The 288,358-nt window shown below is 43.8% G+C and overlaps 2 protein-coding genes, 1 non-coding gene and 1 pseudogene across 4 annotated transcripts; 2 read left to right on the plus strand and 2 right to left on the minus strand.

Moving 5' to 3' along the window:
- The first annotated feature begins 12,553 nt into the window (after nucleotides 1-12,553).
- LOC126252810 (uncharacterized) lies at nucleotides 12,554-146,381 on the plus strand. The gene is made up of 15 exons (XM_049953750.1): nucleotides 12,554-12,708; nucleotides 19,375-19,809; nucleotides 53,946-54,974; nucleotides 58,817-59,100; nucleotides 65,690-65,945; nucleotides 79,889-80,082; nucleotides 102,029-102,230; nucleotides 110,551-110,712; nucleotides 127,510-127,632; nucleotides 127,985-128,122; nucleotides 135,437-135,541; nucleotides 137,379-137,531; nucleotides 144,960-145,082; nucleotides 145,167-145,268; nucleotides 146,055-146,381. Exons 1-15 carry the CDS (start codon nucleotides 12,607-12,609, stop codon nucleotides 146,181-146,183), a joined length of 3,537 nt encoding a protein of 1,178 aa, XP_049809707.1. The 5' UTR covers nucleotides 12,554-12,606; the 3' UTR covers nucleotides 146,184-146,381.
- Trnat-ugu (transfer RNA threonine (anticodon UGU)) lies at nucleotides 100,990-101,064 on the minus strand. Its single transcript has one exon. It is a non-coding gene; the product is annotated as a tRNA-Thr (tRNA).
- A 5,867-nt stretch (nucleotides 146,382-152,248) lies between the features above and the next one.
- On the minus strand, nucleotides 152,249-239,360 carry LOC126252918 (uncharacterized Golgi apparatus membrane protein-like protein CG5021). 2 transcript variants are annotated; one of them, XM_049953904.1, is made up of 7 exons: nucleotides 239,272-239,360; nucleotides 238,561-238,628; nucleotides 238,321-238,475; nucleotides 213,815-213,894; nucleotides 208,137-208,250; nucleotides 178,230-178,370; nucleotides 152,249-153,099 (listed from the first exon to the last, which is right to left on the minus strand). In XM_049953904.1, exons 1-7 carry the CDS (start codon nucleotides 239,284-239,286, stop codon nucleotides 153,031-153,033), a joined length of 642 nt encoding a protein of 213 aa, XP_049809861.1. In that variant the 5' UTR covers nucleotides 239,287-239,360; the 3' UTR covers nucleotides 152,249-153,030. The 2 variants fall into 2 exon arrangements, with proteins under 2 accessions (XP_049809861.1, XP_049809860.1); XM_049953903.1 differs by having other exon boundaries at nucleotides 208,137-208,262.
- On the plus strand, nucleotides 160,189-160,305 carry LOC126253798 (5S ribosomal RNA; annotated as a pseudogene).
- Nucleotides 239,361-288,358: the final 48,998 nt, after the last annotated feature.

Genomic DNA, 288,358 nt, shown 5'->3' on the forward strand with positions numbered 1-288,358 from the left:
CTCCACAAAATATTACGAAACAGAACAGAATACGAGCAACATATTCAAAACGCAATTCCAAGAGTGCAGTACTCACGAGATCGCTTGATAATGAACATAGTGCGGTGAAACGAACTTCCGTGTGATGTCATGTCAGATGATTTTGACATGTGCTAAGGTGCAATTATTTACACTTGTTGGTAGTTCCACGGTCGAAATTGCAATATTGTGTTTGGCAAATAAATAATTTTACAGTCAAAAGGCGACCACGACACCATTTACAAAATTTTACGTGATGTGAATCACAGTTACGATAAGTTAATCTTAGATTTTGATTTACACATCTCGAAAGTATTACTTTGCAACGTCACAAAAACCTTTCGGTTTCCAAGCAGGTACTTTACTGGTAGACTACGGGGTCCGTCCGTAAAGGGGAAATGGAAAAATTATCATCTAAATGGCGTATTTTGAATTAAAAATATGGGTTTTCGTGCCATATTTTGCTCGTATTCAAAGTTCACTGCCAGTACACTAGGAATGCTGTTGTCCTGTTCTGCTTCCGTATCATAATATGGGCCTTCTACTTCTTATGTTTTGTTGTTCTGTGGTGCAAAAGTCTTAATAATATACGCCAGAGATGCGCCAGTAGAAGAAACATGTAAATGGAATTTTCAGTAAAATGATCGGTTATAAATGGACTACCATTTAACACAGAAAAAATTGCAGTCCATACAATTAGGTTGTAGGCAGTTAACGGCAATCAAACGACTATTCAAGTTATATTATGAGACTGGAGGTTTTAGTGCTTCCGGAGAGATACCATGCACACACTACTGAAGGTAACAAAGGCAGATAAATGCGAGGACCGTCGCACTGAAAGCTTAAAAGCTCATCTATCAAAGCTGCTAACAAGAATAATATACGGAAGAATGGAAACGAAAACAGCGAGTCTCTTAGAGGACTATCATTTGGGCCTTGGGAAAGACAGAGGCACCAGAGAGGTAGTTCTGACGTCTGTAACATATCGTTTCCGGACCGCACCTCTTTGCTCGTTCCTGTGATTATTGTATATGCCATAGAAAGATGGTTTTCTCTAGACTAGATGTATTGGGCCGATGTTTCCATAATCTTCATAAATGGGCACTGATCTGGGCTTACGAGGCCGGTTCAGAGGCGAGTCATTTCCCACGATGGCCGTTGTTTTCCAAGACCCAACACCCGCTGTGTTCGTGACAGAAAGTAGCATCGTACAGAAGCGCTTTAAGAGGGAGCAGCAAACGGCCGATGAAAATGTTTGCGTTCTGCCCTTGATTCTGATTGTTACATAATTTAACACGGTGGTTTGGAGCCGGAGAAATTGACGAGTCAGTCGGGAGCCCTCGCAGGGTACAGAAGCCGTCTGCCCTCTGGAGTGGAGGAGGTGTTTTCGTAGCGTATGATACTTCGTGATTAACCGAGTTATTTCTTGCAGTACGAAAAACTGATAGGATTCGTAAGTGCACTCCCGGGGGTGGGTCTGGACTTTGGGGTGAGTCATTCAGGTTTCCTGTGCGAGTGTTGCCTTTTAGCTAGTGAACAGACACTCAATAGACAAAGATTGTAGAGTGAAATACCTAGCTGGACGGAGATGTTTAGTGATGGGAACGGACTTGGCAAGTTTATCGCAGAATCCAATGAGTCTCACTTGTTTCCGTGCAAATTTGAGTGTGGTAATTTATGTGCGATTTTTTCGCCTGACGATTTTGAACTGTATCTTATAACTGTTTTGCTGACGTTGATATTATCGGCGGAAATTTCTAGCAGCCAGTTGGAGGCGGTGTATGAACTGTTAGCGGTAAACACATTCCAATCGAGTGGCTGCACCTCGAAATCTGTGAGTAGATGAGTAGCCACAAGGCTTTTAGTTATTGACCTTGGAGTAGTGAAAACTTTAACCTTGTCTCGTGGGTCAAACTGAGGCTGGCGACCCTTATTTGGAGTGATTACATAGACACAGTAGTGCATAGAATGAACCCAGGCGCAATAATAAACGTTTCTGAGAAAATCTGCAGAACAGAGCATCGCCTAAATTATATTGCACTGAGTACATGACAACCAAGAATGGCCGCAGCTGGTAATTCACACTGTGCCACTGAATCTCTGAAGCACATACAAAAGGAACATTTCACATTGCCTTGGTAATGGAGGCAAGGCTTAAGAAAAATCTAGATACTTTCATAAGATCTGTTGACCCAGAAGGCCGGCCGCGGTGGTCTCGCGGTTCTAGGCGCTCAGTCCGGAGCGGCGCGACTGCTACGGTCGCAGGTTCGAATCCTGCCTCGGGCATGGATGTGTGTGATGTCTTTAGGTTAGTTAGGTTTAAGTAGTTCTAAGTTCTAGGGGACTGATGATCACAGATGTTTAGTCCCATAGTGCTCAGAGCCATTTGACCCAGAAGAAAGTGTCTGTCATGAAAATTGTAACTACTGTAATTTCGAAAGTTTGTCCGCCTGAAAATTTACTGTTGTCCCAAGCATATTGCAACAAACGGTGTATTTCTATCGCTGCTCGTTTAGTTTTTATTGCCGTTTCAAATATACCGGTCATTTTTGAAACACCCTGTATATCTGCCACAGAAACAGCAGGCTTTACGAGTGTCTGCTCTGTGGTGTTTATAACCTAGCTCCAGTGTGGGTATAGATTGGCAAAAATGTGTTTTTTGTAGGCCCTGCAGTGTAGACTGCACTGCAAAACATGCATGTTGTGTGAGAACGGTATCAGCCTGCCACATTAATCTGCTTTGCAGGGTAGCTTTCATATCAGAGGCAAGAAATGGTTTTTCAGGCCCCAATATGTAGGCTGCTTTGTATGTCAGATATTTTGTGTTGGAGTAGTATCAGCTTGCTTTATCGCTCTGCTTTGCCTGATGGCCTTTACATTAGGGGCAAATAAATTATTTTGAAGCCCCTGATATGTAGCCTGCTTTGCATGACAGGTATATTGTGGGGGGCACTAGTGGTCTGCTTTATTGATCTGTATCATGTGCCAATGAGCATGGCTTGGGACATGTGAGTTGGTTAGAGGAAGGAATGAACAGAGCGAGAGGGAGGTGGAAGTGGACAGAAAGAGTGATGGAGGGGGAGACACATAAGAAATGTGGAAGGTAGGAGGGTACTGGTCAGTCAAAAAAGGAAGAGGGGGAGATGGATATGGAAAGGGAGAGAGGAGGAGGATATGGTCAGAGTGGCAGAGAGGAAGATTTGGTTAGCGAGAGGTGGTGGAGGAAATGGACTAAGAGAGGGGTAGGAGGAGATGAAGAGACAGAGAGAGTGAGTGGCGAGAAGAAGAAAGACAGATAGAGGTGGGAGGATGGGGTGGATAGACAGAGAGAGAGGGAGAGGTGGACGCAGAGAACCGGAGGAGGTGTGTCAATACATGTGTTGAATGCATAAAATGGCGAAGCAGTGGGGAAAAGGCTAGTTTACAACATGAACAAGAACCAAGAAGGAACAATAAGAATGAAAGGCCAAGATATGATGAACGATGAGAACTAGAGAGAGATTTAAGACTGGGATTAAATGTGAGTGTGAAAGGAAGTAAACGATAAAATTCTCTGATGACATTGCTAACCACAGTGGAAGTGAGGAAGAATTACAGGATCTGTTGAATGGAATAAATACAGAATATTGACGGTGAGTAAACCACAGAGAGATGAATGTATTGAGAAGTGGTAGAAATGAAACGGTAGATAAACTTAACATCGAAGTTGGGTACTCCATAGTAGACGAAGTAAAAGAATTGTGTTATCTTGAAAGCAAAATAACATGTAAGGAAGGAAGCAACGAGAATGTAAGAAGCAGAATAGCACAAGAAAAAGGATCTTCCTCACAACAAAATTCTACTTGTATCAAACATAAGCCTTAATTTCTAGCGAAATGTCTGAGAATCTGCGTCTGGAGCACAACACTGGGTGTAAGCGAATCATGGAATGTGGGAAAAACTAAAGAGATGATCAGACCGTTTAAGATGTGTCGTTGCAGAAAGCTGTGGACTAACTAGACGAGAAATTAGGCTATAGCACGCAGAACCTGCAAGGAAAGCAATATTTGAAAAAAACTGACTCGAAGAGACAGGATAACATGGTGTGCTTCAAGTCATCGGGGAATAAGTTTGACAGTGCTAAAGGAAGCTGTTGATGGTAAACCTGTAGGGAAAGACAGTGACTGGAATATATCCAACGAATAATTGAGGACGTTGTTTGGTAGTTCTTCTCTGATAAGAAGAGATTGGCAGGAGAGGTCTTGTGGAGGTTCGCATAAAGTCTGTCACAAGACATGCCAACCAAGCCCAATCGGGCTATCCTCAAAATTAAGTGCTAGACCTGTTTCACTTCCTTCAATGCTCTTTTAGAACTAATAATGTCTGTGTTGGACAAGTGGTCTTTCACATTTCCATGGATTTGTTAGCACATCTGGCAGGTAATGTACAATTATTGCAATTTGGATTAACAATAAAAATAATTTAGGGCATCTGATTTGAAACCGGTATGCTATGATTTGAGATCTCCGTCTTTATCCCGCAAACCAGTAACGCTTATGAGAGGCCTTAGTGGCAACAAATCCTCTCTACATCATTCTCCTACACCGACTTACCTTACAGTTGGGGTAAGGGGGAAGTGACAATGGTACACAAAGTATCTTCCGCCACACCCCGGTAAGGTGGTTTAAGGAGTGCAGATGCAGACGCAGATGCAGATGTCTCGATTAACGCACGAACCTGTCTAATGGTGTCAAAGTACAAAACGAAAATCATGTTTAGTTTGACAAAAGTCTTTTCAAGGGAAGGGGACAAAGGGCCTGAAGTGCATATACTCGGTACGCTACGTAAAAATCGGTTCACGTTTTGTGAAGAAAGTATAGTGAGTTACACTATTAGCTATGGTTCCACAACCTGAGGGTGCTGTGCGCTGTACGATCCAATCACGATTGTATACGGTATCAAGATCAGTGAGCCAGTACAGTGGCAGTTCACGTCGATAAAAGTACGTACTTTTGCGTCCGTCGCTACGCAACGCATACTCACTCTTCGGTACTCTAGCTAGAGGTTTGTCAGAATCATGAGCAGGCTGTATCGTCTCAGATTTCCTTCACCCAGGGCTCGGTTGCTACACCAAAAGGGCTGCCAAGCCACTATAGTGGCCGGCACGAAAACAGGGCTTCAAGGTCATCTCGCCGTTTTACAGCATTGCCAGTTTTTTTATAGTAATAATTTCAAATATTTGTAAAAATTCAAAAAAAATTATTGGGCAACTCTATTTTTAGTCTTGACTATGATGGAGTACCTTCCAAAAGAAAATTCTCACTAGCTGTTATGGGGGAAACAATGAAAACTAACGTTACAAGAAATTTTGGAGGAAAATAATGTTTTACTTCAACCTGTGATAGCCGGCCGGTGTGGCCGTGCGGTTCTAAGCGCCTCAGTTTGGAACCGCGTGACCGCTACGGTCGCGGGTTCAAATCCTGCCTCGGGCATGGATGTGTGTGATGTCCTCAGGTTAGTTAGGTTTAAGTAGTTCTAAGTTCTATGGGACTGATGACCTCAGAAGTTAAGTCCCATAGTGGTCAGAGCCATTTGAACCAACCTGTGGTAGTAACAGAATCACTAATGTAACTGGACTGAAAGAAAAATATATAAACATCCTCAGAGTTTACAGATGCATATGCTGCATCTTTCATTTTGGGAACATAAAAGTATTCTGAGATAAAAAATTAAATATTATAAGAGGTGTGAAACTGCCGGCTGCGTAGCGAAAAATGTAGTTGCTGATGAATTTTCGTTCTGTAGGACTGCGAAGAAACTTCCCGAGAGAAAGTTGTTAAGAAAACTACAAAATTATTTTGGGTAACATTTCAGACATCATTATTTTATCGTATCACCTACAGAGGCAAATTACGTCCGCGATACTCCATGTGCAGCAGCGCGCGAGTCGTTGTAGGCCGTCGGCAAGAGTTTTGTTCGGACGGCTCGCTTTAATATGACCGAGAATATTCCCTACTTCCCGAAAATATTTTACGGCTGCTAATACATATCCTTCGTCATTGCATCCAACACACAAAACGCCAATACACGCTACGCAAAAGTAATTGTAGTTATTTTGAAGCCAATATTTTCACTGAAGTCGAGCAAAACATTTGTTCGAAAGGTTTTGTGGAACCCAAGTTTTATCTAAACTTGCTGTAAGCATATATTCTCAGCACGCAATATGTGCTTGGTACAAAAAAAAAAACCTCGTTCGTACTACTCTAATGTCCCTGTCTCGTGTTACAAATTTCGTCCATCATTACAGTTTCTGAATTAAAAACCAAATGCATTGAAGTGACTGGCCAGAATAATCAATTTTATCACGGACATTGCCCTATATTTCTCTAGTCATCGGATACTATCCTCTTTCATGCTGAAGTAATACAATTCTACGTTCTAGCTTTTTGTAGAAGTCGTCAAATATCATAGATTTCTATGCTCTTCTCGGAGAACCAGAATAGGTGCTGGGACTGTTCTGACGTTACTGCGCTGTTCGTATGTACAGTCGATACAGAAGCACCACAACGTTTTGTCATTTTATGAACTGCATTACCCTTACTAAGAAACAGCCAGTATATCCTTCTATGAAAAAAAGGAGTTAAATTTCGAATGTACAAGTAAACCGAATGCAGTAAGATTACATCCGAACGTAAAGACATTTGATACAGGTTTTTAGGAAAACTGTTGTTAATTAATGCAGAATTGACAGTCTTATTTTAATTGACAGTTACTGTCGAGTAAACTAGTCACCACCACTTGTGATAAATTTATCAGACGTCTACTGTAAGGGAAAAATATTCGCAGTATGTTCTCTGTAACTGAAATGATTAGATAAACATTTAAATCAAGTCAGCTTTTTACGTAGACGGCACTTACCTAAACTGAAGGATCTTTTGGCTCCGTGTCTTCACATTCACTGTTGCTTGTTTCAGCCAGATGTATCATCATAAATTCCACTATGGTGTCTCTTAAACCCTGGTTCAAGAAATCAGTTTCTTGCAATGCTTCTGCGTGTTTTGCGCACCTCTCCCAGTCCTTTGAGTAACATTGTCAAGAGCTTCGTGTGTTACCTTCTCGACATCAGCAAGTTTGAATGTAGTATTTCTTTTCGCTACTTGCCGCTTTACTTGGGCCCATATCAATTCAATGGGATTATACTGGCAGTGTTACGGTGGTAGACGTACCACTTAGTGTCCCATTTCGTTTGCCAATTGATCTAATTCGTAAGTCTTTTTGGCACCTACGATTTCTTCCTTAGACAGGAGTTCAGCCTTCGTTTCATAGACTGAAAATGAAACATTCTTTCTCTTTGACCACTCCATAATATCTACCTTGCGCCAATTTGAACGTGGCAGCTTTTCTATCTGAATGGAGTGGTAGCTGGCTTTATCCATCACGATAATTGACTCTTCTTCCAGCGCAGACAACAGTCGACTAAATCAATTCTTAAAAACTTCTCCATTCATTTCTGAATGATAATCGGATTGGCAAGAACTTTTCCCACCACGAAAAAGAAGTTTGGCCTCTGGTATGAAAGCTGTGGTTACTGAACCAGCCTGGGCGATGATTAATCGGCCACCTCTACCAGTAGGCACTTTCAAACCGCCGTTTCCTTTGGAGTCGTGCCATAAATACTTATTGGTGTGGTTCTGTGAAACCCAAGTTTCATCCAAGTACACTACAGGCCTGATGTCTTCAGCACGCAAGAAGTGTATTGTACGCAAAAACTTCGCTCTTGTTGCTGCAATGTCTCTGCGTTCCATTAAGAATCTCCGTTCGTCATTACACTTCTTTAATCGGAAACCGAGGGAGCGGAGAAGACGAAGAACGGAGGTCTCTGAGCCCGAGTAATTAATTTGTTCACGGAGGTCAGCTTGTATTTTTTTAGCCGTTGGATACTCTCCTCTGTCGTAATATCCAAGTACAATTCTATGCACGAGCTCTTTGTTAAAATCGTCAAAGTCAGTTGATTTCCGCTCACGTTAGTATCCCTTTCTTGGAGAATCGAAACACTCATCCATGTCTGGAGATCCTGCCAATGACACAGATTTGCTAATACAGTTGACTTGGAGATACCACACGCTTTAGCAATAAGTTTATGAATTGGCGCAAAATTTATGTTATTCCTCGCTTCTTCATTGTCGGCCAGATCAGTAAAAAACTTGAGTACATTCCGTATGGCAATTTTCGATTGTTTACGAATGACTTTACGCTCTTTACGCACACCGATCGGAGGAGTACTACAAGTAGGCCGTTGCTCTTGCATTGTTGTTCACCACCGAACACACGTCAAAGCATCTTTCTAAAACCAGTAAGACACTGAGATCAGACTTGAACACTCGATACAGCACGGCAACACTGAGCTCTCAGCTCCTCTGGCCTACAGATTACAGAAAACTAAAGGACTGGTAAAGCCTATGTGTGTATATTGCTTATTTCTTACGTGCGAGCCTCTGAACTTGATCTGACTAATACCTGCCAGACGGGATGGTGACCCAGCCTAACATTGTTGGACATTGCATTTTCGGTACGTACTTTTCCTTGATACGCTGCCCCTGTCTAAAACCGCTCATTTCTCATAAGTAAGGCGTTTAGCACTGTTGTCGAACTAAGTAACCAACAGAAGCTGGGCTGACAGCGATGGGCAGGAGGGAGAGAGTGCCGGTTTAACGACCGAAGACTGTCAGAACTCCTTTTAAGAAAAGCCATAAAAGCGGCCGTTAGCGGCTTCCCGTACACAGCGGAGCAGCGGTGAATCCCGGCAAAGCCAAATGTGACGACGCACTCGCCTCTGTAGGCACTGCCCCCCCTCCCCCCTTTCCCTACCGCTCCTCGTCCTTTAGCCATTCCGTGAATCGTGAAAGCAAGTAAGGGTCCTGTGGTTTTTCTCCGCACTGGCTGAACCTGCCTTGAATGGCAAGCGGTCATTGAGTGTCTGTTGGCATCCACGACGTTACGGACACATCTGTTGTTCGAACGAATCATATCTATTCAATGACCAACCGAAGCGAGCTTTAATATAACTGAACTAACTTATTGAACAGGCTGATACCTTTAGAAATATCAATATGAAGTTATTGCGAATACATTTGTTGAAACACCAAGTATATCATCTATCTTTTTATGCTAACATGAACTTTGTCCTTAGCTCGTATTTGTCAACATGACTTGTGTGAAGTTCGACAAATGAAGCTGGCGTAAAAGATTCTCGTTTAATGATAAGCGTCAGAGAAATCACATTTCTTTGAAGAAAGAAATAGTGGCGCAATTGCAAACTGAACTCTAAACCACTGGGAATGCAGTACCACTTCTTCCTGTCAATGCAGCCATATGCATTGGTAATAACTGTCTAAACGTGGAATAACTAGATCGTTCGGTCTTCGTCTGAGCAGACCAATTCGTCTTGCTGTAGTCTAACTTGATGTCGATACGGTCTCATTTCTTTATAGATAGTGAGTTCAATTTTGGAGATTTGATCTGTTGAAGAAAAAGAATCGTTAATCTTCTAACTGATTTGATGCGACCCGCCAAGAATTCCTCTCCCATGCCAACCTTTTCATCTCAGAAGAGTACTTGAAGCCTACTACCTGAATTACTTGTTTGGTGTATTCCAGTCTTTGTCTTCCTCTATAGTTTTTACCTCTACAGCTCCCTCCAGTACAGTGGAAATTATTCCCTGGTGTCTTAAAAATATGTCCTATCTGCATGTCCCAGAGGCGCGGCCTAAGGCGCCATGTCACGAATCGCGCGGCCTCTCCCATCGGAGGTTCGAGTCCTCCCTCGGGCATGGGTGTGTGTGTTGTTCTTAGCGTAAGTTACTTTAAGTTAGTTTAAGTAGTGTGTAAGTCTAGGGACCGATGACGTCAACAGTTTGGTCCCTTAGGAATTCACACACATTTGAACATCCTGCCCCTTCTTACTCTCAGTGTTTTCCATACATTCCTTTCCTCGCCAACACTGCAGAGAACATCCTAATTCCTTACCTTATCAGTCCACCTAATTTTCAACATTCTTCTGAGGCACTAACTTTCAGATGGTTCTATTCTCTTCTGTTGCAGTTTTTCCACAGTCCACATCTCCCTACCATACAATGCAGTGTTCCAGACGTCATTCTCAGAAACTACTTCCTCAAACTGAGTGCTATGTTTGATAGTAGTAGAGTTCTCTTGGCCAGGAATGCCCTTATTGCCAGTGCTAGGATGTTTTTTATGTCTTCCTTGCTCCGTTCATCGTGGCTTATATTGCTGCCTAGGTTATAGAATTCCTTAACTTCATCTGATTCTTGATCATCAATAGTGAATTAAGTTTCTCGTTGTTCTCATTTGTGCTACTTCTCATTACTTTCCTGTTTCTCCGCTTTTCTCTCTGTGCATTTGTTTAATAGTTACAAGTTACCATTTGCCTGCATCCCTAAGTTTTAATTGTAGTGGCTCTTTGGTAATTCCTTGTACGTTTCCGCTCACAGTAGAGTTAAGTGTTCCGGAGATCCGTATTCCCCACATGGGCAGTAGCCGATGTCGGTAAGAAAAACGTTTCACGTAACACCAGCTAACATGAGGATCATAAGATGATGTGTGGTTTTCATTTTTGGAGAGGAGTTTGGGTTTACATGAGGTGCTGTATGCTGAGAAGATTTCTTGCTCGTTACTCCACACATCAAAAAAAGTTTTGCATCGCCCCGGTTCTGAGAGTTACGTAACCTGTACAGGAAATTGGAATGGAGATCACCATTAACATCATTTCCGCCCTTTTTATTGCTCATGAAAACCACGCATTGCATGTTGTTCCACCTGTGAGACCTTTAGAGGTGGTGGTCCAGATTGCTGTACACACCGATACCTCTAATACTCAGTAGCACGCCTCTTGCATTGATCCATGCCTGTATTCGAAGTAACAAGTTCATCAAAGCACTGTTGGTCCAGATTGTCCCACACCTCAACGGAGATACGACATAGACCCCTCAGACTGGTTGGTGGGTCACGTCGTCCATAAACAGCCCTTTCCAATCTATCTCAGGCATGTATGATAGGTTCATGCCTGGAGAACATGCTGGCCATTCTAGACGAGCGACGTTGTTACCCTGAAGGAAGTCATTCACAAGATGTCAACGATGTGGAAGCGAATTGTCGTCCATGAGGGCGAATGCCTCGCCAGTATGCTGCCGATATGGTTGCGCTATCGGTCGGATAATGGCAGTCACGTGCCGTACAGCTGTAACGGCGCCTTCCATGACCACCAGCGGCTTACGTCGGCCCCACATAATGCCACCCCAAAACAGAAGGGATCCTCCACCTTGCTGCACTCGCTGGACAGTGTGTTTAAGGCGTTCAACCTGACCGGGTTGCCTCCAAACACGTCTCCGGCGATTGTCTGGTTGAAGGCATGTGCGACACTCGTCGGTGAAGAGAACTTGATACCAGTCCTGAGCGGTCCATTCGGCATGTTGTTGGGCCCATCTGTAACGCGCTGCATTGTGTCGTGGTTGCAAAGATGGACCTCGCCATGGACGTCGGGAGTGAAGTCGCGCATCATGCAGCGTATTGCGTACAGTTTGAGTCGTAACACGACGTCCTGTGGTTGCACTGAAAGCATTATTCAACACGGTGGCGTTGCTGTCATGGTTTCTCCGAGCCATAATCCGCAGATAGCGGTCATCCACTGCAGTAGTAGCCCTTGGGCAGCCTGAGCGAGGCACGTCATCGACAGTTCCTGTCTCTCTGTATCTCCTCCATGTCCGAACAACATCGCTTTGGTTCATTTCGAGACGCCTGGACACTTCCCTTGTTGAGAGCCCTTCCTGGCACAAAGTAACAATGCGAACGCGATCGAACCGCGGTATTGACCGTCTAGGCATGGTTGAACTGCAGACAAGACGAGCCGTGTACCTCCTTCGTGGTGGAATGACTGTAACTGATCGGCGGTCGGACCCCCTCCGTCTAAATAGGCCTCATACACGGTTGTTTACATCTTTGGGTCGGTTTAGTGACATCTCTGAACAGTCAAAGGGACTGTGTCTGTGATGCAATACCCACAACCAGCGTCTATCTTCAGGAGTTCTGGGAACCGCGGTGATGCAAAACTTTTGTTGGTGTGTGTATTTTGTACTGCTCGCGGTGCGGCGATTCGCCCCGAGTGCACAGCGCACAGTCCCTGACGGCGCGCCTCGTTGTGTGTGCAGCGGGCGCGGCGCCGTCGGTGTGCCTGCGACGGAGCCAGAGCGACCGGCAGGTGGCAGGCGGCCCGCCGGGTCCCGGCGCGGCGCCCTTCACGGACACGATGCGCCTCCGCCAGCGGCAGCGCCACGCAGCCGCCGCCGCCGCCTCGCGGCCCGACCCGCGCGGCCTCTGGGGGCGGCAGCCGTCGCTGTCGCCGTCGCAGAGCCGCCAGCGGTTGCTGAGCCCGGCGCGCCAGCGGCCCCGCGAGCCGCCGCCCCCGCCGCCCCCGCTGCAGCAGCTGCAGCCGCCGCCGCCCGTGGCGCCCGGCCGCCAGCGGGGCCGCGTGCGCGCGCCGCCCCTCGGCCAGCTGCGGAGGCAGCTGCCGGCGCGGCCGCCCTCCATCTCGCTGTCCATGTCTACCGACGACCTCAGCTATGCGGCCGCCGGCCCGCGATCCCCGTCGCCCCTCTCCGAGCTGTGTCTGGACGTTCCCCAGGATCCGCGCTCCCTGCAGGTCAGTATCCTCTCGCTTTATGCCTTATACAACCTTCCGCGTCCACAACACCACCGACACTGTTCAACCCAAGTCGAATTAACAATGAATTGTCCCTATGCCTTGGCTAATCTAAAACAGGATGTCCATGAGCTTGATTCTCGAGGCTATTACGACTTTCTCGACCTTGATACCCAAACGGTGGCGTGACCCCAACCTAATCTCTTACTACATTCGGATATCAAATGAAATACCTTTCAGCCGTCTAATTCCAAACTTATATTATTTGGCTACCAGTTCGGCGATTTACTGCGCCACCTTCAGGCCCATGATCGACGTGTAGGAAGATTCCACCTCGGTTCTGGTCAAAATACGGGCCAGCAATATTGGTTTTAGTAGATTTCTGCTTGCTATAGCGATCGCTTGAAGGTCGGCAGCTGATGGTTGTTGGTCGGCAGCTGATGGTTGAAGTGATCGCTATATCAAGCAGAAATCTACTAATACCAATATTACTGGTCCCTGTTCTGAACCGAGCGAGGTGGCGCAGTGGCTAGCACACTGAACTCGCTTTCGGGAGGACGACGGTTCATTCCCGCGTTCGGCCATCCTGATTTAGGTTTTTCGTGATTTCCCTAAATCGCTCCAGGCAAATGCCGGGACGGTTCCTTCGAAAGGGCACGGCCGACTTCCTTCCCCGTCCTTCCCTAATCCGATGAGACCGATGACCTCGCTGTCTGGTCTCCCTCCCCACACAACGTAACCCAACCCCTGTTTTGACCAGATCCGAGATGGAATCTTCCTACACGTTTGTCAGGGGCCTGAAGATGGCGTAGTAAATCGCCGAAATTGGTAGCCAAATAAAATATGTTTGGAAACTACACGGCTGAAAGGTATTTCGTTTGACATCCTGTATCGGACAGCCGAGTCCCGTAACCATGGTTGAAAAGATGGACATAGAGACTGTTAACACATCTTTCTTGTTTTTGCACTATCTTAAAAAGTTACGTCCTTTCCTCCTCCTGGCTTTTATATGCTAAAATGTATGTATAAATGGAATTTCCTGTAAGCGAGAATAATTACGAGTACTTATTTTCGTTCGAGCTTTGACTCGTGTTCTGTTGTTTGATACTGCTAATCTCGTCAATATGCTATTGATAGGTAAAGTTACGCAGGGTGCCAGAAAAAGGTATTCCATATTTTGAGAGGTGGTCATATGAACCAAAACAAGAAAAGAATTTCCAGTCAACATGGTCTCTAAAATACATACCGTAAGAGCTGTGAGTACTTGCTCTTCCTTGCTACTCTGAAACACTTCTGTTATACTGCAAGCTCTTTGCTATTACGAACGGGAGGACGTGGAGTTCACTCCAAGCCCCCACCACGCCGTAGCGGAGAAATGAGAAAACTGCTCCCTAATTGGCGGGACGAATACGAATACTGACCTGTGATTGAGGGACAACAAAAGGAAATGAAGAACAAAATGAAAGGGTGTTTTCTTCACAATTCCTACTAAGTAATTAACTCTGTCATAAAATTATTCTACTTTCCAAAATTTTTTGCATTATGTATCCACCAAAAGACGGAAAGCTGTAAATAACTACTGAAGAACGTAGGGTTCGTTCCTTACAAGTATTGACGGCAGTGCTTCAAGTTTTAGATTCAAGATCGTTCCATGAAACTTCTGAAGCAGCAAATAGTGATATTAGTTTATCATTCACTAAGTTTTTCACTTTCTGTTCTTGTTTGATGTTTCTTGGCGCATACTCTGCATCTGTCTCTTGCAGTTTTTTTCAGTCTTTAATTTGTTTTTGCATGGCACAATTTTATCTACCTTACTTTCCCCAATTTTACCATATTTTTCATTCATCTCGCCACGACTTGAATAACTGTAATCACAAATATTACTTAAACTAGCCACTTCATTTTCACATTTTTTCGGACAGTAAGGATACAGAGTCCCTATGAACGTTATTTGCACCTGTTACGTCATTCTATATGTGACATTTTATCGGATATTTGACATAGTGTACTAAGTGAAAACACAGAGTTAATCTGCAACTGGCGGCTTCAGTATGGGAGCGCTACACTAGCGCCACTGAGTGGTCTAGTTTTACTAAGTCTGCCATTCCTCCACAGACGTTCAGACACCTCACTGCAAGTGTTCTCAGCAGAGTTCAAGGATCCTTAAAAGGCGTGGCTGGACACATTCCATATTAGTGTCCACAAATAGGTGTCCGAATATTTTTGATCAGATAATGTACATTGACGGGATTAATGGCACTGAACTCTTGGAGGGTGCAATCGCTGATGATCCCGTTGTAATAGCCCACTGGAGCATAGTAGAAACCGGGTAGTTCACAACTCTTTGTAAGGTTTAGGTGGTTCCAGACAGACGTGAGGGACGCCGTACAGTAGTGAACAGCATAAAGCAGTCGTCACACGGGACGAGCCAGCTAATGTTGACCTGCACGCAGAGAGGGTATCCAACGTCACGGGACACAGCGCCATCGGCACGCGGACGTGATTTTGCGCTCTCAGCTCTGTCCCGCGGCAGTTATTGGCTTTATTTGGCTCGCAAATAACACAGTTTGTTCGCTCTTCATGTTTTCTGGCTGTGGTACACAAAAATGAAAACTTCGATATCCGTGAACATGTCCAGTCATTAAGGAAATCGGCTTACAAATCAAAGAAAAGCAGTTCTGACAGAGAGCGCATTTATATTTACCTAAGGGCAAGTATTATAAAAGTTGTTGCTATTGCTTTCATAAGAAAGTCACACAACCTTTTAGAAAATCGAAAGGGGAAAAACAAAAATTGGATGCAGCAGGACTCGTATCTTTGTACCTGACGATGCTCTGTTTCGCAACGTAGGGCCTCTGCTAAGAATGCTACGCTGAAGGTATGCAATTAGCGATCTTGTATTTTATGTTGCCGTCTTCTACCGGCTTTAATCGCCAAACTGTCATTAACTGACATTTAATTATAAAAAATCCTAACAAGGAGGACACGTTTTCCACGCATCTTCAATATGCCATTTGCTTGAAGCGGTTTACTTGCATAACACGCTTGCTAAACGCGAAAATAACTAAATATGAAATTTCTTTAAGCACCAGTATGACGTTTCCCATCATTTTATTACAGCAAATAGTACCAGTAATGACTCTTTCTCGAGTCATTCAATGTGGTGGTGATTAGATCATCATCATCTTCTTCTTCCTTTCAAGGATTAGGCTGTTCTCTGTTTCGAACTCACAGAAAAATCGTTCCCATCTTTTTCTAGGCCTTGGAATATATCGTTTCCCATTCGGTTTCTAGTTCAGGATCTTCTGAGGAATTCTGTGACCTAGCATTCTCATGAGGTGGTGTTTCCAATCTTCACGATATTTTTGAAGTTTTTCATTCAAGCTCAAAATATTTAATTCTGTTCAAATATCTTCGTTTCTAACCATATCTCTTCTTGCGCAGCCGTTCGTCTTTCTTAGGAACCTCATCTCTGCTGTTTGAATTTTATGCTCTTGTTTTTTTTGTGGTAACCCATCTTTCGCTTCCGTAGGATAACACCGGAACCGCCATTACTTTATAGAAGTTCATGATTTTTTTTTTTTTTTTTTTTTTTTTTTTTTTTTTTTTTTTTTTTGGGCCAATGTTCTGCTAATGGTGCCACAGACAGCTTGGAACTTGTGGGGCCAATGTTCTGCTAATGGTGCCACAGACAGCTTGGAACTTGTGTATTTTATTTTTCAATATCAGGGTTCAAATCAAAACTTGCATCACAGGCTCGAAAAGAGCTTTGAGACACTTGTTCTAAACCTGAATTATACTAAACAATTTTTGATCTGACTGGATATTTTTTAGGGGACTGATGACCTCAGATGTTACGTCCCATAGTGCTCAGAGCCATTTGAACCATTTTTTGGATATTTTCCTCGCAACGCCATTATCTGTGTTTTGTTACTAGAAATTTTAAGTTGTACTTCTTGTAAATTTTGTTCAGCTGTACACTGATCTTTGGAGGTCATCTTCATTCTTTTGAATAATAACAATGTCATCAGCAAACAAAAGTACTTTCAGGTATTCCTCATTCGTTATCTTAATTCCCTTGTTTACTTCACATTTCCATTTGCGAAGAATGAAGTCAATGTAGATATTAAAAAAGATAGGTGAAAAATCCACATCCTTGTCCAACGCCTTGGTTAATAATTATTTCTTTTAGTCGAGTCCTACCTGTTTTTATTACATGCGTGTAGTTTTGTAAAGTCTTTTCACTACCTCTACTAAGTGATAAGGATATCCACATTCAGACACAATCTTCCGTAGGCTATCACGGCTCACACGGTCAGAGGCCTTCTCAAGGTCGATAAAGGCCATATGGGTTTCCACATTAAATTCTCTGTGTTTTTCTATGATGTTTTTTAATTACAAACACATTGTCTGTGCGTGAACGACCTAATCTAAATCCAGTTCGTTCTTCAGAAATAATAGCTTCAATGATAGTCTTCATGCAGTTACTGATGATCTTTGAGTATAGTTTGTAGCCAGTGTTTAGAAGACTTATGCCACGATAATTTTACAGTTGTTGCGTTTCCATGGGTATTGGATTTTGCACTTCGACCAACATTCATTTATTAATTGTAAAAGACTTGTATCTAGTGGTAATCCTCCATATTTAATTACTTCTGCATTTATTCCATATATTCCCTTAGCTTTTCTGTTATACATGCCTTTCAAAGCCTGTTGCAGTTCGTCCATGGATCTGCTTGTTCCTTGTTCATACTCTGTCCAGTGTCATCTTCGTCCTTCTGTGAACACCACAAATACGTATAAAGATTCATCCATTGTTCATTGGGTATAATGTTTAGTGAGGCAGTGTCTGCTTTCCTCTCTTTGAGTACTTGATTTATTAACTCGCTTTCTTCGTTGGAAAATCCTCCATCATGAGACTTAACTTGTGCAGCGCTCGTAACACAGCCAGGGGATTATAAAATTAATGGCAAACTCACAAATAGCCTCGGATACAGGTGGTGCTTAGAAACAGAACATATTCATAGGGTGTAAGGGATAACATCATACCCACCAAATGTGGGCTTCTTCTGACCATGACAGATACAATATGGCATCTTGCTCTCTGACTGTGACGCCGTAGGGATGGAAATTTTTTTTAAAGTATTGATATATATTGTAGCGATATTTATGAACGCTATAGATGTTATAGAGAAAAAGTATCGATATTTTGATTTGATGTCACGAAAAATCGATATTACGAAATATCGATATTTTTGCCCCGTCCCTACATGTGATAGGTGCTGGGAGTGAAATAGTGTACTTACCGTAAACATTTCAGACAGCAGGAGTCCATTGTCCATGAAATACTAGTGAAGTAACGTGTGTGACTTTAGTGCCGAGACTACGTTACTTTTACAGTGCGTCTATCTTTTCATCATCCAGGCACTCAGGGCAATTCTGCCTCATAATTGGGAGAAGGGAGTGGTAATTTCTGCCGTTCTCACACAGTTCTGTCACCAAACTTGTTCGTCTTGCAGCTCGTACCTATCATTTACAATGGTAGAAATGACACACGGAAGTAACCGACTCTCGTTAATATGTAGTAAGGGTACAGTTATGGTCATATCTGGTGCTCATTTGTAGTATTGAATTCGAAATTAAATTAAGCTCATCGTAAGACTTTTACTGTCAGACTGCACGTATTGACAGTAGCTGGAATGGGCAAGAAATATGCCGATGAGAACTATAGTGGCTATGAGTCAAGAAAAGACAGACAGCAAAAAACATAACTTTAGATCCTCAGTATTTAATATCGAATAATCGACGGATCCTTAACTTCTGTTCAGTGGCATATGTCGATATCGTAATGAAAAAATATAGATACCTCCACATAGCGATGTTTTTTGCCATCTACGATGTAGGGAGCATTCTTGTTTCCTACTGTTTCTACTCCACGTGGCACGTTGCCGAAATATTGCGGAACATATTTTGTGTTTCACGTGAGGAAGGATCCCTCAATGTGAAATAGCAGGATGTGACACCAGTAAACTCTTAGAGTGCCAAGTCAATTCTTCCAATCCATATGTGGCATACAGCAAACCAGTGCTTAACAGTATTGGTTAAAAACAGTCTTGGTTGCAATTTTAGTTTTTTTAGTTTTCAACGACGCGTTTCGCCTTATTTGGGCATCCTCAGGTTATCTTTATTTGGTATTTCTTAGAAGAATCCTTTTGTCACTGTAGCCATTTTACTGAGTTTAACGAAGGCAATGTTGGCCTGATATATTCTACGATGCCCTTTGGCTACAATGACTAAAGGATTCTTCTAAGAAATACCAAATTAAGATAACCTGAAGATGCCTAAATAAGGCGAAACGCGTCGTTGAAAAATAAAAAACTAAAATTGGAACCAAGACTGTTTTTAACCAATACTGCCAAGTCAACGTTAGTTAACTCGTCCAGTGTAAAGACGGCTGAAACAGAACGCTCAGCGCATTATTCTGGTGAGCCGACAGCCTGGCGCGCTGGCCTCCGAGCCCGCTGTCCGTGGCCCGGCAGGCTGTTCTCAGCTCTCAGTTTACGCAGTCCGTCCGGTGTAAGCGCCGAGGACACGGGCTGGGCGTGCTGAAGCCTCCGCGAGACGGAGACTTGACGAGTGCAGTGAGTGACCGGTTTTGACGCGCAGGTGCCCGGCTACGGGCGGCCCAACTCGTGGACGACGTCGGCGGAGGGCGGGCGCGCGGCGTACCGCCTGCTGAAGGAGCACCGCAACAGCGACCCGGGGCCCGGCCCGCGGGCCGCCCTGGCCGCCAGTGCAGCCGCCTCCGCCGCCGCCTCCGCCGCCCCCTCCGCCTCTTCGTCCACATCTTCCGAGGAGGAGAGCGGCCGCGGGGGCCGGCTGCCGGCCACGCCCACCACGCCGCCCGCGCCGCTCGCCACCGAGCAGATGTTCGAAGACGACGGCGAGATGCCGCTTTTCATGCGCCGGCCGGACCCCGACGACTCGACGGCCGACGACTGCCTCGTGCCCTCCGTCGACGAAGACAGCGCCAGCGGCAAGGCGGGCCGCACCGTAGTCACCGTCAAGGCGCCGCCCTCTCCCGGCGTACACCGGCTACAGGTGAGGACTACCTTTGTTTCCTGTTATGGCGCTGGATATCTTCCAAAACGAATTAAAAACAGTCTTGACCGCAGTAAAATACACTGAAGGAAAAAAGTCGCAACCCCAAAAAAATAATTAATGTAGAGTTACGAAATTTCGGGAATACATTTGTCTATACAGGGTGGTCCATAGATCGTGACCGAGCCAAATATCTCACGAAATAAGAGTCAAACGAAAAAACTACAAAGAACGAAACCTGTCTACTTTGAACGGGGAAACCAGATGGCGCTATGGTTGACCCGCTAGATGGCGCTGCCATAGGTCAAACAGATATGAACTGCGTTTTTTTAAAATAGAAACTCCCATTTTTTATTACATATTCGTGTTGTAAGTAAAGAAATATGAATGTTTTAGTTGGACCACTTTTTTCGCTTTGTGATAGATGGCGCTGTAATAGTCACAAACATATGGTTCACAATTTTAGACGAACAGTTGGTAACAGGTAGGCTTTTTAAATTAAAATACAGAACGTATATACGTTTGAACATTTTATTTCGGTTGTTCCAATGTAATACATGTACCTTTGTGAAATTATCATCTCTGAGAACGCATGCCAGCCGGAGTGGCCGAGCGATTCTAGGCGCTACAGTCTGGAACCGCGCGACCGCTACGGCCGCAGGTTCGAATCCTGCCTTGGTCATGGATGTGTGTGATGTCCTTAGGATAGTGAGGTTTAAGTAGTTCTAAGTTCTAGGGCACTGATGACCTCAGTAGTTAAGTCCCATAGTGCTCAGAGCCATTTGAACCATTTGAGAAAACATGCTGTTACAGCGTGATTACCTGTAAATACCACATTCATGCAATAAATGCTCAAAATGATGTCCGTCAACCTCAATGCATTTGGCAATACGTGTAACGACATTCCTCTCAACAGCCACTAGTTCGCCTTCCGTAATGTGCGCACATGGATTGACAATGCGATGACGCATGTTGTCAGGCGTTGTCGGTGGATCACGATAGCAAATATCCTTCAACTTTCCCCACAGAAAGAAATCCAGGGACATCAGATCCGGGGAACGTGCGACGACCAATTCACCTGTCATTAAATATGCTATTCAATACCGCTTCAACCGCACGCGAGCTATGTGCCGTTCATCCATCATGTTGGAAGCACATTGCCATTCTGTCATGCAGTGAAACATCTTGTAGTAACATCGGTAGAACATTACGTAGGAAATCAGCATACATTTCACCATTTAGATTGCCATCGATAAAATGGGGGCCAATTATCCTTCCTCCAATAATACCGCACTGTACATTAAGATGGCTTATGTTCCACTTGTCGCAGCCATCGTGGATTTTACGTTGCCCAATAGTGCATATTATGCCGGTTTACGCTACCGCCGTTGGTGAATGACGCTTCGTCGCTAAACAGAACGCGTGCAAATAATCTGTCATCGTCCCGTAATTTCTCTTGTGCCCAGTGGCAGAACTGTACACGACGTTCAAAGTCGTCGCCTTGCAATTCCTGGTGCATAGAATTATGGTACGGGTGCAATCGATGTTGATGTAGCATTCTCAACACGGACGTTTTTGAGATTCCAGATTCTCAGACAATTTGTCTCCTAGCTAAAACACCTACTTGGGCATCATCATTTGTTGCAGGTGGTGGTTGACGTTTCACATGTGGCTGAACACTTCCTGTTTCCTTAAGTAACGTAACTATCCGGCGAACGGTCCGGACACTTGGATGATGTCTTCCAGGATACCGAGCAGCATACATAGCACACGCCCGTTGGGCATTTTGATCACAATAGCCATACACCAACACGATATCGACCTTTTCCGCAATTGGTAAACGGTCCATTTTAACACGAGTAATGTATCACGAAGCAAACACCGTCCGCACTGGAGGAATGTTACGTGATACCACGTACTCATACGTCTGTGACTATTACAGCGCGATCTACCACCGAAAAAAATGGTCCAACTAAAACATTCATATTTCTTTACGTACTACACGAATATGTAATAAAAATGAGAGTTCCTATTTAAAAAAACGCAGTTGATATTCGATTGACCTATGGCAGCGCCATCTACCGGACCAACCATAGCGCCATCTGGTGTCCCCCTTCAAGCTAGACGAATTTCGTTCTTTGTAGTTTTTTCGTTTGACTCTTATTTCGTGAGATATTTGGCCCGGTCACAATCAATGAACCACCCTGTATAACATATCTAAATGAAGAACACTGCAACACCACAGGTTAATGCAAGCGCGAGATAAGCCATTGCAAATGTGAAATGCTGATACATTAATAACCGGTGTAACCGACAGAATGTAGCATGCAGGCGTGCAAATGTGCATTCATTGTGTTGTGCACGTGTCGGAGGTCAGTTTGCAGGATGCAGTTCCATGTCTGTTGCACTTCGTCGGTCATTAAAGAGACGGTTAAAGCTGTTTGTGGATCACGCTGGAGTTGCCCGATGATGTCCCACGCGTGCTCGATTGGAGACGGATCTGGTGATGGAGCGGGCCAAACCGATATGTCGACACTCTGTAGAGCATCTACATCTACATATATACTCTGCTAGCCACCAAGCGGTGTGTGGCGGAGGGCACAACTCGCGCCAAAGTCATATTCCCCCCCTCTGTTCCTCTCGCGGACCGCACGAGGGAAAAACGACTGTCTGAACGCCTCAGTACGAGCTCTTATTTCCCTTATCTTTGAATGATGATCATTACGCGATTTGAAAGTTGATGGTAGTAATATATGCTCTACGTCCTCGGCGAAGATTGGATTTCGGAATTTAGTGAGCAGCCTCTTATGTTTTGCGCGTTGTCTATCTGCAAATGTGTCCCACTTCAGACTTTCTATGAGATTTGTGACGCTCTCGCGATAGCTAAATGTACCAGTCACGAATCTTTCCGGCCTTCTTTGGACCTTCTCAATCTCTTGAATCAGACCCAACTGGTAAGGGTCCCATACAGACGAACAATACTCTAAGTCTGGACGAACTAACGTATTGTAAACTATTTCCTTTGTTGAAGGACTGCATCGCTTCAGGATTCTACCAATAAACCTTAATCTAGAGTTTACCTTGCCCGTTACTTGTGTAATCTGATCATTCCATTTGAGATCATTTCGAATAGTCACGCCCAGATACTTGACGCATGTTACCGCTTCCAAAGACTGGGCATTTATTTTGTACTCGTACATTAATGGGGATTTTCGACTTGTTATACGCAGTAGGTTACACTTACTAATATTGAGAGATAACTGCCAGTCATTACACGACGCATTTATTTTCTGCAAATCCTCATTGATTTGTTCACAACTTTCGTGTGATACTACTTTCCTGTAGACTACAGCATCATCGACAAACAGTCTAAGGCCGCTGTCAATACCATCAACCAGATCGTTTATGTAAATCGTAAAAAGCAGAGGACCTATTACGCTGCCCTGGCGCACACCTGAAGTTACTGTTGTTTCTGTTGAAGTTACCCCGTTCAGGACGACATATTGCTCCCTGTCTGATAGAAAACTTTCTATGCAACCACATATGTCATTGGGTAGACCGTAAGCGCGCACTTTTTGTAGCAAGCGACAGTGCGGAACTGAGTCGAACGCCTTTCGAAAGTCGAGAAATATGGCATCAACCTGGGAACCGGTATCTAGAGCCTGTTGTATATCATGCACAAAGAGAGTCAGCTGTGTCTCGCATGACCGCTGTTTCCTAAAACCGTGCTGGTTTCTGCAGATGAGCTTCTCAGAGTCTAGGAAGCTCATTATGTCTGAACACAAAACATGTTCCATGATTCTACAACAAATCGATGTCAGTGAAATTGGCCGGTAATTATGTGCATCCGATTTTCTACCCTTTTTATAGATTGCTATGACCTGAGCCTTCTTCCAATCCCGTGGAACTTTCCGCCGTTCCAGTGATCTCTGATAGATGACGGATAAGAATGGTGCTATATTTGTAGCATAGTCAACATAAAATCTTACGGGGATACCGTCTGGGCCAGATGCCTTTCTGGCGTCAAAGGATCTTAACTGTTTTACAATCCCAGATACACTAAACACCATGTCAGCCAACCTTTCGTTTTTCGATAATTGAAATGCTGCAATCCTCTATCGTAAACGAGTTTTTGAAAGCTAGGTTTAGAATTTCGGCCTTCTGTTTATCATCATCAGTTACATTACCCGTACTGTCAGCAAGAGAAGGTATTGAATTATTTGTAGCGTTCAGAGCATGTTGTGTTACAATAGCGGTATGTGAGCGAGCGTAATCCTGTTGGAAAACACCCCTGGAATGCTGTTCGTGAATGATAAAAGGTCGAATCGCCAGACTGACGTCATTTACTCGCGCGCTGCATATTGCTAAAGTCGGATTTTCCTACGAGCAGGCCAGGTTGCATGGGATAACCACGAGAGTTCTTTTGCTGTCGTACAAAATCATACCCCAGTCCATAATTCCACGTGTCGTTCCTTTGTGTCTAGCAGGCAAGCAGTTAGGTTGCAGGCCCTGAACTGGGCTCCTTTTAACCAACACACAGGCATCAGTGGCACTGAGGCAGAACCAGCTTTCATCAGAAAACACAACAGATCTCCACTGCCCTCCAATGAGCTCTCACTTGATACCATTGAAGCCGCAGATGGCGATGGTTTGGTGTCAGTGGAATGTACACTACAGTGCCTCTGGCTGGGAGCTGTCTTTGAAGTAACCAGTTTGTAACAGTTCGTTTGTCTGTGTGGTGCCAACTCCTGCTCAAATTGTTACTGCAGAAGCAGTACGATCAGTCAGAGCCATCCACCGAACACGACAGTCTTCCCTCTGGCTAGCACTAAGTCGCCGTCCCGAGCCTGCTCTTCTTGCGACCGTACATTCTCGTGATCACCGCTGCCATCAATCATGTACAGTGGCTAAATTCCTTCAAAGACTTCCTGCAATATCGAAGAAGAAACAACCAGCTTCTCGTAGCCCTGTACACGACATCGTTAAAATTCAGTGAGGTGTAGATAATGGCGTCTGTTTCGTCTTAAAGGCGTTCTTGACTATCGTCAACTCACCACGTCCAACCTCAAAGGTAACTAGCGCTCACGACCGTTACAGCGTGTATTTAAAGCAAACCTGATTTGATTACTCATACTAGCGCTTCTGGTGCCACTGCCATGCGACTGGCACGAAATCTGAATAGACATCATCTTTCAGATGTAGAAACACGCCTATCAACTTTCGTTTATGTTGCGACTCCTTCTTGATGTTACGTATTTATTGGCAGTACTAACCGATTTCGATCAAACTGTGACCATCTTCAGACCGTATTACACCACGGAGGAAGGCGGTGATGGTGAACGGGGCAAATATTGTGGATCCACGAACGTCAACACTCATTACGCATTGTAGAATTGTGCAAAGAGTAGTTAACGTTCGTGGATCCACAAGCACCGCCTCCCACTGTGGTGTAATATGGTCTGAAGATGGTCACATTTTGATCGAAACCGGTTAGTACTGCCAATAAATACACTGACGGTGAAAGGAGCAAATATCGTAGATCCACAAACGTATATTATCTGCTAACTTGTCATGTCCGCGGCTCGTGGTCTTGCGGTAGCGTTCTCGCTTTACGCGCATGGGGTCCCGGGTTCGATTCCCGGCGGGGTCAGGGATTTTTCTCTGCCTCGAGATGAGTGAGTGTTGTGTGTCTTTCATCATCATCTCATCCTCATTCACTCGCAAGTCTCCGTAGTGGCGCTAAAGAACTTGTGGAGCGAGGGGTCTCCCGGCCACCAATGCACAGTCGGCTTTCAGCCGTGTTCCGTGCGGACGGGCTCGGCGCGCCGGGCAGTTTTTTTTTTTTTTTGTGGTTTTCGGGCGCACAACTTCAATGGTCATTAGCGCCCTGACTACTCTAAGAATGCACCGCGAGGCACAAGTTGACAACAACAACTAAAAGGGAAAACACAATAAAAGACAGACTGACAGGCATAGGATTAAAAAACATCATCAAATGTCCTTAGCGAGGTTTGTCAAATTGATAAAACAAAGAACACGAGCAGCTGCTCGTGGGTCATCCGCTAAAATGGCATCTAAAGTAGTAGGCAGGTTAAGATCGAGGCGCAGTGTTTTAAGATCGGGACAGGACATTAAAATGTGACGAACCGTCAGCAAGTGCCCACATGGGCAGAACGGCGCCGGCGCAGCCGTCAGCAGATGGCGATGGCTGAACCGGCAGTGTCCAATTCTTAACCTTGCTAAAACGACCTCCTCCCGCCGAGAAAGGCGTGAGGAGGACGTCCAAGCCACGGGAAGAGGTTTTAAGGCCCGAAGCTTGTTGTCGGTAAGTGCAGCCCAATCGGTATGCCACAGCGACACAACGCGCCGACAAATGACCCTGCTAAAATCGGACGAAGGGACACAACAAGAAGCTGTCCGAGGCTGGAGGACCGCAGCCTTGGCCGCGGCATCTGCAGCTTCGTTCCCAGGGATACCGACATGGCCAGGAACCCACATAAAGCTAACCGGCGTACCGACGTCCACCAGCTGCTGAAGAGAGCGTTGGATCCGGTGTACGAAAGGGTGAACCGGGTACGGATCACTGAGGCTCTGGATGGCGCTCAGGGAATCTGAGCAGATGACATAAGCAGAATGTCGGTGGCGGCAGATGTACAGAACAGCCTGGTAGAGGGCAAAGAGCTCAGCTGTGAAGACCGAACAATGGCCATGGAGCCGGTATTGGAAACTTTGTGCCCCGACAATAAAGGAACACCCGACCCCGTCATTGGTCTTAGAGCCATCTGTATAAATGAAAGTCATGTTGTTGAACTTCGAACGAAGTTCCAAAAAACGGGAGTGGTAGACCGAACCGGGGGTGACCTCTTTTGGGAGCGAGCTGAGGTCGAGGTGAACGCGGACCTGAGCCTGGAGCCAAGGTGGCGTGCGGCTCTCGCCCACTCGAAAGGTTGCAGGGAGTGAAAAATGAAGGTGTTGAAGGAGGCGACGAAAGCGAACTCCAGGGGGTAGCAAGGCAGAGACATACAACCCGTATTGAAGGTCAAGAGAGTCGTCAAAAAAGGAACGATAAGAAGGATGGTCGGGCATTGACAGTAGCCGACAGGCATACCGACAAAGCAGTATATCGCGCCGGTAAGTGAGTGGCAATTCGCCAGCGTCAGCATGAAGACTCTCTACGGGACTGGTATAAAATGCTCCGATCGCAAGTCGTAAACCCCGATGTTGTATGGAGTTGAGGCGGCGTAAGATGGATGGCCGTGCAGAGGAGTATACGAAGCTCCCATAATCCAGCTTGGAGCGGACGATCGACCGATATAGACGAAGTAGGACGGTTCGATCCGCTCCCCACGACATACCACTGAGAACACGGAGGACATTTAAAGAACGGGTACAACGGGCGGCCAAATATGACACATGTGGAGACCAGCTAAGTTTCCTGTCAAAGGTAAGGCCTAAAAATTTGATTGTCTCCACGAGTGGGAGAGCAACGGGACCGAGTCGTAAGGACGGTGGGAGAAACTCTTTGTAGCGCCAGAAGTTAATACAGACCGTCTTCTCGGCAGAAAAACGGAAGCCATTGGCGACACTCCAGGAGTAAAGACGGTCAAGAGAACGCTGAAGACAGCGCTCCAAGACACGTGGACACTGCGCGCTGCAATAGATGGTAAAATCGTCCACGAAAAGGGAGCCTGATACATCAGCTGGGAGGCAATCCATTATTGGATTGATCGCGATGGCGAAGAGAGCGACGCTCAAAACTGAGCCCTGTGGCACCCCATTCTCCTGGCGAAAGGTGTCGGACAGGACAGAACCCACACGTACCCGAAACTGTCGATCCATTAAAAAGGAACGAATAAAAAGAGGGAGGCGACCGCGAAAGCCCCACGTATGCATGGTGCGGAGAATGCCCGCCCTCCAACAGGTGTCGTAAGCCTTCTCCAAATCAAAGAACACAGCCGCGGTCGGGCGCTTCCGCAAGAAGTTATTCATGATGAAGGTCGACAAGGTAACCAGATGGTCGACAGCAGAGCGGCGCCTTCGATATCCACATTGTACATTGGTAAGTAGGCGGCGAGACTCGAGCAGCCAAACCAATCGAGAGTTAACCATTCGCTCCATCACTTTACAGACACAGCTGGTAAGCGAGATAGGTCGATAACTGGAAGGCAAGTGCCTGTCCTTCCCCGGCTTAGGAATCGGGACAACAATAGACTCGCGCCAGCATGCGGGAACATGTCCCTCAATCCAGATGCGATTGTATGTACGAAGAAGAAAACCTTTACCCGCAGGAGAAAGGTTCTTCAGCATCTGAATATGAATAGAATCAGGCCCTGGAGCGGAGGACCGTGATCGGCCAAGTGCGGTTTCGAGTTCCCGCATGGTGAATGGGGCATTATAACTTTCACAATTCGAGGAGCGGAAGTCACGTGGCCTAGCCTCCTCGGCCTGTTTGCGGGGTAGGAAGGCAGGGTGGTAATGAGCGGAGCTCGAAACCTCGGCGAAAAAGCGGCCGAAGGCATTGGAGACAGCCTCAGGGGCCACAAGGACTTCATTCGCGACCTTCAAGCCAGAAATTGGGGAGTGGACCTTAGTGCCAGATAGCCGGCGCAGGCTACCCCAGACAACAGAAGAAGGAGTAGAACTGTTGAAGGTGCTGGTGAAAGCAGCCCAGCTGGCTTTCTTGCTTTCTTTAATAATACGACGACACTGAGCACGTAATCGTTTATAATTAATACAATTCGCCACTGTAGGGTGGCGTTGAAAGGTGCGTAAAGCACGTCGACGAGCACGTATAGCGTCCCTACATGCTGCGGTCCACCAGGGGACCGGTACGCGACGTGGAGAAGAGGTAGGGTGAGGGATGGAATATTCAGCAGCAGCGAGAATGACTTCCGTGAGGTGTGCGACCTGACGATCGCAGCTTGTGAAGGTTTGATCCTGAAAGGTCGCCCTGGAAGAGAAGAGCCCCCAGTCTGCCTTGGAGATGGTCCAACGAGAGGAGCACGGAGAGGGAGTATGCTGCAGGAGATGGATAATACACGGGAAGTGGTCGCTCGAATATGTATCAGCAAGGGCATACCACTCAAACCGGCGTGCAAGTTGGGGAGTACATATAGAGAGGTCTAAATGGGAATAGGTATGAGATGTGTCCGAAAGAAAAGTAGGGGCGCCAGTATTGAGGCAGACAAGATTGAGCTGGTTGAAAAGGTCTGCTAACAAGGAGCCCCTCGGGCAGGATGCTGGAGAGCCCCAAAGAGGATGGTGGGCATTGAAGTCTCCAGTTAACAAAAATGGTGCAGGTAGCTGAGCAACAAGTTGCGTCATGTCTGCCCTGGTAACGGTAGATGACGATGGAGCGTAAACGGTACAAAAGGAAAACGTAAAAGTGGGGAGAGTAATGCGGATGGCAACTGCCTGCAGGCCGGTGTGCAACGCGATGGGATCGTAGTAAATATCATCCCGGACCAGCAACATAACCCCTCCATGAGCTGGGATACCTACCACAGGGGGTAGGTCAAAACGCACAGAGGTGTAGTGTGCCAAGGCAATTTGATCGCATGGGCGTAGCTTCGTTTCCTGGAGGGCTACGACGAGCGGACGATGCGAGCGGAGCAGCAACTTCAAGTCCTCTCGGTTGGAGCGAACGCTGCGAATATTCCAGTTAATAAGTGCCATCGGAAGAAAAGGAAGATGAGAGAAGGGGTCACCTCGAAGGCCGCTGAGGGCCTGGCTTCGAGCGAGCACTGCCGCCGCTATCAGGAGGCGGACAGTCATCGTCCATTGGTTCTATAGGTTCATCGGCCATCTTGGGAAGATGGCCGGGAGGGGGAGCTTCCTCCGCCGGTGAACGGCCAGATGTTCGGCTACCAGCGGTGCGGCCAGGCGAAAGGGATGACGGCCTGGGGCGGCAACCGCTGGGTGGCGCAGGAGAAGAAATGCGCCGTGGCGGAGAAGGAGAACTGTGCTTCCTATTAGCCTTCTTGGATGGTCGTTTGGTGGAAGTACCGGACGAAGGCTGGGAGGTCGAGGTACGTAGGAAGTCTGCACGGGACGGTTCCTTCTTGAAGGCCCGTGCATCTGACTTCTGGGTCTTCGTCTTAGCAGAAGCTGATGAAGGGGCTGGTGTCTGTGGGGTGATGGGACGAAGAGGAGACGTCGACCGCGCGATCTTAGCACTGGCCGAACGGACGACCGTGGTGCTGAAGGTCAGATCGCATGTCTGGGTTGCTACCTCCCGGGTAGTCCGAGGAGAGGCGAGGACAGTGCTGTATTTCCCCGCTGGGAGCAGCGTGGGCTTCCTACTAGCCAATAGCTTGCGAGCAGCCGAGGTGGACACTTTCTCTTTGACTCGAATTTCCTGGATACAGCGTTCTTCCTTATAGACAGGACAGTCGCGGGAGGATGCGGCATGGTCACCCTGACAGTTCACACAACGAGGAGACGGAGGTGGACAGTCACCCTCATGGGCATCCCTGCCACAAGTGACACATTTAGCCGCATTGGAACAAGACTGTCGAGTGTGATTGAAACGCTGACACTGGTAGCAGCGCGTAGGTGTCGGGACATAGGGGCGAACAGAAATAACCTCGTAGCCCGCCTTGATGCGCGATGGCAGCTTAACACTATCGAAGGTTAAGAAAAGTGTCCGGGTCGGTGCAAGGTCATTGTTGACCTTTTTCATGACCCGATGGACAGCCGTCACGCCCTGCTCAGCGAGGAAAGATTGAATCTCCTCGTCAGTCAAACCGTCGAGGGATCTAGTGTAGACCACACCACGAGACGAATTCAAAGTTCGGTGAGCCTCCACCCGGACAGGGAATGTGTACAGGAGTGTGGCCCGAAGCAGTTTTTGTGCCTGAAAGGCGCTCTCAGTTTCTAGTAATAAGGTACCGTTACGCAACCTGGTACAAGATTTGACAGATCCGGCTATGGCATCTACGCCCTTCTGGATAACGAAAGGGTTGACAGAGGAAAAATCCTTTCCGTCCTCAGATCGAGAAACTACGAGGAACTGTGGGGCAGGCGGTAGTATTTTTGTCACTGTTGGCTGGTCACGTTTCCGTTTGTGGGTCGAAGTCGAAAGCGATGGAGTAGAATCCATTGCGGAGGAATCCCCCATGATTGCCAGCGTCTCCGATGGCGCGCTCCTTCCTTGTGGGGACCCTCTCAGAGGGCACTCCCGCCTTAGGTGAATGTTTACACCTCAGGTCACACCTCCCGAGAAACAGACGGAGGGATCAATCGGCATGGTCAGAAGGTATCAGCTCAGGCAATCACCCCTCCCCGGGCCTGGCCTTTACCAGGGGGTACGCGCGTGCCTTACATGTCTACCCAGGGCGGGGACTTACGCGTTACCCCGTCACCGGCTACGCGTGCGAACGCGTGGGTCGGCCTTCAGACACGCACAGGGAGGAAGGAAGAAGAGGAAAAAGAAGAGAGAGGGAGAAAGAGGACAGACTGTCTCAAACGCCGAGGCGGAGACCAGAGAAGGCAAGGAGAAGAAGGCAATGAGAAAGCAAGGAGAAGGAGGCAAGGAGAAGGCAAGGAGAAGAAGGCAATGAGAAGGCAAGGAGAAAAAGGCAATGAGAAGGCAAGGAGGAGTCAAGGGAAAGAGTAAGGAAGACAGTGAAGTGGAGAAGAGCAAAGAAAGGAACCAACAAAAGGAAGGAAGAAACGAGAAGTGAAAAACCAAAAAGACCACGATTATAGGTCGTGAAACCGTCCGTCTCCGGACGCAGGCGCTAACTACCCCCGTGAGGGGGATGGACTCCTTTTAGTCGCCTCTTACGACAGGCAGGAATACCTCGGGCCTATTCTAATCCCCGGACCCGCAGGGGGGGCGCCGGGCAGTGCTCCGCAGGTGTTGTTGTTTACCCGCTAGCGCGCGGTCGCGTCGTTGTCTTGCCGTATAGTACCTGTACCGACCCGACATGGCGTTCTCATATCGAAAAGCTACAATCAAACTAACGTTCAACGCATCGTACACGAGACCGAAGGCCCATGAAATTGAACGGTTTCTACGAGACATCATGCACATAGAACCACAAGAACTGATAGGAATTCATCTGTCTATTGTAACCAGCACAGTGTACCTCAAACTGATTGACGAAGCGGCCTGCGACAGACTACGCCAACGATCTGCAAACGGCTTTCGCTTCTGTCACGCAGACGGTAACGTGAGCGTGGTAGGAGTTGACCATGCTGGTCTGGGGGTGCGTACCGTGCGCATCTTTGAACTACCGTTCGAAGTTCCTGCCACCCTAGTCGTTGATGCGCTGCGGCCATACGGCACAGTTCTGAGCCACACAGAGGAGAAATGGAACACATTCGAAACGTACCCTGTCCTTAACGGGGTACGACAAGTGCGCATAGAACTTAAGAAGCACGTTCCATCGTATGTTTTCGTTGGTGGCTGCCGCGCAATTGTTATATATGATGGACAACCGAGGACCTGTTCGGGCTGCGGCCAGGAGGGCCATGTTAGAACTGAGTGTCTGCAGCGCCGCCTCGTTCAGGTGCCCCGCAATGAACTTCCTCAACGATCCACTATGACCTCTCTCCCGCTAACATATGTGGAGGCGGCACGACATGATGTGATGGATGATCAAAACCTGCTCCCTCCTCCAGCCGCTGCCAGCTCCGTTGGAGAGTCAGCGCCGTCGACGACGCCGCAGGCCAACGGTGCAGAGGTTCCTACAGCCTCCGCCCACCGCAGCGTCGTGGGCACCCAGCCACCGTCACTGTCGGGATCAGACACAGGGGTTCCTAGCGACCGAGACTGTGTCGAGCCCCGCCCTCCAGTGGATGTCGAATCTCGGACCCGAAAGCAAAAATCACCCAAGCGACACAAGAAGAGGCGATTGTCAGCTGACGAACAGGACAGGAATGTGAAGCCGGCAGGAGACATCGACTTCGTTGACTCGCCCACAATTGCAACGGACTCCAGTGGCATCATTCACCAGAAGGTGCCTGAAGACAGGGAACACTCTCCTAAATCTGGTGGCCCAGAAAACGAGGCGCACTGCGTCGACTCCCAAAATGTAGGCCCCTGTGAAAGCGTCCAGCCCCCAATGACATCACAATCGTCTCTTGGTGATTGGGCAGACGATATGGAGGCAGATGATGCACAGCAAACATCGATATCTCCACCAAAGCCCATGGCTGACATTGAGCCCGGAGGGCTCTGCCAGTCAGGGACTCCTACGGCACAGTAATGCACAGCATGCAGATGGATGGCTGTGTGGTGTGTGGTGTGTGAGATCACTGTGGGATTGCACCGGCACACTGCCTCCGCCACTTGATATGTCTCAGTCATACCGTGTGGGAACTGTCAACGTAAATGGTGTCCACTCCACTGTCAAGACTCGCATGTTACACGACATGATCAGAGCGGCAGACTTGGACATTGCCCTTCTCTAGGAGGTACGTCCCGAGCTGTGTTTAGACCTATATGGCTACACCACGTACAGCCTACCCGTAGGTGATGGCGCAGGAGGAACGGCCATCCTTCTCCGAGATGGCATAGACGCGACGGACGCGACGTACTTGCCGAACGGGCGAGGCATCGCACTCACACTTGGCGCAGTGCGCCTCATTAACGTCTACGCTCCCTCCGGTAATTCGCACCGTGGTGACAGGCATGTCTTCTATTCGGAGGAGTTGGCCCCACTTTTGCAAGGAAATATGGACCATTACATAGTGGGCGGCGATTTTAACAGTGTTCTGCGGCCCGAGGACCAGATACCGCATTACGTCCCATGCCCGGATCTACAAGCATTGATACGTGACCTCGCGCTCCACGACACATGGCTCTTACATTATGGGACCCAGAGTGGATATACGCACTTTACCAGCCATTCTGCCAGTCGTCTGGACCGTATATACGTCTCGCGTGCCCTCCGCACAGCAACCCGTGATGCAGAACTCTGGCCGACGGCCTTCACGGACCATCTCGCGTACATCTGCACTGTCACCTTGCCCCGACAACTCACAAGACGCAGCAGGGGCCCGTGGACGCTGAACGTCTCCCTCCTTCGCGAGGAAGCGTGTCGGCGAGCAGTCACTGACACGTGGCGTCGATGTATCAGGCGCCTGCCTATGTATGCTTCCACGTTGCTGTGGTGGCTGGGATGTGTCAAACCTGCCCTCCGAAAGACCTTGATGGCCTACGGGAGTGACAGATCGAACTGGCAAAGGGCAACATCGGAATTTTACTATACAGCGTTACGTGAGCTGGCGACGCAACCGCCGTCTCCCGAACGTCATATGTCCGTACAACGCATCAAAGCTCGTCTACTTCGCATCAGGACAGAGCAGCTAGACGGTGTCCGCATCCGTGCGCGAGTGCAAGACTGTATCCCCAACGAAACAGCGTCAGTGTATCACATTGTGCGCGAGAGGCGCCACCGCAAACGTCAGCTCATTACGGCGGTAAACACGGAGGACGGCGGGCGCGCAGTGACACAAACGGACATCGCGCACACGTTCGCCAGACACTATGGGACCTTGTACATGGAAGATCCGCGAAATGTACGTGATTATGACGAGCTGTTGCACGATTTTCCCGCCCCTCGGGACGTGGCACCCGATGATAGTCTGCTGTTGCCCATTACACCCGACGAGCTGACATCGGCCTTGGCACGTGGAGCACCGAACAAGTCGCCTGGACCGGACGGTTTACCCCTGGAATTCTACCGCACTTTTTACCACCTTATGGGTGACAAGTGGCTCCAAATGTTTCAAGACCTGATCCGCCCTGATTTCACTGTCCCCACAGAATTCACAGAAGGCATCTTGATCCCAGTTCCGAAACCGAATGGTGGTTGTAGGTGGCAGGATTTTCGCCCACTCACACTCCTCAACAACGACTACAAGATCTTCGCCCGTATCCTCCGCGCGCGTCTCCACACCGCTATCGGGAAAGCCATCCACACCGATCAGACATGTTTAGGTGGTGTCAGCAACATTCATACGGCGTTAGGAGCATACCGCGACGTAATTGCTTTGACGGCGGCCTGCAAAATTCGAGGCGCCCTTGTCGCCGTAGATTTTGACCACGCCTTCGACCGCGTCGATCACGGCTTCTTACGCGCAGTTTTGCAACACATGGGCCTCTCTCCGGAGTCTGCACAGGTGGTCCTTCGACTGGTCCACGGAGCGCGCTCCCGCATGATGGTCAACGGTTATCAGTCTGGTCACATTGTTGTTGGACGGTCAGTGCGACAAGGGTGCCCCCTGTCGGGCATATTATTTGCTGCAGCGCTTGAACCAGCTTTACATGGTCTACGGCAGCGATTAACTGGTATCTCCTTGCGGGACGTGACCTTTTGTTGTGGTGCATTCGCCGATGACGTGGTGTTCCTGGCCAGATCAGAGGATGAAATGCATATGGCGCTACAGTGGCTACGCCAGTACGGGGCGGTCGCTGGGAGCGTCATCAACGTGAAGAAGACAAAATACATGGATGTCGGAGGGGGGATTTCCCACACAACGGCGGTGCCCTTTGACAAGGTGCCCGTACTCAAGTGTTTAGGAGTGCAATTCTATAGCAATGTCCGCCGCACGGCGGCGGCTACGTACCGCCGGCTCCTACACCAGACACGTGCTCTGCTGCAGGACAACAAACTGCGTCGCTTGGATATGCTCCTCAGAACACGTTATGTCAACACCTATCTTGTCTCAAAACTGAACTATTTTGCGCATATCCTTCCCTTGACAGCTACGATGGCCGACAGATTTCAAGCAGCATATGGACATTTCCTAAGCACCGGTCTGGTTTTTAAAGTGCGATACGCCACCCTGACACTGCCGCAGCGGGCGGGCGGTATCGGTTTAATTCACGTATATAACCGTGCGCGATCGCTTTATCTCAACACTATGCGTCGCACGTGGACCTCTGCCCACGCCACTCTGACGGGCACCCTGATAGCGGAAGTGGCACCACACTCTCTGCATCCCCCGGTTGCTGTAGGACACATTTCACCGGCACTCACCCACATCAGAGACTTCTTTATTGACTTCAGCTACTTACGGTCAGAACTTCCGACGACACGGAAGCCCAGCACAAAAGACTATTATCGCCTCTATCAGCAGCGGCAACCTGTAAATACGGTCACCCACAGACATCCTGAAGTTGCCTGGAACACGGTGTGGCGAGCGGTACACACGCCTTTTCTACCTACGACGGTGCGTTCATTGTGGTACGTGGTTGTGAATGGGAAGTTCGCTACTCGTCAGAGGTTACATTCCATACATCTGACGGACGACTCCTTGTGTCCGCCATGCTCAGTCGCTGACTCGGATGCACACCGTCTGACGTGTGCCGCGACCAGCGAGTGCTGGCTACTGACGCAGCGCATGCTGGCATTACTCTTGCGGCGATTGCCGGAGTCTATCTCCCCTGATGACGTATTGCGCCCCGACGTCGTATACTTTCCATCAACCAGAACGAACGCCGTTAACTGGCTAAAAGGCATGGCCGTTTACTACATATTTTGCGATGCTCCCAAAGGCACACTCGACTTTTGGTCCCTATTGATGACGACACATGCAGCTTTCAGCCGCCACCCGAAGTACAGAACTCGTTTCGCAAATTATTTAGGTTCATTATTTGCGGATCCTCCTGCTCACTGGGGCGTTCCGGGTATGAGACGCTGAAAATGAAGAAGAATCCTGGAGCATATTGATCCTCTACGGACGGAATAGGGGGGAACCCCTCCCAACAGACGAGAAGACGACACGGACGCTCGGCTACGGCAGTTGTAGGATCTTTCTTTGTAATGAAACAAAAATAAATCTATAATACAAAAAAAAGTTATAAAAATTAAATAAATAAATAAAAAGAACAACATCGACAAACCCACACCATCCTCTTCCTGATCCTTCGATCCTCGAACTCGAACACGTTGCTTGGGCGTGGCGGCGGGATGGCCAGGCTTCGGGTGTCGACCCCTGCCCTACCCGTCGTCCTGCTCCTGCAGCGGTTCATTAAAAAAAAAAAAAAAAGCCATACGCTTATTATTATTATTATTATTATTATTATTATTACTTGTAATAATAAGTGGAATCATGATATTTGCTCCGTTCACCGACACCGCTTGCAACCATGGAGTAAAATGGGCTGAAGATTTGGACCGAAACCGGTTACCGTTGCCAATAAATATTATATTGCGGTCAAGATTGTTTTCAATTCAGTTAAAAAAATTTTCAAGACCGCCGATATTCTACACTGTATATGTTTTCAAAAATTACTGAAATTCTTGTGTCGCATTGTCTGAAATGATTACTTTCCAACATGTGACGCGTTTCTTTTGTGTTTCACGAAGCTTCCGTGGCGTCGCAGGAATTCCCATTACCGATCATAGAATACGAACACTCTTAAGCCGTGATTTCCTAGAAAGATGAATTTTGCTCGACGCTAACTTAAATACGTAGTGCATTTGTGTTTTCCCGGAAAATGAAACTGCAAGCGAATTAACTATTCAATCCACAAGCACTGTCTGGGAAGTACACTGTATGGATGCAGTTTTTTTTACAAGTCTGTAACACAGAACATAAACCTCACATACGCATACATGCTACCACAAAACAATTTTCATAGATTCCACTCAGTTTTATACAGCAAATAAAGTATGGAATCTTACACAAGATATTTTCTTGTTGTGTACTGCTTGTCGTGTTAGTACTGCTAGTCGTGTTAGTACTACTAGTCAGTAAGGTCATTCAGTGAAAGACCGAGTGCTTGAGTGACAATGTCACTTATTTGAGTAACTTCACTAAGAGGTGTTGTAGGCGTGTCAGTGGTGGGCCTAGTGAAGGGTGCTGGCGAGTAATGCGAGGACGAATAATTTTCATAGTCAACCACAGCTGGTGAACTTGAACCACACTGAAGCTGTTGGCGCATTACGCACTGCACTCCGTCAGAAAACACTTTCACTATTTTGTCAGTGTTGAGTGCACGACACAGAACACCGGACGCATCACGTGCTACGTGGCACAAAGTTCCTGCTCGTACGAAAATCCAGCTTTAGCGATCTGCAGCTCGCGAGTCAATTACGCGACGTACTGGTCCACACATTTACTCGGAAACGTTAATTGGCTGACGGGCATTAGTCGTCTACACTGCAGCACTGTTAAATCAGTCTAAATATTGGTTCTCAGTCTCGCTTTGATCAGCAAGATTACGTTAAAACTGTAACTACTCCTACACCATCTAATGTTATCGAATTAAATCAGGCAACCCAAATGGAATTAGATTAGGAAACAAGACTAAGTAGTACCTGCATAGCAAAATAACTGATGATACCCGAAGAAGAGAGTATATAAAATGCAGACTGCCAATAGGACGAAATCATTCTGAAAGAGATGAATTTATTAGCATTTAATACAAATTTAAGTTAAAGTTGCTCTGTACAACCTACGAGACTGGTGACGTACCGTCAGACTCTCGAAAAGATATCATCCACACAGTTCCGAAGACAGCAAGTGCTGACAAGTGTGAGAATTATCGTACAATCTGCTTAACAGCTCGTGCATCCAAGTTACTGAGAGGAATAATACACAAAAGAATGGTAAAGAAAGTGGTGGATCTGTTAGATAACGATTAGCTTGGCTCCAGGAAAGCCAAACGCACCATAGAGGCAGTCCTGACGTTTCGTTGGTAATGGAAGAAAGACTGAAGAAACATCAAGGCACACTCATAGAATTTGTCGACCTGGAAAAACGCGTTCGACAGTATAAAGTGGTCCAAGATGTTCGAAATAGGAATAAGCTATAGGGAAACACGGGTAATGTACAATATGTACAATAACCAAAGGGCAACAACAAGATTTAAAGACTAAGAACAAAATACTCGTATTAAAAAGAGTGTAAGACAGTAATGCAGTCTTGGGCCCCCCACTGTTCAGTTTATACACTCCTGGAAATTGAAATAAGAACACCGTGAATTCATTGTCCCAGGAAGGGGAAACTTTATTGACACATTCCTGGGGTCAGATACATCACATGATCACACTGACAGAACCACAGGCACATAGACACAGGCAACAGAGCATGCACAATGTCGGCACTAGTACAGTGTATATCCACCTTTCGCAGCAATGCAGGATGCTATTCTCCCATGGAGACGATCGTAGAGATGCTGGATGTAGTCCTGTGGAACGGCTTGCCATGCCATTTCCACCTGGCGCCTCAGTTGGACCAGCGTTCGTGCTGGACGTGCAGACCGCGTGAGACGACGCTTCATCCAGTCCCAAACATGCTCAATGGGGGACAGATCCGGAGATCTTGCTGGCCAGGGTAGTTGACTTACACCTTCTAGAGCACGTTGGGTGGCACGGGATACATGCGGACGTGCATTGTCCTGTTGGAACAGCAAGTTCCCTTGCCGGTCTAGGAATGGTAGAACGATGGGTTCGATGACGGTTTGGATGTACCGTGCACTATTCAGTGTCCCCTCGACGATCACCAGTGGTGTACGGCCAGTGTAGGAGATCGCTCCCCACACCATGATGCCGGGTGTTGGCCCTGTGTGCCTCGGTCGTATGCAGTCCTGATTGTGGCGCTCACCTGCACGGCGCCAAACACGCATACGACCATCATTGGCACCAAGGCAGAAGCGACTCTCATCGCTGAAGACGACACGTCTCCATTCGTCCCTCCATTCACGCCTGTCGCGACACCACTGGAGGCGGGCTGCACGACGTTGGGGCGTGAGCGGAAGACGGCCTAACGGTGTGCGGGACCGTAGCCCAGCTTCATGGAGACGGTTGCGAATGGTCCTCGCCGATACCCCAGGAGCAACAGTGTCCCTAATTTGCTGGGAAGTGGCGGTGCGGTCCCCTACGGCACTGCGTAGGATCCTACGGTCTTGGCGTGCATCCGTGCGTCGCTGCGGTCCGGTCCCAGGTCGACGGGCACGTGCACCTTCCGCCGACCACTGGCGACAACATCGATGTACTGTGGAGACCTCACGCCCCACGTGTTGAGCAATTCGGCGGTACGTCCACCCGGCCTCCCGCATGCCCACTATACGCCCTCGCTCAAAGTCCGTCAACTGCACATACGGTTCACGTCCACGCTGTCGCGGCATGATACCAGTGTTAAAGACTGCGATGGAGCTCCGTATGCCACGGCAAACTGGCTGACACTGACGGCGGCGGTGCACAAATGCTGCGCAGCTAGCGCCATTCGACGGCCAACACCGCGGTTCCTGGTGTGTCCGCTGTGCCGTGCGTGTGATCATTGCTTGTACAGCCCTATCGCAGTGTCCGGAGCAAGTATGGTGGGTCTGACACACCGGTGTCAATGTGCTCTTTTTTCCATTTCCAGGAATGTATATTGGAGAAGCAACGACGGAAATAAAAGAAAGGTTATAATAATAATATTGCCAGCCTCAGTGAATCTGTAGAAGAATTACAGAATCTGTTAAATGAAATAAACAGTGTAACGCGTACACAACATGGATTGAGAGTAAAACCAAAGAAAGACGAAAATAATGAGAAGTAGCAGAAATGACAATAGGGCCAGGCTTAAAATCAAAATTGGTAATTGTTGTGTCTAGCTCCTACAGCATAGACACAATGAGGTAGCTAGGTGCACGCTAAACTAACGCAGACGGGCTTGAAGTTCTGGAACATGAGACTTATTAATGAATAAGAGGAAAAGTACGTAGATGTTACTTAACTTTTATTCTCTTGTTGGAATACATCTCTCTTGAATTTTAGTAAGCTATAAGCACTGATACAATTGGCGCCTTGCTAGGTAGTAGCTATGGACTAAGCTGAAGGCTATTGTATCTGTCTCTCGGCAAATGAGAGGAAGACTTGGTAGGTCTAGTCGCAAGCAATGTCGTCCGTACAACTGGGCGAGGTCTAGTCCGTGTCTTGTGACCTGCCATGTGGTGGCGCTAGGTTTGCGATTACACAGTGGCGACACGCGGGTCCGACATGTACTACAGGACCGCGGCCGATTTAAGTTACCACCTAGCAAGTGTGGTGTCTAGCGGTGACACCACATTCCTCCCCCGCAAATCGGCGAACGGTCGTGAGATAATGCTTCCGCCCGCCGTGGGGAGGACCCCATGTTGACTTATGCGATGAGGTGGGGAGCCTAACAACAGGCGAGGCTGTGCCACCCGCACCCGGCCATTCGGTCCGAGGGGAGCTAGGAAACGCCTGCAAACCTAGTCCAGGGTGCACGTCAACATGAGGTGTATGCGCACGTAAGGAGACAAGAGGGGCCGAAGGGTCGACCTCCATGTGGTCGGAGCACCCGACGGGCGAAGACGACATCTGGTCCGGAGCGGGCAAGAGGTCCATGGCGGAGGACGGCTGGTCACGGGAAGCGAGCGGCGGCGCGTGACCCAGGGAGGCGCCAGGCGGTTGAAGCGAAGCGTCCACTGCTGGCGGCGCCGGCGGCGGCTGCGGCGGCTGCTGCGGCGGCGGCGCGACGCCATGGGGCAAAATGGAAGGCAGCGTCGGTAACACCTGGGGATGAGGCGAGCCAGTAGATGGGTCCCCAAGGCGCTGACCTGACGGCTCCGTCGCTGAAAGCAGACGGGGAGCGGCAGAACCCAGGCGACGACAGAGGCGCAGCTGATTGAGATGCCGACGCACCTCACCAGAGGCCCCCAAAACCAAATACATCGCGCGGCCGAGGCAGCGAAGAATGCACCCTGCGAGCCAACGCTGTGAACCGCGATAGTTGCGATAATAGACAACGTCGCCAGGAGCAAAAGCAGGAGTCCGCCGCTGCACAGGAACCTGATGTGGCGGATGCAGCAAAGACATCAGGGTGCGATGAGGACGACCATGGAGCAATTCAGCCGGCGAGCGACCATCGCGGGGCTGAGAGCGATACGATGACAAAAAGAGTAACAAAGCGTCCTCCCGAGAATGCGATTCTTTCAATTTCAACATCTGTGACTTGAAAGTCCGGACCAATCGTTCAGCGGCACCGTTTGACTGAGGCGAAAACGGCGCGGATGTCAGATGTTGAATACCATTGGCCGTGCAGAATGACTGAAATTCTGCGGACATGAATTGTGGACCATTGTCGGAAACAATAGTCTGCGGAAGACCTTCAATGCAAAAGATAGCAGACAAGGCTTGGATTGTGGCAGAAGACGTCGTGGAAGACATCCGGACAACAAAAGGAAAATTACTGAAAGCATCGACCACAACCAACCATCGAGCATTCCAGAATGGACCAGCAAAATCGATGTGCAAGCGTTGCCAAGGGGAAGTGGCTTTCGGCCATGCAAAGAATTTCCGCGGCGGTGCGGATTGGTGTTCGGCACACGCCACGCAAGAAGAGCACATATTCGTAATCGCAGCATCGATTCCGAACCAAGTACAGTGCTGACGAGCAAGTTGTTTCGTACGCACTATACCCCAATGTCCTTGGTGAAGAAGCCGTAAGACAGAGGACTGTAACGAACGTGGGACCACGACTCGGGATTGATCATTAGCAGAACGCAACAACAAAACACCACGTCGTACAAAAAGTCCCTCCTTGTGAGCAAAAAACGGCGAACCAAAGGATCTTCGATCCGTGACTTTGACAAGGGCCATTGCGTAGCAACAAAACGCAAAACAGTAGCAAGGACAGGGTCAGCAGCTGTGGCTGTAGCTACACGACGAAAATCAATCGGAAACGATGCGACCACGTCATCGGCTTCCGAATCAATGAACATGCAAGCAAGTTCGGAAGAATCGAATGCTCTATCCTCAGCAACAGGCAAACGGGACAACGCATCAGCGTTGCCGTGCTGAGCAGTGGACCGATACAAGATATCGTAGCGGTACTGCGAGAGAAAAAGTGACCAGCGAATGAATTTCTGCGCTGTACGTGGAGGTACAGGCTTGTTCGGATGAAAAAGCGATGTCAAAGGTTTGTGGTCGGTGATGATGGTAAAGTGACGACCATACAAGAAGTCATGGAACTTGGTAACACCAAACACGAGAGCTAAAGCTTCTTTCTCTATTTGCGAATAATTTCTTTGTGCAGATGAGAGCAATTTTGACGCAAAGGCAATAGGGCGATCATGCGAGCCATCTTTGTGCGCAAGCACAGCACCGATCCCGAAATCCGATGCATCGACCATCAACAAAAGGGGTTTTCGGGGATCGAATGGCGTAAGGCAAGTATTTGAAAGTAACGCCGATTTCAACTGGCGAAAGGCGCGTTCGCATTCCGTCGTCCAGACGAACGGAACACCTTTACGGCGTAAACGATGAAGCGGAGCTGAAATGGAAGAAGCATTGCGCAAAAATTTATTATAATAATTGATTTTACCCAACACACTCTGTAGCTGTTTCAAATCTTGTGGAGCAGGTAAGTCCTGTATGGCACGGAGGTGCTCTGGACTCGGATGTATACCTTGGGCATTTATGACATGCCCCAGGTAGGGTAAGTCCCGAGCAAAAAACACACATTTGTCCTTCCTCAAGCGAAGACCATTTTGACGCAATACCTGAAATAATGTTCGGAGATGTTGCAAATGTTCGGCTTCTGTCTTTCCGGAGATCACAATATCGTCCAGATAGTTCGCAGCAGTAGGGACCGACGCACAAACAGTTTGTAAATATTGCTGAAACAAAGCAGGGGCGGATGCACACCCGAATGGCAGTCGTTTGAAGCGATACAAGCCAAGATGCGTATTTACCACTAAGACGCGCTGGGATTCTTCGTCCACAGGTATCTGCAAGTACGCATCTGCGAGGTCCAATTTTGAAAAATATTTTCCCGGGCACAGTTTGTCAAAAAGATCTTCCGGGCGGGGCAAAGGAAAAGTTGCAGTCACAAGTTGTGGATTCACAGTTGCCTTGAAGTCCACACAAAGTCTCAGTTTTCCGGAAGGTTCTGGCAAAATTACTAAGGGTGAGGCCCAGAGAGAAGCCTGCACACGTTCAATTACACCTTGAGATTCTAAATCGTGCAATGTTCTTGCGACCTCATCACGCAATGCGTGGGGAACATTGCGCGCTCTGAAAAATTTCGGTTGCGCGTTGTCTTTCAGTTCCAAATGTGCAGCATAGTTCTTAGCGCAACCAAGGCCCGGTGCAAAAATGTCTGCAAATTCTTCACAAAGACTAGAAACACTGGCGGAAGGCACAGTCTGATTCACTGATAGGACCTGATTTACTATAGACATATTAAACAATTGAAACAAATCTAAGCCAAACAAGTTCACTGCACTAGAAGTAGAACGAAGAACGTAAAATGACACAAGTTTTGTTTGTCCCTTGTATGTTGCAAGAAGGCTGCACTGTCCTAACACAGGTATATGCTGTCCTGAGTAACTATGTAACTTAACATTTGCGGCACGCAATGGCGGTTGGCCCAGTTGTTTGTACGTGTCGTGATTGATCAATGAAACAGCAGCTCCGGTATCGAGCTGGAATGGGATCACTTTTCCTTCAAAGTCTAAGTCCACAAAAAGTTTATTGTCCTGTTGACGACAAGAGCGACTGTCACGTGCAATTTGAACTGATACAGGTACAGAAGCACTTGCGACTTTACGGGATTTCCGGCGATGTCGACGCACACTTTTGGTGGGACGAACACAGTCACTGTTAGCTAAAGTGTCACTGGACGGGTGGGAATGAACTACATGAATGTCCATGGGCGAAGGTCCACGAGCCTGATTGTCCTGGGTTCGATTCCGGCGCGAAGCAAAAGGCCTGGAATTTGTGTGAGTGTCGGATCTAAGCTTTTTCTGGCAAACACTTTGAACATGTCCTTTCTTTTGACAGTAAAAGCAAATAGCTTGGCGTGACGGGCAATTTTCACGCGAATGTCTAGTTGCACACCGCGGGCATGATTTCACTGCATTTGCTTGCTTACGCGGCGCACGTGTTTGCAATCTAGGCTGCCGCTGCTGCGCGGACGGGCGCGAGGGCCGTTTAGCGTCCCGTGCAGCGGGCCCGGCGGGCCGATTAATGTGACACACTGCTGGCGAAGTTTCAAAAGAGGCCTGAGCAAAGTCAAGTGTGTCTTGCCTATCCAATATGTCTATCACTTGTTGAAGGGAGGGATTTACTAGTTTCAAAATCTGTTCCCGTATTCGAACATCAGAAACGTTCTGTGCTATTGCATCACGCACCATAGTGTCTGAATAAGGGAGGCCACAGTCACATTCAAAGGCACACTCCCTAGTAAGTCCTTGCAAAGTTGCTACCCACTCCCTATTAGTCTGACCGGCCGTACGTTTGGTACGAAAGAACGTATACCGTTTTGCAACTACATTTACTGTTTCTTTGAAATAGGCATCTAAAGCAGACAAAATTTCTTCGTAGGACAGAGTTGCTACGTCGCGTCGGGGAAACAATTTCACTATCACACGGTAGGTAGACACACCGACACAGGAAAGCAAAAACGGCTGCCGCTCTTTACCTTGAATTCTGTATGCTGCGAGGTGAAAGTTGAACTGGCGAGACCACTCTTGCCAGGTCTCTTCGGCCGCCACGTATGGCCGAAAGGGAGGTGCAGCAGCGTTTTGTGGCAGCGGTAGCGAAGAAGCGGCGGTTGCCGCATCGTTTTGCAGCGCACGGTGACCCTGGACGAGCTGTCCAAGGGCTTCCAATAACGCCTGCGTCTGCTGATTCTGCAAGCGAAAAAATTCGGACAGTACATCTGGAGATTGTGGCGAAGCCATGACACAAACGAATTAATACAAACTCTTTTACTCGTCGCCAAATAATGTTGTGTCTAGCTCCTACAGCATAGACACAATGAGGTAGCTAGGTGCACGCTAAACTAACGCAGACGGGCTTGAAGTTCTGGAACATGAGACTTATTAATGAATAAGAGGAAAAGTACGTAGATGTTACTTAACTTTTATTCTCTTGTTGGAATACATCTCTCTTGAATTTTAGTAAGCTATAAGCACTGATACAATTGGCGCCTTGCTAGGTAGTAGCTATGGACTAAGCTGAAGGCTATTGTATCTGTCTCTCGGCAAATGAGAGGAAGACTTGGTAGGTCTAGTCGCAAGCAATGTCGTCCGTACAACTGGGCGAGGTCTAGTCCGTGTCTTGTGACCTGCCATGTGGTGGCGTTAGGTTTGCGATTACACAGTGGCGACACGCGGGTCCGACATGTACTACAGGACCGCGGCCGATTTAAGTTACCACCTAGCAAGTGTGGTGTCTAGCGGTGACACCACAGTAATGACGAAGTAGACGATGTTAGGGATTTCTGCTACCTTGGAAGCAAAGTAGTCCGTTGTTGACGAAGCAAGGAGGACGTAACAAGGAGACTAGCGCCGGCAACGAAGGTATTCCTGTCCAAGGCGACATAGGCCATAATCTGAGGAAGACATTCCTGAGACTGTAGGTTTGGAACACAGCATTGTGTGATAGTGAATCATGTACTGTGGGAAAAGCGGAACGGAAGAGAATCGAAGCGTTTGCGTTGTGGTACTACAGAATAATGTTGAAAATTAGGTGGACTGATAAGTGAGGAGATGCTCCGCAGAATTGGCGAAGAAAGCAACATGTGGAAAACACTGGTACGAAGAAGGAATGGGACGATAGGACTTGTGTCACGACATCAGGAAAAACTTCCATGATAATAGAGGGAGCATGCAGGGTAAAAACCGTAGAGAAAGACATAGATTGGAATAGATACAACAAGCTGAGGACATAGGTTGCAACTTCTGTTCTGAGATGAAGAGTTTGGCACAGGAGAGGAATTCGTGGCGGGCTCCATCAAACTAGTCAGAAGACAGATGACTCAAAAAAGAGTATTTTTATCCGTTACGAAGTCTTTTCTGTAAGTATTTGTCTGGAGTGTAGCACTGTATTGAAGTGAAATATGGACGGTAAAAGTTCAGTTAAAAAGAGAATAGTAGTTTTTGAAATGTGTGTGGTGGTGGTGGTTTTTAGAGAGGAATGATGAAGTTAAATGAGTAGATCGAGTAACTATGCTGATGTATGATCGAATTGTGAGAAAAGAAATTTATTGTATAACTTGACCAAATGAAAGGGTCAGTCGAAATGACACATCTTGATCTATCAGGGAGTCGTCAGTTTGGTAACTGAGACAAGTGTGTGGGGAGGGAGGAAGGAATATCGTAGAGGGATACCAAGGTATGAATACTGCAGGTTCGAATGCGAGTAGGTTGCAGTGGTTATTCGGAGATAAAGAGTCTTGCACAGGATCGAGTACTGTGTCGAGCTGCATCAGACCAGTCTTCGGGTTGAAGACCACAACAACATAAACAGCACCCTACGTACTTTGAGAAAGGCTCCCAGAAGTGATCACCAGCTTAGACAAGGTACACTGCAGTCATTAGACTGCCTCCAACTGCTTCCCAATCTCAAAAATTACCAAATATGACAACAGTTCGAAACAGATAGGAGAAAAGTCTCATGAAAACTAATACACATCAAGTTTACATGCAAACAAATCGAACTTCTGGTTTCACTTAGGCCTTGCCAAGTTTACTTCGTTAATTAAACAAAAAAAAGTCTCGATGACATTAAAGATGTGTTCAAAAATGGTTCAAATGGCTCTGAGCACTATGGGACTTAACATCTGTGGTCATCAGTCCCCTATAACTTAGAACTACTTAAACCTAACTAACCTAAGGACATCACATACATCCATGCCCGAGGCAGGATTCGAACCTGCGACCGTAGCGGTCACGTGGTTCCAGACTCAAGTGCCTAGAACCGCACGGCCACACCGGCCGGCGATGTGTTCAATTGGATGGGACTCTGGTGACCAGAGGGAAGACGAGGGACGGGGACATTCAAACATTCTCATGTCTGGGGATTGTTTTTCAATCCGTACTGACGCAATTATATAGTGACGATGTGTTGTATTGCCTTTTTGAAGCAGCGGGTCACCTTGTCACAGACGTAGGAAATGAAACACAGGCACGGGACTTGGCAGCTAGCTACTGGCTGCGCGATCTGATACGATGCCTACGACCACCGCAAGCTCTCTAAATCGCAATACTCTCCTAATTAATAGAAAATTGTTAGAACTGACTATAGTTCTACGCCCGCGAAGGGGATAGCACTTGCGGATCCTTCGAAGCTTTCCGTGCAGACAGAACAGCTTTATTGATTCACTGAGGATCTCTCGCTTCCGACCTCATAGCAGCAACTCTTAACATACTACCTTCGCCCCAGAGGATTTAAGGCTCACTCCTACACCTACGAGGGCTATCGGCCAGCTACCAATCTCGCGAGTTCCAAAACCGTTCCACAGAACAATTTTACCCCTCACTCCTTTCAGCCAGTTAACCTAAGGAACAGAATGCAAGCATTTTCATTGGCCTTTTTTGTGAAGAAGTCTATCTAGATCGCTTAATATGTATCTTTATTTATAATAATGTTTCGGCTACTGTCATCATCAGGCCAGAACTTAGAACTATTAAATCAACATTCAGTGCAAGTGCGAATAAATCTTACGCCTAACCGGGTCTTATCGTTCGCCATTAAGAGGCTATATTGCAAATATCAGACGCCCATTTTTTTCCCATGTAAGCATTCCACTACTAACAAACATAGGTCTGAATTAGAGAAGTACATTGTTATCTTTAGCTCAGAACTGTATGAAAGTAAATAGAGTTCTATGGGCAAAACAGGAAAATTAAAGAATCAAAGATGTGTCACAGAAGAATGAGCAAAATCAAGCAGATTGATGGAATAAGTAATGAAAGGACTCTCCTTAAAATGGAAGGCGAGAGGAATATGTGCAAATGACTAACAAGAAGGTGTGTTTTAAGACTTTGGTATCATATAGGTACTTCACTTCTCTTCAGATCCCAGAAACCCTGATGACGTATTCTACTCTGAACTTGACGAATTCTCTGCTTTATTCACACTAAAATAACAGTCACAGTACAACAAGTGGATTCGTAACCTATCCGTGGCGAAACAGACAACGCTAGAGTCCAAAACAGAACAATATTCGTGAAGGGGCGATCAAAAAACTTTCCGTTCGAAGGCCGTACAACTCAGAATCCGTATTTTAGTCAGGCAAAATCGCCGTGATCATTGTGGCAACAATCCCATCGGCATACCAGGATAAAGATATCCGTTTGATAAATCATCGTGTCCTGCTGCGTGAAAAAGTCCATTACTGCCCCATGCACATCCTCGTCGGATATGAATCTTCGATACTTCAAGGGTGTGTGTTGTGTTGTTTGGGGGAAGAGACCAAACTGCGAGGTCTTCGGTCTCGTCGGATTAGGGAAGGAAGTCGGCCGTGTCCTTTCAAAGGAACTATCCCGCCTGGAGCGATTTAGGAAAATCACGGAAAACCTAAATCAGGATGACCGGCCCGAATGCTTGTACAGTGTGCTAACCACTGCGCCACCTCGCTCGGTCATACTTCAGGGCCTTTTTAAGGGACCGGAGGCGTGATATTCCCGTGGGGAAGACGACGACTGTAGGACGGCTACTCGAGTGTCTCGCACCAGAATCCAAAAAAAAAAAATGTTCAAATGTGTGTGAAATCTTATGGGACTTAACTGCTAAGGTCATCAGTCCCTAAGCTTACAGCCGGCCGCGGTGGTCTAGCGGTTCTAGGCGCGCAGTCCGGAACCGCGCGACTGCTACGGTCGCAGGTTCGAATCCTGCCTCGGGCATGGATGTGTGTGATGTCCTTAGGTTAGTTAGGTTTAAGTAGTTCTAAGTTCTAGGGGACTGATGACCACAGATGTTAAGTCCCATAGTGCTCAGAACCATTTGAACCATTTGAACCTAAGCTTACACACTACTTAACCTAAATTATCCTAAGGATAAACACACACCAATGCCCGAGGGAGGACTCGAACCTCCGCCGGGACCAGCCACACAGTCCATGACTGAAGCACCGCAGACCGCTCGCCTAATCCCGCGCGGCGCACCTGAATCCACCAGTTGAGGCTGGCCACCCAGGTCGACCGGCGTCTTGCATCGAATAGCGACTAGCACGGAACTTGGCACACCATTCCACAACGGTGGGTTCCAACAGATATGCTTTCGCACACAAACTATTCAATCTCCGATGTGTGTATATCGCTGTTCGTCATTCGGCAGCCAAGAAAAGAATAACAACACGTTGGTTCTGTGTGGACGCATTTGAAAATAACGTCGCCGTAGTTTACGTTTCTGTATTAACTGCATCCAGGTCAGAACATCACTAATGCTGTACTAATCCCTTGCCAAAATTTGGTGCTTATATACCCACATCGCATCGCTCGCTAATCTTCATACACACCGCAGCAACGCCCTCAAACGGGATCTTTTTGATCGCCCTGCATAGTTTGATAGAATGTCCAGGGATCCAAAAGCAAGTCGTACTACGCAATCGCAAAGCTGCTCAAAGATCCAAAGTGTCTTCGGTCAATAATTTCCACGGTACTAGTGACAACCTTAGGGGGCAAAAATTGTAAGGGAAGATAGGAATTGGAATAAATACAACAAATAATTGATAACCTTGATTGTAAATGGTTGCCTGAGATGGAGATATTGGCTAGGAGATGAAAGCGTGGAGGTTCGCATCGAACCAGTCAAAAACAAACGACCAACAATAAGAAAATACGAGAATAGCGTCACCATCTGTCCGCCTCTAATGGGTTCGTTACTGACATTACGTTAAATACTAATCTTCCTTCGCTCTTCCGTCATCTGCCTAACAACTGCCCCGTTGGCAAGCGCACTGCATCGCCTCCAGCGGCTTTTGACGAACTGGTACCTTGACTTCGATGTGTACGAGAGTATCGCTTCTCGTCAGTCCAGGCGACCTTTCTACATATTTCGAGCGTCCAACAGCAGTATTCGTGCCTTCGTGCCTTCGTGCTGATCTCTGTTCCGCGTTAACTTGCTGTGAACAGAGGAACATGAGTGAAGCGCTGGATGGTTAGCTCACTACTAGGTTACGCTCTGGTTGCCTTGACGACTGGCACGTTCGATATCCAATACAGGAGCTATCTTAATTCATTTACTGATGAGTTTATGTGTTACCCGCCGAAAAAAGTGCCATCGTTCAGGTGGCGAAACCTGTGCTATACTGAGAGTTAGCAGATTTACTGTGCTAGGTGTTAGTGAAATGCAAATGGCTTTTACTGCACCTTGCGGAGAGCTCATTTTCATGCGTGTAGGTAGCCCACGTATTGTTTTTTATTCCATGTACATTAGCGCGCTCTGCGGGTAGCAGCTGTGTGGGATACAAAATCTAACCGTCGTTCGCCTGCCGGGGACTGGCCGCTCGTTTTCCCTTTAAATTAACTTCACAAGATGGAGAGGGTAATGAGCTGTTGTTGAGAGAGAAGATTACTACCTCGTGCAATTATTGTCGTTCTCTATAGCTTTCGAATCGAAAAAAGTTCCAATACTGTAAATCTTTATTCCTCTGGATCGGATTTTTAATAACTCTGGTGACCTGTTACTAGCATGAAAGCGACTTTCATCGTTGCGTCTTTCTTTAGCAGCAACCCCCATTTTTTTTATTTTACTTTTTTATTTCTTTTTTATTTATTTTTTTTTACTGCTCGAAAACTGATTCCTTGTCGCACAGGGTAAAACATGAACAACTGAGTTCACGCGGTAATTGTCCTCCGCTGCTATTTGCCTTTCGGATGTCCTGAAAACCCTAAACTCAGCTCATTATGCCTTATTGTAAGAAAAACGTGCACTCGTAAAAGGATTCACTTTATTCGCAGTACAGACTGTAAAGCTTCTTCCAGGAACTATGGTTTTAAAAAGTAGCTCAGTTTGTAACATTTGCTGCAAAGAAAATCATGACGAATGAACTCAATGTAGACGTCAAACAAAGATTATTTACTGAAATAAGTTTACTAGATATTCAGACAAAGTTATTTACTGACATACGTTTACTTGGCATTTACTAGACGTTCAGACGGAAGTTAGTTAATAAAATAAGTTTACTAGACACATGCCTAGTAAAATTATTTTAGTAAATAATTTTCGTTTGACACTTACATAAACGTATTGTGAGTTCGTAAATGAGTCGCATCGAGTACCACAATTAAGGGATTATTATATTAGCGTGGTATGATTAGTAGTTATTAGTTGGTCCTTACGTGTATCTGAGTTTACAGTGACGCAGTAGTTAGTAACGACGCGGTACCATTTGCTTTTCTGTACAATAGTAGTTGTATGAACCCTGCAGCACTAGATAACCTCATACGAAACATGCGTTATGCAGCCCTACCATAAAGTAAAGTACCATGATGTGGGAGAGTTGAAGGTGACCCGATCTTCAAACTTGTCATATATGCAAACGGTACATTTCCGGACATTAGTTTATTATCAAAACTTTATCAACTAAGATCCCTGTACAACGCCTAGAAACCTGTAATAGGAACTGTGAAACACCCAGCAGAATGCACAAAATATAATGACGTGCTTTACAATCAGAAGACTGCGGAGTCAAAATCAGTTTTAACAGCAAATAATAAAATAAAAAAAGGTTCGAAGTGTATATTTTTAAGACGTCCCGCATGTCTTGTATCTATAGATACTGAAGGTATTAAAATAAAATTAATTGTTCTTACGGTCTTCAGTTTACAGACTGATGAAGCTCTCCACCCTTCTCTATCCTGTGCAACCGTCTGCATCTCCAAATAGCTTCATCTGAACCTGCTCACTGTACTCGTACCTTGGTCCACACACACACACACACACACACACACACACACACACTTCTCTCAAGTACTAAACTGATGATTTCTTGATGTCTCGGAATGTGTCCTATCAATCGATCCCTTCTTTTAGTCAAGATATACCACAAGTTCGTTTTCTCCCCAATTTTATTCACTATTTCCTCATTTGTTACGCAATCTACCCATCTAATCTTTAGCATTCTTCTGTAGTATCAAATTTCAAAAGCTTCAGTTCTCTTCTTGCCTGGACAGCTTATCGTTCAGGCTTCAATTCCATAATGGCTACACTCCAGGCAAATGTTTTCAAAAAAGACTTCCTAACTTTTAAATTTATTTTTGCTGTTAACAAACTTCTCTTCTTCAGACCCGTTTTTTCTTGTCATTCCTAGCCTACACTCTATATTTTCTCTACGTCAGCCATCACAGCTATTTACTTCCCAAATAGAAAAACACATCTACTACATTCAGAGTCTCATTTACGCCTAGTATCACCTGAATTAATTCGGCTACATTTCATCACCTTTCTTTTGCTTTTGCTAATGTTCATCTCATATCTTCCCCTCAGAACACTGCCCATTCCGTTCAACTGCACTTCCGAGTCCTTCTTCTTTTATGACAAAATTACAATATCCTCAGCAAACTCAGAGTTTTTATTTCTTCTCTCTGAACGTTAATTCCTTCTACAATTTTTTTCTTCACCGTCCTTGGCTGCTTGCTCAGTGAACAGATTGAATTACATCAACTACTCCTCCCCTTACAAACCTTTCGGCTCTTATAACTGCCGTCTGGTTTCCGTAATTGCCGTATGTTACCTTTCGTTCCCTGCATTTTACCCTGCTACCTCCTAAATTTCAAAAAAAAGGAAAAGGTTCAAATGGCTCTGAGCACTATGGGACTTAACATCTGAGGTCATCAGTCCCCTAGAATTTAGAATTACTTAAACCTAATCAATCTAAGAACATCACACGCATCCATGCCCGAGGCAGGATTCGAACTTGCGACCGTAGCGGTCGCGCGGTTCCAGACTGAAGCGCCTAGAACAGCTCGGCCACATCGGCCGGCCCTAAATTTCAAAGAGTGTATTCCAGTCAACATTGCCAAGAGCTTCCTGTACGTCTAGAAAAACTATAAACGTAGGGTTGTCTTTCATTAACCTATCTTCCAAGATAAGTCGTTGAATTAGTACTGCCTCGCGTGTTCCCAAATTTCTCCTGACCCAGCCTGATCTACCCCTAGCTCAGTTTAACAGTTTTTCCAAACTTCTGCAAATAATTCGCGCCAATATTTTGCAATCATGACTTATAAAACTGGTAGTTCGGTAACATTCACACCTATCAGCCTCTGCTTCCGTCCCAGACACAAATCAAGAAAAGTTGTGAAGTTGTGCATGTTGAAGTAGTACAAGTAATACAAACCCTTTGTTTACACACTAACAATATACATTAAAGCATTGTTATTCCTAATAATACGTCTCAGCACCACAGTGGAATTTTCTTTGTGTTGTCAACAGGTCCGCAGTGAGTCGGTGTGTGACCTGGGCTCCAGACAAGGGGAGCTGAGCCCGCGCGCCGGTCGCCGGACTTCCATCGTGATTGGCGGCGGTGGTGGCGCCGCCGCCGGCGGTAGCGGGTACCTGAGCCCGGGGGGAATCCCCGGTTTCCCGGGGTCCAGGACCAGCCTGGACTCGGAGATTCGGCGCGCCGCCTCGGAGTACGACTTGGTGCGCAACGCCGCCAACCGGACGTCGGTCCTCATCCGCGACGGCGGCGGCGGCTCCAGGCACCAGCTGCACCCCGTCGAGGCCCACGGCGACGCCAACAGGGTCACCATCAGCGTCGGCGGAGGCGAGCCGCCGTCGCCGCGCCACTTCGACGGCTTCGGCTACCTGACCAGCAGTTCCTCGTGCACGGTCATCGACACCGCCTCCAACAACGCTAACATCATCTACAACAACAAGAACAACACGAGTTCCCTGACGATTCTCTCACAAAACAGCGCGTCCACCAGCTCGCTCGCCAACCCGGTGGTGATCTCAGTTTCGCACGACGAGGACGTCGCCAGGCGCAAGTTTGCGGCCGATCGCCGCCGCCACAGTCATCAGCAACCGCAGCACCACCTGAGCACCGTCACGGTCAATGACGACTCGCCGCACTACGACACGCCGGCCGACAGTGTGCCCAGCAGGGTCACCGTCTTGGAAACTGGCGCTTACGACTCGGGGGCCGAGACCGGTAGCGTCTCGAGCATCGTCATTGATACGGCGACACCGTCCATCTCTGTAGTAGAGGACGGACAAGAAATGGACGAAGAGACTGCAGCGGCCCTCCGCGACCCGGTGGAGGCAGTGCGTAGGAACCTAGTGCCCCACGTATGTGGCAAGAGGGACGACCCGGTGGATAGGCTCAGCTCGCTGATCGACAATGGCAGCCAAGTGAGGCGTTCACCTTCTGAGGAAGTGGAGGAACCCTACCCTGTGGACGCAGCGGCAGGCAACGACGCCGCCAGGGCTCTGCTTCTGGACGGGGCTGATTCCAGGAAGGTAAGCAACCCTATATTTTTGCAGCTCGTCTTTCAAAGCAATCAATTATCTATTGGTGTTGTAGCTCTTCTTACATGCCATGCTTGCTAAGAAAAGTTGCAGAGAAATTCCGCCTTATCAAGATACCATTTTTTTAAATTATGGCTTTATGCAAAAAATTTTCATTACTGTCTGTGCTACATTCAGTGAGTTTTGTTTGCTATTCTGTCTGAAAATTACGAGATCTATTCTTATAGTAAGGTCCAGTCGGTCACGAAATGGAAACCACTGTGAAAATAAAAAATTGTTCTTTGAAACATTCGCTACACCTTCCAGCTACCTCTCTACATAGTCGCCATTACGTCATAGACATTTGTCATAGCGTTGCACCAACGTTCCAGTACTGTCGGCATAGAAGGCAGCTGCCTATTCTTTGCGTCAATTTTATCCGTTGGTCTGCAGCACGTAGTCGGTGCCAAAATGTTGTTTTCAAAGCTAGCGGTTCGTATGAGCAAAGGTGAAAGTCAGGGGGAGCCAAGTCAGGCTGTACTGTGGGTGTTCAAACAGTTCCCATCGAAAACGCTGCAGGAGCATCTTCAGTGGCCCTGTTGTGTGCGCCCAACAATTATCACGAAGAAGGAAACGCATGACAGTTATGTTATGTGGCCTGCATGACGTCAGGTGAAATCTCTCACCGGGCCATCGTAATTGCCAGGAGACACTATTTATGTAGGCATCTTTGTGTGCTCACCATGGGCTCAGAACTGAAAGGAGCGACGTGACGCGATCGGTGGGAATTCTAGAGACACGCCAACAAATCTCTGCAAAGCTTCATAGAATTTGCTCTGTGGTTTCGCTTTCGCACCCAATCTGACCTTACTTTCCGAATAGCCCTCATATTATGGCATAATGTCTCCTGAGATTATGTGAATTTTAGTTTAAATCTGTATAATGTACAGAGAACCATTTTTTTATGTTTGGGTTGGGTTTGTTGGACCATATCAGCTTGGTACAGATATAAAATCCTACATATTGTGTCCATCTACCATGTAGATGTAGATGTACATGTAGATGTAGATCATTAGAACCAAAAAATCCTAGTGAACATGGGCTTCTAAAGTGGATACCTTAACTGCTATGAGAACTTCATCCTCGATACTGTCAAACAATGTCCTCTACTTTAAGCCCTCTGCTTCCCATATTTTGGGTCGAAGGTGGTATGGTCCAAAACAGAAAAAAAATTTCTAGTAAACATGAGCTTTAAAATACGTACTTTAAGAGCTATGAGTGATGGATCCGTAGAAGAGATGTGTTTCAAGGTAGCGGAGATGAACAAGAGTCTTAGTTATTAAGGTATGTACTTAGGAGTCCATGTTTACTGGACATTTTTTCTTGTTTTGGTCCGTACTACCACTTCTCAAAGTATAGAAAGCAAAGAGCTTGCAATAGAAGAGATTTGTTTCACAGTGTCTAAGATGAAGAAGTGATCATAGCTCTTAAGATATCCATTTTACAGCTCATGTTTACTACACTTTTTTGCTTCGAATGATTATTTCTGTCATGTCCCTGACTATCAACCATTCATCCTGGGACACCCTACATACATAAAAATTATAACATGAACAGCTTCAACGATAAGTCAAGATTATTTTAAAACATCTACATATGTGCAGCACTTACATCTGAGGAATCTGGACCTATCAATAGAGACAAAATAGATAACAAAAACGAACAGAGACTGGGAAGTATACATCTGGTGATTAGAGTGTTTATGTACCAACAGATGGTACACCAAATTTCATGTATAAAATAAAAATAAGGGCTTTATGTGTTTGACAATCTCAATGACACAATAAAAAAGGAGCACTTTCAAGAAAGGAAGTTTTCGTACGAAACGGTTTTACTGTGCTACGAAGAAACTGCAGGAAAATAGCAAGTGATTTAGATCTCCTTCTTTCCTCTGACATTCGGAGAAAGATCTCTAATTTTATTTAAATTGCATTTGACCTTCAGAATGAATTTTCACTCAGCAGCAGAGTGCGCGTTGATTTGAAGCTACCGGACAGATTGAAAACTGTGTGCCAGACTTGGACTCGGGGCGGAAAACTGCTCTACCGACTGGCCATCCAAGCACGACTTACTAGACGTCCTCACAGCTTTACTTCAGCCGGTATCTCCGCCCCTACCTTCCAAACTTTGCAAAAGTTCTCGTGCGTACCTTGTGAGACCAGTATTTCTGGAAGAAAGGAAAATGTGCAGAAAAGGCTAAGCCAAAGCCTAGGAGAATGTTTCCAGAATAAATCTGCACTCTGTAGCGTAGCGGGAGGTAATATGAAACTTCTTGGCAGATTAAAACCATGTTACGGACCGTGCTCGAACAGGGGACATTCGGGGCAAGTGCTCCTCAACTGAGGTATCTCCGCACGTATAACGACTCAACCTCACAGACTCACTTCCGCCAGTATCGCTCTCCAACTTTTTCCGCACATAGTTTCAATGTACCAAATAATTTAAAATCTGCGCGCATTCCACCAAATAGTGAAAATACACTCTGGCAACAATCCCCAAGACTATGGCTGACAAGGAGACCACACGACGATCACATTTTTGTAATTTTATATACTCATGGTACATCAAGTTCAGAACTCAGATATCAATTTCCCAAAGCAGTTCGATGCAACTTTCAAAAATTCTCGAAAAATTCAACTTTGAAGATTTCCAAGTGTCTTCAACGTAACGTAAAGAAAGACCGAATTTCTTGCGACAGGCAGCGTGGCTCTATGGCAGAATGTTTGCTTGTCATGTGGGGGTCCTGACTTCGATTCTTGGCGTATGAAAATTTTTAAATAAAGGTGCATGTTCAGCGAGAATTTCCGTGAAGTATGATAATGTACATATATACAAGTTTCACGTAATACATAAAGATGAAAAAAAAATCTGTGGCGCTCGAGACTGGTGATCACCGGTTCGACTCTCATTTCGGTCACTGTTTTTTAGTTTTTTTCCATTTTATTTAAATATAAAATTTATCATATGTACGATGATTAACACGTATGTAGTCGTCATTTGTATGAAACATGCACGCCTTCTTATTTCTAATCAAATATCGTACACAAAAAACCAGTTTTATGGCAAATGTAAATTCTTAAGTACTGATCTTTAATAAAAGATTGTTAATAAAGATTTCTTGAATTAAAGAAACTACAAATTATTATTTTTTTCCATCCTTATGTGTTGCACGCTTCAAACAAATGCTCACGGAGCATAGACTGTTGTTTAAAAATTTACTACAGTCGAGACTCAAACCCAGGCTGCCCACAGAGTAAGCCAGCTTTCACCATAGATCCATGCGGCCAGTCGAAAAACGACCTTGATTTGTGGTCTCAGACGCTCAGAAAACTTCAAAGTTACATCGAACTCCTTTGAGAAACAGATATTAGAGCTCTGTGCTTCATGTACCATAAATATAAAAAAATATAAAAGTCCAGTTGGTGTGAGGCCTCCTTGTAAGCCAATGCTCCTCTGTGTCATTTCGCCCGTGAACGTTAGTCCCGTAAGGAGAACGTATGCGACGTTTGGAAAATAAGGTACTGGGGAAGTAAAGCCGGGAGGACCGTCCGTAATACGTGCGGAGGTAGCTCAGCCATTAGAGCACTTGCCCACAAAAGGCAAAGGTCCCAGAATCGAGTCTCAGTCCAGCATAGAGTTTAAATATGCGTTGGATCTTCCTGTATACAACATTAGTCTTTCCTACACCAAATCGTTTTCCTACATGAGGGAATTTTCCTGTTCGCACATTTCTTTTGGTAGCGATGCTCCTCAATAGACAGCCCAAAATGTAGGTGTTGTGCTTGGCATTACAGAAGACAAGCGGTAGCCGCAAGGAAGATGGAGTGGAGAAGGGCGCGGCAGATGCGGAAGAGCAGGAGCAGGATGAGGGTCAAGGGCAGGAGCATGACCAGGAGGAGGACCTGTACGAGAGTATCAAGGACCACATCTACGAGGAGATCGGCGCGCCCACGGCCACGGCGTCGCCCACGCCCACCACCACGGCCACCTCCTCGGCGGCGACCACGCCCTCCACGGCAGCTCCCGCGGTCATCGTGCAGGACGAGCACGGCGTGCCGCAGCCCCCAGATGCGCACGGGTCAGTACGTCAAGCCTTCCGACGGCGAACACGCTCCCATCCTGACTGAAACTATTTTATTCTATTATCTATTAGCGGTTTTAAACATGGCTGTTACTCAGAAACCGTATACTAGTTTCAACACAGGATGATACAGCCAATCGTGTGCAAATAACTGTTAGGTGCACTGACCTAGGTTTCGACACCTACTAAGGGTGTCTTCATCAGCATCAAATTTTGATAAATCCTATAAAATAACACATAGAAAATTAAGGATGACAAAAAGCACGTTAATCAAGATGACAATTTTCAATACATACGAAGATCAATTACGTAAAATTACATTTATTAGGGTCAGAAACGAATACAATACGTGGTTACTACCATTAAAAGTCAATGAAAGAAAGAAAAATCAATTACACTACTGGTGACCAAAATCTTGCAACATCAGTCGCGCTCGGAGTGCCAGCCAGATCATCTCCCTCTGTTCAAGATGCAGGACACAGATGACACTCCAGTAGGTAATCGATAGTCTGCGGCTCTCCACAGTCACAGCTGGTGGTACCCACAGAGAACTGTCATTTTTGGAGGCTATTCCTCCAGCTTACAACTCCAGAACAAAGACTGTTGAGCGACCTCCATATGATCCAGTTTTGTTCATGCTCTGGTGAACGCGTTTCCGAAGGGAGAGACCAGGTAGAGTTATTCTCAGGTCTAAAAATCCACAGTTGTTTCGTTGTTGTAAATGATGCTCTTTGCAGGACTGTAGAGGTGTTGAGATAACGTCTTCTGGAGCTGAACCTTGGGGCTGTTGGAAGGTGCTCATGTAAATGGATGGGTTTCCTGACTAGCCTGATTTGTTCTCTCCGCGTTGACAGACGGCTCACGACTAATTAACAAGTGGCATGGGTTTCAGCCGACCTGTAATGAGTCTATGCGCTTCGTTTAACGCCTTGTCAACTATGTTTCCGTGGATAGATTTGCACCATACGGAGCATGTATACTCTGCAGCACTGTAATATGTCGATAGTGCCGTCGTTCTCACATTTTGTGGTCGAGTGCCGTAAGTTCTTGTAGTGATTCTGCGAAGGATAATACTTCCATCATCATCATCGTATTCTTGCAATGCTGTTTGTACAGAGTACGATCCACGGTAACTATCAGATGTTTTGAATGGGGCGTATTTACTGGTTGTATTCCTTGCCATGTGGTGATAAGTATGCGACGTGCCTAATTGTGCTTAACATGGGTTTTAGCTAGGCTTAAAGAGTCTCTGTGCAACTCACAGGTGGGCTTCAACGTCTTCAAAGAATTTCCCTTGAATGGCTAATGCCAGGTCGTCGGCATGAAGCAAATTGCTTGTGGTGGTCACTGGTATCGATGCGATGTTAAATAACATAGGCGAAAGAATACTTCCTTGTGGTAAGTCATTTCTTTGACTTCATCATGAACTACGCTGAACCTGGAAGACCACACAAAACTCCCTGTTTTGGAACAAACTTTGATCAAGTTTTGTGAAACGATAATCTTTCGTTATCCCATACATTTTCTCTGGCAATGCACTGTGACTAACAGTGTCATAAAAAGCCGTCAGATCATTAAAAGCTACTCCTGCAATTTTCTGGGTTTTAAAGTCACTCTCAGTGAATTGCGTGAGATTGAGGACGTGAGATGTACAGCTTATTTCTAGCCTGAACCGTACTTGTTGTTAAGTTAGAACTGAATTATTTTCGGCCATAATGGCTATGTTTGTGAACCGTGACTGTGTTGGATAATTATTTATTTCATGTAATCTAACATAATGCAACGCGTTTCGAACATGTTCTGTTCGTCTTGAGGCGTTTATACATACATACATACATAGAGAAATGTTACTTAAAAATAAACAGTCTTAAACTAGATTAATCTAGAACACTTTGTCCATTTTTTTACTGTAGCTGCTGGTGTGGCATTTGGGGCGAAAGAGAGGGGCAGTGTATGGCTAGAAATCGAAATCATTGATGACTTCTGCTGGTTTTCTTCTTTGTGGTTGACTATGTATATCACAGTCATTTCTTGCTGCTTCACTTGCATTACTGGTGTAATGGCAGAGCTGTTGATTGACAGTAGACTATTGTACATTATATTTTGTCACTGATTGCCAACGTAATTCACTGCACAAATTGCTTCGATGTTCTACATACAACACAGCAGCTACAGTAAAAAACAATGGACAAAGTGTTCTAGATTAATCTAGTTTAAGACTCTTTATTTTTAAGTAACATTTCTCTATGTATGTATGTATAAACGCCTGAAGATGGACAGAACATGCTCGAAACCCGTTGCATTATATTAGATTAAGCATAAAATACAAAGTGACTGGTAGCAGAAACTGAAATAAATAAGTTAGAACTGGCTCTACAGCACGGACCAAACAGTTCAGCACCATTCGCTCGGCGATTCTGAACAGATGGCACAACGAGGATATTGGCCTGCCACTTACGACACCTCATATCGCGTCGAGGAAGCACACAAACGCTTTATGGCCAGTGGACTCACACTTAACCCTTTTTCACGAGCGAATTCCTTTTCTCAATCGACTACCTGTTGCGAGTGGAACTACTGCGGCGCCCCTGCCGCTGTAATCTTCTACTGAGCCTCGCCTGTCATGAGTGATCGTTTCCGTTTACATGCCAGCCTAAAATTCCACTGTGCAGTTCGGCTCCTGAACGGTGAAAATGAGGGTGTGAGGAGCCATCATTTTAAAGAAAAAATCGTAGTATAGTATGAGAATGAAGGAACAAGCAATAATAACATAGTTTATTAACGACCAAAATAAATTCCGCAGGGAATGTTCTTGACAGCGACCGCATGGCGAATTCTCCATGCTCATGAGAACTCAAAGAATAGGCAGTGTGTCGTCCAAACATTTCAAAACATCTACATTTATTTCCCCGAGAAAATGTATACTTACAAATACGTCAAACAGTATATACACGACAATAAACAGCGCCTTTTAACTTCATACTTTGCATCTTATTTTCTTTATAAGTGACAAATAACACCGAAAATTCTTTTTCTCGTTAAACAGATCTGACTTGTTCACCATTGAAACAATTTTTATTAGTAAACGGTTATCTATCTGTACCCTTATTATATCAATGCGGGCTATTTCTTTGTCTAGGTATTGTGAAAATAAATATCTTCTGTGCTTCCAGATACTTCGTCTCTCTTGCCGGAGAAAACTACTAGGAAAAATACAGAACACTCGTGAAATCTTTGCAATGATTCACGAAAGCAAAGCAAACAACAAAATAAATAAAAAGACACAAAAGCACAAAATCCATTAGTATAAACGAGTGACTGACGACGATAAGTTAACTCGAACTTCGGCATTGTGACGTATCCCTGCACACGCACAGTCTGCAGCATACTCAAGGCTTCAGCACACCACTCTGGGCACGGTCAACTCGTCACTGACGTCCCCGTGCCACTCGGGTCGTGGTGGCGGCTGATTTACACGCAGCCACGTGACGCGCATACACAGCGAAAAGTCGACTTTGACCAGATAGTCGCTCATGGAGAACAGGATACGGTCTCACTGAAGACGGAGTGAACTGTCGAACGTGATATCGTGGTAGACAATATCGAGCCGATTGTACAGTAGAGTACCCCTAAGCCAAACAGTAAACTATATATTGGCTCCTTACAATAAAAAGTATGTATTCACAGGTTTCGCACGGTACAGATATTCATATATTTTGTTTGTTGTAAATGCAGTAACGTCCCATTTGCAGATAACAAGATACCCTTTTCAAGAAAATTTTATTCATATCTTCAAACGATGAAGTTTCTCCATTAGGTTTGATTATTCTTCTTGGATCGTCGGCAAAGAGATCTATTCAAGTTTTTTGGATATATTTACATATAACAAGAATACGAGCGGACCCGATATTGATCCCTGCAGTACACCATTTGGAAGATGATGTTCCGTCTTAATGCGGTACTATTGGAGTCCAATTAGAGTCCTTTTAGTTAGATAGGATGAAAACTAGTTACGCGCTAGATATCTAAAAGTAAAGTCTTAGGCCTGATTGGCTGGGAACACCGAAGGATAGGTTCAGTGCCTAATTTGGAAAGCTGTTTTCTGTCCTTCACACCCGTAGGCAACCTTCCTTCGCGAAGTGTTAGCATTGTATGTTGCGTAAATGTGAAGTATCCATGACTGCTCTGTGTGTGTGTGTGTATGTGTGTGTGTGTGTGTGTGTGTGTGTGTGTGTGTGTGTAGTGTGGTGTCGTGTATATGTTGCATGGTGATGAGAGAAAGGACTGGGCGAAATCCGGTGCCGGCACATAGCCACATAGCCTGTTCCTGTTGAATCACAAAGGGGCCGCCGAACACAACGTCTCCACCTGACAAACGGATCACCATCAGTAGTGCCCCATGCCCCCTGTCGTAACTCGCCGTGGGTCGCAACATACTTACTTAATATCTCACACTCAGGTCAGAGGCGACGCGGGGTTTGAGGTCATCCGTTTCTTGGCACACGAGCAGCTAAGTACAAGAGTGAAACAGCGACGGGGTCACGCTGAGATTTTTCAGGTCTTTGTGGTAGGAGACATTGCACAATGATTCGTATGTTAGGGTACAGAGGTAGATATGTTGATGACAGGGAAATGAAATGGAAATGAGCGTTTGGCGTCATTGGCCGGGAGGGCCCTTGCGGGCAGGTCCGGCCGCCTTGGTGCAGGTCGTATTACATTCGACGCCACATTGGGCGACCTGCGCACCGGATGGGGGTGAAATGATGATGAAGACAACACAACACCCAGTCCCTGAGCGGAGAAAATCCCCGACCCAGCCGGGAATCGAACCCGGCCCCCCTTAGGACGGCAGTCCGTCACGCTGGCTATTCAGATATCGGGGCGGACACAGGGAAGTGATACTCTGCATTGGCACTTTACGGCACCACCCCTCCTGTCCCTCTGCCGCAAAGGTAAAGAGAAAATTGTCAAGCGCGCACGGGGTACACGGACGATTTACCCTTGCAAAGTATAGGCCACAGGCGACGTTGCTTAACCCTTCCATGGTTAAAATTTATTTTGGGTAATTTGAAAAATAAAAGGTCAAAAACTGTCTTTCTTTGTGATAAATAATACACTTTCATAACAAAAAAATTTCTCAGCTGACCGATTTTGAAACTGGTGAAGTGGGACACGCATGTTCCACGAATCTAACTAGATCCATGTTTTCATGTGAACCTAGGATTTACAGAGTTAAACTGTTAATTTCAGAATGATTTCGTCTGGAAGAAAATTATGAGAGAAAGTATAACAAACTAGTACCAAAACACATTTATTCTCCTGAGAACCGAAAACATGAAGTATCACACACAAGTTTTCAACATAACCTTTGAATATGCCTTTGACATACCACACACCAATATTTTCTACATTCTGTGAAGTTTTCTAAAGCATGTATGTCCCACTACATACAGATTGTGTACAAACTATCAGATTTACTAAGGTGTCTGTGATGTATAAGAGAAGTAATTAGTTACTTCACACAGTCTCGGAATGGAGAAGATGGTGATTTGATCTGACTTTCGTGAAACGGGCACACTGTGCCACATATAAACAAAAGCAGACGCTGGTTCAAATGGCTCTAAGCACTATGGGACTTAACATCTGAGGTCATCAGTCCCCTAGAACTTAGAACTACTTAAACCTAACTAACCTAAGGACGTCACACATGTGCGGCTGATCCTGGCGGAGATTCGAGTCCTCCCTCGGGCATGGGTGTGTGTGTGTGTGTGTGTGTGTCCTTAGGATAATTTAGGTTAAGTAGTGTGTAAGCTTAGTGACTGATGACCTTAGCAGTTAAGTCCCATAATATTTCACACACACTTTTTTTTTTTTTTTTTTTTTTTTGACATCACACACATCCATGCCCGAGGCACGATTCGAACCTGCTACCTTAGCAGCCGCGTGGTTGTGGACTGAAGCGCCTAAGTGCCCATTCTGTACATCCACTCCAGAGTACTTAGTATTTTTCTCCGACTACGAAAGCATCTCGCTACATGCTAACACCAGACAGATATGAGAAATAGATGTCAGAATGCTCAAAACTGCGTATTTCTTCGGTAGGACGTATATATCCCATCATCCCTTCAACCACGAAAGGGTTCACTTCGACGATCTGACGGGAACTGGTGCATCCGCTCCTGCACGACCGTTGACGCGAGATCTCTGATTTCATGATATTCGAACTTCTCTGCCGCGCGGGATTAGCCGAGCGGTCTCGGGCGCTGCAGTCATGGACTGTGCGGCTGATCCCGGCGGAGGTTCGAGTCCTCCCTAGGTCATGCTTGTGTGTGTTTGTCCTTAGGATAATTTAGGTTAAGTAGTGTGTAAGCTTAGGGACTGGTGACCTTAGCAGTTAAGTCCCATAAGATTTCACACACATTTGAACATTTTTTTCGAACTTTTCTAGGAGAAAAGGGTGAACTGCAAATCAGATGCTTTTGACAAGTCACAGAAAATTCTAGTTGGCAATACTTTGTCATTTAAGTGAGAATTGAAATTTATTTGTCAGAGGTGGACTGAACGAAGCTGTCGGTGCGTGCCACAGGCAGGGGCGGTCCATGTTCGAGGGCGCGAGCAAGTACGACATCCTGAGCTACCTGGCGGACGCGCGCGACCGCGTGCACACGGACGAGGACGCCGACGGCGACGCCGACGACGACGTGGAGGAGGTGGCGGCGGGCGGCGCCGCGGCGCGCCGCGCCCACCAGGCGGCCGGCCTCGAGCTCAGCAGCCGCGCCTCCCAGCTCAGCAACGCCAGCGACTCCAGCGAGGACAGCGTCTCCGCGGACACCCCGGCCAAGGTCAGTCCGGCTCAGCCGCGGCTACCTGCGCTCGTCGTCATCCATGTCTTCTTTATCTGTTCTTCATTGTCATTTCATCCCCAAGGCAGGAGGTGGACTGTTGGCAATTGCCGTATTTCATGATCGCCTGGTCACTGTTCGCCTAGATCAAAAAAGATTACAATAGTCTTTATCGGGTAAAATGAATTTTGAGGTGTGAAAGTTAGGTGCCTCACACTGTAGATACTGTATTTTACATTCATGAAGGTATGTTTCGTCTTTGCAACTAAATTGAAGGAGGTTTGTTATTTTGTCATGCCTGTTTCGCTTCTTTTATTTAAGAAGCATCTTCACTTGCCTGCAGTAAATGTTTGTTTTTGTACACATACATTAATAAAAAGTTTTGCATCACCTCGGTTTCGAGAGTTCCGGAACTAGTACAGAAAATTGGAATACAGATCAGCATTAACATCATTTTCGCACTTTTTACTGCTCATCAAAGCCACACATTGCATGTTGTACTACGATACAGTGAGACCTTCAGAGGTGGTGGACCAGACTGCTGTACACACAGGTACCTCTAATATCCAGTAGCACGTCATCTTGCGTTGATGCATGCCTGTATTCGTCGCGGCATACTATCCACTAGTTCATCAAGGCACTGTTGGTCCATATTGTCCCACTCCTCAACGGCAATTCGGCGTAGATACCTTAGAGTGGTTGGTGGGTCCCGTCGTCCACAAACAGCCCTTTTCAATGTATCTCAGGCATTTTCGATAGGGTTCATGTCTGCAGAACATGCTGGCCACTAGTCGAGCGATGTCGTTATCCTGAAGGAAGTCATTCAGAAGATGTTCACGATGGGGCGCGAATTGTCGTCCATGAAGACGAATGTCTCGCCAATATGCTGTCGATATGGTTGCACTATCGGTTGGAGGATGCCATTCACGTATCGTACAGCCGTAAGAGCGCCTTCCATGACCACCACCGGCGTACGTCGGTCCCACATAATGCTATCCCAAAACATCAGGGAGCCTCCACCTTGCTGCACTCGCTGGACAATATGTCTAAGGTGTTCAGCCTGACCGTGTTGCCTCCCACCGTCTCCGACGATTGTCTGGTTGAAGGCATATGCGACACTCATCGGTGAAGAGACCGTGATACCAATCGTGAGCCGTCCATTTGGCATGTTGCTGGGCCCATCTGTAACGCGCTGCATGGTGTCGTGGTTGCAAAGACGGACCTCGCCATGGACGTCGGGAGTGAAGTTGCCCATCATGCAGTCTATTGCGCACAGTTTGAGTTGTAACACGACGTCCTGTGGCTACACGAAAAGCGTAATTCAACATGGTGGCGTTGCTGTCAGGGTTCCTCCGAGCCATAATCCGTAGGTAGCAGTCATCCACTGCAGTCGTAGCCCTTGGTCGGCCTGAGCGAGGCATGTCATCGACAGTTCCTGTCTCTCTCTATCTCCTCCATGTCCAAACAACATAGGTTTGGTTCACTACCAGACGCCTGAACACTTCCCTTGTTGAGAGCCCTTTCTGGCACAAAGTAACAATGCGGACGCGATCGAACCGAGGTATTTACCGTCTAGGCATGGTTCAACTACAGACAACACGAACCGCGTAACTCCTTCCTAGTGGAATGAGTGGAACTGATCGGCTGTGGGACCCCCTCCGTCGAAATAGGCTCATGCATGGTTGTTTACATCTTTGTTCGGGTTTAGTGACATCTCTGAACAGTCAAATGGACTATGTCTGTGATACAATATCCGTAGTCAACGCCTATTTTCAGGAGTTTTGGGAAACGGGGTGATGCAAAAAATTTTTCGATGTGTGTAATAATAAGTGCACTATGCAGTAGCTACAACTATATTACCACGTCACGTTTCCTCATATTATTCTCTTCTTTGTAAGGTTAGAAATTCCAATGTTGCTAATCCATGTGTTGGTCCTGGAGATAGGTTTCGCAGTTCCCATACTACAGATGACCAGTTTCTGACCTTTTTTCACCCTCATTTATTGCAGCACATCACTTGCGCTTTTCGCATTCTGTTGAACGTGTGCGTGTTTACAGTGTGTAGTGTTGCCAACTTCCACTGTGTGTTTACCTTTCGTCTTTCGTGTTTGTTGCGTATGTGTGATTTGATATTTGTTCATTTGCTTGTGTGAATGTGTGTGTGTGTTTGTGTGTGTGTGTGTGTGTGTGTGTGTCTGTGTGTGTGTGTATGTGTGTGTGTGTGTGTGTGTGTACACTGATTAGCCAAAACGTTATCACCACTGCCCACCGCTACACTGGTATCTCTACCGAAAGAGCACATTGCTGGTGGACGCACAAGTGTTTCGGAGTGCACCGTTCATCGTACATTGGTGAACGTGGAGCTGTGCAGCAGACCACCCCTACTGTTCACACGTCGATCCAACGACATTGTCAGTTACGATTGCAGTGGCCACGGGACCATCGGGATACGATCGTCGATCAATGAAAACGTTTCAGCTCTTCGGGTGAATGACACTATTGCTACAGTAAATCAACGGTCGCCTCCACAAACATCATCGAGGTGAACGGCGGCTCAGAACGAGCAGCGCGCCACGGACGCGTGCTGATGGGAGTAGTATTACGCTACTGGAGACATTCTCCTGCACTTGCATGGGATGTGTGTTAGTAATCGAAGACAAGCTGAAAGCTGCGAACCACCTGCGTCCCTTCATGCTTCATGTCTTCCCCGGCGGCGATGTCATCTTTCAGAAGTATAACTGTCCGTGTCCGGGGGCCACGAGCATTGTAGTGAACTCAGCTGATGTCTCGGCGGCCAAATCCGCCTGATGTAAATCCTACGGAACTTATCTGGGTCACTACCAGGCGTCATCAGGGGCTCGTTACTTACGGGCATTACATGACCTGTACGTAGACATCTTATGCCACATACCTCCACAAATCAAGCAACAAACTGTCGGATCTGTGATGGGCAGAATCAGTGATGATTTCATTCCAAAGACAGAGAAACCAGCAATTAAGCAGGTGGTCACAATGTTTTGGCTAATCAGTGTATTTTACATTCGGTGATTTGAGCAGGAGGCTAAGAGTGACAATTCTGGCGAAGTTTAAGATGTGCTCCTGTCGATGACGAATTTACATAAAAGAGCCAGAGTACAACAGCCAGGTAACAAGTTTGTTTGTGTGACCATCCTCTGCAGCAAGCATATAAATACTTGTTTTGCAAATCAAACTGCCTTTTCCTGCTGCTAGTTACTTTATTTATCCCATACGCGTTTCGCCTTTTCCTGTTCTAAGGCATCATCAGTGGGATCTATAACGGTAGTTTTGTTAGTTATAGATTATCAAACAGTTCACTTCGCGATTTTTTCTAAAAAAAGTAATTACTTACGATTTGCTGATCTGCGTTTCCTCATATCTGTTCTGGAGGTCGCACTACAACTTTTATCACTGCCGTATAATCACATCTTTGTGTTCTCGCCTCCCACACACTGTTCACCATGTTTCTCACTCTTTTTTGTAGTTGACTATTGTTCTTTTGTAACTCGATACAACTATTTCATCATACACTGTTTTTCACAACGTAAATATTGCGACTCCATTACGTGTTTCATTTTCTTTGGTTTGTTTACCTATTTGTAGCGAACCTAACTAGGTATATGTTCGAGACTAACTTCTATTTATGATGTTTATACTGTGTGTGTGTATGAGTGAGAGAGAGAGAGGGGGGGATACAGCTGACGAGTGTTTTTTTCTTCTTTTGGGAGGGGGGGTGGGGGTGTACTAGCTGTTAGCAAGTGGTTTAAAACTTTGGTGAAAGCTGATTTGACTTTTCGTTTCAATATTCTGTGGAGGGGTTCACGGATGAGTGAGTGTCAAGATGTTGGGTTCCATTATTATTATATTGGACAGTATTATTATATTAATACTGTTCGCGAACGTTATTCTATTATTTTATCTATTAGTGTAAATAATGAATTACTTGGCATGTGTACTTGGTCATTCGACAGGATTTTCCCCTCTGCTTTGGAATTCTGTATGTGATAATTTTCTTGCATGGTTAGGAGTTGTTTTTTATTGTTGATTCTAATTATTTTCATGTCATCTTCACTAGTGGTTAGTTTGTGTTCATTAGTACACACACACGGTATAAAGATCATAAATATAAGTTAGTCTCGAACATATACTTAGTTAGGTTGGCTACAAATAGGTAAACATACCAAAGAAAATGAAACACGTAATGGAGTCGCAATATTTACGTTGTGAAAAACAGTGTACGACGAAATAGTTGTATCGAGTGACAAAAGAACAATAGTCCACCACCAAAAATAGTGAGAAACATGGTGAATAGTGTGTGGAAGGCGAGAACACAAAGATGTGATTAAATGGCAGTGATAAAAGTGGTAGTGCGACCTCCAGAACAGATATGAGGAAACGCAGTTCAGCAAATCATAAGTAATTACTTTTTTCAAAAAAAAATCGCGAAGTGAACTGTTTAATAATCTATAACTAACAAAACTGTATCGTTATAGATCCCACTGATGATGCCTTAGAACAGGAGAAGGCGAAACGCGTATGGGATAAATAAAGTAACTAGCAGCAGGAAAAGGCAGTTTTATTTACAAAACAAACATCCAGGTAGTTCACAGGGCGTTGCCTTTGTTATAAGATCCACCTGACCAAATGAAACAGCCGCTGCAAAGACAGCGGTCGTGCCTGAAGTGCTACGAGCTGGCCTTTTGCGGCGAAGAGTTTCTCGGGACGCGACCGGGGTTGGGCGCGGCGCAGCACTAAGTGTGCCGAGGTCAAGGGTGTCCGCGGGCGCTGCCGGTTTCACTCTGGATCCATTAATTGGGCGCCGCCGGGCCGGCAGCGGAGAAACTGCTTTCACTCGCCGCGCGGCGCCGCGCATCCAGAGACGCGCAGGTGCCTGCGGGCCGCGAGGCGGAGACCGGGCCGCCGCCCGCAGACGAACGCCGGTATGGCCAATGGAGAGGCAATCGTTCTGCGGCCAGTCACGCATCTCAGAGTTGTCTCTCACGCACTACTGCCATTTCATTGTGACCACATGTCGCTTCCTCTGACGGCGCCGTTCCGCCGCATGCGCCTGTAGCGTGCGCTTCGGGGTTCGCATACAACATTCAGCGTTGATTTTCGTGTCACTTTAGAAACGGTGAAGGTACTACACACGTAGTACACGGGTGACATAAAGCAAACATGACAATTATTACGGCAAGACAAGACAGCGGCAGTTTCCCGAGCATAGACACCGACGGAAAAAAATTCCAACACTTGGAATTAAAGTAGAGCAATGAAATTTGAGGAATTAATTTGTTTGATAAAATGTTTAAGTGATTAACGTTGCAAGATCACAGGTAAATGTAAGCGCGACATAAGCCATGCAGGCCAAGGCAACATGCCGACACTCTCTGCAGTATTTTGAGTTACAACAGTGGTATGTGGGCGAGCGTTATCCAGATGGGAAACCCGCACTCCTATGCTGTTCGTGAATGAGCAGTCAGGTTGCGTGCGATGCCCACGAGATTGATCCTGCTGTCATACGAAATCGCACCCCAGACTATAACTCCATGTGTAGGTCCACTATGTCTAGCACACAGACAGATTGGTTGCAGGCCCTCAACTGGCTCCTTCTAACGAACGTTAGTTACCTTTGAGATCGGACATGGTGAGTTGATGTTAGTCAAGAATGCCTTTAAGGCGACAGGGACACCATCACTAACATTAACGCAGAACCGGCTTTCATCGCGAAACGAAAGACCTCCAGCCTGCCCTCCAATGATATCTCGCTTGACACCACTCAAATCGCAAACGGCAATGGTTTGGGGTTAGTGAGATGCGTGCTACAGGGCGTCTGGCTCGGAATTGTTGTTGAAATAATCGATTTGTAATAATTCGTTTGTCACTGTGGTGCCAACTACTGCTAAAATTTCAGCTGCAGATGCAGTACGATGCGACAGAGCCATCGCTGAACACGATGGTCTTCCACGTTAGTCCATCTACTCGTAGCCCTGTTACACGAGCTCGTTCAAACTCAGTGAGTTGCTGGAAATGGTGTCTTTGTCGTCGTAAAGGCATTCTTGACTAACATCAACTCACCATGTCCGATCTCAAAGGTAACTAAATTTCACGACCGTTACAGCGTGTATTTAAAGCAAACCTAATTTGCATCCTCATTGTCACGCTACTTGCGCCACTCTTACGTGACTGGAGCGAAATTTGAATAGACATCATCTTCCAGACGTAGAAACAGGCCTACCAACTTTCATTTGTGCCGCACTACTTCTTTTTGGTGCTGCGACTTTTTTCCGTCAGTGTATAAGGGGCAGTCAAATGAAATCTCATGTGGCTAAAGCCTCCCGTCGGATAGACCGGTCGCCTGGTGCAAGCCTTTCTAGGTGACGCCACTTCATAATATGACACGAGGATGAAAACAACGCAACACTCAGTCCCCGAGCGGAGAAAATCTCCGACCCAGCCGAGAATCGAACCCGTATGCCTCGCACGGCATTCTGCTACGCTGACCACTCAGCTATGGACGCGGACGTCACTCAAATGGAAACCGAACATCTGCCACAACGGGACCATGGAATGGATCCATTTAAAAGTAATCACCACATGCGTTAAGAACAATTGCTGTTTCTTAGAACGCGGTCGCCCGCTAATGGATCCACAACGGAACCCACTCTTTAACTTCTTCTTCCGACTGAAAGCGACGTCCATGCACGTCTTTCTTCAAGTCGCCAAAGATGTGAAAATCGTACGGTGAAAGAGCCGGCTGTGTGGATGATGTTGCAGTATTTCCCAACCCAACCAGATGCACACTCGCCCTTCAGAAGTCCTGACGAGATAAATGTAAGTCCGGGAGACGACCAGAGAACTGGGAGAATGTGAGAGATGATGTAATCAGGAGATGTATACTTAGGCGGAAAAATTTGCGGAAAAGATGGTGAAGAGGTGTCTGTTTTATGAAGATACCTCATGCCAACAAAACAACTAGTCATTTAATGAGAAAATTAAAAAACCATAACAGCATTTTTAAAAGAAGTCATTAAATACATGTTCTTTCTGAGCACAACGTAAGATAGCATCAAAAACTCGCCATCTCGTAGGAATTTTCTGAGCCAGAAGAGGTTGCAGGACGAACAATCCAATACGAACACATACATCATTCATGCCCAGGAAAGAAGGATACTACATAACCAGAAAATGTGTTGAATGGAGCAAACAAATAGTGGTGATCAAAGAAAAACACGTTGGTGACCTAATCGGAATAAAGAATTACGAATTCGATGTTATCTAACAGTAAAGTAAAGTAAGTAAACCGCTTCGTTTGCCTAGACAATTTGGAGGGAATTGTGTACAAGCCCGTGATATTGTCTGTATATATAACGTGCCATTTTTAGATATCCGTATTGTTGAGAATTTAAAATGGGAAAACAATTTCTAGAACTCCTAAAACAACTCAGGTTAGCCACATTTGCACTTTGAATCATTGCAAATCTTGGGGTGAGACAAATCAGTAACATCTTTTCATATTTTCATTCAATAATGTCCTACGGAATAATGTTCTTCCATAACTCATCTTTGAGGAAGAAAGTTTTCAGAACGTTCCGTAAGAATAATACGCGTACGTAACGCTCTCCCACGACCTTCTTACAGACACTTATGTACGGAGTTAGGGATTTCGGCTATTGATTCACGATATATGTACTCCCTCGCTAAATGTGTTGTAAAGAACCAACTATAGTTCAGAAGGAACGAAGGTGTATATAATTACAACACGAGAAGAAGAAAATAGCATTCATTATTCCACTTCAAGGTTCCCTTAAAGAACAGCAAAGTGTGCACAATACTGCCACCAAAATTATTGAACACTTAATTATATAAATTGGTTGACAGAGAGCATTTGCATTCTTAAAGGCTATCTTAGTCCTATAAAGCAGCTACTAGGTTTGCTGATTTGCGTAAGCCACTGTTCAGCCAAGTAGGTATTCTAACACTATCGTCCCTGTACATATGATCACTAGTGTGATTAAAAGTTACAGCAAGAATGAGTGCAGGTTGTTGAAAATCTCTTTTCTTTCTAATGCATACAAATGTTTCAAACTGGTGTGGGTTGATATCAAAATTCGTCAGATATGAAATTTGCTGTAAGAAAGCTATTAAATATCATTTCTAACGGGATTCACTGAAAAAGAAATGAAAAATTTGCTCCATGATCGTTAAACAGAAAAATAAGTTGGGCAAGATTTTTCCTCATGCCACTGAACAGGAAGGTATGCACCATTCTTCAGCTCCCACATCCACCCAACTTCATGAAACAGAATGAAAGTTGTGTGAACGGTAACGTATGATTTTTTAATATAACATGACAGGCTTCCTTGCTGCACTATCCCTTCATTACAAGGCACATGGGCTGTAGAAAGCATGGCCAACGTGTCCACGAATAGTTTCTAAGGTTTTGAGAAAGAATGGAACTCAATTCGCAGCTTCGTCTCGGAGCTTGATTCTTCTTATAGCGAGACGTCATCCAGTTTTCTTCAATTCTTTGTTTGTACAAAATCGACATGCTACCAGACGTGTCAGCGTAAACTGACTGTAATTAGTAGCCTGTTGCTTCCTGTTTTTATCTAACGTAAAAACGTTAATGTGGAATACTGAAAGTGCTCGTAAGCCTACTACGATTCTTATACTTTTTTTATTCCTGTTTATACGGCTACGAAAGAAACGTTACGTATGTCTCTGATGAAAAATTCAGCACGCCGACAGAACATTGCGAGTTCTCCATTAAGAATGAGCAGAGACAGCGTTTGCCTAGGTTAAAAAAAGATAAGGAAGAACTTGATCCAGACAGCTGGTGAACGTATAGCTCTTTATTAATTAAAAGGAAGCGTATAAAATTGCCGCTTCTTTTTCTGTGGAACATCTGCTTTCTGCATTTCTGAAGCGGTGGACGATTTGCATTTTACAGTGTGTAGAGGGGCAACATTTATTGCCGAATACATTATTATTGTGCACGGTTTTAAAATATGTAAAGCCTTCTGGAACAACGGTAAAATGAAAACGATGAAAACATAGCCTCCGCAATAAAACTGCTGTTTGTTGGCAAGAGCGACGTGTGCCATGTCCCCAGTACAGTCAAAAGACAAAACTGAGAGATTCCCCGCCGGCCGAAGTGGCCGTGCGGTTAAAGGCGCTGCAGTCTGAAACCGCAAGACCGCTACGGTCGCAGGTTCGAATCCTGCCTCGGGCATGGATGTTTGTGATGTCCTTAGGTTAGTTAGGTTTAACTAGTTCTAAGTTCTAGGGGACTAATGACCTCAGCAGTTGAGTCCCATAGTGCTCAGAGCCAACCATTTTTTGAGAGATTCCCTTCCGATACAGATTTACGACACGAGCAGACCCCTATTTGAGCGGCAAGGTCGCGTACTTCGTCTTACAGTTTTCTTCCCAGTCCATACATATTACACAACTCTTTCTCCTTGTTTATTTACTTTTTATTTTTCTCTATTTTCCGCAGGTACACTACCTACCTCACCTTTCTCGCGTCTTTATTGACATGTTCTACTCGTCTGTGATGTCAGAGTTTTCACGAAATTGGAAATTGTAGTGACTGTATTTATGGTTAATCTGTATTATTGCAGGAAAAATTGTGAAGTATGCTGTGTTGCGTTCATACCTACTTCTAAACTCTGTTGGGATTATTACCGTGACAATGTAGGAAAGCCAGCGGTGGTAATGGAAATTTGAATTTTAGCGGATAAGTCTTTGATAGATAAAATTTTAATTTGCAGCCCTCGTACATTACAGAATTTCATGTATTGTGTTTCATTTAAGTTCAGCGACAGGCTTCTGCAGAGAATCAGGCATTAGTTGTGAAAATATTTTATTTACATTCTCAGGTTTTATAGTTTCTTCATTAAGCTTGATTATAATGCTTATTTCATCCGCATAAAGAACTATTTCGAGCTCTTGGATATGTGATGAGAGATAATTTATACAAGGAGTTTCAAAATATTCTCATCAAACACCAAGAGTGGCAGACCACGTCATGGGGAACAATATCGGTTAGAGACAAAACGTTCGCTTCTGATTCTCGGCGACTCCAGACGTCTGTTTATTTTTATTTATTTAATCTAATCTGATTAGGGTCATCAGGCCCTCTAATACTTCTAACCATATTTTCACGCAGATAATAACTTTACTACACCATAATTACATAACAAATAGCCATTTTTAAATTACAAATAGTATTAAAATGATTTGAGTGTCTATAGAGACATTGCGACTAAATAATACTATGAAGTAATAAGGTTAATACAGGCAGTACTTCTACTACCTCTGCTGCTGTCACTAATAATGATAGGAATAATAATAGTAATAATGACAATAATAACAATAATGATAAGAGGCAGATATAAAATTGTTTGTAGGTGTGCGAGATAGATGTTTTCTGATAGAGCGAGATCTGGAGAAAAGAAATTTAAGGAGAATGTACCAGCTAAGAATACTAGGAAATGAACAAGATCTGGCTGAAAGAAGGATGTAGACGGGTAGCGAGTGCGTACAGGGACAACGGTAGTCATTACAGTTGCTTCAGAAGATACGTCATTAACAATCTTCTGAAGCTGAAGGTGTTATTCCGTTCTCTAATGCAATGTGGACGTCATTCCAGAGTCGGGTTCCTAATAACGAGAACCACTTCGAGAAAGTGTATGAAGGATGGAGTGGGGCAGAGGTTTTTGCTCCGATGGGAGCGGATGTTTCTGCTACGTTGTTCAGACAAGATCGTTAAGGTAGAGGAAATATATTATGGACAGTGTACGTTGATAAGACAGTAGAAAAGACAGAGGGTACGGAAATCCCTACGCTTGTCTGCACGCAGTCAGCATAGCTGTGCAGATGATGGTGAAATATAACCAAAGAGTCGAACCTCACAGATGTATCGAACACAGGCATCCATAACCAGTTCCAGGTGCTCTGCACTTTCCTGAGAACGACGTTGCAGGATAACATCGCTGTAATCAATAACTGGAAGGACACTGAGGACACAAAAGTCATGGGAGGCCTCCTAATAATTTGTCGGACCTCCTTTTGCCCGCCGCAATGTAGAAACTGGACGTGGTATGAACTCAAAACCCGTCGGAAGTCCCCTGCAGAAGTAGTGAGCCATGCTGCCTCTATAGCCGTCGACAATTACAGAAGTGTTGCAGGGTTTTGTGCACGAACTGACCTTCTGATTATGTCCCACAAACGGGATTCACGAGGGACGATCTGGGTGGCCAAATCAATCGCTCGAATTATCCAGAATGTTTTTCAAACCAATTGCGAACAGTTGTGGTCCGGTGACATGGTGCATTGTCATCCATAAACACGAAGTGTGGCAGCAAATGGTCTCCTAGTAGCCGGACATAACTATTTCCAGCCAGTGATAGGTTCAGTTGGACCAGAGGACACAGACCACTACTTGTAAACACAGCCCAAACCATTATGGTGCCGCCATCACCTTGCACAGTGCTTTGTTGAGAACCTGGGCCCATGGCTTCTTGGGCTCTGCGCTACACTCGAACTCTACCATCAGCTCTTACCAACTGGAATCGGAATTCTTCTGAGCAGGCCACGGTTTTCCAGTCGTTTAGGGTCCAACCGGTATGATTACAAGCCCAAGAGAGGGGCACCAGGCGACGTCGTGCTGTTGGCAAAGGCACTAACGTCGGTCGTCTGCTGCCATAGCCCAATGACGCTGGATTTTGCCGCACCGTCCTAATGGATACGTTCTTCGTACGTCCAACATTGATTTCTGCGGTTATTTCACGCAGTGTTGCTTGTCTGTTAGCACAGACAACTCTACGAAACGCCGCTGCTTTCAGTCGTTAAGTGAAGGTCGTGGTCCACCTCGTTGTCCGCAGTGAGAGGTAATGCCTGACATGTGGTATTCTCGGCACACTCTTGACAGTGTTGATCTCGAAAATTGAATTCCCTAACGATTTCGGAAATGGAACGTCCCAAACGTCTAGTCCTACAACCATTCCACGCTAAAATTCTGTCACTTCCCGTCGAGCTGCCATAATCACGTCGCAGTCCGCGGCTCGTGGTCTTGCGGTAGCGTTCTCGCTTCACGCGCACGGGGTCCCGGGTTCGATTCCCGGCGGGGTCAGGGATTTTCTCTGCCTCTGGATGACTGTGTGTTGTGTGTCTTTCATCATCTTTTCATCCTCATTCACTCGCAAGTTGCCGTAGTGGCGTTAAAGAACTTGTGGAGCGGCGGCCGAACCGCCCCGCGAGGGATATCCCGGCCACCAATACCATACGCTCATTATGATCATTATCACGTCGCAAATGTTTTTACTTCAGTCACCTTAGTTCAAATGACAGCTCCATAAGTGTACTGCTCTTTCAATACATTGTGTACGCGATACTACCACCATCTTTATATGAGCGTATCACTATCACCTTAGAGTATAAGGGTTTGTATGAGCACAAGGGTTTTTTTTTTCCCAGATCAGGTGAGAAGACTATGCCTTCATGTATATTCCTTCTTCCTCATTACAGTTACGTGCTCAATCCAATTTAGATTTCCATCTATTACTACTCGTTATGCACTTGAGAGGCGGCTTGATGTATACTACTTACCCTAGTAAACTGATAGAGTGATTTTCGCTCAAAAAAATGGCTCTCAGCACTACGCGACTTAACTTCTGAGGTCATAAGTCGCCTAGAACTTAGAACTAGTTAAACCTAACTAACCTAAGGACATCACACACGTCCATGCCCGAGGCAGGATTCGAACCTGCGACCGTAGCGGTCGCTCGGCTCCGATTTTCGCTCAAGAAGAAAACTTTAAGAATAACACTTCTAAGTGGAGTAAGATGTTGTAGAAGAGAATCGGGAACTTTAATTTTTCTCAGTTGGCCCCTTTGACGTGCAGCAGATGACTTGATTACAGGCAGCACATATTGCATTTCCAGCCGGTCGGGGTGACCGAGCGGTTCTAGGCGCTACAGTCTGGAGCCGCGCGACCGCTACGGTCGCAGGTTCGAATCCTGCCTCGGGTATGGATGTGTGTGATGTTCTTAGGTTAGTTAGGTTTAAGTAGTTATAAGTTCTATGGGACTGATGACCTCAGAAGTTAAGTCCCATAGTGCTCAGAGCCATTTGAACCAGCATTCGCACGCAACAGAGAGCGTACACACTGACGCCTCTCGAGGGGGGGGGGGCTGAATCCTCCCGCGGTCAGAAAAATGGTACCGAATCCTCCGAAGCCCGCAAGGGTCTGAAAAACAGTGGGACCGAATCCTCACTTTTGAAGCAGGTAGAAGTTCTAAACGATATGAATACTCCAAGCAGGCAAAGGAAAGCATATGAAGTTACAGTAGAAGATGTAAAAATTTTTCGCGTGTATTGTATGTTTAAAAGTTTTATCCTTTATCTTATCGAGATAAAGTCCAGCCGGCACAGCGCCAGCGACTAAATTCCGCTCAAGGTCACGCGCAAAGCGTGCATAAGTGAATCAATATTTTTTTTTTAAACATGAGAGGGGTAGGGGAAGGAGATAAGGAACATGGCAGAGATAATTATATTATTGTCTATAATACAACATACAATGTGTCAATTTGGGAGGTTTATGTCCTGTTACCTGCTTACCTACCTGGTTTCGGGAGGAATCGGGGCTGCGCCCCTCAGGGACAGAACCAATAATGAAAGACGCCGAGCGCCACTATGAAGCGTCAGCGAAAGTTTTGTACCTAACAAAAATTGTTCTCCATGACGTGATCTACCACTCCTAGACGTTTAATGCAGAATCAAAAAAAAAAAATAAAATAAAATAAAATAAAAAAAATAAAAAAACTACTACTAACACGAGTAGAAGCGGATCCAGTATCGATACCTGTGTTTCTTAATGCGTCATGTTACAGTTTCTCCATTAAGCTCGTTGTCCACAGGTGCGCAAGAGCTGCGCGGAGATCGAGCGCAACGACTCCGGCGTCGGCAGCGAGACGAGCAAGAGCAGCCGCAGCAGGTGGCAGTCGGGCGGCGCGGGCTGCGGAGGCGGCGGGGGCGGAGCGGCTATGGGCGACCAGGACCAGCTGCAGTGCGAAGACTGCGACCAGCGCGTCGACACGCACGTCACCGACAGGTGCGACCAGCAGCGGCGCGGCGGCGCAACTTCAGAGGCGGGATCATCGTCCTTGTTGGCTGCGTTGACCCGCCTCCAAACACATGGCGATATGCGCTTATCCCTGACTCATTAGAGGATTTCAAATGACAAACTTTTTAATTGCAAAGGTATTTTATATATTAACTAGCTCTTTCACCTAAGCTTCGACCACATATGCATTCAACACATATATTCAACACACCCCCTCTTCCCTTTCGCTGTGTCCACGTCTTTCTCCCATTTCTACAGAACCACGTATGCTGACGACATGCATATTGAATGCACCTCCTCCCCCTCTATGTGCTCACCTCTTCCTCCCTCTGTCTATCCACTTCACCCTCTCACCTCTATCTATCTCCTCCTTCCAACTCTCTCTGTTTCTTCATCTCCTCCTTCCCCACTCTGTCAATTTCCTCCACCCCCTATCTCTAACCATATCTTCCTCCCCTTCCCTCTAACCATATCCTCCTCCCCCTCTGTCTTTCCCCTTCCCCCTCTTCCTTTTAGACCTGCCCACTACACCTTGCACCTGCCTCAAGCATCTGCCCCTCCTTCCCCATATCTGCCCATTTCCTGCTCCCTTTGCTCTGTCCTTCCCCCTCCTCTATCCATCTCAACCTTTCCTCATCCAAGCTCACTGGCACGTGTAACCCCTTCAATACAGTCTAACAACGCAGGTTGATACTACTCCAACAACACACCTCTAATGCAGGACAGGGTACACACCATGGGCTTAAAAGCGATCTATTTGCCCCTGATGTACAGGCTGCCTCACAAAGCAGGTAGACGAAACAGAGACAGACTACTCCAATAATACACCTATCATGCAGGGCAGCCAACATGTGAGGCCCAGAAAAATATTCTTTGCCTTTGACGTGCTGACCACCCTGCAAAGTAGGTTGATTTGGCAGACCGATATTGTTCCTCCATAATATACCTGTCATGCATGGTAGTCTTCAGGCCAGTCTTTTGAAAAAAAAACACGTTTTGTGTCCATAACTGCACTCCTCTTGGAGCCAGGACATTACAAATTCCACAGTGATGATTCTTCTGAGCCATACTGTGTCTGTACCTGATTTGGTTGAAATTGATCCAGGGGTTTGGGAGGAAATCCTAGACGTGCACATACAGACACATGCACTCTGCTTTGTAACCTCTCACGACACCATTATCTATAGGGAAACTGCAATATCAGAATGTAGCGAAATGTGGTAAGACCTGTAGAGGATCAATGATTGGTGCAGAGAGTGGCAGCTAACCCTGACTATAAATAAATATAACGTATTACGCACAGACAGGCGAAGAGATCCATCACCATTCGATTACACAATTGGCGAGAAATCGATAGTTAAAGTAACGACTGTGAAATTCCTAGTTAGCGACCTAAAGCGTAATATCCACATAAAACAAATGGTAGAAAGCGCAGCTGACATTGATTCGGAGAATCTTAAGGAAATGTAATTCGTCCAGGGAAGAAGTGACTTAACAAAACACCCGTTCAACTAGTTCTTGAGTGTTGGTGATCAGTCCTCTGGAACCCTTACTAAGTAGGGTTAATAGAAGAGACAGAGAAGATACAGTGAATAGCAGCACATTTCGTCACGGGATCGTCTACTCAGTGCAAGAATTTTAACGCCAATGCAGTGGCTTACATTACAAGCGTCTCGTACATCACAAAGGTTTTCGGCTGAAATTTGGAGAGCGTGCGTGCCAAGAAGATTCTGGGAACACATAACATACTCCCACTTACATCTCGCGTAATTGTCAATAAATATAAAATAAGAGGAATTACATCTCATAAGGAGTTTTTTCGATAATCATTCTTCCCACACGACTTTCGTAAAAACAGTCCTGCCAGACGTACTCTCCACCAAACACGCTAATGTGGCTTTCAGAGTACGGATATAGCTGTAGAGACATCACGTTAATACCATGTAAAGACACCTCTAGCGTCAATTCGACGAGTAAGTGTGTCCACAAGTTTCTTTAGGTAGGCTGATTCCTACTTTTCACCCGCTGTCTAAGAACAGTCTAACAAAGAGACCGCATAGCAACCGGATTTTTTTTAATTTTTTAAATTATAGTATTTGAAGTTCAGGACTCAAATGTCGATCAACCAAAGCACTTCAATGCAATTTTTAAAATTCTCAATAAAATCGACTTTGAAATTTTCGGGGCGTCGTTAATTCAGTGCATCATGGCGGATGTTTGTTGACGGGCCACATGGCTCCTCTTCAGTGGCCGTGCGCCACGATCAGTTAAAACACACTTTCGTCCTCGTTATTACCTAGCGGATGATGTTTTTTCACTTTCCCTGTATGCAGTACAAATATTCACTACGGTGTCTCTTGAAATACCAAACACTTCGACTGCCTTGGTTACGCAAGCAGCAACCATACGAGCACCAACAGTTTGCCCACGTTCTAATTCTCTTATCTCCGACATAATGCACTCGCAATTACACAGGACACTGTTCTGCCCGCGACTGACACGTGTGAAGTATTGTGGAGATTGCATAGGTGCCGTTTGTGGTCAAATACAACGGCGTATCTTGGCCAGCTATTTGTGATCGCATCAGCAACAGGTAGCACGCTCACTAAGACGGCAAGGAAGCAGGCAGACTTAGCGACGACTGCGAGAGTGGTTAGGTACGACGCAGTGTAGCAATTACGCAGATTGCAATCTATTTTATGTGGCGGGATTAATTCCTGGACAATGGCGGAGCTGGCGAATCTGATGTGGTAGCGCTCTGGAGTAAATGCGTTCCGGCTCAAGCTGATGAACAAACAACAATAGTAAATACATCGAGAAAGCAACAGGCTCGTGTGCGTAAAGCACCCATCAGAAAAATAAACAATTGAGCCGGCAGGATGCCAGTTACTCATCGGATTATATGTTTTTCGCTCGCGCCGAAAGAGTGGCGAGCTAACACGGGCTTCTAACACAGATGTCGGCATTTTCGTATCAGACTGCGACAACCTTCCGTGTGACGCGCTCCGAGAATGATGAAACACATACTTCGACAATCCCAATACATGATAACTTTCAATAAAGTACAAAAATATTCCGGCTTGCAAACTGCAATAAAAATTCTTACAAATTTCAAGTATTAAACCACGTGACATCTACGCAGTTTTTATTGGCTTCCGCTACGTACCCATACAGCCATCTCAACTCTGGCTATAGGATTCTACAGTTTGTTTTGACAATGCAAAGTATACATTAATTTAACTAGTTAAGTTCGTGAATACGAAGTTAAATAGGGTTAGCAAAGGACACATTCCGACATAAAACAAATTTTACGTCCACAGTATACCGAAACGAGCAAGCAAGACGAAAACGTTACACAAGATACAAAGAGGTAATAGCTATAAAAATCCTACTGGTACCACAGTAAAAAAATGGGAAAACGCGTTTAGTGCGGTACATATGTGGGATATTCCCAATTCATTCCTTATTAATGATGACGCGTCGAAATTAACAATAAAAACCTCTACGGCGTTTCCAGTCTCACACTAGGCACTTAGCATGCTTTGGGAAGTGGTTCCTTTGACTAAAATTTGACGTCCTATCACAAGCATTGTTGTCAGGCCCACATTTTCACTCTCCTCCGAGGCAAAAAACTTGTTAGAAAACTATTCTTTTCAGTAGTTCTAGATGTTTAATATGCACAATACTTCATTATAAACCCTTCTGTGCTTCTTCAGATGCTGCTTCCTATTTCAAGAACAATTCATTGTGGCTGGTTTGATACAGAACTGCGTTGCGCATTATAGCTGCAGTAAAAGTTGTTGTTTCAGATGAATAGCTAACAAATCGGTATGCTTGTGACAGCATGCGTTACTAATATGTTTCAAAACATCGTGCGTAAGAACGGGATTTTTCCGGGACTTATACCTCAGGTCCTACGGTGTTAGCGACAGAAAGGTAGTTTTGGAGAGCCGTTGGGCTAGGGATCATTTCTATACTCAATAGGATTGTCTTATTGCAACTATCCTACAGTACAGGGACAAAGTTTAAATGTTACACACTTCCTCTAGCTTAGGCAATTGGAGCAAAACGGTTGGTTCCTTCTGCGTTTGAAGTGGTATCCGGTGCGCCTTAAGCGGCTTATTATTTAAAAAAAAAAAAAAAAGAAAAAGCCTGTTTTTCACCATTTTTTGCCGTCAGCAGCGGATATCTAAATAAGTAACTGCAACAATTTACTCAAATTTATCTAAATGTGCCAGCTTTCCATTTTCAAAAATCTTTATCCGTTATCGAGAAACAACCCAAAAACATGGATTTTTGGGTACCAAAACTGAACAGCGGATTCGGAAGACGGATGTGAACAGCAAATGGCTGAAGCTTTTATGATTTATTCCTAAGATCTCGATCTCGAATAGCCTTGAAAATTGTATTCATATGCAGTTTCAGGGAGAACATAAGGGAACAATTGACAGGAATGGGGGAAAGAAATACAGTAGAAGAAGAATGGGTAGCTTTGAGGGATGATGTAGTGAAGACAGCAGAGGATCAAGTAGGTAAAAAGACGAGGGCTAATAGAAATCCTTGGGTAACAGAAGATATGTTGAATTTAATTGATGAAAGGAGAAAATATGAAAATGCAGTAAATGAAGCAGGCAAAAAGGAATACAAACGTCTCAAAAATGAGATCGACAGGAAGTGCAAAATGGCTAAGCAGGCATGGCTAGAGGACAAATGTAAAGATGTAGCGGCTTATCTCACTAGGGGTAAGATAGATACTGCCTACAGGAAGATTAAAGAGACCTTTGGAGATAAGAGAACCACTTGCATGAACATCAAGAGCTCAGATGGAAACCCAGTTTAAAGCAAAGAAGGGAAAGCAGAAAGGTGGAAGGAGTATATAGAAGGTCTATACAAGGGCGATGTACTTGAGGACAATATTATGGAAATGGAAGAGGATGTAGATGAAGATGAAATGGGAGATACGATACTGCGTGAAGAGTTTGACAGAGCACTGAAAGACCTGAGTCGAAACAAGGCCCCGGGAGTAGACAACATTCCATTGGAACTACTGACGGCCTTGGGAGAGCCAGTCCTGACAAAACTCTACCATCTGGTGAGCAAGATGTATGTAACAGGCGAAATACCCTCAGATTTCAAGAAGAATATAATAATCCCAATCCCAAAGAAAGAAGGTGTTGACAGATGTTAAAATTACCGAACTACCAGTTTAATAAGTCACAGCTGCAAAATACTAACGCGAATTCTTTACAGAAGAATGGAAAAACTAGTAGAAGCCTACCTCGGGGAAGATCAGTTTGGATTCCGTAGAAATGTTGGAACACGTGAGGCAATACTGGCCCTACGACTTACCTTAGAAGCTAGATTAAGGAAGGGCAAACCTACGTTTCTAGCATTTGTAGCCTTAGAGAAAGCTTTTGACAATGTTGACTGGAATACTCTCTTTCAAATTCTGAAGATGGCAGGGGGTAAAATACAGGGAGCGAAAGGCTATTTACAATTTGTACAGAAAACAGATGGCAGTTATAAGAATCGAGGGACATGAAAGGGAAGCAGTGGTTGGGAAGGGAGCGAGACAGGGCTGTAGCCTCTCCCCGATGTTATTCAATCTGTATATTGAGCAAGCAGTGAAGGAAACAAAAGAAGAATTCGGAGTAGGTATTAAAATCCACGGAGCAAAATTAAAAACTTTGAGGTTCGCCGATGACATTGTAATTCTGTCAGAGACGGCAAAGGACTTGGAAGAGCAGTTGAACGGAATGGATAGTGTCTTGAAAGGAGGATATAAGATGAACATCAACGAAAGTAAAACGAGGATAATGGAATGTAGTCGAATTAAGTCGAGTGATGCTGAGGGAATTAGATTGTGAAATGAGACACTTAAAGTAGTAAAGGAGTTTTGCTATTTGGGGAGCAAAATAACTGATGATGGTCGAAGTAGAGAGGATATAAAATGTAGACTGGCAATGGTAAGGAAAGCGTTTCTGAAGAAGAGAAATTTGTTAACATCGAGTATAGATTTACATGTCAGGAAGTCATTTCTGAAAGTATTTGTATGGAGTGTAGCCATGTATGGAAGTGAAACATGGACGATAAATAGTTTGGACAAGAAGAGAATAGAAGCTTTTGAAATGTGGTGCTACAGAAGAATGCTGAAGATTAGCTGGGTAGATCACATAACTAATGAGGAAGTGTTGAATAGGATTGGGGAGAAGAGAAGTTTGTGGCACAACTTGACTAGGAGAAGGGACCGGTTGGTAGGACATGTTCTGAGGCATCAAGGGATCACCAATTTAGTATTGGAGGGCAGCGTGGAGGGTAAAAATCGCACAGGATAGAGTAGCATGGAGAGCTCCATGAAACCAGTCTCAGGACTCTAGACATCAACAACATCTTTATCCGTTTGCGAGATGCAGGGGTTCAAAGTTACGCAACTTGTGCACGTAAAATACGCGCGTAAAATCCGAGCCGAGGTGAAAGCGTAGTTTTTAAAGTGACGTATCACGGGCAAATATGCTGTAAAGTGTCTCCGTTAACATCATAAGGGCTCTGGGAACCCCGCCGGCCGCGGTGGTCTAGCGGTTCTAGGCGCTCAGTCCGGAGCCGCGCGACTGCTACGGTCGCAGGTTCGAATCCTGCCTCTGGCATGGATGTGTGTGATGTCCTTAGGTTACTTAGGTTTAAGTAGTTCTAAGTTCTAGGGGACTTATGACCTCAGCAGTTGAGTCCCATAGTGCTCAGAGCCATCTGGGAACCCCTTGTTGTAGTACTGAAGCACATGCAAAATTTTTGTGCACGTTAAGTCCTGTCCGAGGTGTAAAATTATATAGTACTGCGTTATTTCGATTTCACAGAGGTAAACTACCAAAATTTTACTGACCCACAAAGTTCTTTTCACATGAGTGATACGCCCCACTGTGACAGTGAAAAGAAGTGGACCAGTGGAAAAATGCACACATCAGAGCACAAAGAACGCGAATATGCTCCTGTTTAAAAGAGTGGCCGACAAGTGAGATATCAGCTGTCTCATTCTGCCTTCCTCAGCAACATTAACAATTTTCCCAAAAAATTTAGCCTGCGAACGTATTCACGCTTTTTATGCTGTGAGAGACAGAGTCAATAATAATGGGAAGGAGACGGAAAAGTGATAAATAATGGAAGGTGATTGTAGTATAGAAAGAGCGAAGGGGACAGTGACAGTTTAATAGAAAGAGAGGGACACAGTGACAGAACAGTGCTAGGAGAAGAGTGAACGAGACAGTGTCAGTGGGAGAGGAATAAAGAGAAGGAAAATGTGGAAGTGAATAAGAGCTAGTTGTAATGAGAGGCAGGGTCTACGACAATGACAACGATAAAGATAGAGATGACGACTGTCAGAAGAGACAGCAGCAGTGGGAAGGAATGAATTAGATAATAGCAGTGAAACAGGGCAAGAGGAAGAGAGTGATGGTGAGAGAAGACAGTAGTAGTAGGACAGAATGAAGGAGACTCCGCCAGTTACACAGACACAAAGAGACACTGACAATGAGTTACGCTGAATGAGTGAGTGAAAATCGGCAAGTGGGAGTGGGTGAATATGAACGACTTACAAACGATGGACTAATGGGTATGAGCGAATTACAGTTAGGGGAGGAGCTTATGAAAGTGAGAGGTGAGTTGCGTGCTACAAAAAAAAGAGCCGAATATATTCACACGCAAAAATTTATGGGAAGATTTTTAAAAGTATTGAGAATGTAGAATGAGGCAGCTGTCACCCCACTTTTCAGTAAGAGTCTTTTAAATGAGAAGGAGGAGATTAGTCTTTCTGGTGCTCCAATAGGAGCATTTTTTCACTGTTAGTTAATCCGCCATCTTCTGTAACTTTTTTGTGACAGTGAGGTACCAGACTCTTTCTGTATGGATAATTTGTTAAGCCAGATACCACAAGCATCTTCACTGTCGCCTGAGCTCCCTCGAAAATTGTTGGATTGAGCAGGCACGCACTGAAAATGGTTTGCTCGTTATCGAGAGCTCCAGTGGCGCGTTACGGAGCCCCTTAAGGCTGGAAAGAAATCCTATATGTACTCGGCATGTCAGCCGGGGGGAGGGGGGGGGGGATGGGGAGAGGGTGGAGAGGTTCATCCGAGATTTGGAAGAGTCCCTGCCTGTGGCTGTCAAGCGTGCAGGGTACAGTCGTCTGCAAGTTGTAGCTCCAGTCGGCACCAGTGACTGGTCGCTTGAGGCCATCCTAAATTCCTAAGGGCAGCTGGTGCGAGTGTGAACCCTGCTGTCCTCACTCGCAGGGTGCAAGCTGTAACTAGGAATCCGATATATCTATATTTAAAAACATATCATTATCGGCCTCGATACATCGAAAAAAGTTACCGATGTATCGCCGGGGAATATATCGATGTAACGACAAAAAAAAAAAAAAAAGAGAGAGAGAATCGGCTGCACATTGTAAATACTGTATGCTGCCAGTTTTAAAGCTGTATATTTAAGTATTAATTCACTATTAGATACTCTCACATCAACAAGCTAGCAGCCTTCTTATCCCCTTCAGAGCAAGAACTGAAAGGAAAACGATGCACATTCATGCTTGGCGGTACCCGCTTTGCTAACAGTGGTAACTTCATGTAAGTGGCACAATAAAAGGTGTCCGATGGGTCCGTCGTTCGGTTTCGTCAAATATCGGATTTTTCTGGAACACTTCAAGTCGACTTCCCCTATTTTTTCACTTCTACAAACGCCAAGGAACTAGTAGTCGTAGTGCCGAAATTGCGTCGTGAAGTTGAAAGTTGCAGTTCCTATTGGTAACGCCGAGCGCCGATTGCGTCAACATTTCTCTCAGATGCCCACCACAAAAACCAATCTTCTCATTTAGATTTTTGTTCATCAGTTTCAGCAACCGTTTTTGAAGAATGTCGATGTGAAGAAATAGCACAGCATTTGCGTTAAAATTGTTTTTTAACGCAACTAATGTGCTATTTCTGCACATCGGATATGTCGTTATTGCATTCACACCGGCACCCACCCCCTTCCCCCCCGCCCCAGTTCCTGTGCAATCGGACTACTTCCTTGTGCCTTTTATACTTGCTTCACACGGTCAAAGAGAAAGACTAGACGTGAGGAAAACTCAAAAAATAGTAAGACTCCTTCACATAGTGAAAGTAAAATTATGTTCTACTACAATTTCAAAAAAGCACTCCGTCTCCAGGCCACGAGTGGCCTATCGAGACCATCCGACCGCCATGTCATCCTCAGTGGAGGATGCGGATAGAAGGGGCGTGGGGTCAGCACACCGCTCTCCCGGTCGTTATGATGGTATTCTTGACCGAAGCCGCTACTATTCGGTCGAGTAACTCCTCAATTGGCATCACGAGGCCGAGTGCACCCCGAAAAATGGCGTGGCGGCCTGGATGGTCAGCCATCCAAGTGCCGACCACGCCCGACAGCGCTAAACTTCGGTGATCTCACGGGAACCGGTGTATCCACTGCGGCAAGGCCGTTGCCCATACAATTTCAATAGAACAGCCGCAAATATTTACGGAAAATTGCGAAAAAATGTAATATAAAATAAAAGTAACAGCACTCGATATTGCCATTTCAGTATCATCATATCGACATATCGGTGAAAAATAAATAGTCGATATATACCGATAACATTTTGAAAAATATCGATATTTTCTTAGAACAGCCCTAGCTGTAACACAACAGCCTATTATAAATGGAAGAGACACTTTATTCAATCACGAACACGCGACTGCGAACGCACAGGCGGTGGTCGCGTGTTTGATCGAATCATATACGTGTTGACAGCTAAAATCAGCTTGACAGGAGCACGTAGAGAGCCAGTTTTAGGCTATGCTGCACAGATAGGGTTTTTTCCGTAGTTCCACCGGCTAAATTGACCTTGTGACCGGGAAAACCCGTCCATTGGGCAGCATAATGGCTGCTCCTTTCTCTTGGGCGCTTTTGGTGTCCAGTGCAAAATTAAAACTTACCCCAAAATTAATAAATATTGAACCTCGTGCATCACTGAAGAGTCAGTAGGCTTATTTGAAGTGGAAAGGAGAGACGATTACGCGTGTAAAGACGTGCCTTCGGTATCCGCATTAATTTATAAGTTATTGTAAGTTAAATGTTATAAATAATTCCTGAACTTTAAAACTGAATATCTCGGCAACGCATCATGCCATTACAACAAATGAGGGGGACTATGTATACGTCTCGTAGAACTGTGTCGGACTGTGATAGTAGATTTACTTAAATTATTCACATAATTAAATGAGAGGTCGACAAGTGAATTTCAAATTAAAAACAGATTTTCTTACTAAATAAATAGAGAAACATTATAAGTAGGGCAGTACTGTAAACTTTAGATAGATAAGAAATTATTTAATGTATAATTTAAATTGTTTGTTAATATTTACACTTATAAGTCCGAAAACGGAGGAAAATCATATAAATTATTGTTTCTAAATAAGCTACTACAGATAAAAGAAAACTAATAACAGCATAATATTTCTCGGAAAATTTCCGTTTGATCTGATGTATCATATGTGTACAAAATGTTAAAATTACGAATTTAAGCAATTTTGAAGTTCAGTACATTATATGACTTCAGTGGTGCTTGAGCGAGGTTTATATGAATGTGTGGTATCTGTCTTTTGAACAGACACCACGCAGAATCAGCAGCTTTTATTTACATTTATGATAGAGGTTTCTTGAGCGAACAAAGGCATTTTGGTGGGGAGTAGAACATTGGTGTGACCGATTCTTGATTACTGCTTGAGTGTTTGAGATCCACATGAGGTCCGATTAAAGGAAGACCTCGAAGCAGTGCAGAGGCGTGCTGCTAGATTTGTTACCGTTAGGTTAGATCAACATACTAGTATTTCGGAGATGCTTCGTGGACTAAAATGGGAATCCCTGGAGGACATATGACATTTTCTTTGCGGGGCACTATTGAGGAAATTTAGAGAACCGGCACATGAGGCCGCCAAGGTGCATTTTCAGTAGGGAGCACAAAAACAAAGATGAGATGAAGGGAATCTAGGACTCGTACGGAGGTTTGTAAACAGTAGTTTTTCCCTCGATCCATTTGCAAGAGGAACGGGAAAGGAAATGGCCAGCAGTGATACAAAATATCCTCCGCCAGGCACGTATGGTGGCTTGCGGAGTATGCATGTAGATGTAGATGCAGAGAACCAAATACACACATCAAAAAAGCTTTCCACCAGCTCAGTTCCGAGAGTTCCGGAACCTGTACAGAAAATTAGAATACAGATCAACATAAACATCATTTCCGCCCTTCTTATTGCTCATGAAAACCACACATTCCATGTTGCACCATACAGGGAGACCAGAAGTGGTGGTCCAGATTGCTGTACACACCAGTACCTCTAATACCCAGTAGCACGTCCTCTTGGAATGATGCGTGCCTGAATTCATCGTGGTATACTATCCACAAGTTCATCGAGGCACTGTTGGTCCAGATTGTCCCACTCCTCAACGGCGTTTCGACGTAGATCCCTCAGAGTGGTTCGTGTGCCCCGTCGTTGATAAACAGCCCTTTTCAATCAATTCCAGGCATGTTCGATAGGGTTCATGTCTGGAAAACATGCTTGCCACTCTAGGCGAGCAATGTCGTAATCCTGAAAGAAGTCACTCACAAGATGTGTACGATGGGGGCGCGAATTGTTGTCCATGAAGACGATACAGATGCACTATCGGTCGGAGTATGGCACTCACGTATCGTACAGCCGTTAGGCGCCTTCTATGACCACCAGCGGCGTACGTCGGCGCCACATAACGGCACCCCAAAACAGCAGGGAACCGCCACCTTGCTGCACTAGCTGGACAGTGTGTCTAAGGCGTTCATCCTGACCGGGTTGCCTCCAAACACGTCTCCGACGATTGTCTGGTTGAGGGCATATACGACACTCATCGGTGAAGAGAACGTGATGCCAATCCTGAGCGGTCCATTTGGCATGTTGTTGAGCCCATCTGTCCTGCGCTGCGTGGTGTCGTGGTTGCAAAGATGTGCCTCGCAATGGACGTCGGGAGTGAAGTTGCGCATCATGCAGCCTATTGCGCACGGTTTGCGTCATAACACGACATCCTGTGGCTGCACGAAAAGCGTTATTCAACAAGGTGGCGTTGCTGTCACCATTCCTCCGAGCCATAATCCGTAGGTAGAGGTCATCCACTGCAATAGTAGCCCTTGGACGGCCTGAATGAGGCATTTCATCGACAGTTGCAGTCTCTCTGTATTTCCTCTATGTCCGAACAACTCCGAGACGCCTGGACACTTCCCTTATTGAGAGCCCTTCCTGGCATAAAGTAACAATGCGAACGCAATCGAACCGATGTATTGACCGTCTAGGCTTGGTTGAACTAAAGACAACACGAGCCGTGAACCTCTTTCCTGGTGGAATGACTGGAACTGATCGGATGTCGGAACCCCTCCGTCTAATAGGCGCTGCTCATGCATGGTTGTTTACATCTTTGGGCGGGTTTAGTGACGTCTCTAAACAAAGGGACTGTGTCTGTGATACAATATCCACAGTCAACGTCTATCTTCAGGTCTTCTGGCACAGGCACACATTGATTCTTGCTTCCCACTGTTAAAGAGCATTTAGGGGATGATGATTGCATCTTTCAGCACGATCGAGCACCTCTTCATATTGCACGGCTTGTGGCGGAGCGGTTGGTTACACGACAGTTACATCCATGTCGTGGACTGGCCTGCACAGAGTCTGACCTGAATCCTATACAACATCTTTGGAATGTCTTGGAACACCGGCTTCGTGCCAGGCCTCACCGACCGGCATCGATACTTCTCCTCCATGCAGCACTCCGTGAAGAATGGGCTGCCATTCCCCAAGAAACCTTCCAGCACCTGACTGAACGTATTCCTGCGGCAGTGGAAGCTGTCATCAAGGCTAAGGATGGGCCAACACCATACTGAACACAGCATTACCGATGGAGGGCGCCACGAACTTTTAAGTCATTTTCAGCCAGATGTCCGGATACTTTTGATCACATAGTGTATCTAACTATCTAAGAGCGCTATCTAATAGGCGCTGCTCATGCATGGTTGTTTACATCTTTGGGCGGGTTTAGTGACGTCTCTAAACAAAGGGACTGTGTCTGTGATACAACATCCACAGTCAACGTCTATCTTCAAGAAGTGCAAGCCCCCTCCATGAAAAATACGACCACTCCGTAACACCACCGTCTCCGAATTTTAGTATTGGCACTACACATGTTGTCAGATGACGTTCATCGGGCATTCGCCATACCCACACCCTGCCATCGGATCGCCACTCCATACAACGTTTTTCCATTGTTCAATCGTCCATTGTTTACGCTCCTTACACCAAGCGAGGCGTCGTTTGCCATTTACCGGTGTTCAAATGGTTCAAATGGCTCTGAGCACTATGGGACTCAACTGCTGAGGTCATTAGTCCCCTAGAACTTAGAACTAGTTAAACCTAACTAACCTAAGGACATCACAAACATCCATGCCCGAGGCAGGATTCGAACCTGCGACCGTAGCGGTCTTGCGGTTCCAGACTGCAGCGCCTTTAACCGCACGGCCACTTCGGCCGGCCCTTTACCGGTGTGATGTGTGGCTTATGAGCAGCCGCTCGACCATGAAATCCAAGTTTTCTCACCTCCCGCGTGACTGTCATCGTACTTGCCATAGAACCTATGGATCCTCTTGCAGTTTGGAATTCCTCTGTGACGGTCTGAATAGATGTTTTGTCTATTACACATTACGATCCTCTTCAACTGTCGGCGGTCTCTGTTAGTCATTAGACGAGGTCGGCCTGTACGCTTTTGTGCTGTACGTGTCCCATCACGTTTCCACTTCACTATCACATCGGAAACAGTGGACTTAGGGATGTTTAGCAGTGTGGAGATCTCGCGTACAGAAGTATGACGGAAGTGACACCCAGTCACTTGAGACAACGTCCAAGTCCGTGAAATCCGGGAAGCGCCCCATTTGCTCTCTCAAGATGTCTAATGACTACTGAGGTCGCTTATATGGAGTACCTGGCAGTAGGTGGCAGCACAATGCGCCTAATATGAAAAACGTATGTTTCTGAGAAGGTCCGGATGCTTTTGATCACATTGTGTAGCGGCTTTTTGTCGTTACTTTTGTTTCAGCACATATAGGCGTTTGTTATTGTATTGTAGTAACATCGGACGCCGCCTTGCGCCTTGTGTGTCAATTGCAGCAGCAGCGCGTGTGTGTCATTGCTGACAAATGTCATTAGTTTGGGATTGTAGATCCCATTAAATACATATGATCGTCACTCGTGGATGTTAAGATAATGATGTAAGGTACGTTGGTTTGTGTCAGAGTTTAGTCATTCTCTTCTTGTTTATTACGATGACCTAAAGGGACCATTCTATATATGTAAAAATATTTGTGGCTAGTATGAGTGTTGTTTACGAGGTAACTGATTATAAGGCAGGAGGTCAAACTAGTGCCCCCTCGAGAGTCTTGTGGAATTTACTTTAAGCCTTGAGTCTTCATATTACGGGCTGTCGGATCGTCGTCCATTGTATGCAGATGTGGCACGTCGGTTTGTTAGATTGAAAGTCTGCTAATCCTCAAATTGAGAAGAGTGATTCGTCATACATTATAATGCTCTCACGCGGTCTTCCAAAAGACAGCGAATCTCACAAGTCAGAGAGCTTCTCTTTCTTATAGTTATTTATTGAACTGAAACAATTATTGCTTTGAAAAGTATCTGGGCAAATTATTTTCCGTTCATTGTTCAGTCCGAGCTCATGCGCTTTCTTCAATGAACTCGTCGACAAGCAGCTGTTAAGCTTTAATCTTTCTTCCTCTTTCTATTATCAAATATTTTAAGTCTTCTGTGCAGTTAAACATAAGTTCACCTCTTCAGTTTAAGAGACATATTTCGCAGTAGCAAAGATAACAAATGCTCGTAATTCTTGAGATATGCACAACTACAGCGCTCCTCATTCACTGGACTTTTTTTTTTGTCTGGTCCATACTGTTTCCTCCTCAAAATACGGAAAGAAAAGATCTTGCAGTAGAAGAAGTTCACTGTCAGAGGTATCAAAACGATTTCCACTTACAACTTTCGACTCAGTCGTTTCCGGACCTGGGTCCCTTACCTCAAATTGATACATTTTACCCGTCTTCGTCATCCATGATCATTTGTAGCCCTCACAGAATGACCCTTTACTGCGCTCAAGACCATTAAAATTTATAGTGAATAATAGAGATCGCTGTCTCTCCATCTCCGGACGACATCGAGTCTTACAAGCAATGGACGATCTAAGACAGCAAAATGATCGAGTCTGTGATGCTGTTCCACTAGACACAATGCAATTGTTCTTAGTCGTTGTCGACGATGCGTTGCGGTGGAAATTGCGTATTTTGAATATACACCACCGTAAATTACACATGCGTGTACACGACACTAAAATCTTCTCACTTATTTCTGTTTTCATTAAAGAGGTATTCAGTTTCAAAGAGGATATACATTACCTTTGGATACCCTTTACATCAGAGTTTGTACCGCATCCCCGCGGGTACTGTTACCGACGGTACGCTTTCTTAATTGAAACAAAATAAACTGCCTGTTCCTGATTAGGCTGGCAGATCGTAACACTGACTTCATTCACTCACAACACACCTACCGTGCCAGTGACGACTGCTGGAGTGTTCTACGTGACATCGTCGCAATCTGGCCATACTAATTTAGGTTTCCCATGATTTCTCCAAACAGCTTCAGACCGATAGATGAAGAAACAACGTCTTCAGCAGCACCATGGCCGGTTTTTTTCGTTGTCCATTCATGTCGGGGAAAAGTTGAGCCTCGCAGAAATACAAATTTTTGCATTAGGTCAGATCACTGTAACATGTAAGCCTCTTAGGCATTCGCTAACAATGCACGACCTTCTGTAGAAGAGAGGGTGAACCAAACGGTTTTATGGAAAGTGCAATTCACATTCCTCCTAAACAGAGAAAGTATCACGGCGAGGAATTTTTTCCAGTAAAGCGGTGGACTGTCCAGTGACTTGCAGAAACCGTTCGTTCAGCTGGCTAGAAAATAGACTGTCGGATTCCCGTAATACCGGTGGTCATCGGTTCCCTTTGTCTTGCTACTGCGGTTTCCGCTGCATTTTTTCTATCAAGTGTATCTCGAGTTCAGGGGAAAATTCTTGCTGTATTTTTATGATCCATTATTAAAGACAGATAGTTGGTTTCATGAATTATTTGCACAAAATATCGTAACGATGTAGAACAAGTTATTTTACATTGACATCGCATATTAATTTGTAAATATGGCTACACGCTGAACATTTATAATTTTTTTTAATATGCAGATATGAGCTAGTAATTCCCACCCACCACCTTTTACGCATCACAGTAATAGAAATTCTTCTACGTAACATAAGGAGTTGTCAAGAAGAAACTTTTTCAGTTTGTTTTCAGATTTTACTGTGCTGTGTGTCAGACATTTTGTATCACTGGGCGCGTTATCAAAAACTTTAGTTTCAGCACTGCGCACGTGTTTCTGTGCTGAAGGCAACCTTAATGTGGAGTAATGAATGTCATTTTCCTTGGTATTCTAATTAAGCACACCATTGTTCTTTTTGAACTGCAGTGACTAATTTACAACGAACTTCATGAGGGAATAAATGCACTGTGAAGGAGTAGTCAAAATGCCTAACTACTTAAATAGATGTCTAGAAGATGATTACGTGTGAGCACTACATATGATCCTTGCAGCACGTTTTTGAGCAATGAATAATTTCTTTCTCAAATATGAGTCACCAGAGAGCCATATGAATGTATTGAATGAAAATATGAAAAATATGTCAACTTACTGCTTTGTCTCTCCACAAGATTTTGAATGATTCTGAGTGTAAATGTGACTGAACTAAGTTGTTTTAATAGTTCCTAAATGTGCTTTTTCCAATTTAAATTCTTATCAATGTGCACGCCCAAGAATTTTGAAGTTTCCACCCTATCCATTATTTCCTCACCAAGTATTACACTACTCATGGGTGTAGCACCTCTAGATGTGCCAAAATGAGTATGTTGTGTTTTTTTTACAATTGAAGATGAGACCATTCGCAGAAAACCAGTCAGTGATACTTCTAGGAACATTGATTACCATTCCATGTTTCTGTAGGTATGCTTCGATTGGCTGCAGAAGTAATTCTGCTTGTTGTATATTAGACGGCAGATAATTTACATATATAAAGAACAATTGAGGACCTAAGAGCAAGCCTTGGAGAACACCATACGTGATCTCTCTCCAGACAGAGTAATGTCCAGGACTACATTGGTTAATTTACTAACAAGGGAACCTCCCCATCGCACCCCCCTCAGATTTAGTTATAAGTTGGCACAGGGATAGGCCTTGAAAAACTGAACACAGATCAATCGAGAAAACAGGAAGAAGTTGTGTGGAAGTATGAAAAAATTAGTAAAATATACAAACTGAGTAGTCCATGCTAAGATAGGCAACATCAAGAAGACTGGAAGTCATGGTGCGCCGTGGTCCCGTGGTTAGCGAGAGCAACTACGGAATGAGAGGTCCGAGGTTCAAGTCTTCCTTCGAGTGAAAAGTTTAACTTTTTAATTTCAGTTTATGTGACAAACTCTTATATTTTCATCACTATTTTGGGAGTGATTATCACATCTACAAGAAAACCTAAATCGGGCAAGGTAGAAGAATCATTTTACCCATTCGCTAAGTGTACAAGTTAGGTGGGTCGACAACATATTCCTGTCATGTGACACACATGCCGTCACCAGTGTCGTATAGAATATATCAGACGTGTTTTCCCGTGGAGGAATCGGTTGACCTATGACCTTGCGATCAAATGTTTTCGGTTCCCATTGGAGAGGCACGTCGTTTCGTCTACTAATCGCACGGTTTTGCGGTGCGGTCGCAAAACACAGACACTAAACTTATTGCAGTGAACAGAAACGTCAATGAACGAACGGACAGATCATAACTTTGCGAAAATAAAGAAAGTAAAATTTTCAGTCGAGGGAAGACTTGAACCAAGGACCTCTCGTTCTGCAGCTACTCACGCTAACCACGGGACCACGGCGCTGCTGAGTTCGCTTTCTCCTTGATGTTGCCTATGTTGCATATGGACTACTCAGTGTGTATATTTTACAAATTTTTTTGACGGTTCCAACAACTTATTCCTGTTTTCTCCATTGATCTGTGTTCAGTTTTTCAAGGCCTATCCACTGTGCCAACTTATAACTAAATCTGAGGGGGGTGCGATGGGGAGATTCCCTTGTAAGTACAACTTTCTCCATTCTTTTGGTTAGATATGACATTATCCATTGGTAGCCTATGCCATCAATCCCATAAAACTTCAATTTATCTAAGAGAATACTGTGTTCGCACAGGCAGAGGTCTTAGATAGGTCGCAGAAAATACCAACCGGCGCTGTTTTAATGACGTAATTTGTTAGCAGTGTTAATTGTTCGTGAAATATATGAAACGAAATTTAAGCGCTCTCTCTCTCTCTCTATCTCCCTCTCTCCCTCCCTCCCTCCCTCCCTCCCTCCCTCCCGCCTTCCCTTCTTTACTCGTCTTCTTCTAGTGTTGCCCACGAAAGCTAAAAGCTTGACATCCAAACGTTAGACAGAAACTGAGAAATAAAGTATTCGGACTGAAGGCGACGTATTAGTAATAAAAGTATTACTGAGTGTTACGATTTTCAGGGCGACAAGGAATAAAGATTGTGACTTCTGAGAGCGTTTCTTAGTGAGTATGCGAGCTACGTAAATAGCGTCATTGATCCCATACGTTGAAGATAAGTGATTTCGGCACTCCACTGTACGCTTTACATTGGAGTTTCGGTATTGTTAAGTTGAGAGCAGCTGTCGGTGTATTCAAGGTGGCGCGGTGGTGCGCCAGTAAATGGAAACGCAGCCGTAAACGGCCTCGATTGATTGGTTTCCGATAGCCCAGGCTGTCAGCGTCGGCTTACAACCTGTTGCGCGAGTCTGAGCCCGTCCGTCTGACAGTGGCAGCAGCGTCCGCTAGCAAAGGCGATTCCGCGGAAGAGGCTGCGCCGGCCCTAGCTAGCTAGCGCGCCCACCTCATTTCCCGCGGACAGACCTCGCCTCGCCGGGTCCGCGCTTCGCTGCCCGCGCGCCGCTTCTCTCGTCTCTTCGCGGTGGATTGCCAGCAGACAGAAAAAAAAGTAACAGTCGCAGCGAACGTGCATTCCGTCAGTTTTCACCGTCAGCCAACTGGAACGTTTGTGGAATCCTACCTACCTTCTCTGCGTGGCGTTCTAATGAATACACTCAAGACCAAAAAAAAAGACACATCACGAAGGAGTTGTTCGAATAGGACGGAAACCGTAGATTAATTTACATGTATAGACAAATAAATGATTATAATTTCAGAAAAAATTGGATGATTTATTCAATAGAAAGAGCTCCGCAAATTGAGCAAGTCAATAATGCGTTGGTCCTTATGTAAGCAGTTACTCGGCTTGGGGTTGATTGATACAGTTATTGGATATCCTCCTAAGGGATATTGTGACAAATTATATCCAGTTGGTCGCGTTAGATCGTCAAAATCCCGAATTGGTTGAAGGGCCCTGACCACAATGCTCCAAACGTTCTTAATTGGAGACAGATCCGGCGACTCATTAGCCAAGACGGGGTTCGGCAAGCACTAAGACGAGCAGTAGAAATTATTGTTGTGTGCGGACGGGCATTATCTTGCTGATATGTAACATAATGGGGCATCTTCGCTGTCATCGGGTCTCGGTTCACAGCGGTACTCAACCGCTGAAGGCAATTCTGTTCCAGTCAAAGTGATTCCAGACCGAAGATGTGCCTGGAGAAACCCTGGACAGCGGTGAGCTACCTACCTGATTTGCGCCCGCCATACGACCCGACAACCAGGAGCAGTGGGCCCCTTAGGTTCGCCGGCCAGTGTGGCCGAACGGTTCTAGGCGCTTCAGTCTGGAAACGCGCGACCGCTACGGTCGCAGGTTCTAATCCTGCCTCGGGCATGGATGTGCGTGATGCCCTTAGGTTAGTTAGGTTTAAGTAGTTCTGAGTTCTAGGGGATTGATGACCTCAGAAGTTAAGTACCATAGTGCTCAGAGCCATTTGAACCATTTTGAACCCCTTAGGTTCTCATTCGCGGCGCCCTTATATCACACCAGTACGACGAAGATTCTCTACGCCCCGTTTCGTTGCCCTTCATGGGAAGCCATCCTGGGCTTTCATTTCAGCAAGATAAAGCCCGCCCGTACACGGTGGGGCTTTTTACTGCTTGTCTTCGTGTCTGCCAAACCCTATCTTGGGTAGCAAGGTCTTCGTATCACTCCCCAATTGAGAAAGTTTGGAGCATTATGGGCAGGGCACTCCGGAATTTTGACGATGTCACGCATCATATGGACAGAATTTAGCACGATGTCCCTTAGGGAGATATCCAACAACTGTATCAATCAGTCCCAAGCCGAATAACGGCTTGCATAAGGGCCAGAGATTGACCAACTCGTTATTGACTTGCTCAGTTTTTGAAGTTCTTTCTCTTGAATAAGTTATCCAATTTTTCTTAAATAGTAATCATTTGTTTGTCAGTACACGTACGTCCGAGCTACTGGTTTCTGTCCATTCGGATAATTTCTTCGCCGTGCATCATCCTTTTCTTCTCTTCTCCTCAGAGTGGATTATAAGCACAGGCTATGGAATCGTTCTTTATCCAGGGCAACGTAGATTCCAGTAGGAACTACCGCAAATGAGGAAATTGCTTAGCTATCTCTATTTAGAATATTTATCTTGTGAACGAAATTAGAATTATATTAATACCTTCAGCTGCTAACGGGCGTTGATATATATCAACGGGGACGGGTGAAAATGTGTGCCCCGACCGGGACTCGAACCCGGGATCTCCTGCTTACATGGCAGACGCTCTATCCATCTGAGCCACCGAGGGCACAAAGGATAGTGCGACTGCAGGGACTATCTCGCGCACGCCCCCCACGAGACCCACATTCTCACCTTGTATGTCCTACCCAACACACTCATTACTCGTGGAAGACATGTCCGAAAGAACAGACACCATATCCATAAAAGTATATAGTTCTGGCAACACCGGCCATGACCTTCTTCTTCTGTGCGGATGCACACATATTCCCCGAACTCTTACGGGACTTGGTAAGAATGTCTTCCACGAGTACTGAGTGTGTTGAGGTGGGACACTACGAATATAGTGTGTGGACATACAAGGTGAGAATGTACGTGGTAGTCCCTGCAGTCGCGCTATCCTCTGTGCCCTCGGTGGCTAGAGCGTCTGCCATGTAAGCACGAGATCCCGGGTTCAAGTCCCGGTCGGGACACACATTTTCACCCGTACCCGTTGATATATATCAATGCCCGTTAGCAGCTGAAGGTATTAATATAATTCTAATTTCGTTCTAGACGGCTGGAGGTCATCAATGGTGTAACACACGATCTATTTGAAACACACTGAGAACCCTCCAAATGGAGGATCTGTCCCCTATTAGTAGTTTCTCTTGGTCCTGGTATCAAGGTAGATGGCAGTAGTGAAGAGTTGGGTAGCGGATCCCCCCATAGCTTTACATAAGATGACACCACCAAAGACAGTATAAGTTACTAAACAATTGACATACACACTGTTTAGCGGTGCAATGACTGCAGTTACGTCTCATCGGGAAAATACTAAAGAATGACAAATTACTAAAATTGAGAATAGTACGAAACTGATTAGTGAATGACGCAGCCTAGAGCTTGAACGACTCATTGAATTCTCGTGTCCACGGTATCGGACAGCAAATCCACAATATTTATTGCGTCATGAATGGCTGAGAGTTCTTAAGCCTTACAGGCAAAGCAGAAGCAGCCGGTGAACTGATGGTGTTGTTTTCCGTTCTGTTACAGTGGCGTTATGTTCGCGCCGATGGTGTGCCGCAAATGCGCCAAGCGTCGGGCCGAGCGCAAAGAACTGCTGGCCGAGATCGTGGACACGGAGGAGAAATACGCACGCGACCTCAAGATCGCTCTCGACGAGTTCTACCGACCAATGCTCGTCGCCGGACTACTCACCCCAGACCAGCTCGCCGCCATCTTCCTCAACATGCAGGTATGCCTACACGATAACTTAATCCTTAACGTTTGTGGAAGTGCTAAATATGCTGCGAATCTAAACTATCTCGCAGAACGCAAGTGTGGCGCAACTGTGAAAATTTTTATATCTACAAGCCATGTAACTGCATTTCTTCATTAAGACTAGAAGTGACTGCATACAGGGTGTCTCAAAAAGGGTCACACGATTTCACAGGATGGTTTGATAAGTCTGGTAAATTTCCATGAAAGAATGAAACATTTTTGTTGCGCCTTCGTAGTTGGTAAGATTGGATATTTCACAGATCGTATAAAGAATTTCAACAATGTACAGCGTGCAATTCGTTGTTGACTTCCGCCTGAATTCGTCACTGTATCGATTGCGAGTGAACAAAAAATAAATAAATAAATAAAACTCTAAGATATTTGTGTAATTGTTAAACTTTTCGTTTGAAGGGTTAGACCACCTCACAAATCAAAACACAACTGGATGATGTTCACGAGGACTGTGCACCATCATTGAAGATCTATCTTCTTTTGCATGGTGGTCGGCGAAGGACCGAAGCCGCCTAGTTGAGGTCAGCAAAAAGGAAACCATTGACAAAAATCCATGATATGCAAGACCGCCGAATAAAATTTTTTAAGTTTACTGAGGCTACAGGCATCCAAACTGAGCGAGTGCATAATATTCTGCACAGAGAATTACTAATGAAGAAGTTGTGTGCGAGGTGTGTGCCGTGATTACTCACAGTCGACCGAAACGCATCCGGCACAACATTTTAACACAGTGTTTGGAGATGTTTAATGGCAATACTCAAGACTTTTGCGCCGATTTGTGACTGTTGATCTATTATTACAAACCAGAGTCAAATCGGCAGTGAAAAAACATGGGAAAAGGCTGGTGAAACTGCATGGAAGAAGGAAAAGACCATTTAGACAGCTGGTAAGGTGAGGCCACTGTTTTTCGGGATTCTCAAGGCATAATCTTTATAGATTACTTGAAAAAAGACAGAATCATAACTGTACACTACTATGCTTCATTGTTGAATCGTTTGAAACTTGCATTGGTTGAAAAAAAAACCAAGGTTGGCATGCAAAGAAGTGATCTTTCACCAGGATAATGCACCATCCCATACATCGGCGATGATAATGGTGAAAGTGTATGAAGTGGACGCACCTTATTCACCAGTTTTAGCCCTAAGTGACTTCTTCCTGTTCCATAACTTGAAACTTTGGCTTTCTGGGAAGAAATTTTCATCAAATGAAGAACTGATAGTTGCAGTCAACGAGTATTTTGCAGAGTTTGACACTACTAATTTTTCCGCTGGGATGAAAAATCTGAAGGATCGCTAAACCAAGCATATATCCCTGAAAGGAGACTGTGTCGAGAAGAAAGGTGAGTTGTTTACGAAACAAACATTTCTTCTTGCTTTATTGTGAATAGCTTTATATACTGCAAGGCGCGAACGCCTTCTCTTCCTGTAATAACGGGGCATCACTAGTCTGTGTCAATGTTGCTGCAAGTGCTGCCCGCTCAGGGGCATCCATGGATGCTCTCTGTGTCAGGCACCTAGGCGATTTCGCTGCTGCTGCAACGTACTTTGGTATGTATGCGCCATAGAATAGTGTAATATGTTTATCTGCGATACTTAAGAAAGAGCGTTAAAGAAGGAACCCGGCAGACAGAGCTCCTAGTTATTACTTGAGCTCTGCCCGGCTAAAATTCTCTTCCGGTAGCTTGCGTAAGCCGCGCTGCGGTTAGATAAGGAAGTGCTATAAAGTGACGTTTCTCTTAAGACGGCATCAGTCGGCGAGCAGCCGCTCTTGCAGCAGTATGGACACAAATTAGTGATGCCGCGTTATTATAGGAGCAGAAGCCGTTAGCGCCTTTCAGTATATAGAGCTATTGATAATATTGCTGTTAGTACGAAGAATGGAGTAGGTGCCCAAGTGATTTTGCATGGCCCTTCAGTCTTTTGCGGATGGGTATTGAATTTCAAGCTTACTAGTGCAGACGCTAATGGACATGGTAATGGTTGGGTTACTGTGGCTGCAGTACGTGGTCCTAAAGTAGACACTGTAGCAGTGCTGGAGACTTTTAACAGTCGAGAAATTATTGCTTATCGGACATTTCAGATATGTGAAGTCTGTAACAGAGATAGAGGATGTCTAAAATGCTGTTGGTTCTCAGGACGAGAACTCATCGTACAATAAATGAATCAGAGTCTGCGTCCGTATGGCTTAAAGGAGCTCTTAATTGTAGCAAGATTAAAGTTGTTGGTGATGTGACACATTATTATATAAAATGAAATAAACTACATTACCGGCCATTAAAATTGCTACACCAAGAAGAAATGCAGATGATAAACGGGTATTCATTGGACAAATATATTATACCAGAACTGACGTGTGATTACATTTTGACACAGTTTGGGTGCATAGATCCTGAGAAATCAGTACCCAGAAGAACCACCTCTGGCCGTAATAACGGCCTCGTTACGCCTGGGCAATGAGTCAAACAGAGCTTGGATGGCCTGTACAGGTACAGCTGCCCATGAATCTTCACACTATACAACAGTTCATCAAGAGTAGTGACTGGCGTATTGTGACGAGCCAGTTGCTCGGCCACCATTGACCAGACGTTGTCAACTGATCAGAGATCTGGAGAATGTGCTGGGCCAGGGCAGCAGACGAACATTTTCTGTATCCAGAAAGGCCCGTACAGGACCTGCAACATGCGGTCGTGCATTATCCTGCTGAAATGTAGGGTCTCGCAGGGATCGAATGAAGGGTAGAGCCACGGGTCGTAACACATCTGAAATGTAGCGTCCACTGTTCAAAGCGCCGTCAATGCGAACAAGAGGTGACCGAGACGTGTAACCAATGGCACCCCATACCATCACGCCGGGTGATACGCCAGTATGGGGATGACGAATACACGCTTCCAATGTGCGTTCACCGCGATGTCGCCAAACACGGATACGACCATCACGATGCTGTAAACAGAACCTGGATTCATCCGAAAAAATGACGTTTTGCCATTCGTGCACCCAGGTTCGTCGTTGAGTACACCATCGCAGACGCTCCTGTCTGTAATGCAGCGTCAAGGGTAACCGCAGCCATGGTCTCCGAGCTGATAGTCCGTGCTGCTGCAAACGTCGTCGAACTGTTAGTGCAGATGGTTGTTGTCTTGCAAACGTCCCCATCTGTTGACTCAGGGATCGATACGTGGCTGCACGATCCGTTACAGCAATTCGGATAAGATGCCTGTCATCTCGACTGCTAGTGATACGAGGCCGTTGGGAACCAGCACGGCGTTCCGTATTACCCTCCTGAACCCACCGATTCCATATTCTGCTAACAGTCATTGGATCTCGACCAACGCGAGCAGCAATGTCGCGGTACTATAAACCGCAATCGCGATAGTCTACAACCCGACCTTTATCAAAGTCGGAAACGTGATGGTACGCATTCCTCCTCCTTACACGAGGCATGACAACAACGTTTCACCAGGCAACCCCAGTCAATTTCTGTTTGTGTATGAGAAATCGGTTGGAAACTTTCTGCATGGTAGCACGTTATAGGTGTCGCCACCGGCGCCAACCTTGTGTGAATGGTTTGAAAAGCTAATCATTTGCATATCACAGCATCTTCTTCCTGTCGGTTAAATTTCGCGTCTGTAGCACGACACCTTCGTGGTGTAGCAATTTTAATGGCCAGTAGTGTAGCTATCCTTTCCTTATCTCCCGTGAGATATTTTTTAAAAAAGAAGACAACAGTCTGCACACCGATCTTGCCAAAAACCGAGAAGCGATTCTTCTTGGTGTTGTAGCTATCAGGGGCACCCTGGGATACTCTCTGTGTGAGGCACCTCTGGACATCTCTGTGAGTCTCGCTGCCGCTGCAACATACTCTGATATATATGTGTGCCATAGAATAGTACCGTTTTTTAGTGTGCTTCTGGAGTTTCTTCCGAGTTGTTGTTCCCATTTTATGCACAATACCGTCTACTTCAGGTGTTGTGCCCTTTGCTGATACGTGCACTTGCTGCCTGGACTCCAACCAGCAGAAGCCTGATAGGTCGAATGTCGAAATATTGTTCACAAAATGGAAACAGCAACTCGGCAGAACGTCGAGAAGCACATTATTATATAGCCTTTTTTATTTTAGAGGGTATATGTTTTACATGCATGCACATAGAGCCTTTAGGTACTTATTACAATTACATTTAGGATCAAAGCTTGCATTTATCTTCCATAAATGTTCAATGCCTACTTCACTGGAGGCACGACAAATATGTAGACGACAGTCAAACTCGTCCCACTTGTCAGGAGCTACTGCAGTCACTACCGTTGTTATGCGGCGTCACAGTTCCTGCTGATAAAATCTGATATTTTGTATGCCGTAAATTAGTTTATGCAGGTTCAAAAATATTTTACCTTTTATCTAGGTCTAAAGTATTGCGTCAGTTATGAATTCCAAATGTTGCTTTACTGCTCCAGGAGTGGAATTCCTGTATACGCCTACATTAGCTCCAGGAATTATAACCTCCCTGTGATCTGGGTAATTGGCATGCTGCGAGTTACGATGTCTGAAGACATATACAGGGTCCTCTCAAATTTATGACACACGCCTATGTTTGACGGAAACGTGCAGTGACCACTCAGAGACGGTAGGTGACAGTAGTAGCCGTGGAGGGTACATAAAGCGTGTCGGGGGGTAGCAAAAAGCAGTGCAGTCGTTATGGTAATGCGGAAACGGAGCGCTTTATCTGACGTCAAAAAGGGCATGATCATTGACTCTCTGGCCAGGATAGAACAATTTCCAAAACGGCTAATTTTGTAAATTGTTGGTCATCAGAGTATACCATGTACCGGGTAATCAAAAAGTCAGTATAAATTTGAAAACTGAATAAATCACGGAATAATGTAGATAGAGAGGTACAAATTGACACACATGCTTGGAACGACATGGGGTTTTATTAGAATCAAAAAAAAAAAATACAAAAGTTCAAAAAATGTCCGACAGATGGCGCTTCATCTGATCAGAAATGCAATAATTAGCATAACAAAGTAAGACAAAGCAAGGATGATGTTCTTTACAGGAAATGCTCAATATGTCCACCATCATTCCTCAACAATAGCTGTAGTCGGGCAATAATGTTGTGAACAGCACTGTAAAGCATGTCCGGAGTTATGGTGAGGCATTGGCGTCGGATGTTGTCTTTCAGCATCCCTAGAGATGTCGGTCGATCACGATACACTTGCGACTTCAGGTAACCCCAAAGCCAATAATCGCACGGACTGAGGTCTGGGGACCTGGGAGGCCAAGCATGACGAAAGTGGCGGCTGAGCGCACGATCATCACCAAACGACGCGCGCAAGAGATCTTTCACGCGTCTAGCAATATGGGGTGGAGCGCCATCCTGCATAAACATCGTACGTTCCAGGAGGTGTTTATCAGCCAGGCTGGGGATAATGCGATTCTGTAACATATCGGCATACCTCTCACCCGTCACGGTAGCAGTTACAAAACCAGAATCACGCATTTCCTCGAAGAAAAAAGACCCGATAACGGTAGATGTGGTAAATCCAATCCATACCGTGACTTTCTCGTCGTCCAATGGAGTTTCCACGACAGTTCTAGGATTTTCGGTAGCCCAACTTCTGCGGTTGTGGGCGTTGACAGACCCTCGGAGCGTGAAATGAGCTTCGTCGGTCCACAACAAGTTACTCAACCAATCGTCATCTTCCGCCATCTTTTGAAACGCCCACACCGCAAATGCTCTCCGCTTCACTAAATCGCCAGGTAACAGTTCATGATGCCGATGGATTTTGTACGGATAGCATCGGAGTATACGCCTAAGTGCCAACCAAACAGTAGTGTATGGAATGCCAGTGCGACGTGCGACTGCACGAGCGCTGACTTCCCCGTGCATAGACGAACCCTCTAAAGTCTCCATTCCTTCCTGAACTATCTCAGCAGCATTACGCCTTGTGCTCGGTCGGCCACTTCGGGGTCTATCGTCTAACTTCGAAATCATTCTCGCCACAGCTGCATTTGTCAACGGACCTTTACCCGTTCGAATCCCCTTCCTATGGCGATAGGATCGTAACGCTGAACTATCACATTCCCCGTTCTGATAATACAGCTTCACTAAAAGCACCTTTTCAGGTAACGTCAACATGCTGCGACTACTGGCGCATCTGATTCTCTCTCCCTTTTTTTTCCTTTATTGTAATTTTTATACCTATACATTTACATAGGTAGGCTGGCAGCAGCATCGTACGCTGCTCTTCAGCCTTCGAGTTTACAATGAGAGAAAACATGAAGAAGATACATAATAGATAGACTGACGGGCAAAAAAACAGGAGACACAGAAATACAAAACACGGAGCCGTTCACACTCGATGAAAATTACACTGAAACACGTTGGCACGGCGGACAAACACTGATGATTCGACGGCACAGGGGAACGTTGGAGTGTGACGGTGAACACTAACACAAACACGACGGCACACACGATAAACGGATGGCGATGATCTCCGGCGCGCGAATTTCCATGTAACGTGTGCGAGTCCGGGGACCTGCCAAATGGGAAGAGGGCTGAGGGGGAAGGAGAGGGGAGAGCAAAGATGCCAATGGCAGAGGAGATGGGATGAGGAGTAGAGGGACGGGGGTAGGGGAAGCCCGTGGGAGGAGTTGGGAGAAAGGTAGGAGGGAGGGAAGGTGGAGAGAAGGGAAAGAGGGTGCCCAAAGGAACAAACACTGGAAGAGGGAGGGAGGATCAAAGTTGGTAGGAGGGATAGATGGAGGGAAGGAGGGCATCATCAGGGAGGGGGAGCTGGCGGAAGCCACCTTGGGAGAGGGTGTGGAGAGTGGAGAGATGGAGAGCAGGTGGTACGTGGACGTACAGGCGCGGCAGCGGACGGGGGCGGGAGAGGATGGGAGAGACCAGCGGGTGAGGAGGATCGAGTTTACGGGAGGTGTAGAGGGTCCGTATCCGTTCGATTCTCTCTCTCATTACAGCTCCTTTTATACACGTTTGTCATGCGCAGTCACTGACGTTTTGCTGTCCAGCGCCATCTGTCGGACATTTTGTGAACTTTGTTTGTTTGTTTTATTTTTTTTTTTTTTTGTTCTTATAAAACCCCATGTCATTCCAAGCATATGTGTCAATTTTTACCTCTCTATCTACATTATTCCGTGGTTTATTAAGTTTTCAAATTTATACTGACTTTTTGATCACCCGGTATATGGTGCTATCCAAAATTGGCTCCTAGGCACCTGTGGTGCACCACGGGTCATAGATGACAGGGGCACACGAGGGCTGTGGAGATATGTACAGGTGAATAGACATGCAACTATTGACCACCTGACAGCCCAATTGAACCAAGGGACTATTAACAGTGTCTCCTCAACGAACGTTTCTGCGTATGGCCTCCGCAGCAGGCGCCAAGTTCGTGCACCCATGCTGACTGCTGTTCATCGGTGAAGAAGGCTGGAATTTGCACAGGACTACCGTGTGGCGACAGGTGGCCTTTTCAGACGAATCATGCTTTGCACTCCATTGGGCGTGAAACGTCTGAAATCAAACACCCTACAACAATCGTCGGAAGGGTCCAGGCCCGAGGAAGGAATGTCATGGCGCGGGGAATCTTTTCGTGGCATTCCCTGCGTGATCTCGTCACGGTGGAACGCCTAATGGATCAACCCAATTATGTATCTATCCTTGAGGATCGTGTCCATTCCTACATTCTGTTCCTTTTTCCTCGGCACGATGGCATCTACCAGCAAGACAATGCAAAGAGCCACACACTTCGCAGTGTGCATACGTGGTTCGAAGAACACCATGATGAGCTTGCCGCACTCTCTGGCCACCAAACTCGCTGGACTGAAACCCAATCGAGAAGTTTTGGGACCATTTCTATCGGGCTGTTCGTGCCCTGGGTCCTCAACCGAGAAACCTAGCGCAGCTGACCACATCACTAGCATCGGCATGGATGCACACCGCTGTCGGTACCTTACAGAACATCATTGACTCTCTTCTTGCACGTGTCGTAGCGGTTCGCGCTGCAAAAGGTGGTTATTCATTCTTTTTTAGTTGTCTTATTGTGTTAAATCTTTAATGTAAGATTACTCCCTTTAATGTAAGACCATATTCGTCTAAGAGTAGAGTATGATAGCTTTCTTAATTTGATCAATAATTATACGATAAACTGAAAATGAAATTTTTGTTGCCCCTAGAAGGTGTTAGATAAGCAACCGTCAACTGGGACTGTTTGCAGCTTTCAGCCGTTTAGTAGTACCGATGGGTAAAGCGGTTCCCGCTTTTCCAGGAGCTGCTGGAGCACTCGCGCGCGCTGGCACACAAGCTGCGCGACTCGCTGGACGTGGCGCTGGAGCAGGGCGACGAGGACCTGCTGACCGTCAACATCGGCCGCCTCTTCCTGGAGGCGGCGCCCATGCTGCACGCCTTCGAGTCCTACTGCACCAGACAGGTAGCGTCCCTCATAGCTGCACTCCGTGCCGACAATACTTCTGTCGCGCCATCGAAACCTCTCGGTCGAGAGATGCAGTGTCTGCAGAGTCCCAAGCTTTTTAGGGTCAAAAATCTGAGTACTTTGAGATACGAACTAGTGGTCGGAAATAAAGATTATAACAAGAAAACGGCATCCAGTCACAAGTATGTCTGGTGTTCAAAAAGTTACGGAAATTTTGTAATTTCACCTGTTATATTAGTCCGATTCGTGCTAATTTTTATTTGATGTGTTGATAAACATGTCAGATAGATATCTATACAGTTTTAGGCACATGCGAGATTCAGTATGTTGTCAAAAATGGCTCTGAGCACTATGGGACTCAACTTCTGAGGTCATTAGTCCCCTAGAACTTAGAACTAGTTAAACCTAACTAACCTAAGAACATCACACACATCCATGCCCGAGGCAGGATTCGAACCTGCGACAGTAGCGGTCTCGCGGTTCCAGACTGCAGCGCCTAGAACCGCACGGCCACTTCGGCCGGCTCAGTATGTTGTCATCTGTCAGAAACGTTACATGTGTTTTTGTAATATCAGCGATTATTTATCTCTTTACATAAAAGGTAATGTCCTGACATAGACTCTTCATCGGCCAATCCACACCGCTAAGGATAGAAACTTGAAATTTGGAGAGAGTGATAATATTATACTGCAGACATCATTTACGAAGGGATTTTTCGAAATAGGGGAAGAAAGGTTTTTTGAAAATAGGTTACTATTAATGCAATTTCGAAGCTAGAAATACGAAAATTGGTATTTGGTTTTTCGGTCAGATGTAAAGAAATAAGTGTTTCATATAAAGAAATATGTGTTTCAACATTTTTTCGAAGTTTAATCCCTGTGGGGTTGAAGTAGTGAGTGAAAGTTTTGTGAAAACAAATCATTAATAAAGAATTACTGATGTATTTTTAAAGCTACATATATGAAAACTAGTATTTGACTTTCCAGTTACAAATAAAAAATTACGTGTTTCACTGTTTTTTTTGGAAATTCAACCCCCAAGGGGATGAAATAGGGCCTGACTGATACATTGACTTATTGTCGCCCAGCCCAAACCGCTAAGAACAGGAACTTAAAATTTGCAGAGGGTGTTGATCTTATACTTATGGCGTCATGTATTAAGGGACTGCTCGAAATTTCACCCCTAAGGAGGTAAAGTTTTTTGAAGATATGTCGCTATTAAGGCAATTTTGAAGCTAGAACTACAAATTGGTATCTGAATTCTGTCAGAAATTAAAGTACATGATTCAGCTTTTCGAAAAAAACAACGATTGGGGGAGGTAAAATAGTGGGTAAAAGCTTTTTTTTTTCAAAATAAATCATTATTAAAGTACTAATAAAGCATTTTTAAAGCTACATCTCTGAAAATTGGTATTTGACTTCTCGGTTGTATGTAAAAGATACGTGTATCACTGTTTTTGGTAGTTCTGCCCCTAAGGGAGTAAATTGGATTGGATTGATTTGGGGAAGAGACCAAACAGCGAGGTCATCGGTCTCGTCGGATTAGGGAAGGATGGGGAAGGAAGTCGGCCGTGCCCTCTGAAAGGAACCATCCCGGCATTTGTCTGAAGCGATTTAGGGAATTCGCGGAAAACCTAAATCAGGAGGGCCGGGCTCAGGATTGAACCATCGTCCTCCCGAATGCGAGTCCAGTGTGCTAACCACTGCGCCACCTCGCTCAGTAAGAGAGTAAATAAGAGGATGAAAATGTTTATTAAAATATTTCATTACCGGTATATTTAATAATTTTTAAAGCTAACTCTATGAAAATTTTTGTTTTACTTCTAAATAAAGATGTGTTGGAGATTGGAAGTGTCTGTGTAAATATCACTACAAGAATTCAAAAGGCAGGATTAACACCGTGTAACAATTGGGACTTTGTACGGGCACAGTTGAGCGTCCCATAAACCAAAACATCATCATCAGAGCTCTATTTGGCGGTGCTCCACAGCAACAGCCGATTGCGGACACCTTGGCTTTCAATTTGAACACGTTTCTGGGATATTTTTGCGAAAAATCTGTACAAGATCACTGTAATTTGCTTTGCATAACCTTCCGAAAGCTGTTAAGAAAGCTCATCGTACCTTCAGTATCTCGGTTGATTAAAAACGCTATGTGGATTAAACATGAAACAAAAGTAAGCGCCCCTCTCCACCCCGGCCCCACCCCAAGCCAGAAACCTAGTTTCGATATCTTCAGTGGTTCGTGAGATATAGGAGATGCAAGTTTCAGGCGAATACCCCTGTATGTTACTTACTGCTGGACTTTCCTTGTTAGACGACAGTCTGTCGTCATCAGGCTGAAACCGGAAACTTCATTCATTTCGCCACCGGCAGTTTAATAAAGGCGTCGAGGGCGGCGGAGGCGTGAGAGAGCTTAGATTCGGGTTCCAGACCCGGAGTGTCGTCGTAGGAGAGCCTCTTGCCGTGTCGCTGGACCGGATGCCGCGGCAGCCAGCTTTCGCCCGTCACCACTCTCTCTTTCGCGCGGTCGCTGCTTTGCGAATCAGGCGTTGACCTGGGCGATCGTGTGGTAAACAGCACGGTGCCACCTGCTCGCCTGGAACGGCAAAGAAATGGCTGGAACCACGCCCTGGCTCCCCACCACCACGTGCTTGCTGCCACCTGCAACTGCCGTTCCTCGAGTCTGGCGACTGTGCGAGGTGTCGCAGTAGTTGATACACGCGATATTTATTTATTTAGCATGCAGCACTACGCATGAAATAAGTCAAGAATACATAAGTACACACTGAGGTGACAAAAAGGGGGATACCTCCTAACATCGTGTCGGACCTCCTTTTGCCTAGTGTAGTGCAGCAGCTCGACGTGGTAAGGACTCAACAAGAAGTTGGAAGTCCCCTGCAGAAAACTTGGGCCTAGCTGCCTCTGTAGCCGTTCATAACTGCGAAAGTGTTGCCGGTGCAGAATTTTGTGCAGGACTGACCTCTAGATCGAGTCTCACAAATGTTCGATGGTAATCTGGTCAGGCTATCTGTGTGGCCAAATAAAAAAAAATGGTTCAAATTGCTCTATGCACTATGGGACTTAACATCTGAGCCGACCAATGTGGCCGAGCGGTTCTAGGCGCTTCAGTCTGGAACAGCGCGATCGCTACGTCCGCAGGTTCGAATCCTGCCTGTGGCATGGATATGTCTGATGTCCTTAGGTTAGTTAGGTTTAAGTAGTTCTAAGTTCTAGGGGACTGATGACCTCAGATGTTAAGTCCCATAGTGCTCAGAGCCATTTGAACCATTTTGAACTTAACATCTGAGGTCATCAGTCCCCTAGAACTTAGAACTGCTAACCTAAGGACATCACATACATCCATGTCCGAGGCAGGATTCGAACCTGCGACCGTAGCAGCAGCGCGGTTCCGGACTGAAGCGCCTAGAACCGCTCGGCCACAACGGCCGGCCAAATCAGTCGCTCGAATTGTCTAGAATTTTCTTCAAATCAGTCGCGAACAATTGTGGCCCGGTGGCACGGCACATTTCCATCCACAAAAAATCTATCGTTGTTCTGGAACATGACGTCCATGAACTGCTGCTAATGGCCTCCGGGTAACCGAACATCCAGAGGACCCACTCCATTCCATGTAAACAGAGCCCACACCAATATGGAGCATCCATCAGCTTGCACCTGGTTTCGGGGGGTCTGCGCCACTCTCTAACCCTACCATCAGCTCTTACCAACTGAAATCAGGACTCACCTGACCAGCCCACGGTTTTCCATTCATCTAGCGTCCAACCGATATGTTCGCGGGCCCGTGAGAGGCGCTGCAGGCGATGTCGTGTTGTTAGCGCAGGCATTCGCGTGGTTCGTCTGCTGCCAAAACCCATTAGCAGCAAATTTCGCCGCACTGTCCTAACGGGTATTTTCGTCAAGCGTTCCACGTTGATTTCGGAGATTATTTCACGCAGTGTTGCTTGTTAGCACAGACGACTCTAAGCAAACGCCGCCGCTCTCAACCGTTAAGTGAAGACCGACAGCCACTGCGTTGTCCGTGGTGAGAAGTAACACCTGAAATGTGGTATTGGTATTCTCGGCACACTTTTGACATTGTGGAGCACGGAATGTTGAATTCCCTAACGATTTCCGATATGGAATCTGCCATGCGTCTAGCTCCAGCTACATTCCGCGTTCAAAATCTGCCAATTCCCGTCGCGCAGCCATAACTGCATTGGAAAAGCTTTTCGCATGAATCACCTGAGTACAACTGACACCTCCGCCAATGCACTGCGCTTTTACATCTTGTGTACACGATACTACCGGCATCTGCTAGAACATTAAAAAGCATTTTTATAGGTCCAGTCTCCTTATCCTGTCTAGGCGTTATGGTATAGCCATGAGAGAGTCGACTGGTTCGCACAGGTAAGCTCTCAGTTTACACTCCTCGACAATGTGCCACTCCACATTCACAGTTTGGGCTGGATGCTTACCCCATTACGCTGATTGTATGCACGCACTCTGTGTCCTATTCGGAAGCAATTTACATTCTTCTACTCATGCCGTGGGTGCTCAAAGCCGTTGAATCTCTATAGCGGGTCAATAAGATATCGCACTTCGGGTGGAGCATTCGTAGAACAAGTTCCACGCGATATTCTGTCAATGGCGAAGTTGCTGTCAGCAAGCTGTTGGGAAAGTCGCAGGAGTGGATTTCTGTAATGAAGTCGGTTGCTTCTCAAACCGGAAGTATCTTCATGAATAAGAAGCCAAACATTATACAGTATTTTGGAATAGTCTCAAAAGGATTTCTTGTCTTCTTAACAGAGGATGGGGTATGTTGGTGAGTGTCGGAAGACAGTGCAGAGGAATACTTCGTATGCACCCAGAGATCATTCTGACGGTTGTACTGAAATGATAGTGTATCTTGTTTGCGTGAGGGATGCTCAACCACACCGTAGCAGTTATTCGAACACTAGACACTCGACTTCATGAGAGTGGTGGTTCAGAAACCCGTCTTTTATGTTGTGCTTTCGGGCGACCGATTCAGCTGTCTTCTTCAGGTGCTGAAACCTTCCTTTCGTCAGTGCCTCCAAACATTATCACCTGCTGTCAGAATCCGTGACTCTTGGCAACGTGAGGCTCAAGACATATTTTGAAATGTACTACTCTGTAGATTCAGTCAGAAACGTTTATTGGCGGATCTGGGTTAATTCTCTGTTCTCGTACAGTACCGGCCATCTACTTCAATAATAAAAATGTAAAACCATCGTGTTTGTTTATCTGTCTGTTTGAACACGCTAATCTCGAAATCTGTTCTTGATATATGTGAATGACCTCCCTTCTTATGTGAAACAAGATGCTGAACTCACACTGTTTGCTGATGATACAAGCATAATTATTAATCCAGTAAAAGAAAGTCAGACAGAAAATGATACAAATAAGGTCTTTGAAAAAGTTATTAATTGGTTTTCTGCGAATGGGCTTGCTCTGAACTTTGGAAAAACACAGTACATCCAACTGTCTGCTGCAAAAAGTATAATTCCTTCAATAAACGTAACACATCAAAAGAAGTCAGTAGCCAGGGTAGAGCATGCTAAGTTTTTGGGTGTACAAATAGATGAGAATCTTAATTGGAAAATTCACATTTTGGAAATCCTAAAGCGACTAGGTTCAGCAAATTTTGCAATTAGAATAATTGCCAATTTTGAGGATGTAGAAATTAGTAAGCTAACATACTTTGCATACTTCCACTCTCTGATGTCATACGGAATAATATTCTGGGGCAACTCAACACGTAGGCAAAAGGTATTCACTGCTTAAAAGAAAGTAGTTAGAATAATGAAGCAGTATCAAGTGTAGCGGGCAAACGGAAAACTGTACCTCCATTACGTCTAAATGATTTTTTAGTAGAAGGCAGCAAGAGGAAGAAGCCCATAAGATAAATAGTGCCAGAGATTTAATAGCCTCTCAGCAAAATAGTGCATCTGTAAAGAAAGACAGGTTTGATTTTATAATCTGTTATCTTAACATTGAAGGTGTAAGGGATAAAGAATTTATTGTCAATGACTTTGGATTAGAAAATAAGTTTGATATCTTTTGTTTAAGTGAACACTGGGCTAGTGAGAGTGAACTTACATTTATTAAATTTGATAATTATATTCTAGCCAGTAGCTACTGCAGAAAATTGCATTTAAGAGGCGGTGTGGCAATATATGTTAACAAGTCACTTAGCGGTACATTCAATAGATTAGATCTAGATTTTCTGTGTGATGAACAGAACTTTGAAGCTGCTGGTATAGTAATAGACAGTTTTAAGTTAGTTGTAATTTCCCTGTACAGGTCACCTAAGGGTATAACCAATGTATTTTTAGAAAAACTGGACCTGCTGTTACATGTACTTACAGATACTAGATGGATACATTATGGTATTGTGATAGGTGGAGATGTGAATGCTGAATTCGATGTCACAACACAAAAGCGTACTGTCACTGAACTCCAAAACCTACTAAGACAGTGCAACTTACATTCAGTCAATAACAAACCTACAAGAAAACATGCATGTCTTGACAATATTTTTGTAAATTTTAAAACAACAGAAGAATCATGTTTTGTGACAGTATTTCCATATTCTGATCATGATTCAGTATCTTTAAATTATACAAGTAGGTCCCTCTTGATAAGAGTTATGTAAATAAGCTTGTACCAGAAGTTGTGGTCACTAGACCAGTCACAGATGAGAAAATTGACAGGTTTCGTAGTCCCTTTCTAACAGAGATTGGTTTGGCCTGTGTTATGATGAGAAACATTATACTCTAAGCAATTATCTGCCAGCTAAGGTACTATTTGATAGGTTTCTCAAAGCATTTTTTGGATACTTTAATGACTGCATACCAATAAAGAAATGCAAAGTAACTGACAGAGTCCTAAAAGCAAAAGTTCCAAATAGACAAAATACATGGTATACAAAGCAGCTGTCTACTATGAAAAATCAAGTTATGTTGTTGTACAATATTTATAAAAATCTGAAAACCAACCATGCTAAACTAGCCTATGTTAGATCTAGGAATGAGTACAAAAAAGCAATTTTGGAAGCCAAACAAGCACACAATCTCAGAAGTATTGAGAAATCCACCAATAAGTGCAAAGCAGCATAGACTCTAATAAATAGTGTAGCCAAAGATAAAAGAAGTGACAAAATTAGTATCTCTCCCCGAGAATTTAATGACTTTTTTATTAAATAAGTTGAGGAAGTAGGAAGTGCTATAATTAAACCTGAAATCAGCTCATCACACTTGTGCGTGAGGATTGGAAGAAGGAACATTCAGAAATGTACTTGCATTGTATGCGGAGTGAAATCTCAAAGTTGAAGACTACCAGGTTCAGCTATGTTTTCAAAATATCAGTAAACTTGCTAAACTGGTTCTTTAACTTCCACATTCTAATACTAAAGCCGAAAGTGTGATCTCTTTGTAAAGCTCCCATACTTGAGTCCGAAAACAGCAAAAATAAAGTAAAAACGACGTTATCGAGAGAGACGAGGAGCTAAACATCTGTCACCGTGACAAGGACAGTAACTTTAGGTTTGCCTCCGCGACAGGACACAGTTTACATATTATCATCGTAACAATGATCTTGTGAATGTTGCCATTGGCATGTTGAATGACAGAGTAACTTTACATGTTGATATATTTAGCTGATTTCAAGTCACACACCCGCTATGTCCTTTGAAGCTTATTTGGTTTTTCAGAACACAGAGTATTATTCAGTGAAATGCACATATTCTCCGCAATTTCCAGCTCAATTGGATGAGATGGCCAGCCATACTTTAAATAATTGAGTGCCAGATACCAAGCCTTGATTAAATCGAAACCTCTGCCATGATTTCTTTGCTTTTCCGACATCTTTTTTCAAAGAAACACCTTAATTACTCATTTACATCATGAATCACAGTCCACAATATTACACTACTACTCAAGAAAATCCCAAGAGCAAAAAGGAAATACGTGATTATAAATGAAATCTATTCCACATATTAAGGACGTAACAACACACAAATGATTAGAATTACAGAACTGTACATGCTATTTGATTTTAGAAGTCAGTACGGTGTAAAGCTGCTACGTGGTGTAGTCAGAGCCTCTAGATGTTGTGGCATAGAATCAAAGAGGGCCTGGATATGTTGCTGGGAACATCCTGCCAAGCAGTTTGTAGGCATTTCCATAAAACATCGACAATAAGTGCAGGAGGACCAGTATGAACAAGTTGCTGAATGCCCATATCACAGACATGTTTGATGGAGGACTTGTCAGGCAGACATTCAGGCCCGAGAAGCGGTTGTACACGCCAGTCTTCAAAATAGATTAACCATTCATCACCACATGTGGACAGTCGTAGCCCTGTTGAATTATGGAATTTGAAGCTCCCTGCAGGAGCGAAAATATATGAGGTCCTACAGCTTCCCCAATGCAGAGGTTCCTGTTGAGATTGCCCTCAGTAAAAAGGAGGCAAGATTGTGTGTTGTAACTAACAGCACCCAATAATCGTCAGACTTGTCAGGCAAGTCATGTCATCGAACAATGCAGTCTACCCTGCTGTGTTCACCATAGTGGAGTGTAACTTGTAAGTGGCCATCACTGCAGGAAACTAAGTGGGACTCTTCCAAAGACACTACATTCTGTCATTCAACATGCCAATGGCAACATTCACAAGATCATTGCAATCTGAGACGATGGTGGTTTCTGGTCAGTGGAAGCCGATGCAATGGCTTACACACCACGAGTCCAGCCCTCAGCAGATGCATCGAATCGTCAACACAGATGTATCTATATACATTGTAGTACTCCGACAACAAGCCAACTCTGTAGACAAAGCTGTTATGTCTGCCAAGATGATGCGGACAATATGGTGGTCTCCTGCACAGTGGTCACATAGTACTCACTCTTCACTGTGTGACCCTCTTCTATCCACTGCTCCCTATACACATGACTGTCACAGCAGTGTGCCTTGTGAGAGCCACAGTATCTTAGAACAATAAGCCTGTTACCCAGAAACTACTCATTCTGCTCCATCTGGACTCGCTCACATGCTGATAAAATGCCCTTTGACATCAATTAGGCATACCAGCAGCATTTAATTGCATATTTCCACTTTGTTTGACAGCATTGCACCAGATTGGTCTAGTGTAACACTGACATGTCCAGAGACACAAAAGAGGACACTGCTGGACCTAAAAGCCCACCATACCTCCTCAATTTTAGTCATTTTTTACCATTCCACTGTTCTACACATCCTCCGATTTTGAAATGATTCAGACCATTACTTCTAGATGTTGCAATTTTCACAAACAGTAGTGTAGTCTCGTAATATTTCATTTCACAGTTATATCTGAGGCAATGCTCAGCAACAGCTAATTTGCTTGGTTGTTTTAGTCACAAGAGTCACTGATTCAGGTGTTTCACGGTTTCCTTAAATAGCTCAAGTGCTGGCACGATTCATTTTAACACAATTGATTTGCATCTCTCACATCTAATGACTTTATTGTTACAGGACTTCAAATTACAGTTTTCTGTTTTCTTCAGGAGAACCAAGTTGCAAATCACCATCCTATTACAGAAATTTATATTTTTCTTTACTTCCTTGGATTTGTAATGGCCGTGTAACTTAAGCTCTGGAAAAATCAGATGCCAGACTCTGATTTATTGGAAGAATAAAAAAATATATATATAAAGGAGTAAAGCCTGTCTCAATCCGACTGATGGTTTGAACAACACAGTGCTTTACTGTATTAGGTAGGCAGAATTTTTCACTCATATGAAATAGATCACTTACAAAAGCCTTTTTCGACCAGTTCTTGTGTATTCTCTGATGATTTGGGACCCTTAACAAAGAGTCAAAGAGAGACAAGATCTGAGTACTTCCTCCCTCAGTCATCTGAGTGTGTCCCAGACATCAAATTGCAGTGGAAGCTGCTATAAAAACAGCATTGAGCACTGCAGATAGCCTTATTCACAAAATTCCAAAAGTGTGTCTTCCAAAATCAGTCAAAAAAGATAATATTTATGTCAATAAATATCTTGCATTGTGACCACACTGTTCAAAAATTGGAGAAATTTTGGCCCATTGAGTGATATCTACAATATTTCTTACAGTTTACCATACTAATTGCACATTTTTAGTGCATCTCTCTCTGATCAGTGAATTTTGCCTGACTTTTTGTTACTCAGAATGTTTACACCTGCTACCAACCTTAGCTAGGTAACAGTATTATGCGCTGTAGCAATAGATGGCCATTAGATTTTTCATACATAGTAGTTATTTCATAGCAGTAAGATTTCATTTTTGATTTCTCATACATTAAAGTGTTGCAAGCTTTTGCATCACTTCTGTGACAGATTAACCCATTATATATTTGTAACTGTTTTAAGCTGTAAAACCTGGGAAACGGGTAGGGCTGGTCCCAGCAGTCAGTGCCCTATGGGTTGCTCACAAGCTTTTGCTCCTGATGTCCTCCACTTACGGGTCAAGTTAAAGTGTGTAATTAGTGTTTGAATGGAAGAGGACAGGGGTGAGGATATGATATTACTGCAATATGCACCCTCCGTTTTACAATTAACTGTGGTTGGCAGATGTAGATGTAGGTACCACCTTGAGCTAAAGTTGGTGTTGTTCTTTTGACAAAGCTATGGCAGAATCCTTCCCCATCTTTGTCCTTTTCATGCTAAGAGATGTGTCTCTGATGACCTTGATGTGATGGGTTGGTGAACCTTAAGCTATCTTCCTTTTGTATCAAAAGTTCAGCTTCCCACAATGTTGTAGTGCAATCCAAATAGTGCAGTTCTCATTTCTCTATTCTGAAGCAAAGTACGACAGAGGATACAAAATAAAACTCTGTTCTTATGATACTGTATGTGATAACAGCTACAACATGGAGAGTTCATCAAAAATCAAAGAAATTTATTCAAGATATGACCTTCAGTGAACTCAATTAAATGCCAAAAACCATAATTTGATGGAAGAATCACCTGTCCCGTATATATACCTACAGTTATTCACATTTAATTGGAATTTTACATTCATACATACATACATACTTGTTCCATAGATCATGAATATGACATTTTGTAATGATGTTGAACATGTCACTTTAAGGGGAGTACATACGTTCTATACCCACAGTGTTAAATTTGCAATATTGATAACCCATTATCTCAGAATCTGTGACAGATAGAGATCTGAAATTTTTGAGATGTATAATATCACCCCTTTTCTGATTACTGAACCAGAATCAAAATGTACAGAGAAATAATTAGCTAGTTATGATTTTTTTTTAAATGTTGTTCAATATTTTCTTTTAAAAGTCCACTTTTTCTTCCGTAAGTAAAAAATCGTTAGAGGTAGAGACGTTTTGGGAAGTTCAGTAGCTGCAGTATACTAAGTGGTAACATAGTGTAAAATTAGAGTTATGTATCTGTAATAGTTCCTGAGATAATGGGTCAAATTATTTTAAAAATGTCATTTCCAGCAAATCAAGTTCAAACATTTTATTTGATATTAACTTACACATGGAGGCATGCCAGCTTCTAGAAACAGCCAGGCCCATAATCAGCATTATCTGGATCCTGTTCTTGACGATCCTGCAAAGCTAGAAGCTTCCTTCTATTCCTGCCTCTTGCTTCTTTAGTCATTTCCTCTGATGCACGCTGGGCTTTCATGATCTTAAGTCGATCCATTCGCTGAAAGGCTTGCAGTGTGTTATCACCTGGAGTGATACCAAGTTCCTCTAGTACCCCAGTTCTTCCCTTTATACCATCATTAAAAGTTATCACAGCATCACAAACACCCAAGCATGAGTTTTCCTTCCTACAAAGACATTTTTTGGTATGCGGGTCCAAATTACATTATTGAAAGACTCATTCGGGTTTTGTGTTCGACCATGGAGACATTTGGAAAGAAGGTCAGGATGAGCTAATTCTCTATATATTGGTTTAGTAGCTTCCATCACTGCAGATGGTATGCTATTTTTGTGCCTAAATTGTTCCTCGCTACCCGCTGCCTGAGCTTTGCGATACTTGCACCATGAATCAGCACCAGATGGACAAAGACCATGTATAGGTGTATCGTCAGTGGAAGGTTTGTGGATGAATGTAGCCCACACTGCTCGTTTCATCCCTTGTAGGTCATGTGTATTGTTTCTTATTGCCATTCCATAATAATGCTGGAGTTCATCAATGTTTTTGTCTGTAAGTCTTCCATTACCATTTAGAGTCTTTCCATCTGATAACTTCTCTTTTCCTTCTGTCTGCTTCAGTTTTCGGAGACGTGTTCCCATCCGTTTTTGAACGTGGCCCACACATTCAATCTTAACAATCTGCTTATTACCATAAGGTTGGCTTTCCACTACTGATTTGTAAGCTTTTGAATCACCATCCCCCAAGTACTCGGTGTAACACACACCTCTCTCCTGTTGTGAACGTCTGAACATAGAAACAACTGCAGTAGCCTCCATACACCCACTAGTTCCCTCATAATTCTTAGCACAATTTGTTTTATGCTTTCACTTGTTTCATCAACTGATTTACACTGATAACAGTATTTAGTTAGCACTTCAATGTCTAAAACTTTACCTGTGTCAACACTAGTGACAGTTGCAACTGCATTTTTTGATGTGTGACCTCTTTTCTGTCATGTGCCATCAACTTCCACAGATAAGTCTGTGGTGTTATTTAATTCTACTGCTTCTTTAGCAGCAGCTTTCATAGAAGCAACAGAAACAGATTTGACACACTCACCAATTACTTCTGTGTACTCACTTGATCTGATTTGTGGGTTTGGCAAGTTCAGCGTTTCAGCCGCAGTCAATCCTTTCCCAATGCACCTCATTCCATAGAGGAATCTAACATTGCTCTCATCCAAGTCATTCTTGCACTTTTCAGAAGTCCAAAATGATGTCGAGAGCCTGCAAACTTCGCACTGAATATCAAGTTTGTTAGCCAGTCCAATCCTTGCAGATGTGTCCTCAGAGATACTAATTTGCCCACCACAAACCTTACATGACACAGCATCTTGCAAAACTTGTCCTAACACACTCAAATCTAAAAGAACATAACCTAAACTATTTTGATCTTTGCCACTAAATAAATCCTCAAAGTCTCCAAGTTTCCTCTTCGAAGCACTAGTAGGCGTGTCCTTACCATGGGTCTGTGAAAAATCTATTTCAGGATCAACACTGGATTCAGATTTTGTGATATGCTGATTTCCATGGAAATGTCACTTCTTAAAACAACCCTTTCTTTTCGTCATGTTGAAAAGAGGTATAAGAGGGTATAATAACACACCAAACCACTATGTTTTCAGTTCAAAACTTATGAAACATGACAACCACAAAGTAAATAAACAAAATGATTGTCAATACCACTATTTCTGTTTACACAGTGCATCCAACCTCCTAACATGAACATTAACATGGTTTCAAGGAATAAATAGCTGAAAACCACAGCCTTCTAGATTGAATAATTGAAGAGATAGAGATACTTAGGCAAGTCAGTGCAGAACGACTGGATAATTTTACACATGCACTATTAACTTTGAAATGATAAAAACTACCCTTCCAATTGGAATTTTTCGACAAATAATGCATCAAATTATTCAGGAGAGATCAAATATTAATAAGAGGTAATAATCCGAATATGTCACTTTTCGACCAATTCCACCATTCATACTCCCCTTAACATAAGTTTCCTTGCACAATTTTTTTTTTTCTAATAGGCCTATCTAAAATTCGTCTGTTCAGTAGAAGGAGTTGTCATTCATTCAGAAATTCTCTTAATTTGAAGTCATTTTGACTATTTTTCGACCGTGACTGTCTCAAGAAGTATGTAAAGGTTTTTTTTAAATTGCTGCTAAACTTTGTCAACTGTTGTATTACTTATTTACTTAGCAACATCTTTCAAGGGTTAAACCTCATCTTCAGGCTAAAAGGCATTACAAAACAACTTTACAATAAGGTCATACTGATATTAAATAGTCTTTTCTTATATGCCAGAAGAACAAAGATGACCACAGCATATACAAAAATACTGTGTAATATCAGTATTACCTTATTTAAAAGTTGTTTTTGTAATGCCAAAGCCTGAAGATGAGGCTTAACCCTCAAAACGTGTTGCTAAATAAATAAGTAATACAATAGTTGACAAAGTTTGTGACTGGTAGCGGTAATTTTAAAAAAACTTTAAAAAATCCTTTATTTCTCTTAATTTGTTTTTAAATATTGGTTGGCTATCTGTCAGACTTTTAATGCTATTTGGAAAATGACCAAAGATTTTTGTGGCAACATAATTCAACCCTTTCTGTGCTAAAGTTAGATTGAACCCAGAACAGTGAAGATCATCCTTTCTTCTAGTGTTGTAGCTATGCATTTCGCTGTTATTTTTTAATTGGGATGGGTTATTAATAACAAATTTCATAAGTGAATATTTGTATTGTGAAGGAACTGTGAAAATCTCGAGTTCCTTAATAAATGTCAGCAAGGTGATCTTGGTGGGCTGCAGCTATTACTCTCATTACATGCTTTTGTGCTATGAATACTTTTTCTCTTAATGATGAATTACCCCAAAATATGATGCCACATGAAATCAGTGAATGAAAATAGGCATAGTAGGCTAATTCACTGATGTTTGTCATAAAAATTTGAAATAAACCTAATAGCATAAGTATCAGAACCTAGCCGTTTCAGCAGATCATCGATGTGTTTCTTCCAATTCAATTTCTCGTCAATGTGTACACCCAGAAATTTTGAATATTCTGCCTTAGCAACAGACTTCTGTTCATAGTCTTTATTTATCTGTGGTGTTATGCCATTTACTGTACAGAATTGTATATACTGTGTTTTCTCGAAATTTTGTATGTCACTTAGGGATTCCAATTGAGACAGCTTCTACCAGAATCCAAATGTAATTTTTTTACTGGTCAAGTGTCATGAGCCAGTCAATAAAGTGGGAAACAGCATCCATGTCAACAGAAATTGTTCACGTATGAGAGGATGTCAGGGAAAAAGCAAATCCTGTCATAGAGTGGAGTTCTGAACATTTCCTATCAGAGATATGCAAGGACTGTGCTGTTAAAATGCAGCTTCAGGAATGCTCTGAAGGCAATAGACCACTTCAGATCTACAGATCTGCCATTGACAGTACCCACAATTATTATCGGTGATATCTGTGGATGATGTTCAGTGAATCCTAGACTATGACAGGTGATGTTCATTATGTATGGTAGTTGGGTGTAGTGGAATTGTTTCTCACAAAATGATACAAGTTTGAGAAATAGTAACCACACCACAGCACAGTTACCATGGCCCAAATACCACCATGAATGAAACAACATCTGTTACACAGTTGTCTCAAAGCTTACAACTGCCTCAGGAGTTGCCAATTCTGAACAAGCCCATTCAGGAACTTCAGAATAGTTGACCTCTATCTGTGGAACTGTGGACAAAGGCTGATTTATTGTTTAGTCAGTAACTCCATGGTTGGACCATGAATGGATGGAGGGATCTTCTCGGGTGAATCCTCCTTAATTTTGTGCAATAATTCTAATTGCACCTACATCTATAGCTACATACATACTCCAGAAGCCACAATACTGTGCATGGCAGAGAACACCTTGTACCACTAGCAGTCATTTCCTTTTTGTTCCACTCAAAGATCAAGCAACATAAGAACAAATTTCTGTATGCCTCCACAAGACCCCTAATTTCTCTTATTTTGTATTCATGGTTATCTACATTGGTGGCAGTAGAATTGTACTGCAGCCAGCCACAAATGCTGGTTCTCTAAATTATCACAGTAGTGTTTTGCAAAAAGAATATGTTCTCCCCTCCATGGATTCCCATTTGAGTTAATGAAGCATCTCTGTAAAATGCATGTTGATCAAACTTACTGGCAACAAACTAGCCGCACACCTCTGAATTGCTTCAGTGTCTTCCTTTAATCCAATCTGGCAGGGATTCCATACATTCAAGCAGTACTCAAGAATGGGTCATACCAGTGTTCTATATGTGGTCTCCTTCATGGATGAGCTACATTGTTCTAAACTTATCCCAATAAACTGAAGTTGACTATTCACATTCTCTACTACTGACCTTATACATTCATTCCATTTCATCTAGAGGAAAATTGGTGGCTGATATAGTAATAGAAACATGATGAAAAGATACCAGGTAGTACTGGTGAGCTCCTGGTGTAGGGAGACATTTTATCTAATGGCCTTATGGAGCTTCACATCTTCTTTGGTGGACAGAGGATTACTGTTCAAGTCTGGAGTTTCGGATATAATGTACTGCAATTACAACTACAACTTTTCAGTTTTGTAGTTGGCTTATGCTGTTTAAATCACAGTAACAGTATTGTCACATAGTTTTAAGCTTGATCATTTTATATACTGCTTGTAAGTTTCATATTCTCCAGAAATATGTAAGCCTACGGCATGTATGTGTTTCTGTATGTGTCACTAAAAGTGATTTTGTTTGGTTTATTTAACATGTTATGCAATATAATTAGTTTTGCAGATGTCATCAGTATTTGAAGTGTAGGTGCTTTACAAAAAATCTACTGGGACATTTACTTGCCTCAGTGTGTTTGTGTGTGTGTGTGTGTGTGTGTGTGTGTGTGTAAAACTCAACACAATAAAGCATATTTCATTAGACTGTTTATCACAATAATTTAACAATATAAATGTAGAAAAAACAGCTTAATTGTCTCCCAGACTACCCATAAGACTGATTTCTTGCTTAACTGCAAATGTACCATATTTTTCAGGGAGCAGCTTCAATGCTGTTATCGAATCTTGAGAAGGAAAAGGAAATTCTTCGCATTTTCCTTAGGGTTTCCCAAATGGAAAATGCTGTATTGAGACGCATGAATCTCAACTCTTTCTTAATGGTGAGTAACACATCATTCATTTTTATCTTTATTAATGGGTAGAAGTCTCTGATGCAAAACACAATATGAACTTAAAAACTTATAGATTCTTCCAAACTGAAAAATTGAAATTTGTCACAAATGATCAGTACTGAGAAAATACATCAAAAGCCTTTACAAACATCATTTTATATGTTCTAATTATATGTCTGTGGCATATTAGTAGACTGCCAAGGTGTAAAACCAGCCAGAGAAAATTTTTCAGCTGATGGTAAATGTACCTGGTATTTGACTATGTGACTTAGACACAATTTTTGTTTGTATGCCATTGTTTTCTACATGTTACGGTACTTGTACTATCTCTTACTTTTAGGTACCAGTGCAGCGAGTTACCAAATATCCCCTGCTTTTGGCACGGCTATACAAATTGACTCCTGCACATCATGAGGGAAGAGAACTGCTCAAGCAAGCTCAGCACAAGATTGAGTTGCACCTTGAGCATATCAATTCAGTGAGTATACATACTGTTGTACTTGATATGACAATATCAATGAAAATAAAGAATGTATAAAAACATGTTTTTTGTACTGATATAGCATGAGCTGTATCATCAGTCCACAGAAATTATCGAGTGTGCTAGTTAGTAATGATTTCAGAAGTAAGAATAGAGCTTTTGAGAAATCAGAGCAGCTCAGGCATGACCAGACAGACGCTGTAATTACTTGAAACCTTACCTTAACTGGATGGGGCTAATTGTGAGTACATAATGTACTACAATCCTTGGCTTCCCTTGATAGATTTTTAGTTGCTGTACCTCAGTACTCCACTGACTGACAATTACACTAGTCTTGTTTCTCCATCATATTTAGAAGGCAACTACTGAATGTAAAACTTGAGCTTTTAGTTGTTGAAGAAGTGTTAACAGGTGATAAAGTAAGCTGAATTCTGGTTGTTTGAACAGCCAGCAGCAAACATTCATTTCTGGAAGAAATGAATGATTTATGCCAGAAACTCAAGATTAGTATGCCATGAATTACATAAAGTATGTGACATGTGAGAAAGTCAGTAATGGTTCTAAGTAAAGTTAGGAGGATACCATGAAAGTAATTTCATCACAGAATCAGAGCTTTGGCTATGAAACTGAAGCCTTGGAGACATATGAGCACAATGACTCCTATCAAGAAATATTCAATGACTTTGCAAAAAAATGCACGTTAAATGGGGTAAAACTGGGAAAAATAACACTAATGAACTACATACTCATGGGAATTCCAGCTAGGAATGCTCATAGGAAGAAGCAGAACACCAGTAAAAGTGATTAGAACACACTTCATTACTAAACACAGACATACAAATAAACACATGTGCATGGTACAGCTGTTGACAACAAACTAGCTCATTCAAAGACATGCTCCTCGTGGGAAGCTAAACTTAGTGCCAAAGAGTCTTGTTCTCTAATATTTTATATCATCAATGGTGAGGTCCCTATGGAGCACCCACCCCACCCAGCCTTCCCCAGGAGCCCGAAGCAGAAGCAGGAGGAGGTCACCGAAGGTTGCAGATGCTGACTTTTTTTCCACAGTTCTGCATGACCAAACATCCAATGGCTGGCTGCAGTGCTGTACACAGCTCCCCTTCTTAGGACAGGTGGCATGAGTAAAGGAGAGGGGAGGGGGAGGGGTCATCAGGGATGACTTTAGTTGGATTGCTGGTCAGCACTGAGATTATGAAGTTGTAGTGGCAGAGTGCTCAGCTATGCTGAGCCATGGGGCTGGGATGGCAGTATTCTTAGTTGCATGCTGTGTTGTTTCACTCTCCAGACTAAAGCTGGTAACTCTGTAGTCATTGCTGGCTGTACCAGAAAGACAAAATCTGCCAGTAAATGGAACATCCTGTAAAATCTCTGCTGAAGAGGCATGGAGGTCTTCTTTGAACACAGAATGCACACCTAAAAGAAGCCAGGGTAAGTAAACTGTCCAGTGGCCCCGCAACACATAAGTACTGGTGTGACTGTTTGAGGCCAGCATTCCACCAAACCATTGCTCTGTGGATGGTATACTGTGGTGCAGAAGCAATGGATGCCACAAAGATAGTTTGGAGAATAGAGCAGACTCAAAATTGGTGGCCTTGGTTGGTAGTGATGGATGACGGGCAGCCAGAATGTTATATACACAATTGTGCAAATGCCCTCACTGTTGTTTGCACCATTGTGTCTGGCAAGGGTGTTGCCGCAGTCCAGCAGGTGATGTGATTGATTGCAGAAAGAACACACTGTAAAGCTTCCAAATTTAGTAAGGGGCCGACTAGGTTGAGCTGTACACATTGTAATTGGTCTTTGGGTATTTTATATTGCATGTGATTTGGCTGTACATGTTGACCAGTCTTGCTGCACTGGCAAGCTGTCCAGGTTTTTCGTCCAGAGTTTGCAGTCTCACTTCACATCTGATCAGACAATTGGTCCGTAACAAGTTTAGTAGTGAGGTGTACACCTGAGTACGACAGTCCATGCAGTATATCGAAAATAGGCTTTGTCATAGTGAGTGAGTGAGCCTAATGGGCAGAAGCAGTTCTGTGACAAGTCACACAAGAACTGTATGGAGGAATCAGGAATAGTGAACCACTCAAATCAAATAGTTATAGTGTCTTGTGGGGGATTGCAGATGTGTGAATCCTTCTGTTGGGCCTTGGTGCTTTTGTTACACAAGTTGATACAGAAAAACAGGAACATTTCCACAATCCAATAACACTAGAAGTGATGAAGGAAATAAATTGCATTCATAGTAATTGAAACCTTTCAACTTTGGCATTTACGAAACATTGATGGCATTTATCATTTTTTTTTATTTTATTTTATTTTTTATTTTTATTTTTTTAAATATGTCCCTAATATGGCGTCCTCCTGTAGAAATACATCCGTGAAATCTGCTGTTGAGAATCCTCATTGACCACAGCAACATCTGAGCTGGGATACTGTGAATTGCATCTGTAATTCTCTGTTTTAACTCATCCCAGGTTTTTCATCGAGTCGTGTAGACTTTGCTCTTGAGGTAACCCCACAAGAAAAAATCAAAACGGATAAACATGGCGATCTTGGGGGCCAGGGAATATTACCAGATTTTGAGATCACACGCTTGCCAAACAGTTCTAGCACATATGCCATTGATTTCCGTGCAGTGTGTGATGTCGCTCCATCCTGTTGAAACCAGGCTTCTTGAATGTTTGGAAAATTGTTCAATGCAGGTGTAATGAAAGTTCGTAACATCTCCAAGTAATGATCGGCATTGACAGTTATTGTGGTTCCCTGTTCATCTGTGAAAAAATACAGTCCAATAATCCCATGTGATGAAACACCACACCATACTGTCACTTTACTAGCATGTAAAGGGCGCTCATGAACGTCATTAGGATTTGTGTTTGGCCAGTAACAGTTGTTCTGTTTATTCCCATAACCTATGAGATGGAAATGTGCCTCATCTGATATCCACAATTTGTTTAGAAATTCACTGTCATTGTTTATTTTTGTTATCATTTGTCTACAGAATCCTAATCGTAACTGGTAATCATTGTCCTTCAGTTGTTGCACCATCTGTAGTTTGTACACTTGAGGACAAATCCAGTCTCTTCAAAGTTATTAATCCAACATTTTATCACATGTTTTGAAGGAATGGCATTATGTCATCCTAAACTATAAAAACATTGAAACTCCCTCTGAGCCATACCAAACCACCATTGTTTTTATAAAAGATTTTTATGGCTAACACACGCTGTTGTCTGTTCCACTGATCCATGATTAGTGAAATGGCGGACTGTTAACTTACTAACTGTCATGAACCCACAGTGCTGCAACCTGCCCATGGCTGCCACTACTCATTTCAAACATTCCCATTATTCTGTGTCACACTGTAGTTGATGTCTGCTGATAGTGCATTGTTTGTGTACCTGAGATTGGTAGCAAACTGTGCAATGTAATCAAGATGGTGGAAATGGTGTGGAGAATGTGGAGAACAGTCCTTTGCTAGATTACATATGCAATTTGTCAGTGGTCAATAGTCCATGTAAATAGTGGGTGGTCTACCCTTGATGACTTCCTTAAAGTGTTGCACTGCCTAGTATACTGTAAGCAGCTCTCTACCATAAGCTGACCTCTTATGATGAGACAAGGTTAACTACTGTGAGAAGAATGGTAACAATAGTTGCTCACCTGCAACTGTTGTTGAAGCACAGCTCCAATCGCAGTGCCAGTCGTGTCAGAGGTAACTGCCAAGAGAGCTACTGTGGCTGGATGGGCTGATATTGTAGTGTGTAATAAGCTGAGCTTAATTTGGTCAAATGTTTGAAGAATTTGAGGAGTCCAAGTGAGAGCCTACTTGAAGCATGTGTTTTTGCCACTTGGGGCAAGTGATGCCTGTAGAAATTAATCATGGGCAGTTGTCTCCATAACTCATGATAAATCCTGTCCCATAGAAGCTGGTGGAAAGGTTCATGTGTTGAGTTGGAGGTTGAACCTCATTTCGACTAACAGAGTGACCCAGGAATGTTGCACTGGGCTATCAAAGTTGGCACTTGTTGTCGTTCATCACTACATTGAAATGTTCAAGGGTCTCAAAAATGAGTGTAATATGATCCTCATGTTCTTCCAGAAATGCTAAAAGTAAACTAAAATATCATCCAATTATGCATAACAGCATGGAAATTTGAAGAGAATGTCATCAGTGAAGTGTTGACATTCTTGGCCTGCACTTTTCAAAACAAAAGGCATGAACAAAAATTCACAGAGCTCCAACAGTGTTATTATAACTGATTTGGATATGTCTTCAGTAGCTATGGGAATTTGCAGGCAAAATTTTACTGTCTAGAACACCAAACATGAAAGTACCTGCTAAGGTATGAGAAAAGTCTTGGAACTTTGGTATCAGGTAACTATCAGGTACCATGCGAGCATTGAGGACGCAATAATCACATAATCTGTACATTCCATCTTTCTTGGAAACTAAGTGTATGGGTGAAGCCCACATATTATCAGAATGCCTGATTATACCAGCTTGCAGTAATTTAGCTCCTCATAGTCAGTCTGATACCAGTCTGCTTGCTTTGTGGCAGACCAGCAGACCTGGTATAGTATTGATTTTGTGCATGGTGTCATATCTAAGGCTTCTGTGTTTAAGGGTCACCTGTGATATCTGGGGAACATGGGGGGGCATACATGACAGATGCATGCACACTGTTTGAAAAGTTCTCTATACTGACCAGTATTTGCGATAAGTCGTGGAGATGGTGATTCCATTCCTGCTGTAAGTGCCACAGGTAAGAATGTGCAGAATCCAGTTCACCCCCTACCAAAAGTATTGTGGTGTGCAATTCAAGATTCTCGTTGCATTGCCGGAGCCTCTCCTTTTCCACTTCTTCGTATCTCATAATCACCTTTTGTATTTCTGAGTCCAATGGTCATTAAACAGTTGGAGATGGGAGTCATGTGTAGACTGAGGAAAGCTCTTTCAGAAAAGTCTCCTCTGGGAATGCCCATGGATGCGGTGATGGGAAGCTGGTACTATGGGGTACTGGCCCTCCAATGTTGGTTTGCCTGAGTATACTTCATGTTAGGTCTTGGGAAAGATGAATTTGATGACAAAAATCCATGCCAAAGGTTGGTTCTCAAACATTTGCAACCCAAAACATGTACAACCAGAAATTGCCATGGGAATTTCTTGTGCAGATCGAGGTGCATAGTGTGCATAACAGTCCCAAAAAGTCTGATATGAGTGACATTAGCATTATGTAGATGTATATCAGGATCATTAACTCCATTGGTGGTTTCTCTCTGGCAACGGTGCTCACTTCTGAGCTAGCGTCAATCAGGAAGTATTGATTTGTTGAGTCATCCAACATGTAGAGTCTCGTACTGTCACTCAGAAATGGAATACAACTAGTTTGGCTCATGTGTTACAACCACAGGTGACTTCACTGTGTACAGCATTCCAGAGAGTCTATGACAGACCACATCTTTGAATCTGGGTGGTTGCACAGTGTGGAGCAGTTGCATGCCGTGCTGGTAAAGCAAGTGTGAAACCAACACAGTCATTGTCACATTGATTCGTGTCCAAGGAATGGCATTGTCAGCCATGGACATGGCCATCACAGGTGGCTGAAGGTCATGGCCCCCCTGGTGGAGGCTAGTGATGTTACACTCATGACTGTATGTAACTGCATGGGCAGCATCAACTGCTTGTGGCTGCGGGCAGTGTGTCATGCTTGGAATGTACTGGCACAAACATTGTGGTCTGTCTCATCTGTGTATTGTCATTGCTGTAGGAGAGCAAAAGGCCTATCAGCCAGGACAAATTTGCATTCTATCATTTTGCTTTTGTGCAAGATAATTGCCAACTGTATCTGAGGTGGTAGTTTGAAAAGCCACAGCGTGCAGTCTGGCACAAGAGTCAAATCGATTGATGTACAGAGATGTCTCCAAACTGGAGGTGTCCTGTTGCCCAATTTTTCCTCATAAATTACATGTTCAAAAATGACTCTAAGCACTATGGGACTTAACATCTGAGGTCATCAGTACCCTAGACTTAAAACTACTTAAACCTAACTAACCTAAGGACATCACACACATCCATGCCTGAGGCAGGATTCAAACCTGTGACTGTTTCAGCAGCACAGTTCCAGACTGAAGCTCCTAGAACCGCTCGACCACAGCGGCTGGCAAATTACTTGTTGCAGTTTGTGCTCTGGTCTCTTGGCAGGTCAATGGAGCAACGCTGTCTTCGCAGTGTCAGAGTTGCTGTCCACCAGAGATGCTTGTACGACATCAGTGATGATATGGACTTGATCCCACATGTTATGTGATAGGACTACAAGCCTAGGAGTATCATTGAATATGCCAATGGTGTGTAGTATGAAGGTGATGGTCATGAATCATGTTTCTGGATGCTCCGGTTGAGAGAGTGGTGTTTAGGGTGAAAACTCGATTGCCTATATGCTCCACTGAAATTTTGACATTGACCTGCTGGGACATGTGGTCTGAGAGCAACAGCAGATGGGATCCTTGGGACCACATCCAGCATGGATGGCAACCCAAGAATCTTCTTGTGTGTCCCAACTAGCTGAGCCCTGCATGAGGTTATGAACAGATTCGTATGGCTTGTGCCTGACACGTATGGACCAGTAAAATCACATGAGGCTATGCTGTGTAGACCTGAAATAGTTGGTGGAATATTGTCTTGTGTTTTTGAAGAAAAATTGAACTAATTACCAGTATTGCCAAGGAGGTCAAAAGTCCTTATACATTGCATGTGCACATGTTCATCATTGTTGTAATTGATGGTAGAAGAGCACTTTGGTGTTTAACACGCAATGTAGGCTGATCCCGATGGTAAAAACATTATGCAAGTCACTGTGGGAGTCACCAGTTGTCTTAAGTTGTTCATAAAAGTGGTATTCGTGGGACAGATCCATAGTTGAAGTGAACACAGTCTGATGAATTCACGTAATATGTTGAAGTAGCTGCTGCTGTTCATTGCGGGTTCATTGCTGTCAGAATTCCAGCTAGGAAGAAATGCCTGCAGCAAGAAACAGAAAACCAGTAAATGCAATTAACACATGCTGTATTACTAAACACAGAAATACAAAGATATGTATGTGCATGACACAGTTTGTAAGCTTCTCTGTAGCTCTGTACTTAATTTTCTCTTGTGAAAGCACAGTTAAGCCTTTAAACAAATGATCCCTTGGCTTTTTAGAAACTATTATGAACTAATAATCTTAAGAGGTAAGTTGCCATCAATAACAACATGATGATGTCTCATCATATTAATTTTTATTTAAGGAAGCAAAGGACATCAGCACCATGAAACTTTGGAGACGTATATCAATAATCAATGGGCGAAGATTGAGCAGTGAAAGTGACATGATTAATATTAAACTCAGAAAGGTAAGCATAGTGAAAACCATATCACAGTTATAAAACAAAAATGGTAATCTATTAAAGATACATGAAGACTGCTACTATTTCAAATAGAATAAATTAAATGGTTTGAACATACTGGCCCATATGAAAGAAGTACTCATGCAGTGAACAATACAGATCCTGTTATAACTACATGAACCTCCTGACAATCATGTAATACAAGTGCATATGTAGTATACTTAGTAAAGTGGGATATTTTTACAATACAATTTCATGTTCAGTTGGATCTATTAGCTTTATGGAATAACGTCCAAGTTGATTTCCAGAGTTTACTATGTAAACTTTAAAATGCACTGTCAGTGTTCATTCTTTGGCTGGACATTTGTCATTCTTAATAAAAGACAGATTGTAATTTTTTACTCACCTTTTCTTCATGCCATGTAAATTATATGTGATGAATGCAGATCTTATGTGGGTACTCTTTTGTTATCAGATGTAATTGGAGAAACATCTGTGGCCCACCAAAATCTAAATTTTATGAATGTTCGAGTCTCTGTTAGCAGACAAAAGGCTAGTTTTCAGTGTATCTAATCAATCAAATGGATGACGATCAGCAATGTTGTTATTTTACTTCTGCTGGTATGGAGAATAAGACAACTAAGAATGACAAAAAATAAAAATGTGTTATTTGATGAGTAGTTTTTCAATATCTGTATAAAAAATAATTGTAAAGACATTAGCAACTGAGATATTTTTATATTAAATAACAGATGTACATGCCATATGCTCTCTGATTGTTTGCCCCAAAATAATGTCTGGATATGCAGACTAGATTTCTGTTGCTTACTGAAGTAACATTCCCATACCTCGAAGAAGAGTGGCAAGAAAATATTTGGCTACATTTGTTTAATTTGTGCTTTCATGCCATATAGGTATGCAGTTCAACTGCTGACTGATAGTGTAATCACATAGCAGATTATTGATTACCAGGTTTTGTGTGCAATAACATGTTTCACTAAGAAAGTAAGTTGCCATGCAGTACTGTATCTACTCTGAGTATTTATGTAATCTTTTATTTTTTTCTTACTTGAGAAATATAGTTAATTTACTTCCTCTGTTACACTCGTTATCAGCCCCTAAACTGTAGGCATCTCTTGTAGACTCTCAATTTTAAAAATTGTCATTGCTTTATAGCTCCTCTTATTTCTTATGTGACTGCATTTGTAAAAATATTAAAAAATACTTGTGTTCAGAGTATTCATTTTGTTGTAAAATTTCACCAAACATGTCTAAAGATGGAATACAGAGATATGTATGCCCTTGACAAAGATCTGAAATACTCCCTTGCTCCCGTCAGGATCATCAGTTCCGAAAAACTTGTCATTTCTCTGCTGTTTTACCCATGTGTTTTCTATTCCTCCACCTTTGTAACTCATAGTAAATTTGCTTGTTGTTTACTTCTAGACACCTATTAGTATGATGTTCATAATATCTTCCAGTAATAACTGCTATAGTTATAGTTTTTGCTTACAGTTTAGAAAATTTTAATTGTTTAGTTTCTCATTCAGACTGTATTAAAAGTTTTCAAACAGTGTTATCACTTACACTAGTATGAAAATGTTACAGTAATTTTTATAGACAGACTTGTTCCTATCTTCTCTATAGCAGCAGCATGTCAGTGAGAGAAATTTGTGGTTAAATTCTCATCAGTTTCCGAATGCATGTAAAATACAGTAAAATTGCATGCTCCTAGGTAGTTGAAATGATCAGTGGCACTTTTTAATTATACTTGGATTTTTTCCAGTTCATCTTTTGTGCCTCAACTCAGAGTTCTCATAACAAATATTTCTGTTTTTTCTAGATGGCTCTTGAAGTGTTGGAGTGGAACCATGAAGAAGCAACATTTTCCATGGAAGGAAAGCTTTTATACACAAATCCTACAGACAATAATTGGAGAAAAGGCCGAACAATCAAACTGAATCCTATCAATGCTCTTCTAGTTACCAAAGGAAAGGTAATTAGAGGATAATGTTTTTATCTAAAAAATACTTGTAGTAGTAGTTTACAAAACCACACTACACTAATATAATTTATATGAATGCACAGTTGCATATAATGCATCATTACTTGTGCCAATTTGCTGCCCATGTGTACTTAGCATTTCACCTACCATCTTAGGATACACATTATGATAACAGTGTTAAATATCTTGACATCTTCACGGCATACTGAACACCCAACATTTCAAGATTGTGACCAGTTGCCGTCTATTTCCATGCACGATATTTCAACTGGGCACTTGCCAATCATCTCAAACTGAGTCCCATGAAGATGGCTGGCAGGTGCACAGTTAAAATATGTGCTAGAAAGTAGATGACAAACACCACTTCAAAATTTGTATCTTTTTTAATAGAACGGTCATCACACTATTCCATGACCCTGTAACTATGGACACATTTTCCTTGATTTTGGTGGCAGATATATTACTGCTTGGGACACACCGGTCATTTTCTCTTCGCTTACCCACTACATTGGTACTACACTACTTGTATATAGGACTGGAGAGCTGAGGGCAGGATTATATGTAAATGCACTATTGATGTTGACATCACAAGCATATGTATTTGTGTTAACTTGAACTTATCTGTGTTATGGTCATACTTTTCGGCATGGGATGTCCATGAGAGATGGAAATTGCCCTGCTTTATCAGCACTGTTTTTCCATTTTACTTCAGCAGCAGAATTCACCTGTTTATCTTCCATTCCTAACCATCTAGAGATGTAGAAGTAACTTCAGGTGTTCCCTACAGAACTGTGTTGAAATAATTACTGCTCATGTTGTATATAAATGACCTGGCTGATAATATTACCGGTAACATTAGCCTTTTTGCTGATGATGATGTTATCTATAATGAAGTACTACCGAAGAACAGCTGTACTAGTATCCAGCCGATTTTTTTTTAAGATTTCTGAGTGGTGCAAAGATAGTTTGTGGGGAAACAAAATGTTCTCATAGTACACAAAAATGTTGTTAACCAGGGCTTCATGCAGATGTGTTAGTGAGCCTTTGGAGTTTCATGCATTATGTAGCACTGACTTCCAAACGATCACGTCACTCAGATAAGCACCACCTTTATCAGAGCACTCAAATGTAGATGGAGCTATGAAGCTGCTACACAAAATGTTCTCCAGTACACCAACAGGAATACTATCAACTTTTCTACAGGTGTTGGCCTCCAGTGCTTGGAGGTTTTCAGGGCGACTTTCACACACTCTGGACTTAAGATAAAGAAAGAGGAATAAATCAGGAGCCATCAGACCATGGGAATGTGCTAGCCAAGCCACATGAACAAAACAGGAGATGAGACATCTAGGAAACTGTTCAAGCAATTTGTCCATTGACAGATGGGCAGTGTGTGCTGTTGCACCATACTGTTGATGCCACATGATTCTGCAGGGATGCTGCTGTTGTGCAGGGGTGACAAAATTCTGAATGATAGACACATGTCACTCAGAAGGCACAGTAATTTTGGGCTGTGTAACACCTTTTTGTGGACTTGCTGTACATTCTCAGTGCCCCAAAAATTGCAGTCTGCTTCTCAACTGCTCCTGACAATACGAAATGGGACTCGTCAGTCATCATCAAGCTCTCAACAATTCCTAGATTATCAGCCCATATTTCCAAAAATGTGTCACAAAATCAAATCTTGTAAGTGGGTTTTAAGTGTTGCACTACCTGTGGCTTGTAAGGCCGTGCTTGCAAATTTAGGTGTAAAGTGTAACATACACTGCCATAGCTGCCACATCTGTTATCTGTGGTGGAGTGTTCATTGATGACTTGTTTGAACTGATGCCTATTCATGGTCAAGGTACTCCCATGTCCTCACATTTCATGACTGTCCAGGAGAGTTGTTACAATGCACTGACCCATACATGCATCACGTAGCTCACCAATGGCGTATGGTATGGCCATCCGGAATGACATGCGATGGTTTAATCTGCAGAAACATCATTACTATTGACTTCGTTTCAATGTAAAACTCAAACACATGGACAGAGTCTTGCACACTCAAAGTGTCCATTATAACTGAATTTCCCACTCCCTTGCGATCCTGCTAGCACCTGCATGCACCCAGTGTCACAATGGCCAACTGAAAAGGGACATTCTTTCTGACTCATCCTGTATGGTTGTGAAAGTAGACTTTTCTTTTGAATCAGGTACAATAATAAAATTTTGATTATATGTTGAGTTTGCAATGTTAGTCTATTAAGATATAGTGTGTGAGATTTAATGCACACATCAAAAAAAATTTTGCATCACCTTGGTTCCAAGAGTTCCGGAACCAGTACAGAAAATTGGAAAAGAGATTAACATAAACATCATTTCTGCCCTTTTTATTACTCATGAAAACCACACATTGCATGTTGTACCACCACACAGTGAGACCTTTAGAGATGGTGATCCAGATTGCTGTACACACCGGAACCTCTAATACCTAACAGCACATCCTCTTGCATTGAGACATGCCTGTATTCATCATAGCATGCTATCCACAAGTTCATTAAGGAACTGTTGGTCCAGATTGTCCCACTCCTCAATGGCGATTCGGCGTGGATCCCTCAGAGTGGTTGGTGGGTCACGTTGCCCATAAACAGCCCTTTTCAATCTATCCCACGCATTTTTGATAGGGTTCATGTCTGGTCTGGAGAACATGCTGACCACTCTAGTCGAGCAACGTCATTATCCTGAAGGAAGTCATTCACAATATGTGCACGATGGGGGCGCAAATTATCGTCCATGAAGGCAAATGCCTCGCCAATATTCTGCCGATATGGTTGCACTATCGGTCGGAGGATGGCATTCACATATCATACAGCCATTACGCTGTCTTCTGGGACCACCAGCGGCGTACATTGGCCCTACGTAATGCCACCCCAAAACATCAGGGAATCTGCATCTACATCTATACTCCACAAGCCACCCAACGGTGTGTGGCGGAGGGCAATTTACGTGCCACTGTCATTACCTCCCTTTTCTGTTCCAGTCGCGTATGGTTCGCGGGAAGAGCGACTGTCTGAAAGCCTCCGTGTGCGCTCTAATCTCTCTAATTTTACATTCGTGATCTCCTCGGGAGGTATAAGTAGGGGGAAGCAATATATTCCATACCTCAACCAGGAACGCACCCTCTCGAAACCTGGCGAGCAAGCTACACCGCGATGCAGAGCGCCTCTCTTGCAGAGTCTGCCACTTGAGTTTGCTAAACATCTCCGTAACGCTATCACGGTTACCAAATAACCCTGTGACGAAACGCGCCGCTCTTCTTTGGATCTTCTCCATCTCCTCTGTCAACCCGATCTGGTACGGATCCCACACTGATGAGCAATACTCAAGCATAGGTCGAACGAGTGTTTTGTAAGCCACCTCCTTTGTTGATGGACTACATTTTCTAAGGACTCTCTCAATGAATCTCAACCTGGTACCCACCTAACCAACAATTAATTTTATATGATCATTCCACTTCAAATCGTTCCGCACGCACACTCCCAGATATTTTACAGAAGTAACTGCTACCAGTGTTTGTTCCGCTATCATACAATAAAGGGTCCTTCTTTCTATGTATTCGCAATACATTACATTTGTCTATGTTAAGGGTCAGTTGCCACTCCCTGCACCAAGTGCCTATCCGCTGCAGATCTTCCTGCATTTCGCTACAATTTTCTAATGCTGTAAACTTCTCTGTATACTACAGCATCATCCACGAAAAGCCGCATGGAACTTCCGACACTATCTACTAGGTCATTTATATATATTGTGAAAAGCAATGGTCCCATAACACTCCCCTGTGGCACGCCAGAGGTTACTTTAACGTCTGTAGACGTGTTCTGTTTACTAAAAACTCTTCAATCCAGCCACACAGCTGGTCTGATATTCCTTGGGCTCTTACTTTGTTTATCAGGCGACAGTGCGCAACTGTATCGAACGCCTTCCGGAAGCCAAGGAAAATAGCATCTATCTGGGAGCCTGTATATAATATTTTCTGGGTCTCATGAACAAATAAAGCGAGTTGGGTCTCACACGATCGCTGTTTCTGGAATCCATGTTGATTCCTACAGAGTAGATTCTGGGTTTCCTAAAACGACATGATACGCGAGCAAAAAGCATGTTCTAAAATTCTACAACAGATCGACGTCAGAGATATAGGTCTATAGTTTTGCGCATCTGCTCGACGACCCATCTTGAAGACTGGGACTACCTGTGCTCTTTTCCAATCATTTGGAACCTTCCGTTCCTCTAGAGACTTGCGGTACACGGCTGTTAGAAGGGGGGCAAGTTCTTTCGCGTACTCTTTGTAGAATCGAATTGGTATCCCGTCAGGTCCAGTGGACTTTCCTCTGTTGAGTGATTCCAGTTGCTTTTCTATTCCTTGGACACTTATTTCGATGTCAGCCATTTTTTCGTTTGTGCAAGGATTTAGAGAAGGAACTGCAGTGCGATCTTCCTCTGTGAAACAGCTTTGGAAAAAGGTGTTTAGTATTTCAGCTTTACGCGTGTCATTCGCTATTTCAATGCCACCATCATCCAGGAGTGTCTGGATATGCTGTTTCGAGCCACTTACCGATTTATCGTAAGACCAGAACTTCCTAGGATTTTCTGTCAAGTCGGTACATAGAATTTTACTTTCGAATTCACCGAACGCTTCACACATAGCCCTCCTTACGCTAACTTTGACATCGTTTAGCTTCTGTTTGTCTGAGAGGTTTTGGCTGCGTTTACACTTTGAGTGAAGCTCTCTTTGCTTTCGCAGTAGTTTCCTAACTTTGTTGAACCACGGTGGGTTTTTCCCGTCCCTCACAGTTTTACTCGGCACATACCTGTCTAAAACGCATTTTACGATTGCCTTGAACTTTTTCCATAAACACTCAACATTGTCAGTGTCAAAACAGAAATTGTCGTTTTGATCTGTTAGGTAGTCTGAAATCTGCCTTCTATTACTCTTGCTAAACAGATAAACCTTCCTCCCTTTTTTTTTATATTCCTATTGCCTTCCATATTCAGGGATGCTGCAACGACCTTATGATCACTGTTCCCTGTTCTGCACTTACAGAGTCGAAAAGTTCGGGTCTGTTTGTTATCAGTAGGTCCAAGATGTTATCTCCATGAGTCGGTTCTTTATTTAATTGCTCGAGGTAATTTTCGGATAGTGCACTCAGTACAATGTCACTTGATGCTCTGTCCCTACCACCCGTCCTAAACATTTGAGTGTCCCAGTCTATATCTGGTAAATTGAAAAATAACATGCTGAGAAAATTTATGTGAAATGTATTCCAAATTTTCTCTCAGTTGTTCTGCCACTAATGCTGCTGAGTCGGGAGGTCGGTAAAAGGAGCCAACTATTAACCTAGCTCGGTTGTTGAGTGTAACCTCCACCCATAATAATTCACAGGAACTATCCACTTCTACTTCACTACAGGATAAACTACTACTAACAGCGAAAAACACGCCACACCAGTTGCATGCAATCTATCCTTTCTAAACACCGTCTGTGCCTTTGTAAAAATTTCGGCAGAATCTATCTCTGGCTTCAGCCAGCTTTCTGTACCTATAACGATTTCAGCTTCGGTGCTTTCTATCAGCGCTTGAAGTTCCGGTACTTTACCAATGCAGCTTCGGCAGTTTACAATTACAATACCGATTGCTGCTTGGCCTCCGCATGTCCTGACTTTGCCCCGCACCCTTTGAGGCTGCTGCCCTTTCTGTACTTGCCCGAGGCCATCTAACCTAAAAAACTGCCCAGTCCACGCCACACAACCCCTGCTACCCATGTAGCCGCTTGCTGCGTGTAGTGAACTCTTGACCTATCCAGCGGAACCCGAAACCCCACCACCCTATGGCGCAAGTCGAGGAATCTGCAGCCCACATGGTCGCAGAACCGTCTCAGCTTCAGATTCAGACCCTCCACTCAGCTCTGTACCAAAGGTCCGCAGTCAGTCCTGTTGATGATTCTGCAGATGGTGAGCTCTGCTTTCATCCCACTAGCGAGACTGGCAGTCTTCACCAAATCAGATAGCCGCCGGAAGCCAGAGAGGATTTCCTCCGATCCATAGCGACACACATCATTGGTGCCGACATGAGCGACCACCTGCAGATGGGTGCACCCTGTACCCTTCATGGCATCCGGAAGGACCCTTTCCACATCGGGTTTCGTCCAAACATGTCTCCAGCGATTGTCTGGTTGAAGGCAAATGCAACACTCATCGGTGAAGAGAATGTGATGCCAATCCTGAGCAGTCCATTCAGCATGCTGTTGGGCCCATCTGTACCACACTGGATGGTGTCGTGACTGCAAAGATGGACCTCGCCATGGATGTTTGGAGTGAAGTTGCGCATCATACACCTTATTGCACACAGTTTGAGTCATACAACGACATTCTGTGGCTGCACAAAAATCATTATTCAACATGGTGGCATTGCTGTCAGGGTTCCTCCAAGCCACAATTCATAGGTAGCGGGCGGTCATCCACTGCAGTAGCAGCCCTTGGTGGCGGGGGGCTGAGTGAGGCACGTCATCGACAGTTCCTGTCTCTCTGTATCCCCTTCATGTCCAAACAATGTCACTTTGGTTCACTCCGAGACGCGTGGACACTTCCCTTGGAATGACTGGAACTGATCGGCTCCCAGACCCTCTCCGTCTAATAGGCGCTGCTCATGCGTGGTTGTTTACATCTTTGGCCGGTTTAGTGACATCTGTGAACAGTCAAAGGGACTATGTCTGTGATACAATATCCACCGTCAACATCTGTCTTCAGGAGTTCTGGGAACCGGGGTGATGCAAAACTTTTTTTATGTGTGTATTAAACACATTGAAAGATGTGTGGTCGCCTGTAGTCACAGTTGGTGCCTCTGCTGCATCACCACAGGCCTGATGACTTCAATATACACCATTTTCCGCATTTAAAAAAAAAATCGACAGTTATCTGAAATATTAAACCTCACACTTAGTGTATAATTTGTTTGATGTAACTGCATAATGTCATGACAAGTTATTTTTGTCTGAGGTGTCCAGCCTTTTAGCTTACCTGTACCACATTCAAAGACGAGTATTTCTGGGCTGCACATAATATACTACCTTGATACTACAATAACCACTGGGGGGAAGAACGGGATGGACCAGTGAGAGAATAGCATTGTGGAGTTCATATTGTAAATATTCAATTTAGCATAACTTACTATGACAGAACCTTTTTAATGATCATGTTATATGGAGGCTCACTTCTTGGACATCCTTCATTTATATTATCCTAATAAGAACAGTATTTTGTAAACCAAAGATACTGTTCCATACTGCATTTCCTGAATCTTAACATGAATTATTGTAAAATTGCTTTCCTAGTTAAAGGTAACATCTGAATCTTAACCATTTTATATGTGTTTGTGTTGCAGCTGTCTGAGGAATATCAAATTGAGCCTCCTGATGATTTATTGATGTTTCCCCGCAAGACTGGGGTTCGTGAAGCCACCTTGTTACTTGTCAGAGAAAAGAGTGGCAGATATTCATTATTAAGGGTGAGTAAACTGTTTCACAGAAAAATTAATAAAAATTTTATATCTTCTAGTTCAAGCTCTAAAACAGTCTTTCTCTTTTGGCAGGATCCCCTGTTCCTTGACAAGTGCATAGTATGTTGTGAGACTGATTGGGAAGACTACTTTGAAGTGCAAGAATTGGCGTCTAAGGAAACCTATATTTTCAAGGCAAGTAACTTCGTCCACTACCATATATTTCATTTGACAAAATTTCATACTGAATGTGACTGTATAAAAAATGGTTCCACAGCCAAATGTTGCATTGAGCATTTCACTGTAAGAAGTAAGGATCACTTACAGCTAAATAACTTAAAGGAAGTTTTTTTCCTCTGTAGCCCGTTCTTTTATTTTTAAAATAAGCTTATTACTAAATAATGAAATGAAGTGTAACTTCTGGCCCTTTTATTTCACAATAAAAATTGTTATCTTTATATCATGTTACATTCCACACATCAGTTCAGGAAAAAAAGTAACATGTGAAGGCATTTCTAATACAAGTTACTCACAACTTTAGTAGGTACAGGCATGCCTGTAACTATCACAGATGTGAAATTGAAAGAGTGGATCCTTCCAGCAACTGTGTACCAATACACATAACACATTAGAATCCATTAGCATGGCATGAATAACAATTTAAAATACGCTGTGCTCTATGGAACAGTGACATATGGACTTCACATCTGTGATAGTTGTGCCCATGGCTACGATGGCTGTGTGAAATTCTTACTAGAGATGTCATGTTTTATTTTTTTTTATTTTTTTTTTTTAGTGATGTGTGGAATGTAACAGTACACCAGCATTTATTGCGATGTAGCTTGATAGATAAGCTAATAGCTAAATAATTAAGTAAAACAGCAGCCTCCTCAGGAAAATGACATACTTAAGAAATTTGTAATGTCTGTAGACCAACTGATAAAAATTTATTGATCAATAATTTATTTTTTTACTCCCCAGGGTGAGGATGGGGAAAGAACAAAGACATGGTACAGGACACTACAATGCCATGCCCAAGGGCTTGGCTCCTGGAGACGAAGGAGAAATGCCTTGGCTAACATCATAAATGGAATGGTTGCACGGGACTAGGTGCAACAACAGTCAACACTGTCTGCTGTGATATTTGGCACCGGTTTTCAGAAATGAAATGCCGTTATGGGATTTTTTTCTGTGCTGTTAATGCATATGTATTCCTTCCTATCTTATAAATAGACAAATAACTTGTTGTAAGCTACTTTCCACTTTTCTGAAAAATGATGTACAAAGCATGTAAGTTACATATGTATAGATGAGTACAATGAAAATAAATTTATAATATTAAAAATATCTTTCACTTTTACGTTTTATCTACATAGTTTAGTTTGAAGCCTTTTTTTAATCTGCGGAGAGAACTGTCCATTTCTCTAGGCTAAATGTTAGATATCTGCAAATAAAAAATTCCCCCCATTCTTTGCCCAAAGAAACTATTTAAAAAGAAAAGCTGCCCCCAAATTGATATGTGCCATTTAAAGCATTCCAGTAGTCAACATAAATATTTGTGAAAATAGACAGTAATATGATCTCAGCTAACAATAAAGGTCTGCAAATTGACATGATTTCAAACTGTAAGTATGTCTAATGAGATACTTAGCATTTCATTTCACACATTGATACACAGCAAACAATCCAAACAAGTAAAAAATATAACTGCTAAAATTAAATCTGGGTGTAAAAGGTAATAAATCAGGGGTAATCGAAGCACAAAATAGGGTAGTATGTGGTAATAGTAATGCTCGGTAGTAATGAAAACACAAAGGAGTTATTGACTGACTCAACTAAAGTATGTAATCCCACAGTGACTCCACGGCATTTTACATAACCAAAATTTTAAAAAGAAAAAAATCTGCTCACAAATTGGTAGAAGCAGAATTCTACATAAAAATCATGTACAAAATCTGGAAAGAAGAGATGAAAGGCCACAACAGAAATCAAACTTTTTATAAGATTTCACAAAGTCGTCCATAACTAAAACCAAAAGACAAAGCATTAGAGGATGATCTATAAATTAATCAAAAAACTTGAATTAAAGCTATAAATTCAAGTAGGTGAAAAAGATTAAGGGGGTATTAATAAAATGGCAGTATCAATAGTAAAACATGAAGAAAAATATCGAACTATGCTAAGAGGACAGAGCACCATTCAAACTGACAGTCAAGTACTGGGCGGTAGATGAGTGTGCAAATCTAACGGAGAAGCTCCTTTAACTGCTGAAATTCCACTATTATTTGAAACTATGAATTATCATCAGAATACAAATGTTGTTGGTATGGCTATAGCATAAGTACACATAACCATATGACTTCTTTTTTTTTTGGGGGGGGTGTATGGAAGGGGGGGCTGACACAGATGGGAGGGGGAGGGAAAAAGATAGACGGGGGAGGGGAGGATGAAGAGAGGATGATAGAGATGGAAGGGAGAGAAGTGGGGGAGGGGGATAGTTCTCCATAGCTTTGAAGCACAATGAATGTTAAATAGTTTATAGGCATCTTCACTCTTTTTTCTGTTTGTCCACCATTAAGACTGACAGCATAGCATTTTAGGTCTAAACGAAGTTTGATGTTTTGAAAGATATTATTTTTGGTTTGTTGTGTGTACAATTACACATTATGAGAAAGATGATTGATAGAAAAGCTAAAGTTGACCAGAAAGCAATATTTATTGATGTCTTAAACTTGTAATGGACAGCCATATGTGTCAAGAACAAATAATATGGAAACCAGAGATAAAAAGGATCTCATTTTAAATTAAGGTCAAAACAGATGCTTAAGAGCATGTTAAAAATACAATTAACTGGGAATAAAAGCAGATGAGCTAACAAAACCAGCATTAATGAAATACGAAACACATTTTGCATGCCATTCAAATCATTTGCAGGAGAGACACGTCCTTAGTGTGCTGGAAGAAAGAATAAATCATAAAACACTGGGAAAATAAGTAAAAAAAGAAGATTGAGATGACTGGCTGTAAAATAAATTTGCGTAGATCGAGAACACAGTAACAATGTACCCAAAAGTAAGAACACGGTTGAAAAAAGGGATAAAAATGCAAGAAAATACTGTGTCTTAGATCAATATTGAATAGAAATAATATGCAGGCAAGGAGAAAATTACAGAACATTGGAAAATGTATACAGAGTGTGAATGAGCAATAATGAGACGAATAAAAAATTGGAAAATAAAAGGATTCTGAAGATGATGGTCAGAAATAAATATAGATATCTGCAGTAAAATTGGAAAACAATGTATTACTCCAGGAATGAATGACAATGTCACACTAAAAATGTTGAAGGAAATTTGTGAAAAAAGTTGCAAATAGTCTATAATAATGAAATAATCTCATACTCGGGGAATGGGCATAGGCTGAGTAGATCCAGGAATTCCACACCGCAGCTCATAGTGAGGTCTCAGTGGAACTGTTTTGCCATTGCCTTCCTCCGACCTGTTATGAAGTGTCAAGAGAGTATGTGTCACGTGGATGACTGTGACGAGTGCTTGTACAGTATGTTGTTGGGTTTGTGTTATTATGGATGAAAGAAAGGGAGAGAGTGAAACGTTGTGCAAGGCACATACTCTACACTTCACAAATAGCACCAACAGGGCGGCTGACCTTAACGTCCCCATCTGACACACGGATCATCACTGACAGCGTCAAATGCCCTCACTTTAAGAGACACTGTGGAGAGGATTGGAGTTTTAACCCAGGACATTGGCACATAGACTGGTGGTCTGAAACTTCACACCACCATATCTCCTCTCCTTGCTGGCCAAATACCAGCAATGAAAATTTCATATGCCACCAAGATTCAAACAGGTTTAGCTCAGAGTCGAGCACCACCTCACAGGTGTGTGTTAGCAATTTTACCTATGGCAGTAGGTTAAAGTTTATGCAACATAAGAAATATAGCTGATGCTACACAACTGAGAATCGCTGATGTGTGTTTTTCAGCAAAATTCTTCAAATTCATCAAAAAGTACTGGTACATATACTAATATTTGAGAACTTGTAGCTTCATTGCTCAAGAGTATTATACTATCCTTGAGTAGCATACAAACATGTGGAATACAGTTGTAAATAAACCAGCCTTAAATGAGGCAAACAAGTTACACATTTGACAAACACAGGCCAACTATTCTGCCACGTAAAACACTTTTCCATTGAGAATTCAGTGCTAAGAATGTGTATGTCTAATTGGAGAGGACCTATCTCCTGGAGAGTATCTCAACAGCCTTGCCTGCACTAACACTTCACCAGTTCTAATGGTCTGAAATTAATTATACACCATGCATTTAATGGTTACGTTATTCTCTGTACTGTCAGTCAGGAAGGTGGCCCAAGAACGGAAATGGAAAGACAACAGACTTCTATCTCATGGCTTTACTTAATTTCTTCTTAACAAAAAACATGGTGTAGAAAGATCCAAGGAAGGAAAACAGTTTTCTGTATCTTCTACACAAGTATTTCTAACTTCATATGGCTTCTTGCTCTTGAGAGACTCACTGCTAATTGTACAAATGCAGATACATATGTACTTCCACTGACACCAACAGTCGGTCAATGTTCAAGTGACTGGGTGCAAGCAAGAGAAACATTAAATGTAATATACTTCAAAGCCTTGAATACAGGGTGTTTCAAAATGAATATACAGGTTTTTAGGCTTTATAGCATTTATTACATTCAACTTAAAATTATAAATAATACATCAAATGAAAGAGCAACTCAGTATTGTCAGTATACCTGTGTGGAAAGGGCAGAATACAGAAGGACAAAGAGTGACTGAAGAACTTGTTGACCGAGTGAGTGTCTTCCATGCTTACTCCAAGGAATCAGTTCAGAAGGCTAATCGTGAATTAGTAGTTCCAGTGATGTCTCCGTGGAGACTTAAGGAAATGCTTGTAATTACGTCCTTATCATTTGCAGTTGTTAAGAGCTCTACAGACTATGATTTATGTGCCAACATTGCAAATGAAATGTTGCTGCACGACAATGAAAAATTTTGTCTTCAGTGATGAATCAATATTTCACCTAAGTGGAAATGAGAACACACATTATGTGCGCATCTGCGGGTCAGCAAATCCTGACGAGATGGTATACTTGCAATGAGACTACCCTAAATTGAATTTTTTTTTGTGCCATATCCAGGTAGAAAGTTTATAGGCCTTTCTTTGTCAATGAAGCAACTAACTGGTGTTTCTTATGTTCATAAGCTAGAACTATAGCTCTTTCCTCAGTTACAAGAAGCTTCAACAGAACTTGACCCAGCAGCAAAATGGTGTGCCTTCTCACTGGTATAACTCAGTACACAATTGGTTAAATGACTCTGTACCCGACCGCTCAATTGGCTGCAAGTGGCCGGATGACGGAGCTCATTTTGCATGATCTCAATTTTGACACACAATCTTACATCATGAGATTTTTCTCTTTGGGAGTTAATGAAGTATCAAGTGTATGTGTCTCTGCTATCAGCTGATCCACGCAACCTTAGAAACAGCATTGTTGTAACAATTTCTCCAGACGCACTGATCAGTGTTTGGGAAGAATTCGCCTACCGACTCAATGGTGCTCACATTGAACAATTGCATGGAAAACTGTCAGATCCTCTTGCATTCGATGTATTGTTTATAATTTTAAGTTGAAAGTAATAAATGCTGCAAGGCATTAAAACCCGTATATTCATTTTGAAACACCCTGTATTTACTTGACTGAATTCTTGCATACCTACTAGGCACCAGTGCAAGATTTTCACTGTCAGATTTTTGTTTATCTTTTCTATGACAGGAAAACACTTCCCTTTCAGGTCTCTTGCCAGTCTAAGGTATTGGAAAATGTCACAGGGAGCCAGTTTTGTTGAGTATGGTGGTTGAAAAAGTCATCTTTCTGTTTTCTGACCAAAAAGTGCACGGCCCTTAACATATCATAAAAAGGGCATCGACATAATAGAAGAGATACTCCTTTGATGATCACAGTGCACATTACTTTCATTGTCTACAGCTCCTCAAAGAATTTTTTATCACTTCAAGGTTTTATTGCACTTTAACTGTGGTACACTTTCAAACGAATTCATGATTACTATCCCTATCATGTTGAGAGGCAGGGGAATGGGAAGGTCGTCAACATAGTTTTCACATTGGTTCGCATCAGTTTTGCTTCTTTTTGTCATGGTCCTCAAGCAGTTTTCCACTGACTCCAATGTTTCTGGATCATGCCTATAGTATTAGGCTTCGTCATTTTTAATCATACTGAGTGTTATCACAATGTTTTGTCATGTCCACAGCTACAAAATATTTCAACATTTGAAATATCATTTACAAAAACAAACGATCCAGTCTAACTAGTCCTCTTGCATTGAGGCTACTAATTAATAACATTGTGTACTAGAGGTGTCTAAATACTAGCACTAAATTATCTGTACAGCAATAATTCATAATTGTAATCTAAGTTAACCACAATGCTATTACTTCTTTCAAAATGTAAACTGAAATCCATATTTCCATAAACTCTTAAAAACTCTGATACTGAACTTCACGCCATAAGATGTATATTGTGATCTACTTCAACGTGAGCATTAGTTCTTATACACTTGTATTTATCCTGATCAGCATTTACCGTGCAAGTAGACTGTGCTGTAATACTGCTGTATTACTGAATGCAGAGAAATATGATGGAACCCACTTCTAGCAAATAGCCTGGAACTGTTGAAATTGTGGAGGGCAGAGCATCTGGGATTTGAGACAGCAGAGCCTCAGGGATTTAACTTCCAACATTGGAGCCGTAGCATATTCTGGTTATTACTAACAGTACACATGTACTTCTGGGAGTATCGTCAGAAGTTTGGCGATTAACATTCTTCCATTAGTAGGATTCAGCTGTCAGTGCCTAAATTTCCTTAAAGATGACTTTCCTATAGTCCATGGACTGTCATTTCCTCATTTTGTTTCATACAGTGATAATATCTTAAATATCTTTATTGATGACAAAACTCATCTCTCAGTTTCCTCTTTTTCTCTGTATCTCATCTGACCTTTTGCAAAATAGAACCAGACAGCTGCCTCCATTCTTCAGCAACAGTGATTATCTCCATTTTTGCCTCACAATGTATACATTAAAAACAGGTCATATTTTACAGACAAACTTTTTATTAAATAGTGTATGACAAGGAAAAAAAACCTTACAAATATACATCAGCATTATGCTGAAGATCAAACAGCCCATGAATGAATCAATCTCTCTCTCTCTCTCTCTCTCTCTCTCTCTCTCTCTCTCTCTCTCTCTCCCCTTCTGCATTTGCATAAATACAATCACACATTACAGTGAACAGTCATAAGTAATTACATGTTAACCATGACACACAACTCTCTTTTATACAATATTTACAAATAGTCATAGTAATGACAAAACAGGTCTTTTGTTTACAAAATAACATCTTGTGGTGAAGCAATTTACACACTTACATATTTTCATTAAATTGTGAGCTCATCGCAATGTGAGGCCTTTCAAGTCTCTGTTCAGTATACTGTGTTACATCTCATACTGTGTCACATTATATACAATTCCAATGCATCATGCAACAATAAATGGTATTCACTACTGTTCATATTGTTTTGATAACGACAGAAATAAAGTATAAAAACTGATGCCAACTGTTTCCAAACATAGGAGTCATGCAAATACTCCATTTTGTTGGATTGCAGCAACATTCTTTCTGAAGAAACTTCTCAATGACAAAAGCAGTTATGGAATGTAAGAAACTGACATGTACAGAGAAAAATACCATTGTGCTGAAAAGAACAGGAAGACTTGTCAGATATAAATAAGTTAAAAAATACTACAATATAATACAGAAGAAAATTTGGAATATATTTGATATTTAAGTCTTCAGTTTCCATATATGAGGAACAATTTAGATCACATTTGTCTGTCCTGGTGCATTACTTGGACGCTGATTGCTCCTCGTTAATAGAGATGCCATCTGAAATAAAGCAGTACAAGATTTATTTAAAAAATAAAAATGTCAGTGTAGCAGAAACATTTGCGTTTTTAAAAAAATAATACCCACAAGCAAGAAACAGTATAAAAATTTCATTTGTGAGTGCCAAGAGGCATGGGTTATCACAGGGTATGAAAAGACCAACTGATTGTCAATGAATGCAGGAAAGAATGGGATATATGAGGACACATTCCAGGTGCCAATCTAAGTAAGGAATGTATGACCTAAGATCTAGACAAGAATTTTTTTGTATAAATAAATACACCCACATATGCTGACACAATGGTCCTTTGGAGAAAGAGATATGAAAGAAAACTCCAGCAGTCAAATGAAGAGGGGAGAGTTTGTGATGAAACCATACGTTCCAGCACTTTGTTGATATTGTCCACTACAGAAAAGAAACTTAAATAAAATGCTGTTGGAATTCTTTATGGAAATTTGCATTAAATTACAGTACCTACCCCCTCCCCCCCCCCTCCCCCCCCCCCCAGGCACACACACTGTTGTCTGCCTCTGTACCCTCTCTTAAATGAACATAAATCTCTTGTTTGATGTGCACTGATCTTCAGGACAAAATCAGAGATTGGGTCGTGAAATATGTCTAAGATTCCAATTTCTTATTCCCCAAGAAAATAAAAGAGTGCGGCTGCATCAGCTTAGTTCCAAGTGAGTTTTCAAATATTTGAAGATGTGACAGAAGCACTTGCTTCAATCACATGCGGTGGTCAAAGCACTGCATCACTGCAAAGTTTTAAGAAGTTTCTGATATTGCAACAAGTTAACACACAAAAATAAAGCAGTAGTTTCGATCCACATTAATGTACCTATGGGTTCTTTCTCAAGAAAATATCATTGCATTAATATCTCCCCCCCATAAACCATGGACCTTGCCGTTGGTGGGGAGGCTTGCGTGCCTCGGCAATACAGATAGCCGTAAGGTAGGTGCAACCACAACGGAGGGGTATCTGTTGAGAGGCCAGACAAACGTGTGGTTCCTGAAGAGGGGCAGCAGCCTTTTCAGTAGTTGCATGATTGACTGATCTGGCCTTTTAACACTAACCAAAACGGCCTTGCTGTGCTGGTACTGTGAATGGCTGAAAGCAAGGGGAAACTACAGCCGTAATTTTTCCCGAGGAATGCAGTTTTACTGTATGGTTAAATGATGATGGCATCCTCTCAGGTAAAATGTTCCGGAGGTAAAATAGTCCCCCATTCGGATCTCCGGGCGGGGACTACTCAAGAGGACGTTGTTATCAGGAGAAAGAAAACTGGTGTTCTACGGATCAGAGCGTGGAATGTCAGGATCCCTTAATCGGGCAGGTAGGTTAGAAAATTTAAAAAAGGAAATGGATAAGTTAAAGTTAGATGTAGTGGGAATTAGTGAAATTCGGTGGCAGGAGGAACAAGACTTTTCGTCAGGTGAATACAGGGTTATAAATACAAAATCAAATAGGGGTACTGCAGGAGTAGGTTTAATAATGAATAAAAAAAATAGGAATGCAGATAAGCTACTACAAACAGCATAGTGAACACATTATTGTGGCCAAGACAGATGCGAAACCCACGCCTACCACAGTAGTACAAATTTATATGCCAACTAGCTCTGCAGATTACGAAGAAATTGATGAAATGTATGATGAGATAAAAGAAATTATTCAGATAGTGAAGGGAGATGAAAATTTAATAGTCACGGGTGACTGGAATTCGACAATAGGAAAAGGAAGAGATGGAAACGTAGTAGGTGAATATGGAATGAAGGTAAGGAATGAAAGAGGAAGCCGTCTGGTAGAATTTTGCACAGAGCATAAGTTAATCATAGCTGACACTTGGTTCAAGAATCATAAAACAAGGTTGTATAAATGGAAGAAGCCTGGAGAAACTGGAAGGTGTCAGATAGATTATATAATGGTAAGACGGAGATTTAGGAACCAGGTTTTAAATTGTAAGACATTTCCAGGGGCAGATGTAGATTCTGACCACAATCTATTGGTTATGAACTGCAGATTGAAACTGAAGAAACTGCAAAAAGGTAGGAATTTAAGGAGATGGGACCTGGGTAAATTGAAAGAACCAGAGGTTGTAGAGAGTTTCAGGGAGAGCATTAGGGAACGATTGACAAGAATGGGGGAAAGAAATACAGTAGAAGAAGAATGGGTAGCTTTGAGAGATGAAATAGTGAAAGCAGCAGAGGATTAAGTAGGTAAAAAGACTAGTGCTAGTAGAAATCCTTGGGTAACAAGAGAGATACTGAATTTAACTGATGAAAGGAGAAAATACAAAAATGCAGTAAATGAAGCAGGCCAAAAGCAATACAAACGCCTCAAAAATGAGATTGACAGGAAGTGCAAAATGGCTAAGCAGGGATGGCTAGAGCACAAATGTAAGGATGTAAAGGCGTATATCACTAGGGGTAAGATAGATATTGCCTACAGGACAATTAAAGAGACCTTTGGAGAAAAGAGAACCACTTGCATGAATATCAAGAGCTCAGATGGAAACACAGTTTTAAGCAAAGATGGGAAAGCAGACAGGTGGAAGGAGTATATAGAGGGTCTATACAAGTGCGATGTACTTGAGGACAATATTATGGAAAAGGAAGAGTATGTAGACGAAGATGAAATGGGAGATATGATACTGCATGAAGAGTTTGACAGAGCACTGAAAGACCTAAGTCTAAACAAGCCGCCAGGTGTAGACAACATTCCATTAGAACTACTGATAGCCTTGGGAGAGCCATGCCTAACAAAACTCTACCATCTGGTGAGCAAGATGTATGAGACAGGCGAAATACCCTCAGACTTCAAGAAGAATATAATAATTCCAATCCCAAAGAAAGCAGGTGTTGACAGATGTGAAAATTACTGAACTATCAGTTTAATAGGCCACGACTGCAAAATACTAACATGAATTCTTTACAGACGAATGGAAAAACTGGTAGAAGCCGAGCTCGGGGAAGATCAGTTTGGATTCCGTAGAAATATTGGAACACGTGAGGCAATACTGACCCTACGACTTATCTTAGAAAATAGATTAAGGAAAGGCAAACCTACGTTTCTAGCATTTGTAGACTTAGAGAAAGCTTTTGACAATGTTGACTGGAATACTCTCTTTCAAATTTTGAAGGTGGCAGGGGGAAAATACAGGGAGCAAAAGGCTATTTACAATTTGTACAGAAACCAGATGGCAGTTACAGAGTCAAGGGGCATGAAAGAGAAGCAGTGGTTGGGAAGGGAGTGAGACAGGGTTGTAGCCCATACCCAATGTTATTCAATCTGTATATTGAGCAAGCAGTAAAGGAAACAAAAGAAAAATTCAGTGTAGAAATTAAAATCCATGGAGAAGAAATAAAAACTTTGAGGTTCGCTGATGGCATTGTAATTCTGTCAGAGACAGCAAAGGACATGGAAAAGCAGCTGAACGGAATGGACAGTGTCTTGAAAAGAGAATATAAGATGAACATCAACAAAAGCAAAACGAGGATAATGGAATGTAGTCAAATTAAGTCAGATGATGCCGAGGGAATTAGATTAGGAAATGAGACACTTAAAGTAGTAAAGGAGTTTTGCTATTTGGGGAGCAAAATAACTGATGATGGTCGAAGTAGAGAGGATATAAAATGTAGACTGGCAATGGCAAGGAAAGCGTTTCCGAAGAAGAGAAATTTGTTAACATCGAGTATAGATTTACATGTCAGGAAGTCGTTTCTGAAAGTATTTGTATGGAGTGTAGCCGTGTATGGAAGTAAACATGGACGATAAATAGTTTGGACAAGAAGAGAATAGAAGCTTTCGAAATGTGGTGCTACAGAAGAATGCTGAAGATTAGGTGGGTAGATCACATAACTAATGAGGAGGTATTGAACAGATTTGGGGAGAAGAGGAGTTTGTGGCACAACTTGACTAGAAAGAAGAATCACTTGGTAGGACATATTCTGAGGCATAAAGGGATTACCTATTTAGTATTGGAGGACAGCGTGGAGGGTAAAACTCATAGAGGGAGACCAAGAGATGAATACACTAAACAGATTCAAAAGGATGTTGGTTGCAGTAGGTACTGTGAGATGAAGAAGCTTGCACAGGATAGAGTAGCATGGAGAGCTGCATCAAACCAGTCTCTGGACTGAAGACCACAAAAACAACAAGGCTGTGTTGTGTACTTCATTATTTCTTAGCCCTTGTTATCTGTCCCTGTTCTAAAAAAAAAATGAATCTCATACTTGAAACTGCAGTATTTCATCACTATCTGGTGGTACATGAAGGCATATAAACAGAGTTTCAGTTAGTACTCAGTACCTTACTGTAACTTTCTTTTAAGTCATTTGAGGAAAAAACGAAAAGGAGCGAACAATGGGATGAAGTGTGAGAAACACTGTGGAAAGAAGTTACATTATAAATGTTTGTAGAGCTATCAAAACTGGCATGTTCACATTATTGATATAATCAGACCAACAATTACTTATAATAAACAACCTACCACATTCATAAAAAATTATATATCCAATCACAAAATATTAGCTTTTAAAAGCTGCAGTTCATTTTGGTGACCTATTGACACATGCTGAAACTTTCTGTAGTGTTACTGTTGACGGTAATGGCAGAGTGTCTCATTTCTCAAAACTGCTTAATCCCGTCTCTGAAGGAAACAGAATACGTGTTAAATATTGAAGGGTTAGCTCCTTCATACACAAAGAAGAAAGAGCGAGAAACAAAGAATATTATGGCATACTTAATGGTAAAGTGAAGAACTGTCATCTCATGAAAGCCTGAAGAAACAAAGTTTTATTAGTACGAAGGATAAAATTCAACTGTCAAGAAGATCAAGGAAACAATGCCTAAGCCTATAATGTTTTCTTAATCACTGCTGGTACTTACTTATCACTTCACGTTTTAATTGCGTAATAAATCAAACTTTATCAGTTTTTGTCAAGATATTACATATACCTAACCTCTTTTCTTCTACATCATTCAATTACACACACTTATCTTCATCTTAGTTCTGTGTAACACATCCATGAGCAACGACAGTAATAGTATTCAATATAATAAATGATACGGCAATACTCTGATTATAGCAGACATCAATGTCTAACCACTTCTGCCACAACAACTAACACAGGTCACCTAAAGAGGGTGGATACCATCCTATTTGGCATGTTGGTCCAAGATGTCCCACATATTTGCTACAGTGCACTAATTTATAAGATTCCAATTATGTTCCTCATGCCAAGTAAGCAGAGATTCACTGTGGATCAAATTTGTTGCCTTTGAGGACAAGGGTTATGTTAAGGCCCTTACTACAACAGCAAAATCCAGTTCTCTTGTAACTCCATAAAGCAGTTCCAATTCAAGACCTCTTTCCCTTCCACTGAGCAATCATTTAGTGAAGTTATTACATCCTTGTAACACCAAGAAGTGTCTTTTGGATGCAAAGTGAGATACTGACTCAAAGTAGTTGCCTCCAAAGTTTTAATTTTGAAAGTCTATGGGTTGGGTTGGTATGCAGGTCAGAGGCCACACAAGGGCTCCCCAAGGGCTCATCTGTGGCAAGGGAAGCCTGTCACAGTTTGAGTTATACTTGTATTGTACACATGGTGCTCATGATAACAGTATTGAAAACTAAACATGCATTCAGAATTCTTATTGTGGGCAGATTGTTGAGTTAAGCTATTACAGACTGATAAATATAATTTCTAATACTGCTTTACCTAATGTTATGTAGTGTTGACATACAACTGCAATGTCCTTGGTATTCATGAAGAGATAATACATAGTCAGTCATTTACAAAGTGGAAGGTTCATTTAAACCAGGGTGTTATTGATCAAGAGTAATGTATTCTTGAAGTAACTTCACTGCTAAACACGTGATACAGTCTTAGTCTTCCTGTACACCACTTTTCCCGGGGAACGCCATTTCACCTGAGGCTGCTCGCCCGCTCAGTTTACAGCCAGATCATAAAAATGCGACACACTTCACATGTGTTTCCAGTGCTATCTGAAACAAAGTGGTTTCATTCATGCTGCATGCAGCCAACAGTCTGTGGGCACACAGCATGTGAAAATGCTTTGTGTGGTCAGCCCCGTCCAACAAACAATGGTCTATCATGTCTATGTGAATTCTGGCACAAATGTGCATGAAGGAAAACACTTGTGTGACCAGAGCCTAAAACTGTGGGTTAATATAGTATGACCAGTGCAGAGATAACAAAGGATGGTGGATTCCTTTTGGGAGCAACAGGAGGAGGAGTGGCAGTGTGGAGGTTATTAGAGGAGACAGTAGCCCACCAGGTGGTGTTCCATCTTCAAGTATGAAGAGATCTTATTTGCGCCCATAAATGTGCATCTGGGATGGTGAAAGCCAATGTTCGGTGAGTAATTGCTTCTCTAGCCAAACAGTCAGACAGTTCATTCCCTGGGATATACACACAACTTGGGACCCAGTGTAAGACAACTGAGCAGGTAGTACAACTAATATGAGAGAGCAGATCATGAATAGGAGATATCACAGGGTTAGCCTGGATACTGCTCATTGAATCACTAAATATTAAAACACTGTCCGGGGGGGGGGGGGGGGGTCTGTTTAACAAAACACAAGAAGGCCCTTTTAATGGCTATCCCAGCAACAACTGATAGTCCTGGTCAGCGGGAGATGTACCACCCCATCCACATTTTAGAACCATTAGTGTAAACGGAGTGAGCATCCTGTAGGTCCCAAGGAACTGACACAGGAAAAGTCATGGTGGGGGCAGGGGGTGGGTGCGAGGGGGGAGGGAGGGGCAGTGCGGCGAAAGCCTTATGTCTTTGAAAAGATCAGTGGTACAGCCTTAATTCATGGTCTGGGTACTAACCAAAGAGGACTGTGCAGGAACACATGGAGTGCACAATCTGAGGGGGGCTTGGCAGAGGTCCCGACAGTGATTGAGAAAATGAGTCACATTTATATGTTGGACCATCTGATTTTCAATCTTAATCATGACCTGGAGCATATTGTGTGACTAGTAAAAAGCCTGAAGCAGTCACCAGTCAGTGAAAGGTTTGTTATATTGTTCAAGGTTAAGGGGGGGGGGGGGGGGGGGGCAACAGCCTTGCCGCAGTGGATACACCGGTTCCCGTGAGATCACCGAAGTTAAGCACTGTCGGGCATGGCCGGCACTTGGATGGGTGTCCATCCGGCCACCATGCGCTGTTGGCATTTTTCAGGGCGCACTCAGCCTCGTGATGCCAAATGAGGAGCTACTTGACCGAATAGTAGCGGCTCCGGTCAAAGAAAACCATCATAACGACCGGGAGAGCGGTGTGCTGACCACATGCCCCTCCTATCCGCTCTCCACAACTGAGGATGACACGGCAGTCGGATGGTCCCGATGGGCCACTTGTGGCCTGAAGACGGAGTGCTTAAGGGGGTTGGTTGGTTTTAAAAGAGGGGGGGAAGGGACCAAACTGTGTGGTCATCAGTCCCTTGTTCTGAATAAAACAAAGCCTCAAGAGTGAGAATCAAACATATGATACATATAACACAGAATGGCAAGAAAGGAAAAACCACAAGAAAGAAGGAAAGGCAACGAACACTAGAAGGGACAAAAGAGGACAAGAAAACAACAGAGAGACGCAAAAAACAGTTAGAAGCTAGTAAAAAAAGAAAGCAGATTACAGTGGCTGGCAGAACACGAAAATAAAAAGGAGCAGCCAGTCACTCTGCAACACATTAAAATCTCCACCCTAAAAGCACTAGGGTGGAGGACACAGAGGGACAAAGAACATGGGCTAAAACTCGGATCGAATGATAAAACCCACCTTCACGGATAAAACACAAAACCAAATCAGCTGAAGAGACGTTGTCTACTAAAATCAGTGATAACGAGTCCAGCAACCAGAGATGAAGCCGCAGGGCAGCCAAAGAAGGACAGAGCAGAAGAATATGGGCCACTGTCAACTGGGCGCTGCACCAACACTGAGGGGGGCCTTCACAGCGCATGAGATAGCCGTAGGTCACCCAGGCATGACCAATGTGGAGCCAGCAGAGAACCACAGAGTCCCTGCAAGAGGCTCTCATCGAGGACTTCCACACATTCCTGGTCCCCTTAATGGCTCGCAATTTGTTGTGCATTCTGAGATTTTGCCATTTCCTCTCCCAAAGCTGAAAAAGCCTGCAGCGTAATAATGAATGCAGGTCAGTTGCGGGAAGACCAATCTCCAGAAGCAGTTTCTGTGTATCCTGTTTGGCCAGCCTGTCGGCAAGTTCATTTCCTGGGATTCCGACGTGACCAGGGGTCCAGACGACTGCTCAAGGAGTCACTACATGAAAGAAAGGACTCCCCAGGTCATGAACGGATGTAATGAAGTGCATGAGATATGGCCACCAGCTCTGCAGTGAATACACTGCAGCCACCGGGTAAGGAATACTGTTCAACATGGCCGCCTTGAGCATAGGCAAAGCCAATGTGAACGTCAGCCATCGAGCCGTCGGTGTAAACCACTTCAGAACCCCGGAACATGTCGAGAATTGAGTGGAAGTGACAGAGGAGAGTCACAGGGTTAACGGAGTCCTTAGGGCCACGTGAAAGTCCAGGCGAAGTTTCAGCATAGGGCTACACCATGGAGGTGTACATGAACCGACCTCGAGGAGAGGTGGTATAGGAAGGGACTCCAGTTCAGACAGAAGCGATCGCACATGAACCGCGATTGTTAGCCCTGACTTGGGCCGCCTAAGCAGGAGGTCAACCGCCGTGGTTGGGAAAAGAAGACGGTAATTCTACATCTACATCTACATCTACATTTATACTCCACAAGCCACCCAACGGTGTGTGGCGGAGGGCACTTTACGTGCCACTGTCATTACCTCCCTTTCCTGTTCCAGTCGCGTATGGTTCGCGGGAAGAACGACTGTCTGAAAGCCTCTGTGCGCGCTCTAATCTCTCTAATTTTACATTCGTGATCTCCTCGGGAGGTATAAGTAGGGGGAAGCAATATATTCGATACCTCATCCAGAAACACACCCTCTCGAAACCTGGCGAGCACGCTACACCGCGATGCAGAGCGCCTCTCTTGCAGAGTCTGCCACTTGAGTTTATTAAACATCTCCGTAACGCTATCACGGTTACCAAATAACCCTGTGACGAAACGCGCCGCTCTTCTTTGGATCTTCTCTATCTCCTCCGTCAACCCGATCTGGTACGGATCCCACACTGATGAGCAATACTCAAGTATAGGTCGAACGAGTGTTTTGTAAGCCACCTCCTTTGTTGATGGACTACATTTTCTAAGCACTCTCCCAATGAATCTCAACCTGGTACCCACCTAACCAACAATTAATTTTATATGATCATTCCACATCAAATCGTTCCGCACGCACACTCCCAGATATTTTACAGAAGTAACTGCTACCAGTGTTTGTTCTGCTATTATATAATCATACAATAAGGGATCCTTCTTTCTATGTATTCGCAATACATTACATTTGTCTATGTTAAGGGTCAGTTGCCACTCCCTGCACCAAGTGCCTATCTGCTGCAGATCTTCCTGCATTTCGCTACAATTTTCTAATGCTGCAACTTCTCTGTATACTACAGCATCATCTACGAAAAGCCACATGAAACTTCCGACACTATCTACTAGGTCATTTATATATATTGTGAAAAGCAATGGTCCCATAACACTCCCCTGTGGCACGCCAGAGGTTACTTTAACGTCTGTAGACGTCTCTCCATTGAGAACAACATGCTGTGTTCTGTTTACTAAAAACTCTTCAATACAGCCACACAGCTGGTCTGATATTCCGTAGGCTCTTACTTTGTTTATCAGGCGACAGTGCGCAACTGTATCGAACGCCTTCCAGAAGTCAAGAAAAATAGCATCTACCTGGGAGCCTGTATCTAATATTTTCTGGCTCTCATGAACAAATAAAGCGAGTTGGGTGTCACACGATCGCTATTTCCGGAATCCATGTTGATTCCTACATAGTAAATTCTGGGTTTCCAAAAACGACATGATACTCGAGCAAAAAACATGTTCTAAAATTCTACAACAGATCGACGTCAGAGATATAGGTCTATAGTTTTGCGCATCTGCTCGATGACCCTTCTTGAAGACTGGGACTACCTGTGCTCTTTTCCAATCATTTGGAACCTTCCGTTCCTCTAGAGACTTGTGGTACACGGCTGTTAGAAGGGGGGCAAGTTCTTTCGCGTACTCTGTGTAGAATCGAATTGGTATCCCGTCAGGTCCAGTGGACTTTCCTCTGTTGAGTGATTCCAGTTGCTTTTCTATTCCTTGGACACTTATTTCGATGTCAGCCATTTTTTTGTTTGTGCGAGGATTTAGAGAAGGAACTGCAGTGCGATCTTCCTCTGTGAAACAGCTTTGGAAAAAGGTGTTTAGTATTTCAGCTTTACGCGTGTCATCCTCTGTTTCAATGCCATCATCATCCCAGAGTGTCTGGATATGCTGTTTCAAGCCACTTACTGATTTAACGTAAGACCAGAACTTCCTAGGATTTTCTGTCAAGTCGGTACATAGAATTTTACTTTCGAATTCACCGAACGCTTCACACATAGCCCTCCTTACGCTAACTTTGACATCGTTTAGCTTCTGTTTGTCTGAGAGGTTTTGGCTGCGTTTCAACTTGGAGTGAAGCTCTATTTGCTTTCGCAGTAGTTTCCTAACTTTGTTGTTGCACCACGGTGGGTTTTTCCCGTCCCTCACAGTTTTACTCGGCACGTACCTGTCTAAAACGCATTTTACGATTGCCTTGAACTTTTTCTATAAACATTCAACATTGTCAGTGTTGGAACAGAAATTTTCGTTTTGATCTGTTAGGTAGTCTGAAATCTGCCTTCTATTACTCTTGCTAAACAGATAGATGTTCAGGAGAGCTATGAATGTGTGCAACGTAACTGGCGAGCAGTTGTGCACGTCTGATCTTCAATGTACCAGTATGCAGGTCACCGGACTCGTCCTAAAAGCTCCTGTCACTAGTCGAACTCCACAGTGGTGCAATAGGTCGAGCAAAGCCAACACAGAGGGCGCCGCCAAACCATAAATCACACTCCCATAGTCAAGGCAGGATTGAACAGGGCTTTGTAGGGCTGCAGCAACATGGAGTGATCTGCACCCAAGGTGGTGTTGCTCTGGCAGCGGAGGGCACTGAAATGCTGCCAACATTTGCGTTTAAGCTGACGAACGTGAGGAAGCCAAGTCAAACGAGCATCAAAAACCATACCTAAGAATCAGTATGTCTCCACGACAGTGAATGGATCGCCATTAAGGTAAAGTCTTGGTTCCAGATGAACGGTACGACGCCGGCAGAAATGCATGACACACGCCTTCACAGCTGAAAACTGGAAGTCATAGGCTAGAGCCCATGACAGCACCTTGTGGATAGCTCCCTGTAGGTGACACTCAGCAACACCATACAGAGAGGGTGAAACGGATGGCCCTACAGCTGCTGCTAGACCCTTAATGGCCACTAAAAATAAAGAGACACTCAATACAGAGTCCTGTGAGACCCCATTCTCCTGGATATATTCAGAACTATCGGAGGCACCTACTTGGACACGTAAAGTACGGAGCGTCAGAAGATTTTGGAGGAAAATTGGAAGCAGGCCTTGGAGACCCCACTCGTATAACATGGCAAGGATATGGTGTCGCCAGGTGGTGCCATAAGCTTTACGTAAATCAAAAAAAAAAAAATACAGCAACCAGGTGTTGGTGGCTGGAAAAGACTGTTTGGATGGCAGATCAAGGGACACGAGATTATCAGTGGTAGAGCGACCCTGGCAAAAGCCGACCTGACATGGAGCCAGTAGGCCACGTGACTCCGGAACCAACCCAAGTGCCGACACACCATACTTCCAGCAGCTTGCAAAGAACATTGATGAGGCTGATGGGCTGATAGCTATCCACATCAAGCAGGTTTTTACCAGGTTTAAGCACCGGAATGATGGTGCTCTCCCAACAATGCGATAGAAGGATGCCATCACACCAGATCCAATTGAAGATTACAAGGAGATGTTGCTTGTAATCAGATGAGAGATGTTTAATCATCTGACCATGGATCCAATCTGGCCCAGAAGCTGAGTCAGGGCAATGTGCAAGGGCACTGAAGAGCTCCCACTCTGCAAACGGCGCATTATAGGGTTCACTGTGGCATGTAGCAAACCAGAGGTCTTCCCTTTCCATCCGCCATTTGAGGGTGCGAAAGGCTGGGAGGTAGTTCTCCGATGCAGAGGCTCGAGCACAGTGCTCAGCTATTGCATTTGCATTGGTAGATAACATGCCATTTATGTGAACAATGGGAACACCAGTTGGGGTCTGGTATCCAAAAACTTTGATCTTTGCCCAGGCTTGGAAGGTGACGTATGGCACCCAATGGTCGTCACATATATCTCCTGTCTTCTGTCGTTTTATAAGCTGGTGTACACAGGCACGGAGCCGTTTATAGGCTATGAGGTGCTTCAGGGAAGGGTGCCTCTTGTGCTGCTGTAGACCCCGCCGACACTCCTTAATTGCCACAGTGACTTCTGGAGACCACCAAGGGACTGCCTTTTGCCGGGGGCACCCGATACAGCAAGGGATCACATTTTCTGCCGCAGTAATGATCGTTGTAGTCACCCACTCAACAAACACACTTACGTTACCGTGGGGGGGAGAGTCAACGGTGACTGCAGAGGTGAAAGTTTCCCAGTCTGCCTTGGTTAAAGCCCATCTGGGCAGGCATCCATGGGCCTGACACCGGGGCAGTGACAGGAAGATGGGGAAGTGGTCTCCAGTGGATAGATGGGAGAAGTCCTGGGCTGCAAATGGATAAATGAATGGCCGAGTAACTACCTTGAGCCACACTGAAATGTGCGGTGGCCCCAGTATTTAAGAGGCAGAGGTCGAACTGAGACAGTAAAGTTTCAACATCTCTGCCTCTGCCAGTAAGCACTGTGCCACCCCACAAGGGGTTATGGGCATTAAAATCTCCCAAGAGGAGGAAAGGTTTAGGGAGTTGATCAATCAGGGCAGCTAATACATGCAGGGGTACTGCACGATCTGGAGGAAGATATACATTGAAGACAGTTATTTCCTGCATCATCCTAATTCTGACAGCTAGAGCTTCAAGACGGGTTTGAAGAGACACAGGTTCACTACAGACTGAGCTTAGGACATAAAGGCAAACTCCGCCTGACACTCTATTATAGTCGCAATGGTTCCTGTAATATACCTTATAGCCACAGTGTGCAGGGGTCCGTATTACTGGGAACTAGGTCACCTATAGGGCAACGCAGAAAGCAAGTGTAAAGCTTAACAGTTGCTGTAGCTTGGCCAGGAAGTGGAAAAAACCACCGCAATTCCACTGGATGATGACATCATTGTGAGACTGGGAAGGCATGGAACATTCAATGAGGCAGTTTATGCCTCAGGGTCACCTGCTGCCACCGACTTAGTGCTGAGCAGTCAATATCCATTGTGTCTGAGGGTCTGATGAGATCTAGGTCCTCAGCAGATGCCAGAATCTCCACCTCATCCTCAGATGCAGAGATTGTAGGTAGAGGTGGTGTGGGTGCCACTGCAGTGCCTTGGCTCTTGGTGGGGTCTTTTGCTTTTTTGGTTTCTCTCCCTGCCCCTTAGGTTTGCCCCGCTGGGAGGGCTTCACTGATTCAGTCTCGGGGACTGAGGATGACCGTGAAGCCCTACGACCAGCTACCTGTGGTTGCTTCAGCCACTGACAGGTGTCATCTGTGCTACTGGTAAGAACCTGGGAAGGGAGTGACCCAAGGGACCCCTTCCTAGCGAGAGAAGCCAAAGAAGTTGTACGCTTCTCCGGCTTAGAAGTAGCGATGGATGTTCCTGATGGTTGGGGGGGGGGGGGGGGGGGTGTTGCTCCCGAAGTAGGTGGTGCAGGAGTAAAAGGGAAGGTAAAGCCCCCCTATGGTCAAGGGGGAAGATGTAGTCTTACAGCTCTGAAGCTCTGAGAGCCGACTGGAATTCGCTGAACTGATTGGGCGGGCTACCACTGTTGTCGCAGTGGCGGCATAAGAGGAAGTCATTCGCACAGGATGGAGCCATTCAAATTTTCTCTTAGCCTCAGTGTAGGTCAGTCGGTTCAGGGTCTTGAACTCCATAATTTTTTTCTTTCTGTAAGATCCTGCAATCTTGTGAGCAAGGGGAATGATGCTTTCCGCAGTTATCACAGATAGGAGGCATGGCACATGCAACGGACGACCATAATCTCAACACGTGACACTGGAAGTACACCAGGAAGACATATGGCCAAACTTCCAGCATTTAAAACACTGCATAGGGGGAGGGATTATGGTTTGACATCACAGCGGTAGACCATCACCTTGACCTTTACGGGTAATATGTCACCCTCTAAGGCCAAGATGAAGGCACCGGTGGCAACCTGATAATCCCTCGGACCCCAATGGACGCGCCGGACGAAGTGAACACCTCATCGTTCTAAATTGGAGTGCAACTCATCATGAGACCCTCAACCATATTCATGCTCTTATGGGGCGTGCTGGAAACAAACATCCCCCAGTTTGTAGCAGGTGAGTAGTGCCTGTGACTGAGCAGAGGATGGTGTTTTGATCAAGACTGACCCAGAGCGCATTTTGGACAAGCCGCCCACCTCCCCAAACTTGTCCTCTAAATGCTTAACAAAAAACTGAGGCTTCATCAACATGAAGGATTCCCCATCAGCTCTCAAACAGACAAGGTACCAGGGCGAATAAGCTTCACTGCCATCCTTAGCCTGGTGTTCCTCCCATGGTGTGGCAAGGGAGGGGAACGATTTGGGGTCATACTTCTGCGCAATGAATTGAGCCCTAGAACACTTAGAGACTGCTGGTGGTTGGCCACCAGCAAGAGAAGATGTACCATGCTTCACTGCGTGTCATCCGCCCTGATGCCACCCACTCCAACCAAGGGCCCTCCCCACAGGTGCCACCCAGCCTCAGCAAGGGCCACCTGGCAGGATGGCCATTGCTGGACATGCCAATGCCCCAGGGTGATGGGCATCTACTCCTTGGCATCATGGGGAGTTAACAGTGCACGCATCACCACAGCGATCCCTGTGTTGTCAGGGGGGCTACAATCAACAGGGTACATGGCAGCCCCACCACAACAGACTGGCTACTGTGCTGGTTATCAGGTGCAAAGAAGTCCATGGTCATCAGCAGCACAGAAAGCGACACTGCATAGTGCATAGTTGGAAATGCACCCAGGAATGTATCCCTGCCCAAGAGATGGAGAATGAGCGGGACTGCAATGCGATGACGAGAAAGTGGGCTAAAGATCTCAATGCATGATGGACACGATGCACCATGTAAGGCGCCCTTCCCCAATTGGCTCGCTCTCTGGAAAAATTTTGAAATATGGAGGTCAAACCCTACAGGGGACCGTCATACAAAGGTTGAAACGTGATAGACGCCTTTTAGTCGCCTCTTATGACGGGCAGGAATACATCGGGCCTATTCTAACCCCTGGACCTACAGGGGGGCTTCCCCATATGGACCGCACTTCTGTAGAATCTGGAAAAATGGAGGTCAAACCCTACAGGGGACCGTCACACAAAGGCCAAAACGTGTGCGGCTCCTTTTAGTCGTCTCTTAAGACAGGCAGGAATACCTTGGGCCTATTCGAACCCCCAGACCCGAAGGGGGCTTAATAGACAGAGGCATGTCTTCAACTTGTCTTATCTGCTCTTGGGGTAGCCAGGTACTGTCACAAGGTGTTCAACAAGAACTGATGCAAGTACACTATGAAGCTTGGCACACACCTGCGATGAACAGGCTTACTTTTCCTCTTCTTACCTGGCTATCTTACAAGCAGATAAGACAAGTTTAAGACATTCCTTTATCTTTTACTTCCCCCCTTCCCAAATAACCTGAATGATATAATGAACCTTTCACTGATTGGTATCTGCTTCAGGCTTTTGACTAGTCGCACAATATGCTCCACATCCTGATTCTATTCAAAATCAGATGACCTAACATCTAAATGTGATTAAGATGGCCATATCTTGGTAAGTAAGAGCCCTGAGTGGCGAAAATTATAAGTTACAAACACTGACTGCTGTAGTCGAAGCAACAACAGCGCAAGTGCAGAAGGGAATCCATTCACTAACATGTGTGTACCAACGCACAGACTCCTCCGGATCTCAGGGGCAGTATGGTTCTGATAAAATCCACAGCAACCTCGAAATGTTGTAGAATGCTTATCAGTGAAATACATTTCTCGGAGATCAACACATATTGTAGAAAAAGAGACAATTAGTAGTAGTAGTTCTGGCAGGTTACAGTAATATTCATTGTACTTTCACTGAATTATAAAATTAAGGGTGTCCTCGATAGGCATGAAAGAGCCACAAGGACATGTCCCACCTGACAACCACTATGTGTCACTACTGAGGTGGAACAACATTAAGGAACATGGGTTCAGAGCGCAATGACATGGATGGACCTGGCACCTCTAGGGACAGAAGCTTGGCCTTCTCTTGAGATTTATTTTTTTTTTTCCTCTTTAACCAGTTTTGACAGGGCTTTTGTGAGGTCTTATCTGCTGTGGGATAGGAACTAAAGAGGTGTGGGCAGCCCTGGGACCCACAGCCCATAGCTTCTTCAGCCACTGGCTCATGTCTAATTGCTGGTCAGACAGAGACTTTCCACAACAAAGCCCTGTCACCAGTATATGCAAGAGGCGGAGGCTGCTTCTCCGGCCAGGGGCAGGGGGTCGACAGCCCCAGAGATGGTGCTCCAGGAACCCCAAGAGAGAAGAGCTTATTTCTTCCATGAGCTAATGTGCTTGGGTGACTAGCAGAGGTCAACATCGAAGGAATGGAAGGAGTAAATAGTTGGTTGGTTGGTTTGGGGGATTAAAGGGACCAGACTGCTATGGTCATCGGTCCCTTGTTCCAAAATTTCAAACACCCACACAGAATAAAAACAAACAATGGAAAAGACGGCAGACGACACAGGACAAGAAAGACTTAGACAGAGACCAGACAAATGAAATTAAAATCACACAGAGTGTGACAGTGGTTGGCCGACCATAGAGACAAAAAAATGAAAAGCCAACCACCGAAAAACACACTAAAAACTCAGCCAAAAATCGTAGGCCAAAGGCCAGACTCAACACAAAAAAGACAAACACTTAGATTAAGTGATAAAAGCCCCCTGCCCAAATAAAATGCAAAACTAAGCCTGCCATGGCAGTGTCATTGGTTAAAAGGGCAGGGAGTGTATCAGGCAGTGCAAATGTCTGCCTGAGCACAGCTAAAAGGGGACAGGCCAACAAAATGTGGAACACCGTCAAAGCCGCCCCGCAGCGACATAGAGATGGGTCCTCACTGCACAGTAAATATCTGTGCGTCAGCCGAGTGTGGCCAATGCGGAGCTGACAAAGGACAACTGAGTCCCTGCGAGTGGCTCGCATGGATGACCGCCACACAGTCGTCGACTCCTTGATAGCACGGAGTTTATTGGGTGTGGTCAGATCACGCCATTCAGCGTCCCAAAGCGCGAAAACTTTGCAGCGTAAGAATGCTCGCAAATCAGTCTCCGGGAGGCCAACGTCCAGAGATGGTTTACTGGTGGCCTGTTTGGCCAGGCGGTCTACATGTTCATTGCCTGGTATCCCAACAAGCCTGGTGTCCACACAAAGACCACAGAGCGGCCGCAACGGGAAAGAGTATGGAGGGACTCCTGGATAGCTAGCACCAGATGAGAGCGAGGGAAACACTGGTCGATAGCTCGTAAACCGCTCAGGGAGTCGCTACAGATAACAAAGGACTCACCTGAGCAGGAGCGGATATACTCTAGGGCACGAAGGATGGCGACCAGCTCAGCAGTGAAAACGCTGCAGCCAGCCGGCAATGAATGTTGTTCATAATGGTCCCCTAGAGTGAGTGCATAACCGACACGACCACCAACCATCGAACCGTCAGTGTAAACAATGCCAGAGCCCTGATACGTGGCAAGGACAGAAAGAAAGCAGTGGCGGAAGGCCTCCGGTCGGACTGAGTCCTTCGGGCCCTGTGCCAATTCAAGCTGAAGGCAAGGGCGGGGCACACACCACGGGGGTGTACGCAGAGGGTCCCGGAAAGGAGGTGGAAGAGGGAAAAACCCCAAGCCCGGAGAGAAGCTCCCTGATGCGGACTGCGATTGTACAACCCGACTGGGGCCGACGTTTGGGGAGATGGATGACCAACTGAGGGAACAGTAGATGATAATTAGGATGCCCGGGCAAGCTACAAACATGCGTAGCATAAGCGGCCAGTAAACGTTGGCGCCGTAACCGCAGTGGAGGGACACCTGCCTCCACAAGTATGGTGTCCACAGGGCTGGTCCGGTAAGCACCAGTGGCAAGTCGGATCCCACTGTAAAGGATTGGGTCCAGCACCCGCAACGCAGGTGGGGATACTTAACCATAAGCCAGGCTCCCATAATCCAGATGGGACTGGATTAACACCTGGTAGAGCCGTAAGACGGTAGATCGGTCGGCGCCCCAGCTGGTGTGGCTCAAGCATCGCAGAGCATTAAGATGCCGCCAACACATCTGTTTAAGCTGCCGAATATGTGGGAGCCAAGTCAATCGGGCATCAAAAACCACACCCAGAAACCGATGTGTCTCCAAAACTGCAAGAGGTTCGCCATTAAGATAAAGCTGCGGCTCAGGGTGAACAGTGCGTCACCGGCAGAAATGCATAATGCAGGTCTTGGAAGCCGAAAACTGGAAGCCATGTGCTACAGCCCAAGACTGCGCCTTGCAGATAGCGCCCTGCAGCTGACGTTCAGCAGCTGCAATGCCAATGGAGCTATAGTAGAGGCAGAAGTAGTAAGCATACAAGGAAGCTGAGACAGATGTTCCCACTGCCGCAGCGAGCCCGTTAATTGCAATTAATAACAAGCAGACACTTAAGACAGACACCCGCGGTATCCCGTTCTCCTGAACTCGGGGGGAACTATGGGAGGCCGCGACTTGCATGCAGAAGGCACGGAAGCGTAGAGAGGATGTGATGGCGCCATGTCCTATCGTACGCCTTCTGCATGCCAAAAAGGACAGCGACAAGGTGCTGACGGCGGGCAAAGGCCGTACGGATGGCTGACTCGAGGCTCACCAGATTGTCGGCAGCAGAGCGACCTTTACAGAATCCACCCTGAGACAGAGCTAGAAGGCCCCGAGACTCGAGTACCCAACTCAACCGCCAGCTCACCATGCGTTCGAGCAACTTGCAAAGAACGTTGGTGAGGCTAATGAGCGGTAGCTGTCCACCTCCAGGTTTCAAAACGGGGATAACAATGCTTTCCCGCCATTGCGACGGAAACTGACCCTCGACCCAGATACACTTGTAAATGTCGAGGAGGCATCGCTGGCAGTCCACTGAGAGGTGTTTCAGCATCTGACAGTGGATGTGACCTGGCCCGGGAGCTGTATCAGGGCAAGCGGCTAGGGCACTGTGGAATTCCCACTCACTGAATGGAACATTGTAGGATTCAGGATGGCGGGTGTGAAATGAAAGGCTCCGACGTTCCAACCTCTCTTTAATGGAGCGGAAAGCCAGTGGGTAATTCACGGAAGCAGAACTGAGAGCAAAATGGTCTGCTAAGCGGTTTGCAATTATGTCGGAGTCAGTACAAACTGCTCCATTCAGTGAGAGGGCAGGGACGCTGACAGGGGTCCGATAGCCATAGAGGCGCCTAATCTTGGCCCAAACCTGCAATGGAGAGATATGGAGGCCAATGGTGGAGACATACCGTTCCCAGCACTCCTGCTTGTGTTGGCGAATGATGCAGCGGACCCGCGCACAGAGCCATTTAAAGGCAATGAGGTTTTCTAATGAGGGATGCCCCTTGTGACGCTGGAGCGCCCGCCTGCGATCTTTAATCGCCTCGGCGATCACAGGCGATCACCAAGGCACAGTCCTCCGCCGAGGAGAACCAGAAGAACGGGGAATGGCAGAGTCTGCGGCAGTAACGATGCTGGTGGTGACCGAGTGAACCATTGCATCAATGGCTTCATTAGAAAGAGGCACAATGGCGGCAGTGGAGAAGAAAAAGGCCCAGCTAGCCTTATTCAGAGCCCATCTGCAAGGGCGCCCAGAAGAGTGACTCTGTGGCAGTGACAGAAAGATCGGAAAGTGGTCACTACCACACAGGTCGTCATGCACACTCCATTGGACAGACGGTAAGAGGCTAGGGCTGCAGATCGAAAGGTTGATGGTGGAGTACGTGCCATGCGCCACAGTGAAATGTGTGAAGGCACCATCATTTAAAATGGAAAGGTTGAGCTGTGTCAATACATTCTCAATGGTGGCGCCTTGACCTGTTGCCACTGACCCACCCCACAGAGGGTTATGGGTGTTGAAGTCGCCCAGTAACAGGAAAGGTGGCAGCAATTGGGCTATCAGCGCAGCCAGGACATGCTGCAGGACATCACCATCCGGTGAAAGATAAAGACTGCAGACAGTAACAGCCTGTGGCATCCACACCCGAACAGCGACAGCCTCTAAAGGTGTTTGTAGAGGGACAGACTCACTGTGAAGGGAGTGAAGGACATAGATGCAGACGCCAACAGATACCCTTTCATAAGCTGCCTGGTTCCTAAAATAACCCCGATAGCCACAGAGGGCGGGGGTTCACATTGCCGAACACCAAGTTTCTTGTAGAGCAATACAGAGGAAAGGGTGAAGGCTGAGAAGTTGTCGGAGCTCAGCTAGATGGTGGAAGAAACTGCCGCAGTTCCACTGGAGGATGACATTTTCCATGGCTGAGAAAGGCGTGAAGGGACTGGGGAGGCAGTTAACACCGCTGAGTCACTTGCTGCCACCGATTCAGTACCCGCGCGAGGGACATCCATAGCGTCCGAGGGTCCGGTGAGATCCAGGTCTTCAGCAGACGCCAGAATCTCAACCTCATCCTCAGACGCTGAGGAAGCGGTGGGACGGGTGCCACCACAATGTTGGGATTCTACATCTACATCTACATCTACATCTACATCCATACTCCGCAAGCCACCTGATGGTGTGTGGCGGAGGGTACCCTGAGTACCTCTATCGGTTCTCCCTTCTATTCAGTCTCGTATTGTTCGTGGAAAGGAGGATTGTCGGTATGCCTCTGTGTGGGCTCTGATTTCTCTGATTTTATCCCCATCGTCTCTTCGCGAGATATACGTAGGAGGGAGCAATATACTGCTTGACTCCTCAGTGAAGGTATGTTCTCGAAACTTTAACAACAGCCTGTACCGAGCTACTGAGCGTCTCTCCTGCAGAGTCTTCCACTGGAGTTTATCTATCATCTCCGTAACGCTTTCGCGATTACTAAATGATCCTGTAACAAAAAGCGCTGCTCTCCATTGGATATTCTCTATCTCTTCCATCAACCCTATCTGGTACGGATCCCACACTGCTGAGCAGTATTCAAGCAGTGGGCGAACAAGTGTACTGTAACCTACTTCCTTTGTTTTCGGATTGCATTTCCTTAGGATTCTTCCAATGAATCTCAGTCTGGCATCTGCTTTACCGACAATCAACTTTATATGATCATTCCATTTTAAATCACTCCTAATGCGTACTCCCAGATAATTTATGGAATTAACTGCTTCCAGTTGCTGACCTGCTATATTGTAGCTAAATGATATGGGATCTATCTTTCTATGTATTTGCAGCATACTACACTTGTGTGCATTGAGATTCAATTGCCATTCCCTGCACCATGCATCAATTCGCTGCAGATCCTCCTGCATTTCAGTACAATTTTCCATTGTTACAACCTCTCGATATACCACAGTATCATCCGCAAAAAGCCTCAGTCAACTTCCGATGTCATCCACAAGGTCATTTATGTATATTGTGAATAGCAACGGTCCTACGACACTCCCCTGCGGCACACCTGAAATCACTCTTACTTCGGAAGACTTCTCTCCATTGAGAATGACATGCTGCGTTCTGTTATCTAGGAACTCTTCAATCCAATCACACAATTGGTCTGATAGTCCATATGCTCTTACTTTGTTCATTAAACAACTGTGGGGAACTGCATCGAACGCCTTGCGGAAGTCAAGAAACACGGCATCTACCTGGGAACCTGTCTCTTGGAAACCTTTTTCTTCTTCTGTTTCTCGCGCTGTGCCTTTGGTGGTTCTGGCTGGGAGGGCCTCCCTGGGTCAGTCTCAGGGACGGACGATGACCGCAAGGCCCTACGACCAGTGACCGGTGGCTGTTTCAGTCACTTGCGGGTGTCCGCTTTTCCGCTGGTCTGAACTTGCGAAGGGAGGTCCCCAAGGGACCCCGTCCTGGCGAGAGGAGCCGAAGAAGTCTTACGCTTCTCCGGCTGGGAAGTGGCAACTGATGTCCCCAATGGTTGCAGTTGCTCCTGAAGTAGATGGAGCAGGAGCAACAAGCAACAGGGTGTGAAGTGCCCCCCACCATCATCAAGGGGGCAGGTGTGGTCCTATGGCTCTGAGAGCTGATTGTATGTGGTGCAGCTGATGGAACTGAAGCAGGAGTGACAGTGGCAGCATAAGATGACATCATGCGCATGGGATGAAGCCGTTCAAATTTCCGCTTAGCCTCAGTGTAGGTCAGTCGATCCAGGGTCTCGTATTCCATTATTTTCCGTTCCTGCTGTAGAACCTTACAGTCCGGCGAGCAAGGGGGATGGGAGGCGGGGCACATGGAGTATCAGGATGGGATGGTCGACCACAATGGCGACATACGAGGCTGGAAGCACAGAGAGAAGACATATGGCCGAACTTCCAACACTTGAAGCACCGCATCAGGGGAGGGATATATGGCATGACATAACAACAGTAGACCATCACCTTGACCTTCTCAGGTAATGTGTCACCCTCGAAGGCCAAGATGAAGGCACCGGTGGCAACTTGATGATCCCTCGGACCCCGGTGGACGCACCAGACGAAATGGACACCTCGTCGCTCTAATTTGGCGCGCAGATCGTCATTGGACTGTAAAAATAGATCTCTGTGGAAAATAATGCCCTGGACCATATTTAAGCTTTTGTGGGGGGTGATAGTAACAGAAACATCCCCCAGCTTCGTACAAGTGAGCAAGGCTCGTGACTGGACAGAGGATGATGTTTTTATCAAGACTGACCCTGACCGCATTTTCGACAAGCCCTCCACCTCCCCGAACTTGTCCTCTAAATGTTCTACAAAGAACTGAGGCTTCACGGACACAAAGGATTCCCCATCAGTTCTGGTACAGACGAGATACCGGGGCGAATACCTTTCGCTGTCATTCATAACCTTTCGTTCCTCCCATGGTGTGGCCAGGGAGGGGAACGATTTGGGGTCATACACGTTAGCTTTAAAGTGAGCCCTTGAACGCTTAGAGACTGCTGTTGGCTGGCCACCAGCAAGAGAAGATGTGCCACGCTTCACTGTGTGTCATCCACCCTGATGCCACCTACTCCGACCAAGGGCCCTCCCCACAGGCACCACCCAGCCTCAGCAAGGGCCACCTGGCAGGATGGCCATTGCCGGGAGTTCTGATGCCCCAGGGAGATGGGCATCTACTCATTGGCATACGTGGGGAGTTAACGGCACAGGCATCAGTAGAGTAATCCTTGTGTTGTCAGGGGGCTACAACCAACAGGGTACATGGCGGCCCCACCACAACGGACTGGCTACCGTGCTGGATATTAGAGGCCATAAAGTCCATGGTCGTCGTCTCCGCAAAAAGCAACACTGCACAGTGCATAGTGAAAATGGCACCCAGGAACACATCCTCGCCCAAGAGATGGAGCACGAGCGGGACAGAAACGCGACGACAATAAAGCTGGCTAGAGTTCTCAATGCACGGTGGACAAAATGCACCATGTAAGGCGCCCTTCCCCAATTGGCTTGCTCTGCGGAAGAATTTGGAAAGATGGAGGTCAAACCCAACAGGAGACCATAAAGGCCGAAACGTTTGAGACTCCTTTTAGTCGCCTCTTACAACAGGCACGAATACCGCGGGCCTATTCTAACCCCCAAACCCGCAGGGAGGAGTAAATAGTTGAGGTACTGTAAATGACCTGGCCACAGTAGTGACAAAAGTTGATATCAGTGAAAGAGGATACAAATGATCATACTTTTTCTGAGCTTCAAAATAAGAGAGGCAACTGGAGACTTCATGTTCCTAATTTTGCACTTCATAATGAGAGTAGCACATGTCAGGGTGAGTGGACATCTCTGCAATAGATGCTGAAAGCAGGTAGCTCACACAGTGAGTTTTTCATGATCTGGATGACAAATCAGGTCATTTGTACATCAGGAAGACATACACACAAAGCATTGGTATTTAAAGGCCCACAGAGTGGGTAGGAAATAAAGCTTCAGTCATGATGGGAAACCACAATTTCGACATACAAAAGAGCTCAGAGTCCTTTGGAGACCAGGTGGGAAGGACCAAAACTGACATCCCATAGTAATTCCTATCTCATAATACAACATTTTTTAACCAAGGGATGAGATATGTTGTCAGTTTCAATACATAAATATCCTCCTTCCTATTAACAAATTGTTTGTGCATCAGGATGTCTGCCACAAGTATACATTAGAACACTTGAAAACTTTAGCATTTATTTCATAAGATAAATTTTGGAGAGTCCTAAGCAAGGCAATTGCCCACTTTTGCCACTCTGTCATCAGCTGTGCATGCAACAAACAAGGCAAGTGGAGCGAATTTCAATTTCCATATACACATTCCAAAATAGTTTATGATCTTCAAGCAGTCTCTCTGTATTCCACTTCCCATCATCTGCAGCTGCCTGAAAATGCTGTTCATTTTAACATGTCAGATGAATAAAAGTTTATAAAAGCAGAAAGGGCAACCACTCACATTCATTATACTCCACCAGTAACTTTCCAGCATCATTTTTATAATGCTGTATTAACGACTGCTTTGAGCAGTGTCCTGAAGTAAATCACTGGCACTAGAAAATATTAGGTTTTATTGTAAATTGTGTGTTTGATTAGTTTAATTTTGGGGCTTAGTATGCGAGCATGGTATTAACTACTAATGGATGCGAATACTTGGAAAGCGTACTCTGGAAGTTTTTACTGACAAAAAGGAAGAGCATGACAATACAGCTGAACACACAAATCTTGTTTTAATAATATCTATATACTTACATTCTGTATCACTTGCTTCCTAAAGAAATCTGAGGTCATTGATGAAACGGACTGTCCAACCGACTGATTGCTTCCAATTTTACACTTTATGTAGCCATATAAATTTGCTCCATTAAGGGCTAAAGCTATGCAGATGACAAGCTGAAATAAATGTGGCATCCAAATATCATTAAATTTTAAATAATAGTTTTTTAACTATAAATAATGTTATAAACAAGACAGGTTTTGAATAGTTACTGTTGAAACTGAAGTAATGGTAAAATATCACCAATTTCCAAAAAGTTGCTGCGTAAAGTATTCAGTAAATTATCATTATTATTATTATTATTATTATTATAAATAAAGCTTTACAGTTAAACTCAGATCATTCACCTTAATATACTTTGTTTTCTATACACATTATTTTGCAAGACAAAGGATTGAAGCTACTTGATAGACAATTCTAACAATGGAAAATCCAGGACAGAATGTGTTAATGTAATGAAAATGATAGTTGCTACTCACCATGTACCGGAGATGCTGAGTTGCAGTAAGTCACAACAAAAAGACTGTTGGAAAGTTAGCTTTCAGTGAACAAGGCCTTGCAATCGGGTGGGGATAAGGAGGAGGCTGGGGTGAGGAATGGGAGGCACATAAAGTGCTGCTGGGAGCATGAAGGGATGACATGAAGAGTAAGGCATCTAGGTGCAATCAGGGGATTAGACGGAGGGCGAGGGAGTGGGTGGGGTGGGGGTGGGGGTGGGGTGGGGTGGGGGGGAGTTAGTGCAAAAGGAGAGAAGTAAAATGACTGGGTGCGGTGCAATGAGGGATGTGTAGAGCTGGAATAGGAGCAGGGAAGTGGCTAGATGGGTAAGGACAATGACTAATGAAGGTTGAGGCCAGGAGGGTTACAGGAACGTAGGACATATTGCAGGGAGAGTTCCCACCTGCTCAATTCAGAAAAGCTATGTTGGTGGGAAGGATCCAGATGGCACAGCCTGTGAAGCAGTCACTGGAATGACATCGTGTTGGGCGGCATGTTCAGCAACAACGTGGTCCAGTTGTTTCTTGGCCACAGTTTGTCGGGGGCCTTTCATGTGAACAGACAACTTGTTGGTTGTCATGACCACGTAGAATGCATCACACTGGTTGGTTGCAGTTTAGCTTGTAGATCACATGACTGGTTTCAAAGGTAGCCCTGTCTTTGATGGGATAGGAGATGTTTGTGACCCAAGTGAATACCACTGTGGGAAGGGTGGGTAGGATAGTGGGTAGGACATTTCTCATTTTGGGGCATGACAAGACGTAGTCGAAACCCTAGTGGATGAATGTAATTCAGTTGCTCCAGTCCTGGGTGGTACCGAGCCACGGGGGAATGCTCCTCTGTGGCCAGACGGTGAGATTGGGAGGTGTTTGGTTACTGGAACAATAAGGAACAGGAGGTCAGTTTTTGTGCAAGGTTGAGAGGGTAATAACAAGCTGTAAAGGTCTCAGTGAGATCCTCAGAATATTTTGAGAGAGACCGTTTATCACTACAGATGTGACGGCAACAGGTGGCTACCTTGTACAGAAGGAACCTCTTGGCATGGAATGGTTGGCAGCTGTCGAAGTTGAGGTATAGCTGGTGGTTGGTAGGTTTGATACGGACAGAGGTAGGTACTGATATAGCAATCTATGAGGTGGAGGTCAACATCAAGGAAAGTGGCTTGATGTGTTGAGTAGGACCAGGTGAAGCAAATGGGGGAGATGGTGTTGAGGTTCTGGAGGAATGTTGATAGGGTTTCCTTACCTCGAACCAGATCATGATGTCATCAACGAATCTGAATCAGGTGTCATCAATGAATCTGAATCAGGTGAGAAGTAGTAATTGTTAGGATTTATTTGGTCATGGCAACTAGGAAGGAGGTGATGGTTTTGGAATCCGTCGGGCATTGGGAAATGTAGTGTTGTGTTCTATTGCTGTACGGCCATGGGCATTAGGGATGTTAGTGTAAAGGGAGGTGGCATCAATAGTGATGAACAGGGCATTGTGTGTTAAAGGAACATGAACTGCTGAGAGTCAGTGGAGGAAATGGTTGATATCTCTTGTATAGGAGTGTAGGTTGGGAGTAATGAGCTGAAGGTGTTGCTCTATGAGAGCAGAGTTTCTCTCAGTGCGGGCACAGTAACCAGCCACAATGGGCCATCATGAATGGTTGGGTTTATGGACTTTAGGAAGCTTGTAGAAGATAGGAGAGGGGGGGGAGTGAAAAGGGTGAGGAGCAAGGTGGACTCCTGAGCGAGGTCCAGGAATGAGCCAAAGGATTTGAGAAGAGACTGGAGATCCTGTTGGATTTCTGGAATGGGGTCACTGTGGCAGGGTTTGTAGGTGGATGAATCTGATAGCCGGTGGAATCCTTCCGCCAGGTAATCCTTGTGGTTCAAAACAAAAGTGGTGGAGTCTTTGTCAGAGGGTAGGATTGTAAGGTCAGGATCAGCTTTTAGGTGGTCGATTGGGGATTTTGCTGTGGATGAAAGATCAGTTTGCATGTTGAGGAATTTGGGAAATGATGGTGAGGCAAGGGTCGAGGTTAAGAAATTCTGGAAAGTTAACAGGGGGGTGATTTGGGGGCGGTGGGGTGGAGCATGGTTGGATGGAGGAGTGAACTGAGTCAGGCAGGGCTCAACATAGGTCCTTGGTTGAGTCTGATTAATAGGGTTGGTGGCGAAAAAGTATTTCACTGTAGGGACCGGAAGGAGGAGAGAAGATCATTAAAAAGTCTTACATGACTGAATGTAGGGGTGGAGCAAAAGGTGAGGCCTTTGGAAAGAACTGATACTTCTGCAGGGCTAACTAAGGCTTTTGGAGGAAACTTTCATGACTGTGTTTCGGGTCTGTTTAGGTTCTGAATTCTGAGTGGTGGTGGGAAGGAGTTTTGGGGGGTGAGGTAAATGTAGTAGGTCTGGCATACAGGGTTTGTCTGCTATGACAGGACGTGGGGGAGGTTTGGAGTTGGTTGTAAAAGTGGTGGGCAATGGTAATCTAAGTTGGGAGTAGGAAGTGAGAAGGTTGCAGTTTTTTGATGTGGCATTGTACATGTTGCTCTAGTTCCTGGAGGGCAAGAATTTCAGTGTGTGTTATGGGATCCATGAATTTGGGATTGCATAGCAGGAGAAATTTACAGATGGAGAAAGATACTGCAAGGTGGTTTGGGAGTGACTGGTATGGTTTTGCAGCTCCCCGCACTCCTAACTTCTACAAGCTTCCTGAAGTCTATAAACCCAACTACCCATGATGCCCCATTGTGGCCAGTTACTGTGCCCCCACTGAAAGAATCTCTGCTTTCATAGACCAACACCTTCAGCCTAATACCCCTAACCTACCCTACTATATAAAAGATATCAACCATTTACTCCACTGACTCTCCACAGTTCCTGTCTGCTTGTCACTATTGATGCCACCTCCCTTTACATTAACATCCCTAATGCCCATGGCCTTACAGCAATACAACACTACATTTCCCAATGCCCGACAGATTCCAAAACAACCACCTCCTTCCTAGTTGCCATGACCAACTAAATCCTAATAATTACTACTTCTCACCTGGTTCAGATTCACTGATGATGTGATCTGCATTGAGGCTGAGGACACCCTATCGACATTCTTCCAGAACCTCAACACCACCTCCACCATTCACTTCAACTGGTCCTACTCAACACATCAAGCCAGTAATTCTATGTACAGACTTGACAGAAAATCCTAGGAAGTTCTGGTCTTACGTTAAATCAGTAAGTGGCTCGAAACAACGCGTAAAGCTGAAATACTAAACACCTTTTTCCAAAGCTGTTTCACAGAGGAAGACCGCACTGCAGTTCCTTCTCTAAATCCTCACACAAACGAAAAAATGGCTGACATCGAAATAAGTGTCCAAGGAATAGAAAAGCAACTGGAATCACTCAACAGAGGAAAGTCCACTGGACCTGACGGGATACCAATTCGATTCTACACACAGTACGCAAAAGAACTTGCCCCCCTTCTAACAGCCGTGTACCGCAAGTCTCTAGAGGAACGGAGGGTTCCAAATGATTGGAAAAGAGCACAGGTAGTCCCAGTCTTCAAGAAGGGTCGTCGAGCAGATGCGCAAAACTATAGACCTATATCTCTGACGTCGATCTGTTGTAGAATTTTAGAACATGTTTTTTGCTCGAGTATCATGTCGTTTTTGGAAACCCAGAATCTACTATGTAGGAATCAACATGGATTCCGGAAACAGCGATCGTGTGAGACCCAACTCGCGTTATTTGTTCATGAGACCCAGAAAATATTAGATACAGGCTCCCAGGTAGATGCTATTTTTCTTGACTTCCGGAAGGCGTTCGATACAGTTGCGCACTGTCGCCTGATAAACAAAGTAAGAGCCTACGGAATATCAGACCAGCTGTGTGGCTGGATTGAAGATTTTTTAGCAAACAGAACACAGCATGTTGTTATCAATGGAGAGACGTCTACAGACGTTAAGGTAACCTCTGCCGTGCCACAGGAGAGTGTTATGGGACCATTGCTTTTCACAATATATATAAATGACCTAGTAGATAGTGTCGGAAGTTCCATGCGGCTTTTCGTGGATGATGCTGTAGTATACAGAGAAGTTGCAGCATTAGAAAATTGTAGCGAAATGCAGGAAGATCTGCAGCGGATAGGCACTTGGTGCAGGGAGTGGCAACTGTCCCGTAACATAGACAAATGTAATGCATTGCGAATACATAGAAAGAAGGATCCTTTATTGTATGATTATATGATAGCGGAACAAACACTGGTAGCAGTTACTTCTGTAAAATATCTGGGAGTATGCGTGCGGAACGATTTGAAGTGGAATGATCATATAAAATTAAATGTTGGTAAGGCGGGTACCAGGTTGAGATTCATTGGGAGAGTTTTTTTTTTTTTTTTTTTTTTTTTTTTTTTTTTTTTTTGTGGTTTTCGGGCGCACAACTTCAATGGTCATTAGCGCCCTGACTACTCTAAGAATGCACCGCGAGGCACAAGTTGACAACAACAACTAAAAGGGAAAACACAATAAAAGACAGACTGACAGGCATAGGATTAAAAAACATCATCAAATGTCCTTAGCGAGGTTTGTCAAATTGATAAAACAAAGAACACGAGCAGCTGCTCGTGGGTCATCCGCTAAAATGGCATCTAAAGTAGTAGGCAGGTTAAGATCGAGGCGCAGTGTTTTAAGATCGGGACAGGACATTAAAATGTGACTAACCGTCAGCAAGTGCCCACATGGGCAGAACGGCGCCGGCGCAGCCGTCAGCAGATGGCGATGGCTGAACCGGCAGTGTCCAATTCTTAACCTTGCTAAAACGACCTCCTCCCGCCGAGAAGGGCGTGAGGAGGACGTCCAAGCCACGGGAAGAGGTTTTAAGGCCCGAAGCTTGTTGTCGGTAAGTGCAGCCCAATCGGCATGCCACAGCGACACAACGCGCCGACAAATGACCCTGCTAAAATCGGACGAAGGGACACAACAAGAAGCTGTCCGAGGCTGGAGGACCGCAGCCTTGGCCGCGGCATCTGCAGCTTCGTTCCCAGGGATACCGACATGGCCAGGAACCCACATAAAGCTAACCGGCGTACCGACGTCCACCAGCTGCTGAAGAGAGCGTTGGATCCGGTGTACGAAAGGGTGAACCGGGTACGGATCACTGAGGCTCTGGATGGCGCTCAGGGAATCTGAGCAGATGACATAAGCAGAATGTCGGTGGCGGCAGATGTACAGAACAGCCTGGTAGAGGGCAAAGAGCTCAGCTGTGAAGACCGAACAATGGCCATGGAGCCGGTATTGGAAACTTTGTGCCCCGACAATAAAGGAACACCCGACCCCGTCATTGGTCTTAGAGCCATCTGTATAAATGAAAGTCATGTTGTTGAACTTCGAACGAAGTTCCAAAAAACGGGAGTGGTAGACCGAACCGGGGGTGACCTCTTTTGGGAGCGAGCTGAGGTCGAGGTGAGCGCGGACCTGAGCCTGGAGCCAAGGTGGCGTGCGGCTCTCGCCCACTCGAAAGGTTGCAGGGAGTGAAAAATGAAGGTGTTGAAGGAGGCGACGAAAGCGAACTCCAGGGGGTAGCAAGGCAGAGACATACAACCCGTATTGAAAGTCAAGAGAGTCGTCAAAAAAGGAACGATAAGAAGGATGGTCGGGCATTGACAGTAGCCGACAGGCATACCGACAAAGCAGTATATCGCGCCGGTAGGTGAGTGGCAATTCGCCAGCGTCAGCATGAAGACTCTCTACGGGACTGGTATAAAATGCTCCGATCGCAAGTCGTAAACCCCGATGTTGTATGGAGTTGAGGCGGCGTAAGATGGATGGCCGTGCAGAGGAGTATACGAAGCTCCCATAATCCAGCTTGGAGCGGACGATCGACCGATATAGACGAAGTAGGACGGTTCGATCCGCTCCCCACGACATACCACTGAGAACACGGAGGACATTTAAAGAACGGGTACAACGGGCGGCCAAATATGACACATGTGGAGACCAGCTAAGTTTCCTGTCAAAGGTAAGGCCTAAAAATTTGATTGTCTCCACGAGTGGGAGAGCAACGGGACCGAGTCGTAAGGACGGTGGGAGAAACTCTTTGTAGCGCCAGAAGTTAATACAGACCGTCTTCTCGGCAGAAAAACGGAAGCCATTGGCGACACTCCAAGAGTAAAGACGGTCAAGAGAACGCTGAAGACAGCGCTCCAGGACACGTGGACACTGCGCGCTGCAATAGATGGTAAAATCGTCCACGAAAAGGGAGCCTGATACATCAGCTGGGAGGCAATCCATTATTGGATTGATCGCGATGGCGAAGAGAGCGACGCTCAAAACTGAGCCCTGTGGCACCCCATTCTCCTGGCGAAAGGTGTCGGACAGGACAGAACCCACACGCACCCGAAACTGTCTATCCATTAAAAAGGAACGAATAAAAAGAGGGAGGCGACCGCGAAAGCCCCACGTATGCATGGTGCGGAGAATGCCCGCCCTCCAACAGGTGTCGTAAGCCTTCTCCAAATCAAAGAACACAGCCGCGGTCGGGCGCTTCCGCAAGAAGTTATTCATGATGAAGGTCGACAAGGTAACCAGATGGTCGACAGCAGAGCGGCGCCTTCGAAAACCACATTGTACATTGGTAAGTAGGCGTCGAGACTCGAGCAGCCAAACCAATCGAGAGTTAACCATTCGCTCCATCACTTTACAGACACAGCTGGTAAGCGAGATAGGTCGATAACTGGAAGGCAAGTGCTTGTCCTTCCCCGGCTTAGGAATCGGGACAACAATAGACTCGCGCCAGCATGCGGGAACATGTCCCTCAATCCAGATGCGATTGTAAGTACGAAGAAGAAAACCTTTACCCGCAGGAGAAAGGTTCTTCAGCATCTGGATATGAATAGAATCAGGCCCTGGAACGGAGGACCGTGATCGGCCAAGTGCGTTTTCCAGTTCCCGCATGGTGAATGGGGCATTATAACCCTCACGATTCGAGGAGCGGAAGTTAGGTGGCCTCGCCTCCTCTGCCTGTTTGCGGGGGAGGAAGGCAGGGTGGTAATGAGCGGAGCTCGAAACCTCGGCGAAAAAGCGGCCGAAGGCATTGGAGACAGCCTCAGGGGCCACAAGGACTTCATTCGCGACCTTCAAGCCAGAAACTGGGGAGTGGACCTTAGTGCCAGATAGCCGGCGCAGGCTACCCCAGACAACAGAAGAAGGAGTAGAACTGTTGAAGGTGCTGGTGAAAGCAGCCCAGCTGGCTCTCTTGCTTTCTTTAATAATACGACGACACTGAGCACGTAATCGTTTATAATTAATGCAATTCGCCACTGTAGGGTGGCGTTTAAAGGTGCGTAAAGCACGTCGACGAGCACGTAAAGCGTCCCTACATGCTGCGGTCCACCAGGGGACCGGTACGCGACGTGGAGAAGAAGTAGGGTGAGGGATGGAATATTCAGCAGCAGCGAGAATGACTTCCGTGAGGTGTGCGACCTGACGATCGCAGCTTGTGAAGGTTTGATCCTGAAAGGTCGCCCTGGAAGAGAAGAGCCCCCAGTCCGCCTTGGAGATGGTCCAACGAGAGGAGCACGGAGAGGGAGTATGCTGCAGGAGATGGATAACACACGGGAAGTGGTCACTCGAATATGCATCAGCAAGTGCATACCACTCAAACCGGCGTGCAAGTTGGGGAGTACATATAGAGAGGTCTAAATGGGAATAGGTATGAGATGTGTCCGAAAGAAAAGTAGGGGCGCCAGTATTGAGGCAGACAAGATTGAGCTGGTTGAAAAGGTCTGCTAACAAGGAGCCCCTCGGGCAGGATGCTGGAGAGCCCCAAAGAGGATGGTGGGCATTGAAGTCTCCAGTTAACAAAAATGGTGCAGGTAGCTGAGCAATAAGTTGCGTCATGTCTGCCCTGGTAACGGCAGATGACGATGGAGCGTAAACGGTACAAAAGGAAAACGTGAAAGTGGGGAGAGTAATGCGGATGGCTACTGCCTGCAGGCCGGTGTGTAACGTGATGGGATCGTAGTAAATATCATCCCGGACCAGCAACATAACCCCTCCATGAGCTGGGATACCTACCACAGGGGGTAGGTCAAAACGCACAGAGGTGTAGTGTGCCAAGGCAATTTGATCGCATGGGCGTAGCTTCGTTTCCTGGAGGGCTACGACGAGCGGACGATGCGAGCGGAGCAGCATCTTCAAGTCCTCTCGGTTGGAGCGAATGCTGCGAATATTCCAGTTAATAAGTGCCATCGTAAGAAAAGGAAGATGAGAGAAGGGGTCACCTCGAAGGCCGCTTAGGGCCTGGCTTCGAGCGAGCACTGCCGCCGCTAGCAGGAGGCAGACAGTCATCGTCCATGGGGTCTATAGGGTCATCGGCCATCGCAGGAGGATGGCCGGGAGGGGGAGCTTCCTCCGCCGGTGAACGGCCAGATGTTCGGCTACCAGCAGTGCGGCCAGGCGAAACGGATGACGGCCTGGGGCGGCAACCGCTGGGTGGCGCAGGAGAAGAAAGGCGCCGCGGCGGAGAAGGAGAACTGTGCTTCCTATGCGCCTTTTTAGAAGGACGTTTGGTGGAAGTACCGGTCGAAGGCTGGGAGGTCGAGGAACGGAGGAAGTCTGCACGGGATGGTTCCTTCTTGAAGGCCCGTGCATCTGACTTCGGGGTCTTCGACTGAGCAGAAGCTGAGGAAGTGGCTGGTGTCTGTGGGGTGATGGGAGGAAGAGGAGACGTCGACCGCGCGATCTTAGCACTGGCCGAACGGACGACCGTGGTGCTGAAGGTCAGATCGCATGTCTGGGTTGCTACCTCCCGGGTAGTCCGAGGAGAGGCGAGGACAGTGCTGTATTTCCCCGCTGGGAGCAGCGTGGGCTTCCTACTAGCCAATAGCTTGCGAGCAGCCGAGGTGGACACTTTCTCTTTGACTCGAATTTCCTGGATACAGCGTTCTTCCTTATAGACAGGACAGTCGCGGGAGGATGCGGCATGGTCACCCTGACAGTTCACACAACGAGGAGACGGAGGTGGACAGTCACCCTCATGGGCATCCCTGCCACAAGTGACACATTTAGCCGCATTGGAACAAGACTGTCGAGTGTGATTGAAACGCTGACATTGGTAGCAGCGCGTAGGGGTCGGGACATAGGGGCGAACTGAAATGACCTCGTAGCCCGCCTTGATGCGCGATGGCAGCTTAACACTGTCGAAGGTTAAGAAAAGTGTCCGGGTCGGTACAAGGTCATTGTTGACCTTTTTCATGACCCTATGGACAGCCGTCACGCCCTGCTCAGCGAGGAAAGATTGAATCTCCTCGTCAGTCAAGCCGTCGAGGGATCTAGTATAGACCACACCACGAGACGAATTCAAAGTTCGGTGAGCCTCCACCCGGACAGGGAATGTGTAAAGGAGTGTGGCCCGAAGCAGTTTTTGTGCCTGAAAGGCACTCTCAGTTTCGAGTAATAGGGTACCGTTACGCAATCTGGTACAAGATTTGACAGATCCAGCTATGGCATCGACGCCCTTCTGGATAACGAAAGGGTTGACAGAGGAAAAATCCTTTCCTTCCTCAGATCGAGAAACGACGAGGAACTGTGGGGCTGGCGGTAGTATTTTTGTCACTGTTGGCTGGTCACGTTTCCGTTTGTGGGTCGAAGTCGAAAGCGATGGAGTAGAATCCATTGCGGAGGAATCCCCCATGATTGCCAGCGTCTCCGATGGCGCGCTCCTTCCTTGTGGGGACCCTCTCAGAGGGCACTCCCGCCTTAGGTGAATGTTTACACCTCAGGTCACACCTCCCGAGAAACAGACGGAGGGACCAATCGGCATGGTCAGAAGGTATCAGCTCAGGCAATCACCCCTCCCCGGGCCTGGCCTTTACCAGGGGGTACGCGCGTGCCTTACATGTCTACCCAGGGCGGGGACTTACGCGTTACCCCGTCACCGGCTACGCGTGCGAACGCGTGGGTCGGCCTTCAGACACGCACAGGGAGGAAGGAAGAAGAGGAAAAAGAAGAGAGAGGGAGAAAGAGGACAGACTGTCTCAAACGCCGAGGCGGAGACCAGAGAAGGCAAGGAGAAGAAGGCAATGAGAAAGCAAGGAGAAGGAGGCAAGGAGAAGGCAAGGAGAAGAAGGCAATGAGAAGGCAAGGAGAAAAAGGCAATGAGAAGGCAAGGAGAAAAAGGCAATGAGAAGGCAAGGAGAAGTCAAGGGAAAGAGTAAGGAAGACAGTGAAGTGGAGAGGAGCAAAGAAAGGAACCAACAAAAGGAATGAAGAAACGAGAAGTGAAAAACCAAAAAGACCACGATTACAGGTCGGGAAACCGTCCGTCTCCGGACGCAGGCGCTAACTACCCCCGTGAGGGGGATGGTCTCCTTTTAGTCGCCTCTTACGACAGGCAGGAATACCTCGGGCCTATTCTAATCCCCGGACCCGCAGGGGGGATTGGGAGAGTGCTTAGAAAATGTAGTCCAGCAACAAAGGAGGTGGCTTACAAAACACTCGTTCGACCTATACTTGAGTATTGCTCATCAGTGTGGGATCCGTACCAGATCGGGTTGACGGAGGAGATAGAGAAGATCCAAAGAAGAGCGGCGCGTTTCGTCACAGGGTTATTTGGTAACCGTGATAGCATTACGGAGATGTTTAATAAACTCAAGTGGCAGACTGTGCAAGAGAGGCGCTATGCATCGCGGTGTAGCTTGCTCGCCAGGTTTCGAGAGGGTGCGTTTCTGGATGAGGTATCGAGTATATTGCTTCCCCCTACTTATACCTCCCGAGGAGATCACGAATGTAAAATTAGAGAGATTAGAGCGCGCACAGAGGCTTTCAGACAGTCGTTCTTCCCGCGAACCATACGCGACTGGAACAGGAAAGGGAGGTAATGACAGTGGCACGTAAAGTGCCCTCCGCCACACACCGTTGGGTGGCTTGCGGAGTATGAATGTAGATGTAGATGTAGAAGCCACCTTCCTCAATGTTGACCTCCACTGCAAAGATTGCTATATGAGCACCTCTGTCCATATCAAACCTACCAACCACCAGTAATACCTCCACTTCCGACAGCTGCCACCCATTCCGTACCGAGAAGTGTCTTCCATACAGGGTTGCCACCTGTGGCCGTCACATCTCTAGTGATAAAAGGTCTCTCTCAAAATATTCTGAGAATCTCACTGAGGCCTTTACAGATTGTCATTACACTCCCAACCCTGTACAAAACCCGGTCTCCTGTACCTTATTGTTCCAGCAACCAAACACCTCCTAAAGTCTCAGTCTGGCCACAGAGGAGCATTCCCCTCATGGCTCATGGGCTGCAAGGTGGAGGGCTCGGAAGGTGGAGTAGTTTGGGGGGGGGGGGGCACAGGGGTGCAAGATGGGGGTGGGGGGCATGGGACGCAAGAGGGGGGTCGTGGGGTGCTAGAGGGGTCACAGGGGGGGAAGGGGCAGCGCTTGGCGCAAGAGGGGGGCTTGGGCGCAAGAGGGGGGCACGGGGCGCAAGAGGGGGGCACGGGGCGCAAGAGGGGGGCACGGGGCGCAAGAGGGGGGCACGGGGCGCAAGAGGGGGGCACGGGGCGCAAGAGGGGGTCACGGGGCGCAAGAGGGGGTCACGGGGCGCATGAGGGGGGCACGGGGCGCATGAGGGGGGCACGGGGGGAAAGGGGGATTGGTGGGGTGGTGGTGGTGGTGGTGGTGGTGGTGGTGGTGGTGGTGGTGGTGGTTAGTGTTTAACGTCCCGTCGACAACGAGGTCATTAGAGATGGAGCGCAAGCTCGGGTTAGGGAAGGATTGGGAAGGAAATTGGCCGTGCCCTTTCAAAGGAACCATCCCGGCATTTGCCTGAAACGATTTACGAAAATCACGGAAAACCTAAATCAGGATGGCCGGAGACGGGATTGAACCGTCGTCCTCCCGAATGGGAGTCCAGTGTGCTAACCACTGCGCCACAATTGGTGGGGGGGTGCAGAGGGGGGCACAGGGGCAAAGAGTGTGTGATGGGGAAGAGGATGTAGGAGAAGTGAGAGGGGACCTGGGGGGCAGAGGACGGAAGGGGTAGGGGAGGCAGGGGGCAGGGGGGAGTGGGCGCATAGGGTTGGATGGGCTCAAGAGGGTGGCTGGCGAGAGGGCACAAGGGATGAGGTGAGCAGGAGAGGCGGCTGGGCTGTGGTGCAGGGGGCACAACGAGTGTCGTGGGATGGCAGAGGGAATGCAGCAGGGGGGGCATAGGTGGTGTGCTGGGGGAGGGAGTGGTGATGGAGGGATGGAAGCAGAGAGAGCGAGGAGTAAAGTGGGGGAGGGAGACAGAGGGATCGGAAGGTGGCGGGGTCGGAGAGTGGCGGGGTCGGAAGGTGGCGGGGTCGGAAGGTGGAGGGGTCGGAAGGTGGGTTCGTTGGTTGGTTGGCTTAAAAGAGGGGGAAGGGACCAAACTGCTAGGTCATCATCAGTCCCTTGTTCCGAATAAAACAATGTCACAAGGGTGAGAATAAAACAAGTGAGACTGACAACACAAAACGGAGAGAAAAGAGAAAAGCACAAGAACAACGGAAGGGCAACAAACACTTAAATGGGCAAAAGCGGAGACGAAACCCACAGAAACGCAAGAAACAGGTAGAAGAGATTAAAAGGACAAAACAGATTACCTTGGCTGGCTGACCATGAGAATAAAAAGGTGAAGCCAGCCACTCTGCAACACATTAAAACCTCCACCCTTAAGGCACTAGGGTGGAGGACACAGAGGGACAAAGGACATGCACTGAACTCAGATCAAGTGATAAAACCCACACTCACAAATATAATGTAATACTAAATCAGCCGATGAAAGTTGTGGCAACGAGTCCGGTAACTGAAGATTTCGTCGTGGGGCAGTCAAAGTGGGACAGTGCACCAGAATGTGGGCCACTGTCAACCGGGCACCACATTGACACTAATGCACGTCTTCACAGTGCAGGAGGTAGCCGTGGGTCGCCCAAGCGTGGCCAATGCGGAGCCAGCAGATGGAGGTGGGGAAGCGAAGTCAACTGGGTGTCGCAGAGTCCCTGTGAGAGGTCTGCATGGAAAACTGCCACACATTCGTAGTCGGTTTAATGGCACGCAGTTTGTTGTGCATAACGAGACTATGTCATTCCATCTCTCATAGCCGAAAAACCTAGCAGCACAATAACGATCGCCGGTTGGTTACAGGGATGCCAATCTCCATAAGCGGTTTCTATGTAGCCTGTCAGCAAGTTCGTTGCCTGGGATTTTGATGTGACAAACACCACTGAATGACTGGATCGTTCCAGGGCATAGATGGACACCTCGATGGTTGCTACCAAAGGATGATGAGGGTAGCATTGGTCGATAGCTTGTAGGCTGCTCAAGGAGTCAGTACACAGGAGAAATGACTCGCCTGGGCATGAGCAGATATGCTCAAGAGCACGAGATATGGCTACCAGCTCTGCAGTGAAAACACTGCAGCCACCTGGTAAGGTGTGCTATTCTATATATCCTCCAGGAACATAGGCAAAGCCAACATGACTATCAGCCATCGAGCCATCGGTGTAAACCACTTCATGGCCTAGTACATGTCGAGAATCGAGAGGAAGTGACAGCGGAGAGTCGCAGGGTTAACTGAATCCTTAGTGTCATGTGAAAGGTCCAGGCGTAGCTGCGGCCTAGGTGTACACCAAGGAGGTGTTCGTGAATGAACCTCAAGTATATGTGGTAAATGCAAGGACTCCAGTTCGGAGAGAAGGGATCGCACACGAACTGCAATTTTAAGCCCTGACCTGGGCCACCGATGAGGGAGATGAACCGCCGTGGGTGGGGAAAAGGAGACAGTAATTCAGACGTAACTGGAGAGCAAATGTGCATGCCTAACCTGCAATGGAAGGGCTCCGACCTCTGCCAGGATGCTGGTCACCGGACTCGTCCTAAAAGCTCCTGTCGCTAGGTGAATGCCACAGTGGTGCACTGGGTCGAGTAAATACAACACTAAGGGCGCCGCCAAACCATAAACCACACTCCCGTAGTCAAGGCGGGATTGAACACAGGCTCTGTAGAGCTGCAGCAGCGTAGAGCGATCTGCACTCCAGTTGGTGCTGCTCAGGCAGTGGAGGGCATTGAGGTGCTGCCAGCACTTCCACTTAAGCTGATGGAGGTGGGGAAGCCAAGTCAATTGGGTGTCGAAAACCAGTCTTAAGAATCGATGTCTCCACAACGCTGAGCAGATCATCCTTAAGGTAAAGTTCTGGTTCTGGATGAACAGTACGATGCCGACAGAAGTGCGTAACACATGACTTTGCGGCTGAAAACGAAACCGTGAGCTAGAGCCCATATCTGTGCCTTGTGGATGGCTGCCTGTAGGTGCCGCTCAGAAACACCAGTACTGGTGGAGCAGTACGAAATGCAGAAGTCGTCTGCATACAGAGAATGTGAGACCAATGGCCCTACAGCTGCTGCCGCACCGTTAATAGCCACTAAACATAGAGAGACCTGGAACGCCATTCTTCTGAATACGAGGAGAACTATGGGAGGCACCAAGTTGGACACAGAAAGTACGAACCGACAGGAAATTGTGGATAAAAACCAAGAGCAGACTTCGGAGACGCCACTCGTATAATGTGGCAAGGATATGGTGTCACCAAGTCGTGTCATATGCTTTTCCTAAATCAAAAAAGATGGCAACCAGGTGTTCGCATCCGGAAAGGGCTGTTCGGTTGGCAGACTCGCGGAACTCAAGATTATCAGTCATAGAGCAACCCTGGTGGAAGCCACCCTGACGTGGAGCCAGTAGGCCACGTGACTCCAGGACCCAACCCAACTGCCAACACACCGTAAGTTCCAGCACCTTCAAAGAACGTTGATCAAGCCGATGGGCCGATAGCTATCCACATCTAGCAGGTTTTTACAGAGTTTAAACACCAAAATGATGGTGCTCTCCAACCATTGTGATGGAAAGACTCCATCGCGCCAGATCTGGTTGAAGATGAGAGAAGGTGTCGCTTGTAGTCAGATGAGAGATGTTTAATTATCTGATCGTGGATCAGATCCGGACCAGGAGCTGAGTCGGGGCAATGTGCAAGGGCACTGAAGAGCTCCCTCCCTCTAAATGGGGCATCATAGGGTTCACTGTGATGTGTAGTGAATGAGAGGACTTCCCTCTCCAATCGCTGTTTGAGGGTGTGAAAGGCTGGGGGGTTGTTCTCTGACGCAGAGGCTTCAGCAAAGTGCTCGGCAATCTCATTTGCTTCGGTACATAACATGCCATTGATGGCAACGCCAGGGACACCTGTTGGGGTCTGATACCCAAAAAGATGTCTGATCTTTGCCCAGACTTGGGAAGGTGACGTATGGCACCCAATGGTCGACATGTACTTCTCCCAACACTCCTGTTTCAGTCGTTTTATAAGCTGATGTACGCAGGCACGGAGCCACTTAAAGGCTATCAGATTCTCTAGGGAAGGGTGTCGCGTATTTCGCTGTAGAGCTTGCCGAAGCTCTGTAATTGCCTCATCGACTTCTGGCAACCACCAAGGGACTGTCCTTCGCCGGGGGCACCCTAAAGAGTGAGAGAGATCGGGTTTTCTACCGCAGAAACGATTGTGGTAGTCACCTTTTCAACCATCACATCGATGTTACCATGTGGGGGAGAGCCAACGGTGACTGCAGAGGTGAAAGTTTCCCAGTCTGCCTTGTTTAAAGTCCATCTGGGCAAGCATCTGTGGGCCTGATGCCGGGGCCGTGACAGGAAGATGGGGAAGTGGTCACTACAACACAGGTCGTCATGCGCTCTCCAGTGGACAGATAAGAGAGGTCTTGGGCTGGAAATTGATAAATCAATGGCCGAGTAACTACCTCAAGCCACACTGAAATGTGTGGCGGCCCCAGTATTTAAGAGGCAGAGGTTGAACTGAGACAGTACAGTTTCGACATCTTCGCCTCAGCCAGTATGCACGATGTCACCCCACAAGGAGTTATGGGCATTAAAATCTCCCAAAAGTACTAAAGGTTTAGAGAGTTGATCAAACAGTGCAGCTAACACATTCAGGGGTACTGCACCATCTAGAGGAAGATACACATTGCAGACAGTCGCCCTTATTGTGACAGCCACAGCTTCAAGAGGGGTTTGATGGAGCACTGTTTCACTACAGACTGAGTTTAGGACATAAACGCAAACTCCACCTGACAAGGGCATGGGTCTGCATTTCCGGGAACCAGATTTCCTCGAGGGCAATGCAGAAAGCAGGCGTAAAGCTTAACAGTTGCTGTATCTCAGCCAGGCGGTGGAAAAAACCGTCGCAATTCCACTGGAGGATGACATCATCGTTAAACTGGGAAGGCATGGAACATTTAATGAGGCAATTTAAACCTCAGGATCGCCTGCTGCCACCGACTTTTTGCTTGAGCTGTCTATATCCACTGTGTCTGAGGGTCCGACGGCGAAATCCAGGTCCTCATCGGACGCCAGAATCCCCCCCCCCCCCCAGATGCAGAGCTTGTAGGTAATGGTGGTGAAAGTGCCACCACAAGTTCCTTGTTCTTAGGGGTCTTCTTTTTCGATTTCTCGCACTGTTCCTTGGGTTTCCGTGGCTGGGAGGACTTCACCGAATCAGTCTCCTGGACAGAGGATCAGTGTGAAGCCCTACGACCAGTTGCTTTTGGCCTCTTCAGCCGGTGGTGGGTGTCATCTTTCCTATTAGCAGAAACCTGGGAAGGAGTGATCCAGGGGACGCCTTCCTAGCGAGAGGAGCCAAAGAAGCATTACGCTTCTCTGGCTCAGAAGTGGGGACTGAAATCCCTGATGGTTGAGGGGGGGGGGGGGGGAGTTGCTCCCTAAGTAGGTGGTACGGGACAACAGGGAGGGAAGTGTCTCCCACCATCAAGGGGGCAGGTATAGTTTCCCAGTTCTGAGAGGCGACAGGAATTCGACAAACTGAGGGGGTGACAACTGTTCTGGTAGCGGCGGCATATGAGGAGGTCATAGCCACAAGATGTAGGTGCTCAAATTTCGTCTTAGCCTCAGTGTAAGTCAGTCAGTCCAGGGTCATATTCCATGAATTTCCTCTCTTTCTGTAAAATCCTGCAGTCTGGCAAGCAAGGTGAATGATGCTCTCCGCAGTTGACACAGATGTGAGGCGGGGCACATGGAGTACTGGGATGCGATGGACGTCCACAATCTGGACAGGTGGCACTGGAAGTACAGTGGGAAGACATATTGCTGAACTTCCAGCACTTAAAGCACCGCATTGGGGGAGGGATATATGGCTTGACGTTACAGAGGTAGACCCTCCCCTTGACCTTCTCAGGCAATGTGTCACCCTCGAAGGCCAAGATGAAGGCACCGGTGGCAACTTTATTATCCCTTGGATCCCAATGGACGTGCCAGAGGAAATGAACACCTCGCCACTCTAAATTGGCACACAGCTCATCGTCAGACTGCAAAAGAAGGTCCCTGTGGAATATAATACCCTGGACCATATTTAAGCTCTTATGAGACGTGATGGTAACAGAAACATCCCCCAACTTGTCACAAGCGAGTAATGCCCATGACTGGGCAGAGGATGCTGCTTTTATCAAGACTGACCCAGAGCGCATTTTGGACAAACCCTCCACGTCCCCAAACTTGTCCTCCAAATGTGCCACAAAAAACTGAGGCTTCATCGACATGAAAGATTCCCCATCAGCTCTCGAACAGGCAAGGTACCAGAGCGAATAAGCTTCACTGCCATCCTTAGCCTGGCATTTCTCCCATGGTGTGGCCAGGGAGTGGAATGACTTGGGGTCATATTTCTTAGCATTAAAGTTGGACTTTGCCTGCTTAGAGACTGCTGGCAGCATACCACCAGCAAGAGATGACGTTCTACACTTCATGACGTGTCATCCACCCTGATTCCACCTACTCTGACTTGGGGCCCTCCCCACGGGCGCCACCCAGCTGCAGCAAAGGTCACCTGGCAGGATAGCCATTGTCGGGGGTCCTGATGCCCCAGGGTAATGGACATTGACTCCTTGGCATACGTGGGGAGTTAACGGCGCAGGCATCAGCAGAGCAATCCCTGTGTTGTCAGGGGACTACAACCAACAGGGTACATAGAGGCCCCACCACAACGGACTGGCTACCGTGCTGGATATCAGGTGCAAAGAAGTCCATGGTCATCATCAGCACAGAAAGTGACACTGCATAGTGCATGGTGAAAAACGCACCCAGGAAGGTGACCTCGCCCAAGAGATGGAGAATGGGCGGGACTGCAATGTGACAATGAGAAAGTGGGCTAAAGATCTCAATTCACAATGGATACTATGCACCATGTAAGGCGCCCTTCCCCAATTGGCTCGCTCTTTGGGAAAATTTTGAAAAATGGAGGTTAAACCCTACAGGGGACCATCACATAAAGGCCGAAATATGTGAGACTCCTTTTAGCCGCATCTTATGACAGGCAGTAATACCTCGGGCCTATTCTAACTGCCGGACCCGCAGGGGGAGGCATTAGAAGGGGGAGGCGTTGGAAGGGGTAGGACTTGGAAGGGGGACGCGTTGAAAGGGGGACACGTCGGAAGGGGGAGGGAGGGTGAAGGGACAGAGAATCCAAATTTGAAGATAAGAGAAAAGAGAGAGCTATGACTGACTGAGAAATGAGAAGAGAATAAAGCATAACTTGGAGAAGATGAGATCAACTGTTTTAATGTACTTAACCTCTGATAGGAAGCATGCCAACTAATGAGCTACATAGACATAGCACATGTAGTCACTTATCTGGCCATAACCTTTCTAACCTGACATATAAAGCACTCAAAGTAAAATGGATGGATGGATGGATGGTGGTGGTGGAAACCAAATAGCCAGATGCTGGACATTCAATACACACAAACAATCACAGTTAGTACTAATTGTCTAGCATTAGTATCCATTGGCAAAGAACCTTGGTGGAACACTTTAGGGAAAACAAATATGGATGGGCTGTTCATCAGTTTGCACTGTGCATAATCTGCTACCTTCTGGGCTATATGTATTGTGACACAAAAGCTAACTAAATGCTCAATGATAATATTGACCTATGGCCCCATCTAGTATGTGATCAGAATGTGAACATGTTACATTAATCCCTGAATGTGAGGTTCAGATGCACACTGGTCTGGACTGAGATTGCAATGAGTATAGCTCTGCTGGGGTTTTGCACTGTTCACATTTCACACTAAATTCTCCTGACACTGGCAGACCAGTATGACCCACGTAGGGTGGTCAGAGCTCCGACTTCCATGTACCCACCAGCATTCTGGCATGGATGAAAGAACATTCAGAGATTTGAATTGAAAGAACTCCAGAGAATGGCTCTGCACAGTCAGGCATCCTAAGTTTGGCAAATTCAGAATTTTAGGGTAAAAGGACAGTTCAGAAGAACAGGAACAGGAGTTGAACAATATCAAATCATGTTATAAAAATACAATGAAAAGGATAATTGCTATTCACCATATAGAAGAGATGCTGAGTCGCAGAAAGGCACAACAAAAAGGCTGTAGGAAAGTTAGTTCTCAGCCAGCAAACTCTTTGTCGATAGGCCTTGTTGGCTGAAAGCTAACTTTCAAAGAGTATTTTTGTCGAGCCTTTCTGTAACTTAGCGTCTCTGCTGTATGGGGAGTAGCAGCTATCCTTTTCATTCCAGAATGAGATTTTCACTCTGCAGCAGAGTGTGCGCTGATATGAAACTTCCAGGCAGATTAAAACTTTGTGACAGACTGAGACTTGAACTTGGGACCTTTGCCTTTCGCGGGCAAGCGCTGTGCCAACTGAGCTACCCAAGCACGACCCATCCTTACAGCTTTAATTCCGCCAGTACCTCGTCTCCTGCCTTCCAAACTTCACATATGCTCTTCTTCAAAACTTGCAGAACTAGCACTCCTGGAAGAAAGGATATTGCAGAGACATGGCTTAGCCACAGCCTGGGGCATGTTTCCAGAATGAGATTTTCACTCTGCAGCGGAGTGTGCACAAACATGAAACCTCCGCTATATCCTATCTTCCAGGAGTGCTAGTTTTGCAAGGCTCACAGAAGAGCTTCTGTGAAGTTGGGAAGGTAGGAGATGAGGTACTAGCAGAAATGAAGCTGTGAGGTGGTTTCGTGAGTCGTGCTTGAGTAGCTCAGTTGGTAGAGCGCTTGCCGGTGAAAAGCAAAGGTCCCAAGTTTGAGTCTCGGTCTGGTACACAGTTTTAATCTGCCAGAAAGTTTCATATCCTTTTCATTATTTTGTTACGTTACATCCTAGATTTTCCATTGTTCAAATTACATCAGGAGCTGTTAATGGAAGTATACTACAAAAAGGAAGAAAAACAGAAGTGGAATCCAAATAGAATTAAAATCAGTACCAATGTTTTATTACAGAGGAAATTTAGATGTAGACTATTGTAAACATTAAAATTTGAAACAACACTGAGTAATTGGTGTTGCCCAGGTAACTTATTTACCCCAATCTTAGACCGACAAAGAATTACTTGTCTATAGTGCAAAACTAACTTAGTTTACTCGTATGTTTTCAATAGTATACAAATTATAACATAGTGAATCCAAAAACTATATAACTGACACTGATCTTTACATTATTTTTGCATGTCACACCCTTCAAAACAACGAAACCTCCTAAGTATTTAACAGTGAGAGGAGAGAGGTGGCCTTATCCAACAGTGTTTGCATTCAAAGATGCATACATGCATAAATACACTAAGGTTACAAAAGTTATGATATACCTCCTGATGTCTTGTCAGACCACCTTTACTCTGGTGTAGTGCAGAAATTTTATGTGGCATGGATTCAACAAGTCACTGGAAGTCCCCTGAAGAAATAATGAGCAATCCGTAATTGCTAAAGTGTTGCTGGTGCACCATAAACGTTCATTCGGATTCATGTCAGTCGATACGGGTGGCCACATCATTCATTCAAATTGTCGAAAATGTTCTTCAAACATACCGTGAACAATTGTGGCTCGGTGACACTGAGCATTGTCATCCATAAAAATTCTATCATCATTTGACAACAGGAAGTCCATGAATGGCTGCAAATGGTCCCCCAAGTAGCCAAACATACCAATTTCAGTTCAATGACTAGTTTAGTTGGACCAGAGGATCCAGTTCAATCCATGTAAACAGTGCTCACACCATTATGAAGCCCCCACTAGCTTGCTCTACCTCTTGCTGACACCTGGGTCCATGACTATGAGAACTGCACCACACTTAAATCATACCATCAGATCTTACTTACTGAAATCAAGACTCATCTGACCAGGTAACAATTTTCCAGTCACCTAGGATTCGACCGGTATGGTCACGGCCCTAGCAGAAGCACTGCAAGTGATGCCACATTGTTAGCAAAGGCACTTGCGTCGATTATGTGCTGCCATAGCCCATTAACGCCAAACTTCATTGCACTGTCCTAACGGATTCATTCTTTGTACATCCCACACTGATTTCTACAGTTATTCCATGTACTGCTGCTTATCTGTTAGCACTGAGAATTCTACGCAAATGCTGCTCTCTGTCATTAAGTGAAGACCTTCAGCCATTGCGTTGACCGTCGTGAAAGATTATGTCTGAAATAATTGGTATTTGCGGCACACTCTTGACATTGTGGGTCTCTGAATACTGAATTCCCTAATGATTTATGAAATAGGATGTCTCATGCATCTAGCTTCAACTACCTTTCCACATTCAAAGTCTGTTAATTCTCGTCATGCAGCCATAATCATGACTGACACCTCTTCACATGAATCGTCTGAGTACAAATAACAGCTCCATCAATGTTCTGCTCTTTTATACCTTGCATATGTGATACTACCGTCATCTGTATATTGTATATGTGCATATCACTATCCCATGATATTTGTCTCCACAGTACACACACACACACACACACACACACACACACACACACACACACACACACACACACACACACACCCCAATGATCAATAACCCTTAAGACCACTTGTCAATCTTACAATGTTCCCCCATGGATGGTGATCTTGTGCACTTTGGATCCAGTTCTCACACACACGCAGCTGCTGAAGGTCTTCTGCAGTTCATACTCCCACTGCTTCCTCTGTCTTCCACTAGCACGAGTTCCATCAGTTCTTTCTATAAGCACAGTGTGATGGTTCTTTTTACATATTGTATTTTATATGTTGTGACAAGTTGGAGTTAATATTATTCTGCCTGCTTCACAACTGAAAAATTTTTTATGCCATGGACTCAGTTATGGTACTTCTCGCAGTTAGTTTGCCCGACAAGCTGTTTTTATATCAAAAGACACCACCAATATACAATATTCCAGATATACAGCTGCAGTTTACTTTTGTGAAAAGGCACTGCTGAGGAGATTCTCGCAATATCCATTAAACAGAGATCAAATAAACTTACTGAAATCACGTTATACGAATATTGTTCAATAATGGAAAAAACTGACTCTTATTACTGTTGCAAAAGAAGAACTGCTAATCAAGAGGAATCTCTTACATTTACATTTATGTTTAATTATTTGTCAAAATTAGCAAATATTAAAATATTTATTATGACTCTGGGCCGTTATCATTTAGAACAATGGCGCTGACCTCTGCGCCAATGTTTCCCTATAAAATTTGCATAAATTATTTATGTCATTCATTTCATGAGTATAGGATCTGTGACAGTAAAACGTTCATGACACTTTTAAGTCATATTTGATTACATTTAGACTAAATATTACATGAAACTTACACATTTCCGTGCCTCATCACAAAATGGTTTCTTACACTACCAAGAAACAAAAGGGAAGTGTGTGAGATCTTTTATCAAAAGTAACAGAGATTACAATAACAATCACAGATCATATTAGTTGATTACATAGTCTCTCCAGTTTTTCTGTGATAATATTTATTTCGTTATGACGTCTGTTTTGTTAAATTTTTGAAATTCTTCAATATTATTTTTTCACGTTATGTGGCGTACCGCCGCAACAGCTACAGCCCAGCAAGTGTCTGGCCTCCTCGTAATGTGCCCCGCCAGGCTTATTCTCTGCACTTTCATCTTCTGCACATGTTTAGCTATTTCATCAAGTCATACAGGTCCTGGTTTTTTCAACATCTCCAGATGATCTCTCCACAGATTGGTCCAAAGACCTTTCTCATGAGTTTCCATTCAAAGATGGAAAAGTTGTCTATTTTTTTGTGACACTTAAGATTTCTGTCCATTATTACACTGGTATTATCACTGGATTATAGGGTTTAATTATGGTATTAACTGACAGATCTTTTAACGACATTGACTCCTTGAGACTGAAGAAAGTTTTAGACTCATTCACAATACACTGATTAATTTCTTGTTTAGGTTATTATGTCTCTTGAACCAGGTGCCATGATATTTAAAAATTTCCACTCTTGCTATTTTCCACATTCCAACCTGCAATTGAGCATCATTAGGGGCCTTTCTGATTACTTCTATCATTTAAGTCTCCTCCTTATTAATCCTCAGTCCAATCTACAGGCATTCTTTGCTGAGCCCTCTACAGATTCTGTCATTTGTTCCTGTGACTCCACTATGACTGCAATGTCATCTGTACATCCCAATAACTGTGTTCTTCAATTTATCTTCAACTCTTTGCCCTCTCTTTTCATTCCTGAACTACTTTCACCAGGGCCAGATTAAAAAGCAATGGCAAATGGCACACCCGTTCTTGTGCTCAATTCCTTGGGTAGTCCCCCTTAGTATTTCTACATCTACATACATACTCCGCAATCCACCATACGGTGCGTACCACAACTAGCATATTCTCTCCCTGTTCCACTCCCAAACAGAACGAGGGAAAAATGACTGCCTATATGCATCTGTACGAGCCCTAATCTCTCTTATCTTATCTTTGTGGTCTTTCCACGAAATGTAAGTTGGCGGTAGTAAAATTGTACTGCAGTCAGCCTCAAATGCTGGTTCTCTAAATTTCCTCAGTAGCGATTCATGAAAAGAACACCTCCTTTCCTCTAGAGACTCCCACCCGAGTTCCTGAAGCATTTCCGTAACACTCGCGTGATGATCAAACCTACCAGTAACAAATCCAGCAGCCCGCCTCTGAATTGCTTCTATGTCCTTCCTCAAATGTCCTCCCTCAATCCGACCTGATAGGGATCCCAAACGCTCGAGCAGTACTCAAGAATAGGTCGTATTAGTGTTTTATAAGCGGTCTCCTTTACAGATGAACCACATCTTTCCAAAATTCTACCAATGAACCGAAGACGACTACCCGCCTTCCCCCAACTGCCATTACATGCTTGTCCCACTTCATATCGCTCTGCAATGTTACGCCCAAATATTTAATCGATGTGACTGTGTCAAGTGCTACACTAATGGAGTATTCAAACATTACAGGATTCTTTTTCCTATTCATCTGCATTAATTTACATTTATCTATATTTAGAGTTAGCTGCCATTCTTTACACCAATCACAAATTCTGTCCAAGTCATCTTGTATCCTCCTACAGTCACTCAACGACGACACCTTCCCGTACACCACAGCATCATCAGCAAACAGCCGCACATTGCTATCCACCCTATCCAAAAGATCATTTATGTAGATAAAAAACAACAGCGGACCTACCACACTTCCCTGGGGCACTCCAGATGATACCCTCACCTCCGATGAACACTCACCATCGAGGACAACGTACTGGGTTCTATTACTTAAGAAGACTTCGAGCCATTCACACACTTGGGAACCAATCCCACATGCTCGTACCTTAGTTAGGAGTCTGCAGTGGGGCACAGAGTCAAACGCTTTCCGGAAGTCAAGGAATATGGCAACTTGGTTTTTGTCTCCATTGTACACACCTGCACTAAGTTAACTAACTTCCTTGGTATGCCAGGCTCCTTCAAGATGATGTTCATACTTTATCTGTGTATACCATCATAAGCCTTTGAGAGACCTACAAATGTTACCAGGAACTGATAGTAGAATTGCCAGCACTTCTTCCAGATTTATCTTATGGTGAAGATTTGATCCACACTGCTTCAACACCTGCCTGGTTTTTCCCAACAGTATATTCAGCTAAAGGTTTAAGCTTTGTGAGAATTATTAATCATAACACTTAGCAGAGAAATGCCTCAATAATTTCTACAAAATCCTTTTACTATTCTTTTTGTGCAATGGAATAATGGTTAACAGACTTCCATTCTTTTGATCTCTCTTCTGTTCTCCATTCTTCACTTATGAGACTGTACCTCTCTTTCATTAGTATTCCACCTCCTGCCTTCAACATCACTGATGTTACCCTTTCTTCTCCTGATGCCTTCTTATACTTCAGTTTCTTAACTCCTCTGTCTAAATCCTGTTGATTTGCTTCCTTTTTCCTCTACACCCTCTGCATTTCTTCCTTCTGGGAAGGTATTTTCAGGATCTTCAGTATTCAGCGTATTGCTTCCATTTATCCAGAATCCTTCCCTTGTCCATACTTAATGTGTTATTTCTTTGACTGTTCCTCACGTGTTTCTACATTTGAAACATTTCTCTGCTATGAAATATTGAACTTGTCCTCCATTTCATTAACCATGTACCCCAACAGCTCATTTTTGCAGACAGTAAATCATAGTGTACGAAGATGGAATAACAACAGTATGGAACTGATAGACTGCTTCTCACCACACAGACGCGGCACTGAGTTGCAGACAGACACAATGAAAAAGAATGCTAGAAATATTTCAGCTTAAGGATGAAGTCCATCTTTAGAAGTAGAAAACTATCACAAATTCACACAGAAAAACTCTCACATATTTATCGACTGTCTCTAGGAGTTAAGATCTGACTGCAGCCGTGTCTGATGTGAGCAGCACTCCACTGGGGTGGGTTGGCAGTACATAAGGCATGTGAAGTACTGAAATTCCAGCAGGGAGGGGGATAGGCAGATGGTTGTGCCAATGAAGTATATGTTGCAGGAAGGGTTCCCATTTACACAAATCAGGAAAGCTGGTGATGGTACAGGCTTTGAAGCAGACATTAAAGTGAAGCACTCCATGTATGGCAGCATGTTCAGCAACTGTGTGGTCCAGCTGCCTCTTGGTCACTGTTTGGCAGTGGCCATTCATGCCCACATACAATGCGGCACAGTGGTTGCAACTATGTTGGCAGATCATTTGGCTATTTTCACAGGTGGCCCTGTCACTGATGGAGTAGGAGATGCCAGTGACACGAATGAAGTAGGTGGTAGTGAGAGGACGTATGTGAGATGTCACATCTAGGTCTATTGCAGGGATATAAGTCATGAGGCCCAAGGTTGGGAACAGGGGTAGAGTAGGGATGGACAATATTGCACAGGTTGAGATGGTGATGATATTTTCCATTTCTGGACATGGTGAGAGAGAATCACGGCTGGTTTAGCGTCCAAGTGACACGAGCCGCCACTTGACAGGCCAAGCTGGGAGGGGCACCTAAGTCCAGCACAGCCACCCAATGCTGCACCCAGTAACCTTATCCCGTAGCCGCCACATAACTGCACGCTCCCATCGACAGCACTAGCTTCTTTTCCCATTCCTAACCTGCATTCCCTCCCTCTCTATCAACCCTCCACCTCTTAATTACCCCCATTACCCACCCCAGCTAAGACTGCTGTTCATGTCAGGCACTGCACTTGGGCCTTCACTTCCAGAGATAGTGGCCATGTGCATACGAGTTGCTCTTATGTGAATGTATGAATTTTCTACTTCTGGGGGACTTTGTCCAACTGGTGAATTATTTCTAGCATTCTTTTTTGTTATGCCTGTCCACAACTCAACACCTCCTCTTTATGGTGAGTAGTAATCTGTAATTTCTATATTGCTGATGTACCTACAGACGTTTTTTTTTTTTTAAATTACGCCAGGTGCTTACATGTCACAGCTTTCTCACTCTACTCCAACAAACCGGGATGCTAAGGGTGTAATACCCAGTGTCAACTGTCTCCTGGTACTAAGTTACCTGTGTACCAAGTTTATTTGGAATTGCTCCATGTTCTGTCCATTTCTTCTTCAGTGAGTCAAGAGAAACTAACAGTTACACAGATAACTATTTTTGTTTCTACTTTTAAATCTGTGTCAGCAGAACTCCGAATTTCACCTCCTGAAGATAAGTACTGTCCCCCCCCCCCCCCCCCCCAAACATACACAAATAACAAGTTGGCTTTAGAAGCGGATAAACTATAAAGGACCTCTTGTAAATCTTGAACGGTATTACAAAGAGGAGCAATAAGTGTATTATTTTATCTGGAATTAATACATTTTGAGAAAGCTTATGACTGTTTCAGCAGAATCTGCACCAAAAACCACTGAGAAACATGGTATTAATCCCACCTATTATAGTACATTAATGTGACAGCTTCCATTTGTCTTCCAACGGACATAAATGAGGACTCAAGTAAAGTCATTGCATATCAAGAAGACGATCCTCAGCAGCACAGGAGGAAGATTTCAAATCACAAAACTGGGAAAAAGAGGAAATACTTGTCAATGAATGAACATAAACCATCTTGTTTGATCTTCTGTTTGATAATCCTATGGTACTGTTCATTTCTAGCATAGATGAACTTCAATGAATAAAGAAAGAAATTAATAGATCAAGTTTGAAACTAGGCTTGACAATCAACTATGATAAGACTAGAATGACTTAACCAATATACTGAAATGAAGCTATTTCAAATTAACAATGAAGTTTATAAGTTTTTCTATTTAGGGTAGCTGAAAACAACAGTTCTGTGGACAGTGAAACTGCCCTTGGTAAATTGGATTCTTCAAAATGAACAAAGCTTCTGATGTGCTGAAACACAATAGAGGCATACATGATGAAAATTACCACATGAGACCAGAAAACATATTTGCAGCACATGGAAGAGACTGGACTTAAAAATATAATCCAATGAAAATAAAATTGAGTTCAGCAAAAGTTGTAACCAGGGAGATAGATGGTACATGTACAGAAGACGTTCTTGCTGGATTCCATGAAATAAATAAATATCACGAAAGCAACAAAGTGTAAGATGAATAGATAATATTACAAAGCATGCAGAAGTAACATGGATGTGTATATCTTGAAGACCATAAGGCACATCTTGCTATAACAGTGTGTATGGAAAGGAAAGTCATGTAACATTTTAGCAACGAAGCAACTTTGGCCTTGACACTGAGTCCTAAGGAATGCATCCATATGTATCTTGGGCCATGATTTTCATGATGTGCGAGCCACCTATTGCTCAAAAACAGGACTGGTTTCAGATGGGAATTATGTATGGACATCTTGCTATCTGCCCTTGTCAGATGCTGATTTCTATTGTCAATTTCTAGAATTACTTTAAAATAAGCAGTAGCGAACTCTGTTGCAACTGATAGAGCCATTTTGTGCTTGCATGAGCTTGCATTGTTGCCCATTTCAAGTGTACCTGTTAGGTTTTGCAGTTGTAAATCTGCTATGTTTGTTAAGTGAGCAAGAATTTTCAGAAGCTCAAGATGAAGAATTAATGATTCTGCATCGGAGGGAACAATATGAGAGTGAGAGCAATCTCAAAAAGATCTATATTCAGGTAGGATGCCATCTGCTACAATTTTTCATCACTAATATTGCTGTCTTAATCTCGTCCTTTTTACAGGTGAATTTTATGATAATGCAGATCCAATACAGGTTTCCAAGCTTTGTTCGCATAAAGACTAGATAATTTATTGGCAAAACAAGCAGCAAAGAAACAAGGTGGTATTGCCCTGATTGTAACATACCTCTCTGTATCCCAGAATGCTACAGACTTTACCATATAAAATCCAATTAAATATGAATTTTTTTAGAGGATGATTATACTTTCATCATTATTGTAAAACATGTAAACTATTAAAGAAGTGAAACAAATATGAAATACAAACAAACTGACTCATACATTTTTTGCATGTATTACTCTTTGAGATGTACCAAACACAAATGTGTCGGTAACATTTTAAATAATGGCAAAAATATCTGATTTTTTGGGAACAAAATTTTAATATCTGATTTTTTGGGAACAAAATTTTTCTATGTACCTGGACCTTGGGGAGTTAAAAGAGAGGACACAACTAAGCAACAGAAAATTTGAAAACTAAAACAATATTATATTGTTTTTCCACTGTTATGAAATGCATTTTCTGCTGAGGGGAAAAGGGAGAATCTTAACTGCAAATCAAGTTTCAGACCCTCTCCTAGTGAGTATTTGCATCACAGCAACATAATTTGTTCATGTCCTTCAATCATGTTAGTAGCATGTTATGTTAACATTTGGCAAAAATAACAAAACTGGTCATTAGAACTTATACAGTTCAGCACTAGAGAAAAAAAAAATTACTGCTTATTTTCCAATATGAATAGAGGACATGATACATCAGAAAATAAGAATGGAATAAATTAACTTTTAAAAGTAGTAGTTAACATACCAACCACTTAAAGGAAAAGCCAAACAACGCAACCAGGAACAAGATGCTCCACAACAGCGGACACAGAATTAAGGCCAGCCAAAATATCTGTGCTTCTGTTGCATTAACTTTATTCTGTAGATTCCCCTGGGAAAAGGGTTCACATGTAAATTCCAATCCACAATACCTGGATTATATTCACATTATAACATGTACATGATATCTTTTTCACTTCTATAATGCTAACTGTAATGGCATTATATACAATGTCACTCTAAAACTGCCTTACTGAGAGGTTCTTATGGTATCAACAGAGACTGAAAGTATCTGGTTAATCCGTATGCTAACATATTACTTACTTTTAAAATATTACAAGAAAGCAAATAAATGTACTGAAACAGAGATTCTTTGTCCAAGCATAATTCTGCTGCAGGGTTTATTTCTTCACACTATTAGGCTCTACGTGGTTCTTGAACAGTCTTAAATGGCTCTGAGCACTATGGGACTTAACATCTATGGTCATCAGTCCCCTAGAACTTAGAACTACTTAAACCTAACTAACCTAAGGACATCACACAACACCCAGTCATCACGAGGCAGAGAAAATCCCTGAACAGTCTTAATTTGCAATCTTGAAAGAATTAATTTGCAGTATTGGAAACAAGTGAAGGTGGGTTACTCATTACTGGTCTAGTTTTGAGAGATGTAACTGGCCATAGTGGTTCATACCACTCACAAAATCATTGTAACTATGTCCATCGAAGTGATATCACACAGAAAATTGAAAACCTGCATTCACTGTACTTCAAGTGCTCATGAACTGTATGAGGAACACTGAATTGGTAGGAAAGAATAGGACTAAACTAGAGGAAAAACCCTAAGTACAACAGCAAACTTTTGCAACAAGGTATAAAACTGTATTGATAGCTTTGAGGGACAAAATCAATGGATCATCAGTCCTTTCACTCTGGCTGTACCAAACCAATAAAATTCGTCTAAAAGGAACAACAAGGTCAGTAAAATTAACTCTCAGTACACTTGCCTGAAAAAAAAAGTAGACAAAGGGAAGGATAAAAGCAGCTATAAAAGAAGCAACAGCTGAAGGGCCGTGGTAGAACACTGATAATACAGTCAGCTCAATAAAATGACATGAGGAAGTGACGCTACATCTTTGAATTAAAACAATGAGGAATGTACAAACATAACTGAATTAAAAGATTACAGTGTCAGGCCAATCCACTATACAAGGGCAGCCTAAGGTTGAAAATGTGGTGAGAGACCGCTAACAACCCCACCTTGTGCCCTGAAAGACAATACTATATGAACTTCTGGTAAGATTATAGAAGCAGAGGTCTTGGTTAATTAACTGTCAGAACTGTACAATTTGCCTCAGCCTAATCAGGCTTGTTGGAATTCTCAGTCTAGGATTACTTCCATTCTGACAATGCTTAACTATCTTTCGGGTTTCTCTAACAGGGTTGAATAGAACTCATTCCATTTGCCGTCAGGCCCCTTCACCTGGTATGTAGAATACAATTTCTCCTCTAATAGTTTATATCTGAAGGCATTAACATTAGACTTTGTTTCTGCAAAGCAACCTTTGATATTTTTGGGACAGCTGAATTTATCTATTGTCTGACAAAAGTGCACAGAGTAATGAAAATCTAGGCTACTATAATTTACGTTATCTACAATATTTCTGCTGATTATAGCACAATCTTTTCTGGTGCAGCAGGTGTGTGTTAGTCTGGTAGCCTACTATATTTACAAGATTATATGACCTTAATACATCAGTGAGCTTCAAATTTGCTATACTATCAGAATTTGCACCTTTGTTGAAGGCACCGCATTTACAATGAGGTTACAAAAATCATGGGACACCACCTAATATTGTGTAAGACCTACTTTCACTAAGTGTAGTGCAGCATCTCGACATGGCATGGACTCCACAAATTGTTGGAATACCCCCACAAAATTTGTGAGCCATTCTGCCTCAACAGCCATCCATAACTGAAAAAGTTTGCTGGTGGAGGATTTTGTGCATGAACTGACCTCTCAATTACGTCAAATGTCGTGTGATCTGGGTAGCAAAATCATTTGCTCGAATTGTCCAGAACATTCTTGAATTCAGTCGTGAACATTTGTGGGCCAGTGACATTGCACACTGTCATCCACTAAAATTCAATCATTGTTTGGGAACATGAAGTCCATGAATGGCAGCAAATGGTCTCCAAGTAGCTGAACAAACCATTTCCAATCAATGATCGGTTCATTTGGCCCAGATGCCCAAGTCCATTCCATGTAAACACAGCCCACCACCATTACGAAGCCACCACCAGCTTGCACAGTGCGTTGTTGACAACTTGGGTCCATGGCTTCATGGAGTCTGTTCCACACACTAACCCTACTATCAGCTCTTACCAACTGAAATGTGGAGTCATCTGAAAAGGCCACAATTTTGCAATGCCTGCAGTCCAAACAATACAATCATGAGCCGAGGAGAGGTGGTGCAGGCAATGTTGTGCTGTTAGCAAAGGCACTCACGTCAATTGTCTGCTGCCATAGCCCATTAATGCCAAATTTCAACACACTGTCCTAATGGATATGTTCGTCATACATCCCGCATTGATTTCTGTGGTTATTTCATGCAGTGTTGCTTGTGTGTTAGCACTGACAACTCTGCGCAAACACCACTTCTCTTTGTCATTAAGTGAAGGCTGTCTGCCACTGCACTGTCCGAGGTGAGAGGTAAAGCCTAAAATTTGCTATTCTCAGAACATATTTGCCACTGTGGATATCGGAATACTGGATTCCAGAACAATTTGCAGAATGGAATGACCCATCTGTCTAGCTCCAACCATCATTCTGGTTCAAAGTCTATCAATTCCTGTCACATGGCCGTAATCATGTCGGAAACCTCTTCACATGAATTACCTTAATACAAATGACAGCTCCACCAATGCATTGCCCTTTTATGCCTTCTGTACACGATACTACTGTCATCTGTAAATGTGCATATCGCTACTCCACGACTTTTGTCACCTCAGTGTATTTGCTAACAAGTAACCTTCTAATGTATAATGTATTATCAAGTCTTTCATGAGAACATGCATGAATAATGTGAGCATATTAAAGCTGACCATAATATGCTTCTTTCAAGATGTAGGTGCTTAATTTAGATGATGACATTGGCCGAATGCAGTATGTTATGCACACAACGGCCATCATGTAGAGTAAGTACACTGTTAAGATATTTTGTCACTCTAAATTGGCTATCACGTGGAGTTGATAATGAGTCATAGAATCATCACCATCATCATCTTGTTTGTTTTTGGCTGGCCATAAACATAGGCAGTCTAGGTTCTTGAGGAAGGTAATTCTTAACATTTTCTCACAGTGACAGTTACAGGAGTAGCTCCAATGCCTTCTGCATTATTCTTGAGATATGGTCAAGGGTAAATTTTTGGCTGATGTCTTCCTCCAGCTTCAACTTCGCTTAATAGTCAGCTTGTTACAAAATTCCAGTGCATTGCCTTTGTCAGCTGGCAGGACGCTGAAAGGATCACTGCTGAGTGTGTGTAGGCTTTAATCTATGGCTTTGTCAAGTTAGGAGACAGTGGTTTGGATTTTGAAAGGATTCACAACTTGCTTCACAGCAAATTTCATCAGCAGTCTCAACGGACATGTTGCAGACTGCTTGTTCTACGCCATTTATTTTGCAGGAAAGGATGCTCCATGGTGATGGCATTTTGATAAGTACATTCTTAAGTGCCAAGATAAAACCAGCATCGATTTGACTTATCATAATGTCAATAACGTTGCATTCTGAAGATTTACGGATATGGTTGGGAAAGTCAATTGAATTTCCCCTTTTATTTACCTGTGGACCTATTTTGTGATAATATTTTTTGTTCTATTGTGACCACATCAGTCCAGTCCCAGTCTAAGGCAAAAGTTAGTGTCAGTTGCGGATGGACAGTGAACAGTTTATGGCCATCGCCATCCAGCTGCTTCCTTTTGTAATGTGTCCTTTCTAGTAGGAGGGGCAGTTGGCACAGTGCAACATTCTTCTGACCATAGCAGTGTTGATATGATGGTTTAGCATGGAAAATCATGGAACTGTTTTCTCATCACAGCACCACAGATGTAAGGCAGGAAAAACTTTCCAGTTTGCCTTCTTAATAAGGTTTCTATATTTCCTTCCCTTAGAAGTACATGGTGATGTGACATTGTGGTGATATGACTGAATAAAATCTTGTCAGTCTCCCAGCTGCATCAAGTGATTAAACTCTCACGAGCATTCAGTGAAGTGCTACAATGTGACTGCACACAGTATTAAATTCTGCAGACCATACATAAAACAGAACTGCACCAGTTTGAGAATGAGGTATCACACTTACTTATCCAGCGAAACTGGCTGCAGGTGAGTGTGCTTTGGGAAATGGACATAGAATTGCACCCAATAACACAACTAACATCACAGGGATTAACAGTTGCTGGGATAGCATAATAATTTACACTGTAGAGATCAAAATATCTAACAACATTTGCAATGAAGACAGTGGCTTCCAGTTTAGTACTGAGTGGAAACCAGCTATCTAATGTTAATGTAGGCACAGCAGAATGAGGATGAAACCACTTTCTTACATGACAATGGACTGAGAATTAGTGATGGCAAAGGTGATACCACGGCTATATAATGATGGAGACAGCAATCACACAGAAGTCAGTTTCCACTTAAGGACCAAAGTCCTCTCAGTTGAATGTTTATGGATGTATAAGCAACTGACACTGTTGGAAGCCTGATAAGTTTATTCTTTTCTGAGGCTTGTATGTTAATTTGAACATAGATTAGTATTTTATAAGAATAAATAACAGCCAACCAGTTGCGAAAGATAAAGTAATCTTTACCTAGGTTTCAATAGTTATAAAACTATCTTCTTCAGAAGATGGCAGTGTTAAATTGACATGGAGTATTATATCTTAGTCGTTTTTACAACCATCTACGTAACTAGGTTAATATATATAAAACATAGCCCTGAGTACAGGGTTAGTCAGACACACAAATAAGAACATAGTGGCTAAAGAGCGTTGAGATTAGTATTAGTATTTATTACTTGTTAATTTTATATCAAAGGCTCTTGGATTGAAGATGGTGCCAAGACACAGCTGGGACAAGGTGAATTGTGTTGAAACAACCTGATGACACAGCTATGGAACTCAATCAAGATCTTTTGTTCTATGTTCATTGTCTGGATACAACAGTCATCACATACAAGTTTTTAAATCAATTTAGCACTGAGGGCCAACTGTGAAGAGCCTTTATCTTCTGAAGAACTAAATTAATGAAATAATGTTTCACTGGTTTTGGAACTGATGAATAATTAATGAATTATCAATAGTTGTTGGGAGCAGAAAAACGAAGAAAGAATAGGAATAGCAACACATTAAACAAAAATTTTTAAAAATCTTAAAATGTAAAAGTAATCTGTAACATTTGGAAAGGTAATCAAGCAACTTTCAGGTTCTATCATATAAAATTAACAAATCAAGTTAGTTCATAATTCTACATAGTGTTATGGTAAACGCAAAGTTAAAATAGCATTTTTTATTAGTGTCAAGCCAATGAAAATGTATCCTAAGTATTTTAAGAAGTTTGTAATGATGAATAACTAAGAGCGCTAATATTTGTAACACACCTTTCTCGCTTCAAAAACCCAGTGGGACTTCCCATCATCATCAACATAATTCCACCACCGAAGACCAACCATAAGTCTTCCTGTCAATGGAAAGCACATTGTTATACACATATGTAACACACTAAAGTATTGCATATTTTGTGGTACATCTATATGAATGATATAATGGATAGAAAATTTAATACAAAACTCAATGTTTCTTCTCATCAGCTTTTACTTCTTTCTATTAAGTAAAACATACACATCAAAAAAAGTTTTGCATCACCCTGTACCCAGAACTACTGAAGATAGAAGTTGACTGTGGACACTGTATCACAGACACAGTCCCTTTGACTGTTCAGAGATGCCACTAAACCCACCCAAAGATGTAAACAATCATACATGAGCAGAGCCTATTAGACTGTGGGGGTCTGACTGCCGATCAGTTCCACGCATTCCACCAGGAAGGAGGTACATGGCTCATGCTGTCTGTAGTTCAACCATGCCTAGGCAGTCAATACCGAAGTTTGATCGCATCCGCATTGTTACTTTGTTCCAGGAAGAGCTATCTACAAGGGAAGTGTCCAGGCGTCTTGGAGTGAACCAAAGCGATGTTGTTCGAATATGCAGGAGGTACAGAGAGACAAGAACTGTTGATGACATGCCTCACTCAGGCCACCCAAGGGTTACTACTGCAGTGGATGATCGTTACCTACGGATTATGGCTCGGAGGAACCCTGACAGCAATGGCATCCTGTGGAATACTGCTTTTCGTGCAGCCACAGGATGTCATGTTATGACTCAAACTGTGTGCAATAGGCTGCATGATAAGCAACTTCACTCCTGACGTCTACGGTGAGGCCCATCTTTGCAACCATGACACCATGCAGTTCGGTACAGATGGGTCCAACAACATGCCGCAGGAGGAGGAGATTAGTGTTTAACGTCCCGTAGACAACGAGGTCATTAGAGACGGACCGCAAGCTTGGGTGAGGGAAGGATGGGGAAGGAAATCGGCCGTGCCCTTTCAAAGGAACCATCCCGGCATTTGCCTGAAGCGATTTAGGGAAATCACGGAAAACCTAAATCAGGATGGCCGGAGACGGGATTGAACCATCATCCTCCTGAATGCGAGTCCAGTGTGCTAACCACTGCGCCACCTCGCTCGGTAACAACATGCCGAATGGACCGCTCAGGACTGACATCACGTTCCCTTCACCGATGAGTGTCCCATACGCCTTCAACCAGACAATTGTCGGAGACGTGTTTGGAGGCAGGCCGGTCATACGCCAACATATGCCACTGGTGGTCATGGAAGGCACCGTGATATTGGTATGATACCTGAATGCCATTCTCCAACTGATAGTGCAACCGTATCGGCAGCATATTGTCGAGGCACTCGTCTTCATGGAGAGCAATTCATGCCCCCATCGTGCACATCTTGTGAATGACTTCTTTCAGGATAAAGACATCGCTAAAGTAGAGTGGCCAGCATGTTCTCCAGATATGAACCCTATCGGAGCTGTCTGGGATAGATTGAAAAGGGCTGTTTATGGATGACGTGACCCACCAACCACTCTGAGGGAGCTATGCCAAATCGCTGTTGAGGAGTGGGACAATCTGGACCACCAGTGCTTTGATGAACTTGTGGATAGTATGCAACGACAAATACAGGCATGCATCAATGCAAGAGGACATGCTGCTGGGTATTACAGGTACCAGTGTGCACAGCAATCTGGACCATCACCTCTGAAGATCGCACTGTGTGGTGGTACAACATGTAATGTGTGGTTTTCATGAGCAATAAAAAGGGCAGAAATGATGTTCATGTTGATCTCTATTCCAATTTTCTGTACAGGTTCTGGAACTCTCGAAACTGAGGTGATGCAAAACTTTTTTTGATGTGTGTAGATACATAAGTGCACAATCATTCAGACCAGAGCTGGATGAATCAACCGTTGTGACATACCAAAATCTTTGACATCACAATGAAGGTGGTGTTCAAACAATACTGAACATCTGAAAATAAACCTGTCTCCTTTTGAATAAGGTATTTATATTGGTTTTTATCTTTGCAGTGAAAACAACCGCATTACTGCAACCCATTGGATACCTTTATTACAAAATGAAAAGAGAATAAAATGTGAGGTGAAGTAAAATTGGCTGGATGTGAAAAGTTAACACATGGCCTCACCTTGTTTATTTCCACCAGTTCCTTAACACTGCAGGCAGTACTTTTATAGTGTTCCGATATATGCACTCAACACCAAGTTCACTAGCCCAGTTATTCATGTATTTCACAACAAATGTGGTCAAAATATTTAAAACTGTATACTAAGCAGAATCATTCCCAATTAAAGTTTTATCCACTACATCCCAAAACCTCTAATATTCACATTCATGAAGGAGCAAACAATATATAAAATTAACTCTATAGCATTTTATATACTCTTATTAAAACACGTGTAAAAAATGTATTAACTGAAATTCATCAAGTAATGTGAGTGGCTGATCACTAAGAGAGGAGGGGGCAAAAAAAAAAAAAAAAAAAAAAAAAAAAAAAAAAACAGGATGTATTAGCCTCCCTTTAAATCTTTTAAAATCTTCTACTTATTCACTTACATATAAGAGGCAATGAAATAAAAACTGAACACCTGCCATGCGGGACCATGAAATGTTTCCATTCAAAAGTACTCACAGCATGCCTTACAACATTTACTCCACTTTGAAACAAGATGATCAATTCCTTTTTCATAGAACATGTTCAGCCCTTGACAAGTCCACAATCGCTCCCACTCTTGCATATCCTCATCTGACAAACTGACATCCACATATGCCTTTTTGTAGGCCGCCAAAGATTTTTAAATCACACAGTAAAAGATTCAAACTGTACAGAGGATGTCACAGTGTTTTCCAACCAAATCACTGAAATGTACCTTTCGACCAATTGGCAGTGTGGGGGTGGATGTTATTGAGTAACAGGATGATTCTGTCTGACAGCATTCCTGGGCACTTTGGCTTTGTAGTGCATGGCAGTTTCTGCAAAGTATCTACAAAGCACTATGCATTCATTGTCTATGCTCGAGGAACTTGACAAGCAGACGGACCCTACAGTTGGAGGAGGTAATTATGACCTTACCGGAACTTGTCTGAACAGCTATGGCTTTTTTGATGTGGGAGATCTGAGATACTCCCACTTTTGGGTCTGCCATTTAAACTCAGGCTGTGTGAACGCTGTCAGATGGAATCACCCTTTTGCATGATAATGTCCCCCCCCCCCCCTCCAGTCAATTGGATAACATTATGCTTCAGCGATTTGATTGGGAAATACTGCAACATCCTCTGTCCATCCCGGACCTTTCACTGTGTGATTATCACATCTTTGGTGGCCTGAAGAAAGACATGCATGGACATCAGTTTCAGTCAGACGAAGCGCAAGAATGGGTGTGGTTGTGGATCTGTCAGTGGCTGATCACATTCTAAAGAACAAGGAATGACTGTCTCATCTCCAAGTGGGATAAATGTCTTAACACATGTGATGATTACTTCTGAACGGAATCATTCCATGGTCCCGTTGTGGCAGGTGTTCCGTTTTCACCTGATTGCCCCTCAAAGGGAGAAAGACCTACTAAAAAATGTTATGACACCTATCACATTGAGATGGGACAGAATTAATTTTGGGAAAATGTGCATCAAAGGCGAAATGTGTGTGAAGGCAGTTGAAGTACCTAAGTCAGTAATAACTGAGAAGGGCAATTCCATCTCTTTGTACACCTTGTATTTTACTTTCTTATTTGTGTAATATTCATGTGTCAATTTTCACAAGAAGTTATTACACAGTGTAATTGCATATGTTTTTTGATGTGGTCACTGGTCCACCCCCTTCACTATACTTATGGCAACAAACTTACTGTCACCTGAAAACCACTCATTCATCAGTGGTAAATTTCGAGTATCACCTACATTTCTATTGCTGCCATGTTAAAATTTGCCTCTTTCGGCAAAAGAAAGTGGAATTTACACAATGTCACCTCGCCAACATCCTAAATCATTTATAATTGTGACATAATCCTGAAGCAGTGGTTTATTAAATGAATTGAGGACAAATCAAGTCACAAGCTTATGGAAAAGTGCATTCTCAGTGTAAAAATAAAAGCATAATTTCTTCACTTATCTTGCTGCAAAGCAACACCAAATTTTCATTTCACCAGCTGTCTTACGACTCTTACAAAATTACATCATTCCACTGCAAAAGTCTACAATTACTCATACATCATGGTAGATAGGAAAGTTCCACATATTTACCAGATGGAAAAATATTCTCCTCTTTGCACAATATCATTTGCCAAAATCTTATTTGTATATCTTTAATGGTTTACGAAATATAAGGGATATAGTGAATATTTCATTCTCATATGAATGGAAGTAAACAGGCTATATACAATCCATTTTCTCTACACTGGAATTCCATATTATCTCCTCCCAACTTCAAAGAAAAATTGATGTGTTAGCTATATTTCATGAGCAGCAATATATGGTCTAATGTGTGTGTGTGTGTGTGTGTGTGTGTGTGTGTGTGTGTGTGGAGTGAGTGAGAGAGAGAGAGAGAGAGAGAGAGAGAGAGAGAGAGATTCCAGAGGTGTCTTTGAAATCTGGACTTCTTAAAATGTTGTTTTAACACTTTTATGAAAATTTGAAAATGTAAATATGTTTCTTTCACATCACTTCAACCACAGTGCTATTGTACTGCATCTCAAAATTTGTGATTTTTTTCTCATTAGCACCAGTGTGTTAAATCAAGCACTGGCAACACACATTTTTTATAGCAATGCATTCGGATTTCATGCAATGTGTTACTTATGTGCCAAATATCACAAAAACTATGACCATGAACAACATTATAGTCACTTCATCATGAAGCTGACACAAAGCTATAAATAATGTAAAAAATATTTTTTTACTGAATAGTTTCTTTAAAATCATGTGAGAAACATTACAGGGTAGCTGACGTGAGTGTGATGTTCTGTAGAAGTAGCAGGTCAGCCACCGGCTTGCTGAAAGCTCATGGACTTCGTAAGTCTCGTCAGAGAAATCTACCCCTGTGTGTACCCACTGTGAGGCTCGATCACCAGCTCCCAGAGTTGCATGTAACAGTCTGAAGGTTGTGCCTCCACTAACGCACAGGTAGGGACTGCAGGTGTTCAAAAATCCTACTGGCGTTATCTGTGGCCCATCACTAAAATCTCTTGTGTGCCCAGTTTATGGAAGCCTCTCATCAGAAGTCAGACTCAGACACCTGCCTAAATTTTTAAAATTTACCAATGTTCACAATTTTCAATAGACAATGGCCACAAAGGTAACTGGAATGATACAATGAACAAACGCTGCTCTCTGATGAAAACTTGCAAGAACAGTGCTATTTGTCCACTCCTACCACCTCACTATTATTGTTTGACAATACTATTCGTTGCCACATTAAACAATGTCATATCGTTGCCACATTAAACAAAGTCATACCCAAAACTTATCACCTAATGCCACCATTTACTTGTTCAAATCCTTCTTGAAGATTATCAGCCACTCATTATATTCAGCACTGTATGTCCACAAATAACCAAAAAGATTGCAATGTTTTCAGTAGATGGTGGGCAATGAAATTGGTCCCAGTTTTCATCTAATGAACCCAGCATTATAATCTGTACTTAAGTTGTCTAACTAAATGCTGCCTTTTTTTCTCAAACACCATTTACCTCTTTAATTATTTTAAGACCTTCAATCTTCCCTTCATCTGCCCACATCCAATGAAACTCTACAGTCCCAAGGGGCAACTGTCATTACATGTTACTGCACATTGACTGTACAAAAACAGTGGGATGAATTTCTACTACAATGGGTATTTTCTTGTTGTTTTGATTCAGGAGGTTCATAGCTAGCTGTGAAATGGCTGTTTCTACAAGCAACGCTCTGTTAAGACATCTCTTAACTGGTTTTAAGAACCCTGCTACATATTACAGACACAGAATGATGAAACCACCTCACAACTACTTTTTTAAATACACTATAGTAATAATAGCATTTAAAATACTTGATGCACCCAAAGTAGGAAAGCAGCTTTTAATTTTGATGTCCAGACCATGAGGACCATCATAGCTGACTGGGTGTTTTTACTATCCAATAATCCATTTGACTGCTGACACAGGGATGTCCACAGTGGTGGGATCGATTTTCTTGAACAGTCAACATGGTGATGTAGGTTAAGGTCCCAGGTACCATACCCTACGGCCATTCACCCTGGTGGGCCCTCCTTTGTGAGTAATTGATATAAAAAAATTTGCATGACACTCAATAGTGGTAAAAAGTAGTATTTTTTAAATAGGTTGTGTGGTTTAATGAAGAATATCATGGGTTCAAATAATGACAGGTGCTTTAAATTTTTCAGTTTTAATTCTTTATTGAAATGACTAATCATTATTTTTATTCAATTAATTGGTTTAAATGTATTCTTTTTTATTTCTACTCCTTTGTCACATCATTTTTATCATTGTTTGAAGTTTTTTTTACCCGTTCTCAGTTTTTTTCTTTATTCATTCCTTTTCCACTCAGAATAATTGTGAAGGGGAATTTAATTATACTTACCAATTATAGGCTAATACTGAAATATTTGAAAAGGCCAATTCATCAGTTAAAACATGAAAGACAAAATTAATTAAAGCCACAAGAACAAAGATTTCAAGCAAAAAAAGAATGATAGGAAGAAAAATGAGGACAAATGAAGAAGTTGATATGATGATTAAACTCAGCATCATCCATCCAAACTGCTAAAGACAGAACCTTTAAATTTGGAGGTGTGGATCTTGTATTGTAGGTGTCGTTTATCAAGGGCTCTAACCCTATGGGGGGGCAGGGGAGGCGGGGGGGGGGGGGGGGGGAAGAGAGATGATTTTTTGAAAAATGTCACTATTAAAGCAATTTTGAAGCTAGTCCTACAAAAATTTGGTATTTGGTTTCTCAGTCAGAAATATGTAAGCACACATTATGTTTTCCAGAGCAGTGCCTGCCACAAGAATAAAAACAGTGAGTAATACCATCAAATTAATCTTATAATCATAATATTCTTTCCACATACAGTGCTCACTTTTTCATCTCTGTATTTGTCACAGGTGCATGACCTCCATAATATTCCAAAGTAAATTGTATCATCTGATGACAAATCTCCAGGCAATTCAAAACCGGCCATGAATAAATACAAATTGAAGAAAAGACAGCCTTTGGTTGCAGTAATTCCTGAAACCTTAAAGAAATATGTGTTTCAGCATTTTTGGAAATTTGATCTCCGGGGGTGAAAAAGTGGAAGAAAGCTTTTTTCAAAAATATATCATCATTTAAGAACTACTGAAGTATTTTTAAAGCTACATCTCTGAGCATTAGTATTTGATTTCTCAGTTAGAAGTAAAAAGAATATATGTTTCAGTGTTTCTGGAAATTCAACCCCTAAGAGAGTGCAATAGGGGAGGAAAATTTTTAAGACAATACTTTGTTACATTCAAAAATTTTAAGCTAAGTTTTTGAAAATTGGTATTTCATTTCTCGGTTAGATATAAAGAAATATTTGTTAGGGGATGAAAATTGCTATGGAAATATGTGCTTAAGAACATGAAAGGCACGATTAACAAAAGCTTCGGACTCTAGCTACCAGAATCACTTTGTGGTCAGAAGTACATTCGGACAAGATCATAGTTATATGGTCTTAATTAGTGTGAAAAACTTAGAAAGTGCTGCAATTTGCGAACAATATAAAAATTTGGTGCAATAAAAGCAAAAAAATCTTTGCAGCTCATACAGTCTACACGAGGGAAGCAGAGGGCACCAAGCTAATCAACTGAATAAAAAAATAAAAATAATTTTGATAAAACTTCAAAAACAATAAAAAATTAAAGTAACTGACAAGATTTGAACTCTCAACCTTCTGCATGTGAAGGCCTCACCCTATTCATTACACCATGCAACCTGTCAATATGTTCTACTTTTTTAATGCTACTGAACATCACACAAATTTCTGAAATTTTTTTTATCAATCACTCACTAACGAGGGCCCACCAGGCGGAATAGCTGCCGGATGTGGTACCTGGAATCTTAACCCACATCACAGTGTAGATAGTTTCAAAAAGTTGATCCCACTGCTGGGGACCTCTTCTTGTAATATGCTTTTTTTGGTGGGGCGTGGGGGAAATTAGTGTCTGCCATCTCGGTCCCAAAAGCAGGTAGCATCATGTAGCACACTCAACACATCTATTTTTATAGAGGCTGTTCCATTGTTATACCACAAGATGGTTGCTGAAGCATGCTCTTCAATTTACACCACAAGAATTTAGAACAGTGAAAAGCTTAACTTGTCTAATTAGCCCAAAGTATAATGCCACATGACACCCCAAAATATAATGCCATACAGCCACACAGCATTACGGATTGATGATAATGAACCATGGATTCGCTGAAGTGGGGTGGCTTGCACACTTCACTGCTGCAGATAGCAGTACTGTAGGTGCAGCCACAATGGAGGGATATCCGGAGAGGCCAAACTAACATGCAGTTTCTGAAGAAGTGCAGCAGCCTTTTTGGTAGTTGCAAGAACAACAGTGTCCACAAATGACTGAGGTGGCCTTATAACATTAGCCACAATTGACTTTACTGTGCTGGTATTGCAACTAGCTGAAATCAAGGGGAAACAACAGCAGTGATTCCCTACCCCCCCCCCCCCCCCAAAAAAAAAAGCATTCAGCTCTACATTGAGTGGCTTAATGATGATGGCATCCTCTTAGGTACAATATTCTGGAGGTAAAATAGTGCCCCCATCTGGAGAATATATAGGGGAACAAACTCGAGGACAATATTGTAGAAAGAGAAGAGAAAGTAGGTAAGTATGAGATTGGAGATACAACAACATGAGAAGAACAGCCTAACTGGAAACAAGGCCCCTGAAGTGGATGACATTCTCTTAGCATTATTGAGACACTTGGGAGAGGCATCGATGACTTAACTATTCCACCTCACGAGTAAGAAAATTGGTCACATTAAAAGTTTTCACTTAGAAGGAAAATCTTACATTTCTGGCTGTGGATATGAATATCTGTACTGATATTGTCCTATACACACATCATCTGTTATTTCAACTTTCAAATATATGATAAATTACAAGGTCAAAACACATGTATAGCAACTTGTCTGACACAGGATCTGGCTTCAGAGTTAACAAAGGTCTGAGCATATGGAACAGGTTCCCAGGCATCTGAGTGGCTTGCAGTCTTCTTAAGTACAAAGGCCGTTCAAAACTTTTTGCACAGTCATCTCTAATTTTTTTTAATTTTTTGCAGGAGGAGAATGAAACTTTTTGTGAACATACTTGGAACATTTAGCTATAAGTTGGTATATGAAAGTATTTTCTTTTATTTACAGGTGAGCCATAATGGACCGTAGAGTAGATGTCAGGTTGCGACAATGGTCAGTGATGGAGTTCCTCTTCAAGACCAGTGATGACTCTTGTCACATAGATTCATAGGAAGTTGCTCCCAGGGCACAGTGGATTACAGCAGTATCCAGCGGGGGTTGCAGAGTGATGTGAATAAGAAGACTACCGATCAAATCATAAAAAAAAAGATGTGTGATGACTTGACAGCTTGCTGAAATGACTTGTTTGTCATTGGATAGTGTGGTATCATTGATACAGTCACTAGGGTACAGAAAAATCTGTGCACACTGGGTGCCTCGATTACTGACAAGAGAAATGAGAACGATGAGGAAGAATGTGTGCGAGGGTCTCATGAAGACCTTTACTGCAGAGTGGAAACAGTGTTTTGATGGCATCATTACCCAGGATGAAACATGGTTGTTTCTGTCTGAGCCTGAGAGCAAAACCCAATCCATGGAGTGGCGTCATCTTGGCTCCCCTCAGAAGAAGAAACCAAGACTTTCATGAACAAAAGGCCAAAAGGGGATGGCCTACTTCTTCTGGGATCAGTGTGATGTCATTTTCAATGACTTTTTGGAACCTGGCTCCACAATTAACCGGGACCGTTACTGTTTGTCATTGAACAAGCTACGACGTGCCATCAAGACCCACAGACCGCAGCTTCAGGATCACCTCATCAGACTACACCATGACAATGCCAAACCCAATACAGCCTTTATGATGCAGGAGAAAATCAGGAAAATGGGTTGGAAAATTGTTCCTCATCCTCCCTACAGTCCGGACTTGGCTCCGTCTGACTTTTACCTCTTTGGTCGTCTGAATGCCCACCTGCGAGGTAAAACATTTGATCATGAGAAAGACCTTATCTCCTGTATCAAGCGATGATGTAAAAGTCAATCCCCAGAATTTTACCAAAGAGCATTTGCATCATGGAATGAACGTTGGGCCAGATGCGTCACAGCTGATGCAGACTACATTGAGTAGACTCAATGTATAACTAAACGTTCCAAGTATATTCACAAAAAATTTCATTCTCCTCCTGCAAAAAAATAAAAAATAGAGATGACTGGGCAAAACTTTTTTAAACGCCCTTTGTAATAGAACCGACTATGTTGTCTTGTGTGGTAGGTGTTCGCAAGGAGTGGCACAGGAAGTTTGGAAGGACAGCTTTGTTCCCTACACACACACTGAGTGACTGCAGAAGAATACAGAATGACTTGGGTAGAATTTCTATTGAGTGTGATGAATGGCAGCCTGCTCTAAAGGTACAAAAATTTATGTTAATGCAGATGAGTAGGAAAAACAAACCTGTAAGGTTCAAATACAGTATTAGTGGTGTGCTGCTTGACACAGTCATGTTAAATATCTAGGTGCAATGGTGCAAAGCAATATGAAATGTAAGAAGCAAGTAAGAGCAGTAGTATGGGGGGGGGGGGGGGGGGGGATGGTCAAGTGGTTTATTTTGACAATCCTAGGAATATGTAGCTCAATTATAAAGGAGACCATGTACAGACCACTAGTATGACCCGTTCTTGAATACTTCTCCCATGCCTGAGACTCCCACCAGGTCGGGTTGAAGAAAAACATCAAAGTAATTTAGAGGTGTGCTGCTGGATTTGTTATCCGTATGTTCAATCACCATGCAAGTACTATGAAAATGATGTATGAATCCCTGAGGGGAGAAGACACTTCTTTTCTTGAAAAAATTTAGAGAACTGGAATTTTTGACTGACTACAATACAGTTCTACTGCCACTAATGTACAACTCGCATGATGGGGAAGACAGGAGAGGAGAGGAGAGGAGAGGAGAGGAGAGGAGAGGAGAGGAGAGGAGAAGACAAATTATGTCTTGTGCAGGGGCACATAGAAAGTCTTTTAAGCCCCCTTGCTCAATATGTCAGTGGAAAAGGAAGAGTACGGCTAGCATTAGCCCTGTGTGTTCTCCATCATGCACCATATGGTGACTTGCAAAGTACGACTGTGGGCAGTGACAGACAGTACCAAATAGGGAAATAAGAATGACAATAAGATTTATACAACATTGCAATAATAGGACAAACTGAAAACATCTGAGCCTTACACATCAGTCACAACATTCAACAACAGTTTCCAACCTCAAGTCAACACCTGATTATCTACATCTAAGTGATTACTCTGGTTGGTTGGTTGTTTGGGGAAGGAGACCAGACAGCGAGGTCATCGGTCTCATCGGATTAGGGAAGGACGGGGAAGAAAGTCGGCCGTGCCCTTTGAAAGGAACCATCCCGGCATTTGCCTGGAGCGGTGATTACTCTGCTATTCACAATAAAGTGCCTGGCAGAGGGTTCAATGAACCACATTCAAGCTGTGTCTCTACCATTCCACTCTTGAATGGCATGCAGGAAAAAAAAAGAGTACTTAAATTTTTCTGTGCAAGCCCTGATTTCTCTTATTTTACCGTAATCATTTCTCCCTCTGTAGGTGGGTGCCAACAGAAAGTTTTCACAATTGGAGGAGAAAACTGGTGATTGAAATTTCATGAGAAGAACCTGTCGCAACGAAAAATGCCTTTTTTTTAATGATTGCCACTCCAATTCACATATCATGTCTGTGGCACTATCTCCCCTATTTCACGATAATACAAAACGAGCCACCCTTCTTTGAACTTTTTTGATGTCATCCATCAGTCCCACCTGATGCGGATCCCATGCCACACAGCAATACTCCAGAATAGGGTGGACAAGTGTCGTTAAGCAGTCTCTTTAATAGACCTGTTGCACCTTCTAAGTGTTCTGCCAATGAATCACAGTCTTTGGTTTGCTCTACCCACAACACTATCCATGTGATCATTCCAATTTATGTTATTTGTAATTGTAATAACTAAGTATTTAGTTGAATTTACAGCCTTAAGATTTTTTTGACTTATCACGTAATCGAAATTTAGTGGATTTCTTTTAGTACTCATGTGAATAACTTCACATTTTTATTTATTCAGGGTCAATTGCCACTTTTCACACCATACAGATATCTTATCTATATCATTTTGCAATTTGATTTGGTCATCTGATGACTTTACACAACGGTAAAAGACAGTATCATCTGCAAACAATCTAAGATGGCTACTCAGAATGTCTCCTATGTTGTTAATATAGATCAGGAACAATAGAGGGTCTATAACACTTCCTTGGGGAACTCTATGAATGTCTGTCTATTACTATGAGCTGTGACCTTTCTGACAGGAAATCATGAATCTAGTCGTACAACTGAGGTGATATCCCATAGGCACGCAGTTTGGTTAGAAGACGCTTGTGAGGAATGGTGTCTAAAGCCTTCTGGAAATCTAAAAATATGGAATCAATTTGACATCCCCTGTCAATAGCACACATTACTTCATGAATGTAAAGAGCTAGCTGTGTTTCACAAGAATGGTGTCTTCTGAATCCGTGCTGACTACGTGTCAATAAATCGTTTTCTTCGAGGTAATTCATAATGTTCGAACACAGTATATGTTCCAAAATCCTACTGCAAATCGATGTTAGTGGTGTGTGTCTGTAATTCAGCGGATTACTCCTATTTCCCTTTTTGGGTATTGGTGTGACTTGAGCAAATTTCCAGTCTTTAGGTACGGAACTGTGTTGCCACTGGTGTGCTTTATGTATGACCAGAATTTCTTTGGGTTTTCTACCAGATTCCGAGACAAAGTATCAGTGTGGAAATTACTGAAAGTATCTCCCATTGAAGTACATGCTATATTTCGAACTTCTGCAAAACTTTGCCAATCTTGGGGATTTGCATTCTTTTAAACTTGGCATGCTTTTTTTTGTTGCTTCAGCAACAGCAACCTGACCTGTTTTGTGTACCATGGAGGGTCAGTACCATCACTTATTAATTTATCTGGTATATGTCTCTCAAGTGTCATCGATATCTCTTTGAAATCATTCCACATCTTTTCTATGCTTAAGTGATCAGATTGAAAGGAGTGGAGACTGTATCTCAAAAAGGCCTTAAGAGCATTTTTATCAGCTTTTTAAAATAGATGTACTTTGCATTTCTGTCTGATGGTTGTGGGTGTTACGGTATTCAGCCTAGCAGCAACTGTCTTGTGGTTGGTAATCCCCGTATTCGTCATGATACTCCCTACTAGTCCAGGATTATTTGTTGCCAAGAGGTCAAGTATGCTTTCACAACCATTTACGCTTCAAGGGAGCTCATGAACTAATTACTCAAAATAATTTTCTGGGAAAGCATTCAGTCCAATTTCGGATGACTTTTATGCCTGCCACGAGCTTTAGACATATAATTTTTCCAGCTTATCAAGGGTAATTTGAAGTCACCACCAACTATAATTGAAGGAGTGGGCTACCTATTCGGTTGGTTGGTTGGTCTGTTTAAAAGAGGTAGGGAGGGACCAAACTGCTAGGTCATCAGTCCCTCATTCCGATTAAAATAATTCCACAAGGGTGGGAGTACAATAATTGAGACATACAAAATACAGCAGGAAGAAAGGAGAAAACCACAAGAATGACAGAAGAGGAACAAACACTAAAATGGACAAATTTGGACAAGAAAACCACAGACAGATGCAAGAAACATGTAGAAGAGATCAAAACAAGAGAGCAAATTACCATGGCTGGCTGACCATGAGAATAAAAAGGAGAATCAAGCCACTCTGCAACACATTAAAACCTCCGCCCTAAAAGCACTAGCATGGAAGACACAGAGGACAAAGGGTATGTGCTAAAACTTACATCAAATGATAAAACCTCACAAATAAAACAAAGCTAAAGCTCCTGTTGAGGCATTGTCACCCAACACCAATGGTAGGGTGCTGGGAATGCATTAGCCACATACGGCCAATGCGGAGCCGGCAGAGGACAACTGATTCCCTGCGAGAAGACCACATGGAAGACTTCCACACAGTCGTAGTCTCCTTAATGACGTGCAGTTTGCTCTACGTACTGTTATACCATTCCATCTCCCAAAGCTGAAAAACTCTGTGGCATAAGACACAATGAAGGTCAGTCTCGAAGATGCCCATCTCCAGGAGCGGTTTCCATCGCAGCCTGTTTGGCCAGCCTGTCATGAAGTTCACTGCCTGGGATTCTGACGTGTCCAGGGGCCCACGCAAACACCACTGAATGAAGGGACCGTTCCAGGACATAGATGGACGCCTGACTGGACGCTACCAAATGATGGCAAGGGTAGCACTGGTCGACAGCTTGTAGGCTGCTCAAGGAGTCAATACACAGGAGAAATGACTCGCCAGGGCATGAGCGGATGTGCTCAAGAGTACGAGAAATGGTCGCCAGCTTTGCATTGAAAACACTGCAGCTATCTGGCAAGGAGTGCTGTTCAATATGTTCTCCATGAACATATGCAAAGCCTACGTGACCATCAGCCATTGAGCCGTCGGTGTAAACCACTTCATGGCCCCGGTACATGTCGAGAATTGAGAGGAAGTGATAGCGGAGAGCCGCAGGGTTAACAGAGTCTTAGGGCCATGCGAAAGGTCCAGAAGAATCTGCGGCCTAGGTGTAAACCATGGAGGTGTACGTGAATGGACCTCGAGGAGAGGTGGTAACGGGAAGGACTCCACCAGGACACTGATCACTGGACTCGTTCTAAAAGCTCCCGTTACTAGTCGAATGTCACAGTGGTGCACTGGGTCAAGTAAATGCAACGCTAAGGGCGCCGCCAAACCATAAACCACACTCCCGTAGTCAAGGCGGGATTGAACACAGGCTCTGTAGAGCTGCAGCAGCGTAGAGCGATCTGCACTCCAGTTGGTGCTGCTCAGGCAGCGGAGGGCACTGAGGTGCTGCCAGCACTTCAGCTTAAGCTGACGAAGGTGAGGTAGCCAAGTCAATGTGGCACCGAAAACCAGTCATAAGAATCAATATGTCTCCACTACAGTGAGTGGATTGTCAATAAGGTAAAGTTCTGGTTCTGGATGAACAGTGCGACACTGACAGAAATGCATGAAACGACTACGTGGCTAAAAACTGGAAGCCACGGGCTAGAGCCCATGACTGTGCCTTGTGACTGGCTACCTGCAGGTGCTGCTCAGCAACACCAGTACAGTGCAGAAGTCATCCGCATACAGAGGTGAGACCAGGGGCCTACAGCTGCTGCCACACCATCAATAGCCACTAAAAATAGAGAGACACTCAATATGGAGCCCTACAGAATGCCATTCTCCTGAATAAAGGGTAACTATGGGAAGCACCGCCTTGAACATGGAAAGTAGAGTGACAGGAAGTTTTGGATAAAAATTGGGAGCGGGCCCCGGAGACCCCACTCATACAAGGTGGCAAGGATACGATGTTGCCAGGTCGTGTCGTATGCTTTACATAAATAAAATAAAGACGGCAATCATATGTTGGCATCTGGAAAAGGCTGTTCAGATGGCAGACTAGAGGGACACAAGATATCAATGATAGAGCGACCCATGGCGGAAGCCGCCCTGACATGGAGCCAGTAGGCCACGTGACTCCAGGACCCAGCCCAACCGCCGAGACACCATCATTCCAGCAGCTTACAAAGAACGTTGGTGAGGCTGATGGGCTGGTAGCTACCCACGTCAAGAGGGTTTTGACCGGGTTTGAACACTGGAATGATGGCGCATTCCTGCCATTGCCATGGAAAGACGCTATTGCACCAGATCTGGTTGAAGATGACAAGATGTCGCTTGTAGTCAGACAAGAGATGTTTAATCATCTGACTGTGGGTCCAATCTGGCCCAAGAGCTGTGTCGGGGCGATGTGCAAGGGCACTGAGGAGTTCCCACTCTGTAAATGGGGTGTTATAGGGTTCACTGTGACGTGTAGTGAACGAGAGAACTTTCCTTTCCATCCACCGTTTGAGGGTGCAAAAGGCTGGGGGATAGTTCTCTGACACAGAGGCTTGAGTCCAGTGCTCGGCAATTGCGTTTGCGTCAGTAGATAATGATGTTAATGCCAGGGACATCTGTTGGGGTCTGGTACCCAAAGAGACGTCTGATCTTCATCCAGACTTGGGAAGGTGACGTATGACACCCAATGGTGGACACGTACCTCTCCCAACACTCCTGTTTCTGTCATTTTATAAGCTGGCAAATGCGGGCACGGAGCTGTTTACAACAGAAAAACAAACGCTGAGATGGAAAATGCCAACCTGTACAGGATGTAACTAAACTCCCTTTACAGGTGTTGAGGACTTCTAGTGGGGACCAAGATGGTTAAGTTTAGCATAGGAATTCATACCTGAAAATGTACAGTTTTCCTGCACTACACAAAATGCAACATCACACGTTCAAAGCTACAGCATTTTTGGTGCCACAGACTAGGTTATTACATATGTCATTCATGGGTCACCTGATGTTCCACACCCACTACCATTTGTTTACATGGCATTCAGTTGAGTTTGTGATCTTCCCAGAGAGATTAGTACATGCTGCTGTGCTTCCGATCTTTGTTCACACTGTACTGCTATACAGTAGCAATCATACATTACAGTATACAATGCCAGCTTCAAGTAAATTTCATTTTTAATGTGTTGCTGTTGACCAATGTTTAACTACAGATTTGTGGAATACACTGACCTTATGTTATTGTATGGTGAAGCTCAATGCAATGGGAGGGATGCTCATCAGTTTTATGTGGAACATTTTTCACAGTACCAAACATCTTGGCACTTCCTCTTTGCTATAGTGTACCAACAGGCCTTGGAGACAGTTACATTCACCATCACTAGGGCTAACTACGGTGCTGCACACCACAGTTTAAAGAGGCTGTGCTCCATGCAGTGGAAAAGGACACAACAATGAGTATCAAAACATAGCAGGTACACTGAATGAGGATCACTGATCTGTATGGTGCATTCTCCGTGAGCAGTAGCTACACCCATTCCATCCCCAGAAGGTACACGCAATGCGGACAAAGGCTTTTTCATCACAAGTCAGTTCTGCAGATAGTTTTGCACCATTATGTGGATGAGCCAGACTTTCCACAGCAGACATTTTTCCTCAGGGTGAAGCCAAGTTCACCAGAGAATGTGTTCTCAGTTCCCACAACAGTTGTGTGTGGGCTGATGAAAACCACCATGCTGCTCACACCCGTGGGTTTCGGAAATGATACAAACGAAACATTTGGGCACAGTTCCTGCATGGTCATGTGACTGAGCCATACCTTCTTCCATAACATCTCACAGGTGCCGTGCACTTGCAATTCCTTGACAGCGTACTGCACAAGCTCCTGGAAGACGTGCACTTCACGTGCATCTAACTTGGTTCCAGCATTATGGCACATCCCCTTATTTTCCATGCGTGGTCAGAGATCATCTGAGCCATCAGTGTGGGCAACAGTGAATATGTTATGGTGAGCCGACTGCTTTGCCTTCATGTTCTCCCAATTTTAACCCACTAAGCTACTACTTGTGGGGTCACATGAAATCCTTGATCTACGAGACCCCTGTGGCATCCAAGAAGTCCTACTGGCATGGGCTAGGGCTGCAGCAGATGCTGGAGAGGAAGGGACTGGTAACTGTATTGGAACATAGTATGGACATATCATATCTGTGTTTGTGTTGGTGGTTGTCACATCAGGCCCTACTTGTAAGTGGACCCAGATGACAGGCAGCAAGAGTCACGGAACAACATGTGTTGTGGCATTTTGCATGTTCTCAGTCATGAGTTCTTATGCTAAAATCAAGTGTCTTGATCCCCATCCCAAGTGAAGTCCATAAACATAATTTAGTTACACCCTGTACATTTGAATGAACAGAAAAGCTAAATGTGAATCATGTACATAATAATCAGGTATCCAGCTACAGCACTGCAACGCTCGAAAATACTAAAGTGTAGCACTTGACAATGCTCCTAAACAAAATCTTCATGCAAAACTAACTGATATGCATACTGACAGGGTCAGACTGGGTCATGGAGTTTTAGACATTCCTTAACAGCTCATGCTTTAGCAATGGCACTATGTTTCCTGCTGTTGATTACATTTCACAAGATTAGTGTTTATTACCCTCTGCTAGGCATGTAGATGCAGCAGCCAATTAAGCCCAAGCCAATACTTGTACTTTATTCCCAAATCACCCCAGCATCAGTATTTATGAGTGTCAGTTAAGGTGGGTTTAAAGTAGAAGAGGGCAGTGTCCATCTGCTACCCTATACACATAGGCTACAGCTCAGCAGTAGTAGCTGAAGTTCCAGAAAAGCATCCTGAGAATACCACAAGTGCCCACTGTCGCGTCTGAGAACACAAGACTGGAAATGTGAAAGAAGAAATGTCTTCTCTGCAGACAGAGAATTCATTCTGGCTGCAGACACAGGGAGTTGTGGAGAGATATTTTTACTCCTAAAATTATTTGGGCATTGTATTTATTTCCCTGTTAACATTTGACAACACTGATCAGACAGACCACTGGTTATTGGGTTATTGTTAAGTCCTTTCAGGTTGTTTGGTCTATAAACAAACTGTCTGTAGGTAGCTGCTGCACTATGTCCTCCAATACTTTGAGAATTTTACTGCCGAGAGGAATCCAAACCTAGATGCCAACAACTCCAGGCACTGTCAGTCAATATTATCTGCGAGAAACTGAACACACAAGTCTACACAAACAATGGTTCTCCTTTTAGTTAGTGAGTTAGTCACTCAGTTAGTTACAGATCATTTTGGGTGATAAATCATCATGATGTGGAATGGATCATTTTACATTCATATTGCAAATTAATTTGTACATCTATTTGTACTCTAAAAGTCACCATATAATTTTTTTCTCCCCCAAAATGAAAACACAATATATAGATAGAGTTAGAAATTCCTACCCACCACCTTTTACACATTACAAATATAGAAATTCTTCTACGGAAAAGAAGTTGTCAAGGATGGTTCAATTTTCTTTCAAATTTTACCTTGCTGTCTGTGAGACATTTTATATCACTGGATAAGTGGTAAAAATTTTTGTTGCAGCACTGTGCACCCCTTTCCGTGCTAAGATTGTCTTTAATGTTGAGAAATGAATGTTGTTTTCTCTTCTAGTATTGTAATTACGTATCTCATTGTTCCTTTTGAAGTGTAGGGGATTATTTACAACAAACTTCATGAGGGAATAAATATACTGTGAAGCAATAGGCAGAATGCCCTACTCCTTAAACAGATGTCTACAAGATGATGGCGGGTGAGCACCACATATTATTCTTACAGTACATTTTTGGGCAATGAAGACCTTCTTTCTTAAAGATGAGTTACCCCAGAACATTATTCCACATGACATTACTGAATGAAAATAAGCGAAATATGTTAACTTACTGATTTCTCTCTCCCAAAAATTTGCTATGATTCTAAGTGCAAAAGTGGCTGAACTAAGTTGTTTTAGGAGTTCCAAAATGTGTTTTTCCAGTTTAAATCCTCATCAATATGGATACCTCAGAATTTTGAAGTTTCCACCCTATGTATTATTTCATCACCACTTATCACTGGTGCAGTACCCCTAGAGATGCATAACTGAATATGGTGTGTGTCTGTGAAATTCAGGGTGAGACCATTCACAGAAAACCAGTCAATGATGCTTTTGAGAACTTTGTTCGCCAATTCTTCTATTTCTGTACGTATACTGGAAGTGATTACAATACTGGTGTGATCTGCAAAAAACTAATTCTGCTTGTTGTACATTAGGCGGTAGATCATTTACATATGAGGGGCATTTGAAAAGTCCATGCAAAGTCCGAGAGATGGCACCAACAGCGTGTATCGAGGTCATGTTTAGTTAGTAGCATCTTTGGAAAGAACACACACCAAGTTTCAGCCATGTTGGTCTATTTCTTCATGTTTGGCATTAGTGTGAATCAAGGAAGTCGAGTGATTGTCAAAAAATGGACAAAAAAGAATTTCCTATAGTGATTAAACATTACTTTATGAAAGGCAAAATGCTTCGGGAGACTAAAAGAGAAGCTTGATAAACATTATGGTGACTCTGTACCTTCGATTAGAACAATTTATAAGTGGTTTCAAAATTTTCGGAGTAGCCATATGATGCTGAACATTCTGGACGACCTGTGGAAGTTGTTGTTGTTGTGGTCTTCAGTCCTGAGACTGGTTTGATGCAGCTCTCCATGCTACTCTATCCTGTGCAAGCTTCTTCATCTCCCAGTACCTACTGCAACCTACATCCTTCTGAATCTGCTTAGTGTACTGATCTCTTGGTCTCCCTCTACGACTTTTACCCTCCACGCTGCCCTCCAATGCTAAATTTGTGATCCCTTGATGCCTCAAAACATGTCCTACCAACCGATCCCTTCTTCTAGTCAAGTTGTGCCACAAACTTCTCTTCTCCCCAATCCTATTCAATACCTCCTCATTAGTTACGTGATCTACCCACCTTATCTTCAGCATTCTTCTGTAGCACCACATTTCGAAAGCTTCTATTCTCTTCTTGTCCAAACTATTTATCATCCATGTTTCACTTCCATACATGGCTACAATCCATACAAATACTTTCAGAAACGACTTCCTGACACTTAAATCTATACTCGATGTTAACAAATTTCTCTTCTTCAGAAACGATTTCCTTGCCATTGCCAGTCTACATCCTATATCCTCTCTACTTCGAACATCATCAGTTATTTTACTCCCTAAATAGCAAAACTCCTTTACTACTTTAAGTGTCTCATTTCCTAATCTAATCCCCTTAGCATCACCCGATTTAATTTCACTACATTCCATTATCCTCGTTTTGCTTTTGTTGATGTTCATCTTATATCCTCCTTTCAATACACTGTCCATTCCGTTCAACTGCTCTTCCAAGTCTTTTGCTGTCTCTGACAGAATCACAATGTCATCGGCGAACCTCAAAGTTTTTACTTCTTCTCCATGAATTTTAATACCTACTCCGAATTACTCCTACTGTGGAAGTTACGACTTCAGAAATAATTGTTAAAATCCATGATATGGTGATGGATGACAGAAGAGTTAAGGTACGTGAGATTGCTAGTGCTGTGGGCATCTCAAATGAACAGGAACATAATATTTTGCATAAACATTTGGACATGAGAAAACTATCCACAAGATGGGTTCCAAGATTGCTCACGATGATGATGAGGATGATTAGTGTTTTAGGGCGCAACGATTGCTCACACTTGGCCAAAAAAACTGAATCATGTGAAGTGCTGCAACGATGGTTTGCAGCTGTTCAGGAAGAAACCGCAGGACTTTAAGTGTCGTTTCGTCACTGTGGATGAAACTTGGATACATTACTATACTCCTGAGACCAAAGACCAATCTAAACAATGGTTACCAAGGGAGAATCTGCACCGAAAAAGGCAAAGACCATGCCTTTGGCCGGAAAGGTTATGGCGACTGTCTTTTGGGATTCGCAAGGGATAATCCTCAGCGACTATCTGGAAAAGGGTAAAACTATTACAGGTGCATATTATTCATTGCTATTGGACCGTTTGAAAACAGAGTAAAAGAAAAACGCCGGCGATTGGACCGCAAAAAGTCCTTTTCCATCACGACAGTTCACCAGCACACACCTCAGCAGTTGTGGTCACAAAATTATTGGAAATAGGATTCCAACTCGTTCACATCCCCCTATTTTCCAGACTTGGCTCCCTCAGCCTACTATTTGTTCCCCAATTTGAAGAAATGGCTGGTGGGACAAAGATTTTATTCAAACAAGGAGGTGATTGCAGCAACTAATAGCTATTTTGCAGACTTGGACAATTCCTATTACTTGGAAGGGATCAACAAATTAGAACAGCGTTGGACGAAGTGTGTAAGTCTAAAAGGAGACTATGTCGAAAAATAAAAAAGGTTTACCCCAAACATGTAAGTAGTTTTTATTTTTGCACGGACTTTTCAAATGCCCCTCATATATGAGAAACAGCAGTGGACTGTTCGTTATGCAACCAGATGGAGCTGTTACGTGATGTGAGCACAAAAATCTTCAGTACTAACATCAACATATTTTGTAACGAATGGAGAAGAAAGCCAAATTGTATATGTTTCATTAGGACCACTGATGTTATTTTATTTCAATAAAACAAAACACATTTGGTGACAAAAATACGCATTTCCTTGGAAATGCAAGACAGATTTAAAATAACTTCATTGATTTCAGAAATAGCCTCAGAGAAAAGTAGGCCTCTTGAAAGAAGTGTATAAGGTATGGAAGAATTGTGTAAAGCAACACTGTAGGTGACTGCCAATCAAATGTTGGTTCTACTATGTTCATTACTGTCAGTTATTGCCCACTGTGGTATATCTATTATTGTACATGTATTTTGTGGTTTTTCTTTTGAGAAATATATGAGTACATAGCATACAAACTGCCAGCAACAAACAACTTTTTAACATTTAACTACTTTTGAAGTGCCAAAATGTACTGTAACAAATAAAATGTCTATAAAATGCCACACTTTACAATGTACTTGCAAGTGGGACAGTTGCAATTCCTGAAATCCTTCGCCCATGGCCTGCTGAGGAGCACTGCAGTCCTGGATCCAAGGATAAACCGTGAAAATCTGCTGCATTACACCACAAACAGACAAACCAGCATGCGGGCAGGTCGGTGAGACTAGATTCGACGGGCAGGACCTGCACATTAGTGGAAACCCATATTCAAAGACATGTCTGCTTGTGTCTGTATATGTGTTGATGGATATGTGTTTGTGTGCGAGTGTATACCCGTCCTTTTTTCCCCCTAAGGTAAGTCTTTCCGCTCCCGGGATTGAAATGACTCCTTACCCTCTCCCTTAAAACCCACATCCTTTCGTCTTTCCCTTTCCTCCCCTCTTTCCTGACGAAGCAAGCGTTGGTTGCGAGCTAGAATTTTGTGTGTATGTTTGTGTGTCTATCGACCTGCCAGCGCTTTCGTTTGGTAAGTCACATCCTCTTTGTTTTTAGATATATTTTTCCCACGTGGAATGTTTCCCTCTATTATATCATAATATTAATGCGTATATTATGGTCCCTTTTCAGAGATACAGTGTACAAACAATCTACTGAGATTATAGAAAGGCTAATATTGTGTACAAAATCCCTCGCTCTGATCACTAAAATAATATCTGCTCTATAAAAAATATTGTTTGCCATAAGATGGGACTGGATGTTCACTGTCGTGTAAAATCCCTCCTAACAAATTGCTATCTACTACACAATTATTGCAATGCTTCAGGAAATGGCTATCCAAAGCCGCTATACAACAGTTTAACAAACACTACGTACGCAAAATAACCATGAAATAAACACGTCACCTCTGAAAATTGGTCTTCTTTAATCATTAAGACAAAAACATCATACAACCCAAAACAATACATAGAAAGGAAAGAACCTTCCCAATATTTTGTTTAGGTCAGTTAACTATTTTCTTGCATCACATCCATAGAAAACAAAATTGATAAGGGGGTCAAACTGCTGTTACAGACAGATGACAAACATTTCCTGAGAAGGAGGATTAACAAACAAATGACCGGGTATCTTCAACAACCAAGGAGAAAGAACTGCTCTTCTCTTTATTATAAAAATGGATAATGCATTATCAAAAATGACATCAAATCATTGAGATATAACATAAATTTATAACAAACACTGAGAGATTCAAAATGCAATCATAAGTTGAATTTTTGTGTTTTGCCTCAAGTGGTACAATAATTTCAAAGGGATGTTCATTTATTAGGACAAACTCTAGAATAAGTCTACAGTAGCTGCAACATCTATTTCACAAATGATATTCAGGGATTCAAGAAAAGAGCTTGATTTTAAACTGGAAGGCAGCAGTCAATATAGGCAATATTTCTTTTGCCGTAGTACTAAATCAAATGGACAAAGTATAAGCTGAAAATGATTACAACCAACACCATAAAATCATGAAGAAACAAACTTCAAATCAATTTTCAGATGCATTTAACAGGCGTTCACGTGACAAAAACTGGAAAACTACAGACAATGCAATAAGAAAATATTTTGACATCATGCCAAAATAATTAGTTCATTCAGATTTGCCGAAAGCACATAATCAGGATATATAGTTTATCACAATTTCACAAATTAAGAACAATTATGACTCCAAAAACTGATAATACAAGCCATAAACATACCTGTAATATTCTTCACAGTCCAAAAATCCATTGACAGAAGCAACACTATCGTCACAAAACTCGCTATGAAACTAGTACTGAACAGGCCACATAACATGTACACTAGCAGCGCTGATACTCTAAAGGATAAATGGAAAAATGTGACATATGGGTGCCTGTAAAATGACAGCTTTTTTTTAGTAAACCACAAGTAATTATGGAAATGAGAAATCAACTGGTTAATAGAAATACTTGTCTTACACTATTTTCTTAGAGTTTATTTCCTCCTCTTCGCCAAACGCCAGCGTGTCATCGTCTAAAAGAGGCGCCTGAAATAATATTGAATAAAATATTAAGTTAACAGAATCGGAATCGATGTGTAGAGCAAGTTACCAAATTTAAAAGACTTAATATGAATTAGAAACAATTTTTTAAATAGCAATAAGGACTCCAAACTAGAACCGGGCATTTTCCGAGGTTCGTCACAGTATGAGCGAATTAGTAGACATATGACGATTTGCAGTGTACTAGAGGCTCTACCGAGCTGCTAAATGATAAAACACTGACAAATGCGAACGATCTAAGTTCGATTCTAAGCCGCTACGCCTGTTTCAATTAAGATTCCACAGCTGGGTACTTTTCATTCAACAATAATGTTCTGAGTAAAATACACTACCGGTATCTCCTCCCTAGTTTCCAAAAATGCCTTTAGTTTCTTAGATTAATGCACGACAAATAATAAAGATTTATGAAGAGATAAGTTAAGCATTAGTGCAAGCTGACGTATTATAAAGAATCTTCCAAAAAGTCTCGTCATATATACTCAAGTGGTTCAACGCTTAACAGGATACGTAACTCTCAGAGTTTTGAAACAGCGTCATCTCAACAGTGAAACGTCAACAATTTACATTTCATGATCGAATTGTATGTTTACTTTCATTATTCCGTAGTGTAAACATAAGCACAACTCACCGAAGCAGACGCCATTTTTCGCTGTTTTGACTGAAACTACCATGTGTCAGTGAAAGCTATGCCACTGACGCGCATCAACAGCTGGCAAATCAAAGTTATCGTTTAAGGACTCATCATATCAAAGTAAACTGTGAAAGACAATATATTCCAGTATTTGGAAGACAAACAAGGTTCTGAAATAAGAGTGTGGCTGACTAGTATGAATTCGTACCACTAACCCTAAGAAAATTCTTTAATATGCCAGGAAAAAACATATAAAAGATTACACTATTGCAGGGAAAAGCAGTTGTTACACATATGAAGGCAGAACGCAACTTCAAAAACATTAACATACAAAGATTTTGTCGTGATATGCACATCCAAGTGTGTGCTTGTGAACTAATACTGAAAAATAATTGACTTTTAATTGTATCAGTATATAGACCACCACTGGGAAATCTTGAACTGTTTATGAGGAATCTGGATTCCTTATCGTGATATCTGTCAGATAACAGCAAGTAATTATTAGCCTGTGGTTACTTCGCTGTAGATTTTCTAAAGGATTGTGATAAGGAAAACGATCTGTAAACTTTATTTGGTCCCAGAATTTCATCTCAGTAATCAACTTTCCAACACGGGTGGATAAAAATACTAGGCATCTAATTGATAATGTTTTGCTTTGATGAAGCTCAAAGCAAGACAATCACTGTTTACCCAGGGACAAATGCTCTATTTAGTCTTGATGCACAGTTAGTTAGTATAAATAACATAGTGCCTTACACTACAGATACTCCTCAATGGGAATCAGTTAGAATAATTAATGACTTCAGGAAAAATGTTTTTAAGAATACATTACAGGATGACCTGGGATGTAATTCATAAGGAAACAAACGCTAACATTAAATTTAATCTGTTCTGTGATAAGTTCGAATCATTATTTAGAAACAGCTTTCTGCATAAACTAATCAGAAAAGACACTAAACAGTCATGTAAAAAACCATGGATCGCTAGAGGGATTAAAATGTCTCATGAAAGAAAAAGGAAATGTATCTTTTGGCATGAAGAAATAGGGATCCTGCAGTAGTTGCGTACTACAGAAACTACTCAAAATTACTAAGAAAGATTACTAAAAATCAAGGAACATGCACATAATGTTGGAAATCAGTGCTTCTGACAACAAACTTAAGGCTATATGTAGTTAAATAAATGACAGACAATCAGCCACAGAAGAAGACATCATCACTATTGAACTGGATGGAAATGCTATAAATGATGAGTTACAGGCAGCAAATGCATTTGATAATCATTTCTTAAATACAGTAGAAAGCATAGGGACAAACAGTTCAGGGGCGAAATCACAGCAGTATATTAAAAATGTAACCTCCCATAAAATTCAATCATATGAATGTATTACAAACTTCTTCTGAAATTAGGGAAATTATACGTTCTGCCAAAAATAATAGCTCATCTGGTTTTGGTGGTGTAGCTAAGAGAGCACTAAACGTCTATTCCCATGTAATAAGCCCAGTCGTATCCAAAATATGTCATACATCACTAACTCAAGGCATTTTTACAAGGAGACTGAAATATGCCATTGTCAAAGCTCTCTTTAAGGAAGGTCAGAAGAGAGATGTCAATAACTACCAAACTTTTTTAGTGGTGACATCATTCTCCAACATTTTTGAGGAGGTGTTGTATTCTAGAACAGTATCTCAACTTAGCAACAGCATTATCTTTAGTAAATCACAGTTTGAGTTTCAGAAAGGTTGCTCTACTGAGAATGCTATTTACAGGTTCACTCAAAAGATTTTACAAGAGTTAAATAATAAAACAGTGCCAGCTGCTACATTGTGAGACCTCTAAGGCATTTGACAGTGTTAATCACAGTATTCTCATAGACAAAGTAACATGTTATAAGATTGATGATATTGACAACCAATATTTACCGTCATATCTAACCAAAAGAATGCAAAAAGTTCTACTTCATAATTTAATCAATATAGTCTAGGAACATAATTCTGTCTGGGGAGAAATCATGTATGTGGTTCACTAAGTTTCAATCTTAGGTCCACTTCCATTCCTCATACATGCAGCCAATCATCTGTCTAATGTACAGCAACCAGACTTGTATTGTAATCAATCCAAACATATACACAGAAAGAGAAGGAATGGTAAAAAAGTTCTTAAAAGAATCATTGACTGCTTTTCTGCAAATGGTCTTACCCTAAATTTTAAAAAAGACACAACATATTCAGTTCTGCACATCTATGGGTATTACAAGAATAATAAATAGGGTGGAAACTTCAGAATGCTTAGGAATCCATACTGATGAAAATTTAAATTGGAAAAAATCTTGGGGAGAGACAAATCAGTAAGTTAACATATTTTTCATATTTTCATTCAATAATGTGATATGGAATAATGTTTTGGGGTAACTCATCTTTAGGAAAGAAATTCTTCATTGCACGAAAATGTGCTGTAAGAACAGTATGTGGTGCTTACCCATGATCATCTTGTAGATATCTGTTTAAGGATTTGGGCATTCTGACTACTGCTTCACAGTATACTTAGTCCCTCACGAAGTTTGCTGTAAAAAATCCACTAAAGTTCGAAAGTAACAATGATGTACATAATCACAATACCTAAACGAAAAATGACATTCATTACTCCACATTCAGGTTGTCTTTGACACAATAAAGGATTGCACAATGCTGAAACAAAAATGTCTGATCATTTACCCAGTGAAATAAAATGTCTAACAGATAGCAAAGTAAAATCTTAAAACAAACTGAGATAGATTCTCTGTGACATCTCCTATCCTATATAAGAATTACTGTTACTGCAATGTGTAAAAGGTGGCGGATAGGAATTACTAATTGACATCTGTATATCTTTTTTCTTTTAATAAAAAAATAAGAAACTTGGAAATATTCAGTAAGTAACCATGTGTACAAATTAAGTAACTAGTTAACTGTGAAAACAATTATGTCTTCTGTGATACACATCATGGATTTTCAAAAGCAAGCTCCATTACAAATATGACAAGCATTTAATATCAAAAGTAAAATAGTGGTTTGATCAATAATGGTTCTGTGGGAATAGATATCTGGGCAAGTGAAATGTGATAGGTACTCTTCGGAATCTGGAAACGATGACCTATAACTGTTCTTTGTTGTGTTGTTGTTCTGAGTTGTTTTCTGTTGATAATAATGTCGAGATATCTAATATATGAGTATTGTAATTTGCCTATGTAACTAGTAACCCTGATGGCCAATTCAAACTGTCCATCACGATACAGCACCGTCATATCAAGGTGTATTCACACTGTCAGTCACATCACAGCACATCACAGCATATCATGTCACTTCAAGTCAATTCAAGTCATGTGATCTCAACTCACATGGCTGTCCTCAAAAGCTTTTTTCGTGGGAAGCGCAATGTTCCAAGATGAATGTCAACTGGTTTTACACATGAAGTGCACAAACACAACACGTGGATGCTGGGGTCTACATTTGCACTAAAATCACTAAATGATTAGGAGCTTGCAGAGGTAGACTATATATTAGAAAAGGAAAACAGAAGGTTGAAACAACACAAAAGAAAAGAGTATGGGTCCGAAAAATGTCATTATGTGCTACAGAAGGGGAATTTTAAACACTATACCGACTTGACAGAAAATCATAGGAAATTCTGGTCTTACGTTAAATCACTAAGTGGATGGAAACAGCATATCCAGATACTCTGGGATGATAATGACATTGAAACAGAGGATGACATGCGTATAACTGAAATACTAAACACCTTTTTCCAAAGCTGTTTCACAGAGGAAGACCGCACTGCAGTTCCTTCTCTAAATCCTCGCACAAACGAAAAACTGGCTGACATCGAAATAAGTGTCCAAGGAATAGAAAAGCAACTGGAATCACTCAACAGAGGAAAGTCCACTGGACCTGACGGGATACCAATTCGATTCAACACACAGTACGCAAAAGAACTTGCCCCCCTTCTAACAGCCGTGTACCGCAAGTCTCTAGAGGAACGGAGGGTTCCAAATGATTGGAAAAGAGCACAGGTAGTCCCAGTCTTCAAGAAGGGTCGTCGAGCAGATGCGCAAAACTATAGACCTATATCTCTGACGTCGATCTGTTGTAGAATTTTAGAACATGTTTTTTGCTCGAGTATCATGTCGTTTTTGGAAACCCAGAATCTACTATGTAGGAATCAACATGGATTCCGGAAACAGCGATCGTGTGAGACCCAACACGCTTTATTTGTTCATGAGACTCAGAAAATATTAGATAGAGGCTCCCAGGTAGATGCTATTTTTCTTGACTTCCGGAAGGCGTTCGATACAGTTGCGCACTGTCGCCTGATAAACAAAGTAAGAGCCTACGGAATATCAGACCAGCTGTGTGACTGGATTGAGGAGTTTTTAGCAAACAGAACACAGCATGTTGTTATCAATGGAGAGACGTCTACAGACGTTAAAGTAACCTCTGGTGTGCCACAGGGGACTGTTATGGGACCATTGCTTTTCACAATATATAAAAACGACCTAGTAGATAGTGCCGGAATTTCCATGCAGTTTTTCGCGGATGATGCTGTAGTATACAGAGAAGTTGCAGCATTAGAAAATTGCAGCAAAATGCAGGAAGGTCTGCAGTGGATAGGCACTTTGTGCAGGGAGTGGCAACTGACCCTTAACATAGACAAATGTAATGTATTGCGAATACATAGAAAGAAGGATCCTTTATTGTATAATTATATGATAGTGGAACAAACACTAGTAGCAGTTACTTCTGTAAAATATCTGGGAGTAAGCGTACAGAACGATTTGAAGTGGAATGATCATATAAAATTAAATGTTGGTAAGGTGGGTGCCAGGTTGAGATTCATTGGGAGAGTCCTTAGAAAATGTAGACCATCAACAAAGGAGGTGGCCTACGTTACACTCGTTCGACCTATACTTGAGTATTGCTCGTCAGTGTGGGATCCGTACCAGGTTGGGTTGACAGAGGAGATAGAGAAGATCCAAAGAAGAGCAGCGAATTTCGTCACAGGGTTATTTGGTAAGCGTGATAGCGTTACAGAGATGTTCTGCTAACTCAAGTGGCAGACTCTGCATGAGAGGCGCTCTGCATCGTGGCGTAGCTTGCTGTCCAGGTTTCGAGGGGGTGCGTTTCTGGATGAGATATGGAATATATTGCTTCCCCCTACTTATACCTCCCGAGGACATCACGAATGTAAAATTAGAGAGATTCGAGCGCGCACGGAGACTTTCCGGCAGTCGTTCTTCCCTCAAACCATACGCGATTGGAACAGGAAAGGGAGGTAATGACAGAAGCATGTAAAGTGCCCTCCGCCACACACCGTTGGGTGGCTTGCGGAGTATAAATGTAGATGTAGATACACAAGGTATTCAAGGAAGAGGAATCTGCATTTTACAAGTATTTTACAAATTGCTCCAGGAGTTACTAAAAGGAAGGCAGTGTTATGAGCTGCCATCACAGTCTGTGAAAAATTGGTCTGTTTAAGGTTATATGTAGTTGCCTGTTCAGTGCAAGTTTTTGTGTAATAATCATATCTCTCAATACATTTTCCTTCAAAATTTGTAGGTTTTCTTGACATCTTGCATTTGGCTTTTGAGAGTTAAAGTGGCTTATTTTTACTGGGGTTACCCAGAGAAACCACATAAATATTGACCAGTGATGCTTGAAAAACAGAGAGCTACTTAACAATAAGTAAGCCTGCCACAAATACATATTTAAACAAACAACTGTAATACATGACTTGATGCATACTTCATGAGAAAGCATTATGCCACTGTCACAGTGTCTAAAGGTTTCAGTCCATTTCTTCATGAAACATTGCAAATGCCTGACAACATACAAATAATTTCTACATACTAATCAATCTGATTCTACCCTCAGCACATTTCTCACTTCAAGTTGCAGTCACATTACAATCCATTTCATTGTAAAATACTGAACAAGGCACTGGTATGTACAAATATCCACTTTGCAAATGTAATAGATGTAGCAAGTAATTCAGTACACTCGTGTCATACAACTGAGACTGCTGCCTCACTGCTTCAATTAATCTTTTATCATTGATTATAAAATTATACATTTTAACAAAATAAATAACGAAACAAAACGATTTATAACTAATAACAAAAATAAGGAATATCAGACAGCTGATACCACCCACAACAAAACGAAATATGAAGATGTGTGCATGGCCGTGTATTGGGAGGAAACGAGCTTGCACTCATGAGATCAACAATGGACAGATGATGTCTGCCATCAAAACTTTCTTCCTGAGAAACCTTGATGGTGCCTTGATGTGAGATGATGTAAGGGTAGAGCTGGTGTGAATGCCGCCATTTGAAATGCATTTCAGGAGGTTTTGACGGGACTTGATGTAATGTGAGTGACTGCCAGCGTACATTGGCCTTGACACTAAAATACTTCACAAACAGAAAGTACAGTCGCTTTTTGTATTATTTTTCAGAGTCAGGGAAAACACAGCAAAATTGTCACTTACTATTGGCGATGAGATCCAGCAGTTACAATGAGAGATTAAAGTTGTGGAAGTTTCTATGCCAAGGAGTGGCGACAGCTCAGTTACAGCGAAGTTAGCAGCTCTGGCGATATCTTCTGATGTGTTGGTGAATGTGCCAACACCTTGTAGATAGAGGAGGCCGAAATGCACGCTATCTAACGCAGACGGGCGTGAATTCTGGAACAGGATAAGTAGTGAATTCTAATAAGAAAAGTATGCAGCTCCTCTAATACTTAACTTTTATTTATCCTTGTTGTGAATACAGCATTCTTGATGAGACATTTCATACGATAACTATCAAACTATGTAAGGCTAATGGCGCCTTGCTAAGTCGTAGCCATTAACTTAGCTGAAGGCTATTCTGTCTCTCGGCAAATGAGAGCAAAGGCTTCGTCCGTATAGGCTCTAGCAACGTCGTCGTACAACTGGGGCGAGTTCTCGTACGTCTCTCGAGACCTGCCGTGTGGTGGCGCTCGGTCTGCGATCACACAGTGGCGACACGCGGGTCCGACGTGTACTAATGGACCGCGGCCGATTTAAGCTACCACGTAGCAAGTGTGGTGTCTGGCAGTGACACCACATCTTCAATGTCACGAATGCATCCACAGTTTTCTGCTGTTTGCCAGCCATCTCATCAGTCTTACCTGCGCTGTGGTTACAGTTAAGAGCCCTGTGGAACCTGAGATTTGGTTCAGACAGTACTTTCGCCCAGCAGGAGATCACGGAGGACCAGGAGCAATTTACATTGGCAGTTGTAATTTGCACAAGAGAGGAAACTCCATAGTTATGGATATTATTCTGCAGCCTCCACACTGACTAACTTGCCACACACTTAAGACAGCATCTGGCAACAGCAACTGCCTCCAGAGGTCAACTTAACCCTGATAACACACGAGGGGCAATCCTTGGATGAATCGTTGCCAGCAGCTGCTCATGCACACAGCACATTAAACTCAGCAGTTCTAGCAGCTGTAGCAGTGGCGGAGACTATTGTTGAATGTAATAGTCAGGCAGCAGAGGCATGAGAAGTAGAGATACATTGTTGCGCAGCGGAATCATTTTGACGAATGCTGAATAGGGTCAGATCTCATCAAGATTTACAAATCACGCTGGAAAAGATGGCCGACAGATTGCAGGCATCAGAGCTTTAGATGGGTTCAGGTAGATGGGCGTGGACACAATGTTCTACTTATCTGTCAGCTCAGAACCACACTAACTCAACATGCCACACTGATCATCTGTTGGTGTCATAGACAGTTTGGGCCACAGGCTATGAAGTGCACGAGGCTGTGTGATTACCCAAATGGCAAGAGTAGTCCACAATAGGCACCATACAGTGTGGCACCTCCAAGCAGCGCCGACGGAGTAAGTCACGCCGACTAGTAGTAGTTCCCATACCACAGTGCAATATTAATGTTCCTTTGTTGACTGCAGAACCAGCTGTCTTTGCAAAATCAATCAGTGCCTCGACAAGAAAGGCGTTGGAACATCGCACTGCCTTGCACATTGCGGATAGACAATCTGGGTTAGTATTTCTGGTGGACACTAGTTTGGAAGTCAGCAGTCTGTCGACCTCGTCCTCATATGCACCGAACATGGCAGCGCTGAAGCCACTCGACCTATTAATCTTATTAGAAATCAATAATTCTAGTATCAGGATGCTGGGTCGCAAGGAGCTGGTAATTAACATCAGTTTTGCTACTCCTTTAAAATGGACGTTAGTAGTGGCAAACATTTCCCCACCTATCTTAGGAGCAGATTTCCTTGCATATTTTGCACTGTCTGTATTTTTGTCTAAGGCCCAGTCCATAAGTGGATCTAGGAACAACAAAGTCAGTGGGGTTTTAAATAGTTTACAGATGATAGGATATGTCGTGCCAGCAATATACATCAACAGCCTATTCTACAGATATCAACACCACAGCACAGCATAAACCGCAAGAAGTCACATTACATACACACAATCCCAGGGCCACTGATTGCGTGGCGCGTCTGTAGAATTGCACCAGATAAAGCTATGGAAATTAAAAAAGTTTATGAAGAGATGTTGCATTGTGATGTCAAGCAGCATTCATACAGTTCCTGGGCTACTCCACAACATTTTGTCAGGAGGAAAGATGGTACATGGAGTCCTTGCAGGGATTATTAGGGATTAAATGCCAAGACCATTCCAGACAAATATCCTGTTCCACCTATTCAATAATTCACGTATACTTTGGGCAGCACAACAGTGTTTACAATCCTGGATTGTTGCAAGACCTATAACCAGACTCCTGCAGCACATTTGGATACTTCAAGATAGCAGCTATAACGGTTTTCAACCTTTTCGAGTTCTTGTGCTTGCCTTTCAGACATAAAAATGCGGCTCATACCTGGTAAAGGTCCATTGAAAAAGTGCTGTTGGGACTGCCATTGTTTTTGAATCTGAATGACGTTTTGATGCACTCTGCTGATGCACAATCACATGTAGGCATTTGGCTGACTTATAGAAAAAGTTACAAGACTGTGGTTTGATATTGGACAAAGGCTAATGAATGGTGGGTAAAAGTGAAGTGACCTTTCTCAGTTACAAAGTTTCACGCGATGGAATCGCCGTGTTACTGGGAAAGTTGGGCTTGTTAAGAGAATTCCCACACCCAGGAATTACCTGCAGATACGAGAACTGTTAGGCATGGTGAATTTTTCTAGCTGCCGTTTACCAGCAAGAGTGGCTATTCAGGCACGTTTTATGATCATGCTTGCTGGCTGTTACACTAAAGGCTAGCATTTACTGAAGTGGACAATGGAGATAAACCAGTTCTTCCGCACTTTCCACAACAGTTTTGAGGAAGCACTGTCGCTCGCCCACCTGGTACCAGCCACATCATTAGCTAAGGTGATTGACGCCAGTCGGACTGTACTATACCAGTTGTTGGTAGACATAACGTTTTTTTCCCCAAAGAAGCTACTTCTATGGCAGACAAACTGGAGAGCCTACAATAGGAAACTGTTGGCAGTTTGTGAGAAAGTGAAACACTTCCATCCTCATGTCGAAACCTGTTCAATGACGATTTACACAGACTATAAGCAGATTGTACCCACATTCCAGAATCCAAGCGATAAGTGCTAACCTTGACAGTTCAGGTACATCGATTTTGCTAGCCAGTTCACAACAGATGTTCGACATATTCGAGGTGCTGAAAACATAGTGGCTGACTACTTCTCTCATGTGGGTGGTGCAGTTGCAATCCTGAAGTACAACGACCTCATCAAGACACTAATGGCAGATCATCAGCTGCAAGACTTACTGACAGATCAGTCTTCAAGTCTGTGATTCCAGCAGGTCGAGCTACTAACTTGTCTTGATATGTTATGGTGTGATGTCTCTTGGCAGGCACACCACAACTCCTCGTATTCAACAGCATGCACAATCTGTTGCACCCAGGGGCGAACTCCACTGTTATGATGATAATGGAATGTTTTGCGTGGCTATCAGTTAAGAAAAATGCCCATCACTGTCAACGATGTAAAGTGGGATGTCATGTCCATACTGAGGTTGGGCATTTTTCACGTCTACCAGCGAAATTTGGACATATCCACCTCGACATCGTGGGTCCCCTACCACCTTCTCACAGGTACAGATAATTTCTCACTTTGGTATATAGGTGCTCAAGAAGGCCGGAGGTCACACCACTAGTGAGCACATCAGCGAAGCCTGTTGCAAAGGCACTATCACACATTCAGCATGTTCAGCGAGCTGGTTAAACTATGCCGATTCCAGCACCACCACACCACCAATTACCACCCTGTCTGCATACCATTGCTGGTATGCTGGAGAGGTGGCAATACACGCTGAAAGTAGCCCTTACATGCCTCCAAGAAAGTTGGACTGAAGCGCTCCGTCTGGTACTGTTGCAGTTATGGACAGTTTACGGCGCTTATATCGGCGCTTCAGTGGCTGAGATAGTATACAGAGAGCTGTGAAGTATCCCTGAGGAGTCTCTCACCTCTGCGCCATTGCCAGTACAGAGGATTTGGGGTCACATGGCAAAGATTAGACAAGCACCAACTATACATCATGGTTCACAAACTGTTTCCTTGCACAAGGCGCTAGCAGATCGTCAGCACATCATGCTCCTCACTGATTTCATGTGGACGCCTCTTCAGTCCCTATATATGGAACCCTACAAGGTTTTGCAGTGAAGTGAACACACACTTGAGATTCTGAAAAATGGGAAGGATAGCAATGTATCAGTAAAAAGACTGAAACCAGCGTGGGTGATACCAGCTCCAGATTCAGATGACGAGGTGAGTAACACAGAGGTCCATGGGGACAATGCTTCCACAATGACGCAGCCAGCAGACGATGGACCTAGCCCTCGGCAACTCACACCTGCCTCAGATGTGATCACTCCACTTGCCAAGTCATCACAGCTGAAGATGGTTTGCACAAGAGCCGGCAGAGCTGTCAAATTCAAGTACCTCTATAATCCTCCTGCTCTCCACTTTAGAGGGAGGTATGTGTGGGAATAAGTATCTCCCCAAGTGAAGTGCAGTAGATACTCTTTGGAATGTGTGAAAAGTGAATTATAATTGTTCTTTGATTGTGTTGTTGTTCCTGAGTTGCTTTCTGTTGATAATAAAGTCGTGATATCTTATTATGGCTACTGTAATTTACCTACAGCTATAATGCCTTGCGACCTCATAAAATATTTTGTTAGAACATACTGAAAAGTCTTTCTCAACAAACTAAAAACACTACACTGTTTGGAGGCTACATTAACAAATCTTTTCTCAGAAGTAGAAGACAGATCGAATCGAATATAGATCATGCACACACAACCATGTGACAATACTCCTCAGACATTACCACACACAGCATTTTTTATTCACAGCATAATACGTATGAATCCATGTTTCATCTGTTGTCGCGATAGATATATTTTTGGCTATGATTCACTGGAGTTCCAAAGAGCTGCTGATTTGTAGCATATCAAACTTATAAATTGATGGAGATTCAGCAAGGTTAGTATAAAGTTATTTGTTTACTATTATGTTCAAATGGTTCAAATGGCTCTGAGCACTATGGGACTTAACATCTGTGGTCATCAGTCCCCTAGAACTTAGAACTACTTAAACCTAACTAACCTAAGGACATCACACACATCCATGCCCGAGGCAGGATTCGAACCTGCGACTGTAGCGGTCACGCAGTTCCAGACTGAAGTGCCTAGAACCGCACGGCCACACCGGCCGGCTACTATTATGTAAAGTACTGCATTAGGCATAAGTCATTTGTTTACTGTTCTGTAAAATGTTGCACCAGACGTAAATGTAGCCCCCCCCCTGAATCTGCTGATCTACTGATCTCTGACAGTTTATGAGTCAGTTACTATTCACCCTGACTCCTGTCAAATGATTAGAAGTTGCTGTGAATGGGTGTGTTGGGAGGGCTACTAATAGTTGTGTACAAGAGGTATCAAAGGTGTGTCAAGTACAATCCTGTCCTGTGGACACAGTCCCTCCTGCAGGAAACAAAAGGCCCCATATTAACTGTCCAGCTGACTGTGAGTGGCGTCTCAGAGGTGGGTCTGGATGTCCTGTAAAGGGGAGACAGAGATCAGGTTAGAGGTGCTGTCCTCCACTACAACCGAAACTGAGCCAGTGAGACTCGCTTCATCTGTTGGGAAACCTGCTGTGTGCTGTGTCAATGGCTAGTGAAAACAAAGGGATATGGGTCTATTAATCGTCAGCAGTTGAAATGTATGGCGAGTAATGGTATCCTGTAGGGAAATGGCAGCAGGGATGGGAAGAAACACCAAATGCACTCAATTTGTGTGTCTAGAAAGCAAACCCATTCAGCTTATTGAAGATGCTATTCCGGCAGCCATTGAGGGAACAGCGTGCAACCAGCTACAGATTTTGGTGGACATTGGAACAAACAATACCTGTCGTCAGGGATCTGGGGTCATAACTTGGATCAATCCAGCGATTAACAGAGAGGGGTGAGAATATGTCAGCCTTTCTCAAGGAGTTCAAACGAAGTTCACAATCTGCAGCATTGTCCTCAGACCAGATCGTGGGCTTCTGGTGCTGAGTCGAATGGAAGGCTTCAACCAGAGCATCTAAAAGTTCGGTGACAAACTGGACTGTGACTTCCTAGACTTGCACCAATGGTTTGACAGTTTTAGGATCCACCTAAATGATTCAGGTGTGGGCTGCATATCAAGTAGCTGGCTTTTTTTTTTTAAGAACAGGCTACTCTCCATCCAATCTAGATAACGATACCTGTAAGAAACCCTATAAATATCAGTGTAAGTTCCATATAAATACCTTCTGCGGGTGAGACAATTAAATTCTATTGGTTAACTGCCGATGCATTCACAAGAAAGTGCGAGAGTTTAAAATGCTCCTAAAAAGCATTGAAGCTCGCATAACACTAGGCACATCATTAAGTTGACAGCAATGAGATCGTTGGGGAAACATTAAGCAAATACCGAAAGGATAGGGAAATGGATAATGAAGGTGATGTATTTGTCACAATAGACAAGACACTCAAATATACTGATATAGAAACCGACACTACATGAGAGACCGTTTTGGCAAGATTCAGTATCAGGTGTGGGCAAAACATTATAACTGAGTCCTACTGACAACCCGACTCACCGCCTGATGTAACCAAAAACTTTAGAGATCTCAGTTCGCTTGTACATAAGTTCCCTAATCAGAATGTAATCGTTGGAGGAGACTTTAATCATCCAACAATCAGTTGGCACCACTATGATTTTGCTTCAATTTTTGGTTCAAGGGCGTCGCATCGGATAATGTAGTGGAAACCGCACAATATTTCGACGAGACAGCTGCTCGTCATCTTCGGGTGCTTACTGACGTGTTGCTAGAGTGACTCGCCAATATATACGCTGGCTCGCTAGAAAAGTACAGGCGCCAAAGGGTAGGGCTATAACGTCACCGTAGAGTGTAGACGAATCATGGAGCACTGCAGATACAGCGCGTCCTGCCGGAGAAATAGGCCAGGGTCTTCATATGCGCGACATTGGAAAAGCGTGGCCACATACCACGGTGCAGCGCGCACCACGCGAGCAGTGTGTTGGTGACGAGTTTAAAACCTAGTTTACACGACGGCATTGGGTTGCGCCACTCGTTGCGTGGAACGAGTTGTACGCAAATGGTTTCATATTTGACTGTAGACACGGCGAAACCAGTATACAATTAAGTTTCGTCGTTTTGTGGGTTCCTGAATCACGTCTTAAGGGACTCCGGAAAGGCTCAAAATCATGAAAAGATCAATTTTTACTTTTTTGCGTTTTCTGAATCTGCAGGCCATTACCTTTTAATAGATATATAATTTATTCAATTCCGAAGACTACAACTATTTTTAAATTTTTTTTGAAATGTGTTCTACATGGGTGTGACCCACTGTGGCGCTGTTAAACCGCTGTCAAATGGTGTTATTATTAACGTCCGTGTTCATCAGGTACATTTTAGTGATGTGAGATAAAGTATGTGTTGTGGCTAACCTGTGATGGTTCAATATATATCGCTGGTGTGATTGTCGATTGTTTCATGTTTATTTACTCTGTCGTTATCTCGAAAATATTCGTAATTAATTCTGTTTCTTGAGTCTCTGTTTTGTTGAAGTATAATAATGAGTAAAAGTAAAGTTATTAGAAATCCTCTGAAGGCTTTTAAGAAAAGGAGAAATGTTCGAAAGCCAAAGGTATGTGTTACTACTGTAAAGAATAAAGACGATAACCAAGTGAGTGAACCTAATCTCTCAAGTTCACCTGCCCATAGCAGTCAAAGTGGGAAAGAAAATACTTCACAGAAGAAGCTTGGTTCAATGAGTGAAAACTATGAATGTTTTATGGGCGAATCGGATGTGAATGAAATATTTGATATGTCGGTTCTCAAAGGAATTTTTTCAAACTGTGTAAGTGTTGTGGACTGACAAGACAGCCAGTCCACAGTGACGGGTAACCGAAAGGCACACGCTTAAACTCACGGAGGCTAGAGATAGGTCTGAAACAGGATACGTAATGAATGCTATAAAGAAAAGTACGTAGCTTCTGGAATACTTAACTTAAATCCATCATTTGTATACATCGTTCTTGATGAGACATGCTTCATACGATAACTATCACTTGCTATGGCGCCTTGATAGGTCGTAGCCATTGACTTAGCTGAAGGCTATTCTAACTATCTGCTCTGCAAATAAGCGAGGCTTCGTCAGTGTGCATCGCTAGCTAAGTCGTCCGTACAACTGGGGCGAGTTCTAGTCCGTCTCTCGAGACCTGCCGTGTGGTGGCACTCGGTCTGCGATCACTGACAGTGGCGACACGCGGGTCCGACATGTTCTAATGGACCGCGGCCGATTTAAAGCTACCACCTAGCAAGTGTGGTGTCTGGCGGTGACACCACAGTAGGATGTATTCATTGTAGTGAAGTTGGTCTGGAACTCTCCATAATGAAGCACGTAGGACTTGCTAGTGAAATACAACTGAAATGTGATAAGTGTTCATACATGACCACCTTCTGGAACAGTGTTGCAGTAACTGCAACTGAAGAAAATGGTAGCAAAATCTACGAACACAACATTAGATTTGTTTATTCCTTGCGTTCAGTTGGTAAGGGTGCTACTGCAGGTGCAATTTTCTGTGGCATCAAGAATCTTCCAAATCCCCCAAACAAGTTTACGACCTATAATAAATTAATAGGGTCTAAAGTAGAAGATGTCTGTATAGAATCTATGAAGAACGCTGTGGAAGAGGCAGTAATGGAAAATAATGGTAACAGAGATTTGACTGCAGCGTTTGATGGTACCTGGCATAAACGGGGACACACATCTCTTCATGGTGTAGTATCTGCCACCAGTATGTATACAGGGAAAGTTTTAGATGTAGCCGTAATATCAAAGTATTGTAGATGTCCACAAAAATATAAAGGTACACATGAAAATAATTGCAAAGCTAACTATAGTGGCAGTAGTGGAGGAATGGAAGTGGCTGGTGTTGCCAGTATATTCCAGCGTTCTGAGGCGTGTGATAAAGTGCGATATGTTAATTACCTTGGTGACGGTGATTCTAAAAGTTTCAAACATGTTCAAGGACTGAAGCCCTATGGTGATGATGTTGTAGTGCAGAAATTTGAGTGTATTGGACACGTACAGAAGCGAATGGGAACAAGACTTCGGCGACTGAAAGCTTTGTACAAAAAACAAAAACTCAGTGATGGTAAAGGGTTGGATGGGAAGGGAAGGTTAACTGACAGTGTAATTGACAAAATACAGAACTATTACGGAATGGCTATTAGGCAAAATACACAAAGTGTCGACTAAATGAATAAGGCTGTTTGGGCTCTTTTTTTTTCATACTTCTTCAACCGATGAAAATCCCCAACATAGCTTGTGTCCCAAAGAAGACAGTTGGTGTAAATATAACAAAGGAGTGCTAACTGGTGAAGTGTACACTCATAAGCATAGTCTGCCTCATGCAATAATGGAGACGATAAAACCTATTTTCAGAGACTTAGCAGCACCTGAACTGTTGAAAAAGTGTATTCACGGAAAAACTCAAAACCCCAATGAAAGTGTAAATAGTGTTATATGGTCGAGAATCCCCAAGACTGTATTTGTTGGAATAGAAACACTTCACTTTGGTGTGTATGATGCTGTTGCGACTTTCAATGATGGCAACATTGTAAGGTGCAAGGTATTTAGAAATATGGGAATGAAGATAGGTTCTAACATGGTACGAGCGATGCTTGCTTTAGACAAGGAATGCCTTCGGGCTGCAGACAGGGCTGTAAAGAGTCTAGAAATACAAGCAAGAGTAAACAGGAGGAGGAACAAGAGGAAGCTGGAGGAGGAGTTTGCAGAGGATGAAGATAATCCATCCTATGGACCTGGAATGCACTAAAAAGTTAATCCAATCTTTGTCGCTCGATTCCCAAAACTTTTATTTTCTCATACTAATTACATGTTTTCTAAGGATCTTCCAAACATATTTGTTTCAAACTTTCAGTAAATGTTACACAGTACCTTCTGCATAATTTAACACAGCCTTTTTCCAAAAAACTATGTATTTTTGAATATATAAATAAAAAATTGCAAAAAAATGTTGTGAATTTTCATTACAATTGAAAAAAAATCATCTTTAATAACTGAACTAAAATTTTGTAAAATCCGTGTGTTAAGTTGTAGCCCATATTCCAATAAATAATCTATAAGAAGTTCAACTTCCTACCTCAAATACTTTGTGAGGAAAGATGTAATTTATAAGCGTTATTTTAACATTGCAAGTATAGGGCGTTCCGGAGCCCCTTAAATGAAAGTTTTGGCAGCTGCACGTCGCACGAGTTGTGATGGAGTTAAATCTTGTTGCGTGGAATCGCTGCATAAGAAAAAAAAATGTGTTTCGATTCGTGACTTTATGTAGAAAAGACCTCAGGTCGGTTCCTCAACATCCTTGCTGAAATAATTTGTAATGGAAGACTGAAGAAATGCTTTTAATTAACTTAGAATGTCACCAGAACTGTTAATGTTTCTTTTAAATAGAGTTAATTATGCGCTAAGGAATAAAGATATTGCAATGCATGAAGCACTGTCGCCAGAACTTAAATTACATATCACATTGCATGCATTACAATCGAGAACACTCGGCATGCCATAAGATGCGGTTTTAGTTGGTGATGACGCTTTTTCATTAACACCAATAATCATTAACAGTAATAATTATTCATATTAATAGCAGTAATTATTCGAAGCAGGCCGAATGAAGAAGAGAATGGTTTTCAAACTACTCTTCTGAAGATAGATCTGTACAGTGGCAATATTTCAAAATTGAAACATATGTGAATGGGGAGCACTGCTGCGACGTTTTAAATAGATGAATATTGAATAAAGAATGTAGCTTCTTGATTTGTGTAGCCTTCCATCCAATCAACAATATTCCATAAAAATAGAATCGGCCAACTTGAACGATGGGATTTTAGTCTTTTAAACAAGAGCATTTCTGCAGCTAGAATTAAATTTGCTTGTTTTTTTCTTAATTCAGTTGTATATGTGCTCCTAATTCAATAAATATTGCCCTGCAGCTCAGATATTGTCAAACTATCTACGTTCTAATCACACGTGATGGTCTCAGGAGCAGCAATATGTTGCTTATCTCTGTAATCAGACTCACCGAAATCCCACAGACACCTATGCAAAGCATAGATATCCAAAAAAGCGAACATGATTCTCTGTTCCCGACTTCATATTCTAGTTTGTATACACTCTACGAACACACATAACCTCAAAACTCAAGCAACTAGAGTCGCCGAAGTTGGAACACGCTGAAAGTGTTTAGTTTCACGGACGACTGCTCAAACGCGCTGCACGCATGCACAGTGGCCGGTAGCACAGTTGCCTGCAACCTAGTGTCGTCATGTAAACTAGGCTTAAGTGTGTGGGCTCCGATTCGCGGTCTCTGTTGACTCGGATGCGTTCGTCTGCAGCCGACGATGTCTTAGTAACGTCAGTACTGGTTCCCATGCCTTGCTGAGGTGAAATCCCGTGTCTCTGTCAACCAGGTCATTACTTATACGTATTTCGACTGCTTCTGTAACGATAGGGTCCGAGTACTTGGTAGCAGACGAAAGGATCTTTGTCTCTCCGTATATCATGCTATATCCCGTGCCAAGACAGTGTTCAGCAACTGCAGACTTCTCTGGCTGACCCTGCATGGTGTGACATCTTGTGCAGCGCATCTATCCTCAACAGCGCGACAATGTAAGATTCCCCTCGTTGGCAAGTGATTTTATATATGCCTGATCACTTTAGACCTAGGTTGTCTTTAACAGGAACCTGCGTCGTTTGCACTCACGGTGCAAGGTAGAAGACACATTTTATTTGATATTTCTTCAACAACCTGCTGATTTTAAAGGACACACCACCAACACAGGGTTCAAAAACCATTCTCATGGAGTTCTCTGTTTCTTGTGGCTGTTATTGAGGTTTGTTGCATGCAGGTCGAAATGAATTAGGAATCTGTTTTTTTGTTCAAACACAGAACGAGGATGGCTAAGCTCTACTGATAAGCTACCTGCATCTGAGATAACTGTAGCTCTATGAACCTCCCCCCATGAACCATGGCCATTGCCGTTGGTGGGGAGGCTTGCGTGCCTCAGCGATACAGATAGCCGTACTGTAGGTGCAACCACAATGGAGGGATATCTTTTGAGAGGCCAGACAAACGTGTTTCTGAAGAGGGGCAGCAGCCTTTTCAGTAGTTGCAGGGGCAACAGTCTGGATGATTGACTGATCTGGCCTTGTAATACTAACCAAAACGGCCTTGCTGTGCTGGTACTGTGAACGGCTGAAAGCAAGGGGAAACTATAGCTGTAATTTTTACCGAGGGCATGCAGCTTTACTGTATGGTTAAATGATGACGGCATCCTCTTGGGTAAAATATTCCGGAGGTAAAATAGTCCCCTATTCGAATCTCCGGGCGGGGACTACTCAAGAGGACGTCATTATCAGGAAAAAGAAAACTGGCATTCTATGAATCGAAGTGTGGAATGTTAGATCCCTTAATCAGGCAGGTAGGTTAGAAAATTTAAAAATGGAACTGGATAGGTTAAAGTTAGATATAGTGGGAATTAGTGAAGTTCGGTGGCAGGGAACAAGACTTTTGGGCAGTTGAATACAGGGCTATAAATACAAAATCAAATAGGGGTAATGCAGGAGTAGGTTTAATAATGAATAAAAAAAAGTAGGAGTGCGGGTTAGCTACTACAAACAGCATAGTGAACGCATTATTGTGGCCAAGATAGACACGAAGCCCACACCTACTACAGTAGTACAAGTTTATATGCCAACTAGCTCTGCAGATGATGAAGAAATTCATGAAATGTATGATGAGATAAAAGAAATTATTCAGGTAGTGAAGGGAGACGAAAATTTAATAGTCACGGGTGACTGGAATTCGAGAGTAGGGAAAGGGAGAGAAGGAAACATAGTAGGTAAATATGGATTGGGACTAAGAAATGATAGAGGAAGTCGCCTAGTAGAGTTTTGCACAGAGTATAACTTAATCATAGCTAACACTTGGTTCAAGAGTCATAAAAGAAGGTTGTATACATGGAAGTATCCTGGAAATACTAGAAGGTATCAGATAGATTATACAATGGTAAGACAGAGATTTAGGAACCAGGTTTTAAATTGTAAGACATTTCCAGGGGCAGATGTGGACTCTGACCACAATCTATTGGTTATGACCTGTAGATTAAAACTGAAGAAACTGCAAAAAGGTGGGAATTTAAGGAGATGGGACCCGGATAAACTGACTAAACCAGAGGTCGTACTGAGTTTCAGGGAGAGCATAAGGGAACAATTGACAGGAATTGGGGAAGGAAATACAGTAGAAGAAGAATGAGTAGCTCTGAGGGATGAATTAGTGAAGGCAGCAGAGGGGCAAGTAGGTAAAAAGACGTGGGCTAGTAGAAATCCTTGGGTAACAGAAGAAATATTGAATTTAATTGGTGAAAGGAGAAAATATAAATATGCAGTAAATGAAGCACGCAAAAAGGAATACAAACGTCTCAAAAATGAGATCGACAGGAAGTGCAAAATGGCCAAGCAGGGATGGCTAGAGGACAAATGTAAGGATGTAGAGGCTTATCTCACTAGGGGTAAGATATATACTTCTTACAGGAAAATTAAAGAGACCTTTGGAGATAAGAGAACCACTTGCATGAATATCAAGAGCTCAGATGGAAACCCAGTTCTAAGCAAAGAAGGGAAAGCAGAAAGGTGGAAGGAGTATATAGAGGGTCTATACAAGGGTGATGTACTTGAGGACAATATTATGGAAATGGAAGAGGAGGTAGATGAAGATGAATTGGGAGATACGATACTGCGTGAAGAGTTTGACAGATCACTGAAAGGCCTGAGTCGAAACAAGGCCCCCAGAGTAGACAACATTTCATTGGAACTATTGACGGCTTTCGGAGAGCCAGTCCTGACAAAACTGTACCATCTGATGAGCAAGATGTATGAGGCAGGCGAAATACACTCAGACTTCGAGAAGAATATAATAATTCCAATCCCAAAGAAAGCAGGTGTCGACAGATGTGAAAATTACCGAACTATCAGTTTAATAGGCCACGGCTGCAAAATACTAACATGAATTCTTTACAGACGAATGGAAAAACTGGTAGAAGCCGAGCTCGGGGAAGATCAGTTTGGATTCCGTAGAAATATTGGAACATGTGAGGCAATACTGACCCTACGACTTATCTTAGAAAATAGATTAAGGAAAGGCAAACCTACGTTTCTAGCATTTGTAGACTTGGAGAAGGCTTTTGACAATGTTGACTGGAATACTCTCTTTCACGTTCTAAAGGTGGCAGGGGTAAAATACAGGGAGCAAAAGGCTATTTACAATTTGTACAGAAACCAGGTGGCAGTTATAAGAGTCGAGGGGCATGAAAGGGAGGCAGTGGTTGGGAAGGGAGTGAGACAGGGTTGTAGACTATACCCGATGTTATTCAATCTGTATATTGAGCAAGCAGTAAAGGAAACAAAAGAAAAATTCGGAGTAGATATTAAAATCCATGGAGAAGAAATAAAAACTTTGAGGTTTGCCGATGACATTGTAATTCTATCAGAGACAGCAAAGGACTTAGAAGAGCAGTTGAACGGAATGGACAGTGTCTTGAAAGGAGGATATAAGACGAACATCAACAAAAGCAAAACGAGGATAATGGAATGTAGTCGAATTAAGTCGGGTGACGCTGAGTGAATTACATTAGGAAATGAGACACTTAAAGTAGTAAAGGAGTTTTGCTATTTGGGGAGCAAAATAACTGATGATGGTCGAAGTAGAGAAGATATAAAATGTAAACTGGCAATGGCAAGGAAAGCTTTCTGAAGAAGAGAGATTTGTTAACATCGAGTATAGATTTAAGTGTCAGGAAGTCGTTTCTGAAAGTATTTGTATGGAGTGTAGCCACGTATGGAAGTGAAACATGGACGATAAATAGTTTAGACAAGAAGAGAATAGAAGCTTTCGAAATGTGGTGCTACAGAAGAATGCTGAAGATTAGGTGGGTAGCTCACATAACTAATGAGGAGGTATTGAATAGAATTGGGGAGAAGAGGAATTTGTGACACAACTTGACAAAAAGAAGGGACTGGTTAGTAGGACATGTTCTGAGGCATCAAGGGATGACAAATTTAACATTGGAGGGCAGTGTGGAGGGTAAAAATCGTAGAGGGAGACCAAGAGATGAATACACTAAGCAGATTCAGAAGGATGTAGTTGCAGTAAGTACTGGGAGATGAAGAAGCTTGCAGAGGATAGGGTAGTATGGAGAGCTGCATCAAACCAGTCTCAGGACTGAAGACCACAACAACAACAATGAACGATAGTTCATAATACGCTACTGCATTGAGATGGGTGATGACAGCTCGTAGCTCGTTGATATAGGTCAGTGTGTGTTGGTTTACGAAACACACTATGACTCAAGAAACTGTCTTCTTTTCTGCAGGCCAAGACATCTAAGAACAGGAGGTCTCGATTTTTCTCCACTCCCATGGTGAAGCAAGTACCTGGATGTAATACTTAGTAGGGATATGAAATCGAATGAATACATAGGCTGTCATGGCTGAAGCAGGTGGTAGATTTCGGTTTGTTAGCAGAATACTGGGGAAATGCAAGCAATCTACAAAGGAGATTGCTTACCGATAATTCATGCTGTACATTCTAGAATATTGCTCAAGTGTGTGGGACCTGTAGCAAATAGGAGTGAAGAGGATATTGAATGTATACAGAGGAGGGCAGTACGAAATGTCACAAGTTTGTTTAGAAATTGAACTCACAGACTCTTGAACATAGACGTAAAGTATTTTATATGTTCTGGTGTAACATCAAGCGCCGGCATGTCGGTCTGAAACGCTGCAGCAGAGAAGGCTGTGAGACGACGTCGGCCAATAGTACGCTGACTAGGGCCGCACCACAACAGGAGCAGCCCCTACACGAAGAGAATACAAAGCCCCTATCACAGGCTGCGTGTAAACCGCACACCTTTGCACCAGTGCCCCAAGTGTGCATATCAGTAACTACATGCTGATTATGTAGACCTATTACACCATCCACGCGGGATATACTTGCCGCACATGCGCAGTAGATGGTAATAACGCGCGAAACGCAAATAGAACTGTCTGCTCTCTTGTAAAGTCGTTCGCTGTTCCGTGCGAAACACAAGGGTGACCGTGTGACATATTGAAACGTCATTCCTTCAAATTATTTATGTGAGCTCAAGGCTCCTATTTAATAAAAAAATATTTTTTATTGTTATTTACGAAGTAATTGTTATTCTATTATGTAGGTTACTACTGTTCTGAATTACAGACTCGACAGTTAGTTTTGTATTACAACACTTGGTTACACAGGTACACGTATACCTAAATTTACATTCTGCACATGGAGGACCCACTAGTTTTTGGAGCTATTGCCCTGGCAGTGACAATAAACTTTCAGATTAGGGCAGAACGAGGACGAAAACGGAAAGCCAAACGTTGTTGAGTTCGACCCTGGCTGAAAGCAAGGAGCGAAGACAGAGGATTAGATTGCTTATGAAAGAAGTGAGGCCCAAAGGTCCACAAGAATTTCGGAACTTCGTGAGGACGGACATGACCTCTTTCGAGAAGCTGCTATCTATGATAGAACATAGAATTTGCAAGTGTGACACAGTCATGAGGGAGACTCTAACCTCCTCGAAAGTAAGATTTAAATCATATGTTTAATTGTTTTGTGATCATATCAGCCTAGATCACTGATAAAATACCAGCACATTCCCTGTTATGTTGCAGGCTGGTTGTAACATTACGTTTCCTGGCGACTGGGGAACTTTTACAAGTCTGCCTTTTAGCCACATAATAGCACAGCCCACCATTTCAAAAGTTGTTGTGGGTATATGCACTGCAGTATGCAACACTTTAAAGGACCAACACTTAAAAGTGCACTTGTGTTATTTTTCCAAGTTTGGAAAATTAAATGCAATGTGCAATATGCTACTCCGTTTTGCAGTCCTCGTCTGTCGCACTGGGCGAAACTGCACGGACTTTCTCGCCATCACTGCCCGTTCTCTTTTTTGGTACCGAGTAAGGTGGCGCAGTGGCTAGCACACTGGACTCGCATTCGGGAGAACGACAGTTCAATCCCGGGTCCGGCCATCCTGGTTTAGGTTTTCTGCAATTTCCCTAAGTCGAGTCACTCCAGGCAAATACCGGGATGGTTCCTTTGAAAGGGCATGGCCAACATCCTTCCCCATCCTCCCCTAATCCAATGAGACTGATGACCTCGCTGTCTGGTCTCCTCCCCCAAACAACCCAACCCCCTCTTTTCTGGCATGCTGAAATAAAGCAAGAGATTCAATCAAATCAAACATGAACTTTCGTAAGCTAAGGCATTACAATACAAGTCGAAAATCACCGTGTAATGTTATATGCATATTACTCAGAAAGAAGCGATTGCCAACGTATCCTAATGCGATACAGCGGGTACATACATACACCTTTCCTCCACTATATGCCTGACTTTAGACGCTAAACGCCTCTTTGCTCTATTTCGTTTCTATAATACGAAGTAATCAAAAGAAAAACTGCTGTCACAAACAGCTAGTATAAAAGAGAGTATACTGGCAAAAAAATGTTTATTTTTGGAAACCTCCTTACTGAAAAAAAACTGCGGAAAATCGCCAACACGAAAATCTGAAATTAGTTACTAGCCACCGAAAAATAAGCGAATAACAAGCAGAGAGCACTGAGGTGCCCCCTCCTGCGCATGCGCGAGTTTTCGCTACCTAGTGTGCATTCGTGGACTGACAGCAGTTTAGAACTGCTCTCTATTCTGGCGTGCGGATAATGTCTATGCTAATTTTCGTAGTTTCACCCTTTCTACCGCTAGATGGCTGTCGCGCTAGACCCAAGGAGGAATATAAATATAGGTCGTTGGCTAGACCAGTACCAATCCATCCTCTCCCACCGTATAAATCAGCACCTTACTCAACACCACCTCCTCCCCCTTACCCAGTGTGGCTATCGACCCTCCTTCTCCGCTGAAGACCAACTCCTTAACCTCGTTCACCTTCTGTCCCTCCAGCTCAACTCCCGTCGCTCCACCACTTTTGTTTCTCTTGACCTCCAAAATGCCTATGACCATATATGGCATCATGGTCTCCTCTTTAAACTCCAAACCTACGCCCTGCCTATCAATTTTGTCCATCTGGTCTCTTCCTTCCTCTCGCACCGTCCTTCCTATGTCACCCTCCACAACACCAACTCCCGTATCTTTTATCCCACTGCTGGCGTCCCCCAGGGCTCTGTCCTCTCCCCTCTCCTTTATCTCTTGTATATGGCTGATATGCCCAAGCCACGCCCACCTGTCCACCTTCTCCAGTATGCTGATGACACTGCCTTACTGGCTCTATATCCTACCCTTCAACGGTCCCAACATACCCTCCAAACCCACCTTAACCAGTTCACCACTTAGTGTAACCAGTGGTTCCTCCGTCTCAACCCCTCCAAAACCCAGGCAATCATCATAGGCCGCACCACCTGCTCCTTTCATCTCCATGTTTTCTACCTCACCCTTTATGATCGTCCCATCCAGCTCACCCCCACACTGAGCTACCTTGGCCTCACCCTCGACCGACACATCACCTGGACCCCTCACCTCCAGACCATCCAGCAGAAAGTCCATTCCTGCCTCCGCCTTCTGAAACTCCTGTCTGGCCAGACATGGGGATTGCATCCTTCTACCATCCTCCACACCTACAAATCCCTCATCCGTCCTCTCCTCTGTTATGCCAGCGTTGCCTGGATCTCCGTACCCACCCACTTTTACAAGGCCCTCCAAATCCTTGAACGCCATGCATTCCGCCTTGCTTCCGTATCTGCCTTCCTTCCCCCACATGGCTCCTGTATGAACTCATCCCCTTCCCCCACCTCCTCATGTTCCTCCAACATCTCCACATGCTTTGCATTGTCCGCAGGTTTAATCCCCCCCACCTTCTGGTTTCCTCCTTCCTCTCCACCCCCCGCCTGTTACCGTGCCTCTATCACTGTATCCCTCCCTCTCTCCACCTCCACACCCTCCATCTCCTTCATCAGGGCAATTTCCAGCGCCTCTCCCTCCTGGATGATGAACTTCGCCGTGACATCTACCCTTCCTTCCAACTATAACCTGGCCTTGTTCCCTCCCCCCTCCCCAGGGCCCCCTTTTTCCTCTCCCCTCTTCTCCCAGAGCGGATTTTCCTCCTTCCCCCGCCCCCCCCCCCCCCCCCGAGTCCCTGCACCCCATCCTCGCCTCTTCCCTTCCCACATCCCTCCCTACCTGGCCCTCTTCTGCAGGCCCCCCGCCCATCTCCCCCCGCTCTTCCCCTCCATCCCTTCTCCCCTCCTTCCGGTCTCCCTCATCTCCTTGCACCTGGCAGATCCTCCGTTTTGATCATCGTCAGTGTGTCTCGTCAGTGTTGTGTTTAGTGCTGTTTCTCCTGTTCCTCAAGAGGTGTGATTTTAATTGTGTGCTGCCTTGAGGTTCACTGTCAGTGTTTGTTATGTGCTACACCATCCGTCGATACTTTTATGCTCCGGTCATACTGTGCCTTGTGTTCTTTTGCCGGCCGCGGTGGTCTAGCGGTTCTGGCGCTGCAGTCCGGAACCGCGGGACTGCTACGGTCGCAGGTTCGAATCCTGCCTCGGGCATGGGTGTGTGTGATGTCCTTAGGTTAGTTAGGTTTAAGTAGTTCTAAGTTCTAGGGGACTTATGACCTAAGATGTTGAGTCCCATAGTGCTCAGAGCCATTTGAACCATTTGTGTTCTTTTAATTGTCCCGGTGTGTGGTTTTTTTCTGTGCACTACTTTTTTACGGTTTTTATCTCCATTTTACAGTCGCCCCTTTTTTTGTCTATTGCCTTCCATGATGTTCCCCCTTTTTTATATCTATGTTCACCATATTTTCTCCTTTGTATATTTTTAAATGTCTTCTACTGTTTTGTTCTATGTGTTTTGGCCGAAGAGCAGCGCATATGCTGCTGCCAGCCCGCCCCGATGGGGAATTGAAATACAATAAAGCAGGCACGGCTCGTGGTTTCTATACTGGGGAAGACTGCGGCATTTATCGGAGCCAACATAGACCTCGGGTTACGCTACAGATTAGTCTGAAATAAACAACTAAGAATTCAGGGGGAGGGGGGTGGGCAGATCACTCTCTACCCATAATTTTACGTACAGTATCTTCTATAGTCAGGTATTAAATATCATTAGAAGCTAACTTCGAGTTAAAATCTTTGGTTAGTGTTTTTATACGTCATCATTACATTTTCTGACACTTTGCAGTAAATCATATCTATCAGTTTACCCAGAAAATAACGATTTTTTGATACATTTTCACTATATATCTTTATATTACGGCGGTAAGCACTGTCTAATTGGCACATAATGTCCACTTTCCCTAGCATTGAAAACTCAATGAAGCCATATAAATGTTTTTCGCTGGAATTATGTTTTTTCACCTTTGCGTGAAAATTCTTTAAGTCAGTGATACCAGTTTCAGTCCAGGCACAATCAGTACTATTTGTAAGAAGAAGGTAAAACAGAAAAATGCATTTTTCACTTCACAAACACTCAGCAGCATCGTACATTGCTCCATTAAAACTGCGTTTGTATCCTTGCCTACATTTGCACTGTTTCTGTTCTTGATTGATCGTTAGATCGGGTCTGGGTGCACCTAGTTCTTTCACTAAAATCTTGCAAAATACACTCCGAAAAAGAAACTTGCTACTATCACACGGTATCATCAAAAGCAGTCAGCATCAGCAAGCAAGGAAAGGAAAGTAAAGTAACGGGACAAATTTCGCGCGCTTTGTCCTCTAATCACTCATAAAACTCTCGCTAGATGGCAGTACCGTTATGTTACTGTAGTCTAGTGAACTCTGGCGGGATATTTGCAAACTTATTCTAAATGTGGATATAATAGCCAATGGCAGAAACAAAACAACTACGTAAAACATTATCAAAACAATAATACTAAACGTAGATTAATGACGCATCGAAGCGTAGTAGAGATGTGCAGAGACAGAGATTGGATAGAGAAGTTTAGGCCACTCTACATTCCTTTATTACATAGATAGTGGAACGTGAAAAACATGTGGTGGTTGGTATGACACCCTTAGGCTGCAAGCTCTGAGCCTTCGGGTCGCCCATAAAGAGCAGTACTATGTAGAAGCCACGCCCCCAAACCGCTACTACATGCAGCTTCCGGACGTTCCAAGGCGCAGCCTACACACTACTAACCGTTCGAAAAACATCTATCGATACAAACAGTTCCAAAAACGATGACCGTCGTTATTTTAATCGGAATGGGAAATATGCGAAATTCGTCCTGATAATTTAAATTATGTAATACGTTCTTGCGAAATTTACTTTAACATATATTTTGGGGCGGCTCCGCCTCAGAGCCTTTAATTACGAGCCGCGCCTGCAATAAAGGAAAAAAAAAGAAAAAAATAGACCTGTACCGTTCACGGCGGATCGTCGTGGAATACCCGCTTAAGGGGCGCTCCGCCAAACATCGGCCGCACTAGAAGATGAGCCAATCGATTTAGCCATGACTTGTGATTTATATTAAGGCTTGCATGTAAATTGTAATGACTCTAGTTTTCGTGTTTTCTCACGTAGTTCATGATGTTGCAGAATCTGCTATCTAGTAACACATCTATCCATACCATCAATGACATATCTATTGCACATGGACCTATTTGTCCCCATCTTTTGGGTGGATGCTTCAATTTCGCTCATCTCAGCATCGTGTTCCTCTTGCTGCAGTTTGCGTATCATCGATGTAAGCAACTTTTAACACTTTATTTTAACTGGAAAACCGCCTTGACATTCTCTGAGCTACCAAGGGAGCACACGTTGAGGTTTACTAACGTAAGTGGTCTTAAAAAAGACTAGTAACACCAACCTACGTAACGACATCAAATGCAACTTAGTATGTCAAACGGTTACTCTGTTATACATTTTTATAATCGGGTCAAGACTTTGTGCTCACCCTATATATCGGCTGAGTACCGTCCAGTCATCTTTAGAGTGGGCCGAGGTGACTAACGCTCCAGCACTTGCTCCGTCCTTTTTAACTCGAGGACTGAACCACTGAGTGTGCGGCCAAAAATACTTTATCTTTGACCACTCACTCTGAAGATGGCTGGACGGTATTCAGCCGAAATATTGGAAGAAGATGCTGAATTTATGCGACTGCACGCCCGAAATTTTATGGAACAGTCTTTACGCCGCGAAAGCATGAAGATGCACACCTTATCAAGGTGTTTAAGAAATACATTCAGTTATCATCGAAAGCAGTTACAAGTGTCTCAAAGCGAAAACTGATTAAAATGCCTAGGGTTCTACCACTACCTAGCACAACAGTTGGAATTCCTCCAGTCATAATTCCAGGGCTGGCTGGAAATGTCTACAACAGGCTCTTCAGCAGGTGGTGTAATGCTCGACAGCAGCTTGAAGAAGCGAAAAGACATAATAACTTAATGAAATTTGTACTTATATTATGTATGACCGAAGTATATAAGAAAGCCAATGGAACACTTACAAATATCGACATGCTTAAATCCGTCAAGAAGTTTTCCATTCCAAGGTTTCGTGGAGTGATTATGTGAAACACACTTCCTAAGGCTATGTGGAAGTCTAATGAATGCAAAACTGTAAATTTAGATGTTGTTGGAGGAACTGGAACCCACTGGGTGGCATATTCTACTTTTATTCATTAGGGGTCGTACAGACTGTGAGACTACAGATTACCTTTAATCACACTCCTTTGGTGCTATCAAGATCTGAGCCCGATGACTTATAGACTGAACAGACCACTCCTCACAAGATCGCGTGGAGTGTTAAGACAACGTTGCGCAATGGACACCTTTGAACATCTGAATTTGAAGAGGGTTGGTCCAATTAAACATGAAATGTGCATGATCATACCTTGGCACAACTGGTTTTGAATGAAATGGTAATAATGACTTATATTTAGCTGTATCCGTTAAAACTACCACTGACTGCAGAGTTAGCTAACAGATTAAAGGAAAGACCCAGAAAAATAAATACAAGCACCAGTTCCCTTGCCTAAGCATATGTTGAGTTCACTGACTGAGTGTCTGAATTAATTCAGAGAAGCAAAATTCTAACTCAAGACAAATTATGTTTCATCCATCTTGTCAAGTCCTGTGCATATGCTGAACTTGCTTACCATCATTCTAAAATTCAAATGTAGAGAATGGTTTCAGGGATAGCTGAAAGCTACAAGTTCGGTCCCAGCATCTGTTATTGGCTCTGAGACAAATTCTCTCAACCATCAGCTAAGTGTTGTATGCTGGAAGCGCAGACGAAGATGAAGTGTTTCCTCTCAGGAGCTCCAAGATGAAATTTCCTCCTCCTGGAGCTCTAGTACCAAGCGGCTATTTGCCCTACTTGTCAAAATCTCACTGGTTCTGTCAGCACTAGATTCTAGTTAGCCAATAGCTATGGACCTTCAGAGTTCTGTCCAATGAAAAAAAAATCATAAAAATAGTAGTTATCTCCCTCGTCTTAAAGAATCTGCGTTGATTAACGAGTGACACGCATTTCTCTCTCAGAGTCGGACAAAAAGCGGAAATTCTCTTCCACTATAGGGTTGGTTTCACGTTGTCAATGACAGCAACAGCACGTAGACACAACTTCTCATCCCACCACGAAAATTATTTTGGTAAGCCAACCCTGGGTTCCCTTGCAATGCTTACACATCAGTTAATGCTGACTTCTTCTGGGTACAGCAGATTCCCCTCGCTCTGAGCATCTCTTGTTTTCTCATCCCCATGCAGATACCGATCTTTTTAGGAAGCGTTCTTTTAACTGCTTCTCACAATGTGCGTTTATGATTTGCCGAGTTTGGCCTCCTGCCTCCTTCTGTAGCCGTCACTGAGGCCGGAACACCACTGCAAATGGCACCACCCCCCCTGTACATATCTGCCAGGGATTCTGCCTTTTAACGAAAAACGTCTTTACGACCTGCTTGAATTTCTACACCTGTGGCCCTCGCATTCTCTTAGTCAGCTATCAGACTCAACTCGCAGAAAAATTACAGATAGTTTTCACCACCACGTAGAAACGAAATTAGTAAGTACTTATTAAATCCATAATCGTTGGTACTTGAGTACAAGCATATTTCCACATATCACTTGTAATATTTGAATTGAGTTGGTAGTCTAATTTGAATAGTGGGTTATTAATTACACCATAGAGCAGTTTTGAAGAAAAAACGTCTCGTAACAAGCCACCAAAAGATTTACGTCGCTAATTGACCAACAACAAGAAACATATGTTCTACAATTTTCGATGGTAACAAAACTTCAATATATAGCCTTGTGGGCAGTTATGTCTCATTTTCCTCCTGATGGCTTTAAAGCAGATATAAAAACAATAATCTCACACAACGGTTCGTCATTAATTCAGGAGCTATATCTTGCACTCTTACTTTAATATAGGGATTCTCGGTGGCACACACAAATTGTTTTCCGCTGTTCGAATTAAGAAAAGTGATGTCGAGTACTGCACTGATAGGATTGGAAACATACAGCAGTATCAAACTGCAAGGTACATATAGGAAGTGGTAAAGTTGCACATGTACATCATGGCACATGTGATACTAATCATTTAAACATGAATTTGAAACGGTCTGTACCAGTTTTCTAATTATGTGTGAATGTCAGTATGCTCACAACAAAAATAAGAACGACCAGGTGGCAACATACTTTAGATGAGAAAATTCAGTTGGGTCCCTACGAGGTTTCAGATCATCTTGAATGTTTCGGACAAAGAAGGATATCTCAACGATTTTTGTAGTGAATCAATTATAATATAGCTACACTTGAAGCAAAATTGGCATATGGTATGAAACTAGCATACACAGACAACAGTACAGCACTTCACAGATGAAACACTGCATGTTGACATCAAAGAACTATCAGTTCCTTAAATAACCAGGCTTCAAACTGCACAAGAACAATATCGTCACTCATTGTAATTGCCGCAGTCGAATATAATGCATGAATAATTCGTCAGGAATTCTTCTCATAAAAACATTTTCCTTCAGCAACACTTGATAACAGTGATAAGATCAAGGTTATGATCCAACTTCAACCATTCCAAGCAACAGTTTCCTATACATTAAGAGAAATTTGTGAAAAAAGCGAATGGAGCTACTACAGCAACGTCTTAGCCTTAACATGTTGCAATTTCCTTCTTGTTTCAGAAAATAAGATATGAGCTAAACTGAGTTGAGATTGAACGCACATGGAATGTAGGTATCAACTTGAAACGTTTCTTTTTATGTGTAAATAAATTTAAGTCCCGCAACTAAAATAATTTTTTTAAACCTACGCAAGAAACGTTATATGTTTGTATTAATTCTGTATATTGTCTTTAAATTGTCTTATAATGTAAAACTGTAATTAATTCTTAAATGTAAGAGAGCATACACATGTTAAATTAGCGAAAGAGACCAACTGCATTTTTTTATTGTCAAGTAATGCATCAGACACAGCAGCACAAGTGGAGTCAACAATCAAATTTGATGCGATCAGCCTCGCTGTAAGCGAGTGCAGCGAAGTCTCTCGAAAATTTTCCACCCAAGAGGCTTCCAGAATAGGAAGAGACTGAGAAAAAATGACAGTTAAGTTGCCTTCAGTTGAAACTTCCTGGCAGATTAAAACTGTGTGCCCGACCGAGACTCGAAATCGGGACCTTTGCCTTTCGCGGGCAAGTGCTCTACCAACTCAGCTATCGAAGCACACTCCGCTGCAGAGTGAAAATCTCATTCTGGAAACATCCCCCAGGCTGTGGCTAAGCCATGTCTCCGCAATATCGTTTCTTTCAGGAGTGCTAGTTCTGCATGGTTCGCAGGAGAGCTTCTGTAAAGTTTGGAAGGTAGGAGACGAGGTACTGGCAGAAGTAAAGCTGTGAGTAGCGGGCGTGAGTCGTGCTTCGGTAGCTCAGTTGGTAGAGCACTTGCCCGCGAAAGGCAAAGGTCCCTAGTTCGAGTCTCGGTCGGGCACACAGTTTTAATCTGCCAGGAAGTTTCATATCGGCGCACACTCCGCTGCAGAGTGAAAATCTCATTCTGGTTTGCCTTCAGTTGTCTACTTGTATACAAACACGAGCAGAGTCTGGCTCACGATCTCTCTCTCTCCTGACGCCCGCTCTCTATCGATGTCTCCACTCTTGTCGATCGCTCTCTCGAATGATTTTGTAACTGGCAGTTGTACCTGAACGATATTTTCAGGGTGTGTAAAATATCGTCACTGTTTGAATAATTGTTATTGTTTATCAATGTTTCATTTCAACATCATTAACCTTGCCTGCCAACTATTCTATGTTTCACCAAGGAAAACCGCAAGACTGCCGACATATCGTTTGCTGGCCGCTGCCGAACATCATTGATGTTCAAATTTGTAGCAGCCACTCGTGCATCCCTGAGACCCGTTAGGCCAGTTTGTAAATACAGTTTCCAGGCAGCACTTCCGTGCATAACGCGTAATATTAATGATCGGAATGCGGCTGACAAACGATGTGTGCGGTCAGACCACTCCAAGGTATCAAAGCAGGTTAGACAAAATCTTGAATTATTAACTTTCTTTCTCTTAGTGGTAAATTTATCCGTGCTATGAGATAATTTAAACTTGTCATTTTTTTTACTTGGCTGCCTCGTTTAATTAACGGCACTCCAGTTGATTTCCTCTCATCAAAATTTATTTTTCAATTACCGCTAAAAAGCGCCACACAAAGAGAGAAAACTTTCTCTTTAAAATAATACTTCAAACTCATCAAAAACGTACTTCAGCATCGCATCAGACTTGAACAGTTTAGAAAATGCACGATGGTTTATGGAGAAACTGACATCAACTGCCAAACACAAATGATTTAGTGCTTAGATACTTCTCAAAACGCGGATGAGATATTTCAAAGACATTTAAAGATGCTTATTGTTGCTCTTTCATTTTATCACCACCTATTTAACGTTTTTAAGGTCTATAATATTCACTTTACAAGTGTCTGCGAGATATTACGGTCCGCAGCTCGTGGTCGTGCGGTAGCGTTCTCGCTTCCCGCTCCCGGGTTGCCGGGTTCGATTCCCGGCGGGGTCAGGGATTTTCTCTGCCTCGTGATGACTGGGTGTTATGTGATGTCCTTAGGTTAGTTAGGTTTTAGTAGTTCTAAGTTCTAGGGGACTGATGACCATAGATGTTAAGTCCCTTAGTGCTCAGAGCCATTTGAACTTTTTTTTTTTTTTTAGAGATATTACGTCAGACAGCTTCAATTCATATTGATTCTGTCACGTTCATAAACTCTTTGCAAAAGCACTACATCCGAAAGCTTGTTTTTGGTGAGCCATTGACTCTCAGCCAGTCACATGCCTTGTCTTCCTTGTTCAAAACAGAGGAGCCATTATCTTTCGTGTACAGTGCTTGTAGTGTTAGGAAGTTTTTGACTTTAGAGTTCTAATTCATCATGCATAAAGTTCTGATGAAATTACCTTTGCCTGATGGAGATCTATGATACTGGGTACTTTGTACAATGTACAATATTACAGTTAAGACCACTTCAAGTTTTTTCGTGCTTTTCAGGGCTTCTAGAAGATTATCTGTCCAACAAATTTTCGTGCATATTCTTGTAATTTAGTAATAATGCAAAACATAAATTCCAAAATCACAGGAAGGAAAGAATTTTATTTGACACATAAGAAACAACACACTTAATCACATATGGAAATTAGTATTTCTTAGCAACTGAGAAGTTAACAGCAGTGTGTGAACTGTTTAAAAAAACTAGAAAAAATACATCTCTAGGAACAACAGTCACGAAAAATCATCTTAATCAAGAAGCGTTAAACCAACGAAAACATAGTCCTCTGGCGGACGGCACATGAACTCTTTGACACTTGGCGTGCATTCACCACCTGACACATCGTGAGATTTGTCGTTCCAGCAGCCCTCACCAGGAAAGAGGAGCATCGTCCAAGTAGTACATTGGAAAATGGACCTGATTTCCCAATTTTAGTCATACGCCTGCTTGTGCTGGCTGGCGGTGTAACTGGCGTTGACGCCTGTGGTGGTGCAGGTGTTGTAGTAGATAGGTACTCGTCGTACAGCAGTAGATTCTTCTTGGAGTGGGTATGCAGGCTTCACTCGGTCCAGCGAGATGGTGCAGGGCTTGTTGTTGACAAGGACACCGACGGTTGTTTCACCTCTACCTCTGCCGATTATATTGTGAGGGCCTGTGTAATGAGCGGTCAGTGCTAGCTTTAGTCCATCTGTGCATAGCATGAAGTGTGTGCATTTTCGTAGGTCGTGGTGCACACTTGTGGGCGAAGTGTCATGTCTCGATGCTTGGTGAAGACGGATTTGAATGAGTCGTTCCCTGAGGTGAGAAAACAAATCTGCTTGGTTGATGTCATCTATATAGACTACCTGTGGATCAATAAATTCGCCTAGTAGTCGCAGTGTTTCCCTGTAAACTAGCTCAGCTGGTGAACACTTGATAACTGGTATATACACGCTTTGCAGACCAAGCAAGACTAATGGTAAGGCTGTTGTCTAGTTTTAATTATGACACATGAGCGTGGCATTCAAAGAACGGTGCCAGCGTTCTATCACCCCATTGCTGGCAGGGTATTAGCTTGTGCTTTTGTGGTGTACAGTGCCACATAATTTGTTATGCTGTGCAAACAAGTCTGATTTAAATTGACGTTCGCAGTCCATCATGACATACAGAGGGTAGCCATGATGCGCTATCAACATGGGTACGAAGGCGAAAGCTAAAGTCACTGCTGAAATGTTACCGAATGGCGCTGCTGCCAGTCATCAGGTGGAGTGGTAGATCAACGCCAATATGTAACGTTGGTGACTGGATGGAAGCAAAGGGACTACCACCTCAACATGGACCTGTGGAAAGTGAGCAGTTGTGTCTGGAAAGTAACCTATCGGTGCCTGCTCATGAACTTTGGTGTGTTGACACTTGATGCATGTACTTGTCCATTCCTGGCAATGTTTGTAAGTGCCCATTCAACATAATGGTTGAAGACAAGGCAAGCTGTTGGTCAGGCTCCGGCGTGGCACAGATAATGTAAGCTTTCAAACGTATGTCTTCACAATTTGGAAGGCGTAAAATGATGGTGTTGACGATTGAACGCACCACAATGTACACTATGTGATCCAAAGTATTCGGATACCCCCAAAAACATACGTTTTTCATATTAGGTGCATTGTGCTGCCACCTATTGCCAGGTACTCCATATCAGCGACCTCAGTAGTCATTAGACATCTTGAGAGAGCAGAATGGGGCGCTCCACGGAACTCGCGGACTACAAACGTGCTCAGGTGATTCTGTGTCATTTGTGTCATAAGTATGTACGCGAGATTTCCACACCCCTAAACATCCCTAGGGACACTGTTTCCGATGTGATAGCGAAGTGGAAACGTGAAGGGACATGTACAGCACAAAAGCGTGGAGTCCGACCTCGTCTGATGACTGACAGAACCGCCGACAGTGGAAGAGGGTCATAACGTGTAATAGGCCGACATCTATCCAGACTATCACACAGGAATTCCAAACTGCATCAGAATCCACTGCAAGTACTATGTCAGTTAGGCGGGAGGTGAGAAAACTTAGATTTCATGGTCGAGCGTGTGTAGCGCTAACAGCACAATTCGGAGGCAATGGTGTTATGGTGTGGTCGTGTTTTTCAAGGAGGGGGCTAGCACTCCTCGTTGTTTTGCGTAGCACTATCATAGCACAGGCTACATTAATGTTTAAACCACCTTCTTGCTTCCCACTGTTGAACAGCAATTCCGGGATTGCGATTGCATCTTTCAACACGATGGAGCGTCTATTCATAATGCACTGCCTGTGGCGCAGTGGTTACGTGACGATAACATCCCTATAATGGACTGGCCTGCAGAGAGTCCTGACCTGAATCCTATAGAACACCTTTGGGATGTTTTGGAACGCCGACTTAGTGCCAGGCCTCACCGACCGACATCGATACATCTTCTCAGTGCAGCACACCTTGAAAAATGGGCTGCCATTGCCCAAGAAACTTTTCAGCACCTGATTGAACGTATGCCTGCGAGAGTGGAAGCTGTCATAAAGGCTAGTGGTTGGCCAACACCACATTTAATTCCAGCATTACCGATGGAGGACGTCACGAACTTGTGTCATTTTCAGCCAGATGTCCGGATACTTTTGACACACAGTGTACATATGCTACTGATGCTGATCTTCATTTCCCCATAAGATATCACTGTTTCTTCGTATGCATTTTCAGTTGCCGAGAATCATTTTATAGGACTGTTGTGAAGATATCGTAATTTCCGTACCGTAATCGGGCTTGAAATTCGTAACCAGCAGGCGTCATACACCTCCAGAAACTTACATGGTGTTTGTGCTACACAGAATGGATGTTTTTCTGGTGTGCAAGGTAGCTGTTTTATCACCTTACAGTTTGTCACCGTAGTTTACCTGACATAAACTTGCAGGGAGAATGTATGTCATGCGCTGGAAATATATTTCTTACATTGGAATATTAACAGAGTTGCATTCCACACGTCCAACAAGTCGGAATCTGCACCGCTCCAGCATTATAGGGTGTTCAAGGGCAAAAAGTTGTAGCCCTAGGAATGTATTTATCTTCTACGATCATTTCTCTCTTTCCGATACCCCACAGCAAACAATGAAACATTACTTCGGAATTGTTACCACAAGTGATTTACATAAAATGTTTAAACTCCTTTTCTAAGTCACTGACAGGGGTTTCTGAGGTACAGCAAACCCTGTGTCTACAATTGCTTTACAGTTACTGTGTGTGGAAGAGACTGTGTTCTGTTCATGGTATTAGTGCAATGTGGTGGGTAATTCCACATGCCAAGCACGCCGGCTACACGTTTGTCTATTTCCTCATAAAATATACACTACTCGCCATTAAAATTGCTACACCACGAAGATGACGTGCTACAGACGCGAAATTTAACCGACAGGAAGAAGATGCTGTGATATGCTAATGATTAGCATTTCAGAGCATTCACACAAGGTTGGCGCTGGTGGCGACACCTACAACGTGCTGACACGAGGAAAGTTTCCAATCGATTTCTCATACACAAACAGCCGTTAACCGGCGTTGCCTGGTGAAACGTTGTTGTGATGCCTCCTGTAAGGAGGAGAAATGCGTACCATCACGTTTCCGAATCGATTGAGGTCGGATTGTGGCCTATCGCGATTGCGGTTTATCGTATCGCGACATTGCTGCTCGCGTTGGTCGAGATACAGTGACTATTAGCAGGATATGGAATCGCTGGGTTCAGGAGGGTAATACGGACGCCATGCTGGATCCCAACGGCCTCGTATCACTAGCAGTCGAGATGACAGGCATCTTATCCGCATGGCTGTAACGGATCGTGCAGCCACGTCTCGATCCCTGAGTCAGCAGATGGGGACGTTTACAAAACAACCACCATCTGCACGAACAGTTCGACGACGTTCGCAGCAGCAGGGACTATCAGCTCGGAAACCATGGCTGCGGTTACCCATGACGCTGCATCACAGACAGGAGCGCCTGCGATGGTTTACTCAACGACGAACCTGGCTGCACGGATGGCAAAACGTCATTTTTTCGGATGAATCCAGGTTCTGTTTACAGCATCATGATGGTCGCATCCGTGTTTGGCGACATCGCGGTGAACGCACATTGGAAGCGTGTATTCGTTATCGCCATACTGGCGTATCACCCAGCGTGATGGTAGGCAGTGCCATTGGTTACACGTCTCGGTCACCTCTTGTTCGCATTGACGGCACTTTGAACGGTGGACGTTACATTTCAGATGTGTTACGACCCGTGGCTCTACCCTTCATTCAATCCCTGCAAAACCCTACATTTCAGCAGGATAATGCACGACCGCATGTTGCTGGTCCTGTACGGGCCTTTCTGGATACAGAAAATGTTCGACTGCTGCCCTGGCCAACACATTCTCCACATCTCCCACCAATTGTGAAAAAGTCTGGTCAATGGTGGCCAAGCAACTGGCTCATCACAATACGCCAGTCACTACTCTTGATGAACTGTGGTATCGTGTTGAAACCGCATGGGCAGCTGTACCTGTACATGCCATACAAGCTCTGTTTGACTCAATGCCCAGGCGTATCAAGGCCGATATTACGGCCGGAGGTGGTTGTTCTGGGTACTGATTTCTCAGGATCTATGCACCCAAATTGCGTGAAAATGTAATCACATGTCAGTACTAGTATAATATATTTCTCCAATGAATACCCGTTTATTATCTGCGTGTCTTCTTGGTGTAGCTATTTAGCTGTTCCATGCATTTTCCGTTGATTATGATCGTTTTATAGGACTTTTGAGAGCCCAGCATAATTTCCGAACTGCAATCTTGTGTGAAGGGTGGGCGCTATACATCTCCAGAAAGCTATATAATGTGTGTATCGCAAAGAATCTTTGTTTTTCTTTCGTATAGGAGGTAGTAGCTTTATCGTATTAAAGCTTGTCGTCAAAGTTAGTGATGTACAAAACTTGCGGTGAGGATGTATATGAGGTATTGGAAATACAGTGTTATTCACTAACTATTGCCACCAAGAATAACTCCGAAAGTATGATAGGAGCTGAAAAGTTTGTGGGACAAAACTTGCAAGGAACAACGGGGCCATAATATGACGTTGGTTTTTTGTTGCTAGATGGGGTCGCTTGGGACATATGAAGGTCAACTTTTTTTTTTAAAGTGGGATGCCATATATTTGTACTTATTTTCTGATAGGAGCTATCGAGACGAATCCAGTGATGTGTAACAGTAAGGTCTTTCAAGGTCAACGAAGGTCACAAAGGTGGTATGACAGTCCATTTACAGAAAGTGTTCAAAGTGATGACCATTGGTATCAATGTAGTGCTGCAATCTTCTTATCATCGATTGAGTGGTATTCCTTATCCCATTGGCACTTTTCGAAGCACATGCTCTGAAAATTCTCTCTCTTATATCTTCAGGTGTAGTTGGAATGTCTTTATATACAATGGCTTTTATGAAGCCCCACAAGAAAAAATCCAGAGGCGTCAAGTCAGGCGAATGAGCCAGCCACGACATATCTCCTCTGCGGCCAATCCAACGTTTTGGGGATTGTCTCTGCAACTCATTTCTAGACATCAGCGAAAAATGTGCCGGACACCCATCGTTTTGAGACTACATTCTGTTGCTTGTACCTAAAGGTATGTCTTCCAATAAGACCTAATGTTTCATGCAGGAATGTGGTGTATTTCCTACCATTAAGATTTCCTTCGATGAAATAGGGGCCTATAATTCTGTCCTCCAGTATCCCACACCATACACTCACTGACCACGGTTTTTGGTGTGCAACTTGCAGTATCCACCATGGATTTTCAGTTGCCCAATAATGCATCTTATGAAAATTAACATTTCCATGCTTCATGAGTGTAGCCTCGTCAGTAAACAATATCAGATTAATAAATGTGTCATCTGTCTGAATCTGAAGTTGAGCCCATCGGCAGCCTTCAATGTGACGCATACAATCCGTACCAGTTAATTCCTGGTGGAGACTGATATGGTAAGGATGATACTTATGGCGATGCAGAACACGAACATGACTCTGGCCCATGCCAGATTTCCTTGCAATTTGACGTGAACTAACACAATGATCTCGAACCACAATGGCAAGAGTACCAGTTTCTGGTTCCTCGTTAGTAACTTTCCTTGGCCGGATATGTTTCCGATGCCTTAAAGGTCCAGTTGTTCTCAATTTATCATACACATATTTAAATGTTCGACATTTAGGGTGAGTACGTTGAGGATATCTTTCGGCGTATAAGTCTCTAGCTCTCACTGAATTTTGTTGGCATTCTTCGTAAATGAGATACTAGTCTTACCTTTCCTATTAGTGTTGTATTGCGAAACCATAGGATGGTGTTCATATGTCAATGACACATTAGATGGGTATGCCGTATACGGCGAGTTTTTACTATTTGCACGATATACGAGAGAGAATTGTCAGAGATGTGCTTCGACAAGTGCCGAAGTGATAAGGAATACTACTGATGCCACCTTTTTGACCTTCGTTGACCTTCAAAGACCTTTCTGTTACACATCATTCGATTTGTCTCGACAGCCGATATCAAAAAATAATTACCAACATATGGCATCCCATTTAAAAAAAACACACACAAAACAAAACAAAACAAAGTTGACCTTCACGTGGTGTCACCGTTAGACACCACGCTAGAGGTTGCGATAATCGATAGCCGTCCAGCACTTGCAACCTCTCTGGACTCGCTGGCGCTTGCAGCGCCGCCGTATGGCACAGACAGAACAGAGACTTGCAGATCGCATCGGCGGAGTCAGATTAGAATAGCCTTCAGCTCACTAGGTTTGCAGCCTCCAGTTCATGCATGTATTACGCACGTAATACCAGAATTATGTTATCTTTCTTGTTGTATAATCCAGTTAATGTTTGTTAATGAGTCATTTGTATTCAAGAAAGATAGTTGGTATTAGTTATGTTCCTGGAGTGCAGTAGCAGGACGAAGTTAAGTAAAAGTTATTTACTAAAGTATTCCAGTACTAATTATTATAGAATGTTCCAGATTCCTACAACCACACTACTCGTGCTAGCCTCTATCATCCCACTGCGACTCCCAGGGGTACCGATCGAAAAGCATCCTGCATTTGTGTGAGGTCATGACACGCTGCCATCGACCTTCACATCACTTCATATCTCTGACGCGATCTCACCTAGCAATCAAAAACCGACGTCATATTATGGCCCCCGTTGTCCCATGCAACATTTGCCCACAATCTTTTCAGTTACTATCATACTTTCGTAGTTATTCTAGGTGGCAATAGTTAGTGACTCACTCTGTATATTTCCGCATGAGTAATATATCGATAAACCGCACTGGTGTAACATTATAGCGTGTTCAAATGCAGAACACTGTAACCTTAGGAACCTGTGTTCATGTTCTAACATCATTTCTCTCTTTCCAAAACCTTCTTCGTGCGAACTCCAGACACTAGAAAAAGACTCAGGGATTGATAAGATAGTATTTCAAACACCGTCCATCTGGAGCCCCACGATGCATAAACCACACGTTTCTTCTTCTTACCCATCAGTTGTGTCACCACAACACTGTCAAATGTTTCGGGGTCGTATCTGTTATACACCAATAGGGAGTGATAACCTCCTTGTAAGCGCACATCTAGAAAGATCATGTGTACTTGTATGGGTGCCATGATTAAGACTGCTACGGTAAGTCTTCGCTGAGTGGTAGTTACAATACTGGGATGAAACTGTCAGTTTGCACCAAGGGCACCAGTCGGTTGTGCCAGTATGCAACACGTATTACGCTCTTTCGAAAGCAGAATATTGGAGTGTATTGATTACCTCTTCCAGTTTCCATATGCTAAACTACTTACAAAGATATTAGGCAAGAAACCTCTATTGCGAGTGATAATTTGTGGGACATGGTCTTCTTCCAATACAGGCGATGAAACTTTACACAGCTCTGTGGGAGCAATTTTTATCACTCACCATCTGCTCCAGTGAGTTAATACATGTATATTTAATGGGATCACAACATATGCTCAATGCCTACATGCAGACTGTATTTGTTTTCGATACATCGGAAGAAAGCTCCACGGTAATACCTAAGTTCTTTACCAGGCAACGTTAGCGAAGAGCTATGACAGTTCATGGTATGGAGCTTAAAAATTTGGTGATATGTAGGTTATAGTTTTTCTCTGTTGGATGGTACAAAATAACGAGGGGAGAGAGAGAGAGAGATGTTTAGCAGACAGACATGAATTCTCCTTAAGAGGTGCAGATGTCTTTCAGACTGCAGTAGCTGTATGTAATTTGAAACGCTCTGCAATGCAGTAGCAAAATACTCGTTCTTCCTCCACTTCCTGTATGATGCGAAGTCTTCCCAATTTTTCCGAGAAGAAGCTCCACCGTAACTGCTCGCACTGTCTTTTCTACTGCCTCGTGTTGTAGGTGGAAGATTCGTTTGGAACTGGCCTTACGTATTGTGCACAGTTGGTGGACCAACGATAACATGTTTTCATTTCCAACGAGTGGTAAAAACACATTCCTGTCGCAGTACCTCGCCTCAACTTATTTCGCAACAGGATGCAGAAGGTGGTAGATATAGCGCTCTCCGACTTCCGCTCAGTTCCGACGTCAACCAGAAAGATAACGTGGAAAAAGATGCAGGGACGGCAGGGCAGAGACTGTGGAATAGTTAAAAGAAAGATTAACTAAAGCCACGCTGGAGTTTTTCTGTATAAGGTCCTTAGCAATAGGTTCGAAAAAGATGATTCGTTTCGAGGTATGAGAGTGCTACGAATATGATTCACCAGTGGCTGTAATCATTAAAAGACATCTCTATAGGATATAGGATCCATAGCAAGTGTGTGATAGAGTGGAGAGACTTGATTCCAAACCGCAGACAGCATTTCTACCACGAAGTGTAACACTATATATCTGAAAAGACAATAAATCGGTCATAGGATTTTGCACATTTCTTTTGACTTCAATCTAGCGTTATATTTCTGAAGTGATTCATCACGTAGCACATCATCTACTGAATGTGATCATTCTTAATCAGTTCTCATCCTCCATCACCTATAACCCCGTGCATATATTGCAGGACCTCTTTTACACTGTCTACAAGGCTTCGAGATTGAAAGCGTTACAAATACTGTTTGTCAGCGTGAGAAATATCTATCCGTGGCATGAGGGAGTTGCAAATATTGGCTTAATACCACGTTCCTTTGCCGAATCACTTTCTAAATTCGGTGAGAAGGGTGATTTTATTACGAACTTACACCGCTGGTGACGTGCACTCTCACTTTCAGTCTGTTAATACACACCCCCAGCGATCACTGTCTATATTCAATGTCGTGGTATTTGTGTGGGAGACCACTTCTTTCGGAAGCAATACCACACATTGATTTATAAAGCATGTACAGTTTTCATTATGGATATCGTTAGCTATATGTGTACGTCTGTAGAACCAAGACCGCTTTTAATGTAGGGTGACAGTAACACAATTGCTGCAATAGTGTGTTTATAGCTAAAGTGCGCGTCATTTATGTTGGCGGCCGAGTTTAGGTTCATTCTGCGCATCTGACGTCACAGAACACAGTCTGCCAATGAACAGAGAACGACGTTGCCAGATCTCGACTGCAGTGCAGAGCATAGACGAGTGTCTTCAGTTTTAGAAACGTTCAGTCATAAATAAAGTAATAGAACAAAAGCAATGTCTTGATAGCAGACTTTCTTTTATAGAACGTTTGGAAAAAGCATTCTTTATACCAATTGCTTCATATTCTATTAATTAATTAAACCAAACAAGAAATAAGACTCCTAATTCAGGCGATAGCAAGGAAAGGTGTTAGTATCAATCACACGAACCGCTTTTTCGCAATAAAGAACAGCGGTAATTGTTTATTTCCTATTGTACTTCGACGAAGCGTGAGTAATTCATAGTCATACCAACAGTGTTTGTCAGTATTTTGCGTGATGTGTTAGAGTCTTCATGGGGCTCTGTAGTCAGACGAGTTGCGATAGCGTAACGGTTAAGGTGATAGCCGTCACGATAGCTCAGCGTGTTCGGTCAGAGGGTTTGCTGCCCTCTGTAATAAAAAAACTGAGTTAATGGATCAAGGACGAAATGAAACAGGTGTCTTGCGACGTCCGCCCTGAGCAGATACAACGAACGAAAACGAACAAAATGACGGGCGTCATCGGATGTCAGCCTTGAACAAATGCAACGAACAATATAGAACAAAATGGTGGGCTTCTACGTGAAAGGTTATGAGTTCAAACCTTGTGCGGAGCGTAATATTTTCATTATTTAAAAACAATATCGAAGTGCGTTACTTCACAGCCGGCCGAAGTGGCCGTGCGGTTAAAGGCGCTGCAGTCTGGAACCGCAAGACCGCTACGGTCGCAGGTTCGAATCCTGCCTCGGGCATGGATGTTTGTGATGTCCTTAGGTTAGTTAGGTTTAACTAGTTCTAAGTTCTAGGGGACTAATGACCTCAGCAGTTGAGTCCCATAGTGCTCAGAGCCATTTGAACCATTTTTTTTGCGTTACTTCACGAATTATATTCGTTTGAATGCAATTTTTTTAAATTTCTAGTGCTTTGTCTCTTTATTTAAAATAAAGCCAAACGTGCTCAGTGTAAATAAAACTTTTGTTACAGTCGGGAAAGACGGAATATTTCTCAATATTACATACGGCACCTATCTGGTACTTAAATTAAATGAGATATTGTTATACACTAAATTTTATATGAAATTTAGCTGTCTTGTCCACATTTCATTCTCAACATTGTGGCAACTATAATCGACCATACGGAAAGTATATGCTATAGACTTTTACCTCTGCAAACTCTTCAAAATTTCGTACAAAGGTTTACTACATTTAATGCTGCACAATAACTGCGTTGAACGTTGAACCGAAATTAAGTCATTTATGGAGGGAAGGTATCGGTCAAGAAGATGTGTAAAAATCTAATTTTTGGGCCAAATAGTTTTTGTGGAATCGAATGATAAGACTGTCAAAGCAGTCGGGACACGATGTGTCTGCACAGGCGAGCAGTGCAGTGACAAAATCGCGCACTGAGCGGAATGCGGGGAGCACGTCTCTGTAGCAGTGAAAGGATTAATGAAGCCGTGGTGGCTTTACTTCATGAACTGCGCGCTCCCCCCTAAACGTAAGTTTGCGAACTATACTATACTATGGCGCTGCTTCTATTGGCGCGTGCGTCGTTTGCAACTGGTAACGCAGCAATCTCCCGCGTCTGGGCGGGCATGCGCGAGCCGGCAAGATAAAAGAATTGAACTATAGTCGCTTATAAGGCGATTACGTCTTTCTTCCTAAGACACACTAGTATCACTCGCAAGATAAACAAATGGAGCATGTCCATCCATTCCGGAATTCTCGCTCAATATGGTTTGGTGCTACCAGCATTCTCTTATTGGCGATGTATTATCTCAGCAGGGGATGTGTGGCAGTTAAAAATGTGATCAGCAGGCTTATAAAGTATGCGTTGGGATGAAAAATTACTGTGGTAAGTATTCTGACATAGGCAAAGAAAATGTAGAGGGTGGCACTATGTCCTCTCCTAAGGTAAGTATGGATTAGATGCGGAAAATTGCGATTTCAAAGCATCGATAGCCGTATGGGGGACGAAAGATTGTAGATGGAAAATTATGTCAAGTCGTAAGAAGGATATAGATTCACTTGGGCAATCGGTATTTCCAGCGCCACAGCCATCAGGCGGGGGTATTTCCGATACTTCGTTCATTGTCGAATGTCACCAGATTTGGGCTTCAATTGTAATATTTAATTGTAATTACACTGATAAATATGTGGCTGGCTTAATCAGATGACTCTGTCTGCCATCCGGCTGTGTGACAGAGGTAACCAGTGACCTTAACCAATGGACATTCCCAGCTTTAGCTGGGAGCTGTCTCTAAGCCTCACGAAACGGTCAGGTGGAGTACAAACATGTCGCCCTCTGGGCGGGTGAATAGCGAACTAATACTCAGTATTTGTTGAACAGCCTTCTGGATCATACGTGTTGGGATTATTCTCCGATTTTTACATGGATATTTCAGAAGATTCAATATCGATCACTGAAAAGTGCTGGTTCACGAGATATTGACAGCATCTGAATTCCTACCACTCCAATCATCCCTGCATGCCCTCCATGGCCGAGGTGGCAGACACACACGTTCACGACTGCAGCTGCGGTCACGGCTGCAGTTCTCTCTGGCCTCTGAGCGCTAGCACTGGTGGTGTATGAGGGTACGGGCACACTACTTGTGGACATTTTGGAGGTAAGTGGGCTGTATGTACGAGTGATTCAACGATCTCCAACATCTAGTCGTGGCAACTACTCACTTGTGGTTTAGTGCTTCTCAATACATTGCACTTCACTCTGTCTTGCAGTCGTATTTATTGTTTTTACTATCCTGTCACGCAGCGCACCGTTTCCTCGTCCTTCATCGTCGTAGTGTAGCTGAGAGAACAAACATAGGAATTTAAATTCCCGATTGATCACTTTGTTGTTTCTGGTAATGGTACTGCAAGCACGCATCTGTCCAGCCCCTCCCACAAACTGTTTAAGGACGTGGCACAAGTGAGCTGAAATATCAACTGCTTAACTATCTCCAACGTAATGGACTTCCTACCAAATGACCTATCTGTGCCAGTATCCACCATTATGAAGCAAGCGAAAAATCTGCAGAAGGGCTTGGTAACCGGGCAGTTGCGGGATTTAATCTGACCAAATATGCCCATCCTCGTATCTACCAATAGGATGTAAGGAAAATCTGGCCACACACAAAGGGTATCGATTTAATTAATTAGTCAATCAATCTGATAGAGTGAGGGAATATTTCCAAGACATCCACAGCTGGGGATTTACCAGGTATATACTGCTTTGTTCAGGACAAAGGAGGGGTTAGTGTAGCACATGACAGACACTAGCTACTTCTTCTCGAATGTATTTGTTTCATCCACTACAGGTTTCCATAGAAGTGGCAATGTGAGAACAAAGGGATATACCGACCACCAGCGCCAGGTCTGCATGAGTAGTGAGGGAGGGGGGGGGGGGCAGCAGAGGGGAATGGAAGCAAGGAGGGGTGCGGAGTACATCTTTATCTGCGTGCGTTTGCATACGTTGGTTCATACAAACAGGAAGTACCACTCGAGACAAAGAGAGAGTGTGCGAGAGAGAGTATATGCTTCAATAGGAATTTCCCAGGTATCAACTGCCACCTGATGAGGGGGGGGGGGGGCGGAGGGAATTGGAGAGAGGTGTTGGGAGGTTGTTTATCCCAGAGTCCTCTGCTGGGATATTGTGAACTGGCACAGTCGGTATCTGCACTGCGTGGCGAGCAAATTTAGTAGCTGCTTCGACTGGCCTGATGTTGAAGGTGTGTGTCTGGAAACAAAATAGAAAGTGAGTCTGGTATCAATTTCAAAGTAAGTCGACATCCAGTATCACATATTCCTCTGTGGGCGACTGGCGCCTCCCAGACCAATGCTCGGGTTACAAAGGATTGCCGGTGGTTCGGCGTGTGTGGTATGGTGTGGAATGTATGGGAATATGCAAGGCGGGTAGCACTCCTGTCTTGCGGTCGGTGCGCAGACGCGATCGGTAAATTTTTAACTGTGTAATTGCCAAGATGCTACTCCAGGTGGATGTAAAAATGAATGTGCGCAACGGAAAATACTGATCACAAAACTGAAGATTTGGCCTAATCTGACTACCCCCTGAAGTATCTACATGTACATCTACATACTCCGCAATCCGCCATACGGTGCGTGGCGGAGGGTACCTCGTACCACAACTAGCATCTTCTCTCCCTCTTTCACTCCCAAACAGAACGCGGGAAAAATGACTGCCTATATGCCTCTGTACGAATCCTAATCTCTCTTATCTTATCTTTGTGGTCTTCCCGCGAAATATAAGTTGGCGGCAGTAAAATTTTACTGCAGTCAGACTCAAATGTTGGTTCTCTAAATTTCCTCAGTAGCGATTCACGAAAAGAATGTCTACTTTCCTCTAGAGACTCCCACCCGAGTTCCTGAAGCATTTCCGTAACACTCGCGTGATGATCAAACCTACCAGTAACAAATCTAGCAGTCCGCCTCTGAATTGCTTCTATGTCCTTCCTCAATCCGACCTGATAGGGATCCCAAACGCTCGATCAGTACTCAAGAATAGGTCGTATTAGTGTTTTATAAGCGGTCTCCTTTACAGATGAACCACATCTTCCCAAAACTCTACCAATGAACCGAAGACGACTATCCGCCTTCCGCACAACTGCCATTACATGCTTGTCCCACTTCATATCGCTCTGCAGTGTTACGCCCAAATATTTAATCGACGTGCCTGTGTCAAGCGCTAGACTACTAATGGAGTATTCAAACATTACGGGATTCTTTTTCCTATTCATCTGCATTAATTTACATTTATCTATATTTAGAGTTAGCTGCCATTCTTTACACCAACCACAAATCCTGTCCAAATCATCTTGTATCCTCCTAGGATCTCTTAATGGTGATATTATTTTCTCCTTCTTGCTCTTTAATATACATATTACAACATAAAAGTAAATGAATGATTAAGGGAACTAGTAACTACTAAATGATTAATATTGTTTCTGTTTATACATTTATTCTAGATTAAAACCCGTTCTTATATATTACAAATATTGATATATCAATGTCCAATGGACAAAAAAAGATCCAAATGAATTTCCTAACTCATATTACTAATCAAGCGTCCAAATCAGCCCCTTTTTATGGCTACACTATCAAATATAAATAACGTGAGATGATTGACATCATCCACGTACCAAACACTAGAAGACAA

The sequence above is a fragment of the Schistocerca nitens genome, chromosome 4 (assembly GCF_023898315.1).
Source record: "Schistocerca nitens isolate TAMUIC-IGC-003100 chromosome 4, iqSchNite1.1, whole genome shotgun sequence".
NCBI lineage: Eukaryota > Metazoa > Arthropoda > Insecta > Orthoptera > Acrididae > Schistocerca > Schistocerca nitens.

What these genes read in the sequence shown, in the direction of transcription:
- LOC126252810 (XM_049953750.1), top strand. Translation starts at nt 12,607, where the DNA reads ATGTCTACCGACGACCTCAGCTATGCGGCCGCCGGCCCGCGATCCCCG. An exon ending in ATCTCAACTCTTTCTTAATG is followed by an intron (nt 127,633 to 127,984) that starts GTGAGTAACACA and finishes TCTTACTTTTAG; the next exon opens with GTACCAGTGCAGCGAGTTAC. An exon ending in TTCTAGTTACCAAAGGAAAG is followed by an intron (nt 137,532 to 144,959) that starts GTAATTAGAGGA and finishes TTTGTGTTGCAG; the next exon opens with CTGTCTGAGGAATATCAAAT.
- LOC126252918 (XM_049953903.1), bottom strand. An exon ending in ATAAACTCTAAGAAAATAGT is followed by an intron (nt 238,476 to 238,560) that starts GTAAGACAAGTA and finishes GTCATTTTACAG; the next exon opens with GCACCCATATGTCACATTTT. An exon ending in GGGTTTTTGAAGCGAGAAAG is followed by an intron (nt 208,263 to 213,814) that starts GTGTGTTACAAA and finishes CCCTTTTCCCAG; the next exon opens with GGGAATCTACAGAATAAAGT.